The sequence below is a fragment of the Onychostruthus taczanowskii genome, unplaced genomic scaffold (assembly GCF_017590055.1).
Source record: "Onychostruthus taczanowskii isolate IOZ18803 unplaced genomic scaffold, ASM1759005v1 scaffold72, whole genome shotgun sequence".
Lineage (NCBI taxonomy): Eukaryota > Metazoa > Chordata > Aves > Passeriformes > Passeridae > Onychostruthus > Onychostruthus taczanowskii.
In genome coordinates, this window is record NW_024505008.1 from 1 (window position 1) to 270,942 (window position 270,942).

At 39.7% G+C, this 270,942-nt stretch overlaps 4 protein-coding genes across 11 annotated transcripts; 2 read left to right on the plus strand and 2 right to left on the minus strand.

The window, feature by feature from the left end:
- The first annotated feature begins 14,582 nt into the window (after positions 1-14,582).
- On the plus strand, positions 14,583-44,414 carry FAM189A2 (family with sequence similarity 189 member A2). 3 transcript variants are annotated; one of them, XM_041422178.1, is made up of 11 exons: positions 14,583-14,970; positions 17,399-17,455; positions 25,469-25,579; positions 27,000-27,128; positions 27,877-27,984; positions 28,103-28,218; positions 31,788-31,917; positions 32,492-32,564; positions 37,007-37,156; positions 38,870-39,153; positions 40,277-44,414. In XM_041422178.1, the coding sequence occupies exons 1-11, from the start codon at positions 14,716-14,718 to the stop codon at positions 40,481-40,483; spliced, it is 1,620 nt and encodes a 539-aa protein (XP_041278112.1). In that variant the 5' UTR covers positions 14,583-14,715; the 3' UTR covers positions 40,484-44,414. The 3 variants fall into 3 exon arrangements, with proteins under 3 accessions (XP_041278112.1, XP_041278114.1, XP_041278113.1); XM_041422180.1 differs by lacking the exon at positions 37,007-37,156; XM_041422179.1 differs by lacking the exon at positions 17,399-17,455.
- A 1,525-nt stretch (positions 44,415-45,939) lies between these two features.
- On the minus strand, positions 45,940-129,942 carry APBA1 (amyloid beta precursor protein binding family A member 1). 2 transcript variants are annotated; one of them, XM_041422176.1, is made up of 13 exons: positions 129,790-129,942; positions 85,247-86,451; positions 74,372-74,473; positions 71,050-71,089; positions 66,919-67,064; positions 62,027-62,059; positions 60,800-60,886; positions 60,047-60,232; positions 56,514-56,693; positions 55,520-55,732; positions 48,521-48,640; positions 47,737-47,877; positions 45,940-46,411 (listed from the first exon to the last, which is right to left on the minus strand). In XM_041422176.1, the coding sequence occupies exons 2-13, from the start codon at positions 86,396-86,398 to the stop codon at positions 46,340-46,342; spliced, it is 2,472 nt and encodes an 823-aa protein (XP_041278110.1). In that variant the 5' UTR covers positions 86,399-86,451; positions 129,790-129,942; the 3' UTR covers positions 45,940-46,339. The 2 variants fall into 2 exon arrangements, with proteins under 2 accessions (XP_041278110.1, XP_041278111.1); XM_041422177.1 differs by lacking the exon at positions 62,027-62,059.
- An 11,624-nt stretch (positions 129,943-141,566) lies between these two features.
- PTAR1 (protein prenyltransferase alpha subunit repeat containing 1) lies at positions 141,567-177,140 on the minus strand. Of its 2 annotated transcripts, none has more exons than XM_041422201.1 (7): positions 177,046-177,140; positions 173,244-173,413; positions 166,515-166,581; positions 161,650-161,754; positions 157,734-157,947; positions 151,287-151,603; positions 141,567-150,726 (listed from the first exon to the last, which is right to left on the minus strand). In XM_041422201.1, exons 1-7 carry the CDS (start codon positions 177,129-177,131, stop codon positions 150,381-150,383), a joined length of 1,305 nt encoding a protein of 434 aa, XP_041278135.1. In that variant the 5' UTR covers positions 177,132-177,140; the 3' UTR covers positions 141,567-150,380. The 2 variants fall into 2 exon arrangements, with proteins under 2 accessions (XP_041278135.1, XP_041278134.1); XM_041422200.1 differs by having other exon boundaries at positions 141,567-150,729.
- A 35,734-nt stretch (positions 177,141-212,874) lies between these two features.
- On the plus strand, positions 212,875-270,074 carry MAMDC2 (MAM domain containing 2). Of its 4 annotated transcripts, XM_041422193.1 has the most exons (15): positions 212,875-213,001; positions 213,106-213,219; positions 241,968-242,233; positions 242,955-243,039; positions 244,151-244,288; positions 246,580-246,836; positions 249,447-249,540; positions 252,148-252,294; positions 253,093-253,358; positions 262,990-263,083; positions 264,784-264,936; positions 266,416-266,675; positions 267,289-267,373; positions 267,682-267,782; positions 269,730-270,074. In XM_041422193.1, exons 1-14 carry the CDS (start codon positions 212,971-212,973, stop codon positions 267,741-267,743), a joined length of 2,052 nt encoding a protein of 683 aa, XP_041278127.1. In that variant the 5' UTR covers positions 212,875-212,970; the 3' UTR covers positions 267,744-267,782; positions 269,730-270,074. The 4 variants fall into 4 exon arrangements, with proteins under 4 accessions (XP_041278127.1, XP_041278126.1, XP_041278128.1 ...); XM_041422192.1 differs by lacking the exon at positions 269,730-270,074 and having other exon boundaries at positions 267,682-269,111; XM_041422194.1 differs by lacking the exon at positions 269,730-270,074 and having other exon boundaries at positions 267,685-269,111.
- Positions 270,075-270,942: the final 868 nt, after the last annotated feature.

Consider the following 270,942-nt stretch of genomic DNA (forward strand, 5'->3'; position numbering starts at 1 on the left):
ACATGTCCTCTGCTGGTGGACGGCACAGTGTCTTTGAGGAGCTTTTTTACCATGGGCTCTTCAGACTTTGGATTTTCGTCATTGGATTGCACTTCCACCCGGTGGAACATCTGTAGAGCCCATTTGAGTGGAAAATAGTTTTCTCTTCAGCATCCCAAGACATGTCGCCTATTTTTAATTGTGAGCAGATTTTACAGAAATAGTGGTTACTTGATGGCATCCCAGGATATTCTTGCCCACTTCATCACAGTAGTGTTGGGTAAGTTTTTAACCCAACACTTTGAAAACCAGGGATTACCATCGAAAATGGATTTTCTCAAACTTCTACAAATTTACCACTGATTTGTGAGCACGGTTTCCTTACAGCTTTTGATCTACTCTCAGATCCTCTCATTTCCCCTACTTGGCCTTAAGCATTAAGTAAACTGGCTGTTTTTGAAATGCAGATGAAATGCAACTGTTTCTGCTATTTTGTGTAACTTTTCCTTAATGAGATGGAAATACTCAGTTGTGCTCTTCTTTATAGCATACTTTATAATTGTAGGACAGAAAACACACCACAGGAACAACTCGCAGCAATAGAAAGTATGTAGAATTACATTATGAAGATTCTCTGGCAATATTCATTTTATGCTTTATATATAACTTTATTAAATTTATACTTCAGAGTAAATGTTACCTAGCAGGATTTTAGCTCAATTATAGCAATTGCTTTTTAGCAATCTAATTTTCCTGTAAGACTGGACAAGGAAAGTAATCATTTAGGAAAATGAGTTTACCACATATATGTATAATGCTCTCATGTCTGGCTTATTCTTGAAAAGGTCTGAAATGGCTCCATCTCATTGACTGAGCCTACAAGAAACTTAGTTTTCTTGGAAAGAAAGTAATCTGATCCATTAAATTACAAAATGATACCCGAAACACCACTTCAAGGTACTATGCACTTCTAGGACCAATAGCTCCAGGGTAGATCCCTGCTATGGAGGGGTCCCTCAGAATTAAAATCAAGTATCCTTCGGAATCTGGAGTTTGATTCCAGAGATATCATAGTCAAAAGTCACACCTTGAAACATAGCTTCCATCTGGTTCAAAATAAAATAAAATTCTTCTATATATGTGCAATTCACAGATGGGGAGGAAGGGAGGGAATATGCTGGAAAATTCTGAGAGGAGGAAAAAAATACTATAAAACTACCCATCCTTGTCCATTATTCCACCTGAGTGAACTCCTTGCTGTTCAATTATTAGATTTATATTACAAAATGATCAGCCACTGTATTAAAGTTTAAAGAGCTAACGTAACAGTTATGTTCCCTCCTTCCTATACCACTACTCTGGGGATGGGACACATTGTCACTCATTTCTAATACAGTAGAGGAATATATTACTTCAAGTGGGTTCTGTCCAAGAACACAATGTGGGCTATTCTAAATAGCAATTAAAGTTGCAAGAACTGAGAAATTTGTCAGAACCTTATTTTTCCATTGTTTTTTGATTCTTGGTCCATACATTCCTTTGACAAGCCAGATTGCACCAGGGACTAAATTTTCAAATGCACTCATGTTTCAGTATGTCCAACCCTCTCAGCTGCTGAGGGTTGGACATATATACATTTACTCAGACCACTGGTGCTGGAGGACTGCCCCCAGGCATCTTCTCTATGCAAGACCTAGGAAGGCATCTGGGTGACCAAAAAGTTTACAGTATTCCATATCTATCTGTGCCCAAATACTACTACTGTGTGTTTAAGGTGCAGCAGCATAGGCGGACCCAGAATTGCGGGGCAGGTGAAGGCGATGCCACTCCCTTCAACAAGGTTGGAGTACCCAGGCAGAGCACCCATTTTGTCCTTTGGCTCACTCTCTCACCTCTTGCCTTACTTGTTTCTTGGCTTTTGCCTTAGAGCTGAGGTAGACTGGGCCCTTTTGGGCCCTCTTTTGCCTGATGTCATTTTGCCAACGGCAGAGTGGCGTTCAGCATGGGTTTTTCTAGGCTCAGAACAGTAGCAACTTGACAAAGCTGCATCTCCCAACCAGAAACTGCTTCACAATTACCTTTTCAAACCCTACAGTGGATTTTGAGCCATCCCGGGGCCAGGCCATCCCATGTCAGTGCCAACAGACATTTTTTTCCCCCCAGCCACAGGCACAGCTCAGGGGACAGCAGCACCAGTGCTGCTGGAGTCTGGTAGGCAGCAGGAGGAAGTGGCTGATGGCAGTGCTGACTCCACACATGCTGGCTCTTCTCATCTGCCACTTGAACTCCTCTGTAAGCTCCAGCCTCCCTGGGAGGGTTTACTGCCGCCCTTTCCCTTTGTCTCTCTGACTGCATGGCCACCTATGAAGGCCGCTATCTTGAAGGGAGGATTAGACGCCATTTTCCTTTTGTCTCCCTGTGGCAGGCACCATCATGGAAGGGGCATTTCCACCATTTTGGGTTTCTTCTTTAGCTGGGGTGGGGGGGTGGGGGTGGGGGGGTTATGAGATTTAGCAATTCTGTATCTAGTGATTATTTACTAGGGATTTTTGCCTGTTTCAATTTTTCTTGTTAGTAAACTGCTATTTTTTTACTTATATCCACTTGTATTTAGTTTCTCCTTATTGGTGCAAAGGGATTGGTTAAAACAAAGAGGGAGAACTCATTTTAGAGTGTTCCCCTTTAAACTGCCTTAGGTGAGGCTGATTCCTGAAGATGCTGTGGAATTCAGTGGCCCCAGGTTTCATCACTTCATCTGAAGTGATGATGAGAGTCTCTGAGGGCTGCAGGGCTCAGGCAGGTCCCTGCCTTGGCCTCTCATTGGACTGAAGAGAATCCTGGGGACGCGGGGCCTGTCTCTTTTGAGCACGCCAGGGTCTCTGGGGTGAGCAGGCCCTGACCTGGCCGGGAGTGGAGGGGCTGTGGCTACAGCCCTGGGCAGATGGACCTGCCACCGCTGCCCTCCCTGGCTCTTCCTGGGGCTGGTTCCAATCTGTGGGGACAGGCACAAATGGTGGGGAGAAGCAACTTCCATGGACGGCAGCCTCTGATGTACCAGCTTCCTTGTCCATGTTGGAGCTTGTAGGGCTGCTGGCAGAAATTCCCACATAGGAGCTGCTGGAGCTGGAGCTGTTGGAGCTGGAGCTGGCAGACCTGGTGCTGGCTAAAGGTCTGTGGGTTTCCTCCTCATCAGCGTGGGAGTGCAGCAGCCTCTGAGCTTCTTTGCTGCACTGGCCCACAATGACATTAATGAAGTCATGAACCAGTTGCGCTGTGTCTTCCCCGAGGCCATTCTGCAGTCTCAGGACCAAGGTTTCCACATCCAGACCATAGACACAGAGATCATTCAGGATGATGCTCTCCACAGCCTGTACCAGCCACCACTTGCCCCGGAATTTTCTTTGCAGCCTTTGGCACAGCCAGGGCAGCACAGGGTCCAGGAGATGCTGTTGTCGTTGGAAAAGTTCTGCCCATATCTCAGGCAGGACGTCAGCCATGGGCCCTGGCCCTGCACTTGCCTGCTCAGGTAGGGACAGATTCTCCTGTAGAGAAGGAGGGGATACCACAGGGTGATGGCAGTCATTTTCCCTGATCACTGGGGCCACTGTCAACTCTCCACGAGTTCCTCCTGCCTGGCTGCTGGCTTCTGGTGACTCACTGGAGGGAGTGATGACACACTCTATATAGTCCCATTCATTCTGCTCGGAGAACCTGATAGATCTTACCAGTGCTCTGCAGAGTGGGCACGATGGATTTCTCTGTGCCCATCGCAGGATGCAGCCCAGGCAGAACTGGTGGCGACAAGGCAGAGCAGAAGCCATATCATTCTGAGTGCCCTGGCAGATAGGGCAACTCCAGTTTGTTCCCGTGGCCATTTCTGTGCCCTGCAGCATGCCAGGCAGAGCTGAGGACCAGGAGCTGCTCCCCCTTGTTGGTTTCACACAGAGCAGCATGTGACTACGTGAGAGTCCTCCTGATTGTCCCAGGGAGGGGAAGAAGAAACGCCAAGCCCCATCAAGAAGAAAACCATCTTGGGTGCCTGAACCCAATCACCCACCCCAGTTTAGGGGGATGATTTCCTGCACAGCCAACCTTCACTGCTGCAAACACCTGTGGTGCCCATGTGACTAAGCCAGGCAGGGCCAGAAAAACAGTACTGATGGCTCCAGGATGGGCACCAAGAGCTGCCAAAGACAGCCTCCAGTACACCACCCAGCACTGCAAGAAGCCTGACTACACCCTCCAGACCTTGCTCAGCAGGCAGGAGTCAAGCCTGGAGCAAGACTGGCACAGGTTCTGCCAGTGCACAAATACAATCAGCAAGAGATGTGATGTCACAATCCATCCCCTGATGATGTTACAATCTGACACTAGGGATGTCACCTTCTACCATTCAGTGATGACATCATAGGATGCTCCCCCTCTGTAGATGCACGGTGCCGGGAGAAAAATAAAGGAGCAACTGTTGACTGAAGACCACCTTGTCAACTAGACCATAGCACCAAATGCCACATCCAGCTGTTTCTTGAACACTTCCAGGGATGGTGACTCCACCATTTCCCTTCCAATGTTTAATAACCATTTCCATGAAGAAACTTTTCCTGATGTTCAACCTGAACTTACCCTGGAACAGCTTGATGCTATGTCCTCTTGTCCTGTCACTGGTAGCTTGGGAGAACTCAGCCCTACCTTGCTACAGTCTCCTTTCAGTTAGTTGTAAAGAGCGATGAGGGAGATCCTGACACCTTATCATGTCTGGCTAACCCAGTGGCCTTCTACAATGCAATGACTGCATCAGTGGAGAAGGGAAAAGTCACAGAAGTCATCTACCTAGACTTTTGTTAGGCTACTGACAAAGTCTTCTGCAGTAGTCTTGCAGCTAAAATGGAGACAGATAAGATTAATGAATAAAGTAGTCAATGGATAAGTAATTTGCTGGATGGCCTCATTGAAATAGTTACAGTCAATGTCTCAATGTTCAAGTGGAAATCAGTAGCATGATCTGTATTCCTGTGAACAAGAAATAGGAAAATAAGGAGCATCCAGGACTCACTGGAAGATGTTAGAAAGAACAACTCTCTTAAACCATAAAGTATTGATTTAGAATTTGATCTTGTCCTCAGCTTTCCAAATCACAAAATTTCTTGAGATTTAGGATTTACACTTTACTAGTGTAAATAGAGTTGCAACTTGGAAAATGTAAAATCCAGTCCCTCATAAATTCTGCGGAGGTAACTGCCCTGACCTGGTAAAGGGCCTCCTCTTATCACATCTAAACTTTAACAGCTGAAGGCTGAAAATTTGTTTTCCATAAGCTCCTAAATTACTGCTAATCTCTCTAATTACTCTCTAGTTGCTAACGTCAGTTGCTTCTTACCTGCCTATTAGAGAAAAATTAAACTGCAAAAAAACCCATAATTCATTGTTCTGCTGTTACATAGCTCCCAGCAGAAGGGCATAAACTCCAGTTTACCTAGCCTGGAACTAAAAGCTCTATCACTGGCATAAACAGGCAGATGGATTTTTATACACAAAATTGTTCTACAAAACAAATTTTAACAAACTACATCAAAATCAAAAAAGCAAAAGTTAATATATACAGATCATAGATATAGAAAAATTGTGTTAAATTAAAAATATTTTTTTGGTTGGATTTAGGGTTTTTTAAAAAATGTTTCTGAGAGAAAGCAAAGCTACTTTACATCACTGAACAACTGGGCCTGAGGTTAAAAACAAAAGTGAAAAAGCTAGATTATACTGTAATTTCATTCTGATCAGCAGGAATTTAGAATAGTTTATACAGCAGTTAAGTAGGATTTCAATATCTGATTAGCATCAAGACTGCATGTTCATCTCAAAAGGAAAATTTCTAATTGAATTTGTTTGAAAAGTACTGAAATACATGACTTTGGAATGCTATGAGTGACTACATCTGTCATACCCATTTGGAAGTGGGATCTCCCCCTCATGAACACCCCATAACACGGAATACCTTGGGAGGCCAAGATTAAGTTTTTTTCTATCCAAAATTAAACATTTATTTGGATTGTCCCAAATTTTTCAATGTTGAAACAAAATTCCTTTTTCCTCCAGAGGAAGTGCAAAACAAATTGTTGTAGGTGACTCCCTTCTGAGGGAAAAGAAGGGCCCAATATGCCAACTGGACCCATCCCACAGGGAAGTCTGCTGCCTCCCTGGTGCTCTGGGAAGGCACAGGAGTAATCCCTGAGAAAATCCCTGACATAAGAAAATCCCTGATCTGGTACAACCCTCAGACTAATAGCCTCCATTATTTGTTCAAGTGAAGAGATTAAAGGACAATCAAAATGACTTCGGGGCATTGGGGCTTTTGGTCAAGAGTAGGTTTTATTCTCCTGCATTCCTTCAGTACCAGCACCAAATATTGAAAGGAACAGGAAAAGCAGCCTGATTAATACATGGCTTAAAGGCTGCTGCCAAAGGTGGAATTTTGGGTTTTATTACAATGGGGTGGATAACACAGCACCAGGCCTTGCTGGTGACAGGCAGCATTCATCTGTCTTGGAGAGGGAAAAGGATTATGGCCCATGAGTTGCCACAGCTAATTGAGAGGGCTTTAAACTACATTTGATAGGGAAAGGGGATACAGCACAGAACGGCAGTCTTAGGAAAGTGATTGTTCCACTGTACTAAGCGCTGATGAGGCCACACCTTGAGTATTGTGTTCAGTTTTGGACTCCTCACTTCCAAAAAGCAAAGTGTTTCCAAAGAAGGGCAACAGAGCTGATGAAGTCATGTCGCATGAGAAGGCTGTAGTGAGGTTTGGATTGTCCTCTTCTGTCATGTCTCAAGTGAAAGAACTAGAGGAAATGACCTTAAGTTGCACCAGGAGAGGATGAACTTAGAAAGTTTCTTTTTACTGAAAGAGGGCTCAAATATTGGAATAAGTTGCCCAGCAAGGTGCTGTAGTCACCTCTGGAAGCATTCAAGAGGCATCTGGATATGGCACTTAGGGATATGGTGTAAGAGTGGTTATAGTGGCACTCTGTTGATGATTAGACTAGATGATCTTGAAAGTTTCTTCCACCCTGAATGATTCTGGATGATTCTGTGTAATTTATCAGAAAACTACATTTTTAATCAGAAAAAACACTACTGAGAAATACTTCATCTGTTCCAGCAAGACTTTAAGCTTCTCAAGTGGAGCACTGGTATGGAGTTCAGGCTAAGCATGACAGCCTTTGCACTCAAAGATGCCTTTTCTGGCTAGGGCCGGGAGAGAGCACAAGGTCAGTTGGTATACTGTGGAGCTGGGTTTTGGAGTGGGTCACTCTGTCCTCTAGTTTCTGGCACTTTGCTTTTTCCTGGGGTGATAGTGACAGCTATCCTCTGGGCCGTGCATTTGCTCTCATTCTTGCCTGTGCGAGGCTATTGGCCAGGTGAGCTCACCTCCTCTGGGAATGCATTCTTGCCATCCAGGGCCTGTGGGCGGAGTCACATCTACAGATGGCTTGAGTGTCTCTACCAGAGTGACCCTGGGGGCTTACAGCAGCCCACTTGATCAGTAAAGCCAACAAGGGTCAATGGCCATGAGGATGCAGCACGGCAGTCACACCTATTTCATTATGGTGTTTGCTGCTTGTTAAAAAAACAGGTCACAAAGCTACAACTTTTCCAGTGCATCCCATACACTAGCATTCTCTGTGTTCAGAAAATACCTACCTGTGGTAGGTATTTTGAAGAAATATCAGAAAAACCATGACATGCCTTAATGTGGCTTTTCCTTTCCTTCATCAACTGCCTTTAATATTTTTCCGGCTCTCTAAATAGTATCAACCACTATATAAACTGAATGCATATGGAAACAAAGTTTCCAAAGTTTCAAAGAATATTGCATATAGACCTTCTTTCTATGTTCTGGGTTTTTTTTTTTTTTTTTTTAAATTTTTTTCATTTTGGTTAGTTTTGGGTTTGGTTTTGCTTTGGTTTTATTTTGGGGGTTTTTTTCATTTATTTGAAATATACCTGTAGTGTTCATATGAACAGTTCTTTTGGTATTACCTACTTTTCCTGTCCATAATCTGCTGAATCATTCCCTTTTTTCCTCCTTTCCTCTTAAAATACTCATTTTTATATTAATGCATAGGGGTTTCTTTTTTCCTCTTCTTAAACTGAACACTAACTGCATTAAGCAAACTTTACTGCATCAGCTTTCAGGAGCCACTCTAGGCAGTCACACTCCCACCACCAGAGACTTTCAGTTCTGCGATCAAAACCCCTTTGCTGGTAAGCAGATATAGTACTAGGCATTATTGGAGTTTTCCTCATCTTGCATGAGGAATGCCTAGCCAATCTTTCACTCATGATTCCTCTATAAGCATGACTGGTGTTTTTTCAGAACTTCTTCCATTGTCCTGTCTGCATGAGAAAGCACTACTACTACTCTGATGGGACTTGCAGGGCTGGGGGAGTCGAGGGCCTGGGGGCCTGCTCTCTAGGGGATTACTGTCACACGCATGGAGACCAACTTCTGACACACTGTGTTGGTCTGAATACCATGGAGGCGGACATTGTGATGTTATAGGGTAGTGGAAGTGGATTACTGGCAGTGGACTGTGACATGTTGGTTGTCTCCTTTTGTCCCTTACTGTGTATATTTGGATGCTACTAAAGCCTGGCCTAGTCTGGATTATGCCTGGACTCCTGTTGAACATGTCCACGAGGTCTGGAGGGTTAAGCCAGGTTTTTTCCAGTGCCACATGCTGCCACTGACAGCTCTCAGTACCCATCCAGGAGCCCTCAATAGTGTTTCCCCAGCCCTGCCGGGCTCAGGCAGCTGGGCACTGCAGAGGCAAGTTGTACAGGGAAATGTCCCCCTGGGGTGGCCATAGAATGAGTGCTCAGGCTTGGGGAACTGGGAGGGTCCTTCTTCAGGGGTCTGAGCATTTCATCCTCGCCCCTCCCAGGACAACTCATGACAACAACATCCCCATTTTGCAGAGTGTGACACCTTTTGGGAGCGCCAGTGACAGTGATGGGGAGCATCTTCTCATTTTTAATTCAATCCAGACTGCCAAACGTCATAGACAGGGCCACAGAAACAGAGTGGAACTGTCCCATCTGCCATGATGTTCGAGATGACCTCACTTACGTGATGCCCTGTCTCCATCAGTTCTGCCTGGCTTGCATTATGCGTTGGGCAGAGATGCAAAGAGTGTGCCCACTCTGCAGAGAACTGATAGAGGCTGTCAGGTTTTCTGTGCAGACAGACAGCTATATAGACTGTGTCTTCTCAAGTTCTGAAGAGTCAGTAAATGCCAGCAGCTGGACAGGAATAACTCTAGGACAGCTGGTTAAAAACAGCCCCTTTGTGGAGTTCCCTTCTCGTGCTCGACGGGAGATACTACGCACAGCAGGGCATGGGGGCGCACAAACAGAGCCCGTGGGTGGCCTCCTGCCTAGAGTGTGGGCAGAACTTTTCCAAAGAGAAGAACATCTCCTGGACCCTGTGGTGCCCTGGCTGCGCCAAGAACTGGAGGCAAAGTATGGGGTTAGGTGGTGGATGGCAAGGATTGCAGAGAGCATTGTTCTTCATGCCGTGTCCCTCTGTGGTCCAGCTAGGAATGTCTTGGTCCACGTGCTGCAGGACTTCCTTGAGGGACATACAGAACCTCTAATCCATGGCCTCATCAGCATTATTGTGAATGAGTGCACACAAGAGGCCCAAAGGCTGCTACACTCCTGTGGTGTCTCACAGAACAATCCTGTGTCCATCTCCAGCAGATTTCAGATAGATACTACCGCTTTCCACCCAACCCCTGCCAGCAGCTCTGCAGACTCCAGTGAGGAGCACCAATCCAGCACATTGGAAGCTATCCTCCACACCCTCCACCCATCTGCTCCCATCCCTGCAGAGCAGGAGGAGCTGGGGGAGGAGGCAGTGGCAGAGGAACCTGCCAGGGAGGAGGCCAACAGCACTGTGGCCATCTCCCCCAGCCCTCAGGAGGAAAATCTTGCCCCACAGGCAGCCCCTGCCAGCAGCCCTGCAGGGTCCAGCATGGAGGACCAACCCAGCATATTAGAAGTTGTCCTCCACACCCTCCACCCATCTGCTCCCGTCCCTGCAGAGCAGGAGGAGCTGGAGCTCGCAGCAGTGTCAGGTCCCTCTGCCCAAGGTGAAAGCCACAGTTCCTTCTCTCCCAGCCAGGGTAGGGACCCCTTGCCCAGGCAGCCTCGGCATTCTAGAAGGAGGAGAGCTGCCAGCCGTCTGGACTATCCCCAGCCCTGCAAGAGGCCACCTGATCAGCAGCAGTAGCAGTGCTGCAGTAAGTCTTTATTAAAGAAAAAATAAATAAATTGCTATATCCCTGATAAAGTCTCTGGATGCTTTCACTCCCTTCTCTTACTATCTTTCCCTGACCCTGTGCACCCTCATCAGCCAAGTGCATTAGAGATCCAGGATGATATTGGGAGTGCCTCCTCCCACAGGAATTCCTGCTGCAGCCACAGCAACAGAACTGTTTCCGAAAAAGCCTGGTAAAGGAGTATTTCATTTGCAAAGAAGAATGTGCAAAATCAAGTTTGCTTGTGCCTGTGCCCAGATGGCACAACCATGTTGCTCCCTGCATTGCATTTCATCTGCAGTTGAGGGGACAGAAGGGGCCCTGCAGCTACCTGGTCAGAAATGTTTCTGGGACAATAGGCCAGGGAACTTCAGAGCGTAACTTCTCTGCATCCAAACACCACTTTATAGGGATAACCAGAGCTCTGTGACTGGTCACAGAACACTCTCAGAGATTATTTACTCTGGCAAAAGAGAATGGTAGTTTTGAGGCTCCTTGAAGAGCTGCACTTTTCATGAAGGAATGTTCCCCATTGAAGACTCCCTTAAGCTGAGCCCCAGGAACAGTCCAATGACCTTCTTGGTAGAAAGCTTTTTTGTGTCAGAAAGAGAGAAACTTTTAAAAGAGAAAAAGAGAAAAAGGAATTTTTTGCTAGGTAAATTACAGCCTCAGAAGAAGAAAGCCATGATCAGAATCACAGAATCACTAGGCTGGAAGAGGCCATTAAGATCATTAAGTCCAATCCATGCCCTAACACCTCAATTAAACTGTGACACTGCGTGCCACATCCAATCTTTTTTTAAACACATCCAGGAATAGTGACTCCGCCACTTCCCTGGGCAGACAATTCTAGTACTTTATCGCCCCTTCTGTAAAAAACTGTTTCAGGAAGGGTATAGAAGCACTAACAGAAGCATATACAACTAAGGCAGACATGTCTAGCATGTCAATTTACTATTGTCTTCAAAACAAAAATGATGTCTCTAATCTAATTTATGCACATAGTGAGGAACTAGAATACTCAAATATTGGAATCTTAGGTATTGGAATACTGGCAGCTCTACAGAATGGGTTAGATTTCACAGAAACCCCAGGGGCTTAAGTGAAAATCATCTAGGAAAGCAGGAAAAGGAAAGCATTCATTTTCCTCTATCAATGCAGACTGCTTAAAAAGAAACACAGACGAGGCAGTAAGCTTGACATCACGTAAGCATGTTTGTAAAGAGGTGTTTCCAATTCATGGTAGGGTGACAGCAGTAAGTAGAGTAACTTTTCAAGTCAATTAGGCTAGATCATGAAAGAGCTACTCCTAAACCCAGCTGTTTTGGCAGGCAGTCCACCCAACGGAGAAACTTTAGAGCAGAAAGGTTCACTTATATGCATAGTCAGTGGAGACAGTTAAGCAATTGCAGAAGGGTGAACTGCGGTGCAGAAAAAAACAAACCACCTGTCTGCTGACTACTTCACAGCTCTGGACATGTGCTTTGTTCAGAAGCATTAATCTGACCTCAAAGGACACATTTTCAAAGACCTTTGGGATCTGCAGCATTCAAAATGTGGTGTTCAAACCAACTGCTTAAATATCCTCAAAAAACAGGATTTTCAGTGAAAGTAGAACTTAACTGATATTCCATTACTTTTTCTTGCATTTTATTTTCACATTATATTTAGAAGCATAGGTAGTAGCTCCAGATAAATATTATATTATCCCTACTGAATGGAAGTGTGTTTTGCACACTCAGAGGCAACATAACACCTTGATGCTAACAAGAACAAGGAGCATGCCATTCCTCTTTGCTAGAGGAATGCAAACTGTCATCACCCCCTTCCTGCCGGAGCTGGCTAAAAGGTTTCATGGGGTCTTACAGCCAGTGCTTGGAGTAAACAAAAAAGGAACAACTGTAGGACACACTATGACTTAACCGAAGTCAACATCATGTGCATATGAATAAATGGGACAAATTCCAGCTTAGATTCAGTGTTTAGAGAAAACAACCCAAAAAATGATTACAGAAAATTCTCTCACAGTGTAAGATTTCTTCTGATAATACTTTTTACTTAATAAAATTCCAAATTTTTGGATAACACGAACATAACTTCTTCACTGAATTTGAACATGTATGTTTCTGTATGTTTAAGGAGAAATAAACACCACAGCCATGGGCTCTCACTATTAAAAATACAAAAGTTGAAATTTACTAGCCATACATCAATGTCTTTGTGATAATGACACAAACAGACCAGCTGACAAGTCTAGTCAGAGTACACAAAATTACTAACAGTGATTGCCTGTGTTATAAATGTTGCCTCCCTCCGTTAGAGAAAATATTTTAAAAATAAACCAGGTTAAACCAGATTAAAGAATAACATTAAAGAGTTAAGTTATGCCATGAACCATGTAGACAGTGATAAAGGAGAGCAAGTCAGCATAAGTCTTAAATAACTTCACTTTTGTAAAAAAGTAGGAATGGAAAACATGCTACTTTCCTGATTGGAAATTCCAGTGATTCACTGGGAGCAACTGTATGAGCAGCAATATACTTCTACCCGTCAAGACAAGTCAGCTTATTTCATGCAGCTCTGTTTTTTCTTATGTATATATTTTCAGGCTTAAGTATAAACTTTCCCCACCTGCTGAACAAGAGGCTGGAAAGCAACACCACGGAAAGGGACCTGGAGGTCCTGGTCAATGGTGAGTTGAACATGAGCCAGCAGTGCCCTGGCAGCCAGGAGGGCCAAGCGTGTCCTGGGGGCATCAGGCACAGCATCGACAGCCGGGTAAGGGAGTGGACTGTTCCAATCTGCTCTGTACAGGGCCTCCTCACCTTGAGGCAATTTTGGGCACCACAAAAACATGTTAAACTGTTAAAGGCTGTCCAAGGAGGGCCATGAAGGCTTGTGAAGGGTCTTAAGCAGAAACCTTATGAGGAGTGACTGAAGCAACTTGGTTTGTTCAGCCTGGACAAAAGGAGTCTGAGGGGAGACCTCATCACAATCTACAATTTCCTTGTGAGGAGAAGAGGAGGGGCAGGCACTGATTTCTTTGTAGTGACCAGTGACAGGGCTCAAGAGAGTGGCCTGATGTTGTGTCAGGGATTTAGGTTATATATTAGAAAAAGATTCTTCACACAAAGGGAGTGGGTACTGTAACGGGCTCCCCAGGGACGTGGTCACAGCACGAAGCTTAACAGAGCTCAAGGAGCATTTGGACAATACGTTCGAGCACATGGTGTGACTCTTGCAGATGTTGTGTGCAGGTCAGGAGTTGGACTCAATTTTCCTTGTGGGTCCTTCCAACTCAGGATATTCTGTGATTCTGTGAATTTTTTTTATTGGTAAGGAGCTCTCTAAATACTGAATATTTTTGTTTTAAATAAATAAATAAATAAACCAAGAGATGCAATAAGGTTGCAACTCCAAAAGTCACTTCTGGACCCTTCTTTGAAAAGGAGCGATGGCTGTTATCTGAGACAATGACCCTTTTCAACATGCCTTATTTTCCTGAAGTATCAAAAGCTACATTTTTTTATATTTCTTGAAGCCATGTCCAGACAATCCAAACAGGTGTAAAACTGCTTTGGCTGAGCTGGAGAGTAGAACACATGGTTGAAATAAATTCCTGAGCTTCCTTCCTTGGAGAGCATCAAGTCGAGAAGGCCAGACCATGGAAATGGCAAGATTTTCTGGGGAAAACAAGGAGGAAGAGCACGGGGTTAGAGTGGGTAGGGAGCTGGGAGAAAGGAAAGATATGAGAATTGCCGGGTAAAGATTCCTCTGCCCGTCTCAGACAACATGGCATCGGCAAGCACCCAGGCACGCTCCTGCACATACAAGACACACGTCGTGCTGTCTGCCAAACCGTCCTCTCGCCGGGCTGGGCGCCAACGACGCGAAATGCAACCCAATGGCTTCCCGCACCCTCCTCCCAGTAAAGAGTTATTTTAAAACTTTACGCATAGTGCCCGGTAGCAACAGTGACCAGGGATAAAAGGGCAAAGGAGCAGGGCAAGGGAGGAAGCACGAGAACACGAGGAGGGGTAAACCCTACCAAAGCTGTGCAAAACGGCTGCAGCAGCTTCAGCGGGGAGACCCGGCACGGAAAGGATGGCTCAGGGGCCGAGGGAGTCGGGGACGGCGTCCGAGCTCCGGCGAAGCACCTTGCACCGGGCTCGGCGCTGGCTGCTGGGGCGGCCCCGGCCCCGCCTGCCGCTGAGGGCGCGACCAGGGCCGGTGCTCCTCGCAGGGGAGCGGAGCGGAGCCCGCACAGGAGGCGAGGCGGCGGCAGCGCCGCAGGAAGTCAGCGCCTGAGGAGGCTGGCACGGGGTCGACCGTGGGGCGGCCCCTCCCGGCCCGGCCCGCCGGCCGCAGCTGTTGCCAGCCGAGAGCCGCCGCCGGTACCCCCGAGTCGCCGCCGATGGTGCTGCCGGGGTCCTGCTGCCCTCTCCCGGGTCTCGTCCCGCTGCCCCAGGCAGGGCCCCTCCGCTCGGGCGCGCCGCCGCGCCGCCGCCCGTGCCTCCCGTGCCCGCTGCTGCTCTTCCGCTCGCTGCTCGGGCTGGGGCTGCTGCAGACCGGCCTGGGCTGCGCCCTGGTGGCTCTGTGCTTCGGGGCGCTGTCGCTGAGCAGCGCCCCGCAGGTGAAGAACGCGTGTCCCCTCTGGGCCGGCTCCTCGGTAAGTGACGGCCGCGCGCCGGGACACGCCATGCTGGGGTCCGGCCATGCGTGCTCGGCACCTGCGGGGCTGGCTGTCCCGAGGGATGCGTGATCCCGCTGCTCCGCCATCGCTTGGGAGCAGCCTCCGGGTAACGGGGTAACGGCTTTTTGCTGGTAGCTTTGTAGGACCCCAGCGGGGTTACAAACGTCGAGACAAGCAAATAGTGGATTTATTTCCTGACGTGCAATTTTGGGGAAAAAAAAAAAAAAAAAAAAGTACTCTGTTATTTTGTGCTATCAGACACAGGATTTCCAAAAATTGTAGTGCGTGTAATATTGCATGTTTGTGCTTTTGTAGCTTTTATCGTAGGCATAATCTAGAGAAAAATCACCAATGTTCCTGGGGAAAAAATAGAGGGACTTAGCACAGTTTTGGAAGGACTACTGAAAAGAGTTATTCCGTCTCCTGTTGGGCCCTGCTTTAAGCCACAGCTTTATAAATATGGGATATATACCAGAATTTGTATTGCAAAAGGTAGGCAGCAGTAAGCACAAGTTAGTAAGTCAGAGTCACATTGATTGGTCCCAGGTTTTGGGCCCTTCAGCAATCAGCAAGTCATGTATTGGGATAGACACTCAGCTCCTGCTGCCTGTGTGAACAGTATCAGCTTATCCCTCGCTTTAAACATTTCAATCAAATTACCATGTTGTTCACCACCTGTAAAAATGCACACAGTGCAGTAGTTTGGGGACCAAGTAGTTCCTGTTTATCTGTATAAGCAGCTTAATCCCTGAATGTACACAGTCCTTGGGGGATGAGGGAAATCCAGACCAGCCAAATGTCTTTGTTTGGTATCTCTCTTGTGATCTTTCATCTTTTTTTTTTTTTTAATTCTTAATCTAGGTTAAAAGAAGTTTATATAACCAATGGATTTTCTTTGAATTCTGCAAACTGAACCATGCTTATGCTTTTAAAATGCTTTAAAATTGCATGTGTAAGATAGAGGTATTCAGTATTTTTCATAATCAAGAAAGATGTTGGTTTTGTTTGGGGTTTTAAAAATTATATTTCTGAAATAATAGTACACTCAGAAAAGTTACCAAAATACTGTTTGGGTGTAAAAATATACATGAAAATTTTAGCCCAGAAGCAACCTGGAGAAGCAGATGCCATTAAAAGCTGACTGATGTGTCTGGTTGGGTGCTTTTTGGTTTGGTATTCTTTTCATTATGGATGCTACATGGTGACTTCTGAGGGTCATGTCAGGAAAATTTTTGAGAAAAATTTCTCTTATCTTTAACAGATGTAATGAAATAAATTTGCTGTCCATAAGGAAAAAAAAAATTACGTCAGTGTTGATATGCTTTGTTATAAAATCATGTGTCCATTTTGCAGTCAAAGAATTCAGAAAATACTTTGTTATGAAACTGCAGTTATGTATGCGGTTTTGCAACACCAGTGATGATATCAGTAGGTGTTTTGGCCAAGTCATATATGCGTGTTACGCTAGATTAGATTGATCATGTCAAGTGGATGAAGTTACAGAAGGGATTTATTAAAAATACTAGTGGATGACTTCCTGCTTTTTCCAGTCTTCCTGTTTCTTTTTGGGGTAGGAGCTTGGCTGTCTTAGTCACAATGTCCATCAAGTTAAAAGTATAGCTGCTGACTTAGGGGACGTGCTGAGAAACTTATTTACCTTTCTTTATAGGGTTCCTGTTCTTCTGTGAGAGAGTATTCGGGTATGCTGTTTGTTTCAGTTCTACAGCAATTTTTTGTAGTTTATTAATTGTTTGGTCCTGTAAGGTAAAGAAAGAATCATAAGGTTCAGTTCTGTGACTTAGCAAGTTTGGTCTAAAAACTGCTGTTGCAGAAGGATGTGCTTTTATTTTAACTTCTTTCCTCACGCTGATACTGGCATTGATCTGATTAAATAGCAAAAATTTTCAGGGATGTAGTGCTGGTGTTCTTTATTGATTTTGGTAGGGTTCATGCTCTGGGTTTTAGCTCACCAGAATGGTCAGAAGTCAGCAAAAGGGAAGAAGGAAGTAAGCACTTAATGAAGTGCTGAGATGGTGATGGAGAGAGGGGAGGAAAAGGACAATTTTTAGATTTGCCTAGCCATGTTTTAGAGAGCAAATGCTTCATTGGCTGAAAGCAGTTATTTAAGGCAAACATGGAGGTTGGAATTGCTGACATACTACTTGTCCCCACGCGTGTTTTCTGGGAGGGAAAAGTAAGAAATGAGTAGATTTAATTTGGTTGTTATTTCACAGGATGCTCTTAGGAGCAAAGAACTTCAACAGGTATTCTCTGCTTTAAAGTGCATCTTCGTATCTTCCCACCATTGCTGTAGTGTTCCAAAGTACAGTAATACAAACAGTGTAAATGGCATTTTGCGAACAGTTCTTTGCTTCTTCGTGATGCTACATTTTTTATATTGTAGGCAATCTTATGTGGAATCCTAGGGTTAACAACATGGAAGAGGCCAATGCGGCTTTTGGTAAGTATGGATTAGACTTTGTAAGGAAATCATAAAAAAAAGAGCCTAATTTAATAGTTGTTGGTAAGAAAATAATCACCCCTTTCTCCTTTCAAAAAAATAATGTTGAGTCTTTATTTTCAAATTGTAGAATCATAATTATTTAAAGAGAAGTCAAAGACCCTGCTATATTCATTCCTGCACAGATGAAGTCCCCTGTAAGGTCAAGAGTGGACCATGTCTGGAAGAATTGTTAATGTTATTTAAAGTGCACATTTTTTGGTTTTGTATGTATAAGAAAGCTGGCTTAGAATAAGTAATTTCGTTCTCCAAGGTAGTGCAGCTTAAACTGAAATGAAGGAGATAGCTTTAAATCCTAGCTTAGTTGTAGTGTTTTAGTTTTTGACAATGGGTTTGAGAACTAATTTAACACCTTACAGCAGGATCCAGTGCTAGTTTCATATGCAGTTGACATTGCATTGCTGTGAGAAAAGTAGATTGATGTGCAGGGTGTGTAAGCTGTTTCCACTTTTAAGTGAAATCTGAAGCTGTGTAGCTCTTAATGTCTCAGAGTTGGGATTTGAAAAGGAGTTGTAGAGTTGCTTTTGTTTGTTTGTGAATTTAGGGAGTTTTTTCATTTGGTGGTTGATTTGGGATTGTTTTTGTTTATTTGCTTGGAATTTTTTGCTTCACTGTCACTTCTGAAGACTTTTTTCAGGCCAAGGCAGTTGGTCTTTTTTTTTTTGGGGGGGGGGGGGATCCACATTGGTATCGGTTAGGAGTACCAAGGATTAGATGTGTGAGCTGTGGATAGAATCCTAGAATTGTAGATTCACAAAGGTTGGAAGAGAGATTTGAGATCATCAAGTCCAACTGTCAACCCAGCACTGCCCCAGATCCCTAAACTGCATCACCCAATACCAGATCCAGATGCCTCTTGAATACCTCCAGGGATGGTGACTCCACCCCTCCCTGGTGCATCCTATTCCAAAGCACAACTACCCTAACAGCAAAAAAGCTTTTTCTAGTGACTAATCTGACTCTCCTTGTCCCAGCCTGAGGCCATTCCTCTTGTCCTCTCACTGCAGGCACTGTAGCGGATATGGCCCCGACTCACCTCAGCCTCCTTACAGGGAGCTGCAAAAAGGAATGAAGTGCCCCCTGAGCCTCCTCTTCTTGAGACTAAACAAGCCCAGCTCCCTCAGCTGTCCCTCATGAGAGATGTTCTTCAGTCCTTTCAGGAGCCTCACTGCCCCTCGCTGGACAGGCTCCAGCCCCTCAATGTCCCTTTTAAAGTGAGGGGCCCAGAACTGAGCACGGGCCTGAGGTGAGGCCTCCCCAGTGCCCGGTACAGGGGCACCATCACTGCCCTTGTCCTGCTGGCCATGCTGTTCTAGACACAGGCCAGGATGCCACTGGCCTTCTTGGCCCCCTGGGCACACCGCTGGCTCATGTTCAGCTAGCTGTCAACCAGCTACCCTAAGATCCATTGTTATTTCTCAGTATGCATTGGTTAATGGGCAAATTTTTTAGGAGTTTTGTGGATATGGAGAGGAACCCACTGTTAGAGACTCCCAATCTGGAAGGACCATATTTTCATCAAGATAAATGTATATGCTGTCAGTCTCAAACTGCCTAAGGCTTGCGCAGTAGTCCTGTGTTAATAGTGCCTGTGTTCCCTGCTGTTTCTATAGCATGTTGTTGCTCTTTCATTCTTTAACATTCTCCATTGTATAAACCTTATTTTCCTTTCCTAGTTTTACTTAAATAGAAAACACAAGTTATTCTTGATCTCTTATTTCAAATGGTCTTTAGGATGGTCACATGCTGAAGGACATTGCCCTGGGATATTATGCATCAAGAAAGTTTTTGACTTGAAATTGATAAAAGCTCTCAGCAGCCTGCCGTAATTTTATAGCTGACCCTGCTTTTAAGCAGGAGATAACGCAGGAGTTTTCCTCAGCTCTCTTACAGCCACAGTTATTCCGTGATTATGTGACTCTGTGAAACTGTTTGGGTTTTTTTTCTTATTTGTATGTGTATTCTACAGAGGTTTGATTTTTGGTAGCCAGATTAGATCAGCCTTGAAGCACTGGGAAGCATTTCTGCTCAAAGAGAAGTGAAACCCGCAAAGGCTCCTAGAGATGTGTGTTTGATGCCCCAAGCTGTCATTGTTCAAGAGGTATTTTGGACAATGCACTTAACACTGGGCTACAGTCTTTCAAGGACAGATTGTTAGTTTTTGTGAGCATATTTATGTTGGGCTAAATGTCTATTATGTCTATCTTCTAGTAACTTGAATTTTCTCTAGGGAGTTATGAAGATGCACTATTACATGAATTGTAAAAGCAAGCTTCCTAAATGGCTCAGCAATGAGAATTCTTACAAAGTCATGACTTAGAATTATGATATTCATAAGCAAGACTAGAAAACTCATTCAGAACTAAAACATATCCATTTGTCAGTTGTGACTGTCCTCCTCTTACAACTCCGTATGTAAAGCCTTAGCAGTCCCAGTGATGGTTTCTCACTATCTGTGTTTGTATTTTTGTGAAGGGTCAGGCTGTCATGGCTGCCACTTCAATCCAAGGCGTTGGTCATGGAGAAAAGAACCAGACTGTAGTCTGTTTTTTTTTTTCTGTGACAGCAAGATTCTGGTGCTGCTGATGCTTGCAGAAAGCACAGAGCTGCAGTGCTATGAGAAGTGAGCTGGGGATGGGCTGTAGTGCTTCAGCCACTTGGGTTTTTTCTTGGGGGGGAGAAAGGAAGGGAAACACGTTGGTTATAGATGTAATGGACCTTTAGTAGCACCATCTGTGAAAAAACAGCCGTGAAGAGGAGATGGCTGTGATAAGACCTTTTAGTAAATAAAATGGAGAGCCATATTTGGGTTTTGCCACCCACACTGTTTTACAGCTGTATTAACAGTGTGGGATGATACTAGATAAACAATATATCTGAGAGAGAGGGTACTGCAAGGCAAAATTAAGTCATATATTTTGAAGGACATTTTTGCAAGGAAGGCCTAGCCTTGTGCAGTACAGCTACTGGGAAGTCTGGTTTCAGTCCTTCTTTGGTTTTAGGTGTTTGAGGAATTTCCATTCTGGATTTCGATATCAAGTGTCGATCAGTTTTGGAAGTCAGCTTGTAATGCTTGTGCTTTGAAGCTGATTTCTTTGAGATAATGCTGAGTTAACACTGGACTCAATGATCTTAGAAATGTTAATGATCATATGTTTCTTCTTCTTTAGGACTGTCCAAATGTATTAATGTGGAAAGGGAAACTCACCGTCACCTACCCCTCCAAGTTACTTGGGTGTTAACTCTGACCTGTTTTGGGCTAAAATCTTCCTCAATGTTACCTTCCTCAATGCATAGAATCCAGTTCCTTCCTCTCTGCTCCTAAGCTCCTTCCTTTCACACAGCTTTAAATCTTAGTTTTACCTGAAGGAACTTAAATTCTTTCAGAGAGTACATCAGTTCTCCATTGTTAGTTTGATTGTGTATGTTTTGAGGGCAGTTCATGTCTTTGACAGGTCATGCTTGCTGCTATAGCATCTGTCCTTACTTGTATGCCAGATTGGACTGATTTGAGTTTATGTAGCATTCCCAGGAGTTGCCAGGAGCCGTATATGTTTTGCTGAATGTAGAATGCTTTTTAGGTGACTCTCTGAATGTGTTTGTTTCTGGTGTTGGGGTTTTTTTCACCAACTGAAACAAAGACTTCAAATTAAGCATCTCTTTGGTGTCTGCTTGGTGCTTGAGTTCTGCTGCTAAAGAGGAGACTTAGCTGTGATTGAATGAAAGGGAAAGGAGTGCCAGCATCCAAGACACCAGCCTGTTGTGCTGTGCAGAGTTTAACTGCTGCAGCTGCAAGTACACTGGGGGAGCAGTTTGGTACCTGCAAAATGCATGAGATCAAGAAGCCAACAGAACACATGCAGGCTGGCTGGATGTGACTCTGGCCTTTGGCTACATCTTCTGTTGTTTGCTAGTATGGCAGCTTTTGTGTTCATACATGCCATTGTTTTCATGTAAAGCTTTGAGGGGTTTGACAGAAAAGTCAGAGTTGCACATGCAGCATGAGTCATTCAGTCTGGATTCTCCACATGTTTTACAGTGTGATCACATAAGGATTTGAAATTTTCATTTGAAAAATTTTTAATTTAAATGTGTTAATATTTTTGGTTTATGACAAATATTTACAGATCTTACGTTGGAAACAAAAAAGTTTATGGAATTCAGCCTTTATTTATAACCTGGAAATTTTTGAAGAATTTATTTGTGGTAAACCTTGTATTCAATTGAAAATTTTTATCCAAAGAAAAATATGCTCCAGAAAACTTTAAATAAAGATTTCTTAGGGCTGACTACTGCTATGATATCTGTACCTTGACAGATTTTCATGAATTTAACTAAAATTTAATGTGTAGATACTTCAAGATACTTCATGCGGGTAATGTTCTTACGTTTTAGCTCTGCTAGTAGCAGTGAACTGTGCATAGGTGCTCCATATCATGTCCTTAACCCTGAAAACCAGTCTCTCCCTGGGCATGTGCTTTATATCAAGCAGTCATTTGACTTGTGAGAATTACTGTAGTAGTATCTTTTTTTCCCTGGATTTTAGAAGTAAAATAGCTCGGTATTAACCTCTTTGCTCACACTCTAGACTCCAGCATTAAGTCAATAAATAGTAATTATGCAAAGTTTTTAAAGTCAATATAAGCAAACAGAAATATGCTTTAAATTGTGAGAGTATGAAAAGCCATTAGAAGCTTATAGCCATTTATATGCTGCGAAAGGTTTTCTCTCATACATGGGGTGTTTTAGTGCTGCATTTCAAATATGTGACTTTTTTTTATTACATGAATTAATTTGTCTTTTCTTGTGGGGCTTTCGTTTGTTCACAGTTGTATTGTGGGTTTCCATACAGTACAATGAATAGCTCTCACAACTGACAGAAATCTAATAAGGTCCTATGAGTTTTAATTATTCCTGTTGTTGCTGTGCATGTGGACTGTTAATAAATGGATGTACTCTTTTCTGCAGGATGTTTATAAAGAATATACGTGGACTGTAAATGGATATAAGGGTTGCTGAAACAATTGTTTTTTCTTTCATTTAAGTGCCTACTTGGGCATCAGACCTGCACGTGCATATTCAAGTGAAAGCAGTCCCTCTCTGGCATTAGATGCTTGCTTCAAAGGCAGCAGCAGCAGCAGGACAAAAAGGAGCTTCCCCATGCAGAATGAAAGATAGCGCCAGAGTTTTACTATGCAAATGTATTCTTCCTTGGAGTCCTCAGAAGGCATGATGACACTTTTTTACCTGAAAAAAAGATCATATGTGCATGACCTTAGCAAATATGGATAGAATACACTTCACTTTGATGTAATTTAATTCATATGAAGGTTCCTTGCAGCCTTCTGCAGCTGTTAACAGTCCATATGTACCTAAGGCTCTGAAGATGAAGCTGTGAGCCAAACTAAGGCCATAGTTTGAGTTGTTTCTGTTTTTATAACTGCAGTCAAGACCAGTTACATCTGTTTTGGTTTTTGAAATACCATGTTTGCCTTTCTCTATTTTTTTCTAAATTGAGAAGTACTTCTCTGGCTAGGATCTTCTGTCACTGGGATAAAATGTAACCCCTGTTTTTACCTGTAGGTGAGCAGATGTTTAACTTTGCATCTGCAGGAGAATATGAGTAACTAAATAAGCTGACAGAATACATGTTAGATTGGACAGTGAGTGACTGAATAAGTAGGCACAGAGGGTTATGATCAGTGGTAAAAGCCAAGTCAGCCAAGGACCAGTGGTGAGCCTGAGGGGTGGAAACTGACAGGCCAGTACCACTGAAGTGAGTGCGCTGTGTGTGGATCTGAGTGCACTCTCAGCACAGGCAATGCTCAACTGGGAGGAATGGCTGATAAGTTAAATATTGCCATTCAGAAGGACCTGGACAGGCTGAAGATTGCATTGAAAGGAATCTCTTGAAGTTCGTCAATGGGGAATGCCAAGTCCTGTCTGCGCAGTGAAATTATCCTATCCCGCAGGAGGGAACAACATGTTGGAAAGCAGCTCTGCAAACAAAAACCTGGGGATCCAACAAGCTGTCCATGAGACAGCAAAGTGCTCTTGTGGCAGAGAAGACGACTGGTGTCCTGGGCTGGATTAGGCAGAGACTTGCCAACAGGTCCAGGGGTGTGATCCTTCCCACACATGGAGAGGTGTGAAAGCTGTGGCTGTTGAGCCTGGAGAAGAGGAGGTTCAGTGGAAATCTCTGCATCGCTATTTAGAGCTGATGGGGAGGAACAAAGAATAACGAGCTGGACTTTTCTCAGTAGTGCTCACTGCCAGGACTAGAGACTGTGGGCAGACCTTAGAAAATAGGAGACTCCATCTGAACATGGAAGACAACTTTTTTACTGTTATGATGGTCAAAAAGGTGTAGGTTACATATAGAGATAGTCAAAACTAACTAGGCATTATATTCAACAGCTTGCTGTAGGTCACAGAATCATAGAATGTTCTGGGTTGGAAGGGATCTTATGGTTCCAGGTCCCTTGTTGTGACACCTGCTTGAGCAGGAGATTAGACCCCTCTTATCTGTGGTTTTGTGATTAGTACAAAGCCAGGACAAAATACTCTTTCTCTTAATAAATTATAAATTATTTTAGTTTTAGTGTGTCTAACACAAAGTAGTCCCAGTCCTCTACAGAGATTCACTAATAACTACATCAATTAGTGGGGTTTTTGGGGTTAAAATCTACCTTACAGGATAACGTTATGGTCAAACTAGTAATGACTAGTAATGTTGTAATTGAAGAATTTAGCTTGCATAGTAATGCTATTTGGCTCTTGTGCATTCATTGGGGATTATTGCCCTGAACCTCAGAAAATGGGAACATAATTTGTGCAACAGCTGTTACATGTTTCTGCTTCAGATTCCAGGTAGCTAATGAAGGTACATCAGATAAATTTATTTGGAAGGCCATGGTGTTCTTTGAATGTTTAGGAAGTCCTTGTTACTGGATCTTCTGTAAAGCTGTCTTGAACAGAACGGAACTCATGTCCCTCATAGTGTCCTTCTCTTCCTCTGTTTTTTGTGATGTCCTACTTTTTTAATTTGGACCATTTTGATACAAAGAAACCTGAGTGAGCAGACTTACTAAAAGGATGCTTTGGGATGTTAAGAATCTGATACTTGCTTTGTGGGATCGAATACTTAAAGAGGAATCTTACCTTTATTTGTCTCTAAAGTAGTAATCTTACCCATAGTACTTGTTCTTGAAGTACAGAATATTTTTGCCTGTATGAATAGGGACGGGGATGGTTCTTTTGTATGTCCAAAATCCATATCCAAAGTCATGTAAGCATAGATTGTGAGGGCATAGGTGAAAGCAACACATCATTTTTTCCACTGCTTCTGCTTGTCCTTTTCTCATGTATTTATTTCTCTTGCCATTGCTCGATTTCTGGTGGTTTATAAATTTGTAAGTACTATCTGATTTACAAATATTCTGGTTTTAGTAGCCAGGAGGAAATAAAATCATGCAGCTCAAGTCCCCAAAGTGTTTCCATCCTCACTGTATTGGGACAAATATTTTTCGAATATTTGTGCTGCAAAATAATTCTGGAAATGTGCAGAGTGAATGTTGGCTTAAGATGTTTCTTCCTCTTCAGGTTTCTTTACTGTTCAGAGTGTATTGAGTTAAACTTGGTGGAAGAGTATGACACACAGTGGAAGTTGGGCAACTTGCAGGTCATACTTTGCACTCCAGCAAAACCTTTAATTGCTTGTACTATTACTACTGACATTATGCAATAGTTGCATAACTAGACCAGAATAAGAAGAGAGAAGACAAAGAATTTTGGGAATAGGTTAAGACACCTTGGGGCACTGAAGTCATGGGCAGTTTTGGAAAAGCGGAGAGTCATTCCCAGCTTCAGTTTGTGAATGGGATTTGCTCTGTAATAAGTTCCTTGAGTTGGGTTTCTGTGCCCACTGCCGTTAACTTTGTTTTGGTGTTCCAGGTTAACCTGTTTGTTCTGCTGTCTATGATCAGTTTTATGCTGAACATGACTGGATTAATACTAGGATGTCAAGGCATTCAATTTGTGTCCAGAGTACCCAGATGCAATTTGGTGAGCACACATACTGATTTACATGGATTTCTTCTCATTATGGCATGTTGGCTTGCTGTGCTGAGATCACAAAATGTCCTGATGTAGAGTTACAAGTAATTAAAGAACTAGCACAAGGGATTTTATGTAGTAATGTAAAAAATATAAACCGTTGAAAAAAGCCTGAGTGTGGGTAATGGTGAGCTACTGCAAAATGTTCAGTCCATTATAATCTGTGGGTGGGATTATTCTTCCTGTTTTGCCTCACCTGGGGGGGACCATTCAGTGACACCTTACAGCAGAAGCTGTGAGAAAAAAAAATAAGGTAGATGAAGTCATAGTAGCTTTTCAGAACACTTGTGCTTGAGAAAGATGCAGTCTGTACAAGGCAGGACAGAATGCAGAAGATTTTTCTCAAGCGGTTGTCATGAGAAATAGAAGAATCACTATTGATGAGCTGGAAACTGTGGGATAGTTGAAATTTAAGGATACTGTATAGAGTCAGTTGTTGAGGAAGATGATTGTGTGTAAAAGCTTGAAGGACTTTGTGGGTTAATGGAACAGATCTTTGAATATCTATTTTCATTCATTTATTCTTTCAGGAACACTGTTGTTGGTTCCTTGACATGCCAGTACATGTATTGCAGCGAGAGTCCAAGATTATAAACCCTTGGGAATCTAAATTCATCTCGTATCACTGCACCAAAGCCATAATGAGAATTAATAATGATATTCCAGATGAGGTGGTCAAAGGTTGCAGGAGTTTCTGAGCTGTCTGTAGTTGGAAATATAGGGTACAGCAAAAAGACATTCCTGAAATCATCAATTATATTGTAGGGTGGCTTCTGTAGGTGGAAGAGTGTCTACATTGTGACTCCAGAGTTTGAAAGCTAAAACCACAATTATTTCTAGATATGGAAACATTGAATTTCTACTTTGAAAACTAATATGATAAGATTAATTTGAAAGTGAAAGTTACAAAAAACAGTGGTGTACAGATATGGCTATTAATTATTTGACTGGGTTGAAATTATAGTCGTGGGCTTCATTCCATCCATAAAAATGCAAGATATATTCTTGAGCAATAGAAAATGTGTACAATTCATATAGAGTGGTTTACACAGTCAGAGAAATAATTTCTAGTCTGTTAAGCATTGGAAAGAGCATAGATAATAAAATTCCCCAGTAATCATTGCGGCTTTGATTACAACTAAGTTGTGTTTAAATATGTTGATGTGTTACCCATAATGTTTTCTCTCACTTAAGAAGTGTACAGCTTTATAATACAGGAATCATTGGCATACCGAACTGTTCAGTTATATGATCTTGTATTTTCAGTGTGCTTTGTGGTCATGGGCTTAGTTTAAGACAATAGGTTCTATATTATGCAGGTAAAAATATTGCATAAAACAATTAAAAAGTAGAGTTTTGTTCATTAAAGATGGATATGGATGAAAACAAGACTTGTTTTTGCTGTGAAGAACTTCATCCCACTACCTGCACAGAAGAAGAGGCTGTACTGAAGCTATACCATGTGAAGTCATGCAGTGCTGCTCACCTTCTTCTCAAGGTACCCTGCACACCCATCAATAATACTGCTTTTACAATGTTGATGTTCGTGCAGCAGTGCAGTGCAGTGCTGAAGTGTTTATGTTATTATGTTATTTTTCTGGTCTTCCGCATTGGTCAGAAGCTCTTCATGGTTCTGTAACATGATGGGGCTGGGGGCAGCAGGGGGCAGGGGGGTTTCATGTCTGGGTTTTGACCTGTGCATTGCTGAGCCAATAAGCAGTTCTTGCCTGGTTTTTAGTGCAACCAAAACTGCTGTTTAATCCAGACAAGATTACAGGGGTAAATGAGATCTAAATTTTAGCTAATGATTTGATGCCTTTGTTAGTCTTTTGCACTTCTCAGCCCTTTGTGGCTTAGAAATTGCTAAAATAAAACTCCCAACCAACACCATCTTTAAATATCAAAAAGCTTTGACATTTCTTTAATGGTGATCGTCTTGAATCTGTATTTCCCACTGAGAAGTTACGAGTAAGGTTATAATTCTTGAATGAGTAGATAGATAAATCACATCTGGATCTCTCTTGTCAGGACAATAAATAGTGCAAAACAAGTTTTTGCACATTACTCCAGTCTTGAAGATTGTGCTAAAGACTTCATCCCATACATTTCTTGGAAGTAATTGCCATGATCATCCCTGTGTTTTCTCTATTTGTTTTAGTTTTGTATTATTATTTATTGTTATTATTTTGACATTTACAAATGCCATGATTTAATGTTTTAATTTCAATCATCTTCATGTTCTTCAGAAAGTTCTCTTAGCTCTTAGTGCCCTGAATGCTCTCACTGCCACAGTTTGCTTCACAGCAGCTGCCCTGCATTACTTACTGACGCTTGCATCAAGAAGATCCTGCACAGTAAGTGAGCACCAGGCATTGCCTGCCATAGAGAGTGGTACAAACAGTATCAACAGATTACAATGTTCAGCACTATATATAGCTCAGAAGGGTTTTAACACAAGTTTTGTTTGATTAGGATGAATGTGAGATTGAAGGTGAAGATCACAATTTGGATCCTGATGACTTTGTCCCACCTGTCCCACCTCCCTCCTATTTTGCAGCTTTTAATTCTTGTACTCCGCAAAGTCACAGGTAAAACTGTACGCTCCCTTTCTTTTAGTGTCTTTTGAAACACTGCCCAATCTTTTTTTTAAGACTGTTTTCTCTGGTGAAAAAGGTTTGTGATTTTAGGGGAATTGAAAAAAAAAAAAGAAGAAAAAACCCATTAGTTTGGAGAAAGCATAAATACAGTGCAGGTAAGGGGGTAAAATTTTGTGGTTTTGAGTTTAGATTCTCTAGGAATTATTTCTGGGTGAGAGAAATACTACTGCTTGACACAGCTGAAAACTTACACGATGCTGTCAAGAGCAAGTGAGGGCCACAGTGGGAAGCTGGACACAACCACTTGGCAAGCCAGAGACCCTGAATGGTGTTCCCCCCATGACCTGAGTCATTCTCCTTCCCCCTCTTGACCTCTTAGGGCTGACTGTGGGCTGTGTTTTGGCTACACTGCCTGGAAAAGTAGTCCCTTACCCTGCAGGGATTTGCTCTTAAAATCACTTGCAGGTTGGCTTTACTAGTTTATGACTCAGGTGGGGTTGCATTATTCTGTTCTGAGCATACAGTATTTATACATAAAGTATTATGATGCTCAAGCAGACTGTATGTCTCTTGTTCAAAATGCCTCCTTTTTGCAGTGCGCAGGAGTGTTTAGTTTATTTCACTGTTTCATCAGGAGTAGCATGCATGACTTTCAAGATTAAATGTTCCTGGCAGAGGTAATTATAGATTGTAGGATTGCCTGGAAAATTATAACATGGCACAACAGTAGGATTTAGAATGAACAAGTCCTCTGAAACACCAGAAACTGGATTTGAATTCAAAATACAACTGAAATCCTCTATTTAAGTCTTGGTTCAAGCGGCTTGTGAGAACAGAGTGGAATGTAGAATGATCTCTTTGTAAGAATAATTATTTATGCTTTTCAGAGTTCTCCTGCTTTAAAATGGACCAGTTGTTCTTTGTCAAGCATGTCATTCTGGATGATTATCTCTTTCCCAGAAGCAGGTTTTTTTTGGGTTTTTTTTTTTGTTTTTTTGGCACAGGAGGGTCTGCTGAACTGTGTTTAAGGCTTCTGCGGTCTAAAATTGAGTAGCTACCTTGCCTGTGACTATGTTAAAACTGGTTGATATTAACACTAAAGTGATGATGACATCTTTCTGAAGTCAGGCTACTTATTTTAGGGTATTTTGGATAGTTATACAGCAGTGCAGAAATTAAAGCAACAGACAGGCTTTATTTCTGTTTTTGGAAGATGAGTAATTATGACTCAGCCCAGGCTGAATCCTGCAAGAGTGGCTGAGATGGGATGTGGCCATTTCTCAGTCAGCCTTCTCACACTTCTTCCTCCCAGACTGTACCCTGAGCTCCTTTTAGCACCTGTGTCCTGGCTTTCTGTGCTGAGGTCCCTGGTCCCTGCATCCCAAACCTTTGTGTGCAAGGAGGGTGTGACAGGAACCACATCCAGGGAGGTGAGCCCCATCTGCAAGCTTCAAGACAGATACATCCCCTGAAAAGGGAAACACTACAATCATCAAAATTTGTGCCAAAGACATGTTTGGAATGGGCAGGCCTTCTCTGCTGCCACCCTTTAAATTGAAATGGCAGAGGTCCAGCTGTCAAAGACAATTGGTTTGCTCACTTGTTCATGGGAGACTTTTACATTTGTCGTATTTAATGGCAAAAAACAAACTAGCCCTTCAAGTGTCTGGTCAATTCCTGCCTCTACTCGTGTTATTTCATATATTAAAAAATAGCAATTACATTATTTTTCAGGGTTGGCACAACATAAACAGAGACAGCTGGGTTTCCAGGTGAAAAAAACAAAATACAAAATTTGGCAGGAGTTGGCCTTTGATCCTTGAGGGTCCCTTCCAACTGAGGATATTCTGTGACTCTATGAAAGTGTCACAAGATGTGTAAATTTAAGGGAAGAGGTGATGCATGCTGGGCATCAAGGCCTAGAAATCGACCTCTGTTCAGTTTAACATGTTGTTTGGGTACTTCCTGGAAATTACATTTATAATTAAGGGACTCCAGGGAATGCTTTTCTAGTTGCATATTCTGTAATAAGTTTTACCATAATTGGACATAGCATTAATTTTCAAGGTATGACTGAGATTTCAAGGTAGGCCACATCAGGCATGTTTAAATATAAAACTAAGATTCAAAATGTATATAACTTTGTGGCTTACATTGAATGTAAATTCAGCATGAACATACTCGGAAAATGTGAGGAAATAATGTCGACGGAGGATCCGTCTCCATCATACTCCAGAATTATTCTAAAGCTTTTTGGAACAGATGAAGTAGATTGTAGTTAAACCTATTTTAGCATATTTTGTTTTCCCTGTTTTTAAGACTAAAAAAGGTAATGGCCAGCTGTCAAAATATCTGCTTTCCTTTCCTCAGATTTCTCTGTGCATTACCTCTGTTGCCTTCACAGGAGCCTTTCAAAAGAGGGCTTCCAGCTTCTCATTTTGGATGTTTCATTCTTTTCCTGTCTGTGCAAGTGGTCTTTCATAGGCATTTCTGCATTCTGCCTTTTCCTTGCAAGCCCTTTCCTCTGAGCTTGCAAGAAAAAAATTTTCACAGTCATCTTTATTCCCTCCAGACAGTGTCCAGAGAAACCCTAAATTCTGGGAAGAACGACTTGCTTTGTAAGAGAGTAGCATCCACTAGTGATAGCGAATAAAACCTGACCGAAGTTCAGAGAGCAAAATATGTGTTTCTGTGTGTTTCTTGAGGCTCCTGCTCAGCACCAAATCAGCAACTCAAAAGTTTAAAAAAAAAAAAATAGTACAGAACTGCGATGCTTTGAGTCACAGACTTCTCTGAGGATTGTGTGGGGAAAGTCTTCTTGCCAGCTCTGCTGTTGACCACCACACTTTGTTACAGTGTTCCTGGGGCAATGTAGATGTATGTTCATCAAAATTTGGGTTTCTCCAGGCACTGTTCTGTTTTCTTCCTTCTCAGAGCTACCTCCTAAGATGTTACAGTAGAAGGTCTTTGGGGTTTCTGCTATGGTAAAGGTTTCAGAGAGCTCTTTGGAAACTGAGGAGTAAGGTTAGCCATGAGGTACATTTGCCTCATACAAGCCTTTGGAATTGGTCAACCATAATATTGTTGCATCATCACAAAAACAGCCTTTACTTTGAATTTGGCTTTTTCTGTGCAGCTGTATCTGAACATAAAGCACCAGGTCAGAAGTATCTTGAATTTAGGTTATAAGTAAGGACTCAGTGGTTCACAAAACTCAGAGCTAGACTGCCACAGTTTGACTGACAACCTGTACTTTAATTTTTTGTAACAAAACTGTGTCACTGAAGTAAAACTTGGAATGGGTTCCTAGGCCCTGTACTGCCCAAAGATCTGAACTCTGGGGAACACACTGGAGAGGCACATCCTGAGGAGCTAAACTGGGAATTATTCCTGCCGTCTTCTGAGACAACGTCTTGTAGATCTGGGCAAGTCCAGTATCTGTGACTTAACATCCCAAAATCTGAGCTGGCACAGAAAGCTGGTGGAGTTTGGTAGCAGGTGATGTTTTTCTGCAGCTGGAAAGCCATACTAACAGATTTGATCCATGTTATTTATTGCAGCACACCTGTCTCTGATGTGATTTCACTGCACTATATTTATGTGACACGAATCAGAGGGGTTGAAGTGTACTGCCCTCTGGACCCACCTCCGCCCTACGAAACTGTATGCAGCTTAAAAAGCTCTGAGCAGGTATGGGCCACAGGAGTTTAATGGCTGATTTGTTTTTTCCACTCTGAGGGAGAGGTTGCATTCAAGCATGGTACATGTACGTCAGGAGGATACATTTGATTATTAATGTAAATTTCATCAAACACTTTAATTAATCACTTACCTCTGGAACTGAAAAGTTTTCTCCAGTTGGAAAACTGCCTAGGCATAAGGAGAAGAAGCAGAAAGCAATGTGGAGCACACCTGTTGCTGGTTATTCTAAAAGACCTCCATGCTTTACTTCACTTACTCTGCCAATGAGGGACTAGGTCAAGGTTTTTTGCATCATTGGTTATCCTTTTTCACTAGTGTTTTCAAAAGATATGCACTTTTCCCCAGGAAATACTGGATAGGATAAAATTCACTGACCTGGATGATGAATATGAATATAAGACATGCACTGGCCTTGATTTTGCCATGGAATTAAACTCATATCATACAGTCTCTGTGTAGTTAAGAACAGGTATTCCATTTCTAAGGTGAATGTTGCAGTTCTTAGGAAATACCAGAGAAAGATGGTGACTTGTGATTTTTCAACTTTTGCATTTTATTCCAGGGAGGTGCACTTCAAATAAATGGCATGGAAGATGTTGATTCAGGGGAAGAAAGTGACAGGCAGTCCTCGCAAGGTAAGAAGTAATTTTAATGTTTGTTCTAGAATGTTCTCTCCAACACATACAACTTAATGCAGAAGCAGCATTAGTTCTTTGAAAGACAGCCACCATACTGCAAACCAGAGATACAGAATCATGATTGTTTTGGAGGTGGGGACAAGGATTAAAATTTAAAATGTTTAAAAGCATAACAAGTTGTTTTCATGCAAGATGCAAAAAGAAGGCTATGTCTCCTTTTTAGTAACCTAAAAGTTAGTTTTTGAGATTATATCCATATGTTGCAAGAAATTACGTCCAGCTGCAGTGCTTCCATTTGCTTAGTGTATGTGATGGGGCTTGTTAACATTTTATTGCTGGTAAAAGTAGGAAAAGGATAGAATAATGCAGTACTGTGTGGAGCTAAATTGGGAATTACTCCATTATCCAGCCTGAACTGGAAGAATTACTAAATAATTTCTGCATCCTGGTACAGGAGATAGCTAAACTACTGTTAGAGACCACATCAAGCTTTCCTCTGCACTGTTTTAGAAGACCATGCCTGTGGTTCCAAGGCTTTTTAGCCTAATGTTTGTTGCAATGTAGGCTTGTAGCTGAACATCATTAGCTTCCAGCTTTTCCAGTACAGCCCAGGAAATATGTACCAGTTTTCATCTGGATTTGGCTATTATAGCAAGATTGTCTCATTTGCAATATCCACACAAGAGAGTAAAGACTGGGGCAGGGGGAACGCCCAAATCTTTTATTTGATTGTGACCTGTCTTCTGCCAACCTACTTGTTAAACTGTAAAAAAAACCTTGGGTTTGAACTGCATCAGTTGGAATTGTTGCTGTTATATGGAGTCAGGGAAAAAAAAAAGAGTTTGCATAAATTCATACTTTAGCCAAATGTCAGCTCTGTCAAGATCCCCTTAAACTCTGACAATCTGCCTGAAACCTCTGAAAACAAGCACTTGGGTGCTTCTGATGTCTTGCCAGCTGTGATAATCGGCATGAAACCTTTTGCTACAGATCCTCTGGATTTCTTTCTCAAAGCTTTCTTACTGGCAAAACTCCTGTTGCTTTCTCTGAGCTTCCTGCATTTAAACAAAAAGAGATCATCAAATACAAGGATACATGTTAAAAAGTTACAAGGACTGGAAACAGGAATAAAATAGCATAGAAAATGCACTTGCAGTGAAGGACAGTCAGGAAAGTATTTTGTTTTGTCTTGTTCTGTTTTGTTTTGTTTTGAAAAAAGGCTCTGATAAGATATTGTTTGAGCTATTTGTATTTTAAAATTTCTTCTGGAAAAATCAGACCTACTTGAGCACATATGGCATAGGGTACCCTCTTCTCTGTCATCCTAACTGGTTTGTCCAGTTTGTTTTTTTCTTAATAAAAATGTCTGTAAAGAAACGTTTAATTATCAGCCTGCCTGTTACATTCAGATAAAAAAAGAAAGTAAGCCTCTTAAGAAAGAAAATTAATACTGCTGCTTCTTCTAGATGCCAAGGCTTCCTAGAATTTAGAAAAAAAAGAAATACACAGAGCAGTATCTCTTCCTTTAATTAAATTTGGAGACGTGTACTACATCTGGCTGGAATGGAGTTAATTTCCTTCATAGCAGCCTATGGTGCTGGTTTGGATGTGTGACCTGGGGGGAGTGTTCCAGCGTTGTCACTGTTCAGGGACTGGCTGGGCATCAGTCAGCTAGTGGTGAGTCAGCTAATGGTGACTGCTTTTGGATCACTTGTTTGCCTTTGAGTTTTTTGGGTTTTTTCCCTCCCCACCTCACTCCAGCTGTCCTTATCTCAGCCTACGAGTTCTGCCACTTTTGTCCTTCACTTTTGTCCTTTCTCCCCATATCACTGGGGAAGAGTGAGAGTGACTGTGAGGGACTGAGCTGCCTGCTGGGCTTAAACCACTGCAGGAGGGAAATATAAAATGGGGGCTTACGTCGAAATTGTGGCAGAGGAGGTCTGTGGTCTCAGTTGATGCAGTGTAGCAGTCTATAAATAAAACTTGATCTTTCAGTTTATGCTGGCAGGCTGTCATGTCAGGGCATTTGTGTCTGATGCTGTGATTCTCTTGGCATCATCCGGGCTGATCAACTGATCATAACTTCCTATGGAAGTTAAAGCTGTGGACTACTCTGCCAGCAGAGTGAGGGGAATTCTGACTGCTGTCTGCAGGAGGAGCTCTAAAGATTCTCTGTGCCAGCTAAAATTGTTTTACTGACTTCATAATCACTCCTGCGGGACTTTCCCTGCTGACTGTAGTAGGCAGGCAATGCAGCCTTTTGCTGGTGGCAAGAAGTGCTTAGTAGCTGCTCTGTATCATCACAAACTAGGTTTGTGTATGCATTTCCAGTACACACCGCTATAAGACAATTATCTCTCTGAAACATTAACATTATTAAGGATTATCTTAAGATCACAAAATCTATTGATGAATCTGTTTGAATTAAAAAAAAAAAAAAAAAAAAAAAAAAAACCCAAGCAAACAACCTCTCCAGAGTAACAGCAGCATTGTACCTCCAGGGCTTACTGCTAACACAGCTCCACTGGTGTTGAAAAGTTTAGATTGGCGATGGTGGATTCTTTAATGCTGCATGATTCTTGGTCTGCCATATTTTGTTGCTGGGCCTTACCTTCTGATTTGCTGGGCTGGTATCTATTTTATATAGGTTGTATCACTCTTTATTCTCTTTAGAAATTCTAAGTTGCATTTGTGTAGATGATAAGGTGCTGTACTCAACATGTATATATTGTCAAAGCCTGAATTTTCTTGATGCTCCTGCCACTGCCACATACCTGTTAAGACTGTGTTCTGAATAAAAGACTGTTTACATGAATTGGTTTAGTACTGGGTTTGCATGACCAAGTTTTGGTAGTGGCAGGGAAGCTGCTGGAAGGTTTGAAGCTTCCTCTGTGCTTGGCAGAGCTCCAAAGATGGACCTGCTGCTAGAGAAGGCTGGACCAGTTAGAAAATACGGTACCTCTGTGATAGCGTATTTAAGAAGGGAAAAAAAGTTACTTTGCAGATGTATTGGTGGTCAGAGAAGAGCAAAGTGCGACTGTGTGAGAGGAAGAGCCTGCAAACACCAGGGCCAGTGGATAAGAAGGGGCAGGAGGTGCTCCAGGTGCTGGAGCAGAGATTCCCCTGCAGCTGGTGGTGCAGCCCATGGAGAGGCAGCTGTGCTCCTGTAGCCATGGAGGTCCACAGGGATACAGAGATCCACCTGTAGGTCATGGAGAAGCCCTGCTGGAGCAGGTGGGTGTGTGCAAGAAGGCTGTGAACCCGTGGGAGGCCTGTGCTGGAACAGGCTCCTGGCAGGGACCTGCAGGGCCATGGAGAGAGGAGCCCATGCTGGAGCCGGTTTCCTGGTAGGACTTGTGACCCGCTGGGGGACCCACACTGGAACAGGACTGACCCCATGGAAGAGGGACCCACACTGCAGCATTTTATGTAGAATGTTGCCTGTGGAATGGACTCAAGCTGGAGAAGTTCCTGGAGAACTGTCTCCTGTGGGAGGGACCCCACACTGGAGCAGAGGAAGGACTCCTCTCCCTGAGCAGCAGCAGAAACGTGTCATGAACTGACCATAACCCATGTTCCCTGCGCCGCTGCAGGGCAGAAGATAAAGCCTGAGGGAGGGATGGGAGAAGGTGTTTTGCCTGTGATAGTAATTGATGAGTGATCTCTCCCTGTCCTTATTTCAAGTAATGAGCCTTTCATTATATTTTTTCTCCCCTGTCCAATTGCAGAGGGGCGTGGCTGTGGCATCCAGCCAGGGGCAGCCCACTACAAATTTTTTAACTCCTGAATGATCAAGATTGTTTTTTGTAATATGCCAGGTGCCACTAGATGGAGGTACAGAACCAAGCTTAGTGAGAAATGTACACAGCTGCATCCTGTCATGTTCATTAAATTGCAGCACATAGTTTCACTCCTCGGAAAAGGAGGAGTGGGAAGGATATAGCATATCACAAGAAACCAGGAAAATATTTAAGTAAAGATTTTAATACTTTTTTAGGGACTGGTCTCTGATTTACAAGATACCTAATTGCAAAAGTTGACCGACCTCTCTGACTGTATGCTGTCATATCTTGGTACAACTGCCTATAAGCAGAAGGATTTGGGGCTCTGTGAGATTCAGTTTTTCACCAATAAAGCTGTAGTTCCCTCCTCTCTGATCAGGTGGTTTAAGGTGATTTTTGTACTAGACTGTAGTCTTTTGCTACCCCGGTTGCATAAGGCTGAACAGGTTTTTGCAAATATTTAAACAAGTTTTAGACCAATGTTACTGTTCAGCGTGGTCTGTGCACACATACATGCACCTCTAGACCTTTGTGTCCAGTCACTACAGATTTGCAGATTTCCCCATTACAGATGGGGGGAAAAAGTCAGTCTAATAATGGCTTCTCAAGATCAGCTTTATTTTGACTACTTCTACTTCTCTGTTTCTGATTATTCAGCTGAAGAAATTCGGGAGCCTTCCAGCAGAGTGAGCCTTTCCCCTTTAAATGCAAGCTGTGTGCCTGCTGGAGTGAACAGGAGAGCCTTCAGTCCCTTGCGGAAATGTTCTAAAAGCGACCCTGCGCTCCTGCACTGCCAGCCGCCTCAAGGTGACTCTGTTTTCTCTGTCAGTGATTGTGTAATGGTTCTTTAAAAGAACACTTCTCAGAAGTTCGGTACATTGAACCTAGTACCTGCAGAAATCAGCTTCTGTTTCCCAGCAGAGCACCTACATAACAGTACTTCGTGCTTTGCCAAAACTTCTCCACCTAACTCCTTAGTCTTGCTGCTCTTTAGGTTTTCATATCTAGGAACAGGGTCTGTAGCAGGGTCTGGGTATGAGGGAGGGGTAGTGGAAAATGAGAGAGAGCATGCAGGATTCCTCAGTGCACTGACATCTAAAGTCTTACAAGTGCAGTTGTCAGTGTGAGCAATTTAAAGCAAAATTGGCTTGGGGATTTGGTATTAGCCTATAAACTCTCTCCCCTTTTCTCAGTCCTCATGTTGTCAAAAAAAAAAACCCTGAAAAACTCAACACAACCCATGGTGGAGAGTTCATGAAGTTGCTTTGGTGTCAGTGATCTAATTCTGTTAATGTGGGAAAACTGCTAATGTGACTACACAGTCCGTGATACTGCTGACAGTCTTGAAAAGTGCACCAGTCAGGGGTCTTTCAGTTTTTACCAGAGGATACTGGAATCCCCACAGTAACTGCTGATATATACCAGCACTCAAAATGTAAGTGCCAAGGGGCATGTTAGTAACAGCCATTTATTTTGGATATTGGGAGCATGCCCATCTGGATTACACTTGCTGATTTTGTGGGATGTTTTCATGGTTCCGCTGTATCATGTGCTTTTTCTTGTCCTCCTATCAACTTCCACCATGGCAGCCCAGAGAATCTGCTGCTGAAGCAATAGTTACATGACACAGAGCCTATTCATAGCTGTGAAAGCAGAGTGCTTCTGCTGTACAGAGACCCCATGTCAGGAGGATTTGGAAGCTTTAGGCTCGGTGTTACTGAGGTTAGGTCTGTTCAGCAGTTAGATCTGAGTTAGTCACGAGTGCTGCAGAATAGGAACTCACTGCAACAGAGGAATTTGCTTCAAGTTACTGCTCTTCTTGCTGGGAAGTTTTGCATCTCCTAACAGTTTTTGGTCTGAAGCCAACATTAACCTGCTTCTTGAACAATCTGTAGGTGTGGTTTTGCGTTTTTTATTCCTTTTAATGGGGTCAAAATTCGGTAACTTTTTTATACCAAAGGTAGAATTTTTGACCAAAGGCAGTGAGATTGATTCTGTATTGCCCTTTGTTTAGTCCTTGCAAGGAAATTTTGAATGTTTTGGTGTGGGTTAGGTTGTTGGAGTTTTTTTCCATTGAATTTCTACTTTGTAGTATTATTAGCTTCCAGCTTGGCAGGTAGTTGTTTTCAGGTACAACTTGTCCTCTTGACTGCTAGTAACTAAAAGTTATTAAGAGTTTAGGAGACATCATAAAAGCCTTCTACCTTTATGTTTACATTAACACTCAACAGGCATTTCAGGTCTCTTCAGATCAGAAACGAGAAAGAAAACAGACGTACACAAAATGACAAAGGGGAAGAGTCCCTCCAGACGCTTTGACATGTTAGCTATGTATGACTATTTTACAGGCATTTTATGTAAATCCAATAGAGTGAGCCTTCCATACCTCCCTGACCATGCCAGACTGTTAAGTTGTACAAGGTTAAACCATGCATTGCATCCTCATTGAATGAGGAGGGGAATCTCCGGGAATTCCATTAACTATGCGGATTGTTTGCTTTGTTTCATCTTTGTCTTCAGGGACAGTGCTCAGCTGTGAAACTGCAACACTCAATGATGTAAATCCACTGAACGCTGTCACCTTGCGGAAGAGTTCAAGAGCAAGAGCTTCCAGGGGAAGACCCCAGTCTCTGATAGATTATAAGTCCTACATGGACACTAAACGGCGTGTGGCATGGATCCTTGAGCAGTCCTGCAGCATGAGCCCAGACATACATGACTTGGTGGAAAACATCAAATCTGTTTTAAAGTCAGATGAGAAACACATGGCTGAAGCTGTCACCAGTGCCACTTTCCTTGAGCAGGTAGTTTTATTACTTGTACTGATCAGATGATGTGGAAACCCACTGCCCCTGGTTGGCAAATATAGGTTTCCATTTGCCAGTCTGTGTGTCAGAGTTTTTGGACCAAATTGGCTTCCTTCAGTACTTCAGTTTCATGTAGGGAGTGTGTGAGAGGCTGTGACATTTTCTGCTCTATCAGCTAGAAGCCAGAGTATGTGTGTATTTAAAAACTGAGTCAGTCTTCTCTTGAGGAATCATGAACTGTAAATAACATAACATCATGTTATACTGAGTGTGGCAGGAGAGAGGGAGAAGATGCTATAAATAAGCATTTGCTATTGCAAACCAGAAGGAATGGAGGCTGACAAGGAAATTTTTATGTCAACCCACTAGAAGCAACTTTTTTGTGATTGGCTCCCAGGATAAAAATAAGACCTAGTACTAAAGAAAGAAAAGCAGAAAATAGAAAATATGTGCTTACATTAATGGAATTAATATCCAGAAGTATCAGACACTGCAGACTTCATCAAACAAATGTTTTGGTAAGTTACAGACCATTTGGGTAGATAAATTGATTCATGCGTAGCACAAGTGATTTGCTGTGACAGCTGGTTTTGGTTTGGGTTCTCATGCAAAACACACCAGTGGCATTTAGGCTCTGCAAATAAAGTGGGATTTCCCACTGCAGCCTTCAGGCAGCAAATGCCTTGACAAATTTGACAGAAACAGGAGGGAAAAAGGCTCCTTACGAGAATTTAATTTATCACACAGGCCTGAAGGTAATTACAGTTCAGTAGCTTCTGCAAGGAAGCAACATTTAGGTTCCTTCTATAACAATACCAGACATGCCATAGGTTGGGGTGAGAGAACTCCTGTGCACCTTTGAGGGGGAAACTAAACCAACCTAACAAAAACCCCACAAACAACAACAAAATAAAAAGTCACCCCACTCCTTTTCCCAAGTAGGACTGCTTTTCCCATGCCTCCTTGGCAAATTCTAGGGGTTTCATAGCTTTCTAAATTATTCTTTAAACATAATAGACAACACTATAAGTAGCTTCTTCCTAGTTGGGTAAAAAAACTATTTTAATGGAACAAGAACCAGAAAACAAAACTGATTTAAACTTCTCTTTTCCTTTTAAAGGTGATGACACCTGCCGAGCAAGCCACATCATTGAGAGTCCATGTGTTACCTTCCAGATTGCAACCTGGATTGCTGTACCTGGAGAGCTGTGGTGACCTGAGTACTTTCACCACAGAGGGGGAACAGCTAGCAGAGCGGAGAATCCAAAGAGCAGAACATGAACGGCCTCACAGTGTTATTGGTGTTGTCAGAGAAACTGTGCTTTGAGCTGGCTTTTTGGTTGTTCCTCAGCAGAGCCAGGGCAGTTCTGTCATATACACATATGGCAGAGGAAAATCATCTCTGGCAAGTGGGTTTGTCAATAATCACCTTCTTTTTTAATACTCCTAAGCACAGACTCCAAGGGCAAAGATCATTCTACAAAGAGTAATGAGCAGATTGAAAGCTGACATTTACTGGGCTCTCAGCTGCAGCTCATCTGTTTGTGATACATTGGTGCCCTGCATCTCTGTGAAGTTTGGTAACATGTAGTTGTGGGGTATGATGATACATCATCCTTATGGAAGGAGCTGTCAAAAGCAGTATTGAAGAACTTCACAAATTTTTGGCACTTTAGTTTAAATTAAAATCTCCTGTCATAAAATGGAGACCTTCAGATACAAACGAAGTTAGTAAAAAAATGGTGTACAGAATTCTAAAATTACTCTTTATACAACAAGGTTGTTGATGTGCAAACTGTACTAAAAACAAAACCTGTCTTGAAGAAGTGCTGTTTTGGCTCAGTGAACTTCTCTCTTAATGGCAGAACATTATTTTTGTCTTAATGATGGAACAGCATCCAAACCCAAAAGCACAGGTGTTTTGCAATGGGTGGTGCTGGCTTGTTACTGTCCTGGGAAGAAAGGCACTCTTTGTGTAGTCTCATTTAAATGCTATTTGTTACAGCAGGTGCTATGAACAAAGAAGCTAGTATGGCTAATTTTATACTCCTTCAGGTGCTGGGAACCCCAGATTGTGCAGCATCAGGAAAGGCACAAGTTATGCAGATCCCACCATTTTACTCCATTTAGGTCATCTGAAGTAATTAAAAATTTTCTTAGAGAAAAACTCTACTCATCACTTCTACAGTCAAACAGAAGGGCTGTTCACATGGGACTGCTGCACTTCTAGACAAAGGCAGGGACACACATGTATTGCTGGATGGTGTTTAGCATTTTGAGTACCACTGGGGCTGCCTGCAGGCTCCTTTCTTAAAACAAACCACCTTAATTTATTCTGTGGCCAAGGGACATCCCTGTAGGAGCAGCGCAAAGCACAGCACAGGCCTGGCCCTACTCAGGCAAGAGGCACATGGATCACAAACTCTTTGTGTACCATCATTTTACGTCAGCATTGCTCCATATGCTTCTGCACTGAACATTTATTTAAATTACAGTCCCAGCCCTGACACTGACTGTCAGTCCACGCAGGTCACCAGCATCACCTCTTCAGCCTGCAAGGCTCTACAGGGTGCTGGAACTGGGGTGGGGTCTGCTTGTCTTCTCTGGGGATCCCAGCCATTAAAAACACTGAAGGAGAGGGCAAGAAACATGTCCCCCGTGTATATAGCAAATCTGCTGAAATTTTTGTCTGTAAAGTAAGGGCTTATGGTTATCCACCAAAATACAGAAAAGTTTGTAACACCGAAATTGGTATGTACAGATAATGGTAAGAATAAATAGGATGATGGAGGGTGGTACACAGGGGAATGCAGAACGCAAGCTCAGCCTGTCTACTGTGCCCTTTACCAGGGACTTCCCAATTGCTTCTGTCTGTCATTTAAGCAACTAAGGTGAAACACTTCATTCTCTCTTGTTGATGGTGTTTGTATTTCATGTTATGAACTAAATGGCTGAATGCCCATGTTTAGCTTTCTTCTGAATCAGCTGTGGCATATATTGCCATTTCTGTGCTTTCAAAGTACTCATGAGAACCTATGAGGCGCAGAAAATCCTATGAAGGCTCACCAGAAGAAACACTCCCTGGATGGCTTTTTTCTGGTTGACTTTCAAATATGATCGTATTTTTCATAATCTCTCATTATATATTTTTATTTTATTATTATATATTTAAAAAATATATTTTTAACCTTAACACAGGCAGTTGCAGGATTAATTCTAGGGACAGACATATCACAACTCTACTTTTTATTTATTCAAATGGTGTTAGGTCTTTAATAATAAATCATGCTGATGACATTGAAAGGTAAACTGTGATTTCAGAAACTACTCTTAAATGTGAAGAATTTTTATCAAAGCCCCATTTATGAAAAGTTGCTATTTAAAGTTATTCAGTCAAATAAATAATATTTCTGTCACAATCACATCAGTGGCATTTCACACAGTAAAAACTGGGATGCTACCTTAGATTAGGAATCACCTTTGTTTAGGAGCACTAGTGTCATGTATTGCCTGAAAAGAATGCTGTTTTAAAAGGTAACAGCATTGCTTCACTGAAGCCTGCAGAAACACAGATAAGAATTACTCCACACTAAGTGGCAGAAAAGAAGTTCAGACACCTTCCAATTATGCATGCATTCAGCATTGGCAAGTCAGCCTCTAGGTCAGTATGAGCAAATTCTCAGCCTTGTCTGAGGTACTTTTGTTTTGTAGTTTATTGTTGCAAATCTTACAGACATTAGCGCTCTGTTAAATAAAGGAACGTAGCACAGTAAATACATCACAACAAAATAACTGGCCAGAAACCCCTTACCCATCCCCTGCAAAGCAAAAAGCCCACTCTTCTCCCCTCTGTCTCTCCCCCAAATCAAACCAGCACAGCTTCATTAGAGAGGTCAGAGACCTGTGGCAGGAAACATCAGAGTAATTACATTCAGTAGATGTGCAAGATCAACATTCCAGGCTCACATATATTTATATATATATTTATATTTTTATATAGAGATCATTAAATGTTTACAAAGAACAATATTGTTACAAATACAATACTATGCTTTTCCCAAAGCTTTACAATAATTTCTATTCATCCTCTTTACAGAACAATAGTACAACTTCATAGTCTAGGTACTGCGCTAAATATATACAAGAGATCTCAACCATGTTGCTGTCTTGAGAAATACATTTCTTTTAGAAAAGAAGGAAAGCTAGCAAACTTGGAAATCCAAACTGAGACTCAAACAAGATTCAAAACAAACATGAAACTTCTCAAAAATAAAAAATACAAGGGATGTTTCATCCTTAATGTAAACACTGAAGAGTTAATTAGACTGTACGAAGCAGCAAGGATGAAAGAAAAAGAATTCAGGTCTGTCACTGAAGAAGGAATGTAAACCTTTGAAGGAATGTTCCTTTGCATCTGTTAAAAATCCCCATATCTGATCTATCAAACCGCTGCAACAGTCTAGAGAACAGCCAGCTTTCCCATTGGAGTTCCATTTTCTTGAAACTTTCTGTTTACAGAGTAAAATGGGATTGTTTACAAGACTGTTCTCAGAAGTGTGCACACACTATGGACCTCTCAGTTTAGAAATCTTATGCACATACTGTAACTGAAAAAACGAGATTTTTTTTTTTTTTTTTTTTTTTTTGCTAAGCTCTGGTCCTGCAAGCATTCATTTGCTTAATTTTAAGCACCTATTTAGGATTAACAGTAACTTCACAAACCCCCAGCTGCAAGATTTCCAAAGAAACAGTGGTTTCTTCTCTTAATACATTTGCATGTTCAGAATTTCCTCATTTCCCTGTGAAGTGAGCTAAAGACTTCACCACATGGGCTAGACATGGGGAAACAAGTGAAGTGGAGGGCATACACATAGCAGGAACCAGAAGCATGATAACTGTCTTCAAGAGTTCACTAAGTTTCTTCAGGCAATTTATTGAAAGGCTGCACTGTATATAATCTAAATTGTACATGGTTATATACCATATTTACATTTATTACTATATATATGGAAAGTTCTAGAAAAAAGGTTCAAATTACCATAAACCAGATGTCTACAGTTAAACAATATACTCACAAGCCATTAATTATCTTGTTGCATCAGTGAGGCAGCAGAGTTAAGTACTAACCTGGAAAACTAACACCATTTTGTTGTGCAATCCGCTATTCTGGAGCCTTGGATTAAATTATATAACAAGAAATGCAGTAAAATCAAGTTATTGTACATTAATCTCAACACTAAAACATATCCCCTTACTACAACAGTTTATGCACCACTTCATTATGTCCCTTAAATATCTGCTTCCCACAGAAATACGGTTCATCCTCTTAACTCTGATCAGGCCGTAGTTATCCGTGACTTTAGAAAGCCAAAAAATTGGACCCCTGACAAGAGTGCTCAGTGCTTCTCAGCAGTCTTTGCAACACGTGCACATGCACACACCCACTTCCATAAATCCCCATAGCAATGTCTAGGATCATCACTGGACTGCAAGCAACGCTTACATTGCACAGCTCACGTCACAACAAGTGAGACACAAGTGACTATGAACAACACCGCATTTGCAAAGCAGAAGTGGCGTGTGGCTGTGTGTGGTCTGCTCTTGTGTTGTCTGCTTTTTATCTCACTGAGCCTTTCCATCACAGCAAAACACAGCACAAACTGTTTGTTTAAAAGAAATCAACATACTAGCCTGGACTAAACGCATGGTTCAACTTCAGTATAAACACCAGTATACAGTCCTGAAAAAAAGTAACTACAGAGAATGTGGAATTCTCTCACTAGGAAGAAAAGACACTGCTTCTTTTTTATTTTGAACCCTCTTGAAAAAACCAAAGAACCCAACCCAGCCCCCTTTTCCCCTTTTGTCTCTAGCATGCAACTTAGAGGCTAATCAAATACAAGATTTCACACATCCCTACAGTTAATCATCTTCATACAAGTGCATATAGTACACACATATCTCTTGTAAGTGCCATACATATGGGAAAAAATCACAAGCTAAATTATATAACAAAATAAATAAGTTTATTCCTGCCTCATCCTTTCATCTGTTACCTATATCATGAACTAAACAGGAAGTCAATAAAATTAGACAGGTCTTTGGACAAAAATATATGTTAAAACTGGCTCAGAGAACAAAATTACTTAGAATAGTCTGCAGATCTCTTATATTCAAACTTCATAAATAGGAAGCACAATTTTAAAAATGTCTATATACACTGGCACACATGGCTATGTGCACCAAAATCAGAATTAAGAGCCTAGAAAAAGTGTAGCTATTCAGCAGATCCCCTCAATATTTTTCTTGTGGCTATTTAAAGATTTCCCCCCCCACTTCTTTAACCTCTAAAATCAGGAAGGAACTATGAAACACAAAGCTGAAGAAAACTAGGAGAAACCTGGGGGCAGAGAGGGGGAGGCAGCTGTAAAAAATGCCTCCCAAATTTCTTAGTGTAAGTAATGCAAGAATAACATGTTTTAGCAATTGATGGAGTATCTTTTGGAATCCTAATATCGTGAAGAACTGAAGACAGAGGGGAATTAAAAGGTGTGTATTTGGACAATTCATTTTACAACAGCAGCATTTACTGAGTCTTCATAAGCAGGCAATTTTTCCTGAGGGCAAAATAATCATTTTGGTATTCTACTTTCCCCACAGACACAAACCTTTATTACTGAGCTTGGTGCCTGTCAGAAAACAGGGCAAGAGAAGCAAAGTCACAGGCAGGATATCCAAGAGAACACCTTTTACCCTATACTTCTATCTATTTGGTAAAGTAATTTTTCATTCAGCAACATTTAATTTACTCAGTTTGTAAAATTACAACCACAGAAATAAACCTGATTATGTAGCATGAAACAGAGCCATCTGTGAATACTGCTGTAAACTGTGCTGCTGTTATTTTCCTGTTTTGCATGTGGAACTGTATGAAGTTTCACTTGTAAAAAGACACAACCAAAATAGTTCCACAGATACGTTTTGCGCCTTAACAAAATGCAGGAAAATGGGGGGAAGAAGAGGAAAAAGGGATGAAGGAGAGAGCAACAGTGTATTTGTATCTGTGATGGGGGGGAGAGAGAGAAAGAAATGTCTTTGCAGACACAGAAATGCACCACTACAGACACAAGCACTAATGAGGAAAAACATCTTCCATGCACACTGTGGTGGTGAGGTGTCAGCTTCAGATGTAAACTGGTTGCTCTTGTGCAGTCAACAGTCTGTACATGGCAGCTGGCATAGTCTTCATATGGATCTAGAGGAAAGAAGCCAAATTAATCGATGTTCCTAAAAATGCATACCTCACACGAAGGACCCAGATAAGGTCATACAAGGCAGGAAAAAAGGTAAAATGAGAGTTTTCATACCCTTATTAAACTATTGCAGGTGATGATTTTATGAAACAATATGTTTAGTATTGATGAACCATCTAAATTTGTTCACGTCATATTTTCAAGGTATGGTTCTTCTAAAGCACAGAAGTATGGGACAAATAATGAAAGAAATGGTGTGCAGGCTTACTCTCACTTCAGCTTTTTGGATTTGATTAGCAACGGGCCAATAGAGGTAGAACCACAGAATTATGGAACTTTGAATTGGAAGGGATCTTTCAAAATCGTCTAGTACAAACTGCCCTGTTGGAGGTTTTTCACTAGAAGAGGTTGCTTAGAGCCCTATCCAACCTGGCCTGGCACACTTCCAGGGATGAGGCATTCACAACTTCTGCGGGCAATCTGTTCCAGTGGCTCACCAACCTTATAGTGAAGGATTTCTTCCTACACTTGATCTAAATCTCTCCTCTTTCAGTTTAAAACCACTGCCTATTGCTCTGCACTGGAGACCCTGGTAAAAGCCTCTCTTCATTTTTCTTGGAAGCCCTCTTTACACATTGAAAGGCTGCTGCCAGGTCTCACTAGAGCCTTCTCCAGGCTGAGCAACCAAACTTCTCTCACCCTTTTCTCACAGGGGAGGTGCTCCAGCCCTCTCACCCTTTCCATCTGTATCTGCTCAAGCAGGTTTATTTGTTTATGTTGAGGGCCCCAGAACTGCACACATCACTCCAGGTGGGGTCTCACAAGAGCAGAATACAGAGGGAAAATCACCCCCCTGTTAGCCACACTGGTTTTGATGCAGTCCAGGTACAGCTGGCTTTTTGGGTTTCAAGTGTCCATTCCTGGCTCATGTCCAATTTTCCTTCCACCAAGTTCCTCTCTTCAGGGCTGTTCCCAATCCCTTTAGCCCCAGTCTCTCTTGATGTTGGAGACTGCCCAGACCTAGAGGCAGGACCTTGCACTTGGTCTTGTAGAACTTCACAAAGGTTACATGGGCCACTTTTCTAGCCTGTTAGGTCCCTCTAATGGCATCCCTTTCCTTAAGCACACTGATCTTGATGTCACCTTCAAACTTGCTGAGAGTGCAACTCAATCCCATTGTCTGTGTCACTGATGAAGACACGACAGACAGAGTTCTGGTCCCAGTACAGTCCCTTGAAGGACACTGCTTGTTACTAGTTTCCACTGGTTGTTACTGGTAACAGCAATGAACTCTGCTATACTGCCTAGACACACTGCTGGTCCTTACCTCACCAACAGCATTTGAGAGGATGTGAACAATCTTCTCATGGGGTGTTGCTACAACGCTCTGCCCATTGATTTCAATGATCCGATGGCCAACACGCACACCTCCTCGCTCTGCTATGCCTCCTCTCATAAGGCTACAGATCTGGAAGGGAGAGCACAAATTTATCATGGGCTGGATAAGGAACATCACATTTTTTGCCTGCAATATATGAATCAACATTTAAACACAGACTTGCAACAGCAAATTCTAAGGTGCAATCAATCACTGACTCAAAAGCAAAATTTGTTAGTAACAAGTAGCTAATGGATATTCTCTTCCAAGAGCAGAACAAACTGTCAGAAAAGGCTTTCTGTTGTACATTACATGTCTTGTAGTTTGGAAATCTGAATGTATGAAGGACCTCAATTTAATGATGTTCATTAGGCAGATGTCTTACAACAAAAAGGATCAAGAACACGCTTTTGCTTTTGAGATCATGCAATGGCTTGGTTAAAGACATGTATGATGCAGCATGCTGAAAGCAGACTCTTCCACATGTTTTTGGCTTTTTAAGCTGAAACAACTTTTTTATTCCTCTGACTGTAAATTTGTGAAGAAAGTAGAGTCAAAGACAAAACCTCTTATTAACACAACTTTTATATCTCAGATTTCACAAATGCAAAATCATGTTTGCTGTAAGGGAGAAAATAGCAGCTTCTCTCTTCTCACACTGAAACTTAACCACAAATAGAGAGAAAGTTTCATGTGTGTTAAAGCTTGATCAGAAACAATGGAAGCTACTTACGATCCCATTCTGCACACTGAAGCCCAACTGATATCTGAGGTCTGGTCTTCTGATCAAGACTGTGGTTACTGGAGGGCATCTAACTATGTTCAGTTTAACCCGGGCCTGGTTTTTCAAACCCTGAAAAAAACCCACCAAACTGAGAGTTAAACATGTAACATGAATGGAAAAAAAAATATGGTGTTAGAATGCTGACATGGGAGCAGCCTTGAATAAATAGATCTTTGTATGCATTGTACCAGAATCTGATCACTGAATGCCAGACACAAGCAACAGAATATTCATTGAGATGAGTGATAAAACATCAAATTTTTCTTGCCAAAAATCTGGCACAAAAAGCTGTTTTAGGAAAACTAGATTCCTGTTAGCAGTTTCTTCATTTGATAACAGAAATAATACATAAAAGGAGTATTAAAACACACATCTATGCAGCTCACCAAATGACCAATGACTTTTAAGTAAGTAGCTAAGTTAGTTACCAAACAGTTGCTTCCCTAATGAAATATACTAAACTCTGTCAAGCAAACAGTAGGTGCCCTTGTATCATCCTTGCATAAGCAGCTCTCACACAGTTTCCATTATTCACAGAATCACAAGATGGGTACAGTTGGAAGGGACCCCTGTGGGTCATCTGGTCCAACCTCTCTGTTCAAGCTGGGTCATCCCAGAGCACATGGCACAGAATTGTGTCCAGATGGTTCCTGAATATCTCCAGTGAGGGATACTCCATAGCCTCCCTGGGAAATCTGTTCCAGTGCATGGTCACCTACACTAGTTATTCCTTTAAGTTCTCATGGAACTTTCTGTGCATCCGTTTCTGCCTGTTGCCCCTTGTCCTACTGCTCAGCACCACCAAGAAGAGCCTGGTAGTGCTGCACAACACTTGGTTATCGGCCACTCCTTCCAGCTTGGAGTCAATGAACTTGCTGAGGAGGCCTCTGCCCCTTCACTGAAGACATTGATGACTGACTCAAAAAATACTGCACCAGTACTGAACCCTGAGGACAATGCTGCCTAGAGGTCTCCAACCTGACCCTGTGTCACTGATTATGACCCTTTGGGACCTGCCATTCAACCAATTCTCTATCCACCTTATTACTCACTAACCCAGTCCACACTCCCTGAGTGTGCCTACAAGGATGTTGAGACACAATCAAAAACCTTGCAGAAGCTGAACATCCACTGTTCTCCCCTCATCCATTCAGGTAGCTGTTCTTCCATAGAAGGCAATTATTTTAATGAGGCATGATTTACCTTCAGTGAATCCATGCTGACTACTGCTGATCACCTTATTGTCATTCATGTGGACAGAGACGGCCTCCAGAAAAAAGTGTCCCATCACTTTCCCAGGGATTAACGTGAGGCTGACTGGACAGTAGTTCTCTAGTTCTTTTTCTTGCCCTTTTGGAAGACCAGGGTGACATTTGCTTTTCTCCAGTCCACAAAGTGCCATGAACTTTCAAAGATGACGGCCAGGACCCTTACTATGGTGTTTGCCAGCTCTCTCAGCACTCATGGATGCATTGTATCAGGGCCCATAGATGTGTGGATTTTGAGTTTGCCTAGGTGTTCTCTAACTCAATTCTCTTTGACGACAGGAAAATATTCCTTCCAACAGTCCTTTACCCTCATTTCCTGGGTCAGAGATTTCTGAGGGTTGGTCTTGACAGCAAACACCAATCCAAAGGCACTGTTCAGTAACTCTGCCTTGTGTGTCCTCTGCCACCAGGGTGCCCCCTCCATTTAGTAATAGGTCCACTTTATCCTTTGTTTTCCTTTTGTTGTTGATGTATTTGAAGAAGCCCTTGAAGAAGCCTCTTCTTTTCTTTGACATCCTCAGACAGATTTAATTCTAAATGGGCCTTGGTCTTCCTTGTCTCATCTCTCCTCAGTCTGACTGACTCTATATGAATTCCAAGAGGCCTGACCCTGCTTCCATCACCTGTGTATCTCCTGCTTATGCTTGAGTAATGACAGGAGTTCTTAATTTATCCAGGCAGGTCTCTTGACCCCTCGTCTGACTTCTTGCACATTAGGATATATAGTTCTTGAGCTTGGAGTAAGTGATCCTTGAGTATCAACCTTCTCTGTCGAAGCTTGATACTGTCATGGGATACTGTCAACATCCCGACAGAGGCCAAAATAAGCTCTCCTGAACACCATGGTTACAATCTTACTTGCTCACAGGCTGGCCCCACTCTTCACACCTCCAACAAGCTCTTTCCCGTTTGTTGGATGAGGTCATGCAGCACACCCATTTCCTGTGGGATCCTCCACCATCTGTGACAGGAAGATCTCACCAGTGCTCTCCAGGAACCTCCTGGATTGTTTGTGCTTTTCTGTGTAGCTTCTCCAGAAGACATCAGGATAGTTTAAGTCCCCCACGAGAACCAGGGCCTGTGACATCAAGGCTGATTTGAGCTGTCTGTAGAAGGGCTCATCCACCTCTTGATGAGGCATCCTATAGCACACACCCACAAGTGTCACCCTTAGCTGTCTGCACTTTTATCCTAACCTTTAAACTATCTACTCACTCACCCTCTACCCCAAGACAGAGCGTGATACATTCCAAGTACTCTTCCTCTCTTCCAATTGAATTATATCACATTCACCATGAATTCCTTGCTACTAGAAGAAAATTGAATGAGAAAAATTTATTTTTATTGTCAGGGTGGTAAAACAGATATTACTCAGAGAGGCTGTGGAGTATCCAGTCTTGGAGTTATTTAAATCCCAGTAGGCACAGCCTTAAGAAGGCTGTTCTACTTTGAACCAAAATGTTGGTCTAGACCAGTTACAGCAGTGACTGCCAAACCCAGAGATTGTGTTCATAAGGCTCTGTGAAAACAAAAATGTAATAAACCACAAATAAATGCCATCTTGACCCCTTGTACGACTTTAAGTACTCAGAGCTCTTGGAGATTGCTAAGAGAGATTTTTGAAATGCTTAATTCACACAAAATATAAGCCCTAAATCTGTTCACAAATAAAATCCACATAAAGAATGAAATGCTTCCTAAAAAATACAGCAACTTTCAGCTCACTTAATTAAACACCTGCCAGTTCCAGTATCTGCTTCTGAATTCCTTTCATAGGTACAACTGAAATCTAGGTCTCACTGCAATCAAGGTGTCAGACGCTGACTTCAAATGATTAATTCTGGAAAGTAGTTTCTACTGTAGCTAAGGTAATATAGTGAAGTCTCTACACACAGTTTACTGCTGCTGATTCTGTTGAGCTGAGCTCCACATCCAGCAGTGACTTGAGTATCTAAACTGGCATCCTGGCATGATGAACTACCTTGAAGTCTGTTTTTTTTGTCAGTGCCTTACACTGGATGTAACCAACATTGGGTGCAAACAGTTGTTCAAACAGTGCTGAGCTCAGCTTAGCTCATTCTTGAAGGCTGCGGCAAGACAATAAACGGGTGTCTGACCACAAAATGACAAAGCTCACGGCCGTGGAACTGCCTGTACTCCACACTCAGGAGGAAGAAGGTCTGAACTCCACCTCTTCCATGGCTATGGACTCCTGTACTCTGGTGAGGAATTAGAAGTGCACCTCACATGCTCAAGGGCCATTCACTTTCTCCAGGCAGGTCTTGACAACACCACATACTGTAGAGAACAGGGACTTCTCAACCTGAACCACACTGTGGGCATGATGTTTGTGGAAAAGTCTAAGGGGCTTTTGATTCAGCGTTCTAATCCTGAAAAGTAGGAGTCATGCAGAGTATGGGAATGCCCATATGAGAAATTTAAGTGTCTAACTTCAGTCATCTGAATTCACTCAAGGTACATGCCCAGAATAAATCTGATATCATCATGTCCTTACTTCCCTGATGAATGTGCAAGTTACTTACGTGTATTCCCTGTGGGAAAAAAAATAATGTGGTCCCTAATGAAACACCCTTTTTTTTTTTACAAAAAGTGCATATATTGCAGAAGTGGGTAATCTTCAGTAGTATACAGACAGGTAATGTAAACTGATCAGAAACAAAAAAAATTGTATTTTGACGACCTTTCTTTATCTAATTCCTGAGTATACTTCTGATAGTAGCCAGTACCAGATGCTTCTGAAAAAGACAGAAGTAGCATAATCCTATTAGGGAATAGCCACAACACATGGAAAGCTTCTTCCAAGCTCCATCAGTTTACAACTGGTTTATGGTAAATTAGGAGCAGAGATTACATCCACAATACTGAATTATCTTGTTTGAAGTGCTTGTGACATATGTTTATCCACATAATATTATCATCTTTTCGTAAGAATCCTTCCAGCATACTAAGGAAATCTGAAATCTGGCATATTTCTACCCCATTTAATCATCTGCACTTAGATCATTCATATACATACTTGTTTCCAAAAGAGCTATATGAACAACTCCAGATGTGTGGTTATGAAGATCTGCAAACATACAGATTATCATCTCTTTAGAAAGACAGAAAAAAAGGCTGGCAGTTCCTGTGGAAACTGTGGTAAGTATCAGGGAAGAAGAGAGAGGCCTGCGGAAGCTAGAAACAGCAAAGCTGGTTGGTTCTGTATTGAGAAAGTACTGATGAGCACAACAAAATCTCCATCTGAATAAGGGAAGTATAACTTATCACAGTTTTAGAAATAAAAATGATGTGGGATAGGAAGCAATCACAAAGAGCCTAAATTTGCTGATGCTGGCACAAAGATATTAAACATGATTTTTCTTTTTCCTTTCTTCAGAAATGTAAGCCCGTTTTTGCCATACTTTCAATTTGTCACACATGCTATCATTTCTACTCACCGAATCTAAAATTACTTGTTCGGTGACTTATGCATCTATTACTTATCAGAACTCGGTATTAACATTTTGGGAAGCCTGAATGGAAAGTCTTTATAACAAACATCTCAGTTCAAGTATTAAGAGATAATCCCTGAAGAAAAAAAAAATTACTTTGTACTTTTTTTACCTTTGCAAATTTACCTTATAAATGGTAAATTTATTTTGCAATTAAAAAAAATACAAAGTGAAAGAAAAAAGCTACATAATACAACTTGTTATCAAAAAGTTGCCTAAATGCATAAGTCTAACAGGTACATTTCTAAAAATCAGGGAAGAATGTCTGTATAATGTACCACCATCATTACATCATGTGTCTGCATGTGATGACATCCAGAGCTAGGCAGGACCATTTCAACAAATAACTAATTTCAATAAATAGCTAATAAATAACTAATGAACTTTGTCTCAAACACTCTCTAGCGATGCATCTTTCCTGCTCTTTAAACACTGATGCTGAAATACTTATTCCTTTATATGCTACAGCTGCCTCAGGCACTGTTCAATTCCAGATGACCTGCAAGCTTTCCACTGTCACTTACTTTTCTGATAACTAGAAGAAAGCTCTTCCAGTTAAAATGCCTCATTTAGGCAAGTGAAGAGAAGGACCAAATACGAGAAGCACTTTGCAATAACTTGGGCAAAGATGCCACAGAGGGTATGTCTTTAAGCCGAAGTTTTAAAGCCTTAAAAATCGGTATAAACAAACAGACAAAAAAGCACTTGCGTTATTTCATCCAAATATTAAGAGGTATTTGACAGCTAGTAAGGCTTATGACAATATTAGGCACCTATGGCTCCATTTGTGATATACAATTTCAAGAGTGTACCTGGTAATATCTTCCTTCTGCACAAAATATTCCCTTGTGAAGCTGTGCACAGAGCCCTGGTACACAAGTAAATAGCACAGCAGTCTGGAATGGCACCGGATGCTGTCATTCTGCAGTTGATCAAGACTTTTGATGCTGTCTCTCAGGATAACCTCATAGCCAAGCCCAGGAAGCAGGTGGTGAGGTGGATTGAGAACTGGCTGAATGAGAGCTCGGAGGGTTGGGATTGGTGGCACAGGTCTATTTGGATGCCTGTGCATAGCAGTGTCTCCCAAACTTCAATACTGGTGGGCCCAATCTCATTTAACTTACCACCAGAGATGAAGCACCTCCTCAGCAAGCTCACTGATGACACAAAAGCTGGGAGGAGTGGCCGATACCCAAGCGCTGTGCAACCCTTCAGAAGGACCTTGACAAGCAGGAGGGGTGGGCAGAAAGGAACCTTCTGAAATTAAACAAGGGCAAGTGCACCTGCAGAGGAATAATCCCAGGCGCCAGCACAAGTTGTCCATGAGCCAGCAGTGCTCTTGTAGCCAAGAAGGCGGATGTTATTGAGGGGTGCATCAGGAAAAGCACTGCCAGCAGTTCAAGGGAGGTGATCGTGCCCCTCTGCTCAGCCCTGGTGAGGCACATCTGGAGTGCTGTGTCCAGTTCTGGGCTCCTCAACACAAGAGGGACATGGAGCTCCTGGAGCAGGCAGGACCTGTTGAGGGCTATCATTAGGGGATTGGAGCACTTCACTTGGGAGGAAAAGGTTTACAGTTGGACTTAATGATCTTAGAGATCTTTCCTAATCTAAAAAATGCCACAGTTCTGTGAAAGGCTGAGGGTGCTGGCCCTGTTCAGCACTGAGAAGACAAAACTGAGAGGGGACCTCATCGATGTAAGTATCTGACAGGAGGATGTCAAGAGGATACAGTCAGGCTCTTTTTAGTGGTCCTGAGCAATAGAATGAAAGGCAAAGGGCCAACACTGGTATGCAGGAAGTTTCACCTGAACATGAGGAAGAATTTCTTTCCTGTGAAGGAGATTGAGCATAGGAACAGATTTTCAGAAAAGCTCTGGAGTCCCATTCTCTGGAGATATTCAAAAGCCACTGACACACAATCTTGAGTAAGATGCTCTAGGCAACCCTGCTGGAGCAGGGAGGTTGGATTAGACTACTTCCAGTGGTCCCAACCTTACCCATTCTGTGGTCCTGTGGGGAGTCAGAAAATGGGTGTAGCATAATTCACACTATTTTTTCAGATCATGAAATGGCAAGTGCTATGCAAACATTTGGTAAGAATTTACTTCAGTTTTATACTTTCTGCTCATAATTTTAAAATGTGTAGCTTCCAGAAACATTTTCCCTACCTTTATAATGCTCTGACATGTTGAGAGTGGTAAACCAACCAAGCTGGTCCCATTGATTGACATGATCTGGTCCCCTATATTCAGCTTCCCAGACTTCTCTGCTGGTCCTCCATGCATCATGTTGGCTATGATAACTGTAGGCAAAATGGATCCCCAGCCAGACTCCACAATCACCACGCCTAGAATTTCTCCCTTCTGCTTTTCAATGTAAACCTGTATAGTAAGAAAAAAATGTTTTAAAAAGGTTTCTTTCACACCCATGAACTATTATCATTCCGCTCCAAACATTCACAAAGCCAACAAATATACCCATCTTCATTTGCAACCTGCCCTCCTAATTCAAAGGCAAACAAGACAGGGTACATGTTTTACTACCTTTCATTTGCATTCAAACATTAAATGACACACAATACAGATTTCGTGCTGAACACCCCTCAGAAGCAATTTCTGTTTATGAAAAGAAGAAATTCCAGTGAAGGAAACCCTGGTGCCATGGGCTTTGGTGGACAAAGCTAAATAAGAAAAGACTGCAAGACTTTACAACTTTGCACTGGAAAAACACTACCTGTGCATTCAAGTTGCACAGTGGTTTGTTTTTATTAAGCAAGCTGCAAAGCCTTCTGGCACATACAATTATTTAAAACCTGGAATCAATCATGTTCATAAACACCAGTGCTTCTATGAATTTTATGTTGTTCACTGTAATTTTTAAAATTGTATTAATCATTTAATCTAATTTAAATTCACTTTCAAACATGTATGAAAATTGATAAAAAGAACAGAAACAGATGGTTAATCAGCTGACTGCTGATAAATTTGGGGTTCACTGTTTGCCTCTGAAAGAGAACTGATGACAGGGTGTCCTATTAGGGAGGATATTCTAGACTAACTGAGATAATTTACAGGAAGTATTAATGTTTTTTTAGTTTCTACCAACACAGGCCTGCAACTGATAAAGAGTATATTTGTGGGGGGGGGAAAAAAAAAGACATACATCTTTGCAATTTTCAGATTTGGAGAAGTGAATCAGATCATCATTGTACATGTCCTGGGTATTAAGCAAGTCGCTATATTCCTTCTGGCTAAGATCTTCTGGGTTGATTCCATTTGCTCTCAGAAATTCTTGGTAGGCCACACTAAATGCTTGACCTATGGATTGTGCAATCAGCTGCGCCTGTAGCAGTTCCCAGAAAAGGGAGAAGAAAAGAAAAAAGTGAAACATTCTGATGGTCATGTCCACTGACACTTTCTGTTACAATCACATTGTAAAATGGATCATCAAGTTGATGAACCTACAAGTTACTGCAATCCAGTCTAAAAAATATTTGTGCCTTACAAATTAATTTTTAAAGACCCACAAAATCTCAACACTTCGGCTCTGCCATGAATCCAGCTCAGTAAGCAATTATAAATTACAAACATGAGAAAGACATCCTTTCACAGGCAATAACTGCTAATCTAAGTGTAAAGGTAGAGTCACTGCAGTGACTGTGGCTTGCACCTATAATTCTTCCCACATATGCTGCTCTCAAATGGCTCTCCCTTTCAGCAGAGGCAACGTCATTCGCTGTCAAGCCAGCAGTGAAAACAAAAATGTCTACTAGGAAACATACAACCACGTTTAAAAGGGTATTTTCAACTTTTCCTACCATCTTTTACAACATTGATAGTGACTACTCCTACCTCGGCCTCAGACAAAAGAGGAAAAAGGCAGCAACTAGTGACCAGATCAAACCCTAAAGTAACTGCAAATGGTTGTATACATCTCCTTCTTCATCCTGCTACTACCTTCAGCCTCTATACCCTACACCTATTTCCCTCCTTCCAACTCACACAATCCTGCCAGTTCTCTGCCTCTTTCCTACTCATTCTGTCCTTTGTGAGCACCCTCTTGCACCTGCAGCTTCCCAGCATCTTGTCTGCACCCAAAACCACCAAATGCACCTCTCACCACACTGCATTGCTCCCACCACGAACTGGTTTATTTCTGCAGGTGTGGGACTGAAACTGGGCAGCAGGCAGACGTGGGGAAAGCTGTGTCCCAAGCAAGGCCAGAGGGATGCCCGTTTTTGACACAGTAACCATTGTCAGGCAAGTAATGGGCAGGAGAGCAAAGCACAGCATGGTGCAGAGCACTGCTGTGTATAGGTGGAGAGATTCATGCAGTGAGCACTGTGCAGTGCACAGGAGGTGGCTATGATGTGCATTGAAACACAGTGCTGCCTGTGGCAAAAGCAGGGAAGAGAAATGGAGAACTCTACAGCTGACAGTGGAGGCCTGGCAGGGTATTGGTAATGAATGAATGCTGCTCAGGTGTACTTTTATACAGTCTGATGGCCATTTTTAAAGTCCAGTTTGATCCCTAATAAAGAAAAGGTTCCCAACACTGAAATAAAAATGTTGCTGTATCTTACACAGCTCAGACTAGCACTAAACCTGCTGATGAGACAGCATGATTGCTGGTGCTGAAAAGACCAATATATAGACTGGAAGTATATTACCAAAGCTAAGATCAACCTAACTTTGACAGCAAGGACAGCAAGAAAATGGGAAAAGTGCACCTCCGTAATTCAGTAACCTAAGTGAAGAGTGCAAACTTTACATTCATACACATGCATTTTCACTCCAAGAAGAGACCAGCTCCCACTTAGACACCTGGCATTTGGAGACATCAGTAAGGTTCAACTCATTTAAAGGTACACCTCTAAATAGTTGAAAATCTGGCGCTGTCCTCCTTAGACAAAGACACATCCAAGCAGAGACATGTTCTGGCCAACACCCACTCACAGGCTTACAGTTTCTGTTTCACTTACTGTATAGATTCTGCCAAGTACCCAGCTGTCCCAGAAGAAGAAAAGACAAGTTTTGTAATATAAACAGGCCATATGACTTCATTGGTGGTACAAAATCCCTGAAGCTGCCATTTCATTGCTGCTAACAAGGTGCTGCAATCCTTCCATTCTGACTGTTAGTCACTTCAGTATTTGAGATAAATTTGGCAAGTTACCTGTGAGCTATACACCATGACTAAGGAGAGTTGATACAAACTGCATTTTCTCAGCATATTTTCCCCATCAAGGAGCAATGCTTTTATTGGATCTACAGGCATTTTACAAGCCAGTTGGATTTACAGGCATAGAAAGGATCACACATGACACAAATACAGGCTGACCCAAACAAACCTTAGATTTAGAAGCTCAAATTTCAGCTAGCCAAAGTATTAACAGCAGCCTAGGAAACAGATCCGGGAAGTATGGATCGTGCAAAGCGTCAGAACACCCCATGGTGAAGGCAAATAAGTCCCAGACTCTGGCACCTGACAGTTTGGTTTCTGCTTTTTCAATTGGCCAGTAAAAGAGTAAGCAGTGTTCAAACTTGTGACTAGAAACACAGGAACAGCAGCCTCAAAGTGGGTAGCATATCAAATGTTATTAAGTAAAAAATACATTGGCTACTGTATTTCACACCAGATTCTTAAAAAGGCTTTGCAAAACAGGTTTACATGTTATTTTGTGGAAATAATCCAGAATTTTTATACTCTGTCAATTTTAGTCCAGGATTACTTTTATCATTGTTCGTCCTTACTTTTTAACTTCAGCACTGGGTCATGTATATACATTCATGTGCTATCAGATAATCTATTCAGACACAGGTTTAGAACAGATTACATAAAATCATTCATAAAATCAGCTCCTTATTCAAGAAAACCTTCCCATCTCAAAGTCCTTGCTGTTCACTGTAGTTTGGAAGACATGGAAGAAACTGGTATATTCACTTACTTCTCTTGAGTATGTTAGTTTCCCAGATTATTAGGACTAACTTGACTATGATCCTAAAAACTACATATCTAACCACTTCAATCTAGTACGTTTGATTTTACTTTCCAATAACTGAAAGTTACTTTTAAAAAGCACATAAAATCAGCAATTTACACACTGATTGTGAAGACAGGACATCAAGTCCTGTGTAAGGTAACTTAGACTTGTGTAAAGTACCTTAACTGTGCCATATATTAAAATTTAATCATTTGTATCTCTATTCAGCATATTTTGGGATTGCTGAAATCACAAACTTTCTTTGCTGGCTTTTTGATAAGATGACAGGAACTACAGCCCCTACACCAACCACCCAAAAAATAAAAAATCACCTTTCTGGTATGCGTCAATGACTGATCCTCAATGCAAGACTTGGGATTACAATTTCCCAATGAAAATAGGCACCTCTGATAGACTTTCCCTCTCTTATGCAAAATTTGAGCTGGTATTTGCAAACTGTAGAAACTGGACCCTCCTATCACTGTTATGGGAAGGCACTAAAGAAGCTATAAAAAAGTAAGCATTTCTATAAACACCAACTTCCATGACATGCCATGTCCAAACATCTAAGTGGCAGACAAGTTCCTCTGCTTAGATGAAATAGTGGGTGCAGTTAAAAAGCAAACAGGACCACTCACAATGGACTTTGGACCTATCAAAAAGTGCTTACTTTTCCACTCCTAGAAAACTACAAGACAATGTAATTGCTTACATCCTCAGACTCAAAGACATGGCAAATCATTTTGTACTGCCTCTTTCCATCTTGAGAGGGGTGAGATGCTTCCACATTATCCTGGGAGTTAGAGCGTGGCATTCGTCTACGAGCCATCAAAACAACTATATTTCCTATATCAGCAATGTAAGAAATGGTCCGCAGGGGATGATCCATCATGGTCTCCTGGGGAATAAGAAAACCAACATAATCAGCTGCTTCAACTAAGTTCTTATTGCACATCTAGTATTATCAAAACACACAAATAGCTGTAAGACCTCTGCTAGGTGAAGTTTGTAATACCTGTCATGCATGAAAGGAGATATAATAGAAACCAAGAGCTTCACCTTCCAAAAATAAAACAAAGAGAAAGTTTTACAGGGTTTTTTCTGTGGAAAAGGACATCAAGACCTCAACTGCAGAAACTGCATATGCTGGGCATGTATGTGTACAGGACTATAAACAAATTACTGCAGCTAAACATTTTGGGCTACTCTGGGCACAATCAATACTTGATGCAGCATGGCTCAGAAGACATAAGCTGACTGCAATTATCTTACCCACAAATTCTAGTTATTTCTACAGGCAGACACACCAGAATAATTGCTTGTATGACATGGCTCTTGACCATGGATTTCTGCCTAGAGGGGAATACAAGATCCAGCACATTTTAAAGACAAATTTTAATGTATGTGGAAAGTCTATTCCAGTAGTCTACTCCAACAATAGTAACAAAGGTGTCTATGTCTATACCTGTGTGTCTGCATTCAGTACTTTTATTCTCTGTGTAGAAATGAAGAGGTCCACTTCAGTCATGGGTTGAGATTCACCTTCTGGAGCCTGCAAATAAATGGCTTAGAGTCAAACAAACATGTTAGATAACATACTTACTAATAATGATGCTAGTTCACGTACAGGGGAACACTAAGACACAGTCACCAGAACAGCAATGCAGGATAGAGTATTAGACTGCAGAAGCAAAAGATAAACACAAAGATGTGGAAACTATATCATATATGTGAAAGTGAATTGGGTATTGTTTGAAAAAAATTTAACCTCATAAAAGCTTGCCTGCTGTTTTTCCTGATTCAGTAAAATTATACCTGACTGTAACATGAACTATAAAGATTTCTTGAAAAGCAGTATGATTTTACCATTTTCTGCACACTATAAATCCCACCTCAAAAAAAGGTTTTCATACAAGCCATAGAAAGGCCTAACAGTATCTCCTGCCTGAGGAATTTCTGTTTGGGCTAGCAGTGGTTGCCAAGACCAATGGAAAAACCTGTACCACAGGAAGTACTGTTTGAGCTGTTCATAATGCAGTTCTGGCAAGAAGACCTTCACAGTCAGACAACATACTTTTCAAGCAGTAACCCACTTAAGAAATAACGTTTTCTTAATAGAAAGCAGACATTTGTAATATTTTTAAAATTACATTTGTTAAAAAGTAGTTGAAAACTCCACAAACAGAACTTATTAGAAAGATGAGTCCATCTCAGTATGTATAGACATAAACTTTTTTTTTTGCATCCAGCAATTTGATATCTCTGTGAGTCAAACAAAGCACTCCTACATAAAGATTAAATTAAAATTATGAAGTTTAAAAAAAGTAGAAAACCCCAAAACAAACAAAAAAAACCTCACACTTCATTTTAATCCATCATTTTACAATGTTTAAACCTTTGCCATGTCAGTCCTGATTCTCTAATATGCATTTTAGGTACTGCCCATAACCATTTAATAAATCCAATCTTTCTTCTATTTCTAACATGAAATGGCTAATGAGAAGCAACAAAAAATGGCCAATCGGGCAACTGATTTCCCAGATATGTCAACTTGTATGGTGGCTCAGAAATAAATCTGAAAAAACCTTGCTGGATGCAGAAAATAAAACCACAAAATAAAAAGAAAGGGAAAAACTCTCCCAGAAAACAAAAGAACAAGCATAACATCAAGCTGATGGAGTTTGTACTGCACCTTCTTCCTGCTTTTGGCTAATTTCTGGGCCATCTGCTTAGCATGGAACAAACAGAGACAGGAGAACAGTTAGAAAAGAACTTACAGAGACTCCAACTCAAGCAGGAATCTACAAACTAATGTCAGGGCTCACAGACTATTAGCTGGTCTAAATTAGTCCCTGCTTAGATTAATTTCCTCCTTTTCTTTTTAGCTTAAAAAATTTTAAGATTTCATGTTTAGCACAATTAATTTCAGAAATGAAAAACAGCACCAAAAGAGTCAGGAAGAACACAAAAAGATTTTTTTTTCACTTAAAATTTTGTTACTTGCAACAAACAAGGTTATTTTGTGTGTAATTGTTTTTGAGGTTTGGTGGGGAGAGGATGGTACAAGAAACACAACAGTGCTTCCCCTCACTTACAGCAGTGTAAACCATGAAGTTATTTCTTCTGAAGGTACACCAATGTAAAAGGTGAGAGAAAAATTGTATGCCTTATTCTTACAGGTTTTTCAGATCTCGTACTTCATCGGACTTCAAAAAAATAACCTCCCTAACATTATGTTGCTTTTTCCTGGAAAAAATGAAATGACAGAAGGTAATTGTCACCTTCATTTTTTCCTCCTGAGCAAATAAATCAGTACCAATGTTCACAAAGTGAACTGGTCAACAAATTTTCCTGTGACACCTACACAAAGATATGTCCACTATCACATTTCTTGAAGCAAGCAGTGGAGCATGTATTTCAGATCCAGAAACACCTTAAAAGCCATTTCTACTAACAACCCAAACAAACATAATTTTTACGGTCTTGCAATCATGAATTCAAACCAATGGTGAACTGAACTTTACAGACCTGCTTACTGAAGGAATGGAATACTCACCAGGCTGGCAATTAGCCCTTAATTTCAACAGCAACAGGCTCTTTGCTAATTAAATTTACAGGTGTGCTCATGGTGGGAAGGAGGCTTATTGTTACAAGCTCCAGAGAGATTCAGCACTAGCTACTTCTACGAAGAGCAAACAGGAGGCCTGAATCATGAGACACATCAAATATTTTAATACTGATGCTCACAACTTAAGTCTGTCAGTTTTTGTCCAAACAAATCTGAAAGCAGCTACTTAAAGTTTAGGCCACACTGCTTATTTACAAATAGAAACATTCTCAAAATAGCTTTTAGTCACCTTTTTCAAATTAAGAAGTATTTTATAGCCTGATAGGTTGTTTTATAACAGATGATTGTAAACTATTGCAAAAGCAATTAAAACTGCTTTACATGGCAGGCTTTTCATTACATTATTCTCAATTTAAATTAATACTCAGAAATAATATACTTATATTGAGTAACACCTGCCTGTCATACAATGAGCAAGGAGGAGACCCTCCTGAGATAGAGCATTTAGATATTTTTCCAAAATCAAACTTTTTTTTCTCACACTTCCCAAACTTTAGAATGATGGATCTCCCAAAAGAAGAAAAGTACAGGCCAAAATTAAGAAAAAGGGGAAAAAATAATCCTTGAGCTACAACTTTACAATGCAAAATCAACAATTTATCAAAGTATACTATAATTCAATATACTGAAAATTCTGTTCTTCAAATGGAAGCATATTGAAAAACTACTTTCAAATATTTCATAAAATAAGGCAGTGATATGGATCAAGCACTTTTAATAAGTGATTTAACACTGCACGGAAATGTCACAAAATAAGATATGGTCCATGAACAACAAAAAAATTAGGATAATTCTATTCAAGATACTTTATTAGACAAATTCTCTTTATCGTGACATTATTTTCCTAACTCAAATCAAAGATTATTTCTGTATTCCTAGAAGAAAACCAAATGGAACATACCTAATCCACACAATTATTTTTTTTAATATCCATAATACAGGATTTTCATTTAAGGTAAGTTAAATGTATTTATTTATATAGATGCAATTTCCAAAATTACAATTCATTACAACCCAACAAGCTTCTGCTTTTGCTACAGAGAGGTCCTAAGTTTATTCAATCCATTTAGTCTACAAAAAATGTTTTGCAACTCAGTGAGCACTGAGAGGACACTAAGTGTGTGAAAATGTGTGAAATACTAAATTAAATATCCACATATGGGTTCTATCTTAAATTACACTGAGAAATTAAACCAAGTGTTACTTAGAAATGTTCAAACCTACCCCACAGCACGCTAAAAGTGCCTCCTAATGAAATATTCCTAACTACATTTGATGAACACTTTCAAAGCAGTGTGTCTGTTTTAACTTAGCTGGACTTCACAGGGATGAAGGCCGAGCAAGAAAACACCTAACTCTTGAACTTGGAACTGAAAAGATACTTCTTTAAAGAAGAAGCCTGGAGAATTGTTTTCAAAGTCTGTTCATATTCCAAATGAATGCATATGTGTTCTGGAGGCTCTGCTAAAAGGAAGCACTTTAGGTATTATTAAATTCAGATGGTATACACTTTTGTGAAGGTATAAATAGCAGAGCTTAAACAAAGCTCTTCACTTCTTTTTAATACTCAGCTTCATGTCTGTGTATTTTAAAACTCATTCTTAATCCATAAGCTTTGTTTTCTTCAACAGTGGAGAAATGGTTGACATGCAACAAGTATGGCACTCTGTAAACAAACATGAGCAGGGCACAGCCTTCATAGTCACTGTGCAAGCCATCATTTATACATCTGGGATATGGAATATTTGATACAGTGATGAATCTGGCAGGAGGAAGTCCATCGCTCATAATGAATCTCTCTCTGAAAACGTTTAGCTTTAATGGCAACCAGCAACAAAACCAGCCAAAGCCAATCCTAATAAGCCCAGAAGCCGAAGGTGCAGGGGGATTGTCTGTGCGTTACTTAGAAGCAGAAAGCAGTAACTGCCCAAGAAGTCTTCAAAGGTATTGTGTACAATACAATACAAGTCAATAATTTTCTGAAATATGTCAAGTTTCATAAAATTCAATCCAGCAGCTAGGGTCTTACCAGGTCACAAATGCTGTAACTTGGGCCTCAAGTCTGAGGCAAATACACTACAAGAAAGGATATGCATGCCTGCTGATTTACATAGATGCACAAATTATGGCATTAATGAGTGAAATGCATTAAATAGATTTCTTCTGTTTTGATGCACAAGAAATGGTGAGGCATAACAGAATCTTCAAAACAGTATTTTGTTAACAAATTTCTACAAAATACATTTCGCATCAGACAAAGATTCTATACTCTTAAAACCTCTTAGGCCTGGTTTGAATCAATTCAGTTTCGTTTTTGTCTACCACAACACTGCACTCTTTTTTTCTAATGTGTATTCCTATGCAAGCTTTACCTTCTAGGTGCAAACTCCCTGCGGTTCAAGTTCCACTCCTGATACCTATTTCCTGTGATAGCTGATGCTAATCTTTCCTTTCACCCTCCAGCGGCGTGTCCCTTCTAGATCCAGCCTCACCATTCATTGGGTTTTCCATTCATTCAAATAAGACAAGTTTTCTAACACACAGCCAAGCATCAAGAAGGAACACAAAGAGACTACTAAACATAAGGACACAGCCTTATTTGCCCAGAGCAGGAAAAAAAACAGACTCTATAATAAAAATTCTTCACTGCAGGTCTGGGGAGAACTCACCAAGACCTGCCATTGTTGAAAAAGCTGCATGAAATGTACTTTTAAAGAATGTCACTTAATCCAGAGTCGCCAATGAACAAAGATAAATCACGCTTTTGCAAAAGGTTCAGTAGTTCAAGGTAGTGAAGACTTCTACAGAGATGGTGGAGTATAATCTCTAACAGGAAGGCTACATTCCTGCCTTTTCTAAAATGTGAGTGTGTTTACGATTTTCAGAGACAAGGTTACAAGAACCTATGCATTTGAACGCTAGCAAAATCACAATTTTTAGAAGTTGTCTCAATGGCTCTATTTAGAGCTTCTGTGTCAAAGTTATATACAGAGACTAAACTGAACACTTGCCACGGAAAGCAGTGGAAGAAATAAAGAAATAAAAGGAGCAGGAAGCACCAGCTGACCTTAACAGACAATTATTGGTCTTGCTGATAACCTTCTCTTCTCTTCCTCTCTCTTTTATAAAACTGCGCACCAAATCTGGTTGGAACCCAAAATAAAATATACAAAAGAAAAACACACAGATATTAAACTAAGAAAAATTCCCAGAGTGGATTGTGTTGATTCGTGAATTAGCAGAAGATGAAGCTGTGTGGCTACTAGCCAGTCACATATGGGTAGAGGGAATGTTGCAGCATCCTGTACAGCTGTGCAATACTTCATCCATACACCTTAATTTCAGCTGACAGTGTCATAATTGTAACTTACAGTACAGCAGCATTACCACTGCTGGAAGTGGCCTGTACAGAAATCAGTTGGAATGTCTCTTCTGAAACAAAATTTTTCAGATTCCAGAACAAATTATTTTTTCCACACCTCTCTGTACCATCACAAGCTTTTTTTTTTTTTTTTGCTTTTTTTTCCTTTCAAATCAGCTCACAGCTGTTACATGTGGAGAAACAAGTGTCCACAACAGAGTCAAAAATAGCTGCAGTCACTACCACAGTAGCAGTGCCATTGAGTGCCAAGTCAGAAGCAATACTTACTAGTTATTTCCTTAACCTGTTTTCCCTCCAGACCCAGGTAATATATAACTTTGACCACCACTCACTTCAGATTCTGGTTTAGTGTAGCACAAGTATTCCCATAGCGAATTAAAATGACCTGGTAACATCCCCTTTTAAGTTGTGTTCCATAAGCAGCATATAGGATTTATTTTGCAAAGGAAAGGTGAGGCACCTTTCATTCTGAAACTACACAAAACTCCACCTGAAAAAATTACTGCATAAGAATGAAGTTCATATTCACAATCATAAAACAGCCATACAAGAAGCAGCAGGAATTACTCCTTACCTTGATCCTGCTGACAGCTTCCTGAGCCTGCATCATCCTCACATTCTTGGATGGAGTTTTATCAGAAAGGAGTTGAGTTGAACCAAGGTAATTGGCAGCAAAAATGATTCCATCAATTAAGTCTTCAGGATCGCAAGGTCCAGGAACTGTAATACAGGAAAGCCATCACTGAAGACGATCATGGTCAAACGCAGCAAAAGCAGAACTGTGACAACTTGAGTCTGCACCTGATGGCTGCAAATCCTCCTCTGAAGTACTTCAGTTTAGCATGAAAAAAAGGCAACTAGTACTTTCAAAGGCACAAAACATCAAACAAATTGTATCAAAATCTGTGGTGGGTTGACCCTGCCCACCAAACCCCTTCTATCGCTCCCCTCCTAAGAAGGGCAGGGGAGAGAAAATATAATGAAAGTCTCATGGGGCAAGACAAGAACAGGTAGAGATCACTCATCAGTTACTGTCATGGGCAAAACAGACTCCACTTGTGGAAACTTGTTTCATCCATTACTAAGAAAAGTCAGAGTAGAATAAGGAAAAATAAAAACAGATGCTATAACACCTTCCCCTATCCCTCCCTTCTTCCTGGACTCACTTTTACTTTCAATTTTCTTTATCTCCTGCACCTAGAAGTATAGAGGAATGGGGGCTGTGGTCAGTTCACATGCTGTCTCTGATGCTCCTTCTTCATCATGGGGAAGAGGCCTCACATCCTTCCTCTGCTCTAGAATGGGATACCTCCCACAGGAGACAATCCTTCAGAACAGACTGCTCTGGCGTGCTCCCTATGGTGTTGCAACTCCTGCCAACAAGCCTGCTCCAGGTGGGCTCCTCTCTCCACTGGGCCACATATTCTATGGGGAGCCTGCTCCAGCCTGGATTTCCACAGGGTCATAGCCTGCTTTTTTTGGGCATCCATATAATCTGGCATGGGGTCCTCCAGGGGCTGCTTGTGGGTATGTGTTCCACTGTGGAGCTCCATTGATTGGAGGAGCACAACTGCCTCACCATAGTCTTCACCAAGGCCTGCATGGGAATCTCTGCTCTGGCACCTGGAGCACCTCCAGTTCTTCCTACTCCACTGACCTTGTCTTCAGAGATCCTTCTTTTACACGTTCCCAGCCCTTTCTTCTCTGGCTACAGTTGCTGTGGTGCAGAGTCTTTTTCCCCTTATTAAATACATTATCCCAGAGGTGCTACCACAGTCACTAATGGGTTTAGCCTTGGCAAGAGGTGGGCCTGTCTTGGAGCCAGCTGGTGCTGACTCAATCAGACAGGCAGGAAGCTTCCAGCAGCTTCTCACAGAGGACACCCTTGTAGCCACCCCACTACCAAAACCTTGCTACACAAACCCAGTACAACATCTCTCCAGCAAAAGCTACAATTGTTAATCCAGCCTGTTTCTCACAATAGCTCATTCTTTTGTGAGCAGGGATCTGCTTGGAGCAAAATAACCTCTGATTTTTCACTGTGATAACGAGACAGACACAGTTACTCAGCTTGCTTGCTCCTCAACCACCAAAAACAGCCTTGCAATTCCCAGACCAACAGTCACAAGCAGAAAGAGGAAAGGTGCAGTTTCATAGCAGCCATCAGCCTCTTTCTTGCTTATGCATCAACCACAGTTGGTGCAACAGGTAAAACAATCTCCCTGGAATGCTCTACACATACCACACATCACAATATTTTTATGCCACAGACCTTTAAAAATAGTAGTCTTAACAAGGATACTGTGGTAAAGTACTCAGTTAAATAAAAATGTTATTAAATAGACAGAGCACTGGCTCTCTTGATGGCAAAGCAACACTATTAGTCCACAGATCCTTAGAGATCCAATACCCATCAACTTCCGTGGAAAGCAACACTTTGTTATGAACACTTCACCGTGGGGTGTGAAGTGTTCAGAACCAAGCAATGCAAATCATGACAAAGCAGTACTTATGATTTGTAAGATTTTTGGCATTTGGCAGCTTTATCTAAAAATTTTATACATAAAAATGTTCCATTTTGACACCATGTTAAAACAGTCATGATTCAAAAGCGAGGCTGGTTAACTTAAGAAACTTCCTGTTCTTAGAAGTAAGGGAAAACAATTGTTGTTCAAGACAAGTGTGAATATAAATCATATTAAATAATGCTCATGGTACGTTCACATTTTATCACAAAACACCTGTGTTTATGTTTGTCTTTCTTTTTTCCTCTAAAATCAAGGGCTACCTTGTACTATAAGGCAATGGGGCTTTAAGTTCCAAATTACTAAAAATGCCAGTTTTGTTCTAATGATTTCATATAAGACTAACAACCTCTCAGAATGATTATGGGTAGCTTTGGCCTCAAGGAAAAGCAAGTCATTACTATGATTAAAATAAAAAAGAAAGAGCTGGAGGCAAGTATCATACTGAAACTATAAACACAGAGAGAAGCATACATACAAATGTTGTGACCAGGCTTGTCTTATAATTTTTTTAAATTCAAAAATTTATGACAAGCAATTTTAAGATGCCAGCTCCAGCGTGCAGCTTGCTCAGGCTGTACATATCTCAAAAATTCTCAAAATGAACAGTCACTTGCAAGCACATGAACTAAAGAAATTGAGTTACCTCCTTAGGGAAATTCATGCATCTGGAAGTACTACATATTCACACAGAAATCACACAGCATTTTAATGTTGCTATTTATTACTCTACATATCAAGGCCGTTTCACCACTTCCACCACTATACTAAAGAGGTGCAAAATCTTTTATAGTACAATCTCTTTTCTCGTTTTTATAGTACAAGTCAAAATGGGGGAGAAAAAAAAAAAGTGGGCAAAGGTGTAAGACTCCAAGAAAGTGCATATTAAACCCTTAAAAGGTATGTGCTCCAATAGCATCAGAGGTGAACACACAGACAGCGTTTCTTTTTAGAATACCTCCTCCTTTTGTTATCTGTGACAATAAAACTATTACCTCAATAAAAATATAGCATAGGTGCTGGCAAATTTTTCTTTGGACTGCTGGTGCATAAAAATGGAACATTTGTAATTTTAAGGAATTTTGTGCTGGACCAAGCACCAAGAAAATATTAGTGTAAGATTTTTTTTTCCCCCTAAGGCAGAGATAATTACTTTTAAAATATAGTTATATATTCCTATACATAATAAAGTCCCTTGATAGACAGGACTATCAACACGAGACGAATTTAAATTCTAAGAGAGATTCTTCATTGTTGCAAAATTCCATTGCTTAGCTATGAACTAACTGACATTCTGGCCAGAGACTCCAAAACAGGCAGCTTACACTCAGAAGACTAAAACAACAATTTGCAGTCTAAAGAAAATGATCACATTATCAATTAAACACAGTACACTGTAAAGCAATCCAAGGAGTGATGAGGAAGTCCAAATAAAGTATTAGATCAACTGTATTTCTAAAATTTCCTCAAGCACATGGAACAACCACTGCCAATGGAAAAGAAAAAAAAAAAAAAAAACAAAAAAAACCACCTTCTATTTCCTGCTGCTGTCCTAACTGCACACAACTTGTGTTCCTCCTGCAGTATACACACAGGATGCAGACTCATACAAAAAGTAACAGCAGTCCATGTGACAGGTAACTTGCTCTTTCACATTGTTCTGAAAAAATTCAGCACTACTGAAGCCTTAACTCTGACACGGGATGCAGTATTTAATTAAGAGGCAAACAGCTGTTAAACTAAGCAGATTTTCACTGGCAGGCCTGCCCATAAATCCAGCTGAGATTAGACTGAGCCTGCCAATTGAAATCAATGCTGGACAGAGCACTATAGTCTTCTTGCTTAGTCTGTTTTGCTTGTCCACACACATTCTTATGTGTTGTGTAAATACCATAAAGAAAGCAGTGTTTTAAGTGATACTGAGGAAAAAAAACAGCATAACTGATACAGAAACAATAAATGAAACACCAAAAAACTAAAAGCTCCATGTTTCCGAATTTCTAAAGGAGCACAGTAGGATTTAGCTCAGGTTCTGAATTACACACAATTTAATCTAAATCAGTACATCCCACCCTAGTGGCTTTTCTATTCAGCAAATAAAAGTAAAATGTTATACATTATAAATACAGGTGGGCTTTTTGATGTGAAAAAAGCATTTAAAAACCGTAGAACTATCTTACCTTCAACATACGTTGGAAATGAAGCCAAGCTTTTTCTGGACTGTAATTAAGACAGAAAGGATTTCAAACAGAACATAGCATGCACAAATATGCATTAAAAATTTCTCTGTACCAAAAAACCCAAACTTAAATTATCCACAGTTATTAGTAAAGATAGAACCACTTATTATTATTTACATTTATTATTTTCAAGCTCTAAGAACCTTCTAGAGTAAATTCAATGTATTCCATTTGTGTCTATTTAGTAGACCAAATACGGTAAGACCAGACTTCACTTACTTGTTGGTCTTCACTAGTGCATTAATTATCTACCAATAAGTACACTACATTTAATAATCAAGAAACATGGAGGAAAGTACATAATACTTCCAAGATACTGGATCTTCCAACTACAAATAAATACATACAGGAATATAAAAACTGCACTTTACTGTTATAATTCATGACTGAAACCATCATTAACAAAATACAGTTATTCATTAGGAATGGTTTTAGATGTATCCCTCACATTAATAGTGACTACAAAAAATCTTCCTAGATTTTAACAGGTTAGAGAGCAGCCTCTGTTCTCTGGGATAACTGGATTCACCATGACCTCAGCACCAACTGTGCTTACACAATGTTGAGCACAAAAACACATTTGGCAGCACCAATTACATAAATAGTGAAGGAATAAATAGAATCTTGACTTGTGCATGTAAATACATACACTAAAGTAATACCATACATCTTACTGGTATTTTCTGTGAAAGACTATGAGACTAACCCTTCAGATACCTGACAGCCATGACTATCAGTGAGTGAGATTCAGCAGCTTGTTTAATTAATAACATAAACCACATACAAAAATTTATCAAACAAAACTGCGTGTGGCACTGTATAATTTCTAATGGATATACTGAAATACCTGCTGCCATCATAGGCAGGTAAGTGGATAGTTAATGAATCTATGACTGACTGTACTAGCAGTAACTGCTCCAATAACTGCCTATTATCATTCAATTAAAAGAAAATCTATACACATGATCAGAATATGCATAAAACCTTCAATAATTTTAAGTATATTTCCAGATTATATATGTAGAAATATATGCCAAATTATTTTTCTTTGCAACAGGTAACTTACCAAGGTCTGTGTACTGATGGAAAACTCAGGTAAAACTAGAAAGGTGACAGTTATGTAACAGGTTGACTGACTTAACCCCAAGGAGTCTTTTCCTTTGTAAGATACGGAAAATTGATATGACAAATAATATTTTTAAAAATTATGCATGTCTTGCTATAAAATAAAATTTGTGAATTAAAAACAAAAGGCATGGGACACAGACAATTGAGCCTGCGCAAGCTTTAATTTCTTTTCATTTCCTATGAAAATTACTAAACTGAGAATCCAAGAATCCTGTCCATCGGGTTCTGTACTAGCATAAATAAAGATGTCAATAATCAATGGTCTTCTGCTGCCAATGCATTTAAGCTGCTGTGAGGACACTGACAAGCCTTTTCACATCTGTGGCTCTTTCACCTCTTCAGATGAATGCTTCCACTGGACTAGCTATCCATATAGACTCCAAGAACTGTTTGTAATAGTTGCTGATGTAGTACTAAAGGGGTCATTCAAACATTGGGCTCTGACAGGCTTAGAGGACAAATCCCCTACAAATGAGAGGCAGCTCACATACATAAATACTATACAAAGTATTTACTTCTTTTTGAGCAGTGAACAAAATTTTTGATACAGATTCAGCAACTGTTCAGCACCCTTAACTAGAAATTATTTTCAGGATAGAGTGGTGTAAACCACCATCCTGTAAGTCTTTATTCTCACTCACAAAAAATTTTTCTTGTTCATTACCCAGGTAGAAAGGCATTCTACAAAAACCATTAGAAGAGTAAAGTAACAGGCAAAGTTACCAATAGGTGGAAACCTACACCTTTTAATTTTACATAGCCATGAATAATGAAATATCAAGGTCATTAATATTTTATTACTTTCAATAATCTTGTTGCCATATGCTATTATAAATTTATATTTAATAAAAATGTTTCTCTAAGACCTAAAAATCCAGAAATTATGAGGCTGTTTTATCACTTTTGTTCTTGCACTAAAAACACTAAAGTGGGAATTATTCCCCATCTGAGGGAAACTAATAACCCAATACATTCTACAGTGAAACCTGGTTTACCACCTCTGTAACTATAGGTAAGCACATCTTAACAATTTAAATAAACATTGTTTTGTTTGTTTTCTTTCTTTTGAGAAGTTTACTGATACCTAAAAATAGCTAAAATATAAAATACATAGCGATAAAGTCTGTAGCAAAGAATGCTTAAGGCTTTAACGAGCTAACATTAAAGCAGATGAAAAATTAAAGGCATGATCTGTAGTTGAAAACTACAGAATATGAAAAAGTATTCTGTAGGGCTTCTTCAGTCTTTTGAAATTTTTCATTATTTTGTAAATTCAAATGCAGACTGGCACAATTACATGTTACAGCCTTTTCTATCCCTTGATAATTTCAAAAGTAAAAAGGAACAAATGGATTATCTATGTTTCATTTTTAATCCACTTATAGTAGATCAGGTTTTTAATTTTGGAAGACAACTCATCCATTGCTATGAGTAACAATATGGCATTTTATTATGGTAGTTTCTAGACTGCTTTCAAGTTTATGAAAAAAATGCAAATAAGCCAAATTTTTTGCAGATTTTTCTGTTTACAGAACCTGCCACTTTATCCAAATCCAAATCTTTTTTTTTAAATTATTTTCTTTTTACACTATGTGTAGTTCTATTCACACTTATTTTGTTTTGGTGGAAGTACTGCAGCCAGATGAGGGGAAAACCCCAAACTATGTAGCTTTATTCTGAGAAGCTTGGAGTCAGGAACTGAATTCTGATTAAGAATCACTTGCAGGCCACAATGACAAAATATTAAGCAGCATAATTTATTATGTAATAATTTAATTTAAGCACTTTTTCATTTGGCTGACAAGTACTCTTTCTTAGTGGGGGGAAAAAGGAAAAAAAAATGCTTCTTAGTTTTGTCTCTGCTACAGAGGGGATGTTGGCTGTTTGGTAAATCAGTACTCTGCAGCCTGTTAAACAAATTTAGTGACAGCTGAACACCGAGTCAGAAATGCCACGACAAGAAGTCTTCAGTATGTTAGAAATTCAGTCACACAGCCGGGCAAACATAAAGTAAAGAAGCATAAGGAAAGAAAAACAGAAGAAAAGGGATTGCACAAGTACAAGGGAGCAAGGAAAATCAAAAGGCATAAACAGCATGAACCAGACTGTGGCCTTTAAAAAGGTTTTACTTTACCTCTTTATTAGTGGAAACCTCTGCTGTACTGCAGGCATCCTGGTGATGTTGTCTGTTTGATGATTCAGCACCGCGAGGTGAAGAGGAATCTGGAGATGGAGACTAGACATGGCAAGAAAATCAAAAGTTATTGTGAGCACCCAATATAGAAATTATTCTATGTTCATTTTCTACATCCTATGCTCTGACATTCTAAGAAAGAAAAGGTAAAGTCACTTAAGAGTAAGCTGTGATGGGAGACAAGTGAATTGACCTTAAGCAGCACACAGGGATTCAGCTAAAGTTTATTTAGTTGTCAAACTGGGAGAAATGAATAAAAGACTGAAACTTCTCCATAAGCATACAGGCCCCCAGGTATTATTAACCTGAAGTACTAAACTAATCTAATCTGAGCAGAGGAAGGTCACAGCAGTTGTCTATAAAGGTTATTCCACTATCTTAGAAAACAACTTTTATCAACTGTGCAGAGTAATATTGATGTACTCAAGATTTTATTAATATATTCAATGACAATTCAATACCAGTATAATCAAGGACTGGGATTCCTCAATCTAGGTACAGTAAAGACTTGGAAAATATTCAACATTTCATGCTGTCAGCTCAGTACAAGCTCTTTAGATCAGATTTCCTCATTCTTCTCCTTTTTCCATAAACAATTTGGTGGAGAAACTGTCTAACGTGATTGACCAACAAGTATCTTGTTAAAGGCGAAGAACGTTCTCGGAAAGGATATTCTAATCACAGACAATTCCTAATGAATGCTAGTGATGAGAAAAAGCTGCAGCAAGGTATCTGAAGTACAGAGCAGGGGGTCCTGGTATGAGGGTGTGACACACCCTCATACCAGGACACTTAAGACACACTCAAGAACACAGAATGTGGAATTAATGAAGGTGACCGAAATGAAAGAGTACAAAGCTTTAACCCAGCAGGCATTTTTAGAGGCAGATTTTAATGAGACACCTACAAAATATGTCTGCCCAAGCCAAAATGGAAATCCTCAAAAGGGAAGTTTAGCATTTACCTACAGCTGGGTATTCAGCCCAATAGCCGTGGCATTCTACACTCTCCTTTAACATGGGAAGAATGCAGCTCTAGCTGTGCCAGCTCAACAGTTCATCACTGATGGCAAAACAAATCAAATGCTATTCTTATCTTTTCATAAACAGTATGACATAGCTTTTCTCTGAGCCAATGAGTCCTATCAGAAGAGGGATAAATTTCCAGTGGCCTGAGCTGGCAGCAGCTCCACCCTCATGCTCTGCATCCATTGCAGCTGAAAAATTCAGTTCCACGAAATAGTCTATAAAAACCCCACAAAACAAAACCAGGAACAAAAACTAAAACCCCAAACATCTAAGTTCCTCTTAGCCTCCCTTAGATATGAAATGAAACAAGAAAACATAACTCCTTTCTCCACTTCCTTCTCTTCACAGACATTCCTCTATCTCAGCTAATAACTAAGTATTATAATTATGGTTAACTAATAAATGCTTCCAAAGAGCTAAGAAGCAATTCTTTACAGATATCTCCTGTGTTAAAGAGCAGTCCCTGCATCTCCCTGTACTTTGCATCACAACTGCAAGACAGAAGAAGATGCAGCTGTGAAACAATCTCCATAAAGCTAGCATGTGGTTGCACAATCAGAAGAATTACTTGCCATACAGAGCACATGAGCAGCGGCTGTGGGAGAGATGCAGGCTCCCTTGAGTTGCTGTGTAATTACCAGTCAACAGGGCAACTGCACAAATAGCAACTCCTATTTACATAAGGAAGAGTTTTCATGGTGCTCACATTTTTATTATTATGCAGTATTTATGTATTAGGAATAAATTTAAAAGGTGTATTATACTATCAATACAATAATGGCATCTAGACATTGTAGCATTCAGCTTTAAACAAGAAACAAATAAAGTTACACATGAGATGTGTACGTGCACACACACAAAAGCGCTCTTTACAATAGCTGAAAACTCTCATATTCACATACTGAAGGATAAAGATTAATGATTTTATTTAAACCAGACAATTAGCATTAAGAAATTGCATATCACTTCAAATGTACTAGCAGTTACTCTAGTAGCACTATAAGTACTTTTACTCAGGTACTTCTATCTACAAAGTATCAGAACTAAGTTATTACATGCCTTTCTATATGCTCTGTTTGAATGTCTGCTCAAATATGTGTTTTGGGTGAGAAAAACCCCTGAACAGCAACAACCAACCAAACAACCCCCCCCCCAAAACCAAACCAAGAACCAGAACTACCAAACCCAAACATCAAACATCTTAAGTCTGCTGCATGACAGGACATGAGAGCTGTCCTTGAAAACATTTGTAAAGGAAAGTCCAGTCTTTGAAGAATTAACACTCAGTTCTCTTTGACACCAAAATACATTTTTGGAGGTACTGTATATAATGTACAAGGAAAGAATGCAGTCACAACAATAACAAGAAATAGCCTGATGGATCATAGAGAATAGATAATTTGCACAGCTGCTCTAAACAAAGTCTAAAATAAAGGCTTAGTGACTATTTCACTGTCATTTGTTAGTAACAAAACAAGTTTTAGAAGCCTAACAAAGTTGTTGTCAGAACAAACACAGTAAAGTCACATGATGCATGCTCTTATTAGGCACAGAGGTCTACCAATGGAATTAAGATTTTTTTTTTCTACATGAAGCAGTAAAAGACTGACAGCTATCCCTTTTTCCCTTGAATATCTACTTACATTTTTCTTATGATATTCAACCTGGTACATCCAAAAATTCTCCATCTCAACTTTGGCGTTCTTTGACTCTAACTAACATGCAACCCACTCCACCTGAGAAACCTTCCTTGCTCTTGTGCAGAAAGGTTTAGCAAAGGACCTTGTAAAAGGAGAGGATTGTGTTGCATCTAACCTATCCAAGTCAATCAGCTGTTTCCTATACAGTTCATGAAGAGACATGTAACTGACACTGAAACACTGAAACTCATAAAAGCTGTATTGTTTTATGTGCTTTTAGTAGCAGATCATTTGAAGAGAGTACAGCTTACAGGTCACATAGGCTAGGACAGAAGGGATGAAATCATATAATCATAGAGTCATAGACTCTTATATTTGAAGGAATCTTAAAGATCATCTAAATTTTACTGCCCCTGCCATGGACAGGGACACTTTCCAATACACTGAGTTGCACAAAGCCCCATCCAGCCTGGCCTTGAACACTTCCAAGGATGCAGCACCTGGATAAACTGTGCCAGTGCCTCACCACCCCCATGCTAAACAACTTTTCATGGCATCTAATCTAAACCTACTTTGTCGATTGAAGTGGTTCCCCCCTGTCCTGTCACTACATGCCCTTGTAAGAAGTTTTTCACTGAACAACATCCCTAAGTGCTTAACCTGCAGAGTTGCTCTCAATGAATTATTTATTTTTCCAGTTTGTGTTTGGGATTGCCCTGGCCCATGTGCAGGATGTTGCACTTGGCCTTGCTGAACTTCATGAGGCTCTCACAGGTCAGGGCCACCTCTCAAGCCTACCTATGTCTCTCTGGATGGCAACCCTTCCCTCCAGTGAGCTGACCACACCACTCAGCTTGGTGTTGGCAAACTTGCCAAGGGTGCACTCAATCCCACTGGTCCATGTTGCTCGCAAAGATGTTAACAGTACTGGTCATGTTCTGTTTTGAAAAAGGTAGTTTATTCAGAGGTTTTTTATATTACCATATGTGTGGACAAACCCACAAATGCTTCAGAAATTCAAGATTCACTTAAACAGCAGGACATTACTTATTTAACACTAATGTCTACCTACAGGTACATATGGCACAGGTATGGCAAAGTCTCCTTGTACATTATTAGCTCAGGAGACAATTGCATAAAGCAAGGGTTTAAATTTTATTTGTTTTAGAGACAGTGCACTGAAAAGAACCCATACACAGTATTAGAAAAGGTCAAAGAACTATGGAATCTTCAGGTCCAATGCGCAAGTATAGTCAGATGCATTCTATCACAAGAACTGCCTTTATCAGGACAACGATGGCAGTAAATCCCCCAGGTTTTAGGCCAACTATGTGATGGCAGTGTCCTCTGTCATTTGTACAGCTCAAATTCTGTTCACTAAAATACAGACTGAGACCACAGGTTTTAGTCGGCATAAATACCTGTAAAGAATGAAGCTAAAAGCTAATGATTATTGGTTGTCTTTGTTGAAAATTTAAGTACAGTGCCAAAAATGGTAGGCTTCATAAAAATGGTACCAACTTAGCACTTTACACATACCTGCATACTGTGGCACAATCTATGCAGTTCAATTTATAATTCTGACATACGGCTTCAACTGTGTACTGTAGTTCTGGTATAACTGCCTCTGCACATACCCCGTGCACTTACCTATCAGTTTGCTGGGTGCTCTGGGACCTGCCCCCTGTCAGTTTGTGCATACATGATGGGACAAGATGACCTGAGACAACGTTACTGGCTGAACTGCTCCTTCAGAACAACACATCTGATTAACTGTTATAGCACCTCTCCATGGAAGAATTTCAGGCAGCCAAAAGAGATTCCCCCAAAAGGCTCCTCCTGTGCCCAAGACAACTGATAAGCACCATTTATCAATTTAACTACCATCCTGGGTAGTTAGCATCTGAAGTGAGGGGCTCTGTCAGTTAGGCCTCTGACTGATCCAACAGCTGACCCATGCAGTTGCTTGCCACAGAAATGACCAATTTGCTTATGGCTACGATACTTGCTGGTAGTCAACAGAAGTTATTCCTGCCTATGCAGATAACATCACATACAGCAGTCTCATTACACATTCAACAAAGGAGGTGTTTTGTACATAGCTTAAGGTAAACAATAGCAATGGATCAGACATGCTGGAGCAATCATATAGGATCACAGACCAACTGTATCTAAGAACAAATGCAGTTTGGGAAGTCTTGGTTTGTGGAATTTCCTCTGATCCAGGTGATGACGTCCTGCAAAGACAGAGCCTCCTGTCACTTACCATCATCTGGACAATGAAAAACAATCCCATTTCAGAGACCTGACTCAGTGCTGGCTGCTTCTTTGAGTATGGACTTCCTTAGCCATAGTTTCACTTCAACTTCCAGTGCAGTTTTATGTGTCAGTCTGAAAACAATCACTCTGGATTCCTCCTGCGTGTTCAGAAGATTTTAACTATAGCAAGTGCTGTTTTAGTTTTCAACACAGAAAAATCAAGTTATTTTAATCTTTCAATAATTTAAAAATATAATCAAACAAAACAATGTTCAAGGGGTTATGTATCCAGTGCCCACCATGTTTAAAACCAAGTAACTCTGGCAGTTTACTGGCCAGTAAATCTGGAAGTGTTTGTCTCCAAGCAGACTAATTGTTAAATTTAAGCCTTCTTCTGTGTGACTGATTAATAAAATGCTTTGTTTAGTTTGCTTTGGTTCTTTAGTGATTTCTGGTTGGGGCATTTGGAGTTTTTGCCCTGCATAAACTTAAGTCTGGGTCTCTCATAAATGATGCAAAGCTGACCTACAGTTTGTGTGCTCAACCAACAGTTTTAAAAGACCTACTCAGAAAAAAACTCAACAATATCCTGTCAATAAAAATTCATCTTTATTTCAATTGTTTCCTTTCTCTTTTTTCTTCTCAGTTCATTTATTACTGAAGCCTGCTTAATTATTTAAAAGACTTCTCCATTGCCTTTTAATAATACATTACTCCTGCTGTGGAAGAAGTGAGGCAAATTCATCTCCATGAAAACACTGAGGTATCCAAATTGACAAAATCCTGCAACTCAGAATGCAAGAGTTGAAATGAAATATACATAACCAAGAACAACAGAGAAGCAAAACAATGCAGCTCAGTTCTGTTCCACCTGACAGATTTGTCTCTAGTTCTGAATTTCTACTTCACAAATCTAAACCACCCATATACGTGATTTTACTTTGTGTTAGGGTTTACTCTAACATTCCACCACTTCAAATGTCTGCAAAGGAACAGAGATTATAAACACCAGTGACAGGACAAAATGAAAACTTGGTTTTCAGATCTATAACCCCATGGATAAATGAACAGACCTCAGAAAAAAAGTCATGGTAATTGGTTCTCAAATGGATGATTTCTACTTCCAAATCATTGTTTTCTTCTGGTTATGGCAGAGTTGAAGCATTCAGCCTGCTTCCACTCTATTTAATTCACAGCCCAAGAAATTCTATTTGACTTTTTTGAGCCTTTAAGTGTTTTTCTCAGTACGTTTTTGTACATCCGCAACTAAGTAAGCCACTCTTCTCAAAGCTCTGTAACAAAGATACTTTATTCCCATACACTTTAAACACAAGAATATTTCATTGCATTCTGAATTATCTACTACACAAAACTGTAATCCTTTCCACTTGAACATGTGGATGAACATTTATCCTCAAATCCAGATCCAAACACTGCATGTCTTCTATTAAGACCTTTAAACATCACAATTTCTGTGCTTGCCTAGGCACACTGACAGCAGGTTTCCAATAGAGAATCTGACAAGAATGGTGGGCAAGAGCTACCTAAATGGAATATGGGCCTACCCTTCCAGTGAGAAAACTAAGTGCATCTAAAATGTATTTTCCTAAAGGGTGCCTTACTCCACTACTCTCAGGCACAGGTGTTACTACAAGGTTCATGCTTAACCTTTTTCATAGCTCCAGCTACTAACTTTATTCATTATGATGAAAAGGCTGAGAGAATTTGGATCGTTCAGTCTGGAAAAGAGAAGGCCTTGGGTGACCTAAATGCAGCCTTCCAGTGCCTGAAGAGCGCCTAAATGAAAGACGGAGAGAGATTGCATGCAAGAGCATATAGTGTCAGGACAAGGGGAATGGCTTCAAACTGAAAGCGGGCAGGTAGAGATTAGATACTAGGAAGAAATTCTTTATTGTGAAAATGGTAAGGCACTGGAACAGACTGCCCACAGAAGATGCGGCTTCCTCATCCCTGGAGGTGTTAAAGGCCAGACTGGATGGGGCTGTGAACAACCTGGTCTAGAGGGAGGCTGGAACTAGATGATCTTCAAGGTCCCTTCAACAACAAACTATTTTATGATTTCATGATTTTATGAGTGAACAAAATATCTCCATTTCACACTCAAAAACCACAGTCTTGTTCCACATGAAGCAACAATGCAGTTCCACAGTCTTTCCATCAAGGATCAGTTTCCTGATGCCACATTTCTTGCAGCTGTGCAGCTCTAACTGCTATTGTATTTGAGAAAGAGATCTTCATGAAGCCCTATCCAAATGATGATCTGCTTTGGTTTGAAAGGTTTCTGATAAACAAACTTTGGAAATATATGCCAATTGTACAGATCTCATTTGTGTGGCAAATGTTAAAAAATACTCTTACTGCCTTTATTCAAAAGACACTGAGAATTTTTCAGCTTTTATCAAATACACAAGTACAACACCTTCCCCACAAACTCACTGTCCAGACCACCTCAAATTCAAGTGAAAACATGCACCATTAAACCAGGGTGCACAAGGTACACAGCAGCTAATATTCTCCATTGTTAAATATTAAACAGGTACCTGTTTAAACTATTCATTTATTCACAGAAGTCTGCTACCTGCCTCCTACACCACAGGACTACCAGAGTTTATTACAGCAGAACTGTCCATGGGCAGTGAGCAATTTACTTTTCTCATACACCTTACCAAACACTTCTTTTGAGAAGAAATATCAAGGAATGACTGATAATCCTGGTAGATTAATCTGTGAATTAAACTGGAATCAGTCCTCACATACAGTATCTTTCAGATACTGTATCTTTCTTACCGTCAGAGTCATTGCATGTCTTTCCCAGCAGTCCCAAACTATACCTAGCTGCAGGCTAGCTAAATACCTCTAAATTATTAGCTTCTTAAAATAGTCTCTGGACACTTCTAAATGGCATCCTACCAAACATTCTGCTGTTAATGTATTACCCAAATGCTTAGCATTGCGGTGTAATAGTCACTTTCTTGGGAAAAAAGGCAAAGGAGACTTGCATTTAATGAGCCCCAACCACAAATCATTCTTCTTGCTTCACTGGTCTCTAGCGGACAGCTTCTAGCTAAATAAAAAGTAACTGCTGTTTGTGTCTAAAGAAGCCTTATGTACCGCATGATTCATTATTAGAAATATTTTCAGGTAAGTTCTATCTCTGAAAGAAAACTGTTTAACATAATTTGAGGGTAGTTTTCAAAGTAGACCTGCAAAATAACTGAAGGCAAAAAAAGCATCCAATTTGCATTATTTATCTGTAGCAATTTGATACTTCTGGGGCAAGAAAATGGTGTCTGCCTGAAGGTAAAAACACTCACATTTCCAGGTCAATACTACAAATCAGACTGAAAAACATCTCTGGCATATACTGGTTACACTGAAAAGACCCCATCTGAGACTGTGCTTTTTTCTTGAGGGAGACAGAAGAACAATTTACAATTAGATGAATGGACTCCAATTATATTTTCATTACATTGACCACTTATGGTCACTTAGTCAACACAAGCTATTTTTGCCCAATTTACAGCTAAGCAATTCTAGGAATGCTGGATTAAAGAAAGCAGACAGTTTTTGAGTTGCCATCTAAATTAAAGAATCAAGTAAAGCAAATATATATCTTTTCATCAGGAAAAAACAAAATTCCTACTCAGTCCCAAGTCCCTTCCACAACAAGTCTCCTCAATCTGCTATAGATCATCTAAATTATTTGTGTAATTTACTTCTTCCTTCCAAGAACACAGACATACTGTACATCTCCAACCATCACTTCTCTCTTTGCTGAGCTATAATAACTGTGATTATAAATCACTGTTTTGATTTCAGCCAGCCCTGAAAATTTCAGTCAGGTTCTTATCTGACTTGGTACAAAAAATATTGAATGAGGAATCAAATTTTTGGTGCAAAACGGGAACCTCTTTGTACTTAAATATCTAATGTATGCAGAGTCCAATAAAAACACTGTTTTGCTCACTGTATGAGCATACCAGGCTGAGTCATATCAGCACATCTCAGAAAAGTTCATTTCTGCAAGATGCACCTGGATTTTGGAGAGCAGGTGAAGTACCTTCAGAAGAACTCGATGCTCTCAGGATCTACAACCTAATGTCACCAAGACCATCACGGCACTCTGTTACAATCAGTTAAGAAGCAACAGGAAGTTCTTTGATCCTCCAAGCAGTAACAGCATTTTCAGACAATATGGTAAATAAAATGTGTAGAAAAGAGCAGTGTGATCTATTTGAAAATGGGGACAAAATTATTTTAGTTTCATAAACTTCTAAAGTTAAGTTAAAAATAATTCCACACAAAATAATCCGGGAAGATTTCTTTCCTCACATGACTGCAAATCAATTCTGTAACAGATGTAACTTTAAAAATATTTGTAGAAATAACTTGTGCAGTATAGTTTTTGTTTGGGCTTTTTTCAAGGTTCAATTAGGCTTTCTATGAAGAATCAGGAAAAAACCCCTACAACACCCTCATCACTGTGTTTCTAACACTTCTGCAGGGAAAAAAAATCTGGAAGCTGTATGTATCAATCAGCTTGCATGTTTTTACAGCATCCCAAACACCATGCTCCAAAAATCTTTTGCTATCTGTAGAATACTAGCCTTCCTCATTTTGAAGAGAGATAAACAAATCAGAAGCCTGTTATAGATATACCTGGCATATGACCTTTTTTCACCATCTGAATTCCCTTTGCATTAACTGAAGTGTCTTGAATAGCTCCCATGTATTCCTAGAATGTTAAAATAATTCAGTCTAAAATACCAAAATAACACACAAGAAGTTCTATTTCTGTTGTTCTTCAAAAAAACCCAAACAAAAAAAACCCCAAAAAAACAACAAAAAGAAAACCTAAAAGCAAACAAAAAGCCACCCCCTCCCCCCACCCAAAAAAAAAAACCCCAAAAAAACCAAAACAAAACCAAAAAAACCCACAACAACCAAACCCAAACAAAAGGTCACAAAACCTATTCCACAGCAATACAGAGGAATGGAGCAATGTTTGCAGGTACTTGCCCTGGAAGTATAACATAGGAACATGTAATAGAAACTTTTTGGTCAATATATTAAGCCTACCAGCTCTTTTCATGTCAGGCATAAATTTAACCCACTTAACAGTTGCTTATGAGTTTATTTTATAAAATAATGCAGAAAACTCATAAAACTTGTAGTAAATATTAACTTAAAGACAGTTGGAACCACAACCTGGTAGACAACGCTGATCCAAGTTAAACCTCATGCCAAAAGTACACAATTTCAGAAATGCTAATGCTTAAATCTGAACAACTGCCTTCAATACTCAGGTTGCTTTAAATACCACTTTGCAGTGATAATGTAATACACTGAGGTTCGTAATACACTGAGTTCTAGAGACTTCGATTTGACATGCAAGTTTTCTAGAACATGAATCTGAACTATGCTATCATCATAAAGAATATTACCAGATTTCTGATAGAACTGTTGGGACCATTACATAACAGACCATGAAACTTAGAAACTTAAGAGTTAACAAAAGCATACAAAGATAAGACAGTAGAAAACTGTCTGGTTGCTATCCTAAAATATATTACGGCAGTAAAAAATGTAACAGTGTTTGTTTCAGAAAAGACATAAAGATCTTCATGTGACAAATTCTTATACATCATACCTGAGGCGTCAGCAGAGTTAAATAAAGAAAAATCTGGCTACTTGATAATGCATGTTTACTTCTCTTATGCTCTCTAGGGTACAAATTTAAAATAAAGCACTTTTCAAGAACAGGACACATAACATGAATGTAATGCACCCTCCCTCACTGCCATGCATGTCACAGTTAAAAGAATTAGACACATATAACCTGAGAGGTGAAAGCTTTGTGTACTCACATCCCCATCTAGTGGCCTCTGGTCATCAGAATCCCTGGATGGACTGATGTCCTGCCGCATCACCCAGATAGGCTCCTTAGGTTCATCAGGGGTATAAGGAGAACGGATGGTCCTTGTCTTCACTTCCTCAATAGCTTCTTTAATATCCTTGATGGCCAGTGAAATTGCATCTCTTTTTTCCTTGCTGTACCGTTGTACAGATTCTCCCGAGCCAGATGTAACTCGAGAACCAGATGTTAGCTGGCCATTACTTTCATGCCCACCGCTGACAAGAGCCTGGCTATGCTCCAGACTCTGCTCTGACTCTGGCATGTCTTCAGCTGCCTTATCTAAGCTCTGGGAGCTCATGCTCTGCTTCACCTCTGCTACAATCTGATCTATGTCCTCCTCTTGTTCGTAACTATCCATTCTTGGGTAGGGTGCAAACTCTGCTTCCTTTTCAGGGCTGTCAGACTCTCCATCAGACCGTTCATCATAATGGTGAAGGCGGGCACCAAGTGCCTCCTTGCGGTAATTGTCAGCTTCCTCCCTCTCCCGCTCATATTGCTGGATGCCCTCCCTAACATCAAGATCTGGTGTGTCTCCTATTTCCTCATACACATGCTCCTGCAGCCCATAGTCAGCGTAAGCCTCTGCATACTGTTCATCCTCTCCTCGATGGAAGAGGCGATGTGTGTAGACATAACCTGAGTAGGCTGCATTCATGGCTTCCTCATGCTCAATGGAATGGAAATGTAAGTGATTGGGCAATGTTCGGTTATGAATGGCCTCGCCATGCTCAGCCTCGGCATTCTCTGTGTACTCCTCAGACTCAGGCCTGTACTGCACTGCATATGCACTCTCATCCTCATTTTCCTGCAATCTCTCAACATCATAACTATCCTCCACTGTGGCTATCACATCTCCTTCTGCAGTATCTGTGTGATTGTGGAAACCACTCTCAGTGCTGGCTGACCGAGCTAACATGCCTTCCTCCTCCTGCCCAGACAGGCCCACGTGGCTGCTGCTGGTGTGCCTTGGGTAGCGAACCGCATACCTCTGCTCCTCTTCCACCTCTGAGTGCTCCAGGTCAGCTTCCACTGACTCACTCACGGCTCTGTTTGCTGGCTCTTCACTGATCTCCCCCTCAGGTGGTCCAACCAAATGGTTCATGGCAAGTTTTGGAGAGTAGGTCACTTATTCTGCTGACATTTTGTCTATCACAGCTGAAATAAAAAAAAATAAAAAAAATAAAACAAACAAACAAACAAACAAACAAAAAACTTTAACATTACCCCCAATAAAAAACTGGAGTTAATAAACAGAAGCAATAAGATGCACCCTTCCTTCTCAGCAGACAAACATCTGACTCAGCTCTGCAGTCAGGTAATAGCACAACAGTATGATATCCCATGCAAATGATCTCCAACAGCAGCAACCAACAACAACACCCTTGGGGACTGCACTTCCCCCTTGCATGGACAAATTCTTTATGGAAGTATCATTTCCAAATAACCCCTTGGAGATACCTGTATGCACTGCAGTGGCATTGCAATGATGCTGTCATATTAAAAAAGTTAATTTTTGCCAGGAAGTGAAAGATGGCAGAGATGACAGAAATATTTCACCTTAGTGAAATTATTATTGAAAGCACTTATTGAAAGTGCTCCAGCACTTTCCCTACAGATCACTAACTTGGAGCAAAGGAAAGCTGCTGTAATGTAAAAGAGCAGATTTAGTCCTGTAATAGGAGTCTGCAGTTGCTCAGATACATGAGAGTTATGCATTCAATACTTCTTCAGTATGACATCTTCAGTGAACTAGTCACCCTATGCACTTTTAAAAAATCAGCAGAAATTAAAGTTCTACTGTAGCAGGCCCAGGGCCTGCAATGGCTCCTTGAAGGTCAGAAGCCTGAGCTAGGAAATGCCAAGTCACGATGACTGGGCCTTAGAAGCCCCTCTCTTCCGCCTTTCGGACCCTGCTTATCTCTCTGTAAGCCTATAGGTCACTTTCCCCTGACCCTTTCTATTGGACAGTTTCCAAAACCTCTGTAGGGTACAAAAACCCCTAATTCTGCCTGGTTCGGCAGAAGAGCTGTCACTGAGACCCTTCGTGGAAGACCCTAATAAAGAATCTCGCGGAATCGTCAAACAGCCATCTCCTCTCTCTCCCTGCGTCTGCTGCTACGGCCACAAGCAAGCAAAAAGAGCTGATAATCATACAGAGCTGATAATCACTAAAGAGCTGAAAATCACTTGAGCTTGCTTGGCTGCCTGCAGCTGGGAATGGCTTGGGAGATCGGACCTAGCCTGAGACCTAGCCTGAGCCTCCACTGAGCTATCCTGGCCACGGCAGTCCAGCGGGCGCAGCCCAGCTGGAACCTGCTGAGATATTCTACTCTCAGGGCGCAGTACATCTGCAGCACCTGTTTCTCCTTCCTAGAGAAGAATCAGGTGCTTTCTCTTCTTCTTTCTAGATACAACACAGTTGTCTTCCTGGAATCTACCTATAATCAGTTTAAGACGGCTTCCTTCCTAAACATAGTGACAACATTTCTAATATCCGTAACCATGACTGCATTGAGACTAGTGGGGAATCTCAGCCTTGCTAATTGAGTAAAAAATCTCAAAAGGTCATGTAGTTACTAGAGAAGTCTGCCAATAATAAAAAATATGCAGCGAACAGAAACAGGCCTATCTGGCTCATAAGGTTTTCTTTTTATAAAACACCTTCAGCTATTTGGAACCTTGTTCTACGTGTTTAAGATGCAGTGTCATAAAGAGGACCTGTCATGTCCTTTTATCTACCTAAATCAAGCCACATATCAATAAATAAAATACAGCTCTAGCTTGTGACTTTCTGACAAGTACTAAAAGAAAAGGTACCTATTGGAAGACTGCTAACTTGAAGGATCTATAAAAGCATGTGTCAACAGCCAACTAAAAAAATTAATGTGAATGTGAAATAGAACTTGGATCAAGTCTAGTAAATGGAGGTAGGGAGGCTCAGGTGGCACTTTGCTGACTAAATGAGCTCTGTGCAGAAGAGCAGTAGGAATAACTTCCTGTGAGGAGAAAGCAACAGCAAATTCAGTTGCTCTCTATCAGAAAAGTTGACAGGCAGGCAAGCCAAGGTATGCGTCAAACTAAACTTCCACAGGAAATCCAGAGGGTGCAGCTTCCAGCTCAGTGAACACCCCTTGCTTTTATTACATCTAATGTTTTAGCCCTTTAAACACAGGAGTCCTTAAAAAAAATACAGTTGTAAAGTAATAGCTAATAAATCATATTAGATGGACCTATAAGGATGTTGTACACAAACTAATCCCTTTTCAAAATAACTATGCAAAAACCCAGTTTGTTTTTCTCAGCTAATGAAAGCGAGTTAATAAGGTTTCAGTGACAAGATAAAGTTTTTTCCAGCTAAGACTTCCAAGGCATTAGGAAAAAATGGGTAGAATACAGGTGTATATACTGGTGTGCACCAGAACTAAACACTCTTCCCCCCACAGAGCATATGGTAAGAAAGCAAGAACAACAATATCAGACAGCCTTCCATTTTTAGCCCAGAAAAAGGGTGAGGATGCCAAGGTTCAAGAGCCCTTTGAAAAGTCTTTCCCAAAGAGAATTAGAGCAGAGGAATTCAGCACAAATAGCTTGGTTTGTACCCCGCACTGTGAGCTGCAGATTGAGCTCCGGGTGGCAGGAGACCCAAGCAAGAGGCCAGAAGTGCCAACTCTTTGCAAAACATAGGACACAAAGATGCTGGTGCCAGCCAGACGGATAAACAAGATGGCTACTGAGACACAGCCGGAGTCAAAGACTCGGGAGGGGAAGTGAGTCTTTGGCACACTTGGACTGTGAGGGGACAAGAGCCTGGGGCTTCCTTTCCCCAGGCTCCCTCCTCAGAGGCTCAGAGCTTGAGCTGTTTCTGTGATACGGCACCATGAATAAATGCCTTTATGGAAAGAGACATCCAAGCCTCTGCTGTTGGAAACCTGGGGTCAACAGCCAGGAAACCCGGGCTGGCCTGTGAGAATGTGTACGAATCAGGTGGGGACCTGTCAGGTCACTGGAATGGCCACCATGAAGGGTGGTGGCCTCGGTCCCAGCTGTGACAGGCCCTGGTGGTGGAAGTGTGACTGTCAGAGTCTCATGAATGGCCAGGCTGGGAAGGCTCTTTAACATGGCCTGCTTTCATTTAAGTAAATTATAAAATTTCCACTCTTCTCCACGTGGAGAGAACTAAGTTAAAGTAGAGGGTTGATTTAAAAATCTACCTAAATTTCTTGCATTCAACTAGCCCCTGACTTGTGACTCAGTGTCATTGGTCACCCTCAGAACAAGGGTAGTGCTAGTCAAATCAAGTTACAGACAAACACAGGATCAACTTTCTTAAGTTTTATCACATGTATCCTGATACATCTTTAACTTAATTACGTTTTTAGAAAAGAAGGCAAAAAAATTGGTTACATGAAGATTACTCAAGTCAAATAAGGTATCAAATGTCACATTATTATGACAATAAAAGTACTGATAATTGCTGAAAATAAGTTATCCTGTTTTAGAAGTCTCAGTACACGCTTGCAACATAGTGAGTCTTGTGGACAGATAGCATTGCTGACATGTCTTAGAGAGATTACAAACCACACAAAATATGGCTAAAAAACACCTGGGAGACCCATCATTTTCCTCTGACAAAGTTATAGCTTAGAAAGTTCCATGCATAAAATTTTTCTCGTTTAATGAATTCTTTCAGCTTGGTTTCAACTACTGATATCCCAAAACTTTCAAGGTTGCATATTTTGAAGGTATGAGGAGGAAATGTTAAGCTTTACTAAAAGCTTTTTACTGAAAAACACCCTTCTGTTTGCCTTCCTCCTATAAATTAAATTCCAGCTTTCAATTTCGAAAACAATAACTTATTATTTATTTTGAAATCTTAAAAAAAATCTTACTTGTTTCAAAGTAAGTTGACTTAGAAAGCTGATCTGAGTGAATGGCCTCAGGTCACCTCCGTCTCAGTAATTTTCAATGAAAAGTGAGCTTCTGAGTCAAGAACATTTATTTTACTGTTTAACAATCAGTCTTGAGAGAGTGATTTAACGAACACCCATGAAGATTGGGTGCTAGAAGTTACTAAACCCCTGCTTATACATGACAGCTGGAAGAATACTAAACCCCGCTTATTATTTATTCTTAGCAGCTCTTTCCTCAAACAAATACAAGGCCTGCTTGATCTTTCCCATCAGACCTGCAAAAAGCTCTTTATTTCCTGCAAGCAAACAAAAATCAATAATCTACATAAAATGCCATAGACAGAAGAGAATATAAGCAAGAGAGGTTATCCAACCTTGGAAATACAGACACAGCACCCATTTGAATGATATTACAGTCTCACATTAATTACCCAGAACAGCAGCTGTGCTCTGGTAATCAAACATATTTGGGAAAGTGCTCTGTAAGCATTCTTAGCTTTGTACATAGGACTTGATGGATGAATCCATCTCCACAACAGAGAAATCAGAGGCTGATTACTACTGCAACTAACTCTCTGCTGAAGGTTAAACTACCTTCCTGTCTGTAAAGAAGAAAAAAAAATATGTATCCATATATTTCTTAAGCAACATGAAGTTCAAAGTTTAAGAATTTTTTTCTGCTACTTTAAAACACCATCAAAGGGCAGACTATCACCCTAGAGCAAGAACTCAACACACATGCCAAGTTCTACTCAGGAAAAGATATGCAGCAAGAAAATGTGAAAGTGTGAATATTCAGTTTCCAATTTGGTTTGCTATTTCTTACCCAAGTCCAGACGAATAATTGTTTGATTTCTTGTATATGCAGGCAGAAACTATTATTATTATTATTATTATTATTATTATTATTATTATTATTTTAATGGTTTCTTCTATATGAGCACTATACATCGTATTTCCATAATTTAACGCTGACTTGAATAAAAGCTCAAACTCTTGATATGTCTGTATACTATAGTTAATGTTTCAAAACAAATCTGTGTGCCACATGGAATCTAGACTACACACACACGTTTTTCTGTCACATAAAGGATAACAGGATAACTAAGGAAGAGACCACAGGAGGTCTCCAGACCAACCCTGCCCAAAGCACAGCCAGCTTTGAGCTAAGACCAGGTTTCTCAGGGCCTTATCCAGTTGGGGTTTGATAACCTGCAAGAATGGTGATGGCAACAGCTTGTTTGGGCTCCGATGCCAGCAATGGACTGTCCTTGTAGGAAACTTCCTCACAGTCAGTTTCATTTTCTCCTGTTTGAGCATGCCTCAGCTGCCTCTAACCCTCCCTCCCACACACACTATTATGAAGAGCCTGGCTGCATCTCTGCTATCCCATGGGCAGTTGACATGGAAGCCATCCCTCCTCTCAGCTGAAGCAGACCTGGTCCTGCAGCCTCTCCTGTGTTTCTTGTGGCTTCCCATCATTTCCCACCAGTATCATTCCTGTATCAGGGACTCAAAAGGCAGGCAGTACCCGGGTACATGCTGGTAAGCTCTGAGCAGAGGGGATAGCTCATATCCTACCCTGGCTCTCAGGATCATGTCTGTCTCATACTGTCCCAGGTGCAGCTGACTCCTATTATTTTACTGTCTGGACCTTGTTGCAGATCTGCTACTTGTCCCCACCAGACCCAGCCTGTATTTTCATGAGGTGTATTTATATACACATGTATTGTGTTTTTTGTAATTAATTATTTCATTTATAAGAGCACAACTGTTTCTTGTTATTTGGCAGTTGAATGTGTGAGCAAAATAGTTTTGTCTTCCTTAAAATACTTAGCCACATTCATCCATGTCTTCCATGAAAAATAGCTATTATTTTAACATACTTACACATAACTCCAAATGAAACTAGGAATACAGAGGATTCTGACTGAATTTTCAAAGGCATCCCACCTCAAGTGGAAGTCTTCTTGGCACACTCTCTGCGGAATTTCATAAAGCACCTCTGTTTTTCCTGACTTCAGCAATACACCAATGTTTCACTTGTACACATCTCAACAAGGCATAGGAACACAAGCTACCTCTCAAAAAACCAACATAGTCTTTTAGCAAACAGATGACTTTAAGAACCACCTTAATTTTTTTGTTTTGTTTTGTTTTAAAAGACCCTATGGTAGGAAATTTCTGAGACTCAGACAACATATGCAATGCCTGCTTTGAAGGAGTTCTCCTCCTATATTAGGTAACTCTTTTCTGAACTGCAACCTGCTTGGGAAACCTCATTGCTTCTGCTGCCATGTGCTAAGTAAGCTTATCCAAAACAGCTTTAAATAAAAAAGCTGTGAAACTTTTATTTCTTGTCAGTCAGCAAAAGCAGCACCTGGAAAGTGACATTAACATCCCACCACATGTACACACACACATACTGGTTCATAATGAGGCTGAAAAGCTGTGAACACTTACAGTAACTGTAAAGCAGAAAAGCTACATGCACAATATTGCTCTGCACACAAGAACCCACAACTTTTGTTAACAGTAGACAGATCTAGAATTTATGAATTACCAGCATTTAGAGCACTCAAAACATTTCACACTTTTCATCCCTTCCAATTCGCATCTTATTCAAAGCTAAAATATACTCCTGAGCAAGAAACACTATTCAGTAATCTTCAATGGAGACAGTCCAGATCTCATAAATACTTTAGGGCACTGGAGATGGGGAGCACTCTGATTAGAAAAGGAACAGATCCTTCTCACCACCTAACACTTAAATCCTGCCTGCACAAGAAACAGAGGCAATACACAGATGGCAGCCATCCGTCTGCTGCCAGACAATATTAACAGATATTATGGCCCAAACAGACAAAATTAACTAAAAGCACTAGAGAAAAATCTTGAAAAGGAACCACAGGCAACCTCTGCAGTAAAGTGTAACAATTAACATACAAGACCAAAAACACTTTTAAAAATACATCACAAATCCCAGATCATAAGTGGTTGAGGGAATAAAATGGACTATTGTCACCACCAAAATTATTAAGCTTCCTAAGTAACAGTCCTATTAACAGCTAAACCAAGGAAATTTGGGATTCACTTTCACTCTGGTGTCATTTTCTGACACCGTACTGCTGAGTTTATTCCAGGGTATTAGGTCTTGCATCTTTAAATAGCAGACAGATAATCTAAAACTTATAATGTTGGAATAGTTACTCTGGTATTCAAATCATGGGTACAAATAAAATCAATTTTCAAATAAGACTGAAAAACTCAAAAGGTACACAAGCACTTCCAGAGCATCACAGCATTTAAAATCAATATTACAATATGAAACTAATGTCAATATCTGTTATAAGTACAACTATGAAAACTGAATCTATACCAAATCTAAGTTCATGGCTGTTTGTAATTTACCATTCTTTCTTCCCTATGTAAAAGGGAAGAACTGTCTCAGAGAATACAGTATAAAATGCTGGATCCTCAGTGATGCATTCTGAATTCAAATTATCTTTACCCTAGTGATATTTTTATAGCAATGAACACGACCTTTTTCTCTCTCTTTGAACAAAGAGGGATTAGATCTAACCTAGGAAAGGCTAAAAAAGAAAAAAAAATCAGCCCAGGAAGCCCAATACCCTTTCCATCCTCTTAAGAGTCATTAATAGTGGAATATAAATAAATGTAGACAACACTAAATTATATGATCCAGTGAACTGCAGGGCATGACTACCTTCAGGGTGAATAAGAAGGTCTCAAGCTTTACTGACAGAGTAAGAACATGTATGTCCAAAAAGTCCTTGGATTTTCCTTCTCTGGCTACACATAAAGACTTGATCAAATCTTTCAGCCTCACTCAGCTGCATTCTAGGCCAGTGTTGCACAGTCTAGATACAACTACCTTGAGACAGAGGATTCATTGAATTGTCCCTCAACTTTCCCTCCTCAAAACACCAATTTTGTGACAGGAAGCAAAGTTTTCAATTGACTTAAACTCCAGATTTTTTAATTATTTTATGCAATCAATTCACACGTTGCGTCAGGTACACAGAAACATTTGGATGATGTTGAGACCACTTCAAGAATTTGCTAGAATTTGATAGAAGGCTTTTCAGCAAATTCACAGCTTTAAGGAATACCAAGCTAAACAAGAGACAATGAAGTCCAGCTAGTTAAGTCTGTCAGCCTCATCAGCTTCTTCAGCTGAGTCACAGAACACTGTTTCAACTCATGGAAATGGTACAGAAATAGTGCTGAAAACCTAATAACTTCTGTCACTCACTCAGCAAATGCATTTGTTCTGAGACACTCATTATTAACTGAGAATTTCAAGCACTAAGGATATTTCCTCATGAAAAGCTATCATGGTTCAGACAGCATAGAATTAAAAGACATGTCCTTTAATTCATTTTATTTCACAAGTTCCAAAGTAGCTATACCTGAATTAAACTCAAAAATTGGGATAGACAGGATACAGAACTTCCTTGCCTTTCGTGTACTTAAAAATATACCACTGCCTGGCAACTGTAAAACACAGTTACCAGAAACACCAGATGACACAATCCCCCAACTCCAACCCTCCACCTTATTTTTATACTAGGTAAAGGAAACACCTCAAAATAGACAGCTATTATTTAAACTTTTATTTTTATTATACTTGCACTTCACTATGTGTCTTTTTGACAATGACTTTTCCAAGTCTTCTCTGAGAAAGTAATTGTCAAAGACAATATGTAGGATGTGGAGGTATTATTCAGAGTGGGGAAGTATGAGGGAGTCAGAGAGATGAGATAGCTAAAATTCCCAGGTATTTGGTCATGAGCATGCAAGTTCACGCCAATCAGAACAACTGAATTTGTGGATGCCATGGGACAGAGAGAGAGAAATGGCAAGTGTTTCTCACAGCAGCTGTTGAGAAATTTTAGGGAGCTGGAAAGACGTGATAACTTGTTAAGTATAAACAATCTGCAGATGGTGTTTTTCTACTTCATCTTTCTGTTCTTCTCAAGGACAGTGTGCGAGGGATATGTTTTTATTAGTTAGGCAAACAGAGCCTATCATATCACTCTATAAAAACCATGCAGGTCTCTTGAATAAAGCCCTCTTTGCCCTTTCCATGATATTGCCTCCCGCCTGTTCCTGTGTCATTCTCGGTGCAATATTGCCACTGAAGTAACTTTTTATCTGTGATACAATAAGCTTTTAAAGGACCTGATATATATTGTGATATTATTAAGAAGAAGCTTTTAAGTACTAGCTAGTCTGTCTCTTATTACTTATTTCTGAGTGACACCAACACATCAGGTATGTGTTTCCATTCACAGAAATTAAGCAAGCAAGAGCATATAGGGGCTATGGGCTAACAAAAATTCGTGGAGGAACAGTGAAATCCCACCAACAAAGGTATTTCACTTAAAGATTTGTAACTTCAGTTATGACTCTAACAAAACCAAAAAACCAAAACCAAACAAACACAAAACCCCCACTAAAAACCAAACAAACAAACCAAAAAAAAACCAACAAAAACCACAAAAAACACACACAGATCAGAAGAAAATCAAAGCTACACAGTCCAGCTCACATGTTTCCAAAGGCTCCAAAGAAAACTGATCTGCCACTTGTATTTTCTCACAGACTGGCAGCTGTGTTACAGTGCCCTACCATACAGATAGCCCCACAGCCATCTCCAAAACTATACGGGAAGATGTCATACAATTACTTCCAAGCATAGTCCTGAGGGAAGAGGTAAAAAACTCTCAAGGACATCTTCACTGTTACAACCTTTCTGAAATGCTGCGGCCACTTGATAGCATTAAAGCAGATGCACCACAAGGCACTGCACACCAGATTTTCATTAGCAGAAGCGGTCTTTGTAACTAGACCAGCATCTGACTGGCCTCACCAGACCTGTCTGCTCCAGTCTCTCCAAACAGATTTTTTTCCTAGCTCGTAACATTAGCAATTCTGTGCCTTCTATGAGTTTGAAAGCAAGATACAACCTGTGCTACCTACCCAGAGCTGATGAGACAAGGATTACTCATCCAAACATGGAGGACATCAGCATCATTAGTTTCTCTGAATTGAGGAAGATCTTGACTGAGACCTACTTTCTCAGCACAAGCACATTCCAGTTACTGAAAATAGCTGCTCCAAGGTGACTACACATGAAATCTGCTCCCCAGACATAATTAAACCCTAATGAAGGCTAGCATTTCTCCACATCTGCAGCTTACAACAGAACTTGAGGAGTATTAACAATTGCCCTGTACACAGCTCAGGGTGCTCAGATGCACAGCTTGCACAGAAGTTAAAGTCTGAGCAGGGAAATGGAAGTGATGCCTGGTTGCAGCCACTGGGGTCCATCAGGTTAAGGAAAAAAAAAATCTGTTGATGCTAATCAAGCTAACTAAATCACACACACTACTACCAGATAGTGCAAATCAAAAGCAGATGCATTCTGTAAAAGGCACAATGTTTCCCATAAAATTGCCAGTCTCTATCTGCTAAGGAAATAAAACTGACCAGAACACAGCTACACAGGAGAGTTTGGAAGAAAATAAAGAAAATTGAGGAGAGTCACCCAAGCATACTTTTCACATCTCTATGCAATATTTACAGCTGGAACCTCCACACAGACCAGTCCCAGTCAGGATACACAGACAACAGAAAAAATTATATAGTGTAAGAGCATTTAAAGAGAGAGCCACAGACAAAACAGAACATAAATTAAAAATTGTCTAAACACACACAAGATGGCAGTTGCCTAGTTTTAATTGCCTGTTTTGTCTACCTTGGAAAGAGAAACAACACCCTAAAGTTATTTTTTCTTCTCTTTTTACATAGCAATACTTAGATTTTAGTAGAAGCGTGTATTCCATTTTAAATATTTTATTATGCATTTTTAACATTATAAAATCCTTTTATATTATTAACACACCCAACCAGTGGAATTACAGTAGAGAAAAGTAGCAGCTAAAAAGGGTGATTCTAAGGTAAAATGTATTTAACATGAATAAAATCAAAGAAAGAACAGAACAATCCTGAAATGTTTCAATGCTGAAGAACTTAAAGTACTTAGCTATTCATTGGTTAGTATTTTTCTCCTTTTTGATTTCAGTCAGTCTGACTATCAATGGCTCCTTTCACTTACTCTCAGAAATTATTATTAAGGCAACGTGTTTCAAAGGCACCCATAACCCTTTCTCTACAGGAAACAGGAGCCCTAATTATTTTGCTTTACACTTTATATTTTTATTATTTTTTTTACACTTTATAAAGCGAAGATAAGGTATTTCTTAAATGCTCCATTAGATCTAGATAAGGGAGATTCTATAATTCCAGGGAATCATATATTTGAAATTATTCTGGGTTGGGTTTTTTTTATTCCTTTTCAAGGAAGAACCATTCCTCCTCGAACAGGTCTTTCTTGTCTGAGATCCAAGCTTAACTGGTATTCTAGGCTCTACTTTTTGGTGATATTTAACTCAAAATCCATGCCCTGGTCTCTATTATCCATCAGGCAAAGCATTGGTCTGACCTCTCTTCAAATACATGAGCTTTGCATATGTGACATTATAAAAATGCACATGCTAACTTCCCTTTTCTTTGCTATACTACAGCATCCTTTCATTTTTAAATTCAAGACAAAAAGTACTGAGGATGTGATATCTCTCATGCTTTAAAATGAAGGTAGGAAGACACTGAATTAATGCTAAAAATGGAACTGGATCATAAAAGCAATGAAAATAAAAAGGAACTACACATTTCTCATAGCTTTGCAGGTTGCTACAGGGTATTTTAAGCTTACCATTTTACGACAGAATTCAGCACCGTGTTTCCAATCAGTTAGGCATGTGGCTACTGTCAGTATTAAGTTACATGAACTTCTCTAGACAAGTAAACTTTTAGGTCTATAAAGATGTAAAACCCATGACGATCAGTAAATCCAAGCTCCTAAGAAGCACAAACCATTATGACCCCCTAAGTTCTTGCTTGCTTGAACTGCAGCATACACCATTTAGAAAGGCCTACAATTTTCAAAGTTTGCCAACCCAAAACATCCTTTCCACTATCCTACAGGGGACTTGCATTAAACTACCATGCTACAAGTATTAGACACTCACTTACTTATTAAAATATTAACACAACATCCTCTTCCTTACAGTCTCCTGAAAGTCTACCATAAGGTTACTAAAAATTAAGAGTCCAAATGCTCTTCTGTCACACACTTCTAAACACATTAAAACAGCCACCTGAATAGAACAATTTTTATGTAAAAATACAGCTGGTCAGCTGTAGGAGTTTTACACAACCAAGTTTCAAGCCTTTCAAAAGTTCAGGCCAGTTTTCAAACTGCTGACAGTTACTTGTGCAGATCCTGAGCTCAAATGCACATCATCCAAGCTACAGAACAAAAGGTGAGTCACTACAAGCTGAACGTTTCAAAAATTTAATTAAAAAATGATTAAAAAAATTAAAATAAGTCCTGGGAAAACAGCAATGGATCTTTCAGGCCTATAACCAGGGGTTTGGCTTTTCTGAAAGACTCAGAAGTTCTAACTCACGTCAGTTCTAGGGGAAAAAAGTCAGAAAAAAAAACCAGAAGCAGAGAGGAAGGTGAGGGAGCGTGGAAAAAAAATCTGCTGTTTGGAAAGGGAATAGATTGTCTTATAGATTTGTCAGAGACAGTTTCTCAGAGTAGGTCTAGCTATGTGTTTTAGCTTGGATCTGAAGTACAGTTTTGAAGGCAATTTGTGGTGGTCCCCACAGATTGCACTTCAGTACACACTGTGGAGCAGACTTGGAAATCACCTAATAGATTTCTTCAAAACAACTATCAGAATTGGCAGAAGAGAGGTTTTGAGCTAAGAAATGCAGGTGAATAGCTGCAAAATAGATAAACCTAACAAAACAGCAAAATCCTAAAAGAAAAATAAATAATTGTAGTAACAGAAAAACCAATATATTATTCAAAAAACCCAAGCATAGAGTATCCTTTTCTCCTCCCACAACGTTCAAATAAAACCCAACCCAAGTGAACCCAATCCAAACAAACAGAAAATAAACCAAAAACCCAAACCCAAGAAAAAACCCTAAAACCACCAAAATAATTCTTTGTACTGTGTTATTTAATTCCGCATGGTTTGCGAATCTAAGTAACAATCATAGTTCAGCTAACCAAGCAAGTTGAGAAGCCACATAGATTTATTTTACAGCTTATACAAGCAACACCATGCTGACAAATATTTAGAGGGCTCATCCAGGAAACCTGAATACCACACTGGAAAGCAAATGAAAAAAATATCAGCAAACAGAGATGTTCAAGGTGCAACGAAGAACAGCCAACAAGCTCAAAATTAATAACCCATACCTGCTGCAAAGAACTAAGCCACCAAAAAACATTTAAGGAAAATAAGCAAGAGAGAGTTGTTGGCACCCCACAACAGCAGGACAACAGAACCTGAGTGACTACAAAACAGAGCAGCCAAAGGCTGCTGAGCAGCAATGACATCTCCCTTGGCTCCCAGCCATGGCAAGTGCAGCCAAGTCCCATCCCCACACATTTCCCATGTCCCAGAGAGGCTGGCCTCTGTACCATCACAGTCCAGGTTTTCCTCACCTCAGCTTCATTTCTGTATAACAGAAAATGGCACTGTGGCTCTCTTTGCACTGTTTTGCCCAGAGGAATCTGAAAGCCGTAAAATAACAGACTTGAAGAAACACAGAAACAACCTGTTTGTGATCTCATCTGCACTCAGCCCACAAAATAACTCTTTTGGTCATAGACTGTACACGTATGGGGGAAGATGGGTCCCTTCTATGAGAGCTCAGCTGTCAGCAGGAAAGCAGAAGTCCATGTCCGGACAAGACTTGCAGCACCAGCTGGTGCTGAGGCTTTGCCAACCACAGACCTAAGCATTTGGATGACAGTATTGAAGGACCATCTGCAAGCACATTAACTTCCCTAGATTTCCTACCAAGCTGGGAGACTTGTTAGGTTTTTCCCAATAAATCACACTTCTTACAATTTTGGTCCCAAGGCCTGCATTTCTCCTGTCACCTCACTAAAAGATCCTGCACGGAGTCACTGGTCTCCTCTGCCAAATCCTGAAACCCTCAACTCTGCATCCCCTAAGTAAACCCAAGGCTACCCAGAGCTCTTCAACTGCTCACTGTCACAACTGCTTGTAGGCTCTAAGCTTCACAGTACAAACACTTGCCAAATCCAAGTCATAATTTAAGAAGAAACTACCTCACTTTCCTCTCCTGAGCTGCAGTTGCTCTATCTCAGCTGTCAGGTGAAGATGGGGCGCAGTGTCTACTCCAGGAAAGAGGAGGTGGAAGAGTCAGAAATGAAGGAGTAATGTTGAGCATTGAAAAAGGTGAGGGGGCCCTGAGCAAGGAGAGTGGCTTTACATTTCATCTTTGTTTCTCACCACGCAATTCTATTCTAATTGGCAGTACATAAATTTTCCCCAAATCAAATCTTTGCCCATGACAGCAACTGGAAATCCCCCTCTTTATGTCAATTTACAAGCCTTTCCATATCACTTTCTTCCCAGTATCCTATTGAGGAGGAGGAGTGAGAGAGAGGGAGGGAGATGGCAGCCAGGCAAGGTCAATCTGCCACAAGCTCAATGGCATAAAAGAATAATTATGAAAACAGTATTGACATATATTCAACTCTCTTTAATTTAATGCAAATAAGGGGGAAACTGACTTCACATGAGTAGATAGAAAGATTTACTCCAGGAAGGCTTGTGGCCATCTTTTTTCCCTTTGCCTCTTGGGCAGCACCATCCTAGGAGAGCGAGCTGGCACCATTTCCCCTTCATCTCCCTGTGGTAGGCGCCATCTTGGAAGGGGTATTTCCACCATTTCGGGTTTTTATTTGTTCTGGGGGAGTTTGTGAGACTTAGCAATTCTGTATCTCATGATAATTGACTGTAATTTTTTTGCCTGTTGCAGTTTTACTTGTTAGTAAACTGCTATTTTTTTAACTCTTATCAATCTACTTGTATTTCTCCTTATCTGTGGAAAGGGACTGGTTGAAATTAAGGGGAGGTAACTAACTTTAAAGTGTCCACCTCTTTAAATTGTCTTAAACCAAGACAGACACACATGTTGTTGGTCTTCTCAATCCTCCAACTGTCTTGGCAGTGAAAAACCCATTTTTACGGACCACTCTCCAGCAATAAATCAAAAACCCTCTGAAATCACATTGCCAGGCTTATTATACCATAACAACATTTAAATCCTCAAAATTCTTATCTACACTCTTTTCTGTTTTACTTAGCGCTGTCTTAACTAAAATGTAAATGGAGAGCCCTTTGCTTAGACTTTTGTAGACTTTCAGTTCTAATGACAGCTTCTGTCACAAGACACTCAAACATTAAGAGTGACACCTTTCTACCGAATGTACAAATATTAAATAAGCAAAACCATTATGACTTCAATAAATAATATATTCAAAAATAGCACACACAAGCCACCAAAGACTCTTGTGATTCTTTCAAGTTTGATGATCACAGCTATGGAGGATACTTTGCATTTTTTAAAATAAGGTTTCTCTGCATTTTTTTTAATGCAGCAGAACACAAATACTATGATCTTTAGTACTCCCAAAATCTCTTACAGCTGCTCTACAGTACTTGTCACCTACAGCTGCCTTGGAGGACAAGGTATTACCTTAACAGAATTACAAAAAGAAGTCAAATTCTACCTTAATAGAATTACAAAGAAATCCAGTTTTAAAATTAACTTTCAGAATTCAAAATCAAATCATTTTGAGCCCACATTTATTTTATCCTTTCCCTCTACGAGATTTGCAACGTTTCATATTAGTTAAGGAAACCGCTGAACTGTAATGCAGGCATTACATTGTCCTAAAAATAGACACTATAGAGAATATAATACTATTAATAATATAATATATAATAATTAAATTATTAATTATAGCAGATGTTATATTTTTATTATAAAATAATCCTTATATATTATTCATTTTATTTAATATACATTTATATAATTTAAAGAATATAATGATGTAACACTAACTACTTTTTACTGATTGAGTTTTTAAAAAATAAACTGTATTACTGAGAATACATGGCTGCATCACTAATAATATTACAGATATTATTTCTGTCCCAAGAGGATAACACTGATAAAACTAACAACTTAGTCCAATGTTAACATACTGAGTATGGAGTAGAAGTTTCTTGACATCCTCTGGAGCTAGGCAGAGAATTCCACATAAGTTCAAAATCCGAACTTTAGTTCTGCTTTTCTTGTCAGGAATATCACACTATAAAAAATGCTAAGCTGCTGTCTATATAAATACCTTTTTTTTTTGGTTTTTTTTTTACAGACCAGTTTACAGTTTGAAACTGCCAACTAGCTTATTAAGCATTACTTTCATGTGAGTTTTTAGGTTATAACTGGGAGTGTCTTTTCATTAACAGGATAAATAATCACTGCTGCAACTTGCAAATAATTGATATATTCATGCAGCTGGAGCAAACTAACAATTTCCTTGACTAAAACACACAGATTGGTTCTTACTCCAACACATGATTTCTGGTACACTGAGGTTAAGTCAGTATGCTAAATTATCAGAAATACTGTTACACAGGTTGCAGTTAGCTTCTCCTTCAAGTCTATTCCTAAACAGTTCAATAATTCTGCATTTCTTTAAATAACAAAAGGAAATTATTTTGTGACTGTGCATTAATTCAGAAAAAGGAAAATCCAGTAACAAAACCAACCAACCAACCAAAGCACTTCCTAAAAGCTTCAGCTGGTAAAATATAGTTTCTAGTACCTCAGAGCAGCATGCCAGTAACTCTTACTCTCAAGAGCTCTTGCTCTGACAGACCCAGGCACAGGATTCTGTCTGCAAATGTATTATTACAGAAACGTGTCTCAAGTCTGCAACCCAAGCAGGTGAACAAAACAAACCCAAAAAGCCACAGCAACCACCCAATTAGATCTACATCTGTAAAAACCTTTTTGGCCCAATACTTGCATGCTGGTGATTTGCAGATTGCACATCATTTCTTAACAAATCAAACAGAAAAACTTCAGTAAGAACTGGATGGTCTGTGAAGGAAATTTTAAGAAGTGAATGCAGAGTACACTGCCTTACAGTAGCTTAGGTCCTAGTAAGGACCCATGACAGCCCACAGTGAAAGTGTGAAAACCAGGGTATCCTGTTGCTCTGGACATGCTCCAGCACAGACACTGAGAACCCCATCATGAGGAATTGCATCTAGGTAGAGATCTAAAACAGAAAAACTCTCTGCAGTAACTGAAAAATGTAAACCAAATCCAAGCACTCTAAGATGGTAATGCATGAATTTTCAACTGCCAAGCCACCCACTCTGAAGCAATCCGGTTGATAATACTGCATAAGGTTTAGGTTGCTCACAGAACAACATAAATTATGAAATCTGAGTATTGATGTAGCAAAACTGGGACCAATGACAAAAACGCAATTATGAGGGGTCTGTTTTCTTCTGAAAAGTTTTGGCAGAGACAAGGAGGTACAAGATGAATGAAAAGCTCAGCCCCAACTCAATAAAAAACAGAGACTAATGTAGCAAATAAATAATATAATGCCAAATCAAGGGGAGAAAAAGGAAGGTGGGTCTTCCACTGGTAACTGTGTGGATGCCTCTAGATGTTATAGTCATTCTGACATGCGGATTAAAGTCCACAAGGAGGATGGAAAAAACCCTTTGGATGACATGCTGGACTCTTAATCAGGTTTTTGTTCTTAACATTGTTTGTCCCAATTTTCTGGGTTTTGGGAGTGGGAGGAGGAGAGCACCTGTGGATGCAAGAAATGGATTTACACCTCAATACACAGAAAACAGTAATTTAGCAGTCGTCATATATGTGATTCCTCAAACTCTGCACTCTGTATCATTACGGAATCGTAACCTGTATACTTGATTGCATAGATCATAGATTATTTTGCACAGACTACTTTGCTTCTCTACCGTTTACTCTTTGAGTGTTCATTAATCAGTAAGTATCTTAATAGCTCACACCAGCTAAGTCTGAAGTCTGCATTCTAAAGAAGGGAGTGCCAAATCTTGGCAGCAACAGAACACACTCACACAGCAACTTTTTCTGATGTTCTTCTGCTACATATGAGTGAGGCTGTGTGAAAACATCCAAGGGTCATAAAGCAGCAGCAGCACCCTCACTTTCCTCAGATTGCCCAATCCAACAGGATAAATTTTCCTCTAACAATGCAGTATTAAACCAAACAAACCTGATATGCAAGAAGTGCACTGCTCTCCTAGCAAGATAAATCAAAATCAGGTTGATTCATATTGCTATGGATTAAAAAACTATTAAGTAAAAAACACACTAACAAGTAAGGAGCAATGTAAGAATCCAATTTTACCCATTAAGACTAACAAAGAAATAAGTAGCTGCAATGCTTAAGTGATTTGTATTATAAAGTTTGTGCCACTGCTTCAAGTTTGTAGTCTTCAAGTTTTGATTGTTTTCATGATGAGGCAGAAAGAGATTATTCAGGAACAGAGACGGCAGTCAGAATTTCTAGATTTCTCATTCTTTCCTTCCTGACAGTGGGCAAGTCACATAAAAATCTCTCCTTCAGTGCAAAGAGCACGACTCAGAAACTTACCAGGCTACTAGACTGATATGAAAATTAATCAGTGCTATCTATAGTAAATTCTGAAAATGAAAAGGACAATTTGAATCAGCAAGGAATTCTAAAACAACACAGGACTGGCAACATAAAATACAGTGGGAAGAGGAAGAGACAGTTTTTTGAAATACAGTTTCTTTAAGCATAGGGAATAGTTACTCTCTATTTCCTTCATCTATTTTATTGCTGTAGCAGGGGGAAAGAAAACCCTTAAAACAAGGTCAGTATTCTTAAAACACTGAATTTATAAATACAGAAACTACATCATCCTGCAACAAATCTCCTGCAGATAATAAGCTAGGAGAATTTCTGAGAAATGTGTATTTAGTACATAAAAGCACACAACAGCAGTAATTAAATTAAACACACCTCTCAAGCATGTTAATTATATGTGATGTGAATTTTTCATTTCGAGTTAAATCAGGCATACTGCAGCAGACAGAGATTTAAATATATATAAATATATATTATTTATATAACTATAAAATGTATTATTAAATAATCAACATCCTAAGGGAAATGCAGGAAACTAGGAATATAATTAATTTATAGTCTTTAAATCAAACTGCGTAGCACTTGAAATACGGTATACTTTAAGATGTCACAAATGGGGGTAGTGAGTTGAGTTACTCTTTGTGATGCAAGACCATAATGTCCTCCAACTATTAAACAGCTGGTGGCCAAGCTGAGAAATGCACTTCTGTGTTTAAAATTTATGCTAAATTTTTCAGCAAAAGTAAAGAAATTGTCAGTTTGTATGTTTAGGACTGCTTGGGCAGTTCTATTTGCTGCAGTCTTGCAGAAGCAAATAGGCGTCAGGAAGAGGTCATGTTCCTTGTAAATGCTCCTACATATTACAGGAAGCACATTGAATGGCAGAGGTCAAGCCAGCAGTTTCACAGTACAGCTGTTCCACTCACTGCAGGGCAGATCCAGATTCTTTTGAGAAGGATCACAGACTGAAACACAGTCTGGTACCTTTAGTCCATGTATGCTGTTTATCTAATCTTGGAACTACTTTGCAAGGAAAACTGGCAGGGGCTCAACAAGAACTCCAAGAGTGGCCACAGGCTTTCCCATCTGCTACAAAATATTTAATATCCCAGTTCTTTTTTCTTCAAAAAAATGCTTGAAAGTTTTACTTGAAAGCGGCAAATCCTTCTTCTGTTAGAATTCAAAATTGGCATTTTATGAAGACCACTCAACTCATCAGAGTGGGATACCAATAGGAAAGGCTGAAAAACTTCCAAACATAAGTTTTGCATTAACAATGCCATCTTGAAAATCATTAAAAAAGACTACATAGTTTTTGATGTATAGGATTTTAAAAAACCCTACCATCTCAAGAGACATTGGCCTCAAAACAATGGCTAAATTCAACTTTGTTGAATTTGACCAGGGATTACAATTATCTGCTCTAAGTAACTCATGTTCTTATTCCATAGACAGTTGGAGAGGAAAGCTTCCAACACAGTTTACTCCTGAAAAAAAGGATCAGATCTTTCTCTCCAAACAGTAACCACAGAAATTAGTCCCACTTTCTCAACCAGCCATATAACCCCAAGGGATTGACCTTTGGTGGAACCGTAACAGGCAGCATACCAGGTGGCATCCTGAAACACAGACTGCTATTTCATAATGCAAATTTCACAGTATGTAAACTTGCATACTGTCCCCAGAGATGGCACATGATCCAAGGTACAAACAACAGGCTGTCATATACACATCTGCTTTCTCAGTAGACAGCCCCAGATTGCACATGCAGATATGAAATGCACCTTACATTTCAACTATTAAGGATCAAAACCTGCTGCCACACTGGCAGGTAGCATAACCACACTGTACAGACAACCATGTTGTATGGAAAACTCCATTCATTTAATATTTCTCAAATGCAGCTGAGTGACAACATAACCTCGATCCACAAACCTGCCAGCAACATCAGCCATGCAAGCAGACCCTACAAGCCCATGCTACAAACAAGCAAATCTCCATGTTTATATGGAGGGATCTGCTCCTATAGTCCTTCCTTTGATCCAAGAGTCCCAACATGCCATGAACCTTACACTGCACGGCATCTAGCTCTACACAAGACAAATACAAAGTTAGTGGCAAAAATGAGTTGGGGGTTTTTCAGCTAATTTTAAGTACACCGTCACAATACACTTCACAGATGTCCTGTGGAGACTCAAAAGGTACTTTTAATACAAGGGGTTTAGTCTGAAATACTTGCAGTGTGAAGCAGCTTAAATACACCACTGTGAAAAATGCTGTGAAAGTTTCTTGTTTCCTTCTCTTTGGCTCTCACATCAGAAATACACTGAGGACTATTTTTCTGAATGCAATGTTTTATCATTCTGTTCTGTATTTTATGCAGCAATTCAGCATTGAACACAAAACCCTGAAGGATTACAATTAAAATTTCAGATAAAGGTTACTAGGCAAGAGAAGTACAGAATTTGCAAAAGAATTAATAACACCTTTAAGGATCTATAAGGGCAGGATCATCGTAAAGATAAAACTCAGAGGAATGAAATACCTGCCTGCGTAGACTTCACTATTTTGGCTTGTTTTCTGCATATTTTAAAATACCTCCAACGCCCTCTAGACTACTGCATCTTGGAATTTACTGCTTAAGAATTAGGTATCAGTTTTAAATTCTGTAAACACATCTTCATGGACAAGGGCAGAGAATACACTCTGCTACATGTTAGTGAAAGGGAAATAGCTACATATATTCAGCACTGAAGGCTCTATCAGTCTGTGTAGCCCAAGTCTTGAACAAGAATAATTCCTGATTACTTATTTTTAGCACTCGCTTACTTTGTGCTATTTAACATGTTATTGTTTTGCTTTTGTACTCTAAAAGAAACTTAATTCCAATTTGAAACCTTTCATAAATTTAACTATACTTTTCCATCTGAAAGCCCTACAAACATTACACTGCACCAGGCAGTGTACCAAGTCTGGATGGAAATTCAACAAACAGAAATGCTGAGACAGACTGATTACGTTAGCCATTTGTTTATTCTGAGACCCCCTGTTATACTACAAAAAGGCACAGTGCAAGAATCGGAGCAGAATGGATTTGTGTTTTATACTCATAACCCAACATTTTGCAGTTCACTCTCCCTGCATAAGCAATTTCCATTTCTGCTCTCTCAGGCCCAGCAGGCTATTTGTGACATAGATCAAATTATATTGCTATTCTCAATTACTTAAATATAGGTCAGTATTTTGCACCAAACCAATCTCCTTCAAATTTCTTCACTTCCTCTGGGAGTTATGTTGGACGTTATCCCTAATGTAGAATGACTCAGTAAGCAGAAAGAGAGCAGAGCTCATTTCAGAGACAAACACTCAGGAAAACTGAGCAACAGTAACATCAGCCTGCAGAACTCATTACTGAAGGCGTGAGTTGTGGCTTTGACTTTATTAAATTGCAAACATCTACTCTCCTTTTACATTGCATGACAGAACTTGCATTCAAAGGGAAAAAAGTGAAGTGGCAGGAAAGAATCCATTATCAGAGCTCACAGGGTAAATGTGTTCTAATCCAGTTCATTCTCCATCATAAGTCAAAGATTCTTGGACTATCAACCACACAGGATGTATGTCAGGTGAAAATATTTAACATGCATAGGCAAATGCAGAGGCTTCAGAATCTGAGAGAGAGAGGATCAGCCGATCTGAGCTTTCTGGGATTTCACATCTACTTGAAAAGCAAGAAAGCCATACTCCTTCCACTTCCCTACATTATCTGTGTAGAGTGTGCTCAGATGTGTTACAGTTATTAACTAACGTGGGAGGCAACCAGTATTCAATACAGAATTAATACAAGTTAACATGTTTAAACCACAGTAAACAAGCAGCCTTTATATTGTGTTTACAGCTCTCCCTTAAAACCACAAGCTGTAAACAGACCCCCTTTACAGATACCTGCTGGGTCTGTCACAGCATTTCAGCTCAACATCTAAATTACATATTGGAAGTCAGTGGTTACAACTTTGACAAAGCCATTGATATTTTCTCAAATACTGGTATATGACAAAGCCAGTGGTATTTTCTATATGGTTCTTCTTTTGTCTGCTACAGATTACATATGATATCTAATCAGCAAAAATGGAAAAATAATGGATGGAGTAAAGAACTATAAAGTTGGTCCTAAAAGTATATGAGTATTATGAAGGAGGCACTTTTTCTGTGAAGATTTGGGATTACCACTTCATGAATTAAAACAATTCTATTGCTCAGATAACGCAAAAGAAACTCAAATCCCTACGTCTGGCTAGTCTTTGTCTTCTAAACCATCTTCTATTACTACTAAATAGTAGTAGTAATTAATTAATTACTACTACTATTAATTCTAACACCTGAAGAAATTCTGATCAGGCAAGAAATAGAACCATAGAATCATATGCTGAATTAGAAGGGACTCATCAGAATCATAGGGACCAACTCCTGGCCCCGCACACCCCAAGGGGTCACACCATGTGCCTGGGACCATTGCCCAAAAGCTTCTGGAACTCTGTCAGGCTTGATGCTGTGACCACTTCCCTGGGGAGCCTGTTCCACCAGGGCACAGCAGAGCAGGACAGTCCCCTCCCTTGCCTGGCTGGTGATGCTGTGCTTGATGCCTCCCAGGGCACAGGTGCCCTCACAATCTATAACGGGTCCAGAGCTACATGAACATTGTCAGTCCAACACACACAACTGCTCTGGCAACTGCCAAGTTCAGTTTGTGCTCTTTTCACAGGAGAAAGTCAATATATTTTCCCATTATCTCATCAGCACTTTCATTAAAAATGAATGGTTTTATTTACTTTTGTGGTCTCTTCTTCCAAACTGGTCTGGAACCAACCCGCAAGAATACTGCTTGGAGAACAAAAAAGGAAAATAGACACTTTACAATACCAAGCTGGGGGGGGCGGGGGGGGGGGGGGGGCGGGGGGGTGCGGCAGAAGGAGGTGTTTCCAAGTGGATTGATTTTACCCCCCTACCTGCAAAACCAATCAAACTGCAGTTCTGTGACAGCATACCAAAAACTCAGCAATCATTGAGTCATATCTTGAGAAGCCATCTGACACAACCATATCAATGTGCCTGTCCCTGAAGCATCAGTGATAAAGATTACATTTCTGATATGTGTATTTATCCACAGCTACTTAGTCAGATTTGAGTGTTTCAATATTCTTACTGCTGGCAGTTCTCCCAAGCTCTCATCTGACTCTACACCATCTCAGTACAAGCTGGTTAGTTATACCCAGTCCTGCTAAACCAAGAACAGATTGCCTGCTGCCTGTTTCTTCACTGAAGATGCTTTCAGTGCCCTGTGCACACCATCCAGTCTTCAGTTTAAACCAGTTAATTGTGGGGATTCTTTTTTCACTCAGTCTGTCCTCTAGAGACTTCCACAACCCTACTTCAAACTTTCACCAGCTCTCTCCAACACAGCATGGCAAATAGGATACACCACCTGAGCCCACACTGAGCACTTTGCACCTCTCCTAAGGTTATATTCCTCTTCTCAGTACAGCATCTCCCTTCAGTAACAATACTTCACAGCCAACCCATCTCGCATTAGCTGCAATCTCCACAGAGGTTTTGGCAGACCGGCTACTTACCCAGCTGCTCCTTCCCAATTCCATGCACCTTGCTTTGGCACCTCCTGAGGGCACCTCCCATCCTCTCTGAAAACTCACTGTAGATGTTTTCTTTTCCTCCTACACCCAGGGGGATCCCCTTCAGGACTGATGCCTCTCCACTCTAGTTTTCAAGTCTTTGATGAAAACGTTGAGTACTAATGTCAAAATCCTGAAAATACCACCTTGATGCAGGCTTCCACCTTAATAAAGAGATTCCTCTCTGTGGTTTGCGTACTATGTTTTACAGCTGAGATTACAATGAATCTCAAAGAAGTGCAACATGGAATCCACCCAGACTCTCCCCACTCAAACTAATAAATTGCCACTCAAACTAATAAATAATTAAATAAATTTAGACCAGGGGCTTATCAGGAAACCTTCTACAAAGTGAAGCAAAATATTAAATTTAAAATTAAAAAAGAATTATCACAAAAAAAAAAAAGTTGACCCAAGTCATGCTAAGAGGATACCTTTGTAGCTCACCTTTAGTAGAGGAAAAAAATTAAAAACAAAAACAATCATCAAAATAAATCACAGCCTTTGAACAATTCTCTCTCAGGAAGTGAAATTACAATGTAGACGTCAACAGCATAATAAAATCATATATTGATAAAATAAAGCGCTATCTTTAAAATTCTTTAAAAAATGAAACTAGAGTAACTCACTACAATTAGAATCATTCTACCATCCTTAACCTGCTTTTAATGGAAATCTCTAAGATTCAGTTGTGACAAAGAATACTTTGTCAATCATCTATCAATTCAGGCAATAACATCCAAGACAGAAAACTAAATACAAAACGGAAACAAAAATGCCAACCCTTTCCACTAAGATGTGCTAATACATTAATTTTGATGGCCTGAATTCTACTTTATCGCAGGGAAAAGGTTATACACGAAAATCTACTGTCTTGAAAATTTATTTCTAATGGATCAGTTTTCCTCTCTATAACCCATTATTTTCAATTATTTGCCAATACAGCAGCAGTTGCACAATACTGATAGTGATAGCAAGAATTCAAAATTAATATTTAGTGAAAAACGTCAAAAAAACAGTTCAAAAAAGAAAAAGTCTGATAATCACAAAGTTCTAGATTTCTTCTGAAGTAACTGAAACTACTCTCTTGAGGAGCTCATTCACTTGTAAAAACATTGCTGGTGCAAATAAAAATACTACTATTAGCTGCGTGACCTTTTTATGAAAGATGACTGCAACTGCAAAATGACAAGTGCTGAAACAAAAAACAGTCCTCTAAGGATTCTAATAATCTCCTTCAGTAATATTTTATTCAATTAATCATAACTTAAGTCTCAGACAGAAAGAAAAAAGGAAGTAAAAAAGAAAAATTAAGTAATCATGGTCTGACATTTAGCTTATGGATAATTATAAATAAATAGTTTTTAACATCAAAACATTTAAATTCTGTTTTTTAGAAACATAGTTGAAATTCTGTGCTCCATACAGCACCAAGTCTTTAAAGACCTATAGAGAATGCAAATACCAAATCACCAAAGCCATAAGCAAGAATGAGCTTATAAAGCACAAACAATAAAATTATTATCTGTTCATAAGCAGTTTTGTGGAAAGCCAATTATATATAGTGAAGTATACATAATGTTTTTATTCAAGTTGACACCACTGAAACAAAAATGCTGGCACAATTAAATCTTCATTAAAGATTTAGAAATTCTGTCCCTGATTTTCACTTACTGTTCATCACAAAGAAAACAAAGAGCCACTCAAGCTTGTAAGATTACAACCTATAAATAACATTACACTGGAAAAAAACACCCTATGATTAGAGAGGTTGGAAGGTAGGCTGCTTTGCTAATCCACAAACAATAGTTTTAAGTGATTAAACATTTGTTTATTTCTCACACTCAACTTTTTTACCCACTAGCCAATTTTCCATATATTTTATAAGGGTCTCAAAGATAATGGAATTTCTTAAAGCTTCAGAAGCAATGCCAGCAGGTGAAGGGTGAGGTCCAGCAGCAACTGGCAGGCCAACCCACATATGGCATGACCAGGCCCACAGCTCAGCAGGTCTTTGGCATGACATTATCCTCACCCTCTCCTTCATGACCAACTTCCAGGCTATCTAAGGAGATGTCTAGTAAGGACATGGGGAGTGGACAAGAAAGCAACAGACCAGCATAAGAACACCAGAATTGTGAAATCCTTATGAATCTTACAAAAATCAGGCTCCCTGTGTCTTGGTGTAATTTCTTAGGAGTGTTCTGCAAAGCATCAGAGGAATCACAGACCCATGGCTGCATTTAGTGTATCACAGATCCTCAATGCCAGCCTCCCTGCATTTCACCAGTCCTGGCTTTGGATCAGACAAATCTCCCAGATCCTCTCATCAAAGTTCTTCCCCATAGCAGCACTTTTCTGTCTATACCGTGCTAGCTACTCTTATGTCATGTTTCATAACTTCACTTTCACTCATCTCCAAACATAAATTAACTGTATTGTGAAAGTGAGTAGCCCAGACAGCCTACTGCTTTGAATTATTTAAGATACTGAAAAAGCTTTAGATTTTGAAACACCTGGGGCTGACACAGTTCTATACCAGCGTGGCACGGATCAGAAGGTGTCCCACCTTATTTTGCCAGGTGCTGATGCCAGGGCAAAGGAGGAAGCAGGCAACATGGTTGCAGGTCATACATGGGAAGATATTTGGTTTGCATGTTGAAACATTTTCAACTGCAGGTCCATTTTATGAGATTCTATACAAATTTCCAAATATCATACTACCCAAAATTTCAGCTCACTCTCTGTGTACAGAGTCCATCTACTTAGTAATCACTTTTTACATTAATGATCTTCCTGTTTGGCTTTACTCCAGAAGTGATTTCTTCTAAATTTTGCAGCCTGCCTATTGAAATTTTCTGAGTTCTGACAAGACTATGAAGTAGGGGCAAGCTATGACAGAAAGCAAAAGATAAAGCATAGGTGGAACTGTACAAGCGCACAACTCAAGTACAGAAATCCATCAGTGTCACTTCACTGAAAGACCATTTTCCTATTCACCTATTACCTCCCAGAAGAAGCTAAAAAGATAGCCAGAAAATAAGGCTAAATAGTGCCTCTTTCATCCCAAAAGAACAGGATTTCATTGCTGGTTTTTGTATTAACCTATACATTGTGTCCCAGTGGACAAACCCCTGATGAATTCTGTACAAGGTAGTGTGGTGTCATGATTCTTATTAATGCCAAAAACACTGACTAAATGTGTAGTGTAGAAACTTAGAAGTAAACAAACCAAGTAGTAATTAAAAGCTTTTGAAACTTTCTGCATAATCTAAAAAATACAGCCATATTGTTAAAGACAGACAATTCAAAACACCTCAGTCATTTACATGGAAACTATTACATGACCATTGTTTCAGGAAATTTTTTCAATCTACCTACGTTCCCACAAATATGATCTGGATAAGAAGGAATTCTTTTTAAATTCCCTCAAGCTTCATAAGCCTAAAGCAAGCCTAAGTTCTCCACATTAGAGGAGAACAACTTTTAACTTCTCACAGTAAAAAAATACCTTATTAACAGAGAAATTGCCTTGAAACAGCTGCACAGAGTCCACATTTATGAGCTTCTGTAGTTTTGGAGGGGTTCTGTTTGTGGCGGGTTTTGTTTGGTTGGCTCAACAAAAATTTGAAAAAAAATCATACGTCAACCAAGCCATTCTTTTAAGACAATGCACACATAAGAAGAGTATGGTCTACATGCAGCTTACAAGGGGGAGGAAGAAAGTTATTTACACAGCTTTCGTTTTTGAGAGCAACATAAAAACAACAGCAACAAAACAAACAGGAAAAACAAAAGAAACAACCCCAAAGAGCAGAAATGTGGAACTTGTATGGCAAAATTTCTTTCAAATAGAATATGAGCATGTTCTCCTAAGAATATGAGCATGTTCTCCATGCCCCTGTGCACCTCAGCTCAGTTTCCAAGAATGCCTTTGACAGTATAAGTAAAAAGCATATGGATTACACAGCAAGGAGGGACCTCCAGTTTATTCTAAATAAAATTAAATCCACAAAATTGAATACAGTTTTGTGCTAATGGCAGGATTAGAGCAAAGCCACAGAGATTTAAATCAGATGCCTCTGAATTGTTTTCTCCTCTTAAAAACACTGCTTCTTTGGGACTTGGCTAGTTCTGCTAGAAGCAGATCAGTGAGACCTGCTAAGTCAAAAAAATCTTGAAGACTCTTAGACATTTCTATTTCCTACTTTTTCAAATATCTGAAGATTTGCAATTCTTGGATCCCCAGGAAAAAAATCTCATTTAGGTAAGATATAGCTAAGCTCAGAAAATATGCTGTTGATAATACCTTTCACTCCCACTAATTTCCACCTCAGAGATTTTGTATGTTGAGGCTCAAAAGCATAGCCTCAGCTGTTATCCGGGGCTTCCACAATGCCATGCTCAGCTAGCTTATTCATAGCTCGGAAAAAAGGCTTTACAGAGCTTTACTACAAGCTATTCAAGAGCAAGCAGTTAGTGAAAATGTAAACAGAAGCATACAATGTAATAACTACCATCAAAATAAACTAAGTGCTACTTTAAATTAAAAAGGTCATCCTCCTACACAGAGAGGATTATCAATTCATTACTTTTCTCCTTATTCCATCAACACTGAAGCAGCAATCTCACCTCCGTGGCTTTTTATTGTTGCTTTACACAGAAAGAAAACAAAGAAAAGGTATTTCAGATATTTGTATTATTTTTCAAATAATACACATTCAAGTTAAACCTCTGCACAAGCTTTAATGAATCTTACCAGAAGTCATGAAAGACTGAAATCCCTTTATAATAAGCACCAGGCATCATGCAGAAGTTGTTTAATTTCATGTTCTGTATTTACTGAAAAGACAAAGCTAATATTATTAGTATGCCGGTTGAAGTCACAAACTCTGCAGTTGAGCTGCCCAACTATTTCACCACTCTCTCAATGACTTCTGATCCAGGTTATATATGCAGCAACAACACCAGCAACTTATTATCCAACTTAGAACGAAACCCAGAAGCTGAGAGCTCCTGGCAGATTTTCTGGTGTGCCTTCAAACGCCCCACACAGCACAGCAGAAGCAGAGCAGTCACAAACCACAGCTGGCAGGCAGGTCACCAGGACAGCAGGTAACTTCTCTGTTTCACTGAACAGGCTTCCCACCAGAAATCAGAGCTGCAGCAGCTCTTTTGGGGCACCCCACCAGAGACAGCAACTCATGTGGACACAGTTATGGGGACCACACAACTTCATGCATGCTACTTCACTGCCATTCCAATTTTAAAGATCTAGAAAGGGCTGTCAAATAAATGGACTTCATACAGATTTCAAAAGCAGGAAGAAGATCTTAAAAATATAAAACTAATCAGTAACCGCTGTATACATGTTGTAAAAGGTGCTTTATTGAAAACTGTAGTTTTTCAGCTCTGACTCAAGACCCTCTTTGTTGGAAAAGCTAAGGGAAGAAGAAACAAAATGTACAACCTCTTAGACTGCTCAATACTTGCAAGCAAAATACATCCAAGGAATTTACTAATTCAGTGACATGCCATACAGTGATTTCCTCAATTCTGAGTAGCACTGAACCCACAACACCAGTTTCATACAACTGCAGTCACACCATGTGCAATCAAAACTTCAGCACTTACTCAATGGCAAAGCCTTGAAGCCTGATTATTGCCTTTTGGTATGCTGCAAGTTGTGGTCGTGCAACAGGCAGCTCTGCATGCTTTGTATGCTGAAGGTGTTACAGTGATGAGTAACACAGAAAATGGAAGTCAGGATGATTGCAGCAATAGTCTACAGAAATCATATTAGTAATTCTTGTACTGCTAACAAACATTTCTACAATGTCAGATTTAAAGAGCTTAGGAATAAAGATTTTGAGAGAAGCGACAATAAGTATCCTCAGGGTTACAGTGGCACTGCTTGAACCTCCTAGGGGAAGAAAAAAAGAAATGTTCTGAAATAGCTCAAGGCATATTGCAACCAAAATATCTACTTCACCTTTTCATAAAAACATTTCCATACAAACACACACCACCTTCTTTCAATAGGTAGCTGTGGCAGTCAAAGATAGTTCAGCTAGAAATTACATTCTCCCTGGAAAGAAAATCTAACAATCAGGAGATAAAAGAGTTTTTGTTAAACTATATTAACTCCCAAATCCCATAAAGAATTTTCCCAACCTATTCCCTCGCAGTGTTTTGCTAATTCATCACTACTAATAGAGTTTCTCACAACATTTACAATTATTTTTTTCCAACACTTTTAACTCTGAAACATCCATCTCTGTTTTACCACTTTCAAAAAAATTAACTAACCCTCTTCCCATGTTGGTCATTATTTCATTGAGGGAGTTTGCCCAATTTTTACTATTTTTGTCTAAACTCTTTTTTACCCAGCATTTGATTGCACTACCTCTGCCTCTCACTGTGAATCCATCTGGTCCTTACACAAAAAAGCTGATTTTTCTACAGGTTTTACTTCCCCTGTATTTTTTAAAGGAGGAAAGGCAAGTGGCACAAATTGTGGTAGTAATGTGTGAAATTATATCAAAGATAGATCCACTTCTACAGGGGACCCTTGCTAAAAACATTTCAATCAGCTGCAGAGGAATATAAAAAATCACTACAAATCATAACCATATGCAATTACACTACAATCACCTCATCTTCCTTTGTAAGACCAAACAGATAAGGTACATTCCCAAACTGTACTGTATATTATTCAAACTTGAAATATCACCCTAAAAAAGCTGACAAGTGAAAAAGTCATGGAATGCTGCTACAAGGACAAAACTAAAGGTCACAATAATTTATCACATCATCAAATTGTTGTTCTCATGGAAAAAAACCAACATCAGAATGCTACATCCAGTGACAAACAAACGAAGAAAAGAAAAGCTGCTTATATCAGTTTCAAGGATAAATTCATCCTGGACTGTAAAAAGCAAAACTATCTGAAAATCCCTCTGAAAGAGATTGCTCAAGCTGAGGATTGCTCCCTATAGTATTGTTGAAGCTCTTGTGCTACTGATTATTCACTTCTCTGAAAATGCATCTTCTCTCACTCTCTGGGAGATTATTTCATAGTCTGGTAGACATCAGTGTAGAGATGATTTTTTCCAGTGCTTAGCTCTTTCTCTGTCTCATATCATTCACAGTTAAATCCTCCTCACCACACATACCTTAAACTCAGACTGTTTCTACCAGGGTTTTTTATGGTTACAAGGTAAGATTATTCCTCTTTATTAACAAAAAGGAGATAACATTTTGTTCCTCCCAAATTATTACACATCATTCCTGCCCTTGTGTTATTTGTATAGGACAGGCAACCTAAACTGTAAAATGCACAAAACTTAGGCAGAGTTCAAAAGTTTTTAAGTGCATTTAAAGCAAAGAGCTTCAACAGCAAGACACGCTTCATTACTAGAAACTTGCTATCAAGATTCTCTTAAATCAGTTACTTTAAATTACTTCAAATTACTCTTAAATCAGTTCTTGTACTCCTCATTCTCTCTCTTCAACAGGTAAAAAAATTTGCAGTGAAACCTTTTCCTCACAAGGGACATTAAAAACCTTGAACTTTTGTCATACCTCAAATGTAAAGAATTGAAGGAAAAACAAACAAACAAACTAACAAGCCAAACTTTTTTAATTTAGAAACAAAATGCCATTTTCACAGGGTAGACTAACCACCCAATTTCTGCCCAAAATTACTGTAGTTCTTTCTTTGACAGGGTAAGGTTTACCAGGTAAAATGGAGAAAGAATCCAGGAATGCATTTGTTCCTAATAAATTGAATAAAACAGCCAAACCCTCACCTCAAACCAGCCAAACCCTCACCCCAAAGCAGTGTAGAATCACAGCAGCAACAACAGCATAACTTCATTTGCGCATCAGACGTTACAGAAGTGCCATGCACTTGATATGCCATGCAGACAAGAACAAGAGAAATTGCCCATGCCAGGCACAATGAGGTCTTCTGTTCCTCTAATTCACTAAGCACCTTAATCAGCAAGGCAGAAGAAAACCAAACACCATCTTATTCACGTACAGAGAAATAGCATCCCAACAATATATTTAGTATTAATCAAAAGAGGTAAAACTGAAAAAAATTCTTATTTTGATCATAAATTCACAAGGCCACAGAAAAAGGAAAGACTTTCCCTGAGCCTGATATATCAGGGCTATGTATAATAGTCACCACCCACTCCCAAGTCTTTAGTATTACATAACAAAGATTTATTTAGATGCTCCAGGCCAGTGGCTCCAAACTGCGGACTGCCGAGCTGTTTCCATGTTCAGAATGGTCAAGCATCTGTCAATTTTTAAGCTCTAACATACTGCCACTAACCCTGTCTATGACTGCCCAATAATTTTCAATAGATAAAGGTTTTTTCTGAAAAATATGTTTTTAGATTAAATGCAATTCTTTCCCCAAACCTCCAACACAGGTTCACCATATCCTTTGCAAAGGCATTTTTTCTAACCTTGATCCCTTGCATTTAAAAAATCCATCCAGATATTACATCATTGTTTTTTCTTGGGAACTACACCACATGCACTGTGAAGCCATGAACAGGGCTACATTTAGAGCCAGAAGAATTAAGCTCCTCAGCACAAAGAAGAACAAATAGAAAACATTACAACATTACTTACAAAGCAGATACAGATGGGAGAGAAGAGAAAAAGAAGAATTACTAAATCTTCACCACAAGCAATTCAAAGGCATGTCAAATACAAAGTACCAACAGCAAAACTATACACATAAACAAAACACATCAGATGCAAAATACAGTGTGTACATGAGATTATGTTCGACTTGTCACAAGTGCCATGGAAATGGAGCTGAATGGTGACAATGCTACACCTTAGAAAGAGGAATTCAATTTTTACATTCTACACTTAGGAACAATGCAATTATAACTAGCATAGAAGAAGGTTTCCTCTGAGATACCTGAGTCTGAGACTGAAGAATTTGTGATCATAAAGATAATACTGGAAACAAAAAAATAAGGCACTGCTATCACCCTGAGTCCCCAGGTTAAAATTTCCAACAATACCACTGCCATCTCATAAAATGTGTATCAAAACTGATGTAGTTTCACTCCATGTTTCTTTCTGACACTTAAATGCCTCCTCGCAACCGAAAGTGCCAAAAATCTCATCAGTTCCCAGAGTCAGTGCTCACTTGGTAGGCTATAACCATCAGCAAGAGCAGACTTAGGAAATTCAGAAACCACTGCCTGTGGGGAAAGCCTATCACAGCAACAGAACAAAAGCCTAGACTTCAGTCTCTCCTCAGCAGAAAATAGCTTCCAGATTTACACACCTGAAGCTTAGTATGTTGATCTGTATATCTTTTCTTTAGGCAGTACTGCAGCCAGAAGATTTGCTCTTTGGATAATGAAAACATGTCAGAGACCTTTTGGGAGATTCCTTCCGCTTCGTCAAAATAAGTTCGTATTTCATGAATGTTGCTTTAAAACAGCTGTGGTCATTGGTTCTTCAAGTGTTTTCAAAAGATTAATTTAACAAACAAGTGTGCAAGAATAAACAGATTTTAGAAACTATAGCAGTCTGAATATGTAATTCAGGCACAACAGCAGGTGCTTTTTACATTGTATGCTAAGTCCTTGTTACATATTTGGCATTGCCTTGGTTACAGCAAGTAACAATGCACCAACAGGCTGTGTCATCAAAACACACCAGATGGATGTTCTGCTTACACAAATCTCTTCCCTTCCCTACTCCTCTCCTCCAGATAGGATGCAACTTTTAAGAGCAGGGACAGGCATCAACATGGAAAACCTATGTTGATAATCACTTCCCTGCCAAAGGGTAATTACTGTACCAAAAACTTTAGTCAAAAATAATGCTAAAATTTGGACTTGACCATGAAAGCCAAAATGCCTGTAAGGCTTCAGGAACTTTGACCAGGTGAACATGAACTATACGCAACTGAAAGTCTCAGTCAAGTCTCTTTTTTTTCTCCTAAATAATCTGCTTCTGTTGCCAACCTCAAGCTCCCTGGACACTGCCAGAAAAGGTGACTGATATTTACTGCACTTTCAACATCCCAATTTGTCTTCCTAGAGAAAAAAAAAAGAAAAAAAAAAACCATCCAAACTCCTCTGTTTCCCACATCTTCCCCACTATGAACTCACATATCCTACTGACTGATGTCCAAGCAGACCAGACAAAAGAACAGGGCAAGGCCTCTTCCTCATCAGATGGCACCACTGAAAAACAGGTGGGTTTTCCATGAGGCTGCAGAACAGACTGCTACTTCACACTGAGCAGCTTTGCTCTGCAATCACAGCCCTCCTTCCTAAAACCCATCAGTATTAGAGGCTGTTCAAACTAAGTGCAAATAATTACAGGTAACTTCACAGCACAATACCTCATATTTCAAAGATGTGATGGCTTTGTACTGGCAACAGTGTCTTCCCATCTGAGCATGAATGGCCACAGGTGGTGGATGAAGACCAGTGAAACCTACCCAGAGGATTGCGTTCTATCTGGACTGCACCCACTGCTCCATACCTCACTACATCTGAAAAGTTAACATAGACAAGGAGGCCACCAAGTTTTGTACACTACTACACCATAGCAATTGTATGAGATATTGCAAAAACCCATGAAGCCACGTGATTCTTGTTATAAACTGGAGAGAGGGAGTCTTCAAAAGGCAGAGTAAATAAAGTGACTACGGATTTGCACATGACTGGAGATTAGTCTTTAAGGGGGGAGGTGCGTGCCTGATTTTTTGATACAGTAAGCATAATAACACAGACACAGAAATTATAAAAACAGAAGAAGAACTGTGTACTATCCTTCTGTCTTTACAGTTCATATGATTACTAAACTTTCAGATTGATTTTGGAATTGTTTTAACTGACTGAAAAAAATACGATCCTCTCCCTTCCATCACAAGAAACTCTGAATTAGTTAGATTCTGTGACTATCTCATCCTGTAAATCCCTTCCTGGTAATTTCACCCTCTGGTTTTCAGGTGTAAAATACCTACAAAAGTATACGAAACTCTTAGTGTTTCAAATGGACAATGGCCCTAAAATTACTGTTTTACACACTGCTATTTGAAAATACAAGGTTCTTGGGCAAGCAGCTAAAAACCTTTCTTTTACATACAAATGAAGATCTGCTTCTTTATATAAAAAAAGAACTCTTACCTTACTGTTGTGCATGCTATTCTGCTATCCAGATCATACCTGATGTACATATATGAACTTGCACTACAATGCCTGCGGATGCCACTGCTTACAAGATCATAACACAGACTTTAATACTGAAGATCAAAATTGAGCTGTGAACTGTCCAGGCTTCAACAGTTACATACTGGAAGGAAAAAGTAAAAAAGTATTTGAACCTCTAGTCACTATCTTCATGGATAAAGTGGCTGAAGAAAAGGTATCTTCAATACAACATGAATTTACACACCAGAAATGTGACATATAAAAATTGTCTTTGCTCCATGCACAAAAATGTTGTTCATTCCACTTTTAATTCCTAGAGAATCACCAAAAGTCAATGCACTTTGAAGCAAGGACCTTTCTACTTTTCTGAAAATCTACTGTATGAATGTTAACTGTATACAACCCACAACTGTGCTTCTAATATTTAGTTTTCTCACAACTATATTTCCATGCTGACATTCAGCTCAAACTCCTTCTATTTGCTATCAGGAGACAATGTATCCTGAGGAGAGGTCTGATAGGGAATCTTCTCCTTCAGGAAATGCTAAATGCCATTGCCCTTGGTCAATGATAGCTAACAACAGGACACCAGTGACACAGGCAACTGTCACACCCAGAGCAATGAAAGACATCAGCTGATGCTCCATGTCACCTGAATAACCAATTTACCCCAAAGAGTCACCCAATACATTACTGAGAATACTTTATATCTAGAAAAGCAATTACACAGGCACATACATCCTAAGCAACACATTCGTCTCTTTCCAGCTTACTTATTTGGCCTTGAGACAAAAATTTTGTTTAGGAGGCTGGGTTATCTTGACTTCAAATCCAGAAATAACCAAGTCTGTAGCTAATGAGAAATACTAGCTCTTTTTTTTTTAATAGTGTAGTTCGATTTTAATCCAAAATATGTTTGAAGTATTGTTGAGAAAAGCACTAAGTCTGTGTTACTCTTAAAATATAAATGTTTCATGTAGTTTTTAAATTTGCATTCAAAAGCAGCTTAACCTAAGCTGAAATAAAGACATTCAGTCTTTACAGTTTACCAAGGTAAAGAAATAAAAAGATATGTAAGGATGTGTTAAGACCACACTCAACTTCAGCTGCAACTAGAATCAGTGTGGGCCAAAGGGTGCCACACTGAAAATACAACACATTAGAATTGCCTGACTTGGACATGACTTCAAACTAGGGCTAAGCAGTCAGACTAACCATCATGAAGCTGCAGTTAAAAGTCTAAAGCCTGGATGCTGAAGCTAATGGAGAGTCAATATTATGAAGTACAGTTCTGTCCTCTTGGGCTAATGCCCATCTTCCCACCAAGAAGGCATCAAGCCCAAACATCTTCCATCCTCCCATGCACCTTGCAGCTTGGTCCTACACAAGGAAGGTTTTGAGGACTTTGGGATTTTTTCATTATTACGAAATAAAATTAAGATGCCAAAATCTGAATGATGCTGTGGCAATCTCATAAGTGGATTACATTAATCATTTATTAACAAGGAATGATAATTGTTAAGCAAGAGCAGAACCCTGAGTTCATGCTTATTTATCACTCTGAGACAAAAGGTATAACAGCTGTGAATATTAGAAATACACACCAAGTTTGGGGAAAGGTTATGTAAAATGTCCACTAAAAATGCAATGGAATTACAAGCTAAAGGCTGGTTTTGCACTGATTCCCATTTAATAGAAATTTCTGTCAGCTCACCACAGCCTTCTTAGTTGGAGAGATTTTCTCATTAACTTAAATGTGATTCCATTGCACATACATACTAGGAATGCTCTTTAATAAATCTTCCATTTCTTAAAAACAGTGATCTAATTGTGAAACCACTGCAAAATAAATTCACCAAGAACATAATTTTCTAAACTCCTGGGCAATCATTTCCTCCATCCTGACTATCTTAAAAATTCATCTGAAAAAAAATAAATATCAAGTCATTGAATTGGCCAATACAGCAAATACACCTGTATTTCAGTGCTTTCCTAAGGGGAATGGCAGTGGTAAGAAGTACTTAAAAACCAGCACCCAACAGGAGGAGATCACCATTACCCTCACATAGTACTTGCTGTTCACCCCAACACTCCCATTGCCCCAGATGCCAGCAGCTAAGTAAGCAACTTTCTGCTGGGCGGCTTGTTTGGCAGAGGATGAGGAGGGCAGGCTGGAAGAAGGTCTCTGTCCAGCAGTCAATATCCCATGCCACCAGGACTCCAGCAAAACCTGCTGCATGAGCTGGTACTGGACACCCATGAGAGGCACAGCACTCCATATACAGAGCTTCCTTCCCTGATTAAGCCAAGAGTTACAAACATGGCATGTGCAGCCTTTGTCTCAGTCACTTGATTTGATTACAGCTTAGATCAGATGGCATCCAGGGATCCTTTCCAATTCAAATTACTCTGTGATCATAAAAAAGGTGGTGTGAGAAAGCTGTTAAGGAAAGAGAAGGGGAAAAAACCTCAGCTCCATACACACAACATACAGAAACATATCGATCTCCTCTTCCAACAGTGGAGGCAGTACCCACCCTCCTAATATTTACCTGGGACAGAAATACACAAAAAACCTACTAGTTTTGCCTGGTTTTTGGATTTGAAGTGACAGTTAAAGCATTCTGCTGATATTAGCCTGGCAAAAACCTGCAGCAAGAGCTTTTACCCTGTGCTTATTCACCTGACTTTGGTGAGAGCTTTTTTAGTCTCAGCTCTTCTTTTAAAAATGTTTTTCCCAATTTAATTTTATTTACTCTGAAGAGTTACATTTGATACTTCCAAAGCACCAAGATTTCAAACACGATCAAAGCCCTATCAGAACAGACACTACACAAATACATGGTAACACTAAGACTGTTGGCATGAACTGCAACTTGCATATCAGAGTAAACAAATAAAATTTTAAAAATCCACAAATAAAACTTAAGCGTATATTAGGAAAACTGAGTCACAGTCATGTATGTTTAAAATCTTCCATTATGTTCTTTTTTCTTCCTCCTTCTGTTTTAAAAAAACTTTCCTTTTACCCAAACCATAAGTTCTCGTCCACCCAATGTTTTAGAAAGCATGTTTATTAAAAAAAAAAAAAAACTCAAATCAGAATGAATACCACAAGAAGAATGATCAGAAAGCTACTGTCTTATGTACAGAAGTGAAAATTCTTGCAGAGAAATAAAAATATTTAATCAAATCAATATAAACCACCAAACCAATAAATACTAGATATTGAATGAACACCTTAACCACATAAATACAGAAAGGCATTTCTCACCCTGACATGCATCCCCAAAATGGAAAAAATAAAGCAAAAGTGAGTCAGGGTAGGGTAGTGACTCAAATGACCTTTGCCAAAATGGGAAAGTTTTGTACCCTCTGTGGCTCTGCTGTTCTCTTGTTTTTCTGATCTGTGTTCAACTTTTAAGTTCAGAGTTTGAAAATTAAATTCAGCAGCATGTTTCTGATATACAAAAAGGGTTCAGAAGAGTTTAACTAGTTGAAAAAAGAAACTACCAGTAAAAGGATTCAGCCTAAATTCCAGATGTGTTGCTCAGCTGTGACAAACTCACATACTTTTAATGAAGTCTCTCACTCCCTACAATTACATTTTTCTCGGATGGGTGAAAAGGCAGTCATCTTAAGGAAAGCAGCATTTATGGAATGCTCATCAGAAAGAAAAGATGCAATAATTCTTAATTGCTGGCTTGGGAAGAACATCTGATGGACCAAACAGCCAAGAACAGGTTGGAAAACACAAAGGGAAGGTATATGGCTAAAAAAAATAATACTTAAACATTCAGAATTTTTGGTTTTAATTGGAGAACATCAAAGGACATCTCCTCCTTTTGCTAAGTGATAGGAAAAATAGAGGCTCCCAGTGTGGTTCACCTCATGCAGACTAGATATTGTTTAAAATACTTCTAATACATTTATTTCAGCTTCCTCAATGATGTTCAAAACCCTACGGCTTACCCACAGACAGCGACTTACACAGGCTCATGGGTGATGGAAACTTCTCCCAGTACATATTTTTAATTAGACAGAAATCACCACAGGAGACACGACAGACCAGGTGAGATGCCACCTGCCTAGCAGCATCTCCGTAGAAACAGAACTCCCTAGAAACAGAACTGCACTTTCATTCCTCCTCTCACGTCAGCACGGATGCTTTCTAGCAGAAAAGGTTTACTGTAGAAACACACAGTTCTTATGGTTCTGGAGTATCTTCAGCTAAGTCCTCTGCCATCCACAGCTGTCATGTATCCATTGTACTGCTTTTGTATTTATTCCTTCAGAATTAGGACAGACATTATCATCACGTGCCTGCATATGTGAAAGCAGCAAATAAAGATGTTTCCCTAGGCCCCTTCACTAAAGCAACAAAGATGCAGATTTTTGGCAGAACATTGATGCATGCAGTGGACACAGATAAATACCATCATACTGCTCTTAGTAGCTGACTTACCAAATCAATCATTATTGTGAAGAAAAAACAATCAATTTGTTTCTCAGAAACCTTTAACCCCTAAGCAATATGTATTATTGGCAATCTATTGGAAATAAATAAGCAGAGGGTTGTTTGATAGAACTTTCATTAAGAAGGAATCTTCACCTTCTAGGAAACCAGAAAAACACATTAAAAATGCATTTATCAAGGCTTCACATAAACCTATGGTAATAAGATCTTGTTCAAAGTTAAGATTTAATTAATCAAGCTGCACTGCCTATGGACAGCATGTATTAAACTATTTGAAGCACCTCTAATATTTTTTAATAATCTTTTTTTAGATCTTAAGAAAAACAGTCTGATTCTTTAAATTCATAATCTCATGTAAATCCAGAGAAGTTATGATCAATAACAGACAATTCATGTACAAAGAGAAAAAATGCTGAATTTTAAGTATCTAGGCCATGAGATACAAGTGAAAAGTTTTAGCTCTCAGCTTGATTTCTCCTGCATTTTGTCTACTTAAAGACTGTGAACTTTATAATATAACCCTCTTTTTGGTTTTTTTTAGCATGTTCATTAGTTTTGGTTACTAACCCTGAATTCACATATATGTAGCACCATGGTGTTTATTTTCCCAGCCACCTTTTCTGGACTTGAGATTAGTTTTTCCTGCTTTTGCTTGCTATAAATATTACCACACACTGACACAATCTGAAGCCAAACAACAAAACCACTGCAAATGACTAGCCACACTGCCCTGTTAAAAATCCAAAACAAGCAGCTGAACGGGAGATTCCATTTTGTTTTACCCTCATGACTTTTCTGCTGGCTGTAGTGCTGATAAGCACTGCTTATAAAAAGAAGTATTATCTACATTTCAAAGATGCACAGAGTCCTCATATTGAAGGCTTTTTAAATTTAAGAACATAAGCATTGCATATGACTGTGCCTTAAAATGGTATCGAAGAAGTCAGAAGCCAGCTCCTGGCCCAACTAAAATCCATTCAAATCTCATATGCAAAGTGTTCAAGATTCTCGTTTGTAGTCCCATTTAGATAGATGACACAAACTTTAGCCTCAAAATTAGTACTCCCTTTATTCAAAGTGTTATGGATTACTTACATTACCACAAAGCAAACAAAGTCTTCAGATTTATAAGATCCCCAAAATAATAAGGGCATGATGGACTAAAAGATTCTCCCCTTTGGCATCCACAATGTCACCACATCTCATATCACAAAATCTCTTTAAAGCATTAGCTCCTATGTTTTAAATACATGAAGGCAATTTTATTAAATAAAACAACAACAACAACAACAAAAAAAGAAAACAAACAAACAAAAACAAAAAAAGAACCAGAATGACCAGAATGCAATGCACTCCCTTCCCAGCAGATATGAAATCACAAACTTGTCATAAACAAAGGACTGAGAATTACATTGACAACTCAAGAAAACTGTGAAAGGGACTTCATATTAAGTAACCAAACAGGGTTACACTAAAAAGATTTGGCATGTCTCCCTCTTAACACATCAAAACTATATTTTCTATCTACCTAGATCAACCAAATCACCTTCCCAGCATTCTTACATTTTTTAGCTGAAGAGCTAATCTGTAAATACTTCTGACAGCCTTTCAATAGGCTGGCCTTCCACCTGTTAAAAGACAGCATAGTAACCAGAAAGTTTGCTGTTTTAAGGGAAGATAATGCACTAATGTAAAATAGAAGTATCATTTTAAGCTACAACTAGAAATGTCCAAAACTCAGAGCAATGATTCACAGTACCCAGTCAACCTTGAACCACCATTACTTTGTAGAAATCAGTTTGGCCTAAAAGCTCATTGATATATCAAACTCAGACCACATTTTCCAAGGAAGGCAAGCTGTCTTTCACTAAGGTTTACTTTTCACTCATTAAACATCCAAAACACTCATCTAACGTGCACTACAACACTAAATGTTCTGCTTTTTCAGAGTTTCTTGTGGTCACCCATTATTATTATTCACCCAACACTTATTTTTTCTGTACAAACACACACAAATGCACAAAATTCAACAGCAACTGTTCTCCTTCCCTCCTGAACAGCACTTCTGGGCAGTCTATCCTGCTCCTTTCTCCCACAGCATTAGAAACAAACACAAACACGCACGTCACTTTTGATCTGGCAGGACACAGGGAATGAACACATTCTATGTCACCACCACCTTTTGGGAAGAATAGACATCATGTGCTTGCTCCTGACATGGGCTGCAAAGGAAGGTGCAGGTGGTCCAGATTTAACAGCAATGCAGCAGAACCTGGAATATTATGACTGGAATATTGGCAAGTTATTTGGGACCCCATGGGCCACAGCTGCAGAGCAGACACAAAACTGCAGCCACCTGGGTGTATTCTTATCAGCTGGTGTAACATGGCGCATGTCAAAGACAAGAAAAACGCTACATGGCTGATCTGCCCTACACCCACATTAGCTCACTCTTAATGTATGCAGAGTCAGGCAAAGATCTCTGCCTTCTACGTACGAAAACAGCCAGATCTGCAATGCACTCTCTAAACCAAACTGCAATTCCACAGCCCAAAAATTTACAACAGGACAAAGCAAAAAGATGTAGTTTTCCATCCTAGACCCACAGCCCCATCTCTCTTAAAGAGATTTATGATGGCAGTAAAACAAGTCTTGGTAGACTGCTCCTATTGACTCGGATTTTTACAGAAAGCAGATGTAATGCATACAGCAGCACCGACCACGACTGTGATTCGGGCATTTATTGTTATCAAACTGCTTCTCCGGGTAAAAAAAAAAATAAAAAAAATAAAAAAATTTTTAAAAAATTACATTTAAAAAATCAAGACGCCTTTTCCTGAAACCAGAAGGTGATGCTAGCAGATTTCACCTTCCCCCAGCCCAGGGGTGGAGAGCACGCTCCACGGGGAGGACGGAGAGATCCAGGCCCCTTTGGGTTCCCTGCTGCAAACCGGGACGCGGCCGCAGACCCCGGCAGCATCTCCCGAGGAAGGGGTGCCGAGTCCGTCCTGCTGCGACGGCGACCATTCGACCGCCGGCTGCGAAATCCCCACATGGCCCCCGCCCCCTCCCAGTCCCCCTCCCATTTCTCCTTTCCACCACAGAAAAGGTGCGCGTGGGAAAAAAACACGTAAAAATTAAAAAAAAAACAGCAAACCAGCGCACTGGGGTATGCACGGCTCCACACATTATCCTACACACATCCCATCCCCACCAAATAAAATAATGGAATAAATAAACGGAGGGAAAGCACGCAACGCCCCGCCGCAGGCCGGGATGGAAGCGGTCATGGCCGTGCTAGCGCCGCTCCCCGCAGCCCGGGGCAGGTGCAGAGCTGCCCCGCTGGCTCGGAGATGCGCGCACGCCCACGCAGCCGGACACAGGCCGCCGCAGCGCCCGCGACCCGCTGCGGGCAGGAGCCACCGAGCGGGACAGGGCCGGCATCCCGCGCCGGGCACCCGCCCCGCGGGCCCGCTGCCTCCCCGACACCGCGGCGGGGGCGCGGCCGGACCCGCTCCCGGCCGCGACTCCTCCGCACCTGGTACGGGTCCGCGCCGCCTCTTCAGCAGGCAGGGCGGCTCCGGCGGGGGCGGCGATGCAGCGCAGGGCGGAAAGCCCAGCAGCCGGCCGCTCCTCCCGCAGCCACCATCTTCCTCCTCCTCCTCCTCCTGCCGCCGCCAGCACCGCCCGGGCTGGCCCCTCCTGCCGCACCGCCCTCACGCGTCAGCGCGCCCGCCCGCCCGCCCGCTCTCTCCCTCCCTGCCTTCCGCTGCCTCCCGGCAGGAGCGGGGCCCCACGGGCGTGGGCGGTGCCGCACCGTGGGCCCGGCCGGCTTGGAGGGGTCTGCGCGGCTTGGCTGCTCCCAGCGCGGCTCCGGCCTCTCGCCGGTCACGGGCCCGGCGCTCTCCGGAACGGCTGCCAGTGCCTGGGCAGCTCGGAGCGAGGGAGGCCCTACAGGCACCGACCTGTCCGTCTCACCTTCCCTGGGCGCGGGCCCCGCAGCCTCGGTGGCCCAGGAGGGAGGAGGCTCCCACCGCCGTGAAGGAGGTGTGAGGGAGGGTGCGTGTGCCAAGGCGCCGCATCCGCATCGCAGCTGCGAGCGGGCCCTGGTCGTGCTGCTCACCTGGGGAGAAGCTGCAAAAACCGAGCTGCAGCACAGGTAACCAAATTGTGCACGCAGCCTGCAGGGAGGCTTACTGCTGTGCTAGAAAGGGCTTGGCAGTGCCTCTTTCCCAAAATACCTACACCCGTGTTCACATACACAAACACAGTGTTGGACCTTAGGTTGCATCTATAGCCCAGCTGTAAACTATCTCGTATCTTCTCCAAGCTCCTGCTTCCTGTACTTAACTGCCCCAGTGATTCCACACATGTAAACAAAATCCTAAAGTCCTCAATACAGTGTCTTGCATTTTATGGTATTTAAACAAAATGAACTTTCAGAAGAAATACACCATTTCTTTTTCTCAGCCAGATCGATATCCAACCAGTTTCATTTTAAAAAGCCAGGGGACTTTAAAAAAACCTAACAACTGATGAAAAGTTGTAGTATTAGCAACCTAAATTGGTACATTTTGACAGTATTGTTAATTTATCTGTTCAGGGACCACATTGTGTTAAACATCTGTGAAGTGTTTAGGCAGACGCCACTATCTGTTCCCTTCCTCTTTGCTATGTTCTACATATCCTACATATATGGCCCTGGAACAGCCCTGGGTTACCACAGTTTGAGGTGTATACAATATGCATGACAGATTTCCAAAACTATCAGTTCTTGGAGAGTTTCCTTAAATAAAGCACTTCACTTGCAATCAAGCTCCTTCACCCTGTCCTTCCTCTCAAAATAATGGAGAAGTTCGTCCCGAAGTGATCCTTGTCCCTCTCCAAGAGGGACGTTTGCCCAGGTGACCTCTAGGGGTCCCCCCCAACCTACGTTTTTCTGTTACATTTCTGTCGTTTAAAAAGATTAAAAACAGCAGTCTCAATGACTGCCAAATTATATCCCAGAGAAGTTTCATGTCCTAAATGCATTTTTCTCACAGAGCTCCGATTACCGCATGTGTTTCACAGCCCATGATGGCAGGTCTCCTAGCACATAAGTTGTCTGTAAACTTCAAGTGACGGACACTGCTAGAATGCAACAGTATTTGTATTGCTAATGCTGCATTAGCATTGACCTTCAGGCTCTTGTTTTCATTATCATCCTCATTTAGTGAAATTTCAACACAGAAAATTAAAATCAACTGAAAAATATGTAGGAAAAGCACAAAGACTAATCTGTAACATTTATAAAATCAAGTAGCGCTGCAGATAAATCAATACTGTCTGCTGGATATTAAATTATAAACTTCTGAGGGTGACAGTTTTGTAAGTAGCTGTGATAATCAGCGACAAATATGTATCAGCCAGCTTCTGACATATTCAGACAACCTTGCTACGTAAAAAGTGCTATTTACACTGAACTAATTTTTTCATTGTATGGGGAGGTGGGGGAGGGGGGTAGGGAGGGAAGAGGAAGGGTGGTGTTGCTATTTATATACCCATTAGCCTAGATAAAAGCTTTGGCCCCGACAGTTCAGAAACATTTTTCCTACATTAGTCTACTAATCTAGTCAGTTTCTATGTGTTTTCGGGAGCTGGACATTGCAATGATCTTAGGTGTGTGTGACGTTATTTTCAGACTTGGGCTAAAAGCAAAACAGCTCTTGCAGGTTAAAAGATGAGTGCAAGCTTGATATTTTTAAGGTCATATAGCTCAAGACCCAGAAGGGCTGGAAATTAAAGCTTTCTACTGCCTGAAAGCTTAGGATTATAGCTTTCATATCTCAAAAAGCATTAATCACTCACTGTAGTGGTGTGTGCATTACCTGTTGCTAGAAAAGAGTAGGCTGTTTCAGGGGTGCTTGCTGGCACTGAAATAGTGGGTTTCAGAAATCAAAATGTTTTCAAATTCTGGTACTGGCCCAATGAACTAAAGGAAGGCAGTTTTATTAATATTTTCCAGGTTCAACCATCTTATTTTCTTTACTAGCTTCTTGGTCTGAAATAACTAAGTCAATAGCATGGGATCAGATCTATGGTTTTCAAGCATAAAAATCCAATTTTGTCAACTACTCTGACTTACCATATAAAATTTCACTGTGCCTTTATCCAATCTGTCTGTAACTCCTTAGCAGCACAAGAAACACATAGGTTCCACATGCAGTGATTTTCCATGTCAGGGAATGATACCTTAACATAACCTCCAAGCACTCCTGCAATCTCCACATGCACAAGGAGGATGCTCTTCTTTATCACTTAGGTATGTGTAGTCTTTAAGGTAGTATTGGAAGAAATCAAACACTTTATTCTGTAAATGCTACTTCTGTCTTATATTTGATTATATTTTATGGCTGTTATGGATTGACTCTGGCACAGTGCCAGTGCCTAGATGGCTGTCTCTCACCCTTTGGGACACTTGTCTCCCCCATATTCACTCTCTTGGGGCTTGGGGCTCAGGAATGGAGATTCTTCGCTGTAGGCCGAAAGTTCTAACACACCCTCCCCCTTCAGTCTCTGTTCCTTCGGCTTTTCTTTGTGGCCTTATCATTCTTGGCTTTTGGCCAACCGCCTCTCCCAAGGTGCAGTCTCTGCATTAACGGAAGAACCTGGCTTCACCCATGGCTATGTCAGGGAAAAGTCCGGCTAAAGCTACTCCAATCATCTCCTCCATCTCGGGTGCTCTATCTGCTGGCATTCCTTCACTTACTCAAACCTTCTTCATCTTTCCCCTCCTCCATCCTTTCTTAATTTCTAGCTGAGGAGGATTAGTGTTTTACAGTTTCTATTGTTTCAACACTAAAAGGGTTAAAAGCACAGCCTGTCCTGGCAGCGGCTGGACACCTTGCCCACCCCTTCTCCTCCCAACTGTTTTATTCTTCTCTCTGGGGGGGCTGCTCAAACCATCCCAGGAACTTCTCTACTTTTGCATCTTGCAGCGGCTCCGGCTTCTCTCTCAGGCCGCAGGCCTCCCCCTCCCCCACCCAGACGCAGCCGGGCAGGAGAGAGGATCCAATCTGCTCACCTGCCAGACTCCAAAGAGAGAGTCTCTCTGGGAGTGCTCTGCTTTTAACCCCTGTGTGTTCTCAGAGGCATGTCCAAGTCCCTAGTGGCCACATCAGGTGCCAATCTGAAATTTGGCCACTGATTGGTTTGACCATAACTTCCCAAAACCTCACTTCCGGGTCAAACCATGATAATGGCACATGAGTAATACAGCCTCTAATCAATTGGGATTCAACACCACTTTAAGCCTTCTAGTGCTGTTTCAAACATTAGTCACTGTTCCCAAAAAGTTGAGGTGCTTGCTTTACAGAATGTGAAAAAAATCAAAGTTAATTCTGTAGTTAATGAAGTGACTAGATTTTTTTCTGGTAAGGATTTCTTCAGCAACAAGCCAAATGATGTCCTCACTGGTGGGCTGGTTCCTGGATTCAGGTACTTCTGAATGCAGTACCATAGAAATCAGTCATAGGATCAGCCCAACTGCTTGGCAAAACAAAGCTAGAAGTAGGCTCAGGTCCAGTTTTTTAACCCATAGTGTCATGGTTTAGGAAGGTATTCCCCAGTTTACTGCTGGCACTGAAACATTACAAATCATGCACCGTCCATTCACTCCCCTGCCCCCTCTCTTCCCCTCATCTCTGCAGAAGGTTAGAGAGAACTGGAGGTACAAAAGGCTAGGATCACGGATTGAGATAGGAACAATTTACCAGAAGCAGCAATGAGATAATAAATGAACAGTAAAAGCAACTGAAGGATTCACGTGTGCTCACCATGCAGACACCCTTTACCGCTTGCTTCCCACTACATGACTGGAAGAGATCCCTTCCTCCTGCCCCTGTGCACAGCATCAGGTAATATAGAATATCCTATAGGTCCTGGTCCATGCCCCTCCTGGCTACTGCAGAAATTAACCCTGTCTTGCCTGGAACACAGGGCCTTCTGCCTGTAATTTCACATTTTAAAGCAATGATTTGGCACTACGGTCCTTCTGATTTTGGATTTCAGCAAGTTTTCAGCCTCAGTTGAGGCACTTCCACTATTAACCCCAAGAGGTCCAAGAGAGAGCAAAAGGAGATACACCCAGCCAAGGATAAGCTCCCTTCTGCTAACAAAGAGAATCCAGCATCGCTTGCATATCGAGACTTTCAGAAAGTGCTGCAAGTCTTGTTCTTTCAAGATGATGTTTGTGACAGATATCAGGTGCAATTTTGTACCACTTCCTCTTTGAAGCACCTAAATGTCACAGCTATACTACACAAAAAATGTATCCATTATGTCAGACCTGCTGTTTGAACACTTTGCACCTTAAGCCTCACCACACTGCCTGACAGTAGGGAAGTGCTCCTTTCAAAACCATTTGAAAGAGTGCCAGTAAAACCAATTTTTTTTGAAAAACTTTATTTTCAAGTGGACAGTAATTGTACGTGATCCCTTTTCATGTGTCAGTCTCATAATACTGTGATACCTTGCTGATGAGAATGCTGTAGGAACACAACACAAGTCTGATGTAGTCAGTCTCTTGGTCAAAGCTCAATGAATACAAAAAAAACCAGAACAAAAAACCCAACCCAGCTTAATTTACTCCAAATTAACGAGAAAATCATTCAGCTAGCAGGCTGTATTCAGACCAAGGGAGCAAATGAATAAGAATAAAAAACGCCAAGCATTTCTACTCAAATACAAAGCAAGTGAAATAAAAAAAGGTGTAGCAGAGCCAACACAAGTGATGCTGTCATAGCAGCCAGGGATATTTGTGTAGTTTGAATGATGAGTAATATTGGATAATAAAGCCTTATGGAAAATGGAAATAACCTTCATGTTCTCTGAAGAAACAAGAGGAACAGACTAAATGAAAACAATGGTCTGTCTAGTCTTGCGTATACACTTGTATTTACTTTCATTCAAATAATGAGCTAGTAATATATCTGAAGTCTGGTTTTTAAGGTGATGATGAAGCATAGCAATAAATTGACTTCTGTATGTTAAGTGTGACTTTAGACTGAAAATAGAGCCTCCTCCTTGTCAAATTAGCCCAGAAGGCTGGCTTTTTTAGACCAAGTTCAGATATATCTGGTATATGTTCACTATAGAAAGACTCTTTTACACCTTCAATTTTGAAACGCTTTACTTATTGGGGAGCTAACAATAGTCGCTATATGATAGATGGCAGCAACAAATTAGGTGCAAAGTGAATTTGAAGGAAGATCTGTTTCGTGCACTAACATCTTTTACTCTTGCTAATAAAGATTGCTGTGTCAGGTTGAAGAATGACTGTCATTTGGAGAGATGAAAAGACTGGGCAGAGCACATGATTGAAAGGTGTCAGTGGATGGTTAGGTGAGAAATGTTTCAGCCTGAGCATATGAACCAAGTTAAGGTGAAAGGCAGCTTTTGCCAGAGAAATGGGATCTTTGATTATCTTGCCAAGGAAATTTCAGCCTTGCCCAAAGTACGTATACAGGTGTGTTCACATACAAGTATTTTGTCTTCAAAGAAGGAACACAGAAGAAAGAGCAAATCTTAGGTCTACATATTTGTCAGTCTTAGGAGAGTTGTGGGAATGCAGGCAAATTTAAATTGTGACAGCACAGTTCCTTTAAATAGTCTGCTAAGTTGTGCTGTAAAGATGTAGCAAACTCCTATGATTACAAGCAATCCCTTAATTTTTCTTCAGCCTAATTTTAGAGTAAGGTAGTCTGATATTTTATGATTTATCTCTTGAGATATTTTTGTTGCTTTGGTTTTACTACATATCACAATTAGAATAAATTGAAGTATGTTAAAAGAGTGAAGGAAGTGTGCTTTTTTGTATTAACTTTTATTAAAATGTAGCCTGGATTTATTTATAGTTTTGTTCCTTTATATTGATCTGTACTGAACATCATTCTTCTTAGATATTTCACGCACCTCAAGACAGCACTAATTGAAAACCATTTGCATTTTAATTGTTACTAAGTCACTAATGGCATGAGAAGGAAAAGGGTCAGAAACTGTAATGTTAGAGACATTCCTGAGCAATGGCTTCAGTGAAAACACATGTGCAGAAATTAGTTTCAGTAGCAGCTTTTAAAATGAATTGTAGGTGACAGGAGTATAAACAGTTAACCTGTAAATTTTTTTTTTGTATGAAATATGTTCACTCAAAAGTTATCAACAGTAAGACCAAATACTGTGGCTCATTTGTGGTATATCACAAAAATGCCACAGATTCTTTGCTGCAGTTACAACATTGCAGTATTAGTAAATATTAGGTCTGCTATTCATTAAGCAAATACTTTCCAGCTACTGGTTTTGTGGAATTTAGAAATTGCAATCACAAAATACTCATATATACATGCATACATATACACCAGCATTGTTGAAAAACACATAAGTAAAATGTGTTCAAAGTGCACTAAAAAATTTCCACGCAGACTGAACTTCTCTCCCTTGAGTGCATGACCAATATGCTATGCAGGCCAAGAGCCAGACCAGAGAGCCCTCCACAACAGGATTCATATATGACAATGCGTTAACCAATTTGCATGTTGCTAAATACGTGCACACCAACTGTTCCTTGTTTTTTTGGAGGACCCATGGTGCACTGAGCAGTGCAGAAGGGGAAATCGTCTGCTTTAGTAGAACTAACAAGCACTTTCACAACACGTGACATGACTTAAACCCCTCCAGAACAAAAGTCACAGCAGTCAGGTGCTAAACACAAAAGCACAGCTAAACCCTGTCCTGCTCCTACAGATTCAGCAAAACAAAACAAATCACTCCTGTTTTGTGCCACACCATGCTGCTTAGCATATTTAATAATGTTATAAGCATATTTAATAGTGTTAATTAATGTGTCATATTCAAACACAGTTGTCTTCCTGGCCTGCATGGGGACAAGCTCATTCTTCCTATCAAACCTTTAGCACCACAAAACAAAACCCCCAAATATATTCACTGACTCAGAAAATAAGTAATGGAGATAAAAAGAAGTATGATAATATCTTTCAAACTATTTACCATATGCACCGACCAGATGTAGGAAGGCTCAACTTCATTGACATAGCCAGACTCACAGAAGCCATAAAGTAGCTTTCATCCTTCACAAAGGATGTCAGCCTTGAGGTTTCCAAACAAGCACATCCGTCTGCCCATTCTGTGCAGTGGTAAAGCAGGTCTCTCATGCTCTGTGGCTACTCTCCTTTGGGGTGGTGAGCCCATACTACTTTCTGTGTACATTCAGTAGTTTCTCATCCCCTCCTTTGCCCTCCAAGTTCAAATAAAGATATATTTTTATATTTATGGAAACCCCTTATCCCTTAGAGAGGAATGGAGATAGGCATCTTCCCTTCTCTCCCCTCAATGTCCAGACTCATCAACAGGTTGTTCCAGTGCTACTTTCTGTTCCAGTGTGATCTGACAGTTTAACCCATAAGTTGGTAAGTTTGCAGTGGTTAGTTCTGCTAGCAGGGATAGCAAAGAATTGACATTTTCCCAATTAATTTTCATGTTCCTAATTATGACTCAGTGCAGCCAGCTTTGACCTGCTGTGTATTAATAAGCATTTAAGTCTGCATCCCTATTATGTGAGTGTGGACCCACTCACATAATGCAAGTATGTTCTCTTCATCAGTTGAAGACCAACTGCTGGCCAAGACAACCCAAAGTCTTTTTAGACAGAAGGGTATTTAGCTCTTTGTATTTCATGTTGAAACACCTCATTACGGTCACATAGAAACTACTTCTCAGCACTGCCACCCTCTCTTCCAATTACTCAATTCAAGCAGTAGTTGCAGTTTTCCCTTTGTTTTTGTCATGGCACTATCTTACAGAGAAAACTGCAACTATTGCTTGAATCTCATGAGCAGATGGAAAGCAAATTTTAATTTCTGTATTAATTCAGTTCAAGCACTGCCCAACTGAATAGCCTGTGTTTCATGGGACTGTAGGAACCAATAACGCTATTCATTTGAGGACTTCTGGAAAGCTTTTACTTTTGCAGTCAAAGTGGAAAGGCTTCAGAAAGTAAAGAAAAAAGCTGTCATGGGATAAAAAAATACCTACACTGAAGCAAGGTTTTCAGTTTTCCTGGAAACAGTCAAACCTGTTTGTGCAAGGGTATGTAAAGGGAGAGAGTCTGTGCTCCCTTACAGATATCTCATTAGGGACCTTTCCAATACCAAAGGGCATAACAAATAAACGGGGAGCCACAAACACAGCACAGAGAGACACAAACAGATGAACTAACAAAGGCAAAGGCAAGAAACAAACCTAAATGATGGGTTATTAAAAAACCAAAGGCAAACTGGAAAAGCTGCAACTGATGAGGATGCAAACCTGAGGGTCCAGGGTGTCCAAGGCGATTGGTGTACCTGTGTGGACATGTGAAGGATTACCGGGAGTGGGGATGGGGAGGTAGTGGACAGTGGTAGACAGCAAGGGCTACAAAGGGGACTTGTTACTCATAAAACACAGCCAGACAGCACCTTGTAAAGACAGGAGTTATGCACAAAGAGATTCATCTTCCCCTTTTCCTAAGAAAAAGCCATATTGTCCTTCAATAGTGAAGACACCTCAATGAGGAAAGAAATGAAGATCAACAGATTATCAGTGGCTACTAAATTTTCATGGCTTCACAAGCTTGTTTGAAGCGTTGAAAACTCTCACTGGCTTAAGGCAGTCAAGTACCATAAGCTAAAGATGCATACCCAGACATGCTAACCTGGCGTGATACTACAGAACTTGGTTACCTTTTAGTTTTTCTTTGTTTCATGCCTGTATGTGTTAAAAGCTTTTAGTTTTAGAGTGGATAATTATAATGTCCAGACTGATCTTTCTCTTCCTATCTTCTGTTTGACTACACTTGGTAATCACTAGCTGCCATGGAAACCACTAAGTGCAACTCCTATTATGTAACTTTTCCCAATCAGACAGAGGTGTCAGGCAGATTAATACCTCTGTTTAAACAAGCAACCTTATATGGTGAAAGAAAGCAAGACCTTTAAAATTTCACAGGTTCCACAGCTAAAAATCTTTGGTATCCTCATCTTTTGAGCTATAAGAAAACAGCAAAGCATACCTCAGCATAACAACAAAAAAAAAAAAAATTAAACTGGAGGGTTTGCCAGAGTTGAGGACATATTCAAGATTTAAAAAAAAAAAAAACAAATGCTGTCTCACACTAAATAGAAAATTTCCCACTTCCCTTGTGAACACTCCAGAATCTGAAAAACACTTGTCCTTTGTATTGGTTTTGCATGGCCTGCTTTTTGGCAGCGGGGGCGGGGCACAAAGATGGCTCCCATGAGAAGCTGCTGGAAGCTTCCACCATGTCCACTCTCTGCTGCCCAGCTGTAGCAGGAGAGCATGAGCAAGCCACTCACGTGAGTGCCTGGCGTTGAGCCAGTGTCAAATCATGACACCCTCCAAAGGCTGCCACCTTCCCCCAGGAACTGGTTTCCTAGCTTGTCAGACATAGCTCATTCAAGTAACAGCAAGACTCAGACAAAAACAAAAAAACCTGCTTCTGTTGTGCTTTTTTCCATTCTGTGCCCCAAAACTTACCCACTCTCCACTGATACTTCTTGACATAACAATTCCACTTCTTTTCTTTTTTTACCTCTTTACCAGACACTGCAAAAAAGTAGTTCTCTAAGTGCTTCAAATGTTTGGTTACAAAGGAAGTGGTGAATCCATGGTTTTACTTCAGAGGTGCAGAAGCCCAAACAGACTACAGAGTTAACAGCCATCTATTCCACACTTCTGGAAAAGCAGATACCACCTTCTGGTATCCAGCAAAGGAGTTCTAAAGGGATATTAGTAGCTCAGGAAGATTTAGACTTACTGGAACTAGAAAACAGTAGAAGGCTTGAAGCCCTGTGTCAGAAAACAACTAAATATTACAAAGTGCAAGCAGAAGAGAATGACCATGAAGACGTATTTTTAACTTCTTTCCCTGTATATCTGAACAAGATACCAAGATGACAAGACAATCCTAAAAATCCTTAAGTAAATTTGAGAAACACTGGATCTGCAGTTCCAGTCACACTTCACAATATACATGAAATACAAAAACCTCTAAGTTTAAAGAGCTTTTTCATATGCCATTACATTGAAATATCCCAGTGTCATTGCTTAATGAAATAAAAACCCAATCCCAACCACATGTTCTGATAGTTCAACATTCTTTTATATTAATATTTAGTCATGAAATACATTATTTAAATGAACCTTGGAATTATTTGGATTACAGCTGGAATGAAAGCTCTTTATAGAGCTACTGATTGCCCTGAAATACAAGCACTAGAAGCAAATTTACTGCAGCATTCACTCAAGTCTATAAAAGACATCTAAAGATCTAAGTCCATTTTGCAAAAAAATTAACAAGTTTTCATAAATGAAATGATATACATGTATATATATATGTATAAATAATGAAATAATATATACACACATATATATGTGTGTGTGTATATATATATATACACACATATATATACATGAAGTAAAATACTATTTGAAGAAGATCAACACTATAGATCCAGCTACTAATGTATGTGCATAATTATAAAGTTTACAAAAATAATAAGCATACCTCAAATATCTTTTCATCCAGTTCAGATCATGGGGCAGATGAGGGACAGCTGCTCTTCAGGTAGTCTTATAAAATTCATACAGCAGAATTTATGTTCTAAAGGCAGTCAACTGGAATCAAAGTACCATGTATAGTAGTACTTCTACATTACATCTACCTTTAGTATGAATCAAAGAAGGTATATTTTCTTAACACAAGAGGTCAATTACCTGCTTTTAATATCTGTGAAATTATTTCCCTTCAATTGTAACAGCACAGAAATTGTATGGAACCTAGAAAGACTGACACAAGTTCTTCTGGTTGCTTCCAGATTTTAAAAAAGGCAAGCACATCACAGAACATCATGCTGAAATTTTAAAAAGTTGGAGAAACATAAGCAGCAACCAGCTGTGCAAGTTCTACAACTCTATCAGCTGTGTATTGCCAGAAAGAAGTATCTTATAAAGAACTAACTCCTGTTCATCTCTCTCCTTTTATTAAACAAAGACCTAGGAAAGCTTCTGAAAAAGGCCTAAGTCTCAATGTTTAAAAGAACCAAAAGTAAGTCTGCTATCATCACTTAATTCACAAGAGAAGATAAAGCTCCTGTCAAAGGAAGTGTATCACTAGAGATCAGCAGTGATTACAAGGGGTGTCTGTTGCACAATGAATGAAAATGGAGTTCAGTATTGTCACAAAACAAAGATCTTTTAGGAGATGAAAAGTTTATTTATAAACTGCCAACATTTAACAAAAACAATATTACACTATTTTCCATTTTCTACAGAAATATAATAGCTTACAGCGGTGCTTAGTCCATTTCATCACTAACACATATAAAAACAAGTCTGCTGATAAATAAGTGAAAAAATCTGTTTACCAACCACCACCACCAAAATTGTACCTGTAAATTTTGGAAGCCATCTGCATAGAATAGTTAGAACTGTAAGGGTGCTCTTTTTTATTTTGTAAGTCATTTTGTACTACTAGGGTATGCAAAAATTTAAATAACATGCAATACAAAATACTTGAGATAAACAAGGTAAAACTCAGTGTGCACAACTGGAAAATAGTGCTAAGATGCCCTTCTATGTTTCTAACTAGACATCAGGAAAATGCATGTTTTATATGGTGGATTTTCAAATACCCTTCACAGCAAAACCAGTTTATAACAATGAAAATCTATACTTGGCCAGGCTCCACTGAAGGAGGACTAAAGTCATGGTGGAAGTTACCTAGTACTAGATAACAACAAATAATTGTAGAACATCTCAAATCAACATTATGCAGATGCATTTTACAAAGCATATTAGCTATTAGCTAGTGATAAGCATTTGCGGAGATGGAAGGGTGACAAATGTGCAATTTATTGTTGACCATAAATGCAGACAGCACGCCTGGAGAACAGCAAGACTCAGGCCATCCACTGTTCATTAAGACATTCCTGTTCAACATTGCATCAGTTATCACGTAGCACTTAAAAGCTCACCAGTCATCCCTAAATATCTTGCACAAACCTCAGCACTGGTATCTATTTGCTATTGATATGCAATACTTCCAAAACTAAACTGTTATCCTGGTTTGCACACAGGCATATTGTATGAAACTTTTTGCCACTAGCAAAGATGAAAAATCATGAAGGCAGGGGAGAGCATGGGGAGTTTTGAGCTGGGGCAGGAGGTGGAGGAAACTGGGAGAGAGAAGGAAAGGAGAGAATAGAGGGGAAGAAAAAAACAGAGGGGAAAAGGAAGCTTCCTTAGCTACTGATACCCTGTAGTACCCTACTAGTATTTCTCTAGCTGCCCTGTTAAACCACTAACATTCCATAACCACAAGGGTTCCTTTTCCACAGTGCTAATGAGTATATACTACAAACTTTTTTTTTTTTTTAAATTGAAGCCATAAATACAACTATTTGTGAAAGACAAACAAGTCCCTTACAATTCATCACACTAAACATGCCATGGCTATCAGGTAGAGGCTGGTACTCTCTCCACAGCATGGCCTGTTCTGAAATCAATGAAGTTGGTGGGAATTTCAAAACTCATTTCAATAGATGTAAAAATAAAGCATTCAGATCAAAAACAAATAACTAGATCCTGTAAATTACTTCTATACAAGAACTCTGGTGTGTTTATTACTTACTCCCTTCTGAAATAATGAACACCCAAATTAAGTAAACCAAGATTACTCATACTTACTCTTTCTATCTAGCAGCACAGTAAGAAGAAGAAAAAAAGAAAAAAAAAAAAGGAAACTAAGTATACAAGAGAAGCTTTTTTAAGCTTTGCATTTAGGATGATAAACAATACTTTCAGTAATGCCCTGTGATTTCAGGTGCTCATTTCAGGACACTTAGAATGAATCACATTGTCTAAGAGGAAACAGGAAAGGTGCTAGCATTTTCCAGTAAAACTGCTTCATTTAAGGAAAGCTCTCAAATCAAATAATTCAAAACCAGAAGACACTCAAAATTAAGAGCAATTCCGAGAATATTTTATGTGATTTATTTTAACAAAATGAGAAAAATACTGAAAACAAAGTACCAAAAATACTACTTATTCGTTTTTAAACACCAATTTAAGTCACTAGTTATACTTTTCTCAAGTCTCCTATGATGCTAAAGCACTCATGCAAAACTTGCCTGTGTGTTTCCTTTCTTGAGAACTGGTGAAAAGTATCCCCTGAGTATTTACTGAGCACCCCCAAATTTTCCCAACTTGCAAGGCCTGACAAACTCTTTCACAGTCTCAAAATACTCTCTACAAGCACTTGGAATAACACCACCACTAATGATTTGGTTGGTGTGTGCAGGCATTTGCCCAGTACAACGACAATCAGGCAGATTAAGACAGAGAGGGGAAGCAATAGATCTCACTGCTTTCAGCAGACAACCTGGCACTGACCCTGCTAAACTCAGACTCAGGACAGGTCATCCATGGAGGGGTCTGTCAGCAGGTAGCCAAATGTGGATGATTTTTGCAGTGTTCACAGGACATAAACACAGTTCCGCCATCCATCCATTCACACATACATGCACACTTATTGTGGGAGAATAAATATAGATAATTTATTCACAGATAAATTCTCTACTGATTACCCAAAAAGAAAAAAAAAAAAGACAATAATCCCCATCTGACAGGAATTCATCCTATGACAAAGTAATACCAGTGAAAAACAAACAATTCTTTACATTCACTGTCCTGTAGAACACTGGTCATTTAGCAGATTACTTTTCAGTGTCTTACTGTCCTGTCATAATTTTACTCTTTCTGCTACAAAATTTATGATTTATCTAATTCATCTTGAAAATCTACATAAAATTTACAATGGTCACAGCTGAGTATCTGAGAAATTTTCATAGAAAAAATACTGCAAAATATTATGTTCAAAACTAGTTGTATATCCCCCTAATTAGAAAGCTATGAGAATTAAATATTTTTGCAGAAATCTTGATAAAATAAACATTTCCCTACAGAGAATAGTACTTTGATGAACACAATGATGTTACAAAATTAGAGTTTATTGGCTCACTTGAACACTGTAGTGCTGTCACTACCTTGGATCTTAATGCTACTTCAAAACATTTAAGACATCTATTATTTTGATTATATGAAAGTAATAAAATTATATGAAGTGTGTTCCCAAGTACTGAAGTATTTCAGTTTTAAATGTAGCTACTTCAAAAAAGAAAAATTGATACAAAAGGGAATGAATACAGTAGGTACATTTTACTTTCTGAAAACAAATTCTGGTACCTCTTATCATTTATGTGATTTTTTTTTAACAGCAGATGAAAAAAACACATTCCTTTTACGTACTCATTACATGCAGCCATTCAGCAAATCTTACCATATTAATGATGTACCAATTTAATAACTTTATTCACAATGAACAGGTGTACCTCATCCAAGAAAAGCTCTTTGTTTAACCATAATTATATTCCATTCAGAAAATGTCTCATGAAGAAAACATGCACCTCACTGTGGGTTCTCCCCACATCTGTCTATACAGTAGGATGTACAGCAGGTTCCAGATGGTGCAGATAAAGATATTTAACAAAGCAGACTTCACTTAAGAATTCTGTTTTCCAGAATAACTCTGTTGCATGTAAGAGTTTGACAGCTATCAAAATCGATTTAGAATCCTAACAAAAGGTTTTCAAATACTGAATCTAAGACCTATGGTGCATCAACACAGATGCTGTAAAAAGCTTCCCCATCATTACCACATACTTTGAGATACTAACTACTTTACTGAATACTACTAGGAAGCTCAGAGAATACATCCAACACTGTCAGGAGCTTCTTGCAAGACTGCAACAGCAATTCAACAGAATAACAGTATGAAGCAGATGAGATGGTAAGGTCTACTGTGCATTACTGGGTTGGCATGTGGGTAGATTATAAAATACTATGCTAGACAAAAAAATAGTAATTAAAAGCCAGTTAAATGTTTAGCACTTTTTCCTTTAAAATCAATAATTATAAACTGTAAAAATGCATCCTAATTCACTATAATAGACTATGCCCTGAGAAGTAACATTACACACTAAGCAAAAGCCACTAGGAAGTGTCAGACCTGCAGTTCAAAAGCATAATATATGGAATTCCCTGGAAGCATATTTCCTCCATTTTTCAGCAACAGAGTTGCTTCTTCAGAGGAAAAGACAAATGAAAATTTATGCTAATTCTAGTTTTTCCAACTTTAACTACAGTATTTTTTTCTGTTCTCCTTCAAACTGTCCCAGGAAAACTTGACAGATTCATTGACAAAGCTCTTGTTTTTCACATCTGAAAGAGAATATAGGCCTAGCATGAGGTTCTGAAATAACTGAGCCTGATGAACTCCACTAATGGTCATCAGTCAAAGTACTTTTTGGGAGGTAGTCAGAGTTACTCAAACACAAAATTAGGCCACCTCAGCAATGCTTTGCTACATTTTTCTTTGCTGGTTGGAAGAACAAAGAAGAGGCTGAAAAGAAACATACCTCTGAGTACACAAGGAAATAAATCATAGACAGGGACACTGAACATCCTTCGAAACTAACTTGAATGTGAAGTGCATTTGAGAATTGGTGAGTTACACCCTATTTTTTGTATCTGACACTAATAAAACAGTAAGATCTAATTACACATATCTCTTTATCACGCAATGAGTGCAAAGAAGCATTTGAAGTGACACCTACGTTTCAGTGTCAGTTCATTGCTTTTTCCAAAATTGCTCTACGAGATACAATTCAGCAGTTATGAGTTTTTCTCCCCATCCCCATATTTTAAGTGCAATGGTTCACCTCCTACTAGATTTAAAAAAAAAAAAAAACAAACCAAAAAGCACTCTTCCATTACAGAAGGCAAAACAAAACTAAGCAAACAACAACTTGTCCAAAAATTTAATCATCAAATCTCTAAAGACTCACAACCTAAATTATTCTCTGTTACTCACATTTTACTCAGTGTATTTTATGTTCTTGAAAAAAGTATGCTTTTTGAGTCTGGTTATGCAGACAAACCTTTCCAAAACCCTTTCTTTCTGTTCATCAATATTACACAGTACTGTTTTAAAAATTCATTAACTATCTACTTAGGAAAAAAAATCATTCCCATCCATAAAGTCTAGCTACACATTCTAATTAAGCAGCACTAGAATAAAACTAGAAATGCCAGAAATTTTCATTTTAAGACAAAAATCTAAGGTTTCTCACTATATTATCACTTTGCTTATTTGTCTTAAAGCATATTACATACAAGGTAATTAATCAAATAGCATAAACTGACAAGTTGCTTTATCCCCTATTTAAATGACACATGGATTTTGTCGTATAAAGAATATGTAAGCAGTCAATAAAACACAAATATGCAGACATGAGTACATTAAGAATATTAATCAGAGCTGTAACAATGCATTCCAATGACTTCATACAAGTTCGTTATTGTAGCTGTCTTTAAAGCTGCATGTTTCTCCAGTGACTGTAACACACAAGACAAACAAAATGCCAGTGAAATAACAGTTACTGTATTTAGCAGCTGAGAATTTACCACTTTAAAATGTGGTTCCTTCTATTCCAAATTCTGTAGTTTCAAATTACATTTGTTCCTCGAAACCCTTTGTTTCCAGTACAAACAAATTTCCACAAAGACTAATCCAGTGAACAGAAAGAATCAATTCAAATGACATATACTACAGCAGAAGACAAAATTAGGAAAGATGCTGAACTTTACATTAAGATGTACAAAGATGTACAAAGTTTGATTTTATATTTGAAGAAACTTCAGACAGTGAGAGCTTTGAATTCTGCAGCTTGTGCTGGACGTTTTCTCTGCAGGAATGCTCACTGACTAAATTATTAGTCTCTGATCTCTGAAACACAAAACAGCTGAAATGCCTTATGTAAAGTAGCCGTGCTCAATACATTAACTACCAATGGCCTAAAGCCACTTTCTATTTTTCAAGCAGTTTTCAAACAGGACTCTGCAGTAACAGCAAGTGGTTGACAGGTATGCTGTAAAGATCATAGTTCCAGAACATCACATGAGTTTTGAGCTTAATGCAGTACGTTAGAAGTACCTCTTCAATAGTTTCATGCATGAGGCTTCAGGACATTGACAGTTCGAAGCAATTTCGATACGATTTTCCTTAATATAATTTATATTTTACTGTTAAATTATAATTTATATGTTATTATTATAATTTATATGTTACTGTTAAAAAATTAAAGCTCAAATTTAACAACTTGCTTTTTGCATTTCCTTCAAACAGAAAGGTATGACTTGTTTCAATTTCACTATTTAGTTTTCAGGTCTGCAAACATTTCTAAATGGAATTATTCTAACTGGATTTAAAAAATAGAGTGCAGGGGAATATTTCCTTGAAGTGCAGACTTTAAAAACCCACACTCATGAGTTAACTACAGCCATCAGTGTTTTACAAAAGCAGTAAGAATATCAGCATCATCTCTAATCAGAGTTCTCAGAACATTTTCAAGTACTAAAATTCAATACAACTCTCTTCAGTTACACAGGACCAAATCTTGTCATCCTACAAGAATACATCACTTGTGCTGACATGAATAGGAACTATACACATGTATATGAGGGCACCTGCTTAAATGTTTATGATGTCAAGTTCAAAAGAACAGAATTTCCACAGTACAGCTCGGAGAATGGTAAGACTCCAGATTATAGTCTGGAAGAACTATATAATGAGTTTCAAGTCAGATTCTAATACTAGTATTTTCTTCTGAAAGCCACAGTCTTTCCAGTGCAAGAAGAGATAATCTCTACCTTTCCACAGTTCAGGAAATGTTTCTTATCATGCTCCCACTTCTGAGATTGCTCCTATCACTACTACTTTTCTCATAAACTTGTAAATGTTGCCAAGGTAAACAGAACACACAAATACATTACGAAGTAATCAAGACCAAGAACCTATCTTTAATACACTGCCCCCTTGACTTCACACTTTCCAGGTTCATACGAGTAATTAATGGGATACTGTTAATCAAGCTGACCCTGGCTACTACACATAATTTAACATATCATCCACCTTCACTAAATATCAGGTCTCCTGGGATGTGTAAAAGCTCTTGCTCAAGTTAAGTTCTTAAGTTCAGACTCCTCTTTGTACTTGAACCTACCCATTTGTCAGTGATCACTGAGGCAACACTTTATGACAAAACTGGGCTCCCAAGCCAATACCACACTTCCTTCAGACAACAACTATGTTTTCTGCAACTAAAACCATCAAGCAAACCACCACAGCATCCCATAGCACCTCAAAGCTAACGTATGTAATACATGCATACCTATGGAGAGGCAGGTGTGCATGCCCACTGAAACAAAGCTTTGACATGGAGATGCTCAAGCCTGGATCAGTCTTATTTATGTACTGTAAACAGTATAGTGTGCATTTAGAAATGTAAATTTTAGCTACTTTTGTGCCTGAAATGAATCATGAACATACTCTCAAAGACTGGAGGTGGTCTGTTTTCATTTTGAAATGCAAGAGTAAACTCCATTCATCAAACTATATAGAAGTGCAGGAACTTCATATTTTGAGTGCTTTTTTGATTCAAAGTGACATCTTTTGAGCAGGCTACCTGTGCTTTTTCCTCCCTCATTGTTTCTCTCTCTGCCCAACAAAAACAGCATCTTGAAACTTATGGTCAAGAGGCATATGGGGCAGAAGACAAATAAAGCAATTATGGCAAGGACACTAACTTGAAAATCTAATCCCCCCAGAGAATAGTCTGCTTTTAAAAGAGGCAATGTTGCCATTGTATGGACTTCTACAGTTGTAGAATGTTTTCCCTGGGTCTGTGTACCAGCACAATTCTACTAGTGTAAAAAATCCCTTTTACAGACAAATTCTAAGGAAATGACAAAATACACCATTCATAATTGATTTCAAATTCCCTTAAAATTTACAGTCATGTAAACAGAGATGTATGGTTGGAGTAGAGCTCTTCTTCAAGAGTAAAAAATAGAAAACCAAACCAACAAAACCAAAACAACAAAGACTGAAGATCTTCAAAAAAACAGAAGGGAAGGGTTAGTTCCCTCCTTGCTGTCACTGGTTTTTATAACTGTATAGTCTCAATCATCAGTTGGAAGAGCTACTTTTTACTCCATCCAATATTGTACTTGTAGAGTCTTGATTAAGCACAAGTTATCAATGTGTGATTTGGCAGGGTGAGAATCTGTAGTGTAAAAAAGACATTCAGAAATGTGTATCAAATGTGATTAAATCTGGATTGTTGAGATAAAATAAATAAATAAACACCACGCAAGAAATGAAGGTAGTCTTGTTTTAAGAAAACGATTCACAAATACAGCCAAATACAGCTATGGCTGTAGGTGAACATGTGTTTGAACTATTTTCTGCCACATTTTCCTGTATCTGCTTATCAAGATTTCAACCTTACAGACCTTCCTATCAAGCTAACATGACAATTTAAAAGCAAACAAAAACCGAGTTAAAACAGTAAAAGGCATCACAGCTCCAAAACTTACTGAAGCCTTCAGAAAGAAACATTGTATTCTGGTGTTCTACCAAAGACTGCTACACAAAAATAATAGCACTCATCAAATATAGTCTGGATCCCGTAAGGTATTAGCCATACAGGAACAAACTGGGAACAGGTTTAGCTGATACTGACAGATTCTCCCATTTTCTCAGACACTCTGTTTCACAAGCATTTCAATATTTTTTTCTTTTACCTCTTTTTTTTTTAAGTCAAATGATTCAGAGTCCACCTTAATGCAGAAGTTAAAAAAAAAAATATGTCATGGTAGGAAGATGGTAAGAGTGATTTCTTTGAGAGATTAAGTAACAAACTGCATTTGCTTACTAAAAACATATGCCAGTTCTTTATTAAAGTGACAGATGCCTACTCTGAAATTTAGCTTTATGACTGACGATTAAAAGAGAGAGAAACACAGAGTTAGCTAACACTTGCAACCAAGACATGCATTTGTGTCTGAAAAGAGAATATTGCACTAAGAGAAGACCCCTGAAAGCTTTTGACATTTCCTTCACTGACCTAAAAAAGTAACTAACCATTTTCTATAGGCAGTAGCAAACCTGGCTTGGTCCACATCCCTACAAGTTGATAATACTTTATCAACAAACTGGAATTCCATTTCTGGACCAAGAGAGTCCTGCACAGGAGCACGCTTCAGGCGTTTTGTTTCTTGGGTATAACCTTGTTTGCTGCTGGGTTCATTCAAACCATCAACATCCATAGCTTGTGCCATGTGACTTGTTGCAGGACTGTGGTGGGAATTATTCAGACTTTCATCACTGCTGTCCACAGATGATACCGCTCCACTCACGAGAGGAAGTTTGTTGCTTAAGTGCTGCTGAAGGTAGAACACACACCTTCTTCAAAGGAAAAGAAAAGAAGAAAAAAAAAAAAAAGAGTCATGCACTGAAAATAACCTGCGGTTGCTGCTGAACTGTTTCATTTACCATCCCACCAGATTTCCCTCACAGACACAAAATCTGCTGTCTCTGCACACACTGTATTAGAAAGGGCTCCATGTCACTTTGGCAAATCTCTTGTTGCCTACTCAGGAACCTGCACCTAGATAGTAAAACAAACATTTTCTGCACTCAATCTTCTGTCGAAGATCTTTTGTTCATTTTTTGGTGTTTAAACATTTAAAGTGTGAGGAGGCTAATTACCAGCATCTTGTGTCTCTTGCACAAATTACAAGGTCAAGTGGAGCTTACACCTTACAAAATATTTAAGCCAAATCAAATTTCCCACACAATAGCTCTGATTATGCTCTTGAACATTTTCCAAATGCTTAATATATAGTAGCTTAAAAACCTTTTACTGAGTGGTACTTCCTAAAACCAGAACAATCTGTTTGGAAATACCATGTGAAGAATCATCCACAAACCAGAAGGAAACTCTTTTGACCAAGTCCTCTTACCTATGACACCACAATGTTTCATGCCCTGGGTAATTATCAATCAGTTCACTGCACAGTTCTATCTCTTCATCTAAACGGCGGGGGAGATCCACACTTTGCTCCTCTGCACAGGCAGCTTCTGTCCCTTCACTCTCTTCCTCCTTCTGAATGCTAGGGTTTTGTTCATTTACCACTTGATTTTGTACCAGAATGTTTTTGTCAGTCACCATTCTGCGTATCAAGGAACTGAGTAAAAACTGGCGGTAATGAAATCCACTATGGTCTGAGACGTGCATGGATACCCAGTATTTAGTGGATGAAAGTTCATCAAGGAGAACCTGAAACAAAATGCAGGGACAGTTATCAACCAGTATAATGGAGGAACTTACCACTACGGCTTCTGCATTAAGGAAATCTCTTCTTGGGGGATTTCAGCCACTGTGGTAATGGTTTAAGAATACACAGAAAAAAGACTCACTGAGCCCTTTCTACTATGTGTTGAAAAGCGTCTTGGCATCCCTGCAGAAAACAAATTAGTACTTCTTCCAAACCGTGAAAAGACAGGTTTTTCAGAAACCTGCCCACAAGATGAGTGGGAAAAGAATCCAAACCACTTCTGAAATAAGCAGTGGTTTAAGAATCTCAAAATGGTTAGCAAGAAATACTATTTAGAGGAGGCACAAACTACACTGCTATTAGCTTTAAGATTTTTACTTTCTACCCAGTGGATTGTGTGTGTCCGAAGGTAGGTGAGTTGCTTAAATGGAAAAAAATCCAAACTTAATTTGCCCCTTCATTTTCCATGAGAGAATGTCAACCATAACATTATGTTTAAAGCCCTAGAGCTGGTGAAATACAAAAGTACTTGTACATAATCAGGTTTCTTGATTTTACTACTAAAGAACCTCAAGAAAGGCTTTCACAACAATTCTGGTAAAATACTTAAATTGCCAACTGTAGCTCTGTTTTTAACACTTCTGGCTCCTGTGAATTGTCTCTTAATTCTGAGTGCTTTTAAACTTTCAAAATTCATTGCTGGGGAGAAATGCAAGTTTGGCTCCCAGACAAAGCTTTTACTATGCTTTGCTTTCTCTGTTGGAGCCAGTGGTTTGTTCTTTTTTCACAGGCCTTAACTTCTTTCCTCACACTGCTTCTCCTCCGGAGTTGAAACTATCCAAAGAGATCAAAACTACCATTTTCATTTACTTCTAAAGACTTTTGGAAGTAATCTTAATAATCTTATGTTACACTCTTGATTTTAACCTCTTCTCCTAAGCTACCTACATCACTTAACAGGACCAGCTGATGCAAAGTACCTTTCATAGGTAGAAGTCCTTCTTTCAGATACTGCAGCACAAAAGCCACAGCGTCCCACAAAGAAAACCATGGAAACACACAAGGCTAGCAATACAGCTTTTTAGGGGCATCTGTTCTAAAAGAAACTGGAGCAAATACAATGCAAACAGTGTCTTCTACCCAAGATAGTCGTCATGTTTTTCTAAATCTTGCCAAAAGATACCAGCATCAACTTTCTTTCAGAGATCAGCAAACTGAAGTGCATTATTAACAGTCCACACACAGGGTTCTTAAGGGGACTAAAACTCCATGTCCAGATCTTACTTTAAACCATAAGATCAGCTTTTCCTTTCTTCATAGAACTGAGCTTAGTATTTTAAACTTCTGAACTTCAAAATTTATAAGTCTCTTAAGAACAACATAAGGCTCAGAAAAAGCAGATCAGCCTTTATTCAGCTGTGATTGGTACTACATACATTTATGCTCAACTGAGACCTTGGAAGAATCCAATTCATTTATTGGAAATATTCATAAGCTACAAATTTACAGGGGAACATGTTAATTACACATTTTAACTCTCTGTACAAAGGGAACAAAATTTCTCCCAGCATTGCTCCTTACCTGAACCAGAATACCTATTTTGAAAAAGCAACACAGAAGATTGCCATGAAAACTTCTTCAGATCTACAAAAAACAGCCTCCTACCTAGGAACCTCAGATTACCAGTGGAAGATGCTTCTAACAACTGAAAGTAAAAGAAAAAGCCAGCTGATGTCTGAATTCTGAGAGGTTCTTTCTTACAAAGCCAGCTTTCTCCATTTCTATCTCTACCAGTACAAGCCCTTGTACAGGACCTTTGCCACTGTTCTGTGAAGAAAGAGGAAATTATATGAAAATACTTCCCTCCCCACTCTTGACAACCTCTTTTCTACCTCTGGTGGTCAGCTGACTACCATGGAACTGGCAGCCTTCCCCAGAACATGACGTGCTCAGTGACCTTCGTCTCAACCTCTGGGTGTGCACTCCCTCTTATACCCTTCCTGACCATGTGTTTGCTTGTTTTAGAGCACTTTTCCAACCATAAACGGCAGACCTGAACTTCCTCCTTGGTCTGGGACACTGGGGAAATTAAAAGAACTGGGGAAACAAACTTTTAAGGACAACTAGATAAATATAGCAATGTCCACTCACAGAAACTAGCACTTTTGTAGACCCAGTCATCTAAGAAAAAGCCAAGGCATGACTGGGGATGGCTACAAGAAAAACTACTTTGTGTCTCATGAACACCTTGTCTTGTGGGCATCACACAAGAGAGGTGTTGTGTGACAATGACAATTACTCCACCACTTGTTTGCTTGCTTGTTTTATTGTAGAGTCTGCTCAATCTCCATCCTGTAATTATGAAATTGAGTATTCCAATCTAAAGAAAACAAAAAAGTTCGTCAATCCTTGCTGAACTACACCCTATTTTTCTATCTGCATAATTTCACTGAAGCAACATGGTGTGTATGAATTTTAAGACTGCACCCCTACTACTCTGTTACCCCATTTCTCTAACTCATTATGCACCCACCTTTTAGTAGGTATCTAGAGCCCATGATCTAACCCCACTAACTGTACAGTCATATGAGAAACCTGAAATCGGGCTTTCCAAAGCAAGTATTCCAATACCAGAAATATTAGATTAGTTTCAAACAATCTATTCTTGATAAATTCTTGATTTATATTAATGAACACTATTTAAACACTATGTAAACTTGTTAATGCCATTCAAATTCTGCAGCTAGAACAAACTGAAATTTCTATATTGAAAGAAGATAATGTTTTTGACTGTCTAGTGCAAGAAAGCAGAAACATCTACATACTTTCAGTAAATTTTCCTACTGGGCCAAAACTTTCTTCTCTAGCATTTTAAATCTTTTTCCCCGAGCTTGAACTGAGATTCAATACGCAGCAGCATTAGGATTATCAAACCAAAGGGAAAAGAATAACCAAAATCCTATTACACAGCCTACCTCCTGAAATCCTCCAAAGCAGGTCGACAGCTTTATTAATGATAAACCTGTTTTGAGAAGTCATATTTAAATGATAATACAACACACAATTTATGTTTCTGGGCCTCTGCTTTCTTGTGCACTTCAAACTACAGGCAAAGTTTGTATTACAGCAGAAATACAGCTCCTCTTAATACAGGTACTCCTTAATTTCAGTCAACCTTGCAAGAACTAAATGGCCACAGAATTGGTGACTGTTTTATCTGTCAATTTTTCAGCATGTTCTTGTCTTGCATCTTGTTGAAATTTATCATACTTTTCAGATATTCAAACACAGAAATTGCTGAAGGTGTTACATGAGACACTGTGCCAGTAAAAAACCTCTAAAGAACTGAAAAACCAAGGAAAAGCCAGACAGAACTTGGCAAGAGGCACAAAGAATAAAGAGGGACTGTGTAAGCCAAAGAATAACAAGAGGGACTGTGTAAGTATACAGGTCACAAAAAAAGACCAAGGAGAGTGAATGCTCCCTAATAAATAAGAATTGGTGGCAACTGATATGGAAAAGGATGAAGTACCGCAGTTGTTGTCTCAGTCTTCACTGGTAGTCAGGCCTCCCTCCCAATTCTCTCTAGTCCCTGATCCTCTAGACTCTTGTGTGGGGAAGCAAACTCCCTCCCAGTAGTAAAGAGCAAGTTCACAACCACTAGAGGAAGCTGAACTGCCACAAGTCTATGGCACTGAAGATCCACATTACAGAGTCCTGAGACAACTGGCTCACATTGCCAAACCGCTGTCCACTGTATCTGAAGTCATGGTGATTAGGGGAAGTCCCCAGTGACTGGAAAAAGGGAAACACTGCTCCCATTTTCAAAAAGGGGAGAAAGGAAGACCCAGGGAACTGGAGACCACTAAGTCCCACCTCTGTGGCTGGCAAGATCATGGTGCAGATCCTTCCAGAAGACATGCTAAGGTACCTACGAGACAAGGAGGTGACACAAGGCAGCCAGGAATCATGCCTGACCAATCTGGCGGCCTTCTATGACAGAGTTACAGCAGTGGTCAACAAGACAACAAGAGAAGACTAACAGAGGCCATCAATCTGTGGAAGGCATTCGATATGGGTTCCTCATGGCATCCTTATCTCCAAATTTGAGACAGATGAATTTGATGGAAGGTCCATTCAGTGGGAAAGGAACTGGCTGGATGGATGCAGCCAGAGAGGAGTGGTCAACAGCTCTGTGCCCAGATGGAGACTGGTGATGAGCCCCTCAGCGCTCTGTCTTGGGACTGCTCCACTACCCCTTCCATTGAAGTATTCAAGACTGGGCTGGATGGGGTCCTGAGCAGCCTGATCTAATGAGTGGCATCCTTGCACATTGCACAGTGGTTGGAATGAGATGGAGATCCCTCGCAAGCCAAACCATTCTGTGATTCTATGAATCTGCATATTTTTATGAAAATCTGTAATGCCTGCTTTTTCCTTGTTCTCCTACTTATTTGCTTTTTTTCTCTACATCATATCTTGCAAATTCTGCCTCTTAAAGTTACCTAGACAAATTTTTCACAAGTTGCTCACTGTCTTTTACGTTCCACATTTTTTCCTAATTTTCCTGTATCCCAAACACCTTCTACTAGGCCTCTGATGAGATGCATTGGTGGTGTCCTGAAAAAAACCTAGAGCCAACACAGATACTTCTCAACATTTGTGGGGGAACAACAGCACCACTGAAATTTTGCCAGAGGTAAGAGAAACCAGATGGACAACTCTAGACAAAAGTATCACTTCCACAATCTTTATTCTAAAAGAAGTAGATCAGATGGGGAAGTGGGATGGCAGGCAAGGTAAATAGACTTTGGAATGGTCAAACAAATTTAAAATACTTCCTTCACAGGCATGGTTGTAATTTGTCACAAAAAGCACTCACAACTGACAATGAATAAACTCACCAGAACAATTCCAGTTCTGCAAAGAGTTATTTCTATTACAATGTAATTATTTTTCTTTAATTAAATCAGTAAGGAATAGCGAGTGCAAAAAGCACTCAAGGTGTAATCCTGATCCTCAGACTACTGCTACCAGTATAATGGACACAGAGCTGTTTAGAACTTGTTGTAAGGCATAAATGACTTGAATTTTCTCTAACAGTGCTAACTTCCTTCACCTTTTAATAAGCTCTTGAAGATATTAAAGTTCCTGTTTTCTGTTAATACACACTTCTAACCCTAACTTCTAACCTCCAATCTATCTGAATTGTGCAATTCTGAGTTTTCTGACAACTATCTTTTCATATTTTCATAGCTTTACTAGGCAGATAAGTCCAAATTCTGCCCTGTCTCTGCAATAATGGCTATATTGACTCAACAGTGATCAGTAAATTCCTCCCTTACAACCCTATGTGGCAAAATGCAGAAGCCGCTGTTAAAAGTGAGTGATGTGTCACTGTATTAACCTAATACAAAGAATTCACCTAACCACTGAGAAAACATGGTATTAGAAAACTGCCTAGACCATGTCACATTAACTAATTTGATTTGCTGCAGGTCTTGATGCTATAGATGCAAAACATTCAACACTGCATAAAGTGTCCCTGCTGTCCCTGAAATAGTTTAATCAGTTCCCAGTGTAAATGCTGTCAAAAAATACTGCTGGAACTGAAGAAATTAGTTACAAGCACTACTATGCTTTCTCCAAAATTCCTGCTGTCTTTACTTGGTCCTTTAATATTCTAAAACCACAGGTAAGCTGAGTAAGGGCATCGAAACATTGATATTACATTATCAAAACAACATCTGTTAGGTATTAGCTTCCTCTACTACGAATTTCAAGACTAGTGCTGGAAGAATTACTTAAGAGTTGTCCGTTCGTGACTTTGACCCAAATAGTCCCATCTACACACTTCCCAAACACACATTAGCACCAACTACTAAGAGAAAAACAGAACTTTGTATACAGGCAAGAAAAATGTTATTTCTGCTGAGCAGAACCTGCTGACACTAGCAAGAAAAATGCAAAACATAACTCACTGCAAGATTTTTCCCCCTTTCTTAAAACATTCTTAGCTACCATGATAACTTCACTTGATACTCAATTTATGTTACACAATCTGTTTTGCAAACCAGTATTTGGGTTTTTTTGAGAAGAAAATTTAAGAATTTATTCACTATTCTATTATACCTTGACAGTGAGCTTTGCCAAATGCTGTAAAACCCAGATGCGATGGGACCAGGCATTGTAGTTGCTTGGATATCTCCCAGCAGCTTCAGAGCAGACATTCATTTCCTCCTGCACTAGTCGGTGAATCCTCTCCACAGGTGCTGCTCCCAAGTTTCCTTTAGTTGCAAGACTGGGCAAGGAGTTTTCCTGAATTAGTTGTTGCAGCACCCATCGTCTGGTTAAACGATGTAAAGCGTTAATGGTGAGAGAGCAGTTTTAAGAGAAAAAGATGATTTTTCATGTGCATAAATCAAACCTTTCCAGTGTTTCTATTCTCTGAACTATACTGTAGCTAGGTAATGAGCGAGTGGTAAACAACCATCTGAAAGTCTGCCATGCTATAAACTACAACACCATCATCGCACTCCCAACACAGCTGCATCAGTCTGCTTACTCTAAGTGACCATGGCTACTTACTGCATCATAAAAATGAAACAGAAGGAAACAGCAAATTTGTGAAAGAGTGCAAGCAGCATGTGCATGAAATTTCTAACGTACTCCTTTTTCAAAGTCTTGCATAGCACTAAAAATGAAGTAGCCAAATTGAGACAGAAAGAAGTGATTTAATAAACAATTAATTCTGCTCAGTATCTTTTATGTCTGACAGTACTGCACGCTGCAATTCAAACTGGTTTCTGTATACCACCAGCAGTAACAAAGCCCAAAAAGCTTATGGTTTCAAGGGCTACAGGTATAAGCAAAACAAATGTTTCTACTGATCAATTACATGTATTTGATTTCACATGTCTGAGATAACCACAGATTCCTACATGTTCTGCTTTTTTATTTTACTTTGGACAAAATTTTAGTAGTATTTTTAGAGGCAACCTCAATGCTGCATCTGCAGCCCCAACACAAAAGGGTTCTAAAAAACCAGATTAAGGATGTGTAAATTTTCACAGTGCACCCCATGTCAATGGAATTGCTATGGTCCAGTGTGGAATGCTCTGGAAAGAGTAGCATCCTCTGGTGTGCAACACGGAGGTTATCCTGTTTTGTATTGGCCCACACTGGTTTCAAAACCAATTGATTGCTTCTTTCAAAGGTGCCAAAATTTCTTTTAACTCCAAGTTAAAAGAAATCAATAAACAAAATAAAGTAATAAATTAACTTTTTTGAAAGAGAGAATTCTATTTTGCAAGCTATGTGTAAAATTATATATCTACATATATATACATATATAAAAACCAGGCAAGTTAACCATGTATTAAAAAAAAATAAATGTTAACTCATCTGCTTTATGTCTCATTTGAAGACATTCACAATATGCTTGTTCACTCATGGGTTTTATCAACATTGTTATCTTTTTCACTCAGTTATCAAAAAAGAACAAAGTATTGGAAGACAATTTATACGGCAATTTTAAACTGACTGTGTTTCTCAGCAGAAAGTTACAAGCAGTGTATGAACACTTTCTTTCTATACACCATTTGTTCTAAATAAAGATGTATAGCTAAGCAAAACATGCTCTGACTGTTGTGTAACAGTATTTTATGAAATGTGGTAATTTTGAAGAATTAACTTTTAATTTTTAAAAATATCTTTGATCCAAACATCACCTTTTGCATTTTTTTATTTCAGTCCACAACTATGCAAGAAATGGAAAATTCAAAAATAGTCTAGGCAAAAAAACTCAATGAGCATGTCACTCTTAACAAAAGACATGTATTATTTCATTAACATCAACATCTGAGTAAAACCATAAAGACCAAGTATTTCAACTCTGTAATTATGTCAGTTTCTTAAAATGAGCATGCTTTTTAAGCCAAGGAAATCTGATCAATTACACATCCAAGAGAGAGTTACAAAATACAGACTTTACGGTCTCTGTTGCTACAGCATCAAAAAACCCATAAAATTAAATTAGAGCTACTTTCTAGACAGTGCAATCACAACCTCAGAAGATTTAAAATATATCTCTAGAACCTGTTGAATATCATGGTATTATTTGTTTTTTATGCAAAATTTCCTGCATTAATTTTACTCCAATTAATTTGGAGTCACTTTCACTTTTGCATGTTACTGTTGCTCTTACACGTCCTGGAATGACAACAAACAAACAAAGGATTATTAAGTGACAAATGCACAATAAATAGATATACTGACTGTATATGCACAAGATATATCTGAACTCCCAATATAAAGCAGGAGGTCATCTGAAAAAATGAATGACAGGTATTTGACATTTTCAGTGAGTGTATCTCTCATGCATAAGAAAAAACAATTTGGTTATGTTTTACTGAATTTTATTCATAGCCCCATTAAAGGTTTTTGCATCGTCTGTCTGAGATTTAATACCATGGGGTAATAGGCAACCCAAAATTAATCATTATGTTGATGCAGAGAAGTATTTTTGAGAATCTTATTTTCTAACATGTATCAATCATGGTCAGCATATCCAAATCCAAGCCAAACATTTGTGTAATCATCCTCAAATACACTTTTCTGATGTAGGCAAGTAAGAGAAAGAAAAACAAATTATGACACTATCAAAATACTCCTAATTTACATTTGCATGGAAATTACAGTCAGAATATTTTATTATTTCTAAAATGTATATATATATATAAAGAACCTAACATTCTGACTTATTTGATAAAAACATATTGATCCTCATAATGATATGGATGGCACCAAGTTCAGAAGTATTAACACGCAAAAAAAATCCTATTTTTCTGGTGTTAGCTACCATGTAGAAAAAGGTAAACTATTACGAAGTCCAAGATTTTTTCCCATTATAGGTACACACTTTTGCTTCAAAGCCATCAAGCAGCACAAGTCATTAGCACGAAGATGGCAAAAAGAAGTTGGACATCAAAATTAAAAATTGATGCTGCAGAAATTAATTGTTGTTGCTTTATCAATGAAACACCTTGTATCATTCCAGACATTGCTTACTAGGTTTACCTTGAGACTTTTAAGTTAATGCATGCACTGACAAACAAGAGTTTACCAACAACTTCCACTTCCAAAAATTCTCATGTAGTCAGTAAGTTTTACGTTCTTGATAGAGTATGAAGGCCCTAATGCAGTATCAACTTTACAGCTGCCCTAATGCTGGACATGTTAAACACAAACATTGCAAACTGCTTCCCAATGTAATATATTTTTTAAATCTCTTCAGGGCTGTCTATAAAAGGTAGTCCTAGCTTTTTATTTCTATAATGAAAAAAGATTACATGCATACAAAGTTTTTGGGTTTTTTTGTTTTAAAGTTGAGCAATGGATCTATGCTTCACTTAGGTCTGCTACAGGCATTTTATGGTCAGTCATGACTGAGATGGTTAGCTTTGTGAATTTGAGTAACTCTGTAGTTAAGTTTTCCAAACGTGATCTGTTATTTTCATATCCAGTAGATGTGACTGAATGATTTAGTTTAAGTTAGAAATTATAAAAATAAATTCACCAAACCAGAAAGACCAGTATGGAAATGGAAAAGAACCCAGCTTTATTTACAAAGGTTGGCTTTAACCTTAACTTTCTGAAATGTAGACAAACAATACAGTAGTAAATTTGAGGGAAAGGAGAAACCTACAGTGCTCAAATAGTTACAATTGATGGAATCAGAATTTTCAGGTTGAGGATTTTAGGTGCTTGCAAGACACGATAAGGAAACTCTAAGGAAATGTATCTTCCCTCTGAAGTTTACATAAAAAGCATGCAGCAGAAAAGGTACATATGATTTCAGTCCTAAGTGCAGAATATAGACAGGTAGCTCCAATGCCAAAGCACAGTATTCTGCAGTGACTGGTTCAAAGAACCTGATATATTTCCAGTTGTCCCCCTGCATCTATGACTCTCCTTAACCCAAGAACAGGAAATAAAAAAACCCCAGGAAAATTGTTTCAGGAGTCAATAGAAGGCAAAGGAAACCAACCTATGAATCCATGTTTCTGGACTCTTTGGAAACTTGGTTAACGCCAGTTTTCCAAGATGCAAATCTTTAAGTGGATTTAAAGTGCCAGACAGTATTAATTCTTTCCTACAAAAGATAAAATAAATCTGTGTGAATAAAAGTAGTAACCTGAAAACAGAACACAAATCCCAATAACAAATTGCACGGCATTTCCTTTGTATCATAACAGAACTTCACTGTCAAGCTACAAGAGTTTAAAAACCCTTTAGTGCATTAATCCATTCCACTATACATACATATGTACTATACATATGTGCACAAAGAACTTTATCTTAATCTGAACACATACAACCCATTAATTGTCAACCTACCCAAAAATTACTAAGCCAACTACCTGTAGGGTTACACATATGAACAAACATCCCTTCTTCAAATTAAGCCCTTAGATCCCTGGGTACATCTGGAAATACTCTTACACATAGCACTCCTCCACACGTACTTTTAGTTTTTAAATACTATTCAAGATACAGTGTCAAGGTTCTCTAAATTTATTTTAAAAAGGAAAATATTCTCTGTGTGTAGAATGTTTTACAAACTCAACAAAAAGGCTGCAATTGCTCAGTTTACTTAAATGGAAAACATCTTTGGTTGAAAAAATTGAAAATTTGCCCTGACAAAACTTAACGTTCAACTAGAGTACCTCCCACAGACAGAGCAAAATGAAAATCTGTACTTGGCCTTTTCACCTTCTTTGCACAGAACTCCTTACCCCTCACCCTCTTTTTTATAGCGTTATAACTCTTACTGCCTGTCCTCAGCACATTTGTAGACATCCCCCATCACTGGTTACTCCAAGGGTGTTAGTCTTCATACCATACTCTCTAATCTAGTAGGTAGCAGCTTTGAAGTAAAGACTCAGGAAGTTCCAAAGTTACAAGCTGCAGAAAGAAAACACACATTTCCCAGAACCTGCAGAAGTCACAACTGAAAACTGAGAGTGCAAGAAGCAGAAGCAATTTTGGCATGGGTTTGGGTTTTGGTTTTTCTGATAATTTCTGATTCATCATAATGATAGGCATGACACTAGTAAGAGAGGAGCAGATGATCGACTCTCTGACCAAAAGACCCCAGAGGGAGGGGAGGAAATAAATTCTGGAAAGATCTGCTATCAAATAAGAAGGCAAAAACTCCTCTGCAGTCTGACGCAGAAAATATAATGTTGCCCTAAAGTTATGGGCGAGTCTCATAAACAAATTGACATATTTCCTTTCTGTGAGTACACATTTTCTGTCTGAGTTGGAAATTTTTAGTAGGAAACTGACTCCATCTGTTACTCTGGCTTTGTGTTGCTGTAATTGAAACTTATAACCACAGTCAGAAGCTAATGGCTGCAACACTAACAGTGAGCAAATATTATTCAAAATTAAAGCAGAGTGGGGAATGTATAAATCCTTATGGAAGTTTTGCTTCTGATAGCTACTGGGACACCTGTTTTTAGCTCAACCAAGTTCCAGCATGCTTCAGATTGAATGCTTTTAGATGGTTTTTAACAGGCAGTTCAGATATACTGATCAAAAGTGGCAGACTGACCAGACCATTCTGTTCTAATGCACTCAAATTTTGAAAGCAGACAAAATAAACATTCAGGGTCAGCACTGGAGCAGGTAGAACAACTGCCTCATTACTGCAATGCAAAAGGTGACACTTTGGTAAAAATTACTTACCATACACACACAACGAAAATACAGCTTAGATCAGTCTGATACAACAAAAGCATGTACACATTTAACAAAGATTTAGATTACCAGGTCACCTACCTCCCAAAACCTAAACTTTCAGTGAAGGAAGTGTTTCTATATTAAAAGATTCACTCTAAGTAAACAGCCTCACACTTATACACTCTTAAACTTCCTCTTTTGCAAAGTTGAGGAACAGTACAGACAAGATCCACCTTCACTCCTGTAGCAGAAAAGCTGTTTTTACCTGCTATGATTTTCAAATGAGAAATTCTCCCATTCACAAAGCACTGCAAGCACTAGTATGACTGAAGTACCATACACTCCCACATAAACCACTTCTAAGCTCTTGCAGCTAACATCCAACTTGGGATATATAATTTCTAGCTTACCAATTACTTGCCATGTGGATCACAGATAATGTTTCAGTCTTAAGGATTATAGCTCCAATAAAAGATAATCTGGAATCATTTTTAATTCCCTTATGCTGACATCTTTGAAGACATTTGAAAGCAAAATGTGACTTTTCAGAGCATCTTGTTACCTAATGTCTTTTCATCAATTGTACATGCCAGGAAATAGAACAGGAAGAACAAAGGCATTTATGAAAATTCCTTTACAATCACTTCCATAACAATTTTGGTCATTTTAACTTGCAAGACTTTTCAACTTCTAAAAACACAAGCTAACTGAATTTAGGATTAACAACTGGAGATATCTCTTATGCCACTCAGTATAACAGGGGTTTCTCTCGCAGTTCCTAGGAAGTGATACATCTTTAGCAAGACTTCCTCTGCCATACAATTACCTCTTGCTCAGGGTCTCAGGGTTTAGGTTATAGTCCCTGCTCTTCTGTAACTTTTGAGTCACTTCTAATTTAAATAAATAAAGAACAAACATAAGTAGTAGGTACATTGCAGCGGTTCAGAATAGCTACAAAGCCAAGGCAGACCATCTAGTCCTAGTCGACCTAGATACATGTCTAAAGTTCTGTGTTCTCCTGTGCTTCATTAATCAGATACGACTTTCTGTGATTGTCACCTGAGCTGAAATGCCCACTTGTCTTCCACAACACCATTCAAGTCTTCTGACTTGGCTCTGCCAAGTCCTGTGCCCTTTCCTAGGAAGGGATTTCCTTTTCTCTCCCTGTATCTTCAAGTTCAGTGCTACTGAGTCAACCACTGTTTCTGAAACTTTCATGTAGAATTCAACAAATGAAAAAGGGATTATCCCAGCCGACAATGAAAAAGTCAATAAATTACAAAAAACACACTGTGTGCAGGGCTGCTATTCAGTAAACAACTAGAACACTTTTTATTTTGAGCAACAAAAAACCAATCGTCCCACAACAGATCCATCATGTTCTACAAGAAGAGTGCAAATCTCATACAATTAGTTCTCAGCTCGGACTACCTCAGGATAAGGATTTATCACCAGCATCTGTACAGAACACAGTCAGTCTTCTACTCTGTGACATTACGCCACACGTTTGACTAGCTTGAGCTGTAATTTCAAAGAGAAGCTGAAATACATATCGACATATACATAATTAAAGTGCCTCCCCTTCAAAAGAGCAAACTCCCAGCAGAAGCCTAGAACAATGAAGGTCAGATTTAGGAAAGCAGTTCCTTTGCTAGAATGGGCTCGCTGGTAACCTCCACAGATACTGACTGGCTTGTGTAACAAGATCTCTCTGGATGCTAAATGGAGCTTCAAAGACAGACTGACTGGTAGATCACTAGTCAACAATTTGGGGTGTAAGGCCCATTTCTGTAATAATTGGTATGTTTTGGTAAATCATAAACATCATAAAAGAGAAATCCTCATCCATATTCCTTAGCATTTTTAATTCCACTTACAACTTTGAACTACTCTTCTCATGCACATAAAAGCTAACTCTTTCAGCTGTCAGGCACAAAAAAGCCTGACTGATAAGGATGAATGCATGTGCAGTAAAAAAAATTCCACAAAACACAAACGAAAAATCAATTATAAGTACCATAAAATGAGATTACTGTAGCAGCTCTAGTACTTATACAAGATCCTAATTCCATTTTAACACTTCAAAGCTACTCAAGTTATACATTTTATATGACATTAAACCCTTTGCTATCACATTCATCCCCCTTTTTCAGACCTGAGAGATAGAAAGATACAGAACACATCAGAATCCTTCAGAACTATATCAGCAGTGAAAGAATAAAAAAGAAAGCTGATTTTGCTCTAGGGCTGACAACTAGATGCACCCATCATCTTTCTAGGTCATTTTGTTAATGACCTAGAACACCGGCAAAAGTGCACCGTAGCTACAGAAGTCCTGTTTTCCATTAATGTACTCCTAAAGACTATCATAGTTTTGTCAGCCTTCCAGCCCTCCTGAAACTGTAGCTTTTATAGACTGTCTCCAGTCTTACCTTGGTAGCAGAAAGAGAATATTCCTGCAACTCTGAACTTTACAAAAGTAAACAGAGGTGTTTCTGCACCTCCTGAAGAGCAAGGAGGTAAATTCCTGCTCCTCCTCCATTACGACTCCTGGACAAGTTCTGAAGGTTGACCAATGATGAAACTATGCTAAACCCAAAAGGTACAAGTAGAGGGGAGGGGGGAAATGTGTTTGAAATAAAGGGTAGACACCTTCTCCTCCTCTCTTGCAGTGTATCTACTAAGCTTTGATAGCCTGCACTGGTAGTGGCAGCAAACTGAGCTGGAATCTCAAAAAAACTCAAAGAGAGGTAAAAATGAGAACAGTGAATACACACAGCAGACATCAGCTGAGCACTACTCTCATTAACTGCAGGAGGAAAGAGGAATGGTAGTTCAGTGGGTCTTATACACCCTGAAAATGTGGTGCAAACATGCCTTCATATGAAGCACTGTAATCATCAGCCCTCGATAAAAACAAACAAACAAACAAAAAAAAACAACCAAAACCCCAAACAAACAAAAACTCCCAAACAAACAAACCAACGAAACAAAAAGCTAGTCTCAAACTATCTGCAACATATAGGAAAGTAGAGATTTTTAACATTCATTCAGCACTTCTTAGTTGACAAGTTCTTGCTGCATCACTAACAACCACTTGAAACAAAGCTTTCAGCTGACTCATTCAAGGCCAAGGTATTTTGATGGCATTTTCTGAGTGCAACGTACCTCACATTCCAAGCAGTGGTGAAGTCTGGGTTCAGCAGCAGCAGGGTACACGTGATATCTATCAGCTCTAAAATGATGGAATAAGAGATATTAAGATTAGTAATGATTTGCACACAGCACTGGTCTCTCTGCAGCTCCTTACTCCCTATCATTCCTCAAAGTCTCTTTGCTACAGGCTGCTGTACCTCTGTAAAATATTGCTCTTATTCCAGAAATGAGAGAGCATTAATTAATTGTTAATTTAAGAGGGAGCAAGATCTGCCATATCCTCCCTTTTAATTATTTAAATAATGAACTGAGTATGCCCTGAGCAAGGAAAAATCATAATATAAAATCCTTGAGAATTCAGTGATTTTAACCACACACACTATATAAGAGTAGCAGAGAATTCTTCAAAGAAAATCCAAAGAGTTTTAAATACTACAGAGAAGTAAAAATATATCCTACTATTTTAGAACAAGTCTGAGCTGCAGATGGCTGCCATATATCATACTGTTTCAAAAAATACACACACTATAAAAAAACCTGTAGCTAAAAAATGAAACACCACAGCTACAAATGGGGATTAGAAAAGAACTACATATCAAACCATATAGAAAACAATTCCAATACATTGTGAAGCGCCTCAGACTGAAGTTTAAGACTAATTCAATAAAAAACCCAAAGCAAAAACCAAAACATTTGCTTGCATCCCTGCATTTAAGCACTGTATACTTTAGATTTATGTATTACATTTATTTTTTAGTATGTCATAAAAACTGAATGTGACTATACAACCTTTTACTGTAAATTAAATTTGGCTACATTCTCTCCTAATCACCCTGAATTTAACATACTAACTAGATCGTACATCAGGTGATTTCCAGCAAATAAGAGGTACTTCATTCCTTGAAGGAAAAGAAAAGAATGGTATCTCATGGAAAGAGATCTCTGGTTAGTGCAGTCAATATGACTGCAAAATGAACTGTTAAGAAATTCCACAGTAATGACACATAAATTAATTCAAAGTGCAAAGGGACTTGGCTTCATGTATCTTTGAAACAAGAGTCAATACTTAAGTGAAAACTCTGTGTCTGATTGATCATTTATGTCCAACAAAGAAATTTTGTGTTTTCCATTATGGTCTTCCTTATGAGGAACATGCTAAGCCACCATATAATGCAAGAGATGATGGGGGGCATGGTGGGGAATTCTTTGGTGTACTGCTGACTTTGCACTAAGCTGTAATGTTTTGAAAAGTGTCTCACGGAATGAACTTAACTTTCTGTTTTCACAAGATAAACATCTCTTTGCTGCCAAGGAATAAATATTTTTCATATGCACAAAGCTTCTTCCTAATTTGCTGCCTGAATGTACAAATATTATTTCTTTGTTTACCCAATTCCTGAACCACCAAAGTATTTGAATATACATTTTAATTTTATGCAGCTGACTATCCCAATTCAAATAACCAGGATTACTCACATACACAAAATCATACATACATAAAATTAAACATCTGCTAAGTGTTTTGTGGCTACTGTTTCAATTTTACATTCAGAAATCAGTTTTTTTATAAGGAAGTATAGTTAAAATTGTGAGCTGTGATTGTCTTATGTACATTTTCTATTTTACCTTCAACAATGGTTTTAGCAACTATTAGGTACTACCACTGCACATGTTATATGCACATCAAACAAAAGTTTATTATAGCCTATTTCAGTTTTTTCAATACTTCTCAGAAAGGTCTTTCAAAGTCTACTTAGAACAACACTGCTTGTTTAGTCATGATTTCTAGTTAATATGACCATTCTGGTAATCTCGAAGGTCTGTTAACAGCACCCGATCAAGTCCAACTTAAACAGAACTTGTTTGCATTCTGCCCATTTTCCCATCACAGAGGTTCACTTCATCCTGAATATTATCAAAGGAAAGATGCAGATAAAAGGAAAATCTCCAAGTGGAACCCAGTTCTTTCATGTCAATATTCTTTAATGTAATTAACAGATGAAGATTTATGAAGTGTTGATTCTGAGCCAGAGATGCAAAATGACACAATTTAGTAACCTCTAAGCCACTTCTCAATAGAAAAATGGCACGATTTCTTAACCTCTGAGCCAGTATTTATTAGGAAGTCTTATGACAGATCTGGCGTACAATGATAGTACTTCCCAACTATCCACCCTGTGTCGTAACAAAACCCAACATCTTTTATTTACAATTGAAAATTACTTTCTACTAGATACGTTTCAGGCAAACTGTTGCATTATAGGTGCTCACATTGAACACATCCTTTTACATATTATAATCTCCCTAACTGCAAAAGGACAAATAAAAATATGATTTTAGCACACCTTTAAATATGGCTGTATCCAGTTTTTTAGATATTCTGTGAGTAGTTTGTAACAATTTCAGAAACCCATCTTGACATAACATAAATAATACACATGCATAAATTTAAAAAATAGTGGAGAAAGGATGAAAACATATTGTAAAATTTATATTTCTAAACTCAAATAATAGCAGGGGGAGCAGTCGTGATTCTGGATTCCAAGTATCCAAAAGAAACTAACTAAATATCTGTGTCACTAACCTATCAATGAATGACTATAAAGCACCTCTTTCTCCCAGGATCCTGTCAGAAAAAATACCAGACACCACATCTGAAAGCAGATACTTGAATCAGCACCCTGTTGTTCTCCTCTGCTCTATTTTAAATGGCCTACAGTGACTCAAAACAGAAGAGGTGAGTAGAGACTACACCTGCAATCACTGATTATAACAAGCTTGAACAGAACACACAATTGAGTTCTGAAGAAGTAATAAACAAGTCTATTTCTTTACTAGATGCAAAATAAAACAACCTGATTCCAGCCATGCACTTTCATCTAGAAGAGCAATCTGGAGTGAAATCCTTGAGAATACTTAAGAGAAAACCATAACATCTCTTGATAGAATATACATACTTATGACACTTCAGAGACGAGTCTCTAAGCCCACCTGGGAAAGACTTCTGCCTTAATTCTCTCCACCACTGCAGTTCAGTTTCTGCTCAAACCTTCTGAGGTGAATGTGAAACTCAGTTATGGTAAAACATACTAAACTCCCCTACAAATTGGGTTTTAACATGAAGGATCTGACTGTGTTCTACAGTGGTTACAGAAAACCTCAGCAGACATGAAAATGCTTTAGGACCTCTTCTCATACATTTGAAAGTGGCTTTTGTAAATGAAGAGACAAAACAGAATCGAGTTTCATTTTCAAAACAAATTGCAGGCACTAGTTTAAAATACATGCTACTGCAATATTCACTGACAGAGTTTTCTGAGCTGCATTTTGAGAGGAAGGGTTGTGCAAGGTTTTACCTATGAGAGACACGGAAGCCTGCAGACACCATCCCTGTGGCACAGGTGTGACAGCATCACAGCAAAGCACCTGCACTGGTGTGACTGGAGCAGGGTGCTAGCACACAGGTAATCGCTACCAGCTGTCTTCAGACACCCAAAAACATGACACAGATCTCAATGTTTGTAGTTTGGCTTGAACCAAGAAGTTTTTCTCTGTGTGGAAATGTCAATGTTTAGACATTACAATAACACTTGAGACCAAAATGAAGTCTCCCTGCTAAAGATCAGTAGCAAAATAACAATATACATCACAAACTCCTACATATGACCTCCAAAAGCACCGCAATGAGAACCACTGGTGTTGCAAAGATTGCCTGTGCTAGTAGGTTCAACTTTTAAAATGTTAAAGTTTGTATTTAGTTATGTGTCAGTCAACATTAATTACATTCCCTGTATTAAAGCTCAGTTTATTGAATTTTGCAATCATCTGCATTACAAATTTCAAATTTGGAATGTCACAATCACCAGCCTCTAAGAGAACTGAATAAATCAGCAGCTGGTTGGTGGCAGTGATCAAAACCATCCTGGTCTTAATAGATCCAACCATAAACCACAAAGACCAAGAGGAAATGGAAGTTACTTATGTTAGCAATACACATCCCCTAGGAAGAGTCTTTTAAAGATGTCTGTAATGAGAAAAAACATTCAAGAAAATAAATTATGTAAAAATAAAAAAATAAAGGGCAATGTAAAATTTATAAAGTCCACATAATGACATGACATCAACCCTCTAGGAGGAGTATGGGAAACACAATGACACAAACGCACACAGTCTGTCAGACAAAAATAAAATACAATTAATGAGTCAGTCATACCCAGGAACACATGAAAACACTTCGACTTCTTTAAGCTACTTTTTTGAAGGGTAATTAATTCTAAGGATCAAGCCAGTGCACTGTTACTCTAACATGACTCAAGGTGTACAGCTAGCACTGGAAGACTCTCTGTTGCCAGGAGAATGGGTTCCTCCTCGTCATGATCTGCCTTGTCTGCCATTTCATGCTACTCTTTCCGACCTGCTTGCATTATACATCTATACTTTTGTAATAAGAAATCAAAGCACGTTTAGCAAATCTAGACCCCACCATCAGGCAGACAAAAGCAGGCAATACTCTCTCCCTTAAGAATGCTACCACTCCAAGATCCACTAAAGACCTCAATCTTCTTTCTCCATATCATCTCAGAAGGCAAAAGAAGCTCAAGTGCACATTTACAGACCTGACCAACACCACCTGACCGTGCCACACACTGCACTTTAATGAACATCAGTGCACAGATGGCTTCACCCACAAAGTGAAACAGAATACAGCAATAAAACACTGAAGAAAAGTAGATATCAAAGGAGAAATGCTACTGGCCACACATCTCCTGATCTACACAGACCTACTCCAAAAACTTACCTAGCAGTAACACCGAGAAGTACACCGTGTTAGTTATGACTAGGTGCTACAGTATGCACCAGATGTGTGCTATCATCCTGCTACTTAAAAATAATTCTTTAACTCTCTATTTCATAAATCAGCCAGGGAGATTGGCTTTGCTATAGCTGCAATCAACACAACAGAAAAAATGGTGTCTGTTTGGTATGCTTCAGGAGGGGAAGACAATCCCACACATGTTGAAGCAAAATGGGCACAGTCAGTGCTTTATGGACAGGTTAGTTAAAAGTAAACAGAAAAAAATTAAAATATGGTAACAGTCCACAACCGAAACACAGTTGAATGTGAGATACTACAGATCTGAACTCTGTGAGTGGTCACAGAGTGCTCTTCAACAGAACAGAAATCCCTCCTTCTGAGGGATATGAAAAATACCATAGCAGGTAAAAGATACTAGAAAGAAGTCTCTAAAAGAAAAAAAAAATCACCAGAAATAAGACACTGAGAAGCCCAGTATAAGAACATTCTTTATTCCAACTCCTACTTAGAAGGTACTGCAGCAATAAACAAAAAACTTGTGTCATAAACTAGTTATTCTTTTCCATTCTTACTCTAATCAGGACACTGCATAAGCCATCAAGTACCTCCTATGTCACACCTGTTCATAATTCTTTATTTTTAATTTTTTTAAAGAACATATACAAAAGAATTTTTCATGCAAGTTAAACTAAAAACCAAAACAAAACAAAGATATGAGAAAGGAAATAAAACTTCACAATTACCAAGCTGTAGAGACTAATGATTTCTGGTACCTCTGCATTTGAAACACACTGCACTCATTTCTTACAGTACATATATATGTCACTTCATTTTCCTTTTGACTCAGGAAAACAGGAGAAAATTCCTTTTGTATCAACTAACATCACTTCCTCAAATATCTCACTGAAGCTGTCTGTCTCTGACCTTTCTAGTTTGGGCAAGAGAGAAAGAAATTTTATTTTCAAATTACTTGTCTATGTTAAGATGCACAGTCCAAAGCTTGCTCTCCTCAGTAACCACCATTTTTTCCACAACAGGCTGAACTGGCATTAGGAAGGGTAAATGACCCAGGCAAGGGCATTGAGTGCACCCTCAGTCAGTCTGGGGATTACACCACTGTGGGTGGGAGTGACCTACGGAGGGTAGAAAGGCTCTGCAGAGGGATCTGGACAAGCTGGATCAATGAGCCAAGGCCACTTGTATGAGGTTCTGACTGGTCCTGCCCCTGGGTCACAACAATGCCATGCAACACCACAGGCTCGCGGGAAAGATACTTGGTGGAAAAGGACCCAGGGTTGCTGGCCAGTACCAGCTGAACATGAGCCAGCAATGTCCTCAGGTAGCCAAGAAGGCCAAGGGCATCCTGGCTTGGATCATAACAGTGTGGCCAGCAGGATCACATCAGTGACCATGTACTCACTGAGACATCAAGGTGCTGGAGTGAGTCCAGAGAAGGGCAAATGGAGCACAAGTCCTCTAAAGAGGAGCTGAGGGAGCTGGAGGTGTTTAGCCTGGAGAAAAAGGGGCTTGGGAGAACATTACTGTTCTCTAAAACTATGTAAAAGGAGATTGTAGCCACATAGTATCAGCCTCTCTTCACAGGTAACAAACAACAGGATGAGAGAAAATGGTCTCAGACTGCACCACGAGAGGTCTAGGTTGGATACGAGGAAAAGTTTCCTCACTGAAGGCGTTGTCAAAATTGAAACAGGCTGTCCAGGAAGTGGTAGAGTCACCATCCCTAGAGGTATTTTTGGAAGACATGTAAACACAGCACTTAGGAACATGGTTTAATACTGGACTTGGCGGTGTCAGGTTTATGGGTGGATTCAGATATTAAAGCTCTTTTCCAAACTAAATTTTCCGATAAATAAAAAATGTGCACTGAAGATCACATATATACTCTTCTCCAACTCAGAACTTACCATCCTTGCTCAGCCACTGTTTTCTCTGTCTGTAGAGGAGAAGTTTACTGTGGACATATGGCAAAAGAAACTTCACACACCAGCTCTCCACACCAAGCTTGTTTTCTACCAGGACAATAGGGCTCCGGTTATATCTGGCTTCAGGGCAGGGTATTAATCCAATTTCATCTCTTAAAAAACAGAGAGAAATATAATTAAGCTTACTTCCAGTAGGTGACAATTATTTTTCTCAATACAGAAATGCAATGGTTGGCAAGGCTTCCCAACCAAACATTCTATCATCTTTTTTCCTCGTCCTTGCTGAAATCTGTAATCTGAATAGTTTTATTTGATTTTCGCAAAGATCCTAAATGTTGAAGGCCCCATTTTTTCTGTTTTAGACTATCATGTAAGCAGTTTAACTCAGCTGAATGAAGACAAGCACCCCTGGTTTTGTAATAAATATGTGACAGAGATGAAACTGCTGCTTCAGCAAGAGAAAAAGAACATGCTAACTAGTACAGGCACCTGACAGACCAAACGCTACCCAGGTGTGCCCTGCAGCAGTGCAACCAGGTGCTCTGACACTAAGGATCACACAGAAGAATATGCTCACTTCCACATGTCCCATTTTTCATTGTCCTGTGCAAGGCAGTATCATCAACAGGAGGAAGATTTGATACACAGAGGCCAGACTGATTAGATGACAACTCTGTACGAGAAAAGTAACCTTTAAAACAACAGTGACAAACACGAGCATTTGTACCAGCAAACAAAGCAGAAGCGACTCAACTGTTCAGTTTCAATGAGCCATACCATATTTTGCTTTTTGTCAGGTTTTTCTACCATGCTGAATAGCAGCTTTGGCAGCTTCTTAGAAATAAACACAGCCCATCAAGGATTCGCACTTGTTTAGACATAAAGCAACATTATTTTATTTTGATTATGCATCATTTCTCCACCAACTCACTTTCAATAGAAAAAATTGTTGCTAAAGAGGGAAATCCTCAGATCTCACGCAGGATAAAAACGATTTCTTGTGATCTCAGAAAACAAATTCTCCATCTTAAGTCTTCTTAATACAAGATTTACAGATACACAGCGAGTGTCAGCTCCTAAACCTCAACTCAATTATCTTAAATAAAATTTATTACCGGGTACTCTGATGGTGGTGATTTAGTTCTGTGTCCTCATTGGACTATTACTGAGGGAATCAAAAGTGAAACAGCATGCTTGTTTAAGAATGTATTTGCTTATTCAGAAAACAGATTTGATCTTCCATACATCACAACATATATCACAAGCCGCAAAAAAACACAGGAAAGGTGAACTCAAGGTAAAACACTTGCAAATCACGTGGCTCTGTCTCCAAACACACTCAGGTCCCTTTTGCTTCCCCAGTCAGCTGAGCAGAGTGGGAAGAAAAAAAGCATTCTTCTACCCCACTAAAAGCAAGAAATGGGTATCAAACCAAGATCCTTATCTGTACTGCTCTATTTAACACAAGCTAAGCTCTTCAAGAAGCAAGATTAAACCTAAAATGACATTCCCGTCTGCTTCTTTGAACACAGTATCTTAATAGCCTGAAGTTGGTACATATCCCTGGATCTTTCTTTTATGAATGCTAAACCCAGTCCTTGGCAAAACATTGCCTGGGTTTGCATACAGGGACACGAAAGTCTCCAAAAGCAACGAAGATGCAGTCAGGCCCTGCTTGGCTAATTAACTCTGTGAATTACCATAAGAACTTACCAGCTGTAACTCACAAACAATATGCCAAAGGTAAACAGCAGGGACAAAAAAAAAAACCACCCCAAAACAAACATCCACACCTTGACTTATTACCAAATGCAAGAAGTCTGACTTGGGTGAGCTAAGTTTCACAATACTGCCTTGAACATGCCACAGTGACAGACAGGTACAGTTTGCACAAAGCTGACAAATGGGTAGGTGTACAAGCAGCCTTTGACAAGGGTCAATAAATGCTGGAAAAGAGGTGAGTATGGGACAAAAGTATGTTAAGTGAACAGGAACATCATGCATGTAGCAGATTCCTTATTTTCAGTGAAGCTAGGCAGTTCCCATGTGAAATAATTCAAACCTGGATCTGTAACACGTTGAATTGAGGATACCACCTGTCAGGAACTGCAGCTGGCCAGCAGCAGAAGACAAGATGCAGATACACAAAAAGACCTGGCCAGCACAGCTACAGCCTGGTACTCCTGAGGCAGAGGCAGCACGGCAAAGGGCCCACAGCCTACACTGGCCTGAAGAGTCCCATTTCAAGTAGTTTCAACCACTTCAGAAATCTAGCAGACAAGACTGTCACTTTTTCTGCTTCAAGGGATAAAGTAGCAGCAGCTTGTGCTTCTTCACTTGAAGCATGTCTCAGTGCATCAGTCTCAGCACACACACCCTTGCAACCTACTTTCATCTTTTCATCTATGAAAGGAAATTGCAATAGCAGCAAATTCTTCAAAAACATCATCTCCAAGTTTGCTACCAATAAAGCATCCTGGCAGAAGAGTGGGAACTATGAAAAAAATCAGAACATTCATTCATAAATACTGGCCGTTTACAGCACATTATGCTTCACAACCTAAAAATGAAGCTTCAAGGCAAAACGCAGCCTTTTTTTAAACAGCATCCATATGCTGCATTTTAAAACCTGGCCGCCCACCCAAATTGCTTACTACATTTAGAGAAACATGAGGGTATTTGCTGTAATCTTCTCTTGTCAAGCAAAGGGATAAATTAGGTGACATAAAATTTTCCTATGCAATTGTTTAGCTTATCACTTTCTGGAACAGATTAATAGGCCACTACCTCAGAGACTGCAGAGTTTCCAGCTGACACAAATACACCTCACTTAAATTAGGAAGTTGTTATTACTTATATGCTACCTTATTTGCTGTAACCAACATGGAACTTGCAAATAGGTTGAAAGATACTTCCCTAGTTTGTGTCTTAAAGGCTGGGGAAATACATTCTGGGAAAGAGAAGTATGGGAGCTACTTAAAACAGGGTCTCAAGGCTGGTCAACAACACTAAAAAATAAAACAAACCATCTGCCCCCCAGATTGCTGGATAAGTCTGATTCTCACAAGATAACAATTACTGCGGTTTGCATTTTCATAGTCAATCTGTCTTCCTCAAAACCACACACAATGAAAAGCACTTCTACCAACAGATATGGATTCGAAGGTGGCATTCACCACACTGCTCTGTGTTGTGCAAAGGTGCAATTCAGGAGGCTTCTATCCTAAGCTTTGCTCCCACCAGCGCCAGAGCTCCGTTCCAGGCCCACTCGCGGGCAGGTTCAGCCCCATGCCGACCGCGCGATGAGTTTAACACTGCCAAACATCGAGTTCAGAGAGAGGTCATTAGAACTTTTATTGCAAAATATATCTATCGCTTCCAGACCGCGGAGCCCTCGCTGGTTTCCAGGACGCGGTGCATTTCACCGGCGGGGCGCTTGCGGCCGCCGGGCTGCGGACGAGGCCGCATGGGTCTCCAGGGCTCGGGCTCCCGGAGCGAGCCGGGAGAAGCTGGAGCGGCACGAGAGCACCGAGGACAGGGACACAGCGCCCTGCCCCACGCAGGCACAGGTGCCACCGCAGCCGCCCGGAGCCGCCCCTCCCGCTCGGAGGAGACCCGGCTGGTCCCCGCGGCAGCTCACAGCGTGACCTTGGGCCCGGGCCCGGCCCCAGCCCCGGCCGGCCCCGCCGGGACCCGCACCCCGCCCGCCGGCGCCTGAAGAGCGCGTACGCGCCGGAGCGCGGGCAGCGCGCCCTCAGCGCCGCCCGGCCACGGCCGCACTCACATGTGTGGGTTCCGCTGGAAGGCGTTGCGGATGTCCTTCACGACCCGCTGCACCAGCACCGCCACCTCCTCCGGCGACTCGGCCATGTTCCCGCAGGCGGCGGCGGGAGCGCTTCCGGGGCAGCGCGGGAGCGGGGCGGTGCCGGGGCGCGGCCGGCGGGGACGCGCGGGAGCGGCGCCCGGTCCTTCAGAGGCGGATTTATCGCTCCGTGCGCTTGTTTTGTCAGGAGTCGCGCTAGGCCGCGTAGCTTTAAAAGATAAGCATTGCGTGTATAGCTTCTCGTGACTGCCAGAAGACATGGGAGCGCTTGTCTTCAAGGCGGAATGGGAAGAGGCGATTGTAATGCTGGAATGTAACTTATGTATTTGCTTGTCGCTAGAAATTGATGTTTTTACAAAGCATTAACCGTGCGTAGATTTGTCTCTAATTTGAAAGCTTGCAATGTCATCATCATCTGCTTCATCGTTGCCTTTCCCCCTCCCACAAGAGGCGTAGTATACCCTTTCATAGATTCTTCTTAAAAATAATAATAATTTAAAAAATAATAAAATGGCCTGTGGGACATTTTATGGGGCCTTCTTAATAGCCCATATATTAAGTGGAAGAATTTAGACTAAATAATGCTGGCTTCAGGGAATTGTGGTACATGTCTGTGCAGTTCAGGATTTCGTTCAGTTCATAGAAGGTATAGACACTGTTTTTATGATGTGTGGTGTCAAAATTGTTGAAGCAAACTGATACATTCTGGATATGAAATAAGCAAAAATACAAATATGAGGAAAGGTGTTGAAACACTTGGCAAATAATGGGAGATATTTTTAGCTGAAAAATACAAGCTATTTTTTTTTAAATAGCTTAGGTTTCTGAGTTCAGCATAACCCTGAATTTTTAATTTACGCCTATTTGCCTGACTGGACAGGACTAAGTTAATGTTATGTAATGGACAGCATATCTTTTCTGACTAACTGCTTTCTCACTTTGTCCGTGCAATTTGTTTATGTACGGGTTTGAATCACATTTGTGAAAAGCAGCAAATTGAAGTTCAGTCTGGGAATACATTGACTGAAATAGTTCTAGCTATGAAGTTGGTTTGGGTTGGGTTTATGTTGCTGTAATTCTGTTAAGAGGTTTTGGTGAATTAGACCGGAATGAAACAACTTTCAAATGTTGTTTCATTTAATGTTTCATTGTTTCTAATGTTGCTTCATTTCATCAAATCATGATAAAAATACTGTGCGGATTAAAAGTCTAATTTTTGTGCTTGTGATGAGTTGGGCTTTTGGTGTTTTTTGGTTTTAGTATTGGGTACAAGTGAAAATCAACTATAACAATGCAAAGTTAAAGTAAAAAGTAAAGTAAAGTCTTGAAATAAGTAAAGTCTTAAAGTACTGAAAATTGATGCAAAACTACTAATATACTTAAAAGTTGCAAAAGTAGTTATTTAGGGCTGTGTAATCAACTGACAATATACTGTCTATGACTTCATGCATGCCTTTTGAAGAGAACTGAATATTAAATTGGTATTCTTATTTAAATGTCATAATAAAATTTGTTTAAATTGTACATCTTAGCAATTATATACATTGTCAAAGCTTGTAATGTGGGCATTGGTGTTAATATTGCACATGATACTTTATAGCAGCTTTTGAGAGTGATTGTTGAATCGTCAGCCAAGAATGCTGACTTGCATTTTGGGGAAATGATAATAATTTATTTCAGAAAACATTCTTTCATTGCATTTCACATAGGGCATAAACTGTAAAAAATACACTGTAGTTAAATAGTAAGGAACTATCTCTCTGTTGCACACAGAAAATAAATTTCCCTGAGTAATCCATTCCTGTGTCATCTAGGGCAGTCTCAAAAGTATTGGAAACTATTTGCTTGAAGACTTCTCTCAGGGGCACAGAATAATATATCCTACTAACGATCTAAAGTGACATAACAAACTCCTAGTGCATTAAAATTGCCTTAATAAAAGCCTAAAAGGTTAGAATATTGCAATTTAGATCCAATTCACCAGGTCTGAATTTTAATTGTTTATTTGTTCTTGGCCACCTTCTCAAAACATGTAATAATCTTGGCTTGTTTCTGTGCCCCCCAACCATGCTAATTTGTTAGAGCTTTATGGACAAGTCCAGCTGAGTTCAACGTGATTGATTTCAGTTTTTTGGGGGTTTTTTTTGTGATTTCAGTATTCTTTAGTACTAGCTGGTACTGGTTCTCTCTCCTTTATGGGGGTGGAAACAAGTGCATGGGGAAATGGGCACATCAGTCTTAGTGATTTCCCATGGCCAAATGTCACATTGCATTCCAACACGAGTGAAAGTGCATCGTCACTATCCCTGCTTTTCTATTTATTACAAAGGTTGTTTGAAATTTTGACAGCCGTGGTACAAATGCAGGAGGCTGCAGTGCATTTTTTCATGTAATGAAAAGCATGAGTCTTCAGATTTTTCGGTGATAGCTCTTTCACATCAGAGGACGTGGTGGGTGTGTGTAGTTTTATACTTGTGCACATGTTTGCTTCTCGGGTTAGCGAGCAGAAAGGTGTTGCTGTTTGAGAGAGGTGCACCCATGGTGACTGAGCTAGCAGTACTTTGATTCAGGCCGTGCTGACAAACAGGCCTGGCTGAAATCAGCCCTGATGCGCAAACCCTGCCAGCTTGTGGGAAGTCACATCTTTTTGGGGATTAATGCCCTGAGCCAGAAGCACAGTACCTTGTGTGGTCTGGAAGTGGGTGGAATGAAGCATTGCTACACTTCCACACCTGCACACACACCGAAGGGGTGTTTGACTGCAAGGCTGTCACCTCTCACCACAAGGGTCTGCACTCACCAGAACCCACTGAGGTCCCTCGGGCAGGGATGCTTCTCAGGGTTACCTCTCAAGAGGACAGATTGCCTTGCCCAGCATTTGATGTCTACAATGAGGGATGATCTAGAAAGGTCTGAAACTGTGTAGACAAACCAATTATTTGTCATGCAGTAAGTAGTAGGTGGTGTGGCTGCTGTTCAGTCATTGTTTAATGCGATATTTGGTTAAACGCACAACATTGGCTCAGAGTTATGGAATCTTTGTGGTTAGAAAAGATGTTCAAAGTCACTGAGTCCAATCTCTGACCAAACATCACCACATCAAATAAAACATAGCACTAAGTGCAATCTCCTGGAGGAGTAATTTCTTGAATTCCTCCAGGAATGATGACTCCATCACCTTCCTGGGAAGCCCATTCCAACGTTTCAGCATTACTCCAGTGAAGAAATTCTTCCTGGTATCCAGCCTGATCTTCTCTGGGGTGCAACTTTAAGGCCATTTCTTCTCATCCAGTTGCCAACCCCCTGCCTGGCTACACTCTGCTTTCAGGCAGTTGTAGAGAGCAATAAGGTGTCCCCTTCAGCCTCCTTTTCTCCAGCCTAAACTCCCCCAGCTCCCTCAGCTGCTCCTCATGTACCACACCCTTTCCCAGCTCCACTGCCCTTCTCTGGACACACTCCAGTCCCTCAATGTCCTTCCTGAACTGAGGAGCCCAGGACTTGAGGTGTGGCCTCACCAGGGTAGGGAGAGCTGGCTCCTCTGGGCACTTGTCCTGCAGCTCTGTTGCAACAGTGTTCTTACACGGTCAGGTACTTCTGGCTTTGCTCCAAGGAAGCTCCAAGGTTCATGTGAAAAATTCATTGGATGTTGTTATTGCATCAAAATTTATTATCCTAATGTAATTGTTTTACTGCAAGAAATTATATTTTAGGATAAAGGTTGGTTACCGGTGTAGGGAGTGTGGTGTGGCTTTGTTCATTTTGTGGTCAATAAGCATCAGTGGGCTTGTGGAAACAGCAACATTGACAGACAGTGCAAACATGGTCCTCCAATGGATGAAAGATAAAAGGTATGGAAGCAAACCTCACTCTAAAATATGCTGATTTTTTTAAAAAAATAAAACATTTCTGAGAAATACTTCATATGCTTTACGCTTTGGGTACAATAGACGTCACTTGTTCGTATGTGTTTGTCCGAATTTTTCACTTCTTATTTAGAAAGAAAATGCAGTTGAGGTGCCAAGAAGAAATAATCTCACAGACACTGAATTCCTCATTGTCTTGAATGAAAAATATGTTCAATTAATAAAAATTCTACTTTTTTAAGAAATAATTTTTTAATATTATGGACATGTTCCCAACATGTTGTTAACTAATGTCAAAATTTTTCTTAGAAAAAAACTGTGTATTAATTTTCCATAAGACCTGCATGTGACTGGGAGAAGTTCCAGCACTACTTTTCTATGTATAATATCAAGTGGTTTGAGTACACCTACACAGCCTGAAGAGTGAGATGGGTTTTAAGCAGCAATTGTTGGTCATATGCACTCAAATCAGCAAATTATGCATAATGAATTATTTTAAGTCAGACACCTAATTTTTCCTCTTTTTTCCCATTAAAGAAGTAATTTATTTTAATTTTATTAAAATCTCTCTGAAAGGAAAAATAACTGGTTGTAATGCTAGATGCACATTGCCCATCCAATGTTAGTTAAGACAGTGTTGAGATTTCTTTACAATTTCCATATCAGCAAACCCATGTTGAAATTCTTGCCCTATATAAATGTAGTTTCAGTGATTTTACTTACAATCATCAAGGAGAGATTCAGAGAAGTAATAAATTCGACTATTTCATTTTCCTTCCTATTGTTGCTGAGTGTGGGATGATTGCTTTTGTAAGTGAGCATATTTTGTGTTGAGTTTAGAATATCTTCAATGTTTGTGCTTACTGCTAATTGCCACCTCAGACTACTTTTGAGAATGCTTTCTCATTTTCCATTGAAGGACAAAGTTCAGTCTCAAGAGTTGTTCCTCACATATAAGAGAACTGATTTTATCAATGAAAGGATTGCTTTTTATTTACAGTAAGAGTGGTAGAGAATGAAATTTTGTGACCACTTAATTTCCTTTTGATGTTTATTTACATATTCTAACTAATTCTTCTTCACAGCAGTCCTGCAATATAAAGGAGTAACAGAATTTTTAAGTCCTCACTCCCTCCCTCTTCCAGGGCTGAGATTGAAACTTTTAAAAATATATTGACTTGATAAAAGAGAACAATTTTGTTTAAGGGTAGTGCATGTGGACCTCAATTGAGTTAGTCAAGATAGATTATGAAAAAACACTTATAATCAGCAGAAGACTACTGAGAATAACAACTCTGAAGCCTTCAGATCCTACAACACTCAGTCCTGGTATCTGTAGCTTAAGGTGCTACACCTATTATTCACATGATAACATGGATTGCTAAAGACAATCAGGCACTTGGTTGTTCCCCCATTCTGTAAATTATGAAATCACATTTTTGGTTAAGATGATGGCAAAATACATGTAAAGCCATAGGTTGAAGTATCATCTTTCTTATAAAGTCTGGGAAGCAAATAAAGGGAATCCTGGAATATGTTTATGGTTTCAGTATCTGCAGCTGCTCATACAGTTTTCATCTTTCAGTGATATTTTTGTGGAGTTGTTGATGACTGGCATTCTGAATATACCTTATTAAGATAAAATATTTTGAAGGTGGTTAATAGGAGAGGGCAGTTGTTGATCTAGAGAAGGTTTAAAGGGCTGCTGGGAAGGAACTCTACTATGTGCCCATTAAGGTAGGTGAAGAAGAGTTATCATAATTCTGGAAATGTGCTACAGCTGCATACATCTCAGCTAGTTTTGTTGCTATTTATTTTAGTATTAGTGTACTGATCAGAAAACAAATTTGACCTTTTTTATTCTTTAATGCACAAAATGTGTCAGAAGGAAGGTTTCTTTGCCTTGAAGAGGGGGCATAGATCTTACTTGCCATCTCTCAAGTGATGAGATAAAATTGCAAACAGTATATGAATTAAAGGTGGTAGCAGCGAGGGTTGGAAAATGGTATTAAAAATAATACTGTTTTTCAGCCTTTATCCTGAAACTGGAGGATGTCTCACTCTGGCTTTCCAAAAACAGGACCTGTACTTTTTTTAACCTTTCTCTTTGCCATGTCTTGGCACTAAGATGCTGATCTCAAAAGACTAGGATTTAAATGAGGTTCTTTTCAATGTATTTGATACAAAGAAGTACAGAAGAAGCAATTGTGCCACCTCATTTGTTATAGCTCAGAAATTGAAGTGCACACATCTGTGAGGTCTGTTTGTAGCTTTAACTAATGACACCTGCATCCTCATGTCCTTTAGATTTAGTTTATTCAGCAAACATAACATTTAAATGTGCATTTTCCGTTGAGAAGGCAAATTCACTTCAATTATAGTAGGTAGCTTTTCCTCTTTGTATAACAGACTAAAGATACAGTCACTCTGTGAATTTTTTTTTTTTTTTTTATACAGAAGACAAGGTTTTTCAAATCTAGTAGGTATGACTTTTCTGGGTCAGATCTGATAGCTCATAGGAATGTCATTAAGGCAAAATGAGAAACAGATCTGTATCATTCTATGCTGGCCATATTTCTCTGCTTCTTCTGGAGAGAAATAGAATTCAGTTATGCTAAACAAAACCATTCATACAGAAATCTTTCTCCAAGGAACTGTAGTCAGCTGGGCTGCAGTTTCCAAGACAACACCACCTCAAGACTATCTCTGGGCTTTTTTCTTCGGAGTTACTTGGTGGATCTCCTAAGTTCAGTGAATTAAGGTATCACGTGAAATATGGTACAGTTGTAATAGACACATTTTTATTAATGAAACTAAACCAGTTCAGCAGCCTAAGTCTACAGTAAAACATGCTTTGATTCATTATCGCCTATGCATTTTACATTTTTGCTAGAAATCTTTAGATAAACTAGCTGTCATTTTTATTCAGTTGACTACAAAGATGTGTTATGTAATGATATTATTTTTAGAAACATTCATATGTCTGAAGTGCAATAACTCAAAAGTGTCAGTCTTCTACCATTCTGAAGTATTTTCTGTGAAAAACTAGGATTCAAGAGCATTTTTAGAATAGAATCAAGAAGAGACTAGACTTTTATGTCAGGTGTGTGTAGGACTCCTAACCCCCCTGCTTGTCTTCACAAACCCAGTTCCATTAATACTTCCATGGATGCAAAGTAAGTTCACCCACTTGTCCTAACCTGTATTTCATTTTGATGTCATGTAACTTACTGTGTTTGGGTTTGCTTATGTTTATCTGAGTGTTAAAGCTGTAACACAGATTAGTAATGTAGTAAATATGAAGGATATTAGTGAATCTGCAGTTGGTGCAAGAGGCTTCCAAAGTGACAGATTCTGTGTTGTACTGAACATGTGTAATGAATATAAAACACAGGCACTGCTACTGAACATGAAAAGCTTTCCACACATTAAAAAACAATGCTGTAAATGTCTGCTTAAAATATGGAACAATACTTAAAACCACTCCTTAGCAACAGTGTCATTCTTTACAGAAGACAAGTGTTCAAACAAAAAAATTATGGAATTATTTTATTCTTACTTAGACTTACTGATCTGACATACTTACTGTCATTTTATTCAATTAATACTGTGGTTCTCCATGGCTAAACTCCTTATGAAACACCTTCCTGTTCCTGAATGTTAGGAAAATGTGGCAGGAATATGTGAGTGGTGGTAAAGTGTAGTGGGGGAGCCCTTTTATTTTGTTTCATCATTAATTGGAATAATGTCACGGTTCTTTTGACTTCACTTCTCATGCAGGGCAAAGACCCATTTCAGATTTAATTATCTGACTCATAGAAAAAGCATTTAGCACTCATTGCAGAAAGGAGAGATTAGAAGTTTCTCAAGTCCAGAACAGAGAGAGATGGTGCATGGATTTCTAACGTGCCGCATTCCTTTTGTGTTAAATCACAGCAATACAATGCCATTTCTAAATGCAAAAAAAGGAAGAAAACAGGTAGCTGTGTTCTGCTAGAACAACAGTTATTACTGCAGTTGTAGAAAACTGATTTATACTAGAACTTAACTTAATTTTTCCAACCTTTTAGGACAGGGGCTTAACCGTGTTATGAGGTTGTGGTTTTGGAGTAACTCCTCGGTGCTTACTTTTGAGCAGCAGTCGCTCCAGGCTTCCATGTGACAGGGAAGGTAATAAACGATATTTTAATGTAGTCTGAAGAAAAAAAAAAAAAAAAGGATTAAAAATGTGAAGGCTTTTATGATAAAAATTGCTTGCACTTTACATATTTTGTTTTAACTCCCTGAGTCTGGCTGTGTCTGCTGGAAAATGATTGGATAGGAAGGCAGGAACGACTAACAGGATCAGCACGGGAGCGGGTCCCGGAGCCCGGCCGGCGACAGCAGGGGGCGCGGTGACACCTTATCCTGGTGTTTTGGGGACAGAGCCCAGCTGGGACGGCCGGGATCCGTGGGTGGATGGATGGATGGATGGATGGATGGATGGAAGGAAGGAAGGATTCCCTCTCTGTGGCTGTGCCAAGGAAATGCTGTGGGCTGAAACACACTCATGCTGTCTAGAGTACTACCTGTGGATTTGGAAGATGGATTGATGTTTGAACCCCAGTCCTAAAACCAAAACAACATAAAAACATGCAGTAGTTTGCATATTGCCCATACCCTGTCCTGTATTTAAAAAAAAAAAAAAAAAAAAATTACTCCAGCTTTCTCTGCATGGACGAAGCAGTGATGAAGATGGTATTTGAAGTCCTCAAGTGTTTAGGAACTGTATGTTTGTAAGGGAATACTTAGTTAACTGTGATGAATCCCATAATGAGTGGACCTGAATCTGCCCCTTTCCCTGATGGTCTTCACTTAAAGTAACAACGGAATTCAGTGAATATTATTGCACTGAGTCATTAGAAAGGATGAGCACAATGTGTAATAGAAAGCCACATGTGGTTGTGGAGGGCTGGCCTAGAAACAGTAAGCTCACAGCAGCCACTCTAGTGTGAGAAGGCAATAAAAGAGCAACAAATGGCAGAGAGGTGGGTAATGTAATGTATTTTAGGGGCTGTTGTGGTACTGCTGCACTGGAACCTTCCAGTGGAATATTTATTTTGTAGCATTGCAGAAAGTAATAAAATAAACTCCCCATGCTTTCTTGAGTACAGAAACTTTTATTTTTGAGCTCACAGACTGGCAGCTGGCTGCTCAGTGGTAAAGAATCACAGGTTGGTTGAACTTGGACAAGACCTCTGTTTGCCATCTGGTCCAACCCCCTGCTCAATCAGAGTCAGGTGCCCAGGACCATGTCCAGATGACTTCTGAATATTGACTCCAGAGCCTCCCTGGGCACTCAGCATCAATGCTGAGTCACGCTCACAGTGATAAAGGGGTTTCCTGTTGTTTGTAGGGAATTGTCTGTGTTTCAGTGTGTGCCCATCATCTCTAGCCCTGTCAGTGGGCTTGTCTGGAAAGAGTCTGACTCCCTCCTCTGTGTGCACTCCTTCAGGATTACACTCCCTTCACCTTAGTAAGATCCCCCTAAGCCTTCTTGAAGCTCCAGGCTGAAGAGCCCCAGCTCTCTCAGATTCTCCTCAAAGGAGCAGTGCTCTGATCCCTTCATGACCTCTGCAGCCCTTGCTGCACTCTCTCCAGTATGTCCATGTCTCTTGTGTCTGGGGAGCACAGAACTGGACCAGCAGCCGGGTGTGGCATCAGCAGAGCTGAGTAAAGGGGCAGGATCACTTCTGTCCCCCCACCAGCAGCACTGCTCCTCATGCAGCCCAGGATGCTCTTGGTGGGTTTTTTTGGCACAAGGCCAGACTGCTGGCCCATGGTCAGTTTGGTGTCTGGGGGACCCCCAAGTGCTTTCTGTGAAGCTGGGCAGTCTCCAGAATGTCCTGGTGCCAGGGGCTGTTCATTCACACGGGACTGTGCACGTCTGGTTGAACCTCATGAAGTTTCTATCAGCCTTTTGCTCTGGCATTCTTTTTGAAGAATGTATAGATCTTTTCAGAAAAGGTGATTAAATAAAAAAAAATTAGAAATAAATGTTACAGCATTTTCCATAAAAATCCCACCAGATTTGGTATCACTGTGCCAGAAGATAATTGTGAGAGGTTTTCTTTGCTTCCTTGCAGACTTGAATCATTACTTATCAAACTCACCTTTCTCAACCTATTATCATTATCTAATGTAAGGAAATTATATTTAAGACTTCTAGAAGTCCACAGTAATAGAATGAGGATTTAATGTGTTATTTCTGGTACCATAATTAGCATTTATCTCTATGTGTGATACAGAACTCTGAACTGGACCTCTGAAATAATAATTTGTAGCATGATGAACTGGAGTAGGCCCTTCAATTTGATGTTTGAAGGACTCAATTTTTAGGATTTTCCCCTGGTCAACACAGGCCTTTAGTCCCTGATCTAAAGCCATGCTGATAGAGGGAGCATGTAGGAAAAAAATGCATATGGCCTGAAAATATGTAAAACACTATAAGATGCAAATATGGTTAAATAAAAAGCTTTCTCTATATATATAGAGAAGCCGAGAGGAGGGACTGTTGAAAAATTATTTAAATAGTAAATGAGATAATACATGCTGAAGATGGTACTGCTTAATTTGCTTTGCAGATTTTTATGCCATTTTTTGGCTGTGGAATGGAAGAAGAACAATATTTTGTGACAGATTTGTACTATTAAGTCTTCAGCAACAACCTTCCCTGAATGCAGAACTACTGTGAATCTCTAAAAGATTCCTACAAAAGTGTTTGATTCATATCAGCTTTCTATCATTAATTGTTTACTATTTAAACATTTCTTCATAACAGATGGAATGCAGTAAGTCTGGAATCTCAAACTAATAGTGATTGATTTTCAGGAAACTGACAGAATGTTTTTTACACTCTGTAGCTGTTTTCTCAGGCTGTCATCCAGGTCGCTTTGAAATATTCATGATTTTACTTTTTATATTTCAGGTAAACAACATTACAGATCTATATGGTGTAATATATTCATAGCAGAGAAAAATGTTTGGGAAAACTGTAAGGAACTTCAACACAACGTAGTTCAGAATTGCTTTTTATTCTGCTCTTGATTGCCAGTAGGTCAAGTTTGCCTTCCAGGATGGAAATAAAGCAGTAAAAGGGTGTTGACTTCCAAACTGATTTCACCAGATATTTATCCTAGAAAAGCATAGGTGGAATGTAGAAGGGCTGCTTAAATGAAAGCTCAGATGCTAGAGGACACAGTGTAGCTAGCAAAGGGAGAGACTGTGTATGTATTTTACTCCTTTTTTGGTTTTCTCCTCCTTTGATCATCAGTGCAAATATAGCTGAGGATAGCCAAACTCCACAACTGGATGTAAGCCATCAGGTGCTCTGGTGCAACTCTTGACAGAGATGACTTAGTACATGCAGTGACTAATGATGTAGTGCTGCATTTTACATATAAAGGTGTGATTTGTTTTGCTTCTTTGTTCCCCCGTTTTGTAATTTTCCAGTAGAAAAATGTTGGAGGACAGTTTTCAGTCATCTCTGGAAATGCATTTAAAATACAGGACTTTAAAATGGCTGGCAGAGTTGAAAACATGCAGGCTGTTGCATACTGTTGGATAAAGCAGTTCACTCTGGTGGACAAACAGATGGTGGACAATATGTGTTAGTGCCACCTAAAACAAAGAGTTTTACTCTAATTAAGAGTAAAAACTTGTCCTCAGTAATATTCCAGAGTCACTCTTCCTGTAACTACACCCATTTCTCTGACCCATATGAGCATTATAGCTGTCCACATTTATCGATTTTCAGCCTTTCTTGTAAATCTCTTTACAGAATTTCAAGGGTAGGGAGATGAACTGAGGAGTTGAATAAGTTCATATCACAGTTAAACACCAAAACCATTTCAGATTTGTTTGACATTTATATTATATTTAGATCACCAAGTTAAATTTGAGGAATATATGTCTGATACGAGTATTGAAAGCTATGTCTTCAAACTATTCTGACATATTGACAGAGTGTCTTCAAATGTTTTACAAGTAATTTCAGTGAAGCCAACAGGGAAAAAATGTTTCTTATTAAATGAGAATCTGCAGACATAGCAGTTGTTCTTATTTGACTGTTGACAAAACTTCTTGTTCTTGTTAATTTGAAGGTGGTCAAACTTGAATGTCGTGATCATTAGAAAATGTCAGAAAACTGTAGAAAATACAAAATCTGTTGCTGTTACTTAAATGGATCATTGCCTAACTGGATACCTGAGTCTGGTGTATGCATTACCCCATCCAGCTGTAAAGGCCAGCAAGAACATATCTTGTAATGTTTCTTCAGCTACAGGCAGCCACAATTCTTGACTTATTAGGAAAGAATTTTCAAAATGCATTTTTCTGAAATTATGTAGTCTTGATTTTTCTTCTTTCTTTTTTCCAGTGTTTGGTTTGTTGGGTTTTTTCTTTACAGCTGTAGTCAGTATAACATCATGAAACCAGATGTGTTACCAAAGCCAGATAATTTTGCCCTTTTTTTTCCACTGTCTCATCTCAGAATCAAATGGAGAATGTTGAATCAAGGTGATAAACAGTAAGATAATTCTCATCTGGTCCCCAGCAAATGGAATGTTCTCAGGACTTTTTGGGAAGGTATTTTCTCAGTGTTTTTAGTGGTTTTAATACACAGATGGCTTAAGCTAAATTATACGGAATTAGAATAAGTATAGCCCCCATCCCTGAAACTGCCCACTCTGAGTTACAATTTGTAGGTTTTGTTTTGGGACACTGGCCCAATCAATGACCATTCTGAGTTACAAATTTTAGGTTTTATTGAGCATTTTCATATAAAGAAAATTATTGTGCTATTCATTATTTGGTTTCTTTCCCTGCAATTGAAACCTCGAAGAAAATAAATTATTCTACCATTAATAATAAGGTAGAACCTAATTTTTTGAATATATGTCTGGAGACATGAAAGCACTCCAAATGTTCATTTCTTCTTTTTGTTTTCATTGCAGTTCTTTGTATATGAAGCCACCATGTAGCAATGCACTCACATGAAACCTTGAGAGCTCTAAATGTGACTGTGTCAAGTCACTGGAGCTTTTCAAACACGGCTTAAGTTTCCACAAGAACAGTGTAACACTTTAAGTAGAACATTTTAAATTGCTCTTCCCCCAAGATATTGTCTGTCCAGTTACCATCAAATATTGCATATATAAAATATTTGCTTCCATTGTGTATGAACCTAGAAAAACACAGTGTAACATTTAATTTTAAACACTTTATATTTAAAATAAAAAAGTATTGAAATGTATTATTTTAGTTAAAAATTATTCACTTGTTTGGGATTTCTTATGGTTGAATTAGTCACATTGGTAGTCATATTTAGTAAATCTGTGTATGGCATATCACTTTCACATGGTATTTTCTGTGTTTTACATCTAGCCCAGTTATTAAAATAATTTGTTACTGGGGAGAAAAACCCTACAATGCACACAATAATAGATGGAACACCTTTTCTGCATCTTTATTTACTTGCATGCTTCTTTTGCAGTTTTAGTGAATAAGGAAAACTGATAGTGTTTGAATTATCCATTAATTTTCAGAGATCATCAAGAGGTCAAGTTAAGCTGTGTAAATAGCTTCTGCTGACAAATTCATGGAGTCTCAACAAAACATTTAGAAATACTTTGCAACTATTGCTCTATAATACCCAGTTGTAGACAAAAATAAGTCTAGGTGAGCCAACACAGAGAAATATTGAACTGTTGTATACCTCCAGGTGTTTCTTAAGAAATTACCATCTTAGGGAACTAAGGAATTTGAACTGTCATGTATTTCCCAAGGCATACCTAGAAAATAAACTCATAGTTACAAGTAAGAGTTTTACGTTTCTGTTTTCCTTTCCTGGATCCATTTGGAGGTGGATCCAGGAAAGGGAGAAAACAGGAGAAAACAAAAACTGTGTTGGACCTAGAAGCAAAGCTGCATCTGGACTCAGATGTTAGGTTTTGCAGAGGCTATTTTGGAGGCTTATGTAATAAGCCTTTCCTGCTTTCATAAATGATTCTTGTTTTGTTACATTTGCATTAGACTCGTATTGTGGTAAAGACTACATTTTCAGGGCTATATCCTGCTTCTCTGATAATTTTGTTATGTTTAAGCTGGTTAAAGTCTGTTTTGCAAACAGTATAGAAAAAGAGAAAGTGCAAGTGTAAGGGTGAGTCTGCATCATGCCTATTGTGTATGTCAAATACAGGATAGGCACCTAATTCTGTGGGAGCATCCTAGTAACAAAACACTACTGTTAACAGTGACAAATCAAACACACCAGGAGAGCAGCTAATGTTTTTTTTCCTGTAAATTATTCTCTTACAAAAAGATTAATAAGAGCCAGGTCTTACATACTCTGCTCAGCAGCGACATAGAGCAGCAGGAGAAAAGAGCACAACTGATCGGGTACACCTGAAAGTTACTACCTGCCTAACTCTTACTTAGCCATTTGATTTCAACATGAGTTGGGACAAAAAGCTAAGATATCTGAAGAGTTTTGGTTATGGGATTTTTTTTTCCCTTAAAATCAATGTCTCTCTAATAGATCATTGAATCACAGAATATGCTTGGTTGAAAGGGGCCCATCAGGATCATTGAGTCCTACTCATGGTCCTGTACAGGATACTCCAAGAGTCACACCCAGTGCCTGAGAATATTGTCCAAATGATTTTCAAACTCTCATCAGGCTTGGTGCTGTGACTACTTCCCTGGAAAGCATGTTCCAGTGCCCAGCCACCCTCTGGGTGAAAAAAACATTTCCTAATGTTCAACCAAAACCTCTCCTGACTCAGGTCATTCCCTTGGGCCCTGTCACTGTCATCACAGAGAAGAGATCAGTGCCTGCCCCTCCTCTTGCCCTCACAAGGATAGACAGGAGACAGAATATACTAGTTAGACCAGGTAATTTAGCTGAAAAAATACACAAACTGTTAAGCATGTGAGCACTTTCTTGAAGTAGTTTTACAAATAGAGGATTTAGAAGAATGGAAACTAACTTGTAGAGGATTACATAACAGATTAGGGTTTCAAAAGAAAGTTTTCAGGCACATAAAGTCCAAAAAAGAAGTAACAAATTCCTGGCTAAAATAATATAGGACAGCACTTGGGATCTGTTTTCAGTATCTGATTAGACCCATTGATGACTATACATCTTCTGGGGCAGGTATTCCCTCTGTATGTAACTATGGATTTAAATGGTGAAATTAAGTTACTAACTATATGCATCAACTAGACAGATTTCAGTGGAAAAGTTTGAACAAAAAGAAACAGAAGTCAGCAGAGGTTTGGGAAAGATGGTAAAATAATATAAAATTCAGTCTTCTCTGCATTGGTGTATTTGGTTTTAGCAGATGTGTGAATTTTGTTTACAGGTTCATCTTTTCTGTACGTCTTTGTTCAAAGTCATGTTGAGTCATAAAGATAGAAAGCTACTTTTGAGAAAATATTGCACAGGATTAGGATATAATTTTTTTAAACTCCCTAATGAAGTTCCTCAAGTTCCTAGGGGTACCGTAGTTGAAAATTTCCAATCATTGTTACATCATAGGTTTAATTAATGTAGAGCTTAATCACATCTGAATATTCTTGCTGGAATATCAGTTTATTGCTCTTTAAGTTACTGTTTTGTTAATGACAGTTAAATCACTCACGGCACAAGCTGGTGTTATAAATTAGTATGTAATAGGTATAAAAATTAAGCAGTGTTAAAGCTGGTGAATTATAGTAACAAATACTTAAAGAGATTGATTTGTATTGAATTTCCTGAAATATTTATTATTTTTCATAGTAGTAAACACAGTAAATTATTTAGTTACCTAATCCTTTTTTAATCAACAAGGCTGCTAAAAGGGTAGTTTACTACTGCCTTGAAACTAAACGTATTTGTTGTTATCATACGGCATACTTTTCTAGAGTTTAGCTGTGTACTGACAGCTCCTGTCCTCTGTAACTTGACAAACAAAGCACAAAATTATAACAATAGGTTGATTTAAATAGTTTTTCCAACCTAAATAATTCTGTGATACTAAAATGAAAAGGCAACTGACAGCTGAAGTAGCTTCCTAAAATCATATGTGTTGGGATAGAGCAACCTCCCGGTGATGGGTGGAGAAGGCGAAGCTGGTAATAGGGTACTTAACAAGTGAAAAGTGAGACCCATGTGTGCATTGTTCAGATCCACACCTTCTACTCTGATCTACCTGTCCAAAACTCAAAGCCTGTCACTGACATCAAAAAATGGTGCAAAATATGTAGGATGAGAATTGCTAGAGCTCTGTGTCAGGCAGCAGATGCCATGTGAGTCTGGTGGACAAAACCAAGGGCACAGCAGGACATTCTTACATTATGCATAGAGCACAGGAACATTACTTGCTGAAAAGTGTATATACATATTCCCAAGGAATAGACAGTACCATTTTTACTGTTGCTTGTGGCAGTACTACTCACATTTAAGTCTTTTTTAGTGTGCTGTAATACATGCTGTTCTGTTCTACCTTGGTATATAAAAACACAAGCATCTGTGATAACCGTGTTAAACTTCCCACAGCCTAAAAAAACCCAACCAACCAAACAAAAACCTGTATTTTATACTGTGATATTTATCTGGGAGATCTGCTGTACCAAATAAAACAGTGTTTGCAGGAGTTGTCTCTTACATGCACGGTGTTAGTGTGGTCCTCTCAGACTTTGAGGTATTTTGTGCTAGATATGCATTGTTCTAATTATGCTTGCTCTTTCTCCTAGACATTGCTTTCCAATGCATCTCAGAACAAAATTCTGGTGTTGACTTTACCTGTTGCTGTGAGAGAATAATAATTGTGCCTTGATTTTTCATTTTAGTAATGGAGAAATTAAAAAAAAAAAAATTCAAAGCATTGTTTGGATGCTTAAAAGTAAAAATTCAGTTTACTATTGTCATAATTTAAAATTTGCAGTACTTATGCTGACCTCTCACACTCTTTTTGCTTTCTTTCCACTTCCCATGTCCCAAACATGTAGAGGCTTAAAAGGAAAAACACAAGAGAAAACCTACATTTGACTGTAAATTTTCAGTGATTCCACAATGAACTCAAAGAATTTTTGTGTTTCAGCTGAGAAAAAGTCAGTATAGTTATTGAAGAGGTGTTTGAGAAAATAATTTTTAAATGAGACCAAGTAAATGCAAAAAGAAAGTGGACTGCTAAAATTGTAAGCTTTCTTTAACTAAAATTTAGCTTTGTCTCTTCCTATATACACTTAATGACAACACTGTTAGGAAATTACTATTTTATCCAAGCTACTCGCATAAGGACAACAAGTTCTCCATTTGATTTAAGAACCAGGGACAAATTGTTCATTTTAGGCCTATATATTGTTATATTGTGTGGTTTACTTTTTTTTTTTTTTTTCCTTGAGTTAGAAGAGTGGAGAAATATGTTCCAAGCAAATACTCACAGAATCATAGAAGATCCTGAGTTGGAAGGGACACACCAGGATCATCAAAGTCCAGCTCCTGGCTCTGCACAGGACAGCTCCAAAAATCCCACTATGTCTGACAGCATTATCCACAACATCCTAGCTGAAGTTTGTAGTTTTCACTAAAGAAAATCCACTGTAGAAACAAGGCTCATAATCTTTCTTGACATTTGTTTTTCTCTCTTGTGCTAATTAACATGAGCAGTCAGAACAATTTCTATGAAACTAGGAAGTAGTAATTGCATTTTAGCCAGTCTAAACAGAGGTAAAATGACACAAAACAAGCTTCAGGCTAGAACAGTTCTTGTTTCTCTGTTCCTTACTCTTTGCAACTAGCAGAGAAGTTTTTATGTCTGGCCATCCCTGAGTCCTGGTTATGCTGGCAGCCCACGGAGGAACAGCTCTTCCAAGAAGGGATGTAGGCAGAAGGAAGGTCTCAAAGATATCTCCATGTCCATTCTCCCCATTCTGTTTTGTTTCACTGGACTCCTGTTTCATATTTCATCAAGAATTGCAACTAAAATATTTATGCCAATGGCACATAAAACAAAGCCGACACACAGGTGTAGGAGGTGAGTAGGCAGCAAAACACATTTTCTACATAAACTGAGTTTTTGTGATTTTGGAATCCTGGCGATAGCAAATCCCCATCCTTCTGTTACTTTTTACTCTAGAAAGTTTAAAAACAAAAGCTTTTCTCTCAAAAGGATATGCTAACATTATTAAGCCACATATCTTTTACACAGTATGAAAAGTGCAGACTATATCACATCAATAGTGAAAGATTTACGCCCTGCCTTTTTGGTTTTCTCATTTCTTTTCCCCTAATTCAAGAGGTGTTGAAGGAAAGTGGTTATTACTTCAGTAACCTCTTTTAAAACAACTGAAGAATAGGTTTTTATTTGCTGGGGAAAGTAGAACAAAGCAGCAAGCCTTAAACATATTTTTTCATTTTAAAGTGTGATACATCTGTAAAGGCCTTTTCATTGTTCTGATGGTTTACTGGGTCATGCCTGAGCTTTTAAAGGTGTTGCAGTTATGGTCTGTTAGCTGGAGCTTCAAGTATAATTAGAAACAAATAAACTCTTACTAAATATACGAATTATCTGCTAATAGAACTCATCTCAAGTCCCAGACCACAGGAATGTGAACTTAGACTGTTACAGGGATCGCCATAACCTTGCTGCAGGCATCTCAGACACCACTAGCATCTAGGTTGATAATTCCTTTGACATCTGGCAATAATGACAAATAAAACTTTAAAAATACTGATACCTGATCTTCTGAACAGCTGTGTCAATTGGTACATTAGGGCTGGAATCTCTGTTCTGATGACCACCATGAAAAAGGAGTGGTGTAGCCTGCCTGCCTTTGTTTTGCTGGAGCCATTATTTACAAGGGTGAGGTGCTCTTACAGCCAAGGGTTCAGCATGGACCTGGCTTTTTGTGCATGTTGATAATTCAGGTTTTGGTGAGGAAACTCAGGAGGAGGAACTCCCTCTGGTGGGTCTTGGGCCCACAGCATTCCCATGCCGAGCTGATGCAGGAGCAGTTTCAGCTCCACACTCTCAGGCACTTGTTGGTCACTTGGGGCTGTTTCACAGAGAACACTTTGTGACTCCAGCAAAGAGGTGTTTGATAAGGCTGCATCTTTTGGTTTGTTTCACTGGTTTGGGCTGTAGGAGCCTGCTTGTCTATTCCCTCCATAGACAAAGTTTCATGTATGAAAAATATAGGGTTTGCTCCCTCTTGCTTCTTTGGTTCATCCATGTACTTTATGTCTTCTGCTAAGTTGATAGCTTCAGATATTTAATAAGATTTTTACAGAGGCTGCCCTAATATTTTCAGAGGGTTTCTCATGACCTAGTAGTAACTTTCTAATGAAAAATTTTGTCAATGTTTTGACCTGCTGTGTGGAAGAAGAACTATTTCGAATAAATCCTGTCTACTAAATCTTCTCCTATTTATTTTGTAAAAATTCCTCTTTTTTTGGTACACAGGAATAAGAATTGTCTCAATAACTGTCTGAAGAGGCAGCGTAAACCATGAGAAGTGGCTGTTTTTGTCAGAAATAAATACATAATTGATCCTAATTATAGTATACAACTGTGGAAGCCACCCAGGAAGAAAGACAGATGGCTCTCAAGCCTGGAGATAATAGTCTAGTGGCCACAAATTTTAGGTTTTGAGTGGAAACTTGAGCATCAAGAAGAAAAAAAGCCTCTTGAGGATGTAGCTGCAGAGTGGACAAGTATAGGAGAAACAAAAATACATAGATGAGCTTCTTCAACAATTTTCTTTGCCACTGGAGAATACATGAGAGCAAGCAGACAATTTACTGTAATGACAGCTTTGCTGAAAGCCCTTTTCCTACATCAGTCAGGATGTACTTGTGCTGGTGTCTCTGAAGTGGGGCAAGGGAAACTGGGGCAGATCTGTTGGGGTGTTTCAGCACACAGGCAGCACAAACACACGTTGCACCGTGTGTGGCTTCTTTCACCACGTGCAGCCCCAGGAGATCTCTGCATCCTGCACCCTCTGTGCCAGGACAGGCAAAATACATCAGTAGCATGATGTTTCATTAATACTGTATGGCATGGTTTTCAGTATGCCTTTTGGTTTGGTGCATAATTTGCCACTAAAAAGTCTTCAGAGCAGGGTGAGATCTCCACCTATCTCCAGTTACCTTGTCTGTATGGGAGATGAAGCTGATGGTGCTGATGCTCACCTAAGGAATACAAAGAGACTAAGTGTTTGAACAGCTAATTAAAGAAATAGTATGAGCTTTCTGAATTTGTTTGTTGATATTGCTGTTAAGGAAAAAGAAAATCACAAATCTGGATGCCCTTTCAATTAATATAAACCATCTGTCTGCTTTAGTCTACTTTTCTGGCAGAACTTTTACTTTTGTGGTTCTTCTTCTTCTCTTCCTGATTATGAAAGAATCCCCAGTGGCATGTCAGAAATCACCATAATAAATGGTGACAATTGTTCTGGGGTTAGCATGAAAGCTTTCAAAACCCAAGACATGTCTGAAGCTGTGTATGTAGTCATTGGCTTCAAATGCAATTTTCCCTTATTTGTGAACATGGTAGAATTCTTTTAACAAAGATATGCTTGTCAAGTGCAAATCAGAACTTGGTCTTTGGGACACTATTCCTAAGGAGAAGGGAGGTTTGCCAAGAAATCAGTTGGATACAGTGGGATCACTGAAGGTCCACAATCCCAACTGGTGAAGGTGGAGAGGGGCAGAGGTTTATTGTACCAACAAATCTTTGCCCTGAAGACAAGCAGGGACAGGAATGGTAAATAACTCTCACAGCTGTGTACAAACTGTTTGAAAGGGAAAAAGTGTGCAAGGCTGTTTTTCAGACAGATTAGTGCTCCTGCCTAAAAGACTTTGCTTCTTCTGCATGTTACTCTTCCTGCCTTGATTTCATGGGGGTTTGCTGACTTTTATGCCCGATTGGATGAGACTAGCATTTGACTTATGGGCTCTTACGTGCACTTTTCAGTTGTAGAGAAAATAGGGGTGCAAAGGAGCAAGAAATGGGTTAAAGTTTGTCTCCAGTGACCTAGCAGCTCCTTTACCTACAGCTGAACTGGTATTTGAACAGCGATACATACTGTGGCAAGGGAAAGGATGAAAATGTTAAATCTAGTGTTCTGGGGAGTTTTACAGCATATTATAAAATTTGGATCTCAAATGTATTTAGAAAAAAATGTGCACAGAGGCAAAAGAAATAACATATTTATACACTGATTAATTTTGAAAAGTACTGGTTTGTTTTTGTTCTGAAGGTAGAAGTCTTGACCTTCTCCTGTGATGTGTTGGATGAGCTGAGATAAGATGCCTTCCACACCTTTCATAACCAGACAAAAGAATTAATAAATACCTTTAATGCTGTGTTTGGATGCTCTAGCTTTTTGCTGCTGTTGAGACTATCTTTCTATTTCTATGGCCAAATAACATTGAACAAAGTGAAATAAAATGTAATATTTTCTTTGTCTGAACAGAGTATAGTGTTCAAGGATACACATCTTTTCAGTTTGCAGCATCTCTAGGTGACTGAAAATCTTTGCCTATTTCCATTAATATCAAGTGAAAGTCTTTTTCTTCCTTCAGCAAGACCACAATTGAGTCATTACATACAGTTTCTTGAAAGCAATATCTGATCCTGTTTTCCTTCACTTTATACTTTTTCCTTCTCATGTCTATTATGGCAATTAATAAATATAAATATTTTATTATTCTCTAGCCTTTTACTACCCTCTTCTTCTATTTTCAAAATTCAGTCTGCTGTTTTGGCACACAAGAACTGTTAATGGAAAGACTTAGTTAATAATATTTGGAGAGCATTACAAACAAAACTAGGGAAATACATCATCATGAGACAGGTTGAAGTAAGCTGGGTATTCAATTCTGCCTGTGCCAGCATTTCAGAAGTATGGTTTTTTTTCCAACACTGGTGTTTTCCTTGTCTATTTTCATCAAGGGAGTCTGAATCCTCACTGAAATCTGCAAGGGAAACATGAAGGTTTAATTCTATTTTTAAAAGCAGGAGATTGTGTAAAATGTTGGTATTGAACAGAGTGTGTGACCATAGCAAAGTCAAACACGATTGGACTCTCTAGTGCTTGACATAGTGTAATAGGGTTTCTGTTATTTATGCATGTCAAAATTTAGCTTCCAACACTAACAAACTGATGTCATTCCAGTTCTGGTTTGAATTAGCAAAAATCAGAGCTTTTCTTTCTACTCTCATTTTGCAATAACACTGCCAATTAAGAAATAAGACACCAGCCACGAACAAAGAAGCAGTTCCTGCTCTAATGAGTTTGTGGTCTGAATTCAACAGGCCTGATGGTCACCAGCTGTTTTACAGCATCAAACTTGTATTTCCATCTTAAATTGGATGTTCTCATGAAATGTAATTCCTCTTGCTCTTGGAGCCTTTCGCTTGTTTTTGTGAACGTACTGGGGATTAGAATTATGATCTGTATAATTACAGAAAGAAGAATCATTTACTATATGTTTATCTTTAAAACCAGATGTTTTCAATTCTTCTGCTCACAGAAGTCTCCACTTCTGGTGGTGTTTGGGAATTTCTTTATTTGAAGAAAACCAGCACAGGTAGTTCTTACACGAATCATTTCAATGAAGAGTTTTGTAATTTTTTTCTGAATAATCTCTTTCATATGAAAATTTTACTATTTTCTGATAGGTACCACATTTCCTCACAGGTTTGCAGAAAGTAATAGCTACTGCTTTCACTCTCATGTTTTGTGTGAAGCTGTCTGCACCAATTATGGAAAACTCCTGGCAGGATTGAATCAGGGAATTCCAAGTAGGAAGACTCTGTTGATCATGGTATACCTTTTTGGCACAGATTTTCACATGGCTTTTCCATAACATTTCTGTCTTCTTCAAACTGGGACAACTCATCTCAGTGGAAACACTCTCACTTTGCATACACACTGTAGATTTAAATTACCATTTTACATTATTGCTACCACATCCATGCCAAGTACTAAGCTGGCCATAATCTTTTCAGCGGACCTCAGAGTTGTCAGCATCATTGCATGGCTTTATACCTTTAAACATGGCTCCTTTTTATTTTAACACACTCCATAATTTTGGATATCTCTATTTCTACCAATTTTATCTCTATTTCCACCAATTCTGTACTTATTATGACCAAAATCTGCAAGTGTTTACTTGTGCCTGCTGCTTGGTGAATATGTACTGCTGTCTTTTCTTTAATATACTTACCCATAGCATAATAGGAAATCACAATGCACACTCAGGCCACGAATAGAACATCTCCTTTTAGGGATGGAAAATGTAGTGATTTCTGAGTTTGATATACAAACAGGCCTTATGCTATGTTTTCAATCCCTATGTGCTGTATGATTCCTTTGAGGAGAGTCTGAGAGAGCTGGGGCTGTTCAGCTTGGAGCTCCGAGAAATCTCCAGGGGATCTTATTAAGGTGTGCAAGTACCTGAAGGGAATGCACACAGAGGAGGGAGCCAGACTCTTTCCAGACAAGCCCAGTGACAGGGCCAGAGGTGATAGGCACACACTGAAACACAGAAAATTCCTTACAAACAGCAGGAAACCCTTTTTCGCTGTGAAAAAGCATGGGCACTGGTTGCCCAGGGTGGCTCTGGAGACACCATCCCTGAAGATATTCAGAAGTCATCTGGACATGGTCCTGGGCACCTGAGTCTGGGTGGCCCTGACTGAGTAGGGGGTTGGACCAGATGGCAAACAGAGGTCCCTTTCAGCCTCAGTCAGTCTATGGTTCTGTCATTCTGTGTGTGGCTTTCCTAGAGTTAAACTGAGCTCAAGTCACTCAAGTTTTGTTTTACAAACTGATTTTTACATTACAGAGGTATCCATTACTGCCATTTAAAATTTTGATGTGGTATCATAAGGTATTATGAAATAGATGAGACAAGTTTTCAAGTGAAAAGCATAGATGTCAAATTTAAAATTAACAGTAGCACCAAAGGAAACAATAGGAAATAAACAGAATTGTCAGGTGAGTTGATTGCAAACCTTGTATGGATTAAGCAGCTGTAAACAGGAAGTTACTAGACACTAGGATCTATTGACTTTTAAAACTGGGCATTATTAAATGGTCCCTATGGTCATCTAACATAGTTTAACCTCTGGTGGTTGTATGAAAGAAACTTGCCATTCAGCATTATTTTTCATCTGCTTTTGCTCACAGTTGCTACTGTTGTGGCACAAGTTTCTTTTGCAAGCTTAAAATTTTCAGTTAGAACAGAAATAACATAATTTTCATATTTGTTCAAAAGCCAGTCTGGGGTTTTTTGCAAATAGCACAATTTGCCAGCTGATATAACACGGGATTATATATACCTGTGATTATAAGTTATGAAAAATAGCTGCCGTACATGCTTAGATTTCTTTGTTCTTGCAGTCAGTCTCATTTTCTTCTGGCTCTGCTGACCTGTAGAGGTTAGACTTCCCTGCCCATCCTACTACTTTTTCTCCCTCCCTTTTTCTAACAGTTTTCTTTCACTCTGCCTGTTCCTTGCAGTCTCGTGACCTTGAAATCACTGACCAATATATGGTAACACCACAGAGGTGTTTGAAATACCTGGTGAACAAAGATGCGTGCTGTTTCTTCCACCTCTAAAAAGCAACACAGCTCATCCCTTTGCCTTAAGTGATGAACTCCCTAATCCATGTGGGAAAGGGTTCATGACACAATCCAGTGCCATTGTGTCTATGTCACCACCCCTTTGGGGCACCTCAGCTTGCAGTATTGTGGTAGGTTTTCAAGGTCCTGAAAGTCTTCCTTGGCTAATAACTGTCTCATGAGCAACCATGGAGTTTCCTTTCTCCCTGCTTTTTTCTGACTGGCACCAAAAGCGAAGTCAGAGATAACATATTCTTTCAGGGTTACTTAAAACTGAAACAAAATTATTTCCACAAAAGGTGTTACTAGGGAAAACTAAAGAAGTAATTTGCTATAGTGCTCTGTTATTCCCTTGCATTCTTTGCTGCTCCATCTAAAGCCTAGTAATTCCACAGGTCTTTGGATTAAGCTAGAGAAAAGATCACAACTTCTTGTTTCTTGGTTACAGAAGGGACTGTATTCCTAAAGGACTGTATACCAGAATATGAAATAGAGGTTAAAATGAGATTACTTTTTTCACCCTCTCTTTTGGAATTCATAATTTAAGTTGCAAGCACCCATTACCATTTAATTATCTATTGCAGCTTGGGGAGCAAACAGCCAAAATTTGAGATCTGTTTGCAGGGTTGCAGTCTCACTGCAGGTGTCTTGGTGTACTGCACTGGGTGGAAACGTACTCACATGGCTGGAATGCTGTGATGGATGGAAACAGATTCTTTAGGAAGGACAGGCTGGATGAGTGAGGAGATGGATCTGCCCTTCATACAAAGGAGCAGCAGGAGTGTATGAAGCACAGTCTTGGGATGGCAGACACACATGAGGGGTGTTGAGAAAGGCGTCTTCTACAGAAGACATGCTTAGGAAAAAGAAGATCTGCTTCAGAGAAGATCTGAAGACCTTCAGGTCTTCAGACAGCTGGGAGAAAATTCACTTTCACTTGTCCTTGCCCTCAGGGGGATCTTCAGCTCTTCAACTCTATCTGCTGCAGAGTTAATGCAGTAGAGCACAATTCAGGAATTTTCTGGCCTCCATTGATGATGATTTCCTGATATCGGTGACTTAAAAGCCAAAGAAGTTCTGTTGCTTCTGTCAATTTCACAGAAAAAAACCATTGGTTGTGAATTTGAATATTGGGAGGAGCCATGACTGCAGTTACCACAAGACAGTGTAGTTCAATGAGTACAAATACCTGATGGGGGGAATAAAGAAGATAAAGTCAGACACTTCTAATGGTGCCTGGTGACAGGACAAGAGACAAAGGAAATATGGGAAATTCTACTTGAAGAGAAGAAAAATTTTTTAGTATTTGGACGATTAAATAGTGCTTCCACTGTCTTAGGCAGGAGGTGGAGTCTCCATTCTTAGAGATATTAGAAACCCAGTTGAACAACAGTCTTGGTGAACTTGCTGTAGCTGATACTGCTTGAGCAGGGGTTTTGACTAAAGGACTTCCAGAGATGCCTGCCAGCCTCTGAGATTTTGTGACATGGAGCTGTCATAAAAATAGATTCCAAAGCATACTTCATGGTACATTTTTAAAAAAGCTTATTCATAGAGAAATTACAGGGAGTAATCCCAGTTTACACACCAATTTGAAAGCACTCTTTCTTTAAAAATACAGGAGCATCAGATTCCTTTAGTCTGTTATGCTCAGTGCCATGCAAATAGCAGCAGAACATGATCCTATTTATTCTCCCATACACTCCTATGGCCCTTTCAGCCCATGGCTTCACTGCTGCGCAGAAGATGAGCTAAGTGTCACAGTCAGCTGCCATATAACTGGGACTAATGGGCATCATCAATTAATACTATTACTCACAAGCTGTCAGTTGCAGTGATGATTTCCAGACCATCAGCCAAGTATAAAGGAAATCAATACAAATTTAATCAGGAGATTATGTGTTGACAATGCCTAGCTCTCCCTTCTCATAAGGCTAGGTCTGGACAAAGAAGTGAGTAGCCTGGTGCTTGGGGGAGGTGGAACAGTGATGAGCAGTGCTCCAGTCAGTCTGAGGACGCTGATGAAGTCATTGCGGTGTCGTGGTGACAGAGGTAAGATCTGTGTGGGAGCCCTGCCCTGGAGCTCTGCTCAGACCAATTCTTGTCAGCCCAGCTGTAACTGAGCGCCTCAACTCTTATTCAGGCTTGTTCCCTGGGTGACTACAGATTTGGCACAATAGATACAATCATAAACCCCTCTGTGAGAATCACCTTGGGACAAAAAGAATTTAGGCACTCCTGCGCGTCTCAGAACAAGTAACAACTGACGTATAGAAACTGATGGAAACAAGGTATCTGGCAGCTTGCTTGTTATTGAACCCATCTTGTCATGATGCTAGAACTAAAAATTGAGTGTTCCTAACCAGAAGAGAACACAACTCAAAAACATATACATGTGTTGTGTAAGTCAGTCATAGGACCCAGTCCACAAAAGCACATTGTTGTGGAAACCTCATATCCAGTGTCATTAATGATTAGTCATTTCCCCCCTTGGACCTTGCCACATACTGTAATCCTCACTCACTGCTTTTGTCTCTACATGGTTGCAAGAAAGGCACAAAATTGTAGCTTTGTTGACAAATGAAATTTGCTTGTTTACCATGATGTGCAGCTTCTGGTGCAAAGACCACTACTGGCTCATCTGGTATGAGGCAGCCAGTGTGCACACACAGATAGTTGGAGACATTGATCAGATCAGCTGACAGGGCAAAACCACAGCCACAAGAAGGGGTGTAATTTTGGGTTTTCCTTTTTTGTCTAAGTAAAAAACTTTAGAAGAAATAGTCTCATCTGTTTGTTAGCTTTAAAAACAGGAAGAAGAACTTGTAAAGTTTCTAAATTTATTTTTTTCTTTAGACATGATCAGTGTGAGTCAGTCATTCCTTCTGCCAATCTGGAAGCATTCATAATGTCCAACAGTTCCTAATAATTCCTAGGGAACAAATATTTTAACCTGTGGAAGACATTTTTGTCCTTTCAGATTGTCAAACTGGCAAGGCTTTTTGGTTGGAAAGCAAACCAGGAATGACAAAGTGATGCTCTCTCTTTCATGAAAATTGGCTTCTAAAGAACACAATATACAAGGATTTTTCTGCACCTCCCAGGTTTGAATTCTTTATGTTTTTTATTTGGGTCCTATACTCCCTTAATGTGGGCTACGCAACGTTTCAGTTTGAGAAGCTGCACTTTTCTCACACCAACCACAGGGCAAACTAGGAAGAAGTAGACTGAATTATATAACTGGGATATGAAATGCCAACCAGGCCTTAACTGTTTAAGCAATACTAAATATATAAACACCTGAGCTTATTAGCATGCTCCCCTCTTGCTGAGGAATGAAATGTAATATTCCAAACTATAAACAACCATTGTGTTCATCTCCCTCCTTTCTTGTTCCAGCAATTTCCTTTCTCCTACCATGGTAATAAATGCTGCACTAAAGGTTTTCAACAACTGCTTGAGTGCCACAACATTTACAGATAAGAAACAAATTGGTGTAGCGAGGAAAAAAATGGCCAGTTTTGCCCATGAAACAGGGTTAAAGTCAGATCAATTGGCAAAGCAGGAACACTGTGGAGCTGACATTCTGGTTTTTCATCAGGTAGCTAACAAGTTATGATTTGTAATCAAAGTAAGCAATACATTACAGAGATTCTTAGTTGCATGTAATCTGTTGAAATGCTGGCATTTAACATGAGTGGGCTGGGGTACCCTGTAGCAATACCTGCCTGTACAGCTTTAAATATATATTTATCTTGTGGCCCATATATTTATGTTATATATCAAATAGAAAAATGATGAGCAGCTGGAGCTGACTCTTTGGAGGGTTGTAAAAGTGAAGCTATACATCTTGTGATACTCAGCAGTCTCTAGCATTCAGTGACTGTCCTGATTTCCTTTGCAGTTGTTGTAAAATAAAAGGTATTCTTCACTTTGCTATGAATCTGTGAAACTGCAGACATAGTTTCTTCAGACAAAAATGCCACATGTATGTCAGCTCTCTTGTTTTGTGGTGGTTGGTTGACTGTTTTCTGTGAGGTTTTTTGTTTGTTTTTGGTTATTTTTTTTTTTTAATCTCATACACTTCCTATTTGATGTTGCAACGGGGACTGCTGTTACTGAGCATGTCTTTAATTTATGTACATACATACGTATCCTTGCTCTTCTCAGTATGTTTCAACAAAAGAGATGGTTCCAGTGCTGGCAAAGAGAAAGGTCTGACACAGGCAGAAGAAGGCACCCAGCTAAGAGGTGGAGTACTGCATGACTTCAAGCCGCACAAAATTCCAGCCCAGCAGCCAGGTGATTGCAGAAACTTTCAGCTGTAGGACTTCAAACCCCAAGGGTACAATGCTGAGATGGCGTCTGCTAGTTCTTTGCTGACTCAGGAGACAGAAAAGGTCCTGACACAGCTGAACTAATCCTGTGACAGGAGATCTCTCTTAAAGAGCGCAACCCTTCCTTGCAGGATTTTGGTATTTGGGTAGAAATTTTGCCCTGACAGGGGAGTTCATCACCCTATTTCAATCTCAAGAAGCCCCTGGAAAGCTGCTTTGTAGCAAGATAAGGCACATGCAGGTCCACTTCACTGAACTCTAAAACACAGGCACTAATGATTTTCAACAGCACTGAATAAATCTTCCTTTTCTTGTCTCACTTCCCTTCCCCGCCGCCCCCCATTTTCCATCTCTGTGCATTTCGTCATATTTGGCTTTGTCTCTGTTTTCTACAAAGTTCTGCAAAAGTAATGTCATCTGGGGAAGAAACTGTCTGCAGGACATTTATTTATACACAAATAATATTTTACCATGGCAACCCTAATTTTTTTTCGTTGTGCAGTCCTCTGTATCATGAAATAGCTTTTGAACAGCTGGGCATTCCCCTGCTTCTTCTGCAGCTGATACCTCAAAGAAATCTTAGAAGTATATTGTTACAGGCACAGAACCAATAAACAAAAGGGACACCATCTATATAAAAGGTTTTCTGCAGCTGTCAGTGGCTTTTGTTCATGACAATAAGAAAGAGTTACTTATTTTAAAACAATGAGTGATGTTATGTTAATTTGCTCATATTTGATATTATAGGCCTAATTGTATTTACTTTTACATCTATACTGTATCATCTGGTACAAATTACTGTCCCCGGTGTTTTGTTATTTCTGGATTACAAGTTTTTTTTTACAATTTCTTCTCTTACTGATTCATTCTGCAATGTCCAAAGAGGGTAATGGCAGCTTTTTGAGCAAAAAAATATTTTTCTATTTCCAGAGCTAAAATTTGCAGCAGAACACAGGTAGTCTATATTGGAAAGAACAGTTTACTCTGGCCAATTGGACACTGCTCCAATGTGGTCCTCCGATAACTAACCCAGACCCTGACTTTAAACTAGGTATCTTTGCAGGGGATAAGACCTGTTCATGATTCCAGGTGTCTACTGAGTTACAGCTTTTCCTGAGCTCAGCTGCCAGCCCAGGTCTTTGGGCTGAGCAAGATGTTGCTGGCACTTCAACTCTGAGGTCTTTGATTTCCCTGGCCCTAAACCAAATCCTAACTTTAGCTTTAAGCAAAGTAAGTGACAAACCTCTCCAGTTCAAAATATATGCTGTCCTTCTACTACATCCTGTGATCATCTGGATTTTCCTGGAATTTTGTCTCCATGGGAAAACTTTGCAATTTACAAAGTAGAGTTACACTGGTAATCATTGTATAACTGCCTGCTCTAGGACATCTTAGAGTACTAAGTACTAGGGTGTTTTAGAGTACTGTGAATCCCTTTTAAAATGAAAAATATACTTGTGTTGGAATTAATATTTAGAATATATTTTTGCAAGTAGTCCCTGTTCTATATTTCATAGAATCACAGAATATGGTGAGTTGGAAAAGACTCACAAGGATCATGGAGTCCAGTTCCTGACCCTGCACAGGATACCCCAAGGGTCACACCAGGTGTCTGTACTTATTTAAACTCATCTTTTCACGTCAAACAGCAACGGCTGTTTTTTCATCTAGATATAACTAACCCTCAGTAACTGGACACTCACAGGACAGCTTTAATTGAAGCATTTATTTTTGTTCTCACTTGAGTAGCTGAAATATTCATTAAAATGCCTAAATGTTTAGTAGCTCTGTGGGTTTGGCCAGGAACCAAAACCTGATCCCCAAAACCCAAAATGTGGTAATATTTCTTGCTTCTTCTTCCTGAGTTCATTTCCTAACTGCTCATCTCTAGCAGAGTATCTGAGGAGTTCCAGCACTCAGCCTTGCCTTGTGAGGCCTTCTCTTGTGGTGGTTCCTGTCTCCTGCTAGTGAAGCAAGGTGCTGTAACTTGGGCTTATTCCAAAAACTCCCTTACATGGATGCATGTGAAAAGGCTACTTTTTACCACTACTTTTTCATCTGTAGTTCTCATAGCTATGAGATTGCCCATCTCACTTTGGCTCTCCTGCTTTGCCAAGGATGGTGCTACTCCAGCTCCTACCTACTGGCTTCCTTTTCTCCTCAAGGCTGACCAGCCTGTGGCATGAGGATGTAGAAGAGACTCTTGTAGAACTGCGTTCCCTAGTATGGATCAAGCTTGGGTATTCCCATGACATTCCTGATCACTTATACCAACTGCAAAATCAGTGACTTGTGCATCATCTGTTAACAGAAAAGAACAGAATTTGCAGCTAAAAGCAATATCCAGTGGTTTTCAGGGGCCATTAGCTGGCCAGCAGGCCCATTCTCAGCCTTGTAGTCAATGTTTAGATATTGTACAGTTCAGTCACAGAATCACAGAATAAGAGAATAGTTGGGGTTGGAAAATACCTTTAAGATCATCCAACCACTAACCTAACACTGCCAGGTCCTTGACTAAACCATGTCCCTAAGTGCTACGGCTACATGTCTTTTAAATTCCTCCAGGGATGATGAATCAACCATTTCCAATAATCTGCTAGCTCTCTGGTTAAAAATAAATAAATAAATAAATAAATAAATAAATAAATAATAGAAATCAGATGTGAGAACAGCTGTAAAACATTCATTAGCTATTAAAATGAACATTTTGTGGCTAGCTATTTTTCTGGCACCTGAATGGTGTCTCTTTTTTTTGATTGGTTTTCTGAAAGAGGAAGTTGCAGTTTGCTGGTGCCAGCAGAGATTCGACAAAGTGACAGATCACTGGGATTTAACTCATTTAGTAATTTCACATGCAGGCGTCATTCTTGACTGTTCCTTTTACTCTTCTTCATGGAACCACAATGATGTACAGCAAGAGTCCCCTTCGTTCCAGCAGCTCGCTTTCCTTAACAGGGAATTAAACAAGGTCTGAAAAGTATAATCTTAGTAAGATAATACAGAAATTATAAAAAGTAGCCTGATAATTTAAATGTAAGAGCGTACTTCTAATGTAAGAGAGGGTTCCTGTAATCTCTTTGCTGCCCCTCACAAAGAGTCAGCTCTACTGAGCAGTGCCTTCACGCCCAGCTTTAACTTTCCTGAGATTGGCCTCCTGGTCTTTTCCCTGCTATGAGAAGCCTGCATGTTACAGAATGACTGAATATTTTTTAAGGATTGCTCAGTTCAGCCACTAACTAAATTCTTGTCTGTAAGCACAGCATTAGTTACAGATATACATGTATCTTATACATATACATATGCACAGTAAATGCTGACTAGGCATCTAAAACAGATCAACCCCTCCTGTCTGTTGTCGTGGCTCCGTATCACAACCCTCAGCAGTCGATCCTGCCAAGCTCAGTCATGCCAGGATTCCCTTCACTCAAGCAGGTGAACCAGCAATGGACTGATTGCAATTTCCATTCAAAAAGTCAGGTGCTCCTTAAGATCAGTCAGCCACCCTCAGCAAACTAGAGGCAGTGGGGAGCTCCATGGGTCTCCATGTGTAGTTTTCAGAACATCAATTAGTAGATGCACCTTCAGGGCACAGAAGAGTAAGTACACAGAATCACAGAGACACAGTAAGTTGAAACAACATGACAAACATGTGCATTTTGTTAAGAGTAAACCACGCCGGGCTGTGCAGAGCAGGGCATTCCAAAGCATTATAAAGAATCAGTTCAGCAGAATGTGAATGAGTTTCCTCTCTGAGCCATCCCCAAAAGCACACAGGTGTACCTGCTTTGCTGGTAAACACATGTGGCTCATGCCAGAGACAGCAGTAGAAGAGCTTTCCTCAGTGCTTCAGCTGGCAGTTTGCTGCTAACAGTACAATGTGACAGCAACCAGAAAAATTAAATAATACTGCCAGGAGTTTTTCCTGCTCATCCCATGGGTACATTTCTTCTCTTACCCCACCCTCAAATGGTAAACCATATGGGAGCAGAAATGTCCAGCACAGCCACTGGCTGCTAGTACCTTCTACCTTTCCAGTAGAAGTATTCCTACATCATGACATACTTCCAGAGAATGGAGAAGTCAGCAGCTGCAAAAACTGGCTCATAGGCAAGACCAGAATCGTCTGGAATTGCGAGTCACAGAACACAATGGGCAAAGGACATAAGAAATATGGATATAGCAAAGCAAAGTTAGATTAGATGAGCTTGGCTCAAATGATTTGTATTTTTTTTATTGAAGATAAATATAAAAAGAAAAATATGTCAGGACTTCTGCCTAAGTAGACTTGTAAAGTGTCATGCATGATTATAATTCCATTAAAGCATATAAAGCATAAAATAATAATATTAACACATGTTTATGAGAAGACTGAAGTTTGAACACTGCAAGATACTACAAGTCCTCATTTCCTTTTCCAGTCCTGATATCCTTTTTCAACTGAGTACTGGTGTCCAGTGTCTGAGAGTAAGTGGAAAGTTTGGATGTGCCTAGGCATGCAAAGAGGTGTTTTGTTAAGTGTATTTTCCAGGATTTCAAAGCAAACACTGAAGAGGACAGAATCTGTATCTGTGCAGAGAATTCGGAAAAGCTCAGACTATAGTTGCTGCTCATCTCCTTCTCTGGTGTTGTAATTAATCTGCGAAAATGGAGTAAAATTAATAAAATTCAAATGGTAGCCTGTGGTTTAACTTTGTACTCAAAGCAAGCTCACGTAGTAATAGGAATCGACAGGAGGTGTAACTGGCCTTCTGCCTCATGCTAGATCTCTGCATTCCCTGTCTCAAAAGGCAGTAAGGACAAATGTGGCTTACCCATTTCCTGCCTGGTCAGGAACAAACTGGGTAAGTGCTTATGGAATTAAACTCGGCCATCTGTAGAAGCTTCTTGTACCTCTCAGGTACCTCTCTTGTACCACTCCTATATAACAATTAATGATGCTTCTGACATTTGTTTTCCCTTGTGAGATTGCCTGGTTATCATGGCCTTGATTATGTTACTCCCTGATATGAAGAGGACAACCTAATGAAATCAGCAGCAGGAAAGGATGGGGTGAGATTTCAGGAAACATGAGTCAATAAGGGGCAAAATGCTTTTACAAATCCATTATTGAGGAGATTGTCTTCTATACTGTTCCTGGAAAAGAGTGTAGTGGGCCACCGAGGTTTTACATCAGTTTCAGGAATTTTAATGTCATCTCATTCACACACACCTGCTACTTCCTTGGCTCCTGAGAGGTTGCAGCAAGCTGGAGGTGCCAGTTTGAAAACCAGTTTACACATAGTGCTATAAACTTTGGTGGCTGACATATGCAGCTGAAGCCATCTCTGCTAAGAGGTGGTAAATCCTGGAAATCAGCAAGGAGAAAACAGGGCATTAACCACTTCAGCTGTTCTTGGCGTGTGCTTATATTGGTGAGTAATCAGCATCAGTTGGCTATTTGTGCCATCAGCTTTTTGGAAGTGGTGTATTCTAGATAATGTACTATACTCAATTCTGTGTAAAAACAGGCATGTGTCAAATCTGCTGGAGAAATTTAGCTAATCAAGTGCCTTAGTACTGAAATTAATTCATGGAGATACTAAAATTGGCCAGAATAAACTTTCTGACTCAATTTGAAGGATTAGAAAGTAGGCATTCTTTATCTGCACAGGACACACAGAAGATCAAACTCTCCTCATTCTGTGTGTGAGGTAAAACTTTACAACAGGGGGTTTATCCATCATAATCACATATATTCATTAAAAGGTGTTTCTTACCTAATATATAAACATCACTTCCCTAAAAATAATTTACACACATTGACCTCCTGCTGGAAGTCCTTTTATGGTCCTGGAGAGTAACAAAATGGGCCTCTGGTGGTCCTATTCACTGAATGTTTTGATATTAAAGCATGATAATAAAATGAAGGTCTGTATTTTAAATACTGTATTTTAAAATTTTAAATTTTACATGTGCCACCAGTCAAATCTGAAAAGTATGCTGTCTTCAGCCCTGATTAGACAAATAATTCAGAATTTCTGTACTTGCAATGCAACAAATTAAGTGATCTTAATCTCTTTAGATGTGAGGTGAGAGAAAGCCACTGAGGCAGTTGGCCTGGAGACCCTGTCCTGCCAGGAGAGGGTTCAGCTGGGAAGAGAGATAACTTTTGCCACCTTCAACAACAGTCCTGGACAGGAGAGGGACAGAGGAAATGCAGCCTCAGGACTCATCAGAGAGGTGCATGGTTTGAGCATGAGAGGGAGTAGCACAGCTGAAATAGTGGAAATCCAGAGCATTCACAAGGAAGAAACACTTTCCCCACAAAAACAGTCCAGGACTGGAGCCAGCGCCCAGAAAGCCCAACCAGCCTTGGAGGTTATCAAACCCTAACTGAGCAACCTGGTCTAAGTTCAAAGCTGGCTCTGCTTTGGGCAGAGTTTGGGCTGGACATCTCTTATGGTCCAGTCCTGAGTTATTCTGCAAGCCGATGAACTGCAGTACTTGGAGCATCTCAGCAGCTGCTGGACTGTTCCTAGCTAAAAGTGCCAGGTACTCTGCAGGTAAGGTTTAGTGGAAGGGAAGGACAGAAGGGCTAACACGGAGCTCTGGTGGGCTCTTTGCCCTCTGCAGATGTGTTTGAGTGGACACCTTACTGTTGTGCACAAGCACCTGACAGGGAGTACATCAGCCAGAGCCAAGCTCTTGGAGTGGTACCCAGTGACGGCACGCAACGACGGGAGCGATGCACTGCGTACAGGCTGGAAGGCGGGAAAAACCACTTAAACGTAAGAAAGCACATTTTCGCTGCGCGGGGGGTGATACCCTTCCGCAGGTTGCCCGGAGAGGAGGCGGCAACCCCTGGAGGGCACTCCAGCCTCAGCCACTCCGGCCTCGGGCCACCGTCGGGGGCCGACCCCGCTCGGAGACAGGAGTGGGACGGGCCGCCCACCCGCCGTGTCCGCGGTCCCTCCCCGTCCCTGCCGTGCCCCGCCGGGGTGCCGAGCGCCCGCGCTCAGCCCCGCCGCCAGCCCGGCCCGGCGCGGAAGATGCTGCGGCTCTGCCTGCTCGCCGCGCACGGTAAGCGGCGGCGGGGACGCCTCCCGCCCGCCCGGGACGCGCCCGGCGCTGCTGCGGCCCCCGGGCCGGCCGCGCCGTGACCGGGGCTCGTTTTGTCCTTGCAGCTCTACGGCTCGCCGGGGCGGCCTTGCTTTCGCCCGGGTCGTGCACCTTCGAGGACAGCGCCTGCGGCTACCAGTGGGACTACGCGCATCTGCCCTGGACGCTGCACGGCGAAGGTGAGAGCGCTGCCGCTCCCGGGCTCAGCTCCCCCGCGCTCACCGCTCCGCCCGGCGCTGCCGGAGCCCGCGGCGGGCCGGCGGCGGCTCGGGGTGCCGCTGCTGCCGGCCGTGCCGCACCGCTCGGCTTCCCGCGGGGAGCAGCCGCCGTCGAGTTCCTCCCGCCCGGTGTGTTCCTCCCTGACCACAGGCAGGCCCTGCGGGGAAGCGTCTGCACTCCCCCGGCACAGGTATCTCCGCAGGTTCCTGCTGGATGCCTCAGAAATCTCCTTTCTTTCTCTGTCTTTCACGTTTTATTGGGAAAAGATGTCTTTTATCAAAACCTCTTTATAAAAAAACCAGTCATATCCGTCCCATTCCTTATGCATTATTTTCCTTAGGCAGTCCTTAAGCACTATTTTCTTTCTTAATGTATTTTGGGTTCTTCTCCAAAAGTGGATGCATTTCCAGGGCAAGAGACAATCTTCGGCAAGAGTATCTTTGCAACATGTTCAATTAAGGCTTTCCTTTGATTTATAGTACGTCCATTTCAACAGAAAAAGTAAAGTTTTTCAGTAAGTTGTATTAGGCTTTACAAGACTTTATGCTGTTGAAAAGAATATTCAGTCACTGCACAGAGTTTCCATGCAACTCTAACTGCTTGGTAAGTTCAGTGTGGGCTCCAATTTTTGACAGAATCTGCATGAACAAAAGACTTAACAAAAATAAACACAGCATGGTTGTAACTGGGTTATAAAATAATTTAATTTTGATTATGTGTTCAGCAAATTGTCATTCATGAAGTGAAAGCTGTGCTCACACAGAAAAAGGACTATGTGTTTTTAAAGTTTTTAAGCCCAAAAACACGTACCAAGAATAATGAAGAGGTGAGTACAGATACAAAGAGATAGACAACTCCTTAGAAGCCATTAATCAGTGCTCCATTCAAAACTGGCTGGTCCAGTTTTGTATTCCACTTGTCTCTCAGTTGAGAAAAAACATTTTTTCCCCCTGATTCATACCAAATTCTCACCTATGCAAAATAAGTCACCTTCATTGTTACTTTTTAGATTAGTTGGTAAGCTTTGGGAATATACGAAAAACCCTAACTCAGAAAAGCCTGCAAGGATGTAATAATTGAAATATGTACTTTTCCTCTTATTGATTTGATATATATTTCTTAGTTTATTTATTTATTTAAATATATATATATTTTTCTGTATTTTTGAAGGTATTAGTGGAAATTTAGTAATCACCTCTGCTGTCCCAGCTATGCCTCCTAACACCATGCCCTCTTTGTCGGTCTGCAAAGCAGCACTTACTCCCTCCTTGTGATTTACAGGCTGTAATACCACACGGCAGTAGTATTGATTCAGCTCCCAGGGATTGGGAGTTGCTGGGAGCAAAACCTGCAGAAGTGGGTGTGTGTCATGTTGTGCACATCCACACTACAGTGTTCAAGATATAAGGACCTTTGACCAGGGGTTTGGATCAGCAGCAGCCTGCTTTTTTTGGTGCACAGAACACAATTTTTGTTACGGTAGTTTGGTCTTTCTTTACAAACAAACATACCAGCAGCTGCACGGCTTCTGTTATTGCTCATCTCATTTTCAGAGATACATAACTGAACTGTTATACTCTGGGAGGGTATGTGGTATACCAGCTCTCATATTAAGCATAGTTCTGTCAGCATTTCCATTATAAACAGTTTTTCTGCAGCCTGTAATTTGATCTTAGCAAGACATTCTGTGCAAACATTTGGCACGCGAGGTATTGTATTAGTCTCTTCAGAAATACATTGATAGAATCACAAGTAAATCTAGCTGAAAATAATTCATTCTGATCTACACAGCAAGTGTGCAAAACTGGTCATCCTTAGATGCTGTTTCATTATTTTGTCTTACAAAACCATGCCCCTTTTGGCAGCACTGTGTCCTGGTATTTGCTGGTCAGTGTATGTGCATGTGGTGATTTAATGGGACAACAGAGGAAGTTAAGAATGGGAGACACAACTTAGCTTTGAATTGTTCCGCTTCTTCTTGCATTGCTTCCAAGTTGCTTTATTATTTTAAAATGTTATTTATGGTATAGAATTAGTTTCAGTGGGTCTTTCATGGGGATTATCTGACTTGCAGTGCAAGTTCTTGCATCTTATAAATCTCTCAATAATGTAGTCTTTGCCAGACTGTCAAGGTGATGTAAATATAACTAAAACCATGCCCAGAAATTTCCACTCCATACTTGAAAGTATTTTGCCCAGTTGCCAGGGAAGCCAGTATCTTCTGATGGGCCAGGCACACAAAAAGGAAGTATAAGTTTTGCTTTTGTTTGCAGCTACATAGTCCCACTTAAGTGAATCTGTTTCTAAGGTTCAGCTGCTGTTTTAAATGTTTCTGGTTTCTATTTAGTGTTCTGGTAGTTCCAGCATACAATAATTTTTTTTTGTTTAATTTTAGAATTTTCATAATTGAAAAAAATTTAATTTTTATAGCTAAAGTTTTGATACCTGTAACTGGCATTTTAGGTCCTATTTTAATCAAGTGCAAATCAAGAGAAAATACTCAATGCTGCAAAGGATGGCTGTTTCACTGCTAAGAGCTTTACTCAAGACTGGCAAATCAGACTCTAGTGAAGTGGCTGTTTGTAGGAACAGCTATACAATTAAGGCATCTGTCCAGTTGACCCATGCTCCCATAAAACCTCTGCTTCAGTGAAACCCTCTGTAAGCCTCAAGCTCTCTCACATGACTCTGAATTCAGGAACAGGACCTTCAAGCATATCAAGGTGCTTTTTTTAAATGTCAGCTTTTTCAGTCACTGACTAGCTCGCTGTTTGCCTTTTAGAACTATAATGATTTTAGCAGACAAACACCATGCAGGGAAAAATGTAACATACAGAAAAAGCTGTGGATATAAATTTCTAGTGAGCATTGGGGTGGGCTGGGAAGCACACCCAGCTGAGGTCATGGCCCAGGCTGGTTAAGTACAGCATCAGGCTTGAGGGGGCCTGTTCCCTAAGGAGCCAGTTCTGTTTTCAGTGCAGCATGGGAAATTCCATGCAACACGTTCTGCCTCGTAGGATACCAGCTACACAAGAAGCATAGTAATGTTGTTGCTCAGGAAGAGATCATCATAATGTAATCCTGCTTCTGAAATGAGCAACAGATCAATTTGTGTGTTACCAGTGACAAGATCTGAAAGCTTTATGTGAGTTTCTCCTATAAACAGAGGGGACGACAGTCCCTTTTCATTTCAGTGGCGTAGGCATGCCCACAGAAATGTTATTGCGTTCGTGATGCCTCTGAACAGATAATTTTACTTTAAGTTCAGAATGTAAGAGAAAGATTAACCTCTTGGACTCAACCAATGGATAGGAAATGTAGAAATCACATCTATATTCATTGCTACTATAGTAGTTGAGAGTGTTGAGAGGTTTGAGCTCCATGCTGGTTCTGCTAACAGCTACAGGTGTATGGAGCATGAGTTCATGTCAGTTATTTTGGGGCACAGAGCTTTGCAGATACAAAGTGGCTGATTTCCACAAGAATTCACTTCTTTGTCAGCAGCATATGTGTTTGCAAGGGAAATACCAGTTAATTCTAATACGTGCTGTCAAACTGCATAGGGTAAGTTCATCAAATAATCTTGAGGTTTTCTTTAACCAAATTGCACAATTATTTTAGATGACAGACATGCTCTGCAAATCCAAAATGGTCTTTGAAGCAAAGGAAGATGCTCTGTGTAATAGCAGTAATCCTCAGCAGAGTAATAAGTAAAACCATGCAGACCCACTTAAAACAGCAGTAGGAAACACAGCCTTGGTTCAATTGTAGGCATTCTAAAGTGTTAGGTTTGGCATACTGGACACAGCTAAGAGGAATGCATTTTTTGCATTCCTCTTAGCTGTGTCCAGTACAGAGCTGGCCATAACCTGATGGTAAGAACATCCTGCCCAGAAACATTATTAGAGATAAATTTCATTAAACACAATAACTATGTCATGTCTTTTCTGTGACTCTGGGCAATGTTTACATTTTTGCTTAGAATATCTGTACAGCACTTTGTGTGAACTGTGGGTATGTTTTGTTTTCCATTGCCCTTCAGTCTAACAGTGACCAGTTTAATAGTGCTAAAAATAATGTGCATTTTGGCTTTCAGCTTAACTCTGCCCTAATGGAGTTCGCTATGCTGCATCTGCTTGCCTGGATTTAAACACTAGATAAGAAACTTGTCTATTATGACAGCAATCTATAGGGAAGAGCAATTGTTTATATTAGCAATGTGCTCCAAAAAGCAAGTCATTGTTGTTTAACGTGCCTAATGAGTTTTGTGGCACTGAAACATTAAAGCTATCACTGATACAGCTGATAGTTGATACAGATGAATGCACCTGGCTCTCACAGGATAATTGACAGCTTCAAATACCTATTTTTTGAGTGTTGCTTTCCTTCAAAAATTCTGGAAGTGTGTATCTTCATATCTCATGTTGCCAAGGATACATTTTAATAGCCCACATTTCAGGGGTTTAATAATGTTTCCTCTTTCTGCAGTATTTTGAAGAAAAAGAGATAGATTTCACTCAGAAGAGTGATGTAATAGATTACATTACATACAAATATGGCCATTTTTTCTTATTCTTAAAGCTTATGCCTATTTTTGCCTCATTATTCCAAGACTCTCTTCCTGTGATAGACTCCAAACAGGCATCCATCAGGTAACAATTTATGGAAGGCTGGTGAGCAAGCAACATCAATAACAGTAGTTTCAGGCAACTGAAGTTTGTCTTTTGGAACATATTTATCACATAGTTACACTTAAAAATATATGAAAAATAATTTCAAGAGACAGGACAGCTATTGCAGGCCATCAGATAAGTCAGGCGAGAGCAGCAGCATAAGGAGTCTCAAATCTAAATATTGCCTGCATACCATTTAAATAGCTTGTATTTACAGCTGTGCCATATGACTTAAAATTGACCTCTTTTGATCTGAGCTCTCTGATCTTGAATGTCACATCATGTGGTTGTAATATGCAGAGTAATGAAGCAGGTGATAATTGGCAGTCCTAGATTTTGTGGCACAGCAAACACAGTTCATGTCTGATATGTGCTCTGTCATGCTTTGTTACAAACCTGTTGGTAAATAAATTAGCACATTTGAAGTCTTAGTTTTCTTTCCATCTATCTACAGTACTTTCCTTTACATTGGAAAGTACATAATTTGAAAATGTAAAAAAAAGTTGTAACATTGCTGTCTTTGTACAATTCTTGTGATGAGACAAGTGGTCTCACGTGTTTGTTGTGAGATCACTGTGTACTTGGGAGTCAAGGAGACTTGCACCAGTTCGTACCTAGCTGCAGGATAACTCGGCTGGCATACCTCAGAGCTTGTTTGCTGGCAAGTTCTCTGGTGATGAATTTATCCTGCCACAGGGATCTGTTGGTTTGGGATTTTCAAACCTGTAGCCAGGGCATCTCTGCACTGAGTGCTTTTTGATCGAGGGTAGAAGCCCTTAGATTGGCAAGTGGTCTATTTTGCCTTGACCTGATAATTAAAATGTTGGTGTTCCTGGCCAAAGTAATTGAATTTGGAGAGACAGCTGTCCTTACTGAGGAGTGGGGAAAGAAGGGCTGACTTACACACTTCTTTCACATGTAGACTCTTGTGTTCTTCTTGTTTTCCTTTACTTCTGGTACCATTTCTCCTGAACACTCGACTTTGACTACTCAGCCACCACTCTTGTATTAGCAACTCATTTCTTCATACTATTTTCCTGTTAAGGCTGTCACTAGCAGTTTAATAGTAGTACCATGTGTGAGGAGCATTCCGTCTTGCTCCAGCCTATCCCTTGTCTTGCTGATCCCAGACCCCAAAATCTTACATTTTGCTTGCCCAGATATAACTTCCATCCTAGGCTTCTGGGTAATTCTATTGAGCTATGCCCACATTACAGTTATTAGTGTATTTTCCCCATCTTCAGAGGCAGGTCTTGTGCAAAAAAAAAAAAAAAAAATTGCCGAGGGAACTTTATGTCCATCAAGAGCTTCAGCAGCAGTTGCCTGTGCATGATCTCACTTGTGATAAGTCTGGCCTTTCCATTTGCCACAGGGGAACAAACAAAGCCTAAATTGTTGTCAGTGAGTCACTACATGAGAGATGAGTTTCAAAGCATTCCTCTTCTCCACAGAATAGTAACATTCTCATAAGTGTATTTTCACATACTGCTGTTACTGATTCAGCACTTACAGAGTCAACAGCTGCTGTAGTGCGTTTTACACTGAGCCGTGGAATCTGGCCACAAGAGAGGGAGGACGACTCTTAGAAAATTAATGTTTATTGAATATACCTTGCATTTCTGACAATAGGCTGGACTTTGTTTTGCATGAAAATACTGAAAATAGATAATTTGCCACTTGAATTAAAATTAAAAACAAAAGAAAAAGAAAAAATTGTAGGAGGGCAAAAGAGAATTTGGGAGTTGTGATGGAAGTGAAATCACCTTAGTCAAGAAAATCACTTGCACGTAACCCCTGACCTTGCAGATGTTGTTGAAGTTTGCTAAAATTCAAGTACAGACATGCAAATTACTGAAAACTGCTAGAAATATTTTCACCTTTCTGAAAAAGAATGGAAGATGCAAATGAACTGAAGTTAAGTTTCTTTCAGGAATTTCAAGATGAAGCATGGCATGAATTTTTTATTAGTAAAAGTGCTGTTAGGCAGTGCTTTGCGATTATTACACTACATGCATGATTTTGAAAAAATGAAGAGGAAAGCCAATGATTTCCCAGTTCACTTTTTGGAGGGAAGGAAGAAATTTTCACTATAAATTTTGTTCAACATCCAATGTGAGTCAAGATCTGTAGTGAGGAAAAGTAAGCTTGCACTTGTGCTGAAAGGATCATCACAGACGCTCCAGAAGCATTTCTGCTAGTAAAGAAGATTTGTTCATCTTGCACATGGTTTAGACTGTTCAAATCAGAATTCAAACTAGAATCAGCCTGAAAATGCCCTAATGTTCTTATTATATAGGATGCTATTGAGTAGAAATATTTGGAAGCTTACTGAAAAAGTAAGTCCAAACCAGTTACAACTAGTTTGTTTTGTTCACTTTTTTTGGAGCTCTCCCATTGCTTTACTTTCTGAGACGTTTTGTCCCCAGCCACTGTGTGCAAGAGCAATACAAGGAAAGGTATGATTACTTGACTGATTAAACTTACCAAATAGGGCCAAATCTTCTGTGGTTACGTCTCACGAAAATATGCTTTAAAAATTAGAGAGATTCTCCTTTAACTTTTGAGTTTTTACTGTCGTAATAATAATTTCTTGTTGTTATGCTACAGAAGGCCAGATAAAAGGCCACAGTCATCCATGTAATTTTATATAATGCTTTGACTGCTTAGAATGTTTTATATCATTTGAAGAATTTTATTGCTCCCATTGAAAAGAGCAAGCCTCTTTTGCCCCATCGTTCACTGTGTCTCTAGACAGCCAGAGATTAATGTGTGATTATTGTAGTACTTCTTCACATCATAATCAAGCCAAAGATTCCTAAAATTTTACATAACAGTATAGTGGTCTTTGATTAACAGAGAGTGTTCTGCACTATATGGCTGTTTCTTTCCTCCAACACATTTTCCTTTGCCAAATGTGGCTGAAGATCAGTATTTGAGACTACAAGTGTGAGTAATTGTGTTGGTGTACTTTGAATGCTGTTTTAAATAGATGTATTCTCTGATAAAGTACGAGCTACTTGTATTCTGAAAACCTTGTAAGTCTAGTATGAAAATAACCATGAATCATGGTAATTAGATTTCCTTTTGAAACATTAGCCAAAGTCTTTTAGGAAACAGAGTCTTCACAGTTTTCAATTAGCAAACTGCTAAAATGTTTTAAGAGGCACTTTTGTGACGTGCCAAGTTTCTTCAAATTGCCTTGCCCACAAACTATATTTGATAGAAAAAATGCATAAAGAGCTACAGTAAAGGAAAGGCAGTTTACAGCTGTTGTGTACAAAAAACCATGTTGTATACAAAGCCACTGAAGAAGTAATTGTCCATTTTTCAGATTGTCTTATTTTTTGGATGTTACATCACTAACAATTGATCAATACTGTGAGACTGTTGCCTTGTCTACCCCTCATGGTTCGAGAAGATTGGAGCAGGCTTCTGTGTGACAGTGAAGTCTAGGAAAATGCTAATGCATTTGTGGCAAAACTTTACACCTGGAGGGTAAGGAAGCCAGACAATTATACCTGATCATACCTGTGAATAAGCAGATTACCCTGTTTTCTACTAATAACATTAAAGATCATGTTCTAAGGCACTAAACAAAATTTAGATTTACTCTGCAAAACCTTCTCTTCAGTAAAATTTTTACATGTTTCAAAAAGCACTTTCCCCTTGCAGTAGAAATCCTCAGTGGATACATAAGATGGGGAACCTTAATTGTCCAATGTACTTACTAACTCATTTGTAGATCTGGCAATGAAAATGTGACTCCCTTTGCTGGCCTCTTTCACATTTGCTAAACAGTGTTTTTTCCTGCCTGGAACATGGTTTCTTGCTTTTCAGAAATTGCCATGAACATGACTTGAGAAGGCCCTGGAAAAAAAGGCTGGAGTCAGCAGGTGGCCTGAGTGCTTTCTCTGGGTTAGAAAACTGCGGAATGCAGAAAACACCACTTTAATGTCTGTCTGTTTATTCCAGGGTTAGATGGTAAGGTTGGTGCCTGAATGTAAGAATCCAGCCAGGCTCATAGAGTTACAGGTACCTGTAAGGCAAAGTCACTTCTGACTTAAAATCTTTATGGATACTGCATGATCTGTGAGCACTGGAGGGTCTTTTGGGAAGACATTCCATTTTTTTTTTTATATTGTGGCCTAGTTAGAAACAGCTCAGCAGGAAAGGTTGTGGGGGCTTTGGTGGATACGAGGTTGAGCACTAGCCAGCAATGTGCCCTTGCGGCAAGGGCAGCTCATGGTGTCCTGGGCTGAATTGGCAGTGTTGCCAGGAGCTCAAGAGTGACCCTTCCTCTCTGTTCAGCCCTGTCTGGAGTTCTATCCAGTTCTGGCCTTCCAGTACAAGAGAGACATGGATGTAGTGGAGAGATCCCAAAGAAAGATTGTGAAGATGATTAAGAGACTGGAGCACCTCTCATGTGAGAAAAGTCTGCAAGAACTGGGACTGTTCAGTCTGGAGAAAAGAAGGCTTGAGGAGGAAGTTTATATTATAAATAAATAGCAGGACCTGAAGGGAGGGTGCAAAGGGGACAGAGCCAGGCTCTTTCCCATAGTACCCAGTGACAGGACCAGAGGCAATGGGCACATACTGCAACACAGAATGTTCCCTCTGAACAATAGGAAGTACTCTTTCACTGTGAGAGTGGCTGTGGAGTCTCAATTCCAGCTGATACTGCAGAGTTGTCTGGACATGGTCCTCAGCAACTGGCTGTAGGTGCTTGAGCAGGAGGGTCAGAACAGATGATTTCTGGAGGTGTCTTCCAACCTTAACTATTCTGTGATTCTGTGGCATCTTCATATTTTTGACTGAAAGTTAAGAAAGCCCTGCTGCAGTGGCCTTTCAAAGATATCTTCATGCACAGCAAACGAACACAAGAATTTCTGCTTCCTTTTAAGAATTAAACAGAATAGTCACCTGCTATGTATAGATGCCTGATCCATTTATATGTATGTATATATGAAATCTCTGCACCTTCATGCAAGACAAGAAATGAGTTTGTTGTTGATCCTGTTGGATGAATGATCTCTTAGTTGTAAGCAGGATATGGAGAACTTGCTACTTATGGTGTCTTTGGAGCTTGATTGTCATGTAGCTAATGTTTCTAATGCTTATGGCTGCAGAATTTCGTGGGAAGCAGGTAGGTTAATGTGTCGAGTGCTCTGATGCATTTTGTGACATGATCTGTTCTTTATAATTTCCTACTTTTTTAGTAATTTCCTTTTGAAAGCTTGCCTTTGTCGTGTTCTGTTTTAGACATGGTTGTTATCCTGAGGAAGTTTTAGCAAAATAGTTGTGCTCCATCTAATCACTTTTGGCAGATCATTCTGAACATGAACCTCTTTGACTGAGACCACAGTTCTGCAGCTGTTTGGCCAAAGTGAATTGAGTTCATTTTAGGGCATATGAGAGAGTTGATGGTAATTGGCATCATTATTTTCTGGAGCCAGCAGGGAAGCAGATGAATGAATGGATATTGACTCTGAGTTGCTCTCAGCTCACCACTGTGTTCAGGCAGGTGATGAAACAGGTGTAGATGTTTGTGTTCTCTCCCTTGCATCTGTTTGGGAAATAGAGTCTTTAATTCTCCCATGCCATGTATCCTTAAGCTGACCTGCAGTTCATTATCAGTATTTATTGCTGTTGTCTGCTCCTGGCAAATCCCTTCTTCTCTCATTCCGCTGAGTGCCAGATGCCTGGTGTACAGCAAGGTGCATTCCCTGCCTTAAGACATGTAAACACTTGTGGCAAACAATCACAGTCATTTGCAAGCTCTAGGAAAGAGCTGGAACCAGCAGACCAGGTACCTGGTGATATTTTTTTATGCTTCACAATTTTTCTGAGGTATTTTTTATCCCAGGAGAATCATATTTGTGTACCCAAGTGTCAGGTAATAGTCAGTTTTGTCCTGTATGATTACAGTAGTACAACAGTGAGAACTGGGGTAGTGCCATTGTTGTTATATTTTGCCTCTACTCCATAGTAATTAATTTTCCATTATAAAGCCTGACAGTTTTGTGTCATCCTTAACTGTTCAGTTCAGAAAATTTACTCAATACAGACTGCAAGAAAATGAAGAACTTTTAGTACCGCTTGGACTTTAAGCTACAGCTTGGTTTACTCTCCTAGCTGAGAACAAATTTGGATATGGTTTTCCATAGTGTAAACTGCTTTTTGATTGTGTAAATTCCTGAGTTCTTAAGGAAAGTAAAGTCGGCCTTGAATGCTAGAGTACACAGAGATACCTAAACATAAACTGCAAATGCAGCTATCCTGGTGCCTGCATTTTAAAAGGTAACAAATATAGCAGCAATAATTTTTTTAAGAAAACTGGATATACTAGATCTTTTCTTCCCTTAGAGGTAAGCCTTAGCAACACGATAATGTGGGCACAAGCAATTATAAAATCTGACACTGTACAGAACAAAGTGTGTTTTCTACTCTGTGTCATTATACAGGTTTGTTTAATATTTGCATCTGCAGCTTAATATTGAGCTTCACAGTGCTCACTGTCAGGTATTAACATCTTCGTAGACAGCCTCGAAAACTTACATGTAGCTATAGGAATGCTTCATTTTAAGATGTTGTTTTATTGCATTTCAGGTAGAGTGACCTTTAACATTTTGCATATGCATCCAGTGCTAATCTGAGCAGTGCTTTGTAGAAGCTTAGTTGAAGTTCACTAACAAGCAGGAGGAATTCAAATGAATGAATCTTTTATGGTTCATATACAGTCATTGCTTTGCATTTGAATTCTTACAAGAATTTTCTCAGAGGGACTTCTTTCCTGGCCAAAGATATCTTGTGTGCTTGAGTGGAAACATGGGAGGCTTTGTACCAATACCAGATTGTTCTCTAAATATAGCCGCTTCTAGTTGTTATTTTAAACTGAGTGTCAAACTGGAGAGTTATTAGGGCAGTAACTGTGGTTTGTTTGAAAAAGAAGAGAGAACATTGCACAGTGAAGTTGTCTTATATGGAAATAAGATGAGTGGTATGTGTAGTTTGGACTACCACATGTAGGTAAAAACCCGAGAGCTGTAATCAGTGTTTGTTTTTATGTAAATTTGGAGTGAATATAAAGTGAATATAAATTCACAGCTGATGGGTATTGAAGCCAAAAATAAGGTTACATGATCAATCATCCCTTACTAACATAGGAATGAGAATATTTTCCTGTGCTGGGTCAGATAGATATTTTTCTGTTAGTTAAAAAAGTTCTCTTTTAATGATTGCTTAGATTTTGTGCTGGGTTTTTTTTTTTGTTGTTGTTTTTTTTTTTTTTTTAGAGAGACCCTGTTGTGTTTTTTGTTAGTTATGCATCTAGAACAGTTTCATTGCTATGCCAGTGGTTGACCTTCAGGTTAGTCCACTATGAGAAAGCTGAAGCCCAGAGCAGTAAGAAGTCTCAACAGAAGTCCACAGCCTGAAAATATTTAAACAATTCTGTGAAAAGACAAAAAACCCCCCTACTTTATCTTTGAAACTTGCTGGAAAATGGAATTGTTGCCTGCTGGACATCTGCACTAGCTGAATCATCCTCATAAGATCTTTTCCAATTCAGTGGTTGTACCACCTGATTTTGCACAGTGTGTGTATGAGCTGTTTTGTTCTGCAGTGTAGCCCCTGGCAGGCAAGAGTGGCACACAGAAGGGGCCTCACAGGAACATTTTGCTCTAGCTTGATGGAAGCAGGCAGCCTGTAGAGTCTTTTGGGGAGATGTTTGCAGGCTTTACCTGGCCAGGGCGTCTGTGCATTTAAGCAAAGGTCGCTGAAGAGGTTGCATGGTGTGCCCAGGGGATCTGCTGCAGGGTTTCCATTACTGCTGCTGTGGTCACTCTAGTCCCCTGAGGTGCCTGAAGGTGACAGGAAACAGCCCTGCAAAGGCATGGAGAGGAGTTTAGGAGTGGTAGATTGTCCAAAGCCACAAATGCATTAGATCGGTAGACCGCAGTATATCTTGCAAAGGGTGCTGAAGGAGTCCAGGTCAAAGAGGAATTGATACGCAGCATGGAATTTCAAAATTTAACCAGGAGTCATGCCTTTGCTTTCCAATCACTTTATCTCTTCCAACTTTTTATAGCAGTGTACTGCCAAACAATAAATAACTTTTTTTCCAGAAAGCTGAATTATAAAAATTATGAAATATTGAGACCTCTGTTAGTCCTCTATCAACCACTTCTGCTACCCATCATCTGTAGCTAATACCAGTAGTCTTATGTCAGCAACGGTCTGCAAGCATCCACAGCCATAAGCTGTGAGGGAGAATGTGACATCTTCAGTGAGCATCAGAAATGAGCATGAGATGGGTTGCTCAGTTCCAAAATTTTATTCTTCATTAAATTATTCCCTGGTCAGACTAAAATCAAACTGATTGTATAAGTAATACTCCAAATAATTGATTTTGCTATTTTCTCCAGTTACGACATATTTTTAATTTTCACCTAAAGCAATTAAATTAATTGCATTTAAAACACCAAGTGCAATGAGCTAGTCTATACTTACTGCTTTATTCTCCTATCTCACCAGCTTATTGCACAACTGCATAATATTTAATAATAACAATGTGGAGATAAGCACAACACAGTACAGTGCAGGCACAGAATTGAGGGCAAGAAGTGGGTATGGACTGTAGGGGGAAATGAAGACCACCAAACACTGCCAAAGCCCTCTGAACTATTTCCATAAAGGTCTAAAAGAATGTACCGTGTGTGGTAGTTGATTCGCATAGAAGGCAAGAAACTTATCTCCAGGGTAGGGATAACTTATCTCCAGGGCAGGGATAACTTAGCTGTGGAAAGGTAACTCCACAAAGCCTGGGTGCTTTGGCACTTCCAGGACCCTGGACACCCCAGCTGGTTCAATACTAGAGCCAGGACTGGTGACATCTTTTTTTTCTTCCTTTCTCTCTTTCTCTCTCTCTCCTTCTTTAATTAACATCTCTCGCCGTCTTCTCTTTTACCCTACCTCATTATCCAAAACCCACTGTTTTGGGTTTATATAGCAGGTCCGGAACAAACACACCAATTTCCTTGGCAAGGGTAAAATTTGCTAACAAAACTTGATAAGCTTTTGCAGACCCTCTGACTTTTGTCATTCCTTTTGACCAGGAGCCTCTATGAATCTTACAGAATCTTTCAGAAAATTTAGTTACCTACTTGCAGGATGTATTTTATTGACACCACCCCCCCCCCCCCCCCCACCCCCACCCTTATAGTTTTTTTTAAATTGAAAAGGTAAAATACATCTAGCAAAGTTCTTTGCAGCATTCTTGTGTCATTACATTTTCCTAAATTCACAATGTGAAGACTTTTTGCCTTAGATAATTGTTTCATACTAGGTCAGCTTGTATCAGCTTCTCGGTAGCTTTAGAGACCAGGCTTTTGAAGGCTGGTATGTGAGCTCTTGTGCTTTCTTTCCTCCTCAGAGCACTGCAGCTATAGGGCTCAGTACTTCAGGTTATTTCAGTGTCATGCATTGAAAACTCGTCTTTTTGTCTTTTCTGAGTTCCTAATGGTTATAAATATTCCGCTGTTTTCCAAGATAAAACTTGGCAAGTGTCTACTCTTGTGGCCTAGCTTACTCTCAGCTTCTGAGGTGTGGAGGAGCAACAGTTCTGGGAGTTTCACCCTCTGCGTGCTCTGGAAGTGGGTCTTTGTCCCGCTTCAGAGCAGAGGGAGAGGCTGGGGACCATGTCAGAAGGTTGCACTAATACCATGGTTCGTGGCAAATCTTGTGTGTGTGGGTGTGTGGGTGTGTGTGTGTGTGTGATGTGAAGCAGCTGTTGATGCTATTTGAGTCTGTATCTTGGAGCAGAGGCTGGAAAAGACATTCCTACACCTTTTTATTTTAAAGAGTCAAGCAGCCTGTGTATGAAATTTGAACCCAAAATAACAGTGGTCCAGCTAGTCTAATAGCTCATTAACATTTAATAAGGAATTAATTGTCTCTGTATTCCCAGAGATGTCCATTGATACTTCTTGGATGAGCACAACTGCAGATTTCTTCAGTAAACAATGAGCTTTCTCTGCAAGCAGCAGAAGTTTCTGGCTCTGCAGGGTAACAGGCGAAACTGGTGGGATCAGGGACAGGCTTGAAAATCTGTTTCTTGAATTGTTTCACTAGAAACAAAGGAGTGAGTCACTGCCAGTGACCAGCCAGACACACCAGCACTCCTGTCGGTGCTGTGAGCAGCGTATGGGAGCACTCACATGCGCCCAGTGTGAGCTCCTGTCTCCCATTTCGCCTCAAGGGACGCGTGTTTGCAGAAAATACTTTTGCAGCAGAGAATTTGCTCTTCCTGGGGAAGCTGCAGACACAGAGAACATGCGTTTGGGATCGGCACTGAATGTGTTTGTTGGTGCTGTATGAACTCTGGTATAACGCCTTCAAGCCTTGCAGCATTTGCCTTGTCTCAACTTCTGAGTTATACTTTATGGCAAATATGACACTAAAAGGCATTCTTAGAAGACGTGGACTAAGGACTGTTTTTAGAAAGACCACACAAAGCTTGGCAGATAGAGCAAAGTTATTTCTGCAGGGTTTATTTTCTGCACAGTTTGTTTTTATTCAGAATAAATGTGAGGCACATGCTGCTTAGTTAGGCTTGTGTGTTCATACAGTTTATACCACAACCAGCACAGGCAGACCTCTATCTGAAAAATGGCTGCAGGAGCTGGGAGGCAGCAGGAGGGTAGTGTCACAGTGTGCTTATTCTACACTTTATTCATACCTGAGCATCCATCTAAGACCACTCTTGGGTACTAGCAGCCAGCTGGGAGGAGGTGAGGTCAGATCTGCTGGCACATTTTGAGGTTCTTTGATTGCATTGTGAGTAATACTCAAATGCAGGGTGTACATTTACTTGCAAGGGAACCACACCTTTGGGGTAGTGCTAAGTGCCCAGTGAGATTTAGAGATTTACACTGAGTGTAAGTTAATTTAAACAGTGTTTTATGGATTTACATAAATTTCATTGATGTCTATTTGGTCACCCTAGGATCACAGGATCACAGAATGTGCTGAGTTGGAGGGGTCCCATCTGGATCATCGAGTTCAACTCCTGGCACTGCTCAGGACACCCCAAGAATCACACCGTGTGCCTGAGAGCATTGTCCAAACTCTTTGGGAACTCTGTCAGGCTTGGTGCTGGGACCACTTCCCTGAGGAGCCTGTTCCAGTGCCCAGCCACCCTCAGGGTGAAGAACCTTTTCCTGATATCCAACCTAAACCTCCCCTGACACAGCTTCATGCTGTTTTCTTGAGTCCTCTCACTGGTCACAAGAGTGCAGAGATCAGTGTGTGCCCTTCTGCTTCCCCTCGTGAGGATGTTGAAGAGCACAATAAAGCCTTCCCTCAGCATCCTCCTCTCTAGGCTGTTTGGGATATAAAATTAGTAGAATAAGGCCTAACAGCCTTAGTGATCCCTTAGGGGGAATAATATTAACATACTAATAAAAAATATCTATATGAGAGGCTATAAACTCAATTACTTTGGAAAGTTTCGATAAGCTTTTACTTTGACTGTGAAATAGGAGTCAGTGAGAACATCTTGAAAAAAACAGTTTCATGAACTGGCAGGGTCAGATTGATAGGTTTTTTTCAATGACTCATTTATATCTCAGGTTTTACTTCAGTCTTGATAAATGTGTCTTACAGCTCAAGTGGGATTTGCTGAATTCCTTTGTGAGCAGTTGCCCGAGGATAATACTGGATATTCACTGGAATGACATTGCAGAAAGTGCTAAAATTCACCAACATTCTCGTGAGCTTTTCACTTCAAAAGTAATCTTGGGAAAAAAATGGAAATATTTGAGACTTGTGTAACAAATAAAGTCTTAGCATCTGTGATGACAAGTGTCCCAGGGCAGCTGGGGAGTATTTGAAGGGGATGCCTGAAGGAATTCATTTGTTGACTGTTGCCTAGCAAGGGGAAGCAGAGAGGCCACCATAATGTGACAGACGTACGAAGACTGGACTGGGACAGACAGATGGCAGAGCCCTGTGCCTGGTGACATCTGATGGCCTGAGGTGAATTCAAATGTGTTAGGTTGTTCACTGAGTTGGACAAAGAAGGGTTTGACTAGCTATTTTAATTAAAATAAAACCTAGGGAAGCTAAAATATATCAAAACTCAATTGCTTACAGTCAGCAGTTAGATACGCCATAGAAAGCCAAATACTGCTTCCTAAATCTCCTAAATGACTAAACATTCATACCATTGATAGGTATCTGTCTCTTTCTGTTCTTATATTGGAGTACGCTCAAGGAGTTGTCTTTTTGCTTTTGATACTAAGTGATCCTCACTAATTTTGGATAGTTCAATTATCCTGCTTGGAGCAGAAGCTCCATGACCGAATCTCCTTCCAGTGGTTCTAGGGACTGCAACTACTTAGGGACAGGGAAGAGAATCCTAGGACATCAGCCCCTCCCCACAGAGGCCCACAGCATCCTGTAAAATACTTTGTGAATTTTATGGATATTGAGACCATCAGTAAATTCACCACTGTGTGTGAGAGATGTTCTAGAGTTATATATACAGTTATATATCTTATTTTGATAAACCCTTCTCCAGTTTTATGGATTTTGGCTCAGTCCATCTGTACACGCTTTCAGTTGCTACCAGCCCCTGCCAAGCAGGAATGATGTACAGGACTGCAAGCCTAGAAGCTTCCCTAATAAACTGAAGCCAATCTTTGAAATGGTTAGTTGATGCATGCAATTGTGCAGAACTCCAGGAAATGTTAGTCATGGGCGTGGTGGTTGTGATGTTCAACATCAATAGATGCGTTCCTTGACTGAAGGTTTTGTGATTGTGCATGTTGGTTCTTCGCCACTGCATGCACCTGGTCCAGGATGAAGCTTTGTGGGGCAGATGATGAGTCACTGCAGCTGCTTTCTTGCTTAGGGTCAATTCCCCAAGAGCAGCCACTGAGTGAGTAGAGCAGGAAATAAGGGTGTGCTCAACAGCAGCCAGTGATAAACTCATTAGAAGACAGTGATCTCCATCAGTTTTTGGAAACTTATGGTGTGGCTAGGCCAGTTTCCCCAGGTGACCTGTGACCACTTTACTGCCCACACTCATCAGGATCTGATTAGCTCACCTGTAGGCTCTTTCTATAGCCAGCTGTTTCAGCTCATGTATATAAATATGTGCTTCACCTGTCTGCAATGCTGTTTGCGTTTTATGGTGTGAGATCATTAATCAGCCCACCATGAGCCTGCCAGTTAACCCAATGATTCTGATATAAAAAAGAATATTAAACCATTAAGGTTATGTAAAGCAGGAAACTGAACTCATGGGAGTTCAAATTCTGATGTCAGTAAAACCAAATATGTATTTCAAGTATTTTTTTTCCATCTGTGTAGGACCTGGGGCCCAGCTGGGTATCAGAATAAATGTAATTTCTACTACCCAAGTGGATCTATAGTTTCCTTTGGGGAGACAAGGCTTGTGGACAAAGGTTGCATTTTAGTTGATCTGATGTAACTGGGAGAGACAGACAAGTGTTTAGGCAGATGAGCTGTTTTCCAGGGTAATGCAGTAGGCCAAGTGATTTGGCAGATGCTGAGAGAGCAGATCCAGGCAACAGAAACGTTTAGCTTTTATAATCTTGCATTTAGTGCATCCACATGGTTTGCAGATGCACTCCAGAAGGCCACCAGCTGAGTTTTTTTTTATTTCCCCAGGGAAAAACCTGGTCCAGGACCCGCCATGCATGCTGTGACCCTATTCTGTTATGAACCAAAGCCAAGTCATGATGAGCAGACTTTTGTTCCTTGCTCATGCCAACTCCAAAGCTTACTTGCCCTCTCCCTCCCAGGACCACTACTTCCTGTGACAAGTCTGACTGCTTCCCTAAGTCCAGGATTGCTTCAGAGTTTGGCATAGATGGTGGGCACCACAGGCTTTTAGTTTAACCACTTTGGAGTACACCAAGGACATGACTCAACCAAGAAATCTTTACTTTTGACATACAAAAGCCTGATCTTCCAGATGATGGAAATCCAGACACACAGAAACCAAAACAGGGTTGATGGAGTTGGAGTACCTCTTTTTTTCTCTTTCTTAAACTCTTACTCCCCATGGCCGTTTTTGTCACTCAGATCCAGGGAGAAGGGTGGCCCCATAAATGCCCCCTTTTAAAACACAGCAAGAAGTCCCTTGCTTCATGGTCTGGCTCACCAAATTCCTCATGCTGGCTCCCTGTGGAGTTTACAGTTTGATGTGGATTGCAGGTTTGATAGTTTTTTCTACAAAGATGTGCCCCAAAACTGTGTGAACTACAGTTAGGCAGGTTTGCCTTGGCCAGGCTGAGATGTGCTCATACCACAGAGCACATTATGTGCACATAATACAGAGAAGAGCTCGTAATATGTTACCTGCATACTCCACTACATCACATCACGTGCAGCTGTGTAAGCAAATAAAAGGAGTGATGAGCAAAGTAAATAGACAGCATAATGCAAAGGAGTGAAATTCTGTATTTTTCTGTTGAAGAAGGGATGCACTCCACCAAGGCAAGCAGCTGTGCTGGAAGAGTTGTCACAGTGCATTCCCTTGTGTGCTTGATCCTGGTGGAAACATGATATAGCAAAGAAATAGAGCTAGTAATGGAAGAGATGAGAAATGTGAACAAATAGATACTTGGTGATTTCTACTGTATCTGCTTCTTATCTTTAATATTCCCTGTGCACTGGGGGCAATGGAAACTCATTTAGGTTGACAAAGAATAAAGAAAAAACTTTTTTCAATTATTTCCCATCCAGAAATTCACAGCAGAGAATCTTGTGTCTCCGAATACTACCTATATTGGGACACAGGATGTTGATGTATACCAGCTAACAGAAGTCATGGAAATGTCTTTTGGAAAGAGCTGTTTCAAGGAAAATCAGAGATACCGAACAAAAACCTGGCAGCCCTTGTGTCAGCAGATGAAAAGTTGTTGAAATTATGTGATGAGTAGCATGAAAATGAGAACTGAGTGATGTGAACAGCAGTTTACTGAGACTGATGGGTTGGTTGAAACAACAGAAACAAAATTTGAAAGTGCATAAAAATTGTTGAGGTCATTGTGAAAGGAAAAAACCCACATGCTTGTGGCTCAGAATAAACAGGAGATCTGGTGCATGATGTAAGGACCTTGGGACTTGAAGGAGAACAAGGAGAGGAAGCATCCCCAGTGACAGTGGAGCAACTCCTCTAAATCAGAAGCAGAAAACAGCAGCTCAGGCTGGACCCTTGCCAGACCTGCACAGGCAAGCTGATGATGGAGGCTGGAAGATTTTTCCAGAGTTGTACTGGCTGCAAGCAGATGCCGCAGTCAAAGAGTGTTTCAGGGCTAATTGTATTAGTTTTGACAGGCTTGCTAACAGCTGTATTTCTGAACTTCCTGGGGGAGCAAAGGCCAGGGCAGGAGGTGGAGCTGGTAGTTAATTCATAAAGCCATACTTTGGGAAAGGAGCCTCTGGCCTGGTCTGGTGAATGTGGCAGGAAAAAGATCAAATCATTAATATCAGTCCCTGTAGGGAGACTCAGCTTGTAAAGTAAGGTGAGCTGGAGAGAAAGCTGCTGGAGGAACTGATGTTGTCAGGTTTGTCCCTTTGACCAGACAAAGGTGGGGGTGACAGCCTGGGTAAACTGCTTGTGTTCATCACACCAGGCTGAGCTTTCCTAAAACACTTTTTTTTTTTTTTTTTTTTTTTAACATACTACTCAGCTTTGTGAGAGTTACAAACCCTGTTGACTCCCTGAAGATGGGCAGATCTGGTGGGGTATTCAGGTTCCCTCCCTGCCTGGAATGGCAGCCAGCAGTGGCCAGGTGGGACCACAGGCTTTTTCTGCAAAGAAGTGACATCTTTAGGCTTGAGACTGCTGCTGCCCCTGTAGGTACAGAAGAGAAAACAAAAACACAAAACACCCACCTCCTGCTTATCTATCCCTCAGCTGCTTTCACAGAGCTGCTTTTAAGAAGCCATGGAGAAGACAAGGAGGTTTAAGGAACAGAACATTTTTTCAGTGATGACAACACTGATTAGTCCCAGGGTATACCATGTAGGTCGTCTGGTGCAAATCTAAGAGTTTACCAGAAATAAAATAATCTGTGGCTTGATGGGGATGAAAACACCAGTTATACCCAGCAGCATCAAGTAGCTGTAATCATGGCACCCCCTTGAATGTTTTGGGACTGAGACTCTACGTTCATTAATGTGGGCCAGGCTTTTCCACTCAGACCTGCGTGTATTGTGAGTGCATCCATCTGTTCAGGGGAGAAACTGCTGCTGCAAGTCTCCCACGGGAAGGGATTAAACACCAGCTCTGGCAAAACTGGATCACTGCTTGTGTTCTTTTAAGATGATTTAATAAGTGACACTTTGAAATGAGTTACCTACCCGTATAGTTTTAATCAATCCCTTTCTACCAATGAGGAGAAACAAATACTAGTAGATATAGGTGGAGAAAATAACACTTTACCAACAAAACAAAATAGTACCAGGCAAAAAATAACACTAACAGTCACTAGTTACAAAAGTGCTGAAATCTCACTGGCTCCTGGGGAGCAAGGGGAAACTCAGAAGGGGGGAATGACCCCCCCAGGACAGTGCCCTCCTCAGGCGGCTGTATGGTCTGGGAGACAGGAGGGAGACACAGACAAATCCCGCCCAGTGCAGCCTTCTCTCTGGATCAAAAAACCGGAGTTCTGGTGGCAGAATTGCTGGTGTTAGCAGAGATGTTAGCCTCTGGCTATCTGGGTGCTGGTGCTGTGGTCTTGCTGCCTCCTGCCGAACTCCAGCGCTGTTGGCGCTGCTGTTCCCGAGCCGTGGGTGGGATGGGGGCAGAAATGATCTCCCCAGGCGCTGAGAATAGCATCCTCCAGCCCCACACTGCAGAACTCACTCTGAAACAGGTTTTGGTTGTGAGATGCAGCTTCTCGGGTTGCTGCTGCTGTTGTGGGTCCACAAACTTGCCCGAAACAACCCCCTCTCTCTGAAGGCGAGAGAGAAACTGCAAAACCCACGAAGGGGAGCCTCAGACTTGAGGCAGAGCTTGGAGGCAAGAGGGCTCTGCTTGGGTGACCCTGGATTTAAAAACGTCCAGCACCTGCTGGCCCCGTGTTTCCTGCTGCACTGCTGGATCTTAGAGAGACAGTAGCAATTTTGGGCACAGATAGATGTGGAATAAAATAACATTTTGGGTTATCCACCACACTCTTGCTGCATTTTCCTACCTGCAGGATACAGCTGAGGAAGAGGGCATGGAGCCTCTGTGTGCAAACTTCATTTGCAACATTTTGTCCCTGTGGCTGTATTGTTAATATTTCCAAATAAATTTTTCTGTAGATGTAAGAAAACTTCACAGATCTCAGAATTGTACTGCTTTTCTACTTTTTTTTTTTTTTTTTTTGTGGCAATAAAATATAAAAAGAAATCCCAAAATTAAAGCCCAGACCCAAAACTGAGATTCTGAGCTTCCACAGAAGGCATCGATAGATCAACCTTTGTCCTAAGGAACCCTGGTAACATTCTTTCCTGTTTCTGTATGGGAAATACAGAGAAAAATGAAAACAGGACTTGCAAGTGTTAGACATTTCTTGCTGTTTTTCTGTGTAAATGGGTATCTAATCATATGTAAATTATCAAATTTTCCTGCTTCATATTTCCTTATTATTGTTTCTCTTGGAGCATGCTGGTTATATTCAGTAAAGATGTACTGTGGCTGAACTAAGTGAACAGCTGTGTCAGACATAAATTCCACCAAGAGCCAGAACAAGTCTGTGGTTACCCTTCCAAATTTTTACAGAGGAAATGTATCATTGAAAAGCTAACTGGTAATTTTTTTTATTTCAGTGGATGTTTGGGGGTTTTTTAGAAGTTTTTCTCAATGCAATTTGTTTTAGTTTATTAGCCAGCATCTGGCTTTTTTGTCTTGTTTGTACTATTTACAGAGAAAGCAATCAGTGTAATTTCTGTGCTCTTTTTTGTAAAAAGCACGATTTCTGACCTCAGTAGCCCTTATTCCTTAGCAATTGATGTAACCACTGCTGATGGATCTACTGATGCCCACATTTATGTATATATTTTTGGAAACCTTGGGTGAATGACTCATGGAGTTAATGTATCACCAACTGTAATTGAGAGAAGCTCTATATAGAACTGCTTATTAGAGCAGAAAGATGACAAGCATTTTTTACAGGAGGATTTTAAATATCTAGTTTCATCAGGCTTGCTGCCACAGTGCATAGTTGCATTGAGGAGGGATAGGCTTGAAGCACAGTGTCCTAATTCCCCCTGGGCTCAATTTTTGCTTGGACATGGAGGAATATAAAATGAGCACATGTTTGGTCCTGTGAAGTTTGATTCAGCTGTCAAGCAGAAGACAGTCAAGTTACATGGTAGGTAAAACATCGTAGTAGAAATGTGAGTAGAAAGTGCATTAATTACTAGCCTGAGTTGTGAGAGAGTGGTGAGGGAAACGTATCTGAGTCTCCTTTCTCCCATCCCTTGTCCTGGCTGTAGGTGTTTGCCTTTACCAGGCATCTGCTGGCTGTCAGCTGTCAAAGGTAGTTAGCAGTCCCTGGCTTTTATCGTGACTGCAGAAGTTTGTCTTTGCTCAGGAGTGAGCAGGGCTCATTGACAGAGCTTTAGAGTAGATGTGTCAGGGAAAGGGATGATGTCAGGCTTGCCCCTGACAAGCTGTGGGATGACATATCAAGGTTAAAGCAACAGAGTGCAGGTGAGGGCCCTCAGTCAGTGGACCTGAGATGTGCTGGCCACACTGAAGCACATTTGATGCCTCATGGAGACAAGCCAGGGGCTCCTGAGATAGAAAGAAACACCAATGAAATATCTCAATGAAATTAGAGAGCATTCTCCAAGAGGGCATCATGAGCTCACTGCTCAGCTGAGGTGCCTTTGAACGAGTACACACTGTGTGGGCAGCAAACAGGAGGAGGAGGAGGAAGTCAGTGTACTGCTGTCAAGTTATAACCTCGTTGCCATTACTGAAACTTGGTGGGACAAATCCCATGACTGGATTGCACCTATGGATGGCTACAGGCTGTTCCAGAAAAGTAATGGTGGAGGCGTTGCCCTCTGTTTCAGGAGGTGGATTGAGTGTGAAGTTCTGTCTCTGAAGAGCAGTCGTGAGCAGGTTGAAAGCCTGTGGGTAAGAATCAGACACTGTGACAGCAAAGAGAAGCTCATGTTCTGCAGGCTGCTCAGCCAAGGGGAGCCTGCTGACAAAGCTTTCTTGCTGCAGCTGCAAGAGGCATTGTGCTTGCAGGCTCTTGTCTGGCCAGGGGCCTTCAGCTCTGGGCAAGCAACACAGTGAGCTGTGGACAGTCCAGGAGACTCTGGCAGTGCACAGAGGATAACTTCTGAAGCCAGGTTATAGACAGCCCTACCGGAGAGGGTGTGATACTGGACCCGCGGATTGCCCACACAAGTAAATTTGGGCCGCCAAGATTAGAGGCAGCCTGGGCTGCAATGATCATGCACTCAAGGAGTTTGCAGTCCTGAGGGATATGGGTCAGGCAAAGAGTAAAGCCAGAATAATGAATTTTAGGAAAGCAAAATTCCAGGTTGTCAAGGATGTAGTTAATAGGATCTTCTGGGAAACTGCTCTGAGGGACAAGGGAGCAAAAGAAGTCTGGCAGATCTTTAAAGTTGCTTTCTGTAGAGCACAAGAACTAGCAAAAGGAGGAAATATTCAGACAAAGAAGGCAAAAGACTTGAATGGGTTAGTCAGGACCTGCTGGTCAAACTAAAGGGCAAGAAAGAAATCCAGAGTCAGTGGAAGCAAGGACAGGTATCCAGGGAAGACTATAGTCACAGTGACGCCCAGTTGTGTAGGAATGGGGTGAGGAAGGCAAAGGCAAAGCTGGAGCTGAATTTCACAAAGGTCACAAAGAACAAAACAAAGAGCATCTGTAGGTGTGTCAGCCAGAAAAGGAAGGTCAAAGAAAGCATTTGCCTCCTTGATGGGCAAGGCTGGCAAATTGGTAACTAGGATGAGAAGTGCTCAAAAATTTTTTGCCTCAACCTGTCCCATTCATATTTTCTGAAAAATCCCTTTGCCCAGAATTTTTCTCCTGGGAAGCTGAGAAGCCTCAGAGAAAAATGAAAACAATTTTATCTCATTTGCTTCTCCTGTGTTTTGCTCCTCTGGAATGTATTTGGAGATTTTCTACCCACAGGTGATTGTTTCATTGGGTTCTGCTGTGAGTGTTTTGACTCAGTGGCCAACTGGGGCCAAGCTGTGTCGGGACTCTGGAGACAGTCACGAGTTTCACTATTATCTTTTTAGCATTCTGTAAGTGTCCTTTCTGTATTCTTTAGTATAGTATAGTATAGTATTCTTTAATAAAATATAGTATCATAAAATAACAAATTAGCCTTCTGAGAACATGGAGTCAGATTCATTGTTCCTTACTTCATTGGGGCATCTGGCAAATACAATATCAACCCTCACTGGCAGCCTCTCTTTGAAAGAATCAGGTTTGGAATCCCCTAAGAAAGAATCAGGCTGGGATCCCCTGAGGAACCTGAGCATACATAAGTCTATGGGACCTGATGAGATGTGTCCCAGAGTCCTGAGGGAGATGACTCTGCAATTGCCAGGCCACTTTCCTTGATGCTCAAGAAGTCATGTCACTCAGAAAATGACAAAGAAAGTTCAGCTTTCCTGTACTTGCACAGCCTCTTAGGCTGCTAAGGGCTGCATCTACCCCCTGAGCAAGTAATTGCTGGAAATTGCATGCTTGTGTTTCTGTGTCATCAGGATTTTCCTAGAGTTTTGTGACTACTCTCATCTGCTTTCCTGTGATTTTGAAGAGTAGCCCTCTCTTGCTAACTCCTGAAAATGACTGCTGTAAATTAACTGTCACGAGCATTTGCAGGAGGATTGTGGTGTGCTGCAAAATCAAGCTCCATGTTCTGTTTTTGAGAGGCTACACCACTATGCATTCATCAAATTGTCCACAGACTGGAAAATAACCTTCTATTACTCCCACAAACAAGTGTGGAAAGTTGTCTGCTTCTCTACTCCAAGGACCCCCACCTTCGCCCTGCTTTGCTGTCACAATTGCTCTGTGTCAGTCCTTGAGGTCTGCATTGTGAGGCCTTCCTTTCTGCATCAGTGGCATGTCATTGCTGTTACTGAAGTTCAGTTTAGGGTAAAGGCCATGTAGTCAATGCTGCCATTCATTTGGAAGAAATTGAATGTTGGCATTTTCTGTGCTTGGTACTGCCAAGTGCCACGCTCCCTGATCCTGATTAGCCAAGCATTTGAACCTACACATAAAGCTCTCTATCAGTGCTCACATTGATTTCAATGGAGCCAATGACACATTTCAGTTTTCAAAAGAAGCTGAAATTATTAGGTTGGGAGTGAGAGTACTCTTTTTCTGGAGAGTTAATGAATAGGTAAAATTAATCCTTTTACAAAAAGCAACCAACCCCCACCACCAGTTAAAAAGGGAGTTCGTGATCTTTGCTCTCGTACCTGTGGTGAATCAGACAAAAGTGGGAGCAAGTGCACAACACACAGACAGCAGAGTCAAATTTACACTGACATAATCATCCCAATTGGAAATCATAAGAAGTTTTCTTTGAAACCACTATTTTTGTAGAAGAAACCTTAGTCTACATACAATTAAGTTTTAAAATCTGGCAGCCATTTAAGCCTCAGCTGGTAATTTGAGGTCTTCATGTGAATGTATTTTCCTATGTCAATGTGAATTTATTTCTGAAAAAAAAAAAAAAGAGAAAAGATTACTATTATAAGAAGGATCTGTTTTCTATGGGGTTTCTCTTGAAGTACAGACAAAACAGGGCTGAAATCTAAACTGAAATTGCCAGGCATGGATTCCAAATTGTAGGTTTCTTTGTAAGTAAAATGATCCAAGTTCAGGCTAGCCTAAAAACATAGATTCTTCATCTGATTAGGATATTATCAATTACATCAATGAAAACCAAATGTGAAAGAAGCATTTGACTTCTGATGGAGTCTCAGTGATTTCCCTCTATCTTCCTGTGAAAAAACTTGTGTACCTTGGGCAGGCATATGCTAGCAAATAAATGCCTTCTGTGCTAACCTGGGTGAGCTAACTGGATTAATGCATGAAAGTGGATGCAACAGACTCCCTTGTAACGTAGTGGCAGATTAAGTATTTGGCATGCACATTAGGTGCCTATTTTTAAATATTTGTTCCAGTGTTTATTTTTCTTTCAAATACTGCTGCAGTAACAAGTTACTTGTACTTTACCAGTGATTTTGTATCTTTCCCCAGTAGACTAAAACCAGACAGCAGATATAAAGAGAAATCATGATAAGAGGCAAAAAAAATTCCATTCCCTAAAAAGGGAAAGAGAATGCAGCTTTTCTGTATTTGCACAGCCCCTTACACTGCTTAGGGCTGCAGCTATCTCCTAGCAATCACTTATCTTACATCAGTTAAACAAAATGTGCAGTACAAATGTGTTGCTGTGTCTGCGGGTGAGAAAGGGAGCAGATAAAGGGAGCAGGGGGATGCTATAACATGCAATTCCCAAAGGATCGGGTGTTATCAGAGTGACTGTCTGCTCCTGGCATCTTCCCTGGTGCGGGGGGCGGTCTATGGGAGAGGACTTTGGGAACCTCATTTAGCAGATCTATACATGTGCTTTGCCTTGATGGGGTAGTGACCCTCCATGCAGATGATTTTTTTCCTTTGGAGAGAATACTTTTAAAAAGGCAACAAGGGAGCTTCTGGGAAGCAACCCAAGGGTGTCTTGGTAGAGTGGGAGGGTTCAGGCAGGATTTGGGAGAGGATTTTTGTGCCTCAAAGGCAAGCAATGTGTGGCTGTTGGCTTTTCTGAGTTATCCAAGTATTTACATATGCATGGAAACTGAGAAGCTCTGTGGTCCAATGAGATGAAATTAAAGAAAAAGTATATTCCCTGGAAAGTGTGATGTGCTGCTGGGTAAAGGGCTAATTGGATACAGGCCCTGACAGCAGTTTTTAACTCATACTTGCAGCTTGGGTGAGGAGAATTAGTATCAGAAATGGAATTTCTCTAATGTACATTGACATTAGGTTAGAAGGATCATTTTCCTGATAATCTGTGGAATAACATTTCAGACCTGGGTGTCGTAGTTTGTCTTACTGTTTTGTTTTGTGTTTTTAAAATTTATTTTTAAGTTTTCATTTTTTGTAACACATGTTTCTAGCATTGCATTTCAGGTTTCTGTGACTCCTGTAGTCCATTTTACTCTTCTGATCTTGGTTTTGATATCTTAGTAGAGCTTCCAGGACCATGCTTATGCTTCACTATAATTTATTTACTGTTGCCTCATTTTCCTACACATTGTTTCTTTTCCACTTTTTTTGCCTCCTCATGCACTTTTCCCTTGTCATCGCACCCTTTTATTTTTATATGGAAGGCTGTTTTAGATCTTGCCCCAGAGAGTAATTTTAAAATAATCTTGGACTGCTGGTATGTTTAAATGTTGTTTTACATTTTGCAGTTTTATGAATCAGCAGACTTGAACATGTCAATTTTACTACTTAGAAGTGTCTTCCTAGTTTTATACTTTGAAACCAGAAGTGCTTTGGGAGTTTTTAGCTGCAATGTCTCATTTTATATGTTGTTTTTAAACCTACAGGAAAATAAAAAGTTTTAGTCTATAAAACAACTGAATATTCCTGCAAAATATTTCTCTGTGTGCAAATTGTCTTGTCAATCAAATGTCTATCTACAGCTATCAGTTCCAAAGGGTACTACTTAGTAATCTGCTTTACACTGATAAAATATCTTGTCTCAAAATTTTCAATAATTTAAAAATTGTTTTTAAAAATGTTGGGAGATATGTGAAGTCGCATTTGTGTGAGTACAGCAGGATATCAAAAGGTTAAGTGACTTACCAGAGGAGTGGTGGTCTCAGCCTCCTGACCTAGTCCCAGAACTACCATTCCTTCCTAAATAAGTACTTTCTCCAGGGATGCAAAGCAAAGCCTCTGACATCTATTGTTCTGGTGTGTGTCTGTTCCCAGGACATTACATTTCTGTGGATACGTCTTACGAGGGTGAGAAAGCAGTGCTCTCCAGCCCTGATCTCTACTCCGAGGAATGGAGCTGTGTCAGACTGATCTATCAGATAGCAACAACTTTAGACACCTCACCTGATCCTGCCAGGCTCAACCTGTACCTGAGGCAGGAAGGGGAAAGTTTTGATCGTTTGCTGTGGTCAGCCAAGGAGCCATCAGACAGCTGGCTCATAGCTAGCTTGGATTTAACAAACAGCACAAAGAAGTATAAGGTAAGCCCAGTTTTAGAAGATGCCACAGGCTTTCTGGTGCATATGTTGGACTGCACAAACTTCTTTTTTTAATGTATGCGGACTCATTTCGAGCCCTATTCTTGGGTTTCATGTCTAAGTCTGGCAGCACAAGTCAGCTGAGCCCTCTGTCCCTAGCACCCATGAGCAGAGCTGGCACGAGGCAGTGCTCTGACCAGCAGCTGTGTGGCGCAGCTCATGGGGACACACGGCCGGCTGAGCCCTGCCATGAGGATGCTTCATCTCCTGATATCCCTGCGGAGCTGCTTGTGCCACGTGGCAGATACAGGAACCCCCAGGTCCTGGGTCTGCAGATGTGCTCGCTTATTCCTGCCCTCTGCACCTTTCTGGAAGGAGTCACATGCTGACAGAAGAGTATTTCTACCCAGAAACCATCATGTTGCTTCACTCACAATAATGTCTTGCATAACCACGGCTGAGGAATACGGAATTCCATACTCTTAAATGAAGTGTGGGAATTTTTTGCCTGGTCTCATTGTCCTTCAGTGTGTCTTCTGTGGTTAAAGAAGAGCACTGGCTCCATCTTTAATGAATTCTGCCAAGCTCTTTCGGCAAAAGCACACCTGACTGCAAAGACGATGGTTCCCCAAGAAACATTTAATTTGTTCTCCTCTTTATCCTATTTAAATATTCAAGGTACTAATGAAATTCTAAAATTGACAGTTTGGTTTATATTGTGCAGCTGGTACTGGAAGCCAAAATGGGACAAGATAAATCCACGAGTATAGCAGTTTTTGAAATCAAAATAACTTCTGGATATTGTGTTGGTAAGTACTCTTCGCTCAACCCTCATATTCTCTGCATAGAAGAGAATGCCTTGTTGGCAGTTCTAAAACTGCATGGAAGGTCTGGCTTAAAAAAAAAAAAGACAGTGACTTTTTCTTAATTGAAAAGTACACTGCTATATTCAGTACAGATAATTTTTAAGCTAAGAGTGCACAAACTTGTAAGTGGGGTTTTTTCACCTATCTCTGTGATATGTATATATACATATACATATATATATGTATATATACATATGTACTTATATATACATATATATGTATGTGTATATATGTATATATATGTATATATATACATATCTATATGTGTGTGTATATATATATATACACATACACGTACTATACACACATATTATATACAACAATATAATTGAAAATCTATTTATTTTTCAAGCAGGAGCAACTGTTATATGTTAAAAAGCTTCAAACAGTAGACATAACAGCTGCAAGATTATTTCTCCTCTCTGCCTGCTCATGGCTTCATTACAAGTGTAATCTCGACGCTACAGTCAAAAAACTGTGCTGATATATATATATTTACAGTTACTGCCATTTCCTCATGATATTTGCTAAAAACTGCTAATGAAGTTCAAAAATTCCAGTGTCTAGGAGGCTGGGAGATCTTCACATTTCTGGAGAGCTCTGGTGGGGTCCAACCAAGTTGTCACAATTCTTTGGCTCTGTGAAGGAGACAAAGCAGTTGCATTACTGTTTTGAAATACTTATCCTGCTTTGCTTCTGGCCATCCCTGATTTACAAGTGAAAGTTCTGCTTTGACTATTTACTGCATGGAGGTGGTATATTTAAATCTGCTTTATTTCTTTCTGAATTACAGCAGTCCTATCCTGGCAAATGGTAAAAAGACAGATTTGTCCAAAGAGGATGGAAATAAAATTTTATCAAAAGATGATCAAAAATTTTGGATAGGTTGGCTTCTATTTATTATCAGCTCTTAAATGCTGTGTCCAGTTTTATAAATACAGGCAGGCATTATCTGCTCTGCCATATGTGAAGTGAGGCCATTGCTTAGCAATTTGCTCTTCCTATTTCTGTAATGAAAATGTGTGCACTCAGCTGGTGGTGTCTGCAATTGCAGAATGTGACTTTGAAGAAAATCATCTTTGTGGCTATGTGAACCGCTGGAATCCTAACGTCAACTGGTTTGTTGGTGGAGGGAACATTCGGAATTCTCAGTCTATCCTGCCCAAAGACCACACACTTAACAGTGCACTGGGTAAGCAACAAATGTAGAGCAGAAATATAGTGGAAAAATTGGAGTCTGTGGTTCATGTATGACTCTCATACTGCGAGTTGTTATTATATGAGTTCTTTCCATTGTGGGGTTGGGGTGGGAATTGTAAGAGTGATTTGTGGGGAAAAAATGGGATTAGAAAGAGGCTGGGGGATTTTGCAGAAGTTCAGACAAAACTGCTTGTACACTTTATAAAAAGGTAGTTACACTCTTTGCTAGGATTCAAAAGTACTCAGAGATAAGAGTAAAATTTTGGATGTGAGAGCTGGAAAATTCAACTTTCTATGTATTCTAAATGTATGGGCCACAGTAACTTTTAGATTCTTGTACTGCTGCTCTGTATATCTGGAAGAGGTTTTCTTTCCAATGGCTATTGAGAAAATCAAGTGGGAAAACTAAGGTATTAAAACATGCTTGCAAAATCTTGGGTGAAACTGTATAGTTTAGAAGTCTTGTTTCTTTCAGTCAAATGCGATGCTGTTAGTACAGCCCCTCAGAGACATAATGCTGGGAAGAATTATTGGGATTTCTGCACTTGGTGTGAAATGCTTGTCCTGGACACTATGCCCAGGGTAGAGATTTTTACACGGCTGTGCAGAGGGTTGTAGGATAACTTTGGCTTTGCACAAAGTACCACAGCAGGTGATTGTCAGGACATCGGGCTGGTGCTGCACAGTGTGTGTCTTGGGCTGCATGATGCTTGTGGCAGTGCAAGGAATCGCATCTCATGAAAAGCAGGGTTGATCCTCTTTCCTTAACTCATGCCGCTGTGCCTTTTTCTTTACTTCACAATTGTGTGAGTTGAGTACAGAGTGTCTCTCCATCCTTGCGTCGCCCCCAGCACTGAAATGCTGGTAAAATTTTGATGGAAGTTTAAACTCACTGCAACTTCAACAGCAGACAGTGGATCAGCCTATTAAATAAGTACTGTGACAGGAAATGCTTCTAGCTGGGAGGGATGTGTTTTCTTGTAGCCACAGCATTTCTATTTCACACCAAGCCCTCACTGCTGAGCATTTACTGAGAAGACTTCAAGAAGTCTAAAGTCACAGAAGATCCCTCTTTTTGCAAGAATTGGGCTGCGAAGCTGCATCATCCAGGCAGATTGTAGCTAAACTATGAGATGTGCTGAAACTGCAGGACAGAAGTGAAGCTGAGAACCTTGCAGGCAAGTATTGCTGAAGTCGCCAGTCCCTGGCAGTGGGCAATCTGGAGGAGACCCACAGCCAAGCAAGTCCTTTCCCCTCCTTCCACCAGAGTGAAGTGAGAAGTGACATCTGAAAGTCTGAGACTTCTGTGTGCTAATTAATGTAGTGGTGCCCACTCAAACTGAACGACAGTTTGCAGTGTTCATGCTGAAGTACCGCTCCAGTCTGATGCTTCTGTCTTCTCCAGGCTTTCTACTTGTGAAGAGCCTTTTGTGGTTCATCAAATACTGTTTGATGCTGTGCTTCTGGGAGTGCAGAAGAAGAAAAACTACAATGCACAGCAAGTTTGTGAACATGGATGTGTCCTGTTTAAATTGAGATAGCACTCCCAAAATCAAAGTATTAGAAGCTGTACCCTTAGAAAATCCTGTACATCATATTTGGCTCATACTCATGATGGGAAGATACTTTCCTCAAATGTAATGCATTTTTCTGTTCATTAACATCTCCCAAAAATCTTCTTTAAGGATTTTAAAAAACTCCAAAAAACTCCAGTCCATGCAGTAAAAATAAGACATTTATAAACCGAATCTTAGATACACTGAGCAGATATGTAAGGTCTAAAAGCTATTTGACAATAATTTGATATATTAAATGAACTGCTTTGTAAAAGATGAGAAAACACATGACTTATAATCTTGTTCATTTACTTGGATTGCTTCAGTAAAAGTTGCACTTAAGAGAGACTAAATACTACAACAAGCTGTTGGGAGGCAGGGAGTTTACACAGTTGTTGCACATTTTTCCATTTATGAATGGCTCCCAAAGTTTCGAGTTTATTATGTTTTAAATATAGATCTATTATTTCTAATAATAGTAAAAACTTAAGAAAAGAAAGAGCTGAGACTGGCTATTTTGCCAGTGGTATCTTAGCCAAACAATTTTCGGTTGCACATAGGAGGAAAAGAGAGGAAAAAAAAAACTTCTAGAATTACTAAAATTTTCTAGGAAGCAACCATTGTTGCTCATAGATATATATGTCTAGTCCTTGTTCATCTGCTGATACTTCTTGTATGTGGTGTTCTGTAAAGAGTGTCCTTATACCAAATGTTTTTCTGCTTCTAGGTCACTACATGTATGTGGACTCTGTTTATGTCAAACATTTTCAGGAAGTGGCTCAGCTAATCTCACCAAAGACCACAGCCCCAATATCTGGCTGCTTATCTTTTTATTATCAACTTAAGCAGGAAAGCAGCATTGTTTTTACTGTTTACCTAAGAGATATGAGTGGCTTTTATGAAGAGATCTGGAAAACAGACAGTGCACTGAATGCAGACTGGGCACTGGCAGAAGTCGACTTCAATGCACCGTATCCCATGGAGGTAAAGCAATCCTTCCTGCACAGTCCAGCTGCGACTTCAGGTTGCCTCAGGTCAATCCAGAAACATAGCAGGGATCATGCAGTATCTGAAAGATAGCTGTAAAGATGTTGGTGATCTGTGATTTCCTTTACCTTTTGCATAAAGGTCAAGAAGGGATCACTTTACACATTCATGCTTGATTTTGAAGCCAGGTGGTTTAGTGCTTGATCAGAGTATCTTGGGAGGTTGTAGAGTGTCACTGATTGGAAGTTTTTTAGTTGCTGAATAATATCAAGGTTCTTTCAGTTCAGATCATAGAGTTCTGTGCCTCTATGATCCATTTTTGAGGATGCTGAGTATTGTAAAATAATGCATAAGAAAAATACTGCAGAAGAAAAAAAATTGAAAAATATTCAAGGTCTATTCTCCACCTTATTTATATCCTGCAGTTGACAAGAGAAAGTCCAAACTTGGGTCCTAAGAGTACAGTAGTCCTTAAATGTGAAACCTCTTGATGGTTATTATAATGACTGTCAAGAATATGAGAAAAAAAAATGGATATTTTATTCCCTAGTGTTTTCTAGAAATTACCCCAAACCTAGAAGATTGAAATAAGCAGTGTATGTATACATATTTACTTACATGTGTATTTTACACGTATATATGTAATTTTTATATATATACACACACATACTCTCTCTATACATATATACTTCTAATACATGGATTACAGATAAATTCTACTTGCTTTAATTCTACCTAAGTTATTTGCTAATTCACCATAAACCTGTAGACTTCCAGAAATTATTAGGGATAAAGCTAATTTTCATGAGATGTTACATAGGCCTCTTGCACTCTATAAAGTCAGTGATAATCCATTTAAATCACCAGACTTCATGGGAATCTCAGAAGGCTTACAGAATGGTAAGTGAATTATTGATTCACTTAATAGAATCTAAATTCACGCTTAAAAAGGGGAAAATCAGTCCTAGCACTATCAATGGAAATTAATAAATGTTCACTTAGAGCTTGGCAATACTGTTATTGAGTTTGTGAAAATATTCTCTCATTTCCTGGTGCCATTCCATCCATATGAGAATAAATAGCAAAACACAGGATGTTGTACCACTGGGTAAATGCACAGGGGAATCTTGTGTTCAGCAGGGTATGCAACTTCAGCTCTCAATAAAAAAAATTAAAAAAAAAAAAAAAAGATTTAAGAATATTAAAAAAAGATTAAAAAATATTGTCCAAGAGGGAGCTGCAGATAATGGAAAGTATGGAGAAGTTACATCAATGAAATAACAGTTTTCAGCCATTACAAAAGAAGATGGAAGTAGAATATGTTAGAGGTTCTTAAGAGTCATGAAGGACACAGAAAAGATTAACTGTTTCCCGTTTCTCTAAATTTATATTACTGTTCCAAATTCTTAATTACCATGTAACAGTTTTAAAATAAAATGAACAGAGGGTCTTTTCATATATGACTCAACCACAGAACTCACTTCCACAACATACCGTAGCTACCATTATTAAGATCAGTTAAAAAACTGATCAGAAAAATTAATGGAAAGGAAGAATCCATCAGGAATATAACGTAAGGGAAGAAGAACTGAAAGCCTGTAATTGTCTTCAGTTTTTTCTGTAGGTGCTCTCTGCTGGAAAAAAGACACTGGGCTAGACAGGCCTTTAATCTGCTCAAATAATTTCTATGTAATTTAATACAGTAATTATTTCAGAGATCATTTTATAGAAATTATATTAAAACTTAACACATAAGTTCTTTGGTTGCTTCAAGAGGCTCTTCCTCTTTGTTTCATCTAGCTAAAGGAGATTGCTCAGGATTCTTTCACTAGCCCTCCCAGGCATTGCTGTCACTGAAAAGAATCTCACTCTGAAAGCATTTGTCCTTATTTCCTTGCTTTGTCCCTGGGGTTGGCTCTCAAAGTTTTCCTGTGTCTCAGACCTTTGATACTTAAGAGAAATTTTAAGATACTTCCTCAAGAGTTATAGATGGTCCTCCACTTACTTGAGGAAATTATTTCCCTTGGGAATGACTAAATACAATACATTGTTTGATCTTTGTGCTAAACAAAGCACAGCAATAGCTTTTCTGGTTCTTAAATAAATTCTGTACAGGAAATCTTCCCTGACAGCTAATGCCAAGTCACAGGTTTCAATGTCTGAGGATATTTACAGAAAACTGTAACATTTGGTACATTAATAGCACAGTAATGAACACAGGGGGTTTTTAGCTCTTGATCCAGACAGATTCTAGATAAAACTGGAGCTCTAATCAGTACAGACTGATGTTTGTGAATAGTGGTTTCGTATAATGCAGTGGCAGAAGCCTTACTGCATCTTAAAAGTGGTGCTTCGTAAAGTAGAAGAGCTGTATTCCTTTTGGTGTTTCCTTGACCTCGAGTGAGCAACGATCTAGTGCCAAGGTCAGGCTCTGATTTATATCCCTAATAAATGATATAATTTTGTTAGTCCCCACACTTTCAGCACTGTATGAGATGTGCTGGAGTCTGTCTGGGACATTCAGTCAGAATTCTGTATTTGAAAGATGTGTACCAAAATTATTGTTGAGTATATGTCGGACGAATAACAACTTATTACAATTTCTAGGTAATATTTGAAGTTGCTTTCAATAGCGCCAAGGGAGGTTATGTTGCCCTTGATGACATTTCTTTCTCTCCGGTTTACTGCAGCAATCAGACAGGTAAGGTGAGCTCTTGCTGCTGTTTATCTCCCTTGTTTTCTCCCTCTACCTTTCCCCTCAGATCTGTCTATCAGTGTTTGCAATTTTGGTGCTACCTTCTCAATTGACCAGTGCCACTGGGGTCCTCTTCCTTCAGAAGATATAACAGGAGATAACACCTCTGCCATTCATTTTTTTCAGAAGCCAATTCTTAATGCTTCCTTTCCAAAGACCTTGCCTCAGGGTTCTGCAGCTGGAGTGCTGGACTGAATGCTGTATTTGTGTCACTACGGGTTTTGACAAATTACCACTTGCAGGCTTGTCACAGAAAGAGAAGGAGGATTTTTCCCAGGTGTGATGGTATGAGGAAGAAAATGCCCTGGGCTTTTCATTAATGCCAGTGTAGGCATTCTTCGTGCCACATGCCCTGAGGTGTTCTTCAGAGCCAAAACATGAGCCTTGCCTCCCTGTCTTCACTCTTCCAGGAGGTATTACTCATCTCAGGCAGAGCCTGTCTGTCAGGTATTTGTTAGGTTTTCACAACAACAGACACCACCTGAATCCCTGTGACTTCTGATGTAGAGGCACTTGGGACAAAGGACATTGTCATTTGGGAATGCAGCCTCTTAAGTAGCTGGTTGCTGGGGTTTTACTCTGGCACTAAACACTAGTCAGAAGTAGATTAGTGGTTTCCCAACTATGCCATCTATTCCTTTGGTCAGAATTTTGAATTTTTAGGCAAGTTCTTTAAAGTGATCTATGAAAAAGAGGCTGTTTTTTCCCCCTTTTTATCTCAAAGTATTTGCTAGCTCTGCCTCCACTGCTGGAGTATCACGGCTGAAGGAGGTAGATTCCAGATACTTTAATCATTAATAATCCACATCTCCTGGCTGAGTAAATCCATTGTTTTATTATCCCCTCAATACCTTTTTGATATTTGCTTTATTTTGCAACAAAAATCTTAAGTTATGCTTGCAGTTTTCATGGGGTTGGAGCTGCTTATCTGTTATTGCCATTTTAGTTTTCAGACAACTTATATGTGTTGAGAAATGGGATAAATTTTACAGCATTTTCTGCCCAATGGTTGAAGTTCAGATCTAATGTAAATGGATCAGAATCTGTTCTGAATATGATAGGTTCATCTAGAAGTCCACCTACTAACTTTGATTTTGAAGGTTGGTTTTGTGGTTGCTTTGGGCTTTTTGTTTGAGAAATTAAAGTAAATTATTTGCTTTATACTTTGTTACATACAACATATACAACATACACTGTTTGATCCTTTGGACTTATCAGTTATTGTCATCTTCAATTCTTCTGAGTAGAGATGTTTAAAAGCAAGAACTCTCCATTCTCCTTGTATTTGGCCATAGCAATATATATATAACAGCACTAAGTTTTTTCTTTTTTTTTTTTTTTGAAGTTTTGTTCAACAAAAGTCTTGATGTTAGCCAAATGGAGGAAAAGGTACCAGAGTACTAAACTTGCTCAGCAAAGGATGAGTCAGAATATGGGTTTAATGCCACATGGGAGTGCTACACCTGCCTTTTCTTTAACTAGGAAAGCAGAGGTGAGAGGCCATGGCTGCAAGAAGAGTTAAGACACATAGGAGGAGTTAGATTTGGCCTATCTGAGACTGAAAAGACCTCAGGCATCACTACAAAGCCACAATTTTTGTTCTACTAAAGCTGATTGCCTGTCTACCTGCCACTGGTGAAAAAGCTCTCTTCATCTCCATGAAGAAAGGTCATATGTGCTGCTGTAGAGTGATGTACACAATGTCCTGTGTCTGGGCTCCTGGCAAAACCAAAATTTGCACGATAGCTTTGGGTTGTGCCTGTCCTTCCCCAACCACCTTCTATAAGAGACTGGTGAGGCCTTTGAAGAAATAGAAATGTTTTACTTCCTAGCATGGCCCATACAGCAGGGTCACTTTTTTCAGACTGAAGCAAGTTCTGACCCATGAATTCCATACTGCAGGTCAAGAGAGCCATCAGCAGGGCTGGGTGGGTCTTAGCTTTGCTTTTAATCAACTTTACTATAAATGGTTTAGCTTTCTTCACTGCAGTGTTAGCACTGTGTGAGGCAAGCTCCAGAGGAAAGTAGCCATGGGGTGGTACAGGAACTAAAAACTATTTTGCTTATGTACTTACAGCACACATAAGCACACATGTTACACATAACTATAAAAAGGATTTTTAAGAAGTGCTCGTAAAAAAAATACTAAATATTGATGTTTAGTGCACGCACAGGCACATGGACACACTAATTTTGTCCTAATAATCTTTTGAATGAAGGAGCAGATGAAAACAAGTGGTCTGAATGCCTCTGTGAATTATCTATGCTGAAGGAAGAAACTGGTCTTCTCATTTGTGTTTTAGGGGGGCTACAAAGCAGGGTTTCTCCTGGCTCCAGGAAAAAATATAAGAATATAAGACCAACTTGCAATAGAAATTTGATAGTTTGATTTCATCATGGCTGTGCACTATATATGTGTAATATCTTTGCATATGCTTATCTTCGGTAAAAAAAAGCAAGATGAACCAGAGTATGCTTCAGCATCCTTCTGCATCAAACCTATGATTATCACACTGTACTCATCCTAACAGAACATATGCATCTTTCTTTTAGGAGTTCCTTTCAATCCTGCCAATGCAGGCTGCAATTTTGAGGAAGATCTGTGTAATTTTTACCAAGATCACAAAGATGGCCCAGGATGGAGCAGAGTGAAAGTGAAGCGCAATGTGTATAGAGCAGGAGATCACACTACTGGATTCGGTGAATCAAAACTGCTTTTTCCTAGAAGACTCAAACTATATATAAATGTTGTATAAAAGGTTAAGGTTAATCTATTGTATCATTGTTCACTCTGTTAAGTAATTTCACTGGCACAATGGTTAGCTTTCCTCACTGCAACTCTCTGCCATTAGAAATCACCACTCACACTTTGGTCCTGTCTGGGACTCTGGCTGTGCATCCCCATGCGTAGAGTAGGATGGTCACCTACTGAATAGTCAGGCAGGGCCATAAATCAGAGTATCTTCACTATACTGCTCTGTAGTTGCTGGAGGGATGAATCAAAAAAAATATGGAAGTAAATGTAGTGAAATATTGTGTAGTGAAACCACATGGTGAAAAGACTGTTAATAAGTTCTGAAATTCAGACATCTCTTTGTGTAGAGTATTCATGGTTATTAATTATGTGCACTAAGGTCTCAGTTCTTTATACTTGCTGCAGGGAATAATAGGTCTTGTGCCCCACACTCCTTTTTTTTGTCTCACAGTGGTAACCCTGAAAAGGCTAGTTTTCCAGTGAGGCCAGCAAGCCAGGGAATTTTTCCGGATAAATTTGATAAGTGCTTATTTCTGGTAATGTAGCCATGTGCCAGTTTAGCTAGAAGCAGACAGGATGCTTTTGGAAAAAATTGGTTATTTCCTATCAGAGTGTGATAATCTATTTCTTGCCAGTTGGAACTGTTTTTATAACCCATGTCTGATGCAGTAACAGAAGCTGCTTTAATAGCAAATCAGCTGTGCTAATACTGTATTAAATACAATAATTATGCTCTCTTGCAGGCTATTATTTGTTGGCAAATACAAAGTTTACATCACAGCCTGGGTACATTGGACGTCTGTATGGCCCAACCCTGCCAGGAAACTTGCAGTTTTGTCTGCGTTTTTATTATGCCTTATATGGGTTTTTTAAGATGAGTGGCACTCTTGCAGTTTATATCTTTGAGGAGAATCATGTTGTTCAAGAGAAAATCTGGTCTGTCTTGGACTCTCCAAAGGGAGTTTGGACTCAAGCTGAAATCTCCTTCAAAAAGCCTATGCCTTGCAAGGTAAGAGCCAACTCTTCAAATTTTCCAAATTCTGAGAGGAGATTTTCCTTGCCTTCTCAGAGTTCTTTGTTATAGGATTAATCCTAAGTGAGCTATACCTGCAAATTGAATTAGCTGGAGATTTCACCAGAGGAGCTCTAACAAAAGCCATTTGAGTCTTGGTCTCTCAGCATGCTCCACATGCTCTCATTTTTGTCTCCTTATTTCCTATGTGAGTCATATCATCGTCACACTCAATTGCAGATTTTTATTAATCTAAAAAGTACTGGTAAGTTCTGGTAAAAATGGGGAACTAATCCTCTTTCACTAAACTCAACTGCTGGGTTACAATATGAAGCTAGAAGTCAGTGTAAATGAGAGCAATGGATGAGAAGAATTAGCAGTGTCTTGTTGGAGAGGTCATTATGTTATCTCAGCAAATTAATAACACATTGGTACTTAACATCACATCCTGAGTAAGTCCTTAAGCCATTGTAACTCCTCATCTCCACTCTTTTTTCAAAGACTAACTTTTACACAGATTTCTATAAGTGCTACTTCTATATTTATCCTGATTTCTGTAACAGATTTTCACTGTCAGTGAGTTATCTACAGAGAACCAGATGGATCTCTACATGTTGACCAGAGGGTGATAATATGTTGAACATATGAATGGAGGCTTGTCTTGCAACTCTTAAATATTTCTAAATTAAAGACAAACATCTTAAATATTTTCTCCACTACAAATTAGTTTTTGAAATAACAGTAATTACTGACAATAAAAGGTCACCAAAAACCAGCTGCCTAACTGTGTTGAGAGGCAAATTTACGTTTAAAATTTCAGTCCTAGTTGCTGGGTAGTGTTTTCTGTCAGATACCTGATACCTTAAAGTTTCAATGGGTTTTTTATGTACTTGATCCATAAAACATAACAGAATTTGTAATTTCCTTTCAAGTGTTAGAGAATAAAAAAAGAATTTCATAGTGCCCAGCAACTGCATACTAGAAAAGTTTCTCATATTATCATTCCAAGATACTTGCAGAAAAGTTAAAATGGCAAGCTTATAATTTACTTTTGTCGTCTCCTGTTTAGGTATTTCTTTATTGCTTCTGGAAGGGTTTAGTAGCTGATGCAGCATAATCAACTGCATGAGTAGTGATGACATCTGAGCACAACTGTTGGAACTGGTTGACAACTTTGGAGGTGGCAGGTTTATAGCATCAGACATTTACATGGAAAATCTTTTCCAGCATGAATTTGTGAAGAACAATTTTTGTTTTCCTAGAAGTCAGGATACGTAAAACAGTTGTGAAGAAGCTTGCCTCGCTGCTTCTGAGTCTGAAGGTGTGTAGGAGGGGGAGAAAAACTATGCTTTGCAGCATGGTTTATTGGCCTCTGTCAATTCTCAAAAACCTTCTCTGGGTGCTTCAGGTCTTGTAAAAGTCTTCCTTCCCATGGAAACAAGTGGCAAAATGTTTCTGTTGAGGAGTGATTCCTTAAATATCACAAAATATTGGGAGATTTATTGGGCTTTACATAAGTCAGCATGTGTTCAGCAAACCATAATTCAGGCACCCCTTAGCTAAATAACTATGTATTTGAAAAGGGGGTTCAATTTATAAGGTTTTCCTTAGATAAACAGAAGAAAATGGGTGAAGTTCTGAGCACTATTAAATGGAAAAGTACATCAAGATACAGATGGGAAGGTAGCATAAAAAAGACAAATATCGCCAAAGTTTAACCATGATTGCTTAAGGCAGAGGGTGAAAACCTGGTGTAGTTACAGGCTGTCTGCTCATAATATTTAGAAGTAAACTCAAATGAAGTTGCACAGTGAACACAGTGATTCTGGCTTTTCCTTGCAAGCTCATGTCCAGCTTTTCAACCTTAATACTTTTAAAAGTCTTCTCGTGCTTTATTTTGTTTGTTTCTTCTTCCAAGGCAACAGAAGGAAATGAAGTATTACTGTGTAACTGTGTAAACACTCAGGTTAGTTACCTGTGAAGATGCATGCCTAGTAGTGAAATAGCTGGCAAAACCACTCATTTCTTGTAGGGCAGCTGTGGAGGTGCACCAGAGCATGTTTTGCTGGCAGAAAGAAGTGGTGGGAACCAGCAAGTAAAGGATTACCCTTCTGGCTCTGGAGGGAGACAGTGCTGAGAGACATGACAGAAGCTTGACCTCTTTTGTCCTGTCTCCTGCAGCCTATCCTTGTGTCTCTTGCCTCCTCACTGAGGCATCTTGATTTTAACCTGTCCCATAGGCAGTGAGCCACCCCTCTGCCCCCCACCCCAGTCTTCATCTAACTCTCAGCTCTAGACAATCCAATTTTTTTTCCCTGTAATATTATTCATGTTCCATTCTGTTTGCCCTGCTTGTCCCATTTCTTACAAATTTTAGTTTCTCAAAAACTAATGACTTGACAGAAAAGATAGCACTGACATAAAGATCAGACTCTTGACACTTTTCTGCTTCTACTCCAAAGCCTTGGAGTGCTCAAGCTTTTCACAGCATTTTTTTGTTTAAGAGGTGCAAAATAAATCCTTTTTCCTAGCCTTGTTCTCGGAAATGATGGAACTGTTTTGGATTAAATCTTCCAAAACAAGGCTGTAGCAAGGACCTAGCATGGAAAATCTGAGCTGAGATCATTGTGTCTTGGCAATATTATAGACAAGTGAAAAACAGTCTTTCAGTGGAGAGAGGTGGTCTCAAAATAAGAGAGGGCTGCCACCTTTCCTCTAATACAGACATAGTGACTGATGTACCTATGTTATTGTTCTCCGAGATGCATCATATGTAGACTTGGATGGTGAGAAGTTGTAGGCATGCACAGTAGTTTGGCTGAGCATCTTCTTGGTTACCAGGAGCCACTTTTGGATTGGGTCAGCCCATGTGGAAAGAGTAAACAGTTTCCTGGCAGTTCTTAACAGTTGGTCAAGTCAGCAACAATGTGTCCTGAAGGTCAAAATGATTTTTTCAGCCAGAAAACAATTGCTATAAAATAACCAATTACTCACATCCTTCATCTTTTTGCTACTATGAATACTACTCCCAAAGCTTTGAAAAATATATAAAACCCATCTAATACATTTTAGTTTTGATAGCATATTTGTTTGCATCAGGACAATAAAAAGATGCAGATTTTCGTTTCTTGGTTTCTGTAATGGTTTTTGTAAGTTCTTTTTGAATTAGCTAACTGCAGTCTGCACATGTTGATGGCTTGAGTTCTGTGAGCAGGAAATGTGAAGCTGTCCAGCTGGCTTTAATATAACATTTTGAAAAGAAAATGTTTTGAAGGCTAGGCAGGTATGATCCAGCTAAGCAAGTCATAAATGTCTATACCTACATACATATATGTGTGTTTGTGTGCGTATATGTTTATATTGATATATGTTTGTGTGTGTTTGTGTGTGTGTGTGCACATACTGTACATACACATGCTGATAATGCTAGTGAGAAGGCAGGGAATTTAAAATCCTGATTTCCTAATTTGTACTTGCAGCACTGTCTCTTCTAGTTGGTGTGAGTATCTATGATTGTATATACATACAGTGTATATTGATTTATACTGTACCCAGAGAATCAGTGCGAGAAGAAAGAAGTGCAAAAAAAAATTCTAATGTTTTTTGAGATCACTTAAATCTTTCATGGTTTATTGTATAAGCCTCTGGAAGGGCAGCATGAAAACCTCAATCTGAATTATATAGATTATTTTCAGTTGATTGAATATACTGAAATTGACCTTCCATGCCAATACATGTCAGGAAAATGTAGGAGCTAACTGAAAGAAAATTTCACATATCATTTGCATCCTTGAGAAGCTTGCATGAACTGTGAAGCAAGAATCTACATTTTAATATTGTGAGAGTGTGTGTGTGTGTATGTGTGTGTGTGTGTGTGTGTGTATGTGGGAAAACACCAGCATGGAAAAATATTTATCTTATGCAACTTCACAACCAAGTCCAAATTTCCAGATTAAAATGAAGGTTTGAGTTCAGTTAGGTCTGCTTTTATCAATTCTGCTCATTTTTGCTAGATTTGGGTTACCATTCAGAAACTCAGGTTTTTGAAAGCAAACGTGTTGTGTTTTTTATCCATCATGCAAGCTTTTGCAACATTACCTAGTAAAATAGTGCTTGAACCTCCCAAGGAGTTCAAAATCAAATCCTCAGAGAGGTAATTGGCATAGCAGTCTATCCTACTATCCCATCTAGCTGTGGCTGAATTTTTGGTTTTTCATTCCTTAAGTATTCTTTTATTCCTCTTTGATGTTTTTTTCCTCATTCTCTTTGCTTGAGTTCATTGGTTCGCTTTCTCTTATCCTTCATAACTAATTTAGTTGCAATTGTGAGAAAGGAAAATCAAGTGACTCTGTTGCACTTGAATATTTATACATTTTAAAACAAAGAAAAGAGAAGACTTTCTCAGAACAATACTGAGAAACTTTGCTGCAAAATGCTGTGGATGCCAATAGTATACATGCATTTAAAAAAAGATTTTAAAAAATCATGGAAAATAGACTTCACAGTGACTGTAACCACAGTGGTCCAGTTGTGACCTCCACTTCAGCAAGTTCTTCTGCTTTTTTTGGTTGGACATATTTAGTGCTGGTTTGTTTCTTGTACTGTTTTCCCTAAATATCTATTATCACCCTGCTGCCTTTCTAGTACTTGATCTGAGTGTCTTTGGACCTTTCTTCTCACATCATCACTGTGGTGATGCTCAATGTTAAATTACTCTAGCATTTATTTCTCTTTGCTGGCAAGAAATTTGTGTTTCCTGCTTGACCACCAAAGTAATAGGTAAATGAATAAACTAATTATGGATAAACAATGAAAACCTAGATCCCTGTGATCAAGTCAGTAGTGTGAAAAACACAGTTCTCCAGTCCGGCGCCAACTGAAGGAGGGCAGACATTCTTCTGCTCCTCCGCCTGCTCCTCCTCCTGCTCCTGCTCTTCCTGCTCCTCCTGCTACTTCTCCTCCTTCTCCTCTACACTTGTGTCAAATAAAAGAGTTTTTTGGTACTGTTCCAACAAAACCTTTATCAGTCTTCCCACAATAAGGTATGCACCCTAAAGAGGCTGGAATGAGCTGCAGTTTTATAGAACAGTCCTTCTGTCATTCCTTTCCTTACCTTTTAAAATAAACTTCTTGAAGAACAGTCACTAGAAATGCCTAAAATAAGAACGGTAGAGTTTGGAAACAGTAGGATAGTGCTGCTGTGTGGGAACCTCACTTCCTGTGGTGCTTGATTACGGAAACAGCATACTGGAAACTGAAAAAGTTCCTCAGGTTAGGAAGCAGTGCCTAAATGGCTTGCATCTTCACAGCTGCTAAGCAAGGTGATATGTTGCATGAAATATTACACATCTCCTTTTGGTATTGCCAATCCTTAATGGACAGGAAACTGTTTGATTGGAGTGAGGATAGAGCCCTTACAGTAGATTTGTGGAAATCTGGGAGGGTGGTGGGGGACAGATGAGAATATTAGTGTCTTGTATATATTTGTGTGCAGGCAGTGTTCTCTGCTACGCTGTGCAATCCAGCAAGAGGAGATGTAGAATAAACAGCCTGTGGCAGACATTTTTTGTTAGCTTTATGTTTCTTTTTCATTGTTTGTTTCTGCCCTTGGACAGGAAAGGTTTTCAAAAATACTTGTTCAACTGTCACAAGCTTATTATCAATGTTATCCAATTATTTATGTAGAAGCTTTCACATTACATTATTTTTCCCATAGAAGCTCATTGTATTTACATGGCAAGAAACTGAACTTGCCTGGTGAGTGCCATTTAAGTCAATTTGTTTGAAATGACAGAAGCTTACAAATGTTCTAATTTTGGCTTAATAGCTTACTTGAATTCTTGATAAATGATTTTCTGACTGTTTAGGCCAAAGAAATACAAGCCACTTAAAATCTAGTTTTATTTAAGTTAGCTATGAGAAACTTGGTCTACACTTGAAACATCTGTATTGAAAAGCCCTGAGACAGTCAGAATGGTTTTCCCATCCCCTGTGTGGTCAGTCCCTGGCTTACATGCTTATTTGTAATCTCTTTTATTTGCATAAATGACTGAAAAATCAGGCTCCCTGTCTTGTGTGAAAACATCTTCACTGCTTCTTCCTGTCAGGTCACACTTCTGTTTCTAGTGTTCAAATTATTTTTTGATTTTGTAATACTGAGTTTTGTGTCAATGTGAGGAAGTTACAACAGTAGCTTCTCAGAAAAAAAAAAAAAAAAAAACACCTCAGCCTCCACTATAACTGTCCTTCTTCTTTAGGAAATTGAACTTTAAATACGTCTAAGTGACAGACCGCGTTTTGTGTCTACACAGATTTACAGTGTGTCATTTAAACCTTGGAATATTCATTAGGATGGAAAAGATAAATTACCTTGCTGCAGAGGCATAGCTTGCTCTTAAGTAACCAGACTGGGCTGTTCTCATGTTTTTTTTCTGTTTGGCAGATCTGGCTCTCTAATTGAGCAAGATGTGCATGTTCTGGGATAAACAAGGAGGAAAGAAAACACACAGAACATATAGGGATCCAAGGGAACATACAGGGATCTCCTTTTCTCCTGTTCTCAGTCCAGCTTCCACAAAACCTCCTATAGCTTCCCCATTATCCCTCCTTACACTGAAAGTACCTTACTGCTTGTCCTCCTATTTCTTCTCCTTTAAAAGCAGATTAACTTTATAAGCATGTGAGTTTGAACTCCTTGTAGAGTCGCTGAGTGCTAAGGATGAGAAGTCCCTTCTACCTCACCCAGTATCTGCTGCACAACCCAATATGGTGTTTTGGCAGAAGCTTGCTCGACCAGCTGTTTTCATCTGGCATTGCTCATACCTCATATCATCCAGGATAAGTGCTAAGAAAGGATTATTGATACTTTGACACTGAAGGCCAGGACCATTGATTAGGCACTGCAAGATAAACAAATCAGCTTCTAAGCTGGAGCAATGATTTGGAAGGAACTGATGCCCTAGCTGTGTCCTGTTGTTGGAACAAAAAGAGACACGAGAGATATGTTTTATTTTTCAGTAACACAGGCAACACAACTGCCTTCACTGGATAGTGTTTTTAATTTAGTGTCCAAAATAGCATATGAGTCCAGGAATCTCTGTTACCTAGCTTGAAACAATCAGTATGTTGTTCATCTGCCATGCTTTATGACAAAAAATGCTCAGCACAAAGAGTCCCCTATTGTCTTCTCCAAGGTATGAGATAAAGTCGTAAGAATGTATTTTGGAAAAATTGACCTAGCAAATATTTTAATGCAAAACAAGAACAAATGCAAAGCAACTTGAGATTAGTTCTATTGAGACTGTAGGAAGGATTCAGAGATCTGACTCATTGTGAAAATGAGTAGTTGAGTAAATCAAAGTTGATAGAATTTTGGTAGGTAAAGTTCAAATACTCAAATATTTTGCTTTATGACAGAAAAGGATATTAAAACAGAAGAAGAGCAAACAAATTCAAACTGTGAATAAAAATGTTCTAGTCCATTGCCTAAAAGTAAATCAAGAATTTAACAACAAAATAAATTGAGAGGACTGTAACAATTTCAGTATATTTGCTAAAGCAAATACTGAAAACTCTGCACTTCCAAGTAGAAGCTCCCAAGTAAAAGACTTTGTAATTTCATCCCTGAAATTACAGAGGATGCTCATGGCAGTGTGTCCCTCAACACCACAAAAATCAAGTGGAAAACTAGTGAAGCTTAAGCTACAGATGGCAAAGCTGAACAAGCTTGTAAGTGTCACTGAATCAGATCGGTCCTTTGGTTGTGCAAAGATTACTGGTTCAATGGCCTTTGAGAGACCACAGTTATTGTTGAGATGCTTTTTAAATGGAGGGCTTTCTCCAGGATCCAATAGGTAGTTACATAAATTGTACAGAACAAATTACTACAATCTAAGAATAAAGAACTTAGTCCTGCTCCCAATGAGATCAATACTAAAGCATTGCTTAAAACATGACTCCACAATGTGGAAATGTTATTTCACAAATGAGGACTGACTTCATCCTTACATGTGCGGTCTTCTGAAGATTCAGGGATTTAGGGCTAAATATGTCTTTAGTTCATTAAAAATGTTCACCAGAATGCATTTATTAAAATTATGAAGAGTGATACTCACCCAATGTCAGTATCCTATTTTATGCTTATTTTATGCTTTTTTTCCAAGAGATGCTACTGTGTTTAAAGGATTGCCCCTGTGTCCTGTTAAACCTTAAAGCTAAGATACAGTTCTACAGTGGGAAGGGAAAAAAAAAAAAAAAAGGTGCGAGGTTTAGGCCACCATATGCTGAGCAGTTTTGCATTCTGCGCAGGGGCACTCCTTAACTCCATACCAGTGCCAGTTTACAAGAGAGATGATCAAAAATAACCAGGATTGGTAGCAGTGAATGGAGGAGTTTCAAAAACTTGAAAGTTTTTGCTTCACCCTGCTTGAAAGTTGCTTCACCCTGGGCAGCATAATGCATGCATGCTTCCAAGTTTTTGGTGTAGTTACTGTTATTATCAGCAAATGAGTCAATAAATACTACACAGCAAAACAAACTGGAAAATACCATGTAGGCATCATACTGAAGGTGTTACCAAGCCTACTAGAAGAGTACATACTGAATAATGCTCTAACATCTTTTGAATGCCTGTTTTTATCCACATGAAACTTTTCAGTCAGCATTTAACCTCAAATATGCAACTGAGGTGTTGTCCAGAAGATTAAACAGTTAGAAGTGACAGTAATCCTTCTGCAATCTCTAGAATATACCTCAACACAAAGGAATTGTTTTGAAAAGCTCCTCCTAAATTATGGTCATAACCCCAATGGTCAGACAGATGGTTTGGAGTAGTTAGGCCAAGAAAACCGCCAGCAGTGTTTTCACAAAATAAATCCTAATGTGTCTTCTGTAATTCAAAGAGATCTGTGTCAATTTTGGCAGATGGGCAACTGAGAGTCTTACAGCTTCTTTACATTTTGTTTTACTATCTCACGAGTGACTTGTATTTTCCATGGCAGAATTGATGTTTACTCAAATCTTAGATGTTTTTATTAATCTTCATGAACTCAGACGAACACTGTGAATTATGCATAACATTTCAAGTCTCCTGCTCTGCAATGTCATGGCACTGAGTCATGTATGAATAATCCCATTTTGTGTAGTAGTTTCAGTTCATCTCTATTATTCTTTGCATTTTGCCGCAGCCATTCTTGTCCATCACTCCACATTACTCTTTCAAATTTATTTTTCCATGGATAAAACCTCCTAGTTTTCAGGATAAGATAGCTGAAGATATTTGAGCTGTTCATGTTGGGCGTTGAACAAGAAAAAGCCACAACAACCTCAGTGAGTCATGTTTTCTCACAGACAAAAAAATACTCTAGTACAATACTCTAGGGAATTACATACAGACATACATAATTTGCCTACAAAAGTGAGAAAATACTTTCTTTGGATTGAAAACATACATTTAGTCCCCACTGGAATCAACATTTCTGTCACTGGCAGAATGTGCCAAGGCAAAGTGGATCCATTGTTCCTGTTCTGTAGATTTCAAAATTGTCTGTGCATTTGGAAAAAACACTTAACATTTCAGACTCTTAACAGTGCCAGGTTTTGTACCTGAAACTTCCTTCCTGTATTGTAGGTTGTCTTTGTTAGCTGGTGTAAAAGCTTCTGGGACTGTGGACTTGTGGCACTGGATGATGTATCATTGAGCCTGGGAAGCTGCCAGGCTGCTGGTAAGACCATATGTATTTGTCATCCAACAGCTGCTATCCTTTTGAGAAGAGCTCATCATACACCTTCATTTTCCAAGCCTATCCTATAGCTGCCTTCGTCCTGTTGTGGTTTCTTGTCTTTTTTTTTTTTTCCCAATAAGTATGGCATAAATCTTATTTTTTCAAAGCAGCAAACATTCAGCAAGGACCAATTTTTGCTCACAGGTGTACCAGCTAACTCCTAATAAATTTCAGTGACTCCAGAGCAGCTCTATATAGGTGAATGGTCCTTTAAGGGCATTAAAGTAAACCCACAGTTCAACTGAGTGAAGAGTAGTTTTCAAATGATGTTCAAGAAGCCAGAAATGGACACCAAAGCAGTAGTTTTCAAAACACAGCATATTTTTTTTTAGGCAAGAAATACAGTTGTGCAAGGCCAAGACACAGCCGCACCTGAGCTGCAGTTCTTTGATGAAGACAGAGAAAAGCAGTCCAACACTCCCACTGTAGTGGAAAAACTGGATGGTTTTCAGCAAAACTTTACCCTCTGATATGCACAGGCCAACCTCTCTGAACTAACCAGACTCCCTCTTTTGTGGCTTTGTGAGGTTTGACAATACAACAATTGTACCCTAATTTAAAATAAACCAAAAATATTCTCATGAGGCAGGCACAATCTACAATCCCGTTCTTCTTTGGAATAAAGCCATGCCTTTGCAATGATCCTAATAGCTTTTTAATGACCTCTTCTGATTGGATTTTATGCATTCAGGCTAACAAAACAGAAAGAAGTCACACGTACAAAACAAGATGCCATTTTTCTAAGCTATTTCCAGCAGTTGTCTGTTTTGCCTTGCTGTAATTTCTAAGTAATTGGAAAAGGAACCAAAGGTGCAGAACTGGTATCTGGGTGTATAGTCATGCCATGGCTTGTCTCTGATGGCAGCAAAACAAATGCCTGAAAAGTGGTATCAGGCTTCCTCCTCTTCAAAAGGTGGAAGCTGCTCAAAATGTCTACTTCTGAGTGACAAATTAAGATTACCTGACAAAAGCTTCCTGGCATGCACCTGAATTATATCACCTTTTGTATGATCTAATAGAATTGAAATAATGAAAATACGCTAGTAATTGCAGCTCTGTGGTCTGTTGTAGGCTGCAGTAGAGTGTGGTGCCAAAGGAACAGAGGAGAGCTAAATGTGGCATTGATTTCAGTTCACAGAAACTCCAGTCTTTGACAAGGCTCATTTATTATGCATGTTATACATATTTATTATGCTGCTTGGGGTGCCAAAATAGTGAAGAAAATTACACTGGTAATGCTATAACAGAGCCTGTTACAGAATCATAGAAGGTTGTTAAGGTTAGAAAAGACCTCTAAGAGCATTGAATGCGACCATTAAAACCAAAAGACTTCATAAGATCATCTAGTCGAAACCACTGTTGTGAAGACTAATAAACTGTTTTAAAGAATACTAGGACTAGTGAATCCTATTCACTAAGCTAGACTAGGGCACAGATTTTCCCAAAGATGTGAAGAGAATTAAATTAAATTTTATGCGACAGTTTGAAGGTAGCTTATATAAGCTTGTGACTATTGTAAGCATTGCCAGGTAGCTGTAATTGATGTCAGCAGGTGAGAAAATGTAATACATTACTTATGTAATCTCTCCATATATCAGTCTAATGTATCTGAAGTTTTAAACTATATCCTCTCCTTACAGATTTGTTGCTGCCCACTCCTGGAGAATGCACTTTTGAAAAAGATGAGTGTGTGTTTACCCAGAAGAAGAGAGGTCGTGGGAGCTGGCATAGGAAGAGGGGTCCAACTCCCACTTCTTACACTGGGCCGAAAGGAGACCACACTACTGGGGTAGGTGAGTTAAGTTCCACATTGAAATTTCAGAACAGATATTGACAGTTAATAAAAAATATTAATTAAATATTTTAAATGATAACTTGGAAGATAAAGAAAGCTGTTACTCTTCTATTCAGAAAAGTTACTAATCAAATGAAGTAAGCACATTCTGCAGGGAACTCATGAGTGGTTTTGAGAATATGACATTTGATCTGAATTATCTCTAGGACATGTGGATAATTTGGTTGTCATGTCCCAAAGTAGCCTTTTCCTTAGGAGATAAAATAGGATGACTGTCCAGATTCCACAGAAAAAGCTCCTTCCAAATTCCCAGTTTATATGAATATTCCCTGAAACTGACTTTAGACCTATTTTCAGTTAATGTGGATCATTAAGTAGTCTGAGAAGTGAGACTGATACCTTGACTTGAAACTGAGAGCCTTTTAAGCCTGGTCTGTGAATGATTATTCCTTAGTTCATTTCTTAACAGCAAGCTGTGCAAGGGGTTGGGATTCTTCTGTATGAACCCCTTTGGGTTCAAACTTAAAAGAAAACATGAAGAATAAAAGAGATCCCACAAGCTCTTTATCTTGAAAATGTGCTCCACAAGCTCGCTAGTGCAAGTTCAAGTATTTAAGTAGGTAGGACCCCCATTAGCATGAGTGCACAGAAAACTGCATCACCACCAACCATAGCCTAAAGCATACCCTCAGATGTACTTGCAGCTATCTTGGAATTCCAAGGAATCAATCTCTATCCGAGTGCAATTCCTGGTGTAACAGCAGCTGCAGTGTATTGTTCCTTTGTATTCTTTTCTTGGCTATGTATTTCAACAGATATAATCAAGTGTTAAGGGTTTGGACCATGAATTGGTGAAAGGCAAATTCATGCCCCTCATTCCATCACTAAGATATCACCAGCTGGAGCAAACTGAGGTGTGTGAGAAGGCTGAGGAGCATCCCCACATCCCATCTGCTGCATAAAACAACTGTTCTGTTTTGAGATGTATGCTCTGCCAGAAGACAATGAACGCAGATAATGCAGGAACTCTTCATGCAGTCCCAATGTTCCCTTTTTCTGGTCTGTCCCTTCACCGGCCTGTCTGTCACCACAAGTCCTGGGGGTGAGATTGCCTTCAGAGGGAGTGGGAATTCCCAAGGATCAGTGAGACAGGTGGAAGGCTGAGAGCAACAACAGCAGCCAGTGAATGCTTGAGAGCCTCTTTTGATACTCAAGAGTCCTATTTTCTGTGCAAACTCCTAGTGAAGACATCCCCTCTAAGCCAGGTTGTAGTTTGGTGGCAAGCAGCAGTCAAGAGAGGTGAAAAGGATGATTATCTGCAGGTGTAGATCCCTAATTCATACAGTGTATTGGAGAATTCCCAAGCTGATTTGTACCAAATGTAGTGCAATATAATATAATGAGTATATTGAGCATAATGAATATTCCAACACAGTATATCCTACTTTGCTAATATTTACTTATATATCTTTTTAAGGATACTACATGTATATAGAGGCATCTAACATGGTCTATGGACAGAGAGCATACCTAGTTTCAAGATCACTAAGAGGAACATCTGGAAAACAGTGCCTGACATTTTTCTATCATATGTATGGAGCTGGGACTGGATTGTTAAGTGTTTATCTAAAAAAGGAAGGGGATGATGAAGAAATACCTTTGTGGAGGAGGACAGGGGAACAAAGTATCTCATGGCTAAGGGGACTGATAGAATATGAAAGTGATAGAAACTACCAGGTAAGAAAAACAAGCAAGAAGCAGTCAAATTGGAATACTGAAGTGAACTATGTACTAGAATCCAAGTTTTGTATTGTTTTAAAAAAAAAACAAAACTAAAATGTTTAAATATACGTGGCATTGAATGGATACCTGAAGAACATGAAATAATGTAATGTTTTACAAATGAACTTAGGGAGGGATTAAAGACATGAATAGGTTGCAAGTAGGAAAATAGTATGAATTCAACATTTTTTAACATATATAAATGCTATTTTAAAGTATTTAAATTTAAATGCCATCGTTTTTGTCAGCAGTGGTAGGGCTTTTTCAAGATCATTTGTGTAATTTCTTTTCCTCCAGTTGTCTGTAGCCCTGTCCAGATTTGACACAGCTACTGAGCTGTGATGAAATGGCAGCTTCTTGTAGGGTGGTCTTCCTAAGGGGGCACCAAGGAGAAGGGATGATGCAAAGCCAGAGGTCTGGCTAAGGAGAAGGGAAAACAAAAGGGAGAGGAAAGGAGAGGGGAAGGCAGGGCAGAGGAGGGGGTAAATGGTATCCTTGAATAGGTTGCATGAATATTATTTTTTTCAGTCCTTCCACCATTTGGATTCATGAAAATTGTACTTTACAGATTATTTTTGAGGCAATCCGCGGTGTGTCAATAAGAAGTGACACTGCTATTGATGATATTCTGTTCCAGGCAGGACCTTGTTTGGGTAAGTTTCAAGATACTTTGTAAGAGACACCTGAAATTCACAGTGCTTGTTTGTAGGTAGGTGAGTGATATTTCCCTTGAGCCTCCATTTGAATTTAATATCAGGCTGCTGGGTTAGTGCAGACCTTTTACCCTCTAATAGGATGTGAGATCATCCTCAGAATCCCAACTAGTAAAGTGGCTGTAGACTTTTTAAAAACCACATGAAAGTACTATTTAAATTCAGCATGCTAATTAAATTCTGTAAGTATTCTTATGTATGACAAAAGTAAAAATAATTACAGTATTTCTTCATTCTTTGTATTCCAGAAGTGGAAGAAATTCAATTCTCATCAGGCTATCCTGACAGCTTAAACGAAATTGAGTATTAAATACAGTCTGCTGAAAGGAATGAAGCATATTGAAGAATTGTATGTGAGAAACTGCACAAACTGCCTATTTAAAAATATTTTTTAAGTAAATACTGGACTGGTTTGAATACACACCAATACATAGGAAGAACTTGGAGCACTCATGTTCCTCGCCTTTTCAATGAAATTATTGACTCAGGGCTTCTTAGACCATAACTTTTTGATATTATTTCCTCTTTTGCATGAGGCATCAGTTATTACATAAAGGCTTCCCATTTTACACAGATCATTAATTTTTAATTTTTTAAACATTTCTGGTATATAAGTAAAAAGAGGAAATTCAAGTTGCACAATTGAAGTCCAATATTGCCTTATCTTAAATCTGCATTCAGTGAATGTTTTGTGTTGGGGATAGAATGGCCTTTTATTAAGAAAATTATAAATGTTTTGAAATAACAAAGAAAATAGTGTTAACTACTAGTATTATCCTACAGGTTAAGTGCAATTATTCTCAATGACAAATCTCTCTGGGAAACTTAATACTCTGCTGGCCATTTTTTGTGATAGTGTATTATTTTACTATAACAAATATATTTGTCAATAACAAACTCACTTTTAGTATTCAGTATAATTCAGCATAAGATGCTGGCCTGTGGAATTATATGAAATGAGACACTTTAAAGCCATATGTTTTCTGGGATGAGAGTCTTGTTGGTTTTTTTGGAGTTTTTTTATTAAACAAGTTTGTACACTCACAGAGAATGCACTTACACTTTGCCCACAACCGCAAATGTCTTGCATTTATATTAACAGGAAACTGAATTCATGTCTTGTTATTTTTTTAAGGTTTTATGTATTTGTGTGTAAGGTTTTTTTTTTTCCAAATTTGCTATAACTTCCTAATAAAATGTTAAGTTTGAGTATCATCTTATTGCTCTGCTCTAGATTTCATGCTAATCAGTTCAAGGAGAAAGAACTGAACCTAATAAAGTAGCCTGAATTCATTATTTTGAACACGAAGAGAATGAAATGTGTGGATCCCATCACTTAAGAAGGCTAACAAAAAGTAATCTGAACTGCTGCAGGAAGATATGTACTGAGTGGTAGAAATTATTCTTACAGCCACCATATCCTGGTCCTTTCAGAACTAAGAATATGCTTTTCCTAACAGCCTGTAAGGATCAATAGCACCTGGGATGATCTAGCCCTTCATCTTTTGTACATTTTAATTTTGGTGACAGAAACAATTGAAGAGATTGTTCAATGTACTACATTCAATACCCATGTATTTATTTAACTACACAGATGGAAGTAATTTTTTGTTTCCTAGAGACTGAGGAAGAGCCAAAAGGAATTGATATATTATCTGCCTCTGCTAGGTACCTACAGTCTCCCTAGTCAGGTGCTTATGAACACATCACTCTTGCTATTATTCAAAAATGAAAGCAAACAGAAATAATGGACTGTTTCCTATGCATCAACATGATTTTACAGTTGTTCTGTAAAGTGCATGTTTTGGTATCAATACTCAGCTCAAATTATCTAAGCAGAAAACAAGTTTAGTGGTTAAAATAATTAGGCTTGGTGATTCTCTGTATGTAAATGAAATGAAGCATGAAGTACAACTGTTAGGCTCCTGTCTCTAAAGATTTATATAACTCAAACACCTAAGTTATTTCTTAAGTAGGGAACATCACCTTTGCAATCATTTTTGTGGCAGGAATTAAAGTACAGATGGAAAATTTGAAAGGTGGCTTTAATTTACTTCAGTGTCTGATGAGTATCAGTTAACAGAATAAGAAATTCAGAGACTAGTGAAAGAATGGCTACAAAACATTTGAAAACTGGGTATGGTGCATTAAGATTTCTCCACTGGCAAACTTCAGTTTTATGGTGAGGTGAAAAAATATTCCGTCAGCTCTGTCCACATGGGAAACTCCTCACGGAATTAATTTCTGTCCTGAACCAATATTTATTTACTGTTTTTTCTTTTCTTCACTGCTGCAGTAGCCATACCAGGACCACAGTGCGGCAAAGAACAGTTCTGAGACTTGCCATACCAGGCCTGTTTAATGTCTGAAAAATTCTTCAAAAGCTACTGAAGGCTTTACGAGGAATTGCTTTGATCCCAGATGGGTCACAATTTGTAAAATGGACATGACAAAAACCTTGAAAAGCAACTACAATGCCCCAGGCGGCAATGGGCTTGTATCTGATTGCTGTAAATGTAGCTTTTATTGTCTTGCTGTTGAATACTGTCCTTATGTTTAATATTGGTTTTATTCTTTAAATATTGTCCCATTAGTTTTCATTTTATTATTCTCCTTATTAATTTCCAAAAAGAGGGGCAAGTTTAGATCTCGTTTACCAACAGAAATCCAAAATAACAACTGTATAAAATGTCACTGTTACTTCGTCTTTATAAAGTAAATGAAATGGTATTCTGACTATGGTGTCACAGCAAAATAAACCTAATATAAACTTAACTTTACAATCATGACTATTAAGAAAGACAGCTCGAGCCAAGCACTAAAAGACCCGGCATTTTGTCCACCTGGATGTGAGCAGAGCTTGCCAGTGTGACTGCCCTCACTGAGGAGACCCACGGCTCCGAAGGAGCAGCAGCGTAAGGGCAAAGTCCGGAGAGAGCACACTCCTCTTGCAAGGTGACAGACACACCGAGTCCTGTTGTGCCTCTCATGTTTTGAACAAGAGAAAACCTGACTCTCATCCCACCTCAAAGAAAAGATGAGCTGTCTGTTGTGGTGCATTGCCCGGCCACACTCCCCAGTCTGGGCCCCTCAGGAATTCTCCTTGGGCCTCAGCCTTGATTCATGGCTCCTGGGCTCACCCTGGAGCTGACCAGAAACACCCAGGAACTTCTGCTGCCAAACCACCTCCTCTTGTCTGACAGGCAGTCTTGGAACGTTATTTACCTGAACCATTACCCTGAGTCACGGAATCACAGAATTGTTAGGGTTGGAAGGGAGCTCTCGAGATGGATCTATTCCAGCCTGCCCTGCCAAGGCAGGGTCACCTACAGCAAGTGACAGAGCAAGGTGTACAAGTGGGCTTTGAATGCCTGGAGGAGACCACAACCTCCAGGGGAAGGCTGGTACAGTGCTCTGGCATCTTCACTGGAAAGAAGCTCTTCTCATGTTGAGGGAAGCTCTTGAGCTTCATTTTATGGACACTGCTCCTCGTCCTGTCGCAGGACACA

What these genes read in the sequence shown, in the direction of transcription:
- FAM189A2 (XM_041422178.1), top strand. Translation starts at nt 14,716, where the DNA reads ATGGTGCTGCCGGGGTCCTGCTGCCCTCTCCCGGGTCTCGTCCCGCTG. An exon ending in GAGTACCCAGATGCAATTTG is followed by an intron (nt 25,580 to 26,999) that starts GTGAGCACACAT and finishes TGTTCATTAAAG; the next exon opens with ATGGATATGGATGAAAACAA. An exon ending in CATCAAGAAGATCCTGCACA is followed by an intron (nt 27,985 to 28,102) that starts GTAAGTGAGCAC and finishes TTGTTTGATTAG; the next exon opens with GATGAATGTGAGATTGAAGG.
- MAMDC2 (XM_041422193.1), top strand. Translation starts at nt 212,971, where the DNA reads ATGCTGCGGCTCTGCCTGCTCGCCGCGCACG. An exon ending in CTGCCTGCTCGCCGCGCACG is followed by an intron (nt 213,002 to 213,105) that starts GTAAGCGGCGGC and finishes TTGTCCTTGCAG; the next exon opens with CTCTACGGCTCGCCGGGGCG. An exon ending in GGGAAGCTGCCAGGCTGCTG is followed by an intron (nt 263,084 to 264,783) that starts GTAAGACCATAT and finishes CTCTCCTTACAG; the next exon opens with ATTTGTTGCTGCCCACTCCT.
- PTAR1 (XM_041422200.1), bottom strand. Translation starts at nt 177,131, where the DNA reads ATGGCCGAGTCGCCGGAGGAGGTGGCGGTGCTGGTGCAGCGGGTCGTG. An exon ending in ACCACTGCTTGGAATGTGAG is followed by an intron (nt 161,755 to 166,514) that starts GTACGTTGCACT and finishes TATCTTTTGTAG; the next exon opens with GAAAGAATTAATACTGTCTG. An exon ending in TGGCAAAGCTCACTGTCAAG is followed by an intron (nt 151,604 to 157,733) that starts GTATAATAGAAT and finishes ATTTTGTTTCAG; the next exon opens with GTTCTCCTTGATGAACTTTC.
- APBA1 (XM_041422176.1), bottom strand. Translation starts at nt 86,398, where the DNA reads ATGAACCATTTGGTTGGACCACCTGAGGGGGAGATCAGTGAAGAGCCA. An exon ending in AGAGGCCACTAGATGGGGAT is followed by an intron (nt 74,474 to 85,246) that starts GTGAGTACACAA and finishes TGCCATGTCTAG; the next exon opens with TCTCCATCTCCAGATTCCTC. An exon ending in TCAGTGTGCAGAATGGGATC is followed by an intron (nt 47,878 to 48,520) that starts GTAAGTAGCTTC and finishes TCTCCCTTCCAG; the next exon opens with ATCTGTAGCCTTATGAGAGG.